The sequence below is a fragment of the Lissotriton helveticus genome, chromosome 9 (assembly GCF_964261635.1).
Source record: "Lissotriton helveticus chromosome 9, aLisHel1.1, whole genome shotgun sequence".
Taxonomy (NCBI): domain Eukaryota; kingdom Metazoa; phylum Chordata; class Amphibia; order Caudata; family Salamandridae; genus Lissotriton; species Lissotriton helveticus.
Genome location: NC_136070.1, coordinates 922,127,595 through 922,415,952, shown reverse-complemented (window position 1 = coordinate 922,415,952; position 288,358 = coordinate 922,127,595). Strand labels below are relative to the sequence as shown.

General features: G+C 46.2%; 1 protein-coding gene across 1 annotated transcript; it reads right to left on the bottom strand.

The window, feature by feature from the left end:
• Positions 1-63,297: 63,297 nt before the first annotated feature.
• CLIP3 (CAP-Gly domain containing linker protein 3) lies at positions 63,298-268,165 on the bottom strand. Its single transcript, XM_078661107.1, has 14 exons — positions 268,067-268,165; positions 194,835-194,989; positions 151,172-151,311; positions 147,430-147,523; positions 146,784-146,945; positions 143,315-143,433; positions 137,096-137,332; positions 131,546-131,681; positions 118,862-118,999; positions 117,034-117,168; positions 116,120-116,243; positions 108,523-108,587; positions 90,575-90,647; positions 63,298-66,751 (listed from the first exon to the last, which is right to left on the bottom strand). Exons 2-14 carry the CDS (start codon positions 194,968-194,970, stop codon positions 66,697-66,699), a joined length of 1,614 nt encoding a protein of 537 aa, XP_078517233.1. The 5' UTR covers positions 194,971-194,989; positions 268,067-268,165; the 3' UTR covers positions 63,298-66,696.
• Positions 268,166-288,358: the final 20,193 nt, after the last annotated feature.

Here is a 288,358-nt window from a genome sequence, read left to right as displayed (position 1 = left end):
GACAGGGTGCTAGGCACACAACAAAACTCTTACGAAAATACTTAAGTTAGCACGTTATACACAAATGCCCGAGGGGCACGAAAAACCATATACTTAAAAAGTGGAATGCGAAATTACTAGCAGGTAAGTACAGTACTAATAGGCTTTGGAATCGCTAGGACTTGACTATAGAATCGTTAGATTATTTCTAGGAGACCTAGGGGACTCGGGTGCAGAGTGTGCACTCTCACGCGGGATGCGGGACAAAGTCTATGGAGGCTAGTAAAGGCAGTGGATCCTGACCCTAGGATAGTGAGGCTATGCTGGGACACCGAAGTGCCGAAGTTACCTAGCCCAGGGGCTGCAGCTGCATAGGTCTGAAAAGACGTCGGCGATCTCGTTGCCGGACCAGGAGCCTGGAAGAAGGAAGTTGCTGGCAGGCGACCAGTGAAGAAAAGTTCGATGGATCCAAGCCTGGATCAAGGAAGAAGAAAACCTGAAAGCAGAGGGGACCAAGTTCTTGAATCACTAGCCAGTGATTAAGTGGGCACCAGGATGGCACCGGGCGAAGTCACCTCGACTAGGTGAGTGGGCGACGCTGGCTCTGCAGATCTCACGGACCAGGAGGCGTTGTCGGCGACCAGGATGGAGAGGCGAGCTGTCCCACGATGGATGAAGCTGTCGGCGTCGAAGTTACCCAGGATTGGGCAACAAGCCTTGGCTAATTCAAGCCCACGCGGTGGACTCAAAATGGCGTCTTGAGTGGACCAGGAGGGTCCGGGGTGCTCCTCTTTTGGAAGGGAGCAAGGGCCAGCCTGGAGCAACCAGACCAGCAGTAGAAATGTCGTCGGGCGTCGTTCAGAAGGCCACAAGCCAGCGGGCTAGTAGCCAAACAACGCGGTGAGCAGCAAAAAGCAGAAGGGCCCCACGCTGATCGTGGAGATGCTGGGAGGCTGCACTTCGGTGCTGGAGCTGCTCAGGGTCGGGGCTTCTCGGACCCCAAAGCACTCACCAGGAAATTACTCGGCGGGCTTGCTGGAAAGAAGTCGTGCAGTCTTGAAGATGGCCGGTCCCTCGAGGTCTCGTCACACCCACGAATCTCAGCGTGACTGATGATGCAGGTAGAGGTCAGAGGTGCCAGGGAAGCCGGTTCTCGTCGAGCTGGGCAGTCTTGATCCGGAGGAGAGACTTGCAGCAGACCGCAGTGTTCTTAAGATGGTGCCTGCGGATGCAGGGTGACTACTCCTTAGTCACAAGGGAGAAATCTTAGGAAGAAGTCTTGAGTTCCTTTCGTGGAAAGTAGTTTCAGGATTCAAAGATGATCTGATTTGGAAGGGGGCCAGTTCCTACCTTTATCCTGTGAAAAGGGGCTGGCACGCGACTAAGTCCTGCCCTATGGGTGGGACTAGGAGGGGGGTGGTTACACCCACTTCCTTGGCGGGCTTTTCCCCAGCACAGGGTCTGGAGTGACCCTGGAACTGGTTCCAGCCAGCCTATGCACAGTGAGCACCGGGGTGCCACGTGCAGTCACCTTCCTCTAAAGCCCTGCCTACCTACAATACACAAAACCCTGTCTGGGACGGTGCTGGCACCGCCCCTGGCAGGAAACCCTTTGTCCTTATCTCCTGCTCTGGGAGGACTCCCAGCAGCAGGAGGGCAGACTTGTGTCTCGGTGGCAGCATCCATTTTGTGGATGCTAAGGCTCTGTCTGACTTTAACCGGGGTTAGGGGTTACATACATGTCGTGTCCCTCTAGAAGGGTGGAATGCTAACCCCGTCGCCAGAATTGGCGAGGGGTTAGTATTCCAATTCGTATGACACCTTACTCGACATGTTTTGATAAAGCGATACCAGAGTTGGCATATAACCGCGAGGATTATAATGCACTTAAGAGTATATGGTATGCGATATCATGGAAACGGCTAAGGGATGGATCCCGAAAGCCGCAGACAGGCTCAGCTCATGCCAGAGCACCATCTCACACGATTCCAAGCACTCTGCCTTCAGGATTGTTAAGGCCTGCCATAGGAGTGACTGATAGGAGATCTGTGTGTCCATTTTTAGGGTTAGATATAGGTATACTATATCTAAAGCAAAGGGTGATTACACCACCTTGCCCCAGATGTCGTGCAGCCAGTTGTGTCAGATTTGGATGGCCAGCCAGGGGTGGCATAATACATGCTGCAGCCCCTGGTAGGCCCTGGGTACACCTATGCCCTGGGTACCTAAGGTACACTGTACAGGGACTGATAAGGTGACTCAGTATCCAATTTAGATATGTACCTAAGGTACATGGAATCCATTTTACAGAGAGAGCAGTAGGCCTGGGGTCCTGAATAGCAGGGCCCCAGGTCAACTAAGTCAGAAAACCAGCAAAACACCAGGCAAAAAGTTGGGGGCAACCATAGTCAGGGATCTACCTTCCTACAATATGTCATATCGTTATTCTAAATTTATTTAAAACATTTTTTTACTCACTAGATAGTGGCGAGATTAAGGAGTTGTTACTTCTCCTCGGTTCGGCTGCAGCAAACGCTGGTTTGCGAATCAACCGGAACCGGAACTTTCAACTATTATTATTGGACGGCGGAATTACTCTGTAAAGCGGGCGCCATCTTGGAATGTCCATTTACCTAATGGTACTGAATTATATTGCGTGGGAAAATCCTCAAGCTTGACTCAACCTTTTCCACAGGTGACACAGATTTACAAACTCTTGTTTTTGACTGCAGAGCTATTTATTTAGAGACAGAACATGCACACCCAGTCGCCCGAGAGCTGTGCCGCAGTTTAAAACACAATAACAGACTGAAACTTCATACAGGCTCAGCCTAGCTCAAGTTTGCTACATTTTATTAGTGTTAGCTTTTAACAGATCTTCCCTACAAGCCATTCAGCTCTTTTGGGTCTTACTCTTTAAATAGCAGACCTATAGTTCAGGTTTCATAAACTTTCCAGGCAAAAGAGTTATCTGTCAGGTTGCACTGATCTGACATTCAAGTTCTTAGCAAACATATTTCTCAGGAAGCAATGCTTTTACATCATGTATTACCCAACACAGGGGCATATTTACAAGCCCCTATCGCCACCCCAGCATCACTTTCAGTGATGTTGCGGTGGCGACAGAGACCGCACCTTATTTACAAGGCAGCATTAAGCCACTTAACTTGGCTTAATGCTGCTTGTAAATAAGGCCCCCTTTCATGCTATGCTTAGCGTGAAAGGGGTGGGCAGTGGGTGTTGCGGTGGGTGTTGAACCGCCACACCCATTGTTTTTTACGCTACCACCTATTTAAGAGGGCAGCGTAAACAGGTAGCAGCGCCAAAATTAAGACCACGAAGTACCTGGTCGTAAGATGGCAAAACGCGGACAAATTGTTTATTTCTCCTCGGTTTTGCTTTTTCCATGTGTGCTGCCTTGTGCAGCACACACCGAAAAACCAAAACATCCTGGATTGTTTATGTGTAGGAAGGTTACCCCCCCACAAGAAAATTTTGAAAAAAAAGAAGAAAAATCGTGCATTTTCAAGCAAATTTGAGAAAGCAGGAAGGTTAATAAAGCAATTGTGAAAGTGCAGTTATTACATTAATAGATGGCATAACATAGGTAGCTGCTTATTCAGTATTACCACAGAGCTTCATACATTCTGTCCTATTATGCTTAGGTGCTGAATTCAGACTATAAGACTTTCATGGAAATCTCAGCTCTAAGAGTAGAAGAAGTTACACAGCAGTGTAATGGTTGCCAGGTTCGTTCCGCAGGAGCGTCAGGAACTTGAAGAAAAGTCCACAGTCTTCCCCTACGGCCTTCCGACTCTATTAGACTCTAGAGTAACGAATGGCACGCAAGGGGAAAACAGGGAAACAAAACAAGGAAAGGCGGGGGAAGAAAAACAGTCTTACAATATACTGAATATTAGACTCTAGAGTAACGAATGGCAAGCAAGGGGAAAACAGGGAAACAAAACAAGGAAAGGCGGGGGAAGAAAAACAGTCTTACAATATACTGAATATAAAAGAGGCAGCGCAATGCGCTGTTACCGTGATTCTGGTTGAGCTGAGCTTTGTACACACTTCACATAGGTCCACGCAAGTACCCCAAACATAAATGGTATAAAGGTTTTCGCAATTTGCCAAGGGGAAAGGTTTGATAGGCAACACAAGCAACGAATCATTCACCCTGCGGGAGACAGGTCCGGCCAGTGAACAAAGGTGAGCAAATCTGTGTAGTCTCCAAATAGAACAAACACTACAAAACTTTTAAAAACAGAGATAACAATGCATTTCTTACCTCAATCAGAATTTTTTGTATTCAACCAACAAGTAGCAGCATTCACTTTTTGTAAATGAAATCCGCACGTCTGTCTTTCAGTGTAGCAAACTTGTCATTTACTTGCATATTGAAGTCCGGTATCTTTTGGACTAGCTTGCTCTCTACAGACAGCATCGCCAAAGCATTTAGTCTTTCCTCTAGCATGGTGTTTCTGAGGAATGTCTTTATACGCTTTAAGGCTGAAAAACATCGTTCAGCTTCTACTGTTGTCATTGGAGTCGTAATCACAATTTTGAGTAAAGTCACTGTCTCTGTAAGTGAGTTTTCCATATGCAGTTTATGAATTAACCTCAGCAAACTCAAGGCGCTTGTGGCCTTCCGGTACACAGGCATTCCGTAGAGTACAGTTAACTCAGTTCTCAACTGCTCTTTTTTGAGCATAGGCTATGCTTCCGCAGCCTGATTCAGAGCACGCTCAGGGAAGGATTCATCATATCGTGCAAACTCTTTACTTTGCAATAAAGTGGCAGTCACCAAATGTTTTGTGAATGAAAAACGTTCTTTTGCCTGCACAATTACAATGTCACAGATCTCCTTTCCAATTCGAACCAGAGAGGTGATGTTTTGTCTGCGGTTTGCAAAAATAGAATGCTCCGGCAGTTTGCTCTCCAAATCGTCAACCCCATCTCTCACTTCCATTATCTTTTGTACAAATGCAGATGTAACGGCTTTCACAGAGACAGTATCTATGTCTTTTCGTTGTAACTGATCGTATAACCCATCAACATGAGACATTATGTCATGAAATAAAAACAGTAAGAACTGAAACTCTTTGTCTTGTAGTGTTCTAAGAAAGCCATGGGCTTCATTCTGACTTGTGCGATCAAAGCCTTCTCTGGATGATATGGGGACAAAACATTTCTCAAGGCACTCCCTCTCTTCAAAGATTAAGTTGACTGTACGAATGTGAAAGTTCCAACGAGTTGAGGATCCCCTTGGTACGCTTTTGTCCACAATCTCATGAAGGGCTTCTGTTCTTTTGGGGGAACGTGTGAAGAATGCTGCTATGCCTTCGATATCCTGAAAGAAAACTCGTGTCTCTCTGATCTTTGATACCGCCTGTTGCATAATAAGATTGAGTTGGTGGGCGTAACAGTGCACAAAATGAGCATTAGGGTACACATCTCGAATTCGTTTCCGTACTCCACCAAGGTTTCCACTCATTACGGACGCACCATCATAGCTTTGTGCGATAAGTTTTTGTTTTTGAGGCAGGTCCGGGAAAATTAAGTCCAGTTGACACAGTATAGCTTCAGTGATGGTTGCTGCACTAGAGTCTTTTAAATGTGTGAAACCATAAAACCGCTCCACAATGTTTCTGTCACTGTCAAGGTACCGAAACACTAACACGGACTGTGTTTTAGTGGCCACATCAGTGGTGTCATCAGCCTGAATAGCCACAAAGTCTGTGTTTCGCAACTCTTGCACAATATGGCTTTTTATAATTTCGAGCATACAGTCAAGGAGTTCATTTTGTATTGTATTAGAGGCGCCCTTAAAGACTGTAGCACGTGCTAAATGTGTTTCCAAATCCTTGTCTATGGTTGACATTAAATCCACTAGGCCTCGGAAGATCCCAGGTTTTGAGGAAGTTTCTGATTCGTCATGGCCTCACAATGCCAGTTCGAAAGCACCACAGAAACGAATGCAATCAATGATCCTGGATAGATTTTGTCTGTTCCTATCAACAGCTTCATTGTGTTTTTGAATGGATTTGCGATATGCATCATTTATCTGCTGCTCAATTGGTGCGTCTTCCCCCAACATTCCCAGTCTTGTCAGGTTTTCCAGATGATTTCTTGTGAGCGCATGCTTCTTTATTTTTTCAGCGATGTGCTTCAGGTCTACCATTCCTTGCCGTGTCCAAGAAAAGACAACAGCAAGCAGGGGAAGCAGAACAGAGAATTTTTTATAGGGCACCCTGTAAGCCAATCAGCTTTTTTGTACCAGGCATTTGAGAATGTACGTTTTGACATTTTTCCTCTGTCCTGGGTAGTTTGCTGTAGGTTTATTTCAGGCTGATGAGGTCCTAATTGCTTTATCTGTAGTTTTTTCTTTTTTTTTTTTTTTTAAACCTTTATTGGAGCAAGCATAGAGAAGTACAAGAATGGGCCTACAACCGCACGGGCTGGCCGCTAATAACAAGGCACAATGCATGAAATAGAAATGTACACCCGTGGTCAGGTACAGCTCGAGCACAAAGCATTACTCTACATATATCACAAAGCAACTTGTATTTTTATTGTACAAAAGAAAAACAAACACTAAAAGGCGAATGCACGATAAATAAGGTCAGCCCAAAGAGCGGAGGGGACGGTACACGATCAGGAGAACACACCCAGAGCCCGGAGGCTCCAATCAAGTCGGGGAGGGGGGGAGGGGAGCAGCGGGGAGAACCGGAAATATAGAAAAAACCCGTATGGGAAGGTTCCGGGAACGCACGTCTAGGGAGATAGGCCAATCTCAGCAGTGCCTACAAGGGGAGGGGTGCAAATATCCCCACGATAATCATTCCACTGGCCCCAAACCTTCGTCCACGCCCTGGGTCTGCCCCTGGCCACATAAACCGTCTTCTCACGAAACATGGACCAGTCCATGTTGTCTTCCCACTTCGAGACCTCAGGGGGCCTGGAAGCGCCCCAGAGTTGCGCAACATCCCGCTTCGCAATCATGTATCCCAGGGTAGCCCATCTGGTCTGGGCCACAGAGTAGTCAGTGGGCTCCCACACATTCAACAGACATCGTCGTGGCTCCGGCCGCAGGGCAACACCAGTCACAGCAGTCATCACCTCAAGCACAGCAGTCCAGTAAGCCACTACAACCGGGCACTCCCAAAGGATATGTAAAAAGGTCGCACTCAAACCACAACCACGCTTACATAGCCCATCAGAAGAAAAGCCCATCGTCACCAGACGCGGACCCGTGACATAAACTCGATGAAGAATCTTGAGTTGAACCAAACGGAGACGGGCAGGAATGGCCACCTCCTTGGGAGAAGAGAGTGCCGACTGCCAATCCTCGTCGTCCAGTTCCAACCCATCGCCAACCCAAGCCTCCCGAAGTCGGACCAATAAGTCCGCCCGATTATTGATCAATTTCTTGTAAATCAGAGAAATAGTACTATCGGGAAGATGCCCATCAAGGACACGGTCCTCGAGGGGGGAAGATTCAGGCAGGGCCTCATCAGGAACCAAAACTGAGGCAAGGGCGTGCCGGACCTGCAGGTAGCGAAAAAATTCTCTACCACTCAAACCATATTCCGCCTGGAGGGCCTGGAACGACTTCACACAACCGTTCGAGCACACATCACCCACCTTACAAATCCCAATCATATCCCAGCGGTCGAAACCCTTGGTAGACCAAAGTCCGCCCAAACGTTCCGAGGCATAAAGCGGCGTCGCCAACGTCAAGCGATCCTCCCACCCCAAACTCACATTCGCAGCTCGCCATACAGTTACTGCGATCTTGGATGGGCCCACAAGATGGCGCCCGGCCGATCGAGAATAAAGTGCTCTAGTAAAGTCCCCACCCGGGAGCTGGAATCTGTCCATCTCGAATCCAGGATTACGACCCGGGGAAAACATCACGTGATTAATGGCAGACAACTGGGAAGCCCAGTAATATCGCTTGATATCGGGGAGCGCCATGCCCCCGTCATACCAAGGGATGGTGAGCTTTGCGAGCGCAATACGCGGACGCCCATCCCATATCAATTGCTGTTGAAGACTCTCAATCTCTTGAAAATAGGTCTTAGGAATAGCGTCATAGGAGTTTTGGAGCGCGTAAAGGAATCGCGGCAAGGACATCATTTTAAACAGAGCCGCCCTGCCCAAAGGAGACAAAGGAAGCTTACGCCAATGGGCCACATCCAGGCGCAATCTAAGCAACGGTGGGAGGAGATTACGCTCAAAGCGGAGCGTCGGGTCCAACGTAATAAAAATCCCTAAATACTTGAAACCCGAGTGGACCACCTGAATAGGAAGTCTGCTCGGTAAGGGGGGAAAAACCCCGGAAAGAACATATACACAGGACTTGGTCCAGTTAATAACAAGGCCCGAATCGGCTCCAAAGGAAGCAAGAACGTCAAACAGAACAGACAGAGATTTACGCGGGGAGGTGAGATATAAAAGGATATCGTCCGCGTAAAGCGAAACGCGGTCCTCAAAGTCCGGAGACCAGCGGATCCCCTTGAGGGAAGGTTCCCACCGAAGCCAAGCAGCCAATGGTTCCATGGCGAGCGCAAACAGTAACGGAGACAAGGGGCATCCCTGACGGGTACCCCTACCAAGGGTGAAAGGAGCCGAGACCCTACCATTCACCACTACTTGCGCCAGAGGTTCCGCGTACAGTAACCGGACCCAACCAATAAACTCAGGCCCAAAACCAAATTTCTCAAGAGCCGCCCAAAGATAAGGCCACTCCACCGTGTCGAAGGCCATGGAAGCATCCAACGATGCCAAAATGGCCGGCTCCGTCAGAAGCCCCGCCCCCGCGACCGCGCCGTGAAGACGACGCAGGTTCAGAGCCGTGTTGCGATGCGGGATAAATCCAGATTGATCCGGATGGACCAAGTCACTAATGACCGTCAAGAGACGGGATGCCAGGAGTTTCGCCAATACCTTGGGTTCAACATTTAGCAGGGATATGGGCCTATAGGAGGAACAAAGATCACGTGGTTTACCCTCCTTGGGGATGACAACTATTGTGGCCAGTCTCTGATCATAAGGGAGAATACCCCGTTCCCGGGACTCCAGAAACATGGCGCGAAGATACGGAGCCACCCTATCGGGACGCAACTTGTACAATTCGATTGGCAACCCGTTCGGGCCCAATGCTTTGCCCGAACGGAGGGAACGGATGGCAGTAGCTATCTCATCAACTGTAAAGGGGGAATCCAACGCCACACGGTCTAAATCGGAAACAATGGGCAGGGCTATATCACGCAACAAAAGGCGAGAGTCAACCACATCCCTCACAGACACAGGGGTATACACCACACGGAAGTAATCGGCAAACCGGTCAACTATTCCAATCGGGTCCGTTACACTCACACCACTCGCAGACTGAATCACGGGTACCACACGATTAGCTCTCTCCTTCTTATCCAGCCATGCCAGCAATTTACCCGCTTTGTCACCCACATCATACAAACGGCCCTGTTGCTCCCGAAACATCACTTTGGCGGCATCTGTGACCATGGACTTATAAGCAAATTGTTTCAGACCCAGGGCATGGAGCTTCTTAGGTGTGACACCAGATTCCAAACCGCCCTCCAATGCAGAAATCTCCCCCTCAAGATCAACCACCTCTCTATTTCTCGCTCTCTTAGCCTCAACAATAAGGGAGAGGGCCTGCCCACGAATCACGGTCTTAAAGGCCTCCCATAGGGACACAGCAGAGGAAACCGACCCCTCGTTATCCAGAAAATACGAGTCCAAAGACTTAAGCAAAAGGGTGCGGGTCTCGGGGGAGGTGAGGTACCACGGATTAATGGGGGCCACCCGGCCCACTGCCTCCACCCCAACCTCAAAACGAAGCCAGAGCGGAGAGTGGTCAGAGATACCCCTGGGCAGGTGCACAATCTCACGCACCGCTGGGGACTGAGCCGCAGGCATCAGGAAATAATCCAGCCGAGACAGACTCCCATGGGCCCCAGAGTGAAAGGTGTACTGAAGCTGCGTAGGATGCGAAAGCCTCCAGCAATCCACCAGGCCAAAGGTATCCAAAAATCCACCCAACCACTGCTGAGCCGCAGGGGTATCCCTAGGGGGGTGGCGATCGGGGAGACCGGAGACTACCGAATTAAAATCACCAGCCAGAAAGAGAGTACTATCAGGGAGGTCCAACAAGACACGGCCCAAATCTGAAAAGGTAGAAGTCTGCAAGCCGGGGGGCACATAAACAGTTAATAAGGAAAGGGCACGGCCTTCATATCGACCCACAAGAACAGCATACCGCCCCCGGTCATCCCGAATAACATCATCAATAGCCAGGGGGAGGGAAGCCCTGACAAGGATACCCACGCCCCTGGAACCCGAGGTAAACCCCGAATGCGCTACGAGGCGATAGCCCCACCTATTCATTGCATGACAAACATTGCCTATCAAATGAGTCTCCTGCAGGAAAACAATGTCAGGAGATAAACGTCGTATACATTTCAACACCACACTTCGTTTGATACGATCCCCCAGACCATTAACGTTCCACGAAACAAATCTCAACCCGCTACCCCCCATCCCACCCGAAAAAGCCCAAACCCCCCACCAATGAGCATGACCATAAAAAGCAGTCCAGATACAGAATAAAGTCGCCTTGAACACAGAACACACAAACAACGAACTTCCCAACCACCCACCCCCCAGGTAACAAGAAAACACCCCCCACCCTGCACCCCTGCAAAAAGCTAAAAAGCCACCCCAACCTGCAGTGTGCCTGTCGCCCAAGAACCCCTATTCTACACAAAGACCCCGGAGGAGGAAAGGCTCTGTCCCACCCGCCCCCCGATCAAACCAATGTCGAGAAAAAGGATCATACATCAAAACACATGTGAGGTAGAGGAACATAGGCTTACATCCCTGGAGAAGTTATACAAAACAAGGCATCAGTCAAAGATGAAATGTTCAGCTCTCTACGCCACCCTCGGCACCGCCCGGGTGGGCTTCGGACTCAGTCTCAGGAGGTCGATGAGGCAGGGAGTCTAGCCAGTCATTTACAGCATCTGGCCGATCAAAGAAGAAAGTTCGATCATTATACTCCACCCGCAGCCTGGTCGGAAATAGCATTGCGTAACGCATCCCCATGTCCCTAAGACGCTTCTTGGCACCACGAAATCCCATACGCTGCTTCTGGACCTGTTGGGAAAAGTCCGGATAAAAGTTCACCGTGGCATTCTCAAAGGCCACCGGGCCTTTCACCCGCGAGGCCTGCAGGATAGCGTCCCGATCTCTATAGTGGAAAAGCTTTGCAACAATAGGTCTCGGCGGGGCGCCTGGCTTGCCCTGGCCCCCCGGAACACGATGTGCGCGCTCCACTGCGAAAAATTTACTAAGGCCAGACGGAGAAAGGTGGTTCTGGATGAGGTCTTCAACCAGGAGATCAACCGAGTGAGGTTCTGGATTCTCCGGCACACCAACCACGCGAACATTACAGCGACGTGCCCTGTTCTCAAAATCCTCCAAGCGCCGGGTCATGAAATCGTTCACCCTACGGAGATTACCAATCTCCGTCTGAATATCAGAGACGTCCGTCGTGAGGCTGGATGATTTGATATCCAACAACTTTACCTTTTCGTTCGTCTTGGAGAGATCGGCTCGAATCAAAGTCACCTCAATTGCCACAGTGTCAAGTTTGTGGGCCAAGGTTTCGTACTGTTGGCCTATGGATTCCCTCATGCCAGAAATGGCGCCCATGATGTCCTGCAAGGAGGGCTCCGTCGACGCATCCACTACTTGGTCGGACGCAATGGGACCGGGCAGGGCAGCTCCGGGGGACCCTTTAGAGTGGGTATAACGATCCATAACATTAGATTGAACCGGACCCCCGCGCAGAGGTGTCTTCGTCTTGCGCGTCTCTCGGTCCCCTCTGCCCGCCATTTTGAAGATGCGTCACGATTAAAGTCACCAGGGTCGACGGACCGGGCACCAGAAATGGAGGCCCCGGGACCAAAGGACTACAAGAGGGGTATCACCAGGATAGAGGCAGCCCACTCCAGGAACAGTGCAGCCAAGGGCCAGACAACCTACTCGTGTCCCGGCCACAGCTCTGGCCCGACCCTCTCACCAGTGTCCCAGTCTGAGGCAGAAACGAAACCGAAACTTAAGAAGGGGACCCACGAGACCAATCCCCCTGCCGTTGTTGTTCAACTCCAAGACGGCCACCGAACCTCACCCAGTCCCGGGCGCACTTCGAGGGCGGAGCCCAAAAGTTCAATTGAACATAATTCAGTCACCCGATGTCCAAATCAGTTTCTGAAAGGTCCAGGTAGATCAGCCCAACGTCCTCTATACGAATCCTCGCAAAAAATCAGGATTAAAGCAGGATATTAAGCCGGGAGCGGCGGGGGTCCGGGGAGCGCTGTGCTCACACGGCCATCACGGATGCCCGCCAAGCTCCTCCTCGTTATCTGTAGTTTTTGTTCAAGTGGCCGTGACTGGAATGACCTTGCAATCAGCTCTTGTACTGTATTCATGATGGTGTGTTGCTGGCCTTACCAATATATATATTAAAGAAACCTGTCAATAATCAAAATACAACGTATAAGGTGGAGTGCAATAATATGAAATTTCAGTACAAATACAAATACATCTCCAACAGCTCCCCTTCCCACAAAATGACTGCTAAAATACAGCTGTATTGCCTCCTGCCTCTCTGTGCCATAGTGGTTGCTGGAGGCACTGAAAGAGACACTGCTTCAGGGCCTGGAGAGTGACCACATACTACATAGCCCTAACTCCCATGTAAAAAAATATATAGCATCAGTTTGCTTACCTTTAACACTGGTCACTGGTGTTTGCTGGGTTGTAGCCGGGGTCGGGTGAGAGAGCAGCAAAGGAGGTTGTGGTCCTCTTGTTGTTTGCTGATAAACCTGTCAATAATCAAAATACAACGTATAAGGTGGAGTGCAATAATATGAAATTTCAGTACAAATACAAATACATCTCCAACAGCTCCCCTTCCCACAAAATGACTGCTAAAATACAGCCGTACTGCCTCCTGCCTCTCTGTGCCATAGTGGTTGCTGGAGGCACTGAAAGAGACACCGGAGAGTGACCACATACTACATAGCCCTAACTCCCATGTAAAAAAATATATAGCATCAGTTTGCTTACCTTTAACACTGGTCACTGGTGTTTGCTGGGTTGTAGCCGGGGTCGGGTGAGAGAGCAGCAATGGAGGTTGGGGTCCTCTTGTTGTTTTATGATAAACCTGTCAATAATCAAAATACAACGTATAAGGTGGAGTGCAATAATATGAAATTTCAGTACAAATACAAATACATCTCCAACAGCTCCCCTTCCCACAAAATGACTGCTAAAATACAGCCGTACTGCCTCCTGCCTCTCTGTGCCATAGTGGTTGCTGGAGGCACTGAAAGAGACACTGGAGAGTGACCACATACTACATAGCCCTAACTCCCATGTAAAAAAATATATAGCATCAGTTTGCTTACCTTTAACACTGGTCACTGGTGTTTGCTGGGTTGTAGCCGGAGTCGGGTGAGAGAGCAGCAAAGGAGGTTGGGGTCCTCTTGTTGTTTGCTGATAAACCTGTCAATAATCAAAGTACAACGTAAAAGGTGGAGTGCAATAATATGAAATTTCAGTACAAATACAAATACATCTCCAACAGCTCCCCTTCCCACAAAATGACTGCTAAAATACAGCCGGACTGCCTCCTGCCTCTCTGTGCCATAGTGGTTGCTGGAGGCACTGAAAGAGACACTGGAGAGTGACCACATACTACATAGCCCTAACTCCCATGTAAAAAAATATATAGCATCAGTTTGCTTACCTTTAACACTGGTCACTGGTGTTTGCTGGGTTGTAGCCGGGCTCGGGTGAGAGAGCAGCAAAGGAGGTTAGAGTCCTCTTGTTTGCGAAAAATTGGCCCAAAATGCGCTAATGTCTCAGGTTGTCAGGCTTGACCAGGTGCTGGAAATGAAAAGATAACAATTTATTTTTCAAACACTAGGGTAACACTAACTTTAACGAGTACACATGTACTTTTACGGCCGAGGTAACTTAGAAATGGGTGCATGTATTGCCATCCTCTGTGGCTCTGTGCATTAAGACAGTTGTGCCCATCACTACACCACCAGACAAAATCAATCACCCTGTGCGTACCAAAATGAATGTGTTCTTGTGTAATGTACCTGGTGGTCATGAAAAGCGCTGCAATGCTTGCGGGTCGTGTTCGCGCTAAGTAAAACTGCAGAAAAACACACACACACACGGGTGTGAAACTGACATAGTGGGTTGCGAGCGAATCTATCATAAACCGTGGCTGTCAATTTGATAAGCGGGCGCTGTCTCACACTTAGCTTCGTCTATCCCTCCCACACGCACCCGTTTACCTCACATGAATCTATAGCGCTGCTTAATTTGTAAAACTAATTAGCATCTGTGCCTAAGGAAGCATGCCATCAACGCTTTTAGATGTTCCCCAAGACCAAGGACGGCTAAACTTAATTCAATCTTTTGCTGAGTTCATCCCCCGCCATACACACTTGCCCCTTTATCTCACCCCTGCAGGTTCTTTTTCACCCCTCCTTTCTCCCTCTTCTGTCACGCTCCCTCCCCCTTTCCTGCCTTTCTTTCTCTTGACGTGGGTCAATAATTGATGATAAAAAAATAAGTCCCGGGAGTCTAAAAATGAGTGCTGGTGAGCCCCCACCTGCAAGCACCGGCTAACATTAAGCACTGATCTCCAGTAAACAGTGGGCTAAATATCTGTTACCCTGGACTGTGCATGTCACAAACTTACGAATGGATATATCAGTCGCACAGGGAGTGAAGTGTCAAACGCACCGACACTATGGGCTGCTTTTCAGCGAGCGGAACATTTGTCACATGGACACCGTGTAACCCACTGACACACTTGTTAATTCATCACAAAACTGCGCTGTGTACCTGTCACACAACGGGCGGCTTAGCTCTCACAGTACACAATGTATACATCTTTAATATCGTGGGCACCCTGTTTCTCACAAGCTCGGCTGTGTATTAGTCATAAGTCACACATTATACTGCACCTCCCTGCTATATTTTAGTGGCTTAGAGTAAAATGACACCCCACACCAGTCATGGTGTGGACAGAAACACCTGCATCCCCGCCATTTGTGCACAACCGCCAATATACCTTCCACGTAGCACCTCGCGTCCCATAGTGCTATGCATCTGCTACACCTTATGTAATGTTGTTGTGTAACTGTAATGTGCTTGGTATCTTACACACTAGGTCGTGTAACCATCTAATTCTCAGGCACACACACGCACATACAATTTCTCCGACACTTAGAGGCGACTTCCAAGTGTGCCACTGCCAAGGTTTCATCATTGGGTCTGCAAACAGCAAAGCAACCAGGCCTTTAGTGGGCAGGGTCCTGCCGGTTCTCACACCGACAGTTCTAAAATAGTAGATGCTGAGTCGGGCCACTATACGGCTCTCCATTTTTGCTCTCACCCTCCAGGTGAAAAGAAAAACTCTGCAGCACCACCCTTTCCTGCCTTTGATGTAACTTCGAAGCACCTCGCCTTTCATAGTCTCATCATTTCAGAAGTGAAGTATTTTCAATATTATATACAACAAAACCATAGTTGTTGCTTATTTAGCTCATGCAACTAACAATTATTGACAAAGCCAATGGTCCTGGCTTGTTGTAGGTATAGTGTTACATGCTGAATTATATATCTGGATGCAATGACAGAATCAGCAAAATACCAGTCTATTACACTATTCTAAGCACAGGTTTTTAGCTTAGGTGTCTATAAGTCCACCATTAATTTCACAGACCACGCCCCTTTGAAAGACCCCCTGTTTTTTCATTCCACTTAAAGCCATGGAAGCAACAATAACGCGCTAGAAACTGGGGTTCGTGTGCCTCATAAAAACACCATATTAATATAACATTTCAAACAAAGCTCTTCTGCATCTCTAGACCCAATACGATCCTTCCTGATGTTCTCACCTTATTCCCCCTCATGACAGTGAAACAAGGAGTAGATCCATGAGAATATTGCCAAGTTATCCTGGGGAAAGAACACAAGGCACAGAAGATAGGAAACTAATTGGGCAGAAGAACCGATACAGACAGGGTGAAGATTAAATATGCCCTACAGATGGGATAAACACACAGGAGCAGACAATACTTTGAAATGCGTTGGGATAGAGACAACAAACCAAATTGACCCATACTCTCTCAAGCTTACTGACAAATCTTTTGGAGAAGGGATCACATTAGAACCATGCAGATTCAAGGAGTGACTTGTACAGAAGTTTTGAAGAAGAAAATTCCACCTTACACAACCTATTTCATAAACATTTGCTTAGGACTACTCACTTGACCATGCTCACGTCTTGAGTAAAGTGAGGCAGAACATCACAAGAAACAACCTCCTTTACAAAGCACTCTCCATTCCAAATGACAAACCCTCAAAATACAGCCAAATGCCTGCACCTCTGTAACGGGGTCAAGTATGTTGCACAACTTCCGATGCAAAAAATGCTTGACATTACAACATACCAGCATGCATCCACAAATAGGCCTCTCCCTTATTCCATCCTGTGAATAAAAAGCGACTGCCAGTCATAGCCAAACATCAAAAACAGATTTAACCATGACCACTTAGTCTCCTGTGCTGCCAACTAAATTTTTGGGCTTGAAATGTATGAGTGCCTCAGGCATGGAGCTATATCATTCATAATATGTGTACTAATTTCGCAGATGTCCTACATTTGAAACCTCTCAGACTGCAAGTAGTCCTTTATATCACAAAATAATGAATAAACCAGATATAGCCATATTATAAATACCAGCACACATAGCAGAAAATAGGGCTTCAAGAAGTTGTAAGTGTGCAGTAAACATCTTAGCTGAAAAAAAGCACCAACGTGAACGGAAAAAGGGTTTCCATATCTTCTGAGAGGTGTTCCCTCCCAGATAAGATGCTTAATACACTCTATGGATTTAGCTTACAAGTAACGTTGGAGACAGAGGCACCAACCATAGATGCAGCAAGTCTTGATTTCACCGCATGTCCTTTTGCAGAGGATGTGAAAATATGCGCCGGGCCCCAAAGTGCCACAGGTACCCAAGAGGGGTCGGGCAGAGAGCAGGGAGGAAAGGAAGCAGAAACGTCGAATGAGCGAAGGAAAAACAAGCATTGGCTGGTGGGAGAAGGTCCTTGTGGTTTTTATTTTTCTGTATGGGGAGTGAATCAAGGCGCCTCACTTGAGGAATACATAACAGGACCACAAATACCAGAAGGCTTAGTGGATAACCATGCCCACTGGGGCGGATATAAGAACTTGAACTGTGGTACACAAGCGTCCTGCCTTACTCCGTGAAATGCCCATGATGAAGGAGGAGAACCCCGAAACGCATTGGCTGTGAAAAAGATGTCAGGTTCCCACCAGCTACACTGCAGCTTCCATTAAAACGATGCAAAAAGGGGCGTGGCTAGCAGCCGAGCATGGCGGCTGTGTGAAGCGGGAGCTCCCTGAGGCAACTCGGCCTTTGATAAATCCGACATACCTATCCGTTTAATTCCCCACCCGAAGGAGCGGAACCAGGATCTAGAGAAAAAGCGGTATCGTCCGGTCCTGCCCCGGCGCTCATCCGAGGCCGAGAACAGCGTCATTTTGCCCCGACATCGCTGGGCCTACAGCCGGAGTGCAGCACCGGCCTCGAGTGCTTCTCTGACCCCGGCGGAAGTGGGGGCTGGCCGGGCTGCTCCGTAGACGCCCCCCCGCTCACCCCGAGTGAGATATCATTGGGAACGACCCAGCGTCATACGCGACTGGGGGGGGGCTCCTGAGCTGCCGCCGGTGCATAAGCCGGCGGATTAACCCACCAAAGACTGAAGTAAAAGCCGGAAAGTCGCGGCGACCGTGAAGCCGTGCCTGCAGCCAGGCGGAGAGCGACACCCTGTAAGACTGTGGGCCCTCCTCGGGGAAGGCAAGATCCCCTCGGGACACTTCAAGAAAAGGTAGTACTGCAGTGCTGAACACAGAAAGGGCCCTCTCACCCCCGGCGGGGACTTACGCGGCCACACACGTGCAGCTAGACATCGGGGCTGCCTGCGAGTCCCCCCGGGGTTCCATCAAGGGCAGAGGCGGCGAGGAGGCTTCTTAGAACCCAACTGAGACAGTGCCGGTCGCAGGGGTGGTGCCGATCCGGGCCGGGCGGCGGCGTGGTGGGAGGCACCCCGGCCAGCCGATACCCCACAGAGCCAGCGCCTACCACGGAACCTTGAGGGACCGCTGTGCCTGACACCGCCGGTGGAGGGCGGATCGAGCCCGAACTGGTGCATGTGGAACGCACTGGAGTGGTGAGAGGCGGGCAGGTGGACACTGCCAGGACGCGCTTGAAGCCCTGACACAGCGCGACGCCACAACTATCTACAAGCAGTAGCACTATAGACAGCGCGCACCCAAGAAAGCCATACAGGCTATTGGCGGACACAACTCACGAGGCCCCATGCCATAGACGCTCTGCACGGCCGGTGGAGGGACGGCGGCGTGTGGGGAGAGAAACAATAGGTCACTATCCACGGCGAGCACCGGATTAAGAGGGCAAGGAGCCCCCTGTGGACAGGGCGCAGAGGGATCCGGAGCAGAGGCCCCTCTCGACAGCTGGGTGCACGAGACCTACTCCCCCCCCGAAACACGGCGAGCGGGAAGAACCACCAGTGGAATAGTGGACAAGGCGATTGCTGGAACCGGGTCAGTTATCCGACAGCCACGAATCATGGCGGGCAGGGGAGCAAGGAGCGGGTCGACACAAGCCAAATTGGATACATTTGCTTATGGTCAACAGGGTCAGTCGCAAGTGAATGGCCGGAACTCCACGGGCACAAATCAGGAAGCGGACGCTACCAAGAAAGTCACGCTAGAAGACATCATGAAAACCCTCTCCGAAGTGCGAACAACAGTGGGCTCTATTTCCTCTGAAGTTACTCTGCTGCGAGCCGATTTTCAAAAAATGACGGAAAGAGTGTCACAGGTGGAGGTGGTTACGAAATCTCTTGTTGAGGACACCTCGGAACTGCAAATGGCTATGGAGCGTATGGACAAGATCACTCGACAACTGCAGGACAAGCTGGACGACCAAGAAGGGCGTTCCCGAAGAAATAACGTACGCATCCTTGGCCTTCCAGAGACAGAAGGGAAAAGAGCGATGGACCTCTACGTAGAAGATCTTATCAAAAATAAACTCCGGCCTAAAGGACTATCGCACTTCTTCTCAGTGGAAAGGGCGCACAGGGTTCCCGGAGGCGAACCCAAACCGGGAGCGGCGCCAAGGCCTGTGCTGGCTAGACTGTTCAATTTTAGGGACAGGGATGCGATCTTGCAGGCGGCAAGAGTCTCGCCGCCCGTTAAACTCCAAAACTCGACCCTGGCATTCTTTCCAGACTACACGGCGGAAGTGGCCAGACGCCGGAAATCGTTTACTGAGGTGAAGAAGGCGCTACGAGACAGAGAACTGCCATATTCAATGTTGTTCCCTGCCAAATTGCGGATTGTAGCCAACGGAAAGACATGGTTCTTTGACAAGCAGGAGGTGGCACAAGACTGGTTTGACGGCTGGAGACAGACAGGCCAACCTCGCCGGTCGCACAGGGATCGGCCGCACCATCGCAATGGAGACCAAGCAGGCAAGCAGACCGACCAATTGACACAGCGTGAGAACTCAATGGGGGCAGACTCCGACGTGGAACAGAATCTACTTGACTCTGGTCAACCGGGCCCCAGCTGAAGGTGAACCATGGGAGGGAGGGGCCAGATGTGAGCGATGGACCTGAACCTGGTGAAGCGAAGTAAGGTGGGCAGAGCCGGTGCCTGTAGGGGACTCACCAACCCCCACAAGCAAGTAAAATAGTTTGGGTTGGGATAAAGCACTCTGCACAGTTGGGGAAGCGGGCGGGGGTTTGTCCGTGGCGCAGGGGAGCAGGGAGGGGGGATGGACGGGGAGTTACACAATTGTTGTTATTGTTGGCAGTCATCACTCACACCACAGGGTACACGAATACACAGGCTGCTAAGCAGTTCCCTCACGCCAGGCTGAAGCGATGGAACTACAGTGAGTCCTCAAGAGGGCCGTTAGTGTTGGCGGTCATCCTCCACACCGTACGATGCATGATTGGTCCGGGCAACATGCTACTTATACACTTCAACATTGCACAATCCATGTATATTAAGACCGTTACTATGACACACAGAACACTACACAGACGATCCAATGCCCCAAAGACTACACGCTAGACCCACTGAGGATGCACGTGCGGCCCGTGAGGTGCCCCCCCTGCGACTACTTACTTGGAACGTCAGAGGGTTAGGAGACAAAATAAAGTGAGGGTTGGTGCTACAAGCAATCAAACGCCAAGGCCCTGACCTTATCCTACTTCAGGAGACGCACCTCACGGGACCAGCATGTAAGGCACTTGACCGACGTGGTTATGTCATGGCGACGCATGCAGAGTTCACGTCTGGTTCCCGAGGGGTGGGGATACTAATGAAAAAAACGTCACCCTTCATGGTAACACACCGCAAAACGGACGACCAGGGTCGTTTCGCGGCACTACACGGACAGTGGGAGGGGAAGCCCCTCAACGTGGTCTCGGTTTACATCCCCCCGGCACTACACTCTGTGGCATTACCTGCACTAGGCAGCTTCCTATTAGACCTCCCAGATGGCGACACGATCATAGGGGGAGACTTCAATGCAATCATGGACCCCACACTAGACACTTTTCCCACTAGAGACCGCCATAGAGGGACTCCAGCTCTCCCAGGATTCCTAGAGGCAATGGGCATTACGGACGTATGGCGTCACTTGCACCCCACGGAGGCACAATACACATACTACTCCGCCGTACACAATAGCTTAACCCGCATAGATTATTTTCTGTTCCTGGGGGCGGGAGTGGGGAAGTTGGACAAAATCGACATCCTGCCTAGAGGGATCTCTGATCACTCGCCGGTGTCTTTGTCACTCACCACAAAAGAAAAGAAACGCACGAGGATTTATCCAATATACCCGAACTACCTCAACATCCCGAAAATCAGGAAGGAACTTCAGTTAGTGACCACACGCTATTTTGAAGAAAACACGGGGTTGGTGTCCTCCCCTTCGGTACTCTGGGAAGCATACAAAACGGTCCTGAGGGGGGGAGCAATGGCAGCAATAACGGGGCATAAAAGAGAATGCAGGAGGGACCTCACAGAGCTGGAACTGGCACTTCATGCCGCAAACGTCGCCCATATGGCAGACCCCACACCGGAAACGACACACGCACTGCAATTGCGGCAACAACAACATCGAGCCCACCTCACGGTGACAGTCCAGGGCCATATCACAGATACAGCCAATAGGGTATACGATGTTGGAGATAAAGCTGGAAAAATGTTGGCTTGGCTAGACAAGAGGGGCGGAGGTAATAAAGGTATACAGCAACTATACTCACACGATGGCCAATTGCACACGCACCCGGAGGACATCGTAGACACCTTGGCGCACCACTTTCAAGACATATACACCCCTGAGCGAGAGGTTACTGCTCAAGAGGCAACACTCGCACTTGAAAACATTGACATCCCCAAACTCGATCCAGAAACGTCGCAGGAATTAGAACTGGACCCGACAGAAGACGAAATTCAACTTGCGATTCAGGCACTACACTCGGTAAAGCACTAGGCCCCAATGGCATACCATTAGAGTGGTACAAATCACGGGCAGAAACACTGAGTAAACCACTGCGGAAAATGTATATGGAGTGCCGGGACAAGGCAATACTGCCTTTGGACCAGCGCACGGCCACGATTGTGGCTATTCCAAAGCCGGGCAAACCCCCGTCCCAATGCTCCTCTTACCGCCCCATTTCCCTGATTAATGTGGAGGCTAAGGTACTAGCGAAACTGCTGGCCACTCGTTTAATTCAGCACCTACAGTCATTGATTCATCCTGACCAGTCAGGCTTTATGCCTCACAGGAGTACGGCTCTGAATCTCAGGCGAATCCATGGGGTGCTGGCACGAGCGCACCTTATCCCAGAAAAGGCAGCTATTCTCTCCCTTGATGCCAAAATGGCTTTTGATCTGGTGGAATGGGAATATCTGTTTGCGGTGTTAAGACGTATGGACTTTAGCCCGAAATTTATAGCCTGGGTGAGATTACTCTACACTCAGCCGGTGGCACAAGTAGTAGCGAATGGTCACATCTCGCGGACGTTCCCACTGGGTAGAGGGACTAGGCAGGGATGCCCGCTCTCACCCTTGCTCTTCGCTCTGGTGATAGAACCACTGGCAATCCTAATCAGAACTACACCATTGATAAAAGGGATCACATGGGAAGATGGCTGGGAAGATAGACTATCCCTTTATGCAGATGACATGCTGATATATATGGTAGAGCCTGAAAGCGGAATCCCAGCGCTACTGGATCTATGTAACACACAAGGTAAAGCATCAGGATACACCCTGAACTGGTCCAAATCTGTGGTTTACAAACTACACGGTCCGGACCCGGTGCTGGAAGAAAAGTGCCCCCTGAAGTTGACTCGAGACTCCTTTAAATACCTAGGCATTGTTATTGCGAACAACGCAGCAGACTTCTTCGAAAAGAACTTGAAGCCACCCATGGACCGCCTGCGGGCGGATGTCAAGCATTGGGCTGCCTTGCCGCTGACTCTCCTAGGGCGCGCAGCACTCTATAAAATGATGGCACTCCCCAGGTTCCTCTATGTGTTGGAGAACACCCCATATCTGGTGGAACCGAAATACTTCAAACAAATCGCAGCACTAGTCTCAACCCTGCTCTGGAGCAATGGCCCGGCGCGTATAGCTTACGACAAATTGACAAGAAGCTGGTATGAAGGAGGCATAGCTTTGCCTAACATACAGCTATATTACTGGGCAGCACATCTTAAAACAATAAACCAATGGATACATGCTCCGAGGACTGACCCAGCGTACAAAGCTGACTGGTCACAACTGGGGTCGGAATGCATGCTCGCAGTACTATATAACAAGCCGCAGGTACGGAGGCTACTAGGCCCGACGCATCACACTGCGACCCTGTGGCACGTTGCACTAAAACGACTAGGCTGGCAAGGAAAACTCACCAAACAGACACCGCTATGGGATGTAAAAGCACTGGGGTCCCTACGATCATGCAAGGGATTCACGCAATGGGACTGTATAGGGATCTCCACAATCGGGGACTTATGGGACAAGGGCACGGTGATCGAGTTTACGCACTTACAACAACAATATAGCCTAAGCCCGACGAGACATTTAGATATGTGCAGATAAGACACGCACTGCTTCAAGCGATACCGGCGGGAACAGATGTACCAGACTCCTCGCCACTAGAGGACAGACTCTTAACTGACTTCATGCCACAGAACGCTACTTCCCTCACATATAAAAAATGGATCAATAACCTGGGGGACCCAACAGAAAAGCTGAAAGAGGGGTGGATGGGGGAAATAGGTGAAATTACTGAATCGGAGTGGAATGAAGCGCTGGCCTCACCGAAAGAGGTCGGCATCTCAGCAAAATTCAGATTGGTGCAATTGAAAATCTTACACCGTGTTTATTACACTAGGACCCTACTCCACAGAATACATCGGGCACCACATCCCTTCTGTCTCCGGGGATGCGGGGAGGAAGGGACACTATACCACACAATTTGGGACTGCACACATATACAGGAATTCTGGAGGCAGGTTATGCGCACCATCTCACAAACGCTTGGGGTTTAAATTTTACCAGGACCTCGGAAATGCTTGTTAAATATTTGGGACCCTAACGACCTGAATAGACATGGATTGATATGGGCTACCCTGGCCATGACGGTGGCTAAACGAGACATTGCGCAAAAATGGGGAGCACCAGATTTGCCTACAGCTTGTAGGTGGGGTAACAACATGGACAAGCTGATGATTACCGAAAGAGCAGTCTATGTAATGAGGGCTTGCCCCCGCAAATGGAATAAGATATGGACAGCGTGGAACACCTACAGAGGGGACATCTGTGAACCACTACCAGAGGATGAGGACCTAGACTCTGAGGGGGGGGACGAATAGAAGGCGGGGAGGTGACGAATACAATTGACCTGGCAAACGCAATGTAGTTCCATTATAGATCATACTTTGCAGCGGCATGGAGGGTGGGGGAAGGCTATGGACAACTGTCGCTATTACAAGTGTACTCACTTAGGATGACTTTTTCTACTGTTTTAAAGTTTTCTTTTTATATTGCTGATGGTTACGACACACGCACTGAAAACTGAAGATTCTTCACACTATACGCAAAGACAGACGCTAAAATGTATAGTTAAAAGATTTGTCACACTCATGCATTCGTTACATACTCTTCGTACGACTAAATGGTGTTGGGCATGGTTTAAAGCGGCACGTATGTAAGAAGAAGAAATATCACCCTGGAAAAGAATCTTATGATTGTAATATGTACTTACATCTTCAATTAAAAAAAAGTTATATAAAAAAAAAACCGATGCAAAAAGATCTACTTCTGTAGACTCTTCCGTTGGGGCAACCTTGTTGATTGATTTATAACAGCTCGTCCGGCCGTGGAAGAGATCCGCTGCTTGTTTGCGAACCTAATGTGATGCCACCTGGCTGGCAAACGTTGGGCAGTAGTGCGATAATGGAGGACTAATCCTGCAACGCAGTGTGAGCAGGACTGCATCAACCCACTGTGGTTTTCCGATGCGCCGCCAAGCCTACCCAGCCTCCATATTTGCATTGACTGCTGTTTTCAAGAAGTTCTCAAAATAAATCCTGCCTCATAAATATTAACAAGGATTCCTGTGTCGCCAGCCCCTTTGCACTGTGCTCTATTGGTACCTCAAACACAGCTTTTTCGCACTGACTGCTGACCGCAGCTGACCACCGCTGACTGCCAACTGCCGAAGAAGGAGGAAGGACGCCGAGATTGACGAAATTGCTGTCTCGTGCCCCAGTAGCTCTCGGCCTCTGCCCCCCAGCTCCCAGCGCTGCTTGAGACTCTGTGCCATGCTGTCCCCGGGGTTCATGGCAAACTGAAAGGAGCGGAGCATGTGGAGCAGAGCGGTCTGTGAGGCGCGCGGCAGGGGGGCCGAGTTGGTGCTGCACCGGCGTGAGTTGGCGCCTCGCCCATAGCACCCCTTGTGTCCTGAGACTTTAGCCTCACTACAGACTATTACAGTCTACCACGGCAGATGGCACGGCGGTAGCACGGCGGGAGCACCCAGGGGCCCCACGGGAACAGTGGTGAGGTAGGTTAGCCTCACGGCGGGAGACAAAGCAGTGAGAGCAAGCTGAGAAGCTGAGTAAGCTGAGTCAGCTGAGACTAAGCGGCAGTTCAACGCTCACTGCTAACCCACTGCTAACTGGCCAAAAGTGAAAGTGAAGGGAAGCCAAAGGTGAGACTGAGCAGGTCACCTGTATCAGACCAGATCATGGGGGGGGGGGTCACTGCACGTTTTGCTCACCTCATCAGCCTCAATCAACCTCAAACCAAATCAAAATACGGGAACCTGAAGCTTCGAGACTATCACACTCGGAGCCAAGTGGCAGTTAAGCAGCACTGAGCAGGTACAGCATTGTGCACTCAGTGCATTGTGTGGCGCTGAGACTCGGGCACCTGTGGCACTTTGAGGCCCGGCGCATATTTTCACATCCTCTGCAATAAAGTCAACTTCCTGAAAAAATTACAACCACATGGTATAGTGCAAGGGAATTCAATTAGGTGTCACTCACCATAGATCCTTGGTACGACGTACGATGGTACGAACAGAGGGAATCGACGATCTCTTCTTCCTTCAGAATCAGACGGCGAGTGCGACTCTCGTCTCGTGTCTCACAGTCACAGAGCAGAGGCCAGGGATGATTCCAGAACAACTTACACTAACGGCGGCGCGCATGGCCAATCACTGAATGGCTTCATATGCTGAAGTCACAGTGATTGGTCAGCAGGATACAGTGCTGAGCGGCCTGCCTGAGTCACCCACGAGGCATCCAATGATGGATTGCCTGTCCTTGGCGCGGTTGACCAGCCAATCCTGGAGCTGCATAAGCGCCAGGATTGGCTAGGGGGGCGCACACAGCACTCGCCCTCTCGCCTTCCAAACGACGGGGCCGGCTAAACGCGCCCCCCCCCCCACCCCCCGCCCGGCCCCTTCCGTCTGACGGTCTACATGACGCTGACGTGCATGCTCGGGTAAGTTTCTGCCCATAATGCGCAACTCCGACTCGGAAACTCGTTACTTTCTTTAAGTTTAAATGCCAGCCAGCCAACCCGGCCCCACCCCCTGCCCACTCCCTATTTCAGCGGGTGTGTCCCGGCCGGAACCCCCGCTGAAAGCGTTTTATTATTGATATTTTATTTGGGAGTCCAAATAAATGGAGCTCGTTGTGCCGCCCGCAGCAGGTGCGTCCACCAGGCTTAGTAGGGCTACGCCCCTACGCCCCAATGGACGCACTGCTGCTGAAGAGGACGCCATGATTTCTGTTCTTTCAGACCAGGGGCTCCAAAGTGTTGTATACTCATTCTGCTAATGTTTGCTGGACCAGCATTGTACAATTCATCGACAGACAGCGACTGGAGAAGGAGGAAAACAATGCCTCCCTGAAGTATGTTAACTTTTACCCTCCTAGCTTTATAAACGCTGCTCCCAGCTTTGAGAAGTAACATCATAAAGGGTTTTGCTGAGCACCGCAGATCTTCATTCTGCTTAGATTGATAAACCAGGATCTAACATTAACAGTAAATTCAGAGCTCAATGAGGATTTCCTCTCCCTCTATCCCTTTGATAATGTTAAAAGGTAAATAGCTTTCTCCTCTGCTTTGCTGCTTATTTTCTCACCAGTCTTAAGCTAAATACTTTATATTCATTGCTTACTCTTTGTAATTTTTATGAGTAAGATAAAGCTTATTAAACTAAAAAAAAAGAGCTCAGTGAAATATCTTTGCATTCTGGAGAATGCCTTATGCACCTCAGCAGGTCTGTTTGGGATGCTGAAGACTAAGGTATAGCTAATGGTTGTGCATGATTGTATGCTGCTCTGGGTCACACTGAACGTGAGACGTGCCAGCATCCACCCTGGACTGCTCCAGGCAGTATACACAGCTTCTCTGACCACTTTCCCTAGTGCTTTCTTACCCCGATACTGTCACTTTTGGCTCTCCCTTAAAGTGCATTTTATTCTTCCTCACTTTTCTCGACCATTCACTCTTCTTCACCTTCTGATGGGCACAAGTGATGTGTTTTTTCATCCTGCCTTCATCTTTATGTGATATGTGGCACCTGTGGCTGTCTGTGGAGATCCCAGAGACACAATGAAACTTGCCAGGCAGCAACTGAACTAAGGGGCATATTTACACTCCCTGTGCGCCGTCAGAAAGTCGCTTTGTGTGATGTTCCGGTGGCGTACAGGGCTTAGCCATATCTGCAAGGCCACATAAAAGCCAACCCTGCATGGCTTTTCATGGCTTTGTATATATGGAGACCCCACTGCTGCTACCCAACAGAGGCAACAGAAAAAAAGTTAAATGATAATAGAAATAATTTTATTATCATTTTCTTTTTTTTACTGTTGCCTCTGCTGGGTAGCTGAGTCACAGGGTGAGGCAGGGATGGGCCATCCTGAGCTTCAGGAGGAGGAGTTGTGAGCACTACTAAGGGCGCTTGATGGTTTGGCTGACCACCTTATGCCAGCCAAACCGACATGCTAACTTAACATTTCTCCACCCGGCTGTGTGGCAGAGTGAGTGTGTGAGTCTAGCAAAGGTTTTGTATTGGAAGGGTGCCCTTCTAGTACAGAATACTAACCTTACGCTAACTTCAAAACTTTCCCACTTCAGATGTATGCTGTGTAGTGCAGCACACAGGTGGAATAGGAAAAGTTACGCGAAATAAGAGCATTTCTCTTTTTTAACACCAGCGTTCAAGTGGTGTTATTTTCTGGTGCAAAATCTTGTCTATTATTGTTAGTGGGTGTTTTCATGGGAACGCCCTTGTACCACCCATGGAACGCCCCCTTGCCACAGAGTAGCACAAAGTAGCGCTAGGCATTGCTTTAAGGGAACTATCTTCTTGTAATTATCTGACGGCCATCTTTCTTTCTCATGATCTCAGACACCTGTGTACTCCATTTGCTTTACAAGGTCATGTGATCTCAATTAGCAGTCAATGTATAAAATTCTAAAAAGGTGCGCATTACCTTTGCTTGAAAAGCTCTCTCCATCATGTTTTGTGGTGTGACCACTTGTCGACCAAATCTGAATTTGGACAAAATTTGGACCAAATCTTAAAGTGGTAGATCTCGTAATTTACAGAATATTATTTTCCTTTTGTTAATATTGCTTTCAGACTTCTACTGGTGTATGTGCAGATTTTCTTCAACAAGACCCTACTACAACTCTGTGGTAGGTAGTGATGTAGCTGGAGCCCATAGTTTCATTCTACCTCTCTGGTAGGAACTCCTTGGTTTGGGGAAGATATGGGTGTTGCTGGTTTCTTGGCTGGCACTTATTCTGGAGATGATGGTGTGATGACTAGCTCAAGACTGTTCCAAGTTCACAATGCAGAAATCCATATGGTCGCACACTGCTCCTCCTACCAGCGGGTTCACCCCCGGGGCATCATGGTCAATGCAGTTAGTTCCAGCGTGTGCGCTTCCAGAAAAAAGTCGAGTGTATCCACCGTTGTGCTGGCCATCCCTGGACACGTGTTTCGAAGTCGTTACCTCTCATCAGCAGGGAATAGGCGTGTGTATGGGGCTGCTGCGTAGGCTGCCAAAAGTGTTCTCAGGTCTTGATACCTCTCGCGGCGCGCAGGTGCGTAACCATGAGCTCGTCAGCTCGAACAGGCTCAAGGGAGCCCTAATAAACAGAAATCCATATGGTCGCACACTGCTCCTCCTACCAGCGGGTTCACCCCCGGGGCATCATGGTCAATGCAGTTAGTTCCAGCGTGTGCGCTTCCAGAAAAAAGTCGAGTGTATCCACCGTTGTGCTGGCCATCCCTGGACACGTGTTTCGAGGTCGTTACCTCTCATCAGCAGGGAATAGGCGTGTGTATTGGGCTGCTGCGTAGGCTGCCAAAAGTGTTCTCAGGTCTTGATACCTCTCGCGGCGCGCAGGTGCGTAACCATGAGCTCGTCAGCTCGAACAGGCTCAAGGGAGCCTTAATAAACAGAAATCCATATGGTCGCACAATGCTCCTCCTACCAGCGGGTTCACCCCCGGGGCGAAGATAGCAGAGAATCGAAAGAAGATGCATCGGGGAACACGAACTACACTTACCACAGTCCTTAGGGGCGATCCCGCTGGTGTGTGAGTAGTGTGCGACCCCACCCCCATTTGTAATGTTAAAGCTCCCTCGAGCAGTTGGCTGACGAGCCTGGGACCCCGCACCTGCGCGCCTGAGTGGTACTAAACCAGGCAATATTTGGCAGCCACCGGCAACCCCAGAACACGGCCTAATCCCTGCTGATGAGGGGTAAATACCCCAAAACACGTGTCCAGGGATGGTGAAGATAGCGAAGATAGCAGAGAATCGAAAGAAGATGCATCGCGGAACACGAACTACACTTACCACAGTCCTTAGGGGCGATCCCGCTGGTGTGTGAGTAGTGTGCGACCCCACCCCCATTTGTAATGTTAAAGCTCCCTCGAGCAGTTGGCTGACGAGCCTGGGACCCCGCACCTGCGCGCCTGAGTGGTACTAAACCTGGCAATATTTGGCAGCCACCGGCAACCCCAGAACACGGCCTAATCCCTGCTGATGAGGGGTAAATACCCCGAAACACGTGTCCAGGGATGGCGAAGATAGCGAAGATAGCAGAGAATCGAAAGAAGATGCATCGCGGAACACGAACTACACTTACCACAGTCCTTAGGGGCGATCCCGCTGGTGTGTGAGTAGTGTGCGACCCGACCCCCATTTGTAATGTTAAAGCTCCCTCGAGCAGTTGGCTAACGAGCCTGGGACCCCGCACCTGCGCGCCTGAGTGGTACTAAACCTGGCAATATTTGGCAGCCACCGGCAACCCCAGAACACGGCCTAATCCCTGCTGATGAGGGGTAAATACCCCAAAACACGTGTCCAGGGATGGCGAAGATAGCGAAGATAGCAGAGAATCGAAAGAAGATGCATCGTGGAACACAAACTACACTTACCACAGTCCTTAGGGGCGATCCCGCTGGTGTGTGAGTAGTGTGCGACCCCACCCCCATTTGTAATGTTAAAGCTTCCTCGAGCAGTTGGCTGATGAGCCTGGGACCCCGCACCTGCGCGCCTGTGTGGTACTAAACCTGGCAATATTTGGCAGCCACCGACAACCCCAGAACACGGCCTAATCCCTGCTGATGAGGGGTAAATACCCCGAAACACGTGTCCAGGGATGGCAAAGATAGCGAAGATAGCAGAGAATCGAAAGAAGATGCATCGTGGAACACGAACTACACTTACCACAGTCCTTAGGGGCGATCCCGCTGGTGTGTGAGTAGTGTGCGACCCCACCCCCATTTGTAATGTTAAAGCTCCCTCGAGCAGTTGGCTGACGAGCCTGGGACCCCGCACCTGCGCGCCTGAGTGGTACTAAACCTGGCAATATTTGGCAGCCACCGGCAACCCCAGAACACGGCCTAATCCCTGCTGATGAGGGGTAAATACCCCGAAACACATGTCCAGGGATGGCGAAGATAGCGAAGATAGCAGAGAATCGAAAGAAGATGCATCGCGGTACACGAACTACACTTACCACAGTCCTTAGGGGCGATCCCATTGGTGTGTGAGTAGTGTGCGACCCGACCCCCATTTGTAATGTTAAAGCTCCCTCGAGCAGTTGGCTGATGAGCCTGGGACCCCGCACCTGCGCGCCTGAGTGGTACTAAACCTGGCAATATTTGGCAGCCACCGGCAACCCCAGAACACGGCCTAATCCCTGCTGATGAGGGGTGAATACCCCGAAACACGTGTCCAGGGATGGCGAAGATAGCAGAGAATCGAAAGAAGATGCATCGCGGAACACGAACTACACTTACCACAGTCCTTAGGGGCGATCCCGCTGGTGTGTGAGTAGTGTGCGACCCCACCCCCATTTGTAATGTTAAAGCTCCCTCGAGCAGTTGGCTGACAAGCCTGGGACCCCGCACCTGCGCGCCTGAGTGGTACTAAACCTGGCAATATTTGGCAGCCACCGGCAACCCCAGAACACGGCCTAATTCCTGCTGATGAGGGGTAAATACCCCGAAACACGTGTCCAGGGATGGCAAAGATAGCGAAGATAGCAGAGAATCGAAAGAAGATGCATCGCGGAACAGGAACTACACTTACCACAGTCCTTAGGGGCGATCCCGCTGGTGAGTGAATAGTGTGCGACCCCACCCCCATTTGTAATGTTAAAGCTTCCTCTAGCAGTTGGCTGACGAGCCTGGGACCCCGCACCTGCTCGCCTGAGTGGTACTAAACCTGGCAATATTTGGCAGCCACCGGCAACCCCAGAACATGGCCTAATCCCTGCTGATGAGGGGTAAATACCCCGAAACACGTGTCCATGGATGGCGAAGATAGCGAAGATAGCAGAGAATCGGAAGAAGATGCATCGCGGAACACGAACTACACTTACCACAGTCCTTAGGGGCTATCCCGCTGGTGTGAGTAGTGTGCGACCCCACCCCCATTTGCCAAGTTCACAATGCTCAGGTGTCAGCTCTGGGTATGACTTAGATGGGGTTATCACTTCAGGTTCAGTCTTCATGCACTTGAACATAATATTTTCCTTGTTACTAATTTGCCTTGTCTCTGTGTTGTAGTGTAGTTCCTATATCCCTATATCCCTAATAGGCTCTGCGCATTGGAATAATATACACTATAGATTTGACATAGAACTGAGGTTAGTATGTCTCTATCGAGTATATTAAACTTAATTGTGTGTGCCAGCTAACTCAGAGGTCACTAGAAACTTTCTCGAATAAACAAGAAGGGATTAGTCTCTGACAACCGCATAAACATGACATCTTTGTTTCCCCTAGAATCGAAACAATATCTTCAGAGTCGTGGAAACAATAGATAACTAGTTCACTCAGTCAATCGTGCATGCTTTGTTTCTACAGAGTTGCATAGAAATAGAGAGAAGGGTTTATTGAACAGTCTTATGTCTCATGCGGGGGAGATATACACTGCTACAATCGTTAGACAGAATGAGAAGTATAATGCGTACAGCGCAAACAGTAATATAAAATAATACTGTAATAGCATTGTCTGTTGCTATGACATATATAAAAATACATACATAAATAACACAGGCTAAAATACTCAACTGGGCTTCTAAAATATGCCTATCCCAGTGTACCTAACCTAGGTCTATTACGAGGGAAGAAGTAGGTGCTGAAACACTGGAGCTGGATTCTTGGCAGGAGGATGACAGCGTCTAGTCAGTGCGTCAGCTGGAGAGTTGGCTTCCTTCGGGACTTGCTGTTGCAAGCTGCGTAGTGCAAGTAGGTAGTCAAACTGCACCGAACCACACGGTGCTTTGCCATAGCAAGTGAAGGTATATTTATACCTTGAAGGTGTTTTAGGAATGCCAGTACTGACGTGAAGTTTGGGCATATGAAAGTCATGAATGAACCCCTAAGGAATAGATGCTCATGCATAATAAATGAGTTCTTGGAGAAATCAATATCCAAGTAAGGGAAAGTCCCTAACGGCTTAAGAGTCTGGTTTTCCAAGAACTCTTTGTGACTTAGATGAACGGATGGAAGTAGCCATGCCTGTATTTGGGTAGCATGGGCTATGCCTAAATAAGGACTGGATTTCTTTTTTTTTTTTTTTTTTTTTTGGGTTAAAAACTTTTATTGAGCAATCGGATAAAAAGTACAGAGATGGGCCTACAACCACACGGGCTGGCCGCTAATTCGCAAAGCACGTACCATGTAGTAAACGTCAATCTCCGTGGCCAGGCCCAAATCACAGATTAAATATTGCACAAAGCATATGACAGGACACAACAGTTTTATGTCTTAAACATTAAAATAACAAACCAAAACAAGGCGAATGTAGCAATCACGTCAGCCCAAACGACAGAGGGGAAGTACACTAATCAGGAAAATAAAGGTAAATCAATGAGACTCGGCAAGGCCGAGGGGGGGGGGGGCAGCAGGGAGGACAGGAAAATCCTAAAAAAGAGAATGAAAAATTTCGGGAACGTCAGCCTAGGGAGACAGGGTAACATCGGATGTGTCAACCAAGGGAGGGGTACAAATGTCTCCACGATATGCATTCCACTGACCCCAAATTTTAGTCCACGCCCTGGGTCTGCCCCTAGCCACATAGACGGTCTTCTCTCGAAACATGGACCAGTCCATGTTATCCTCCCACACCGAAACGTCCGGAGGTCTGGATGCGCCCCAAAGTTGCGCAATGTCCCGCTTCGCGACCATGTACCCCAAGGTTGCCCATCTGGTCTGAGCCACAGAATAATCGGTGGGTTCCCACACGTTCAACAGGCATCGTCGGGCCTCAGGCCGCAGGGCAACACCAGTCACGACAGTCATCACATCAAGTACATCAATCCAGTAGGCCGCCACCAACGGGCATTCCCAAAGTATATGCATAAAGGTAGCACTCATCCCACAGCCACGCTTACATAAGCCATCCGGGGAAAAACCCATAACAACCAGGCGCGGACCAGTTACATACACGCGTTGGAGGATCTTAAGTTGCACCAAACGAAGACGGGCGGGAATGGCTACCTCCTTAGGAGAAGAGAGTGCTGACTGCCAATCCTCGTCATCCAATTCCAATCCGTCACCGACCCACAGCTCCCTTAGGCGGACCAACAGGTCGGCGCGACTATGAATCAATTTTTTATAAATAAGGGAGATAGTACTATCAGGCAGGTGTCCATCTAGTATACGATCTTCAAGGGGGGAAGACTCGGGCAGGGTCACATCAGGAGTTAGAACTGAGGCCAGGGCATGCCGGACCTGCAGATACCGAAAAAACTACCTATCACTCAAGTCGTATTCTGCCTTAAGGGTCTGGAATGACTTCACGCTACCTTTCGCACAGACATCACCCACCTTACATATCCCAATCATATCCCAGCGGTCGAATCCCTTAGTAGACCAGAGACACCCCAAACGTTCAGAGGCATAAAGCGGAGTCGCCAGTGTCAATCGATCCTCCCAGCCCAAACTCACATGCGCGGCGCGCCACACAGTGACTGCGATCCTGGATGGGCCCACAAGATGGCGCCCGGCCGATCTAGAATAAAGCGCTCTATTAAAGTCCCCTCCCGGCAGCTGGCGTTTGTCCATCTCAAAGGCCGGATCCCGACCCGGTGAATACATCGCGTGGTTGATGGCAGATAGCTGGGCAGCCCAGTAATATCTCTTGATGTTGGGGAGCGCCATGCCCCCGTCATACCAAGGGATGGTGAGTTTCGCAAGGGCAATACGTGGACGCCCGTCCCAGATCAGTTGTCTTTGAAGACTCTCGATCTCTCGGAAATAGGTAGCGGGAACGTCGTCATAAGAATTCTGAAGTGCGTAGAGGAACCGCGGCAAGGACATCATTTTAAAAAGGGCTGCCCTGCCCAGAGGAGACAGGGGCAGCTTACGCCAACGGGCCACATCTAGTCGCAGTCTAAGAAGCGGGGGGAGGAGATTGCGCTCGAATCTAAGTGAGGAGTCCAGCGTAATAAATATCCCCAAATACTGGAAGCCAGACTGGACCACCTGGATAGGAAATCTGTCCGGCAATGGGGGCAAAACACCCGAAAGAACATACACACAGGACTTAGCCCAATTAATAACTAGGCCCGAGTTAGCACCAAACGAGGTAAGAACGTCAAATAAAACATTTAGAGATTTACGCGGGGAAGTAAGATATAAAAGAATGTCATCCGCGTAAAGTGAAACGCGGTCCTCAAAGTCCGGTGACCAACGGATCCCTTTGAGTGAAGGCTCCCATCGAAGCCACGCAGCTAACGGTTCCAGGGCGAGCGCAAAAAGCAACGGAGACAAGGGGCAACCCTGACGGGTCCCCCTACCAAGGCAGAAGGGGACAGAAACTCTACCGTTCACCACTACCTGCGCTAAGGGTTCAGCGTATAACAACTTCACCCAACCGATAAACTCAGGACCAAAACCAAATTTTTCAAAAGCAGCCCAAAGATAGGGCCACTCCACAGTGTCAAAAGCCATCGAGGCATCCAATGAGGCCAAGATGGCCGGTTCCGTCAGAAGCCCCGCCCTCGCAACAGCACCGTGGAGACGACGTAGGTTAAGAGCCGTGTTGCGATGTGGGATAAATCCGGATTGATCCGGATGAACCAAGTCACTAATGACCGTCAAGAGGCGGGTCGCCAGTAGCTTAGCCAGGACCTTGGGCTCAACGTTTAACAAGGAAATGGGCCTATAAGACGAACAAAGGTCCCGCGGTTTACCGTCCTTGGGAATGACGACTATCGTAGCCAGACGCTGATCATACGGGAGAACACCCCGTTCCCGGGACTCCAAAAACATGTCGCGAAGATAGGGCGCCACCTTATCAGGACGTAGCTTGTACAGTTCAATTGGCAACCCGTTCGGGCCCAAGGCTTTGCCCGAACGGAGTGAGCGAATGGCAGTAGCTATCTCGTCAATAGTAAAAGGGGACTCCAACGATTTACAGTCTAAATCGGAGACACTGGGCAAAGCTATATCACGCAACAGAAGGCGAGAGTCAGCAACATCCCGTCCAGACACAGGGGTATAAACCACACGAAAATACTCAGCAAAACATGCAACTATTCCAATCGGGTCCGTCACTCTCACACCATTCGATGATTGAATCACGGGCACCACACGATTCGCCCTCTCCTTCTTATCCAGCCAAGCCAATAATTTGCCCGCCTTGTCCCCAACATCATACAGACGACCCTGTTGCTCCCTGAACATCTGTTTGGCCGCATCCGTAACCAAAGACTTATACGCAAATTGTTTCAGACCCAGGGCATGGAGTTTATCAGATGTGACTTCCGACTCTAAGGCAGCCTCCCTTTCAGCAATCTCCCTCTCGAGGTCCACCACCTCCCGATCCCTCGCCCTCTTGGATTCAACAATAAGGGAAAGGGCCTGTCCACGAATCACTGTCTTAAAGGCCTCCCACAGGGATACCGCAGAGGAAACGGATCCCTCGTTGTCTAAAAAATAGGCGTCCAAAGACTTAGTCAAAAGGTTGCGGGTCTCGGGGGAGGTAAGGTACCATGGGTTGATAGGAGCAACCCGGCCCGCCGCCTCCACCCCCATCTCAAAACAAAGCCAGAGCGGGGAATGATCGGAAATGCCCCGGGGGAGGTGTCTAATCTCACGCACCGCCGGCGATTGGGCCGCAGGCATCAGGAAATAGTCCAGTCTAGACAAACTCCCATGGGCCCCAGAGTGGAAAGTGTATTGAAGCTGAGTGGGATGCATAAGCCTCCAGCAATCCACCAAGCCAAACGTGTCCAGAAACCCACCCAGCCATTGTTGGGCCGAAGGAGTATCCCTAGGGGGGTGGCGATCGTGTAGACCGGAGAACACAGAATTAAAGTCACCTGCAATAAAGAGAGTACTATTAGGGAGGTCCAACAAAACACGGCCCAAATCGGAAAAGGTGGAAGTCTGCAGGCCGGGGGGCACATAAACAGCAAATAAGGAGAGGGTACGACCCTCATAACGACCCACGAGGACAGCATATCGCCCCCGATCATCAAGGATCACATCATCAATAGCTAGGGGGAGGGAAGCCCGAACAAGGATACCCACCCCCCGGAACCCGTGGTAAACCCGAATGTGCGGCAAGGCGATAGCCCCACCTATTCATCGCACGACAAGTATTGCCCACCAAATGAGTCTCCTGCAGAAAAACAATATCTGGAGATAAACGTCGTAAACATTTCAACACCACACTCCGCTTAATACGATCCCCCAGACCATTAACATTCCACGAAACAAACCTCAACCCGCTACCCCCCATCCCACACAGCAACGCCGAAACCCCCCCATCATGAGCATGACACAAAAACCATCAGTAGCAAGATAAAGTCGCCTTGAGAACATAACACACAAACATCGAACTTCCCAACCACCCACCCCCCAACGATCAAGAAAACACCCCCCACCCTGCACCCCTGCAAAATGCTAAAAAGCCACCCCAACATGCAGTGTGCCTGTCGCCCAAGAACCCCCATTCTATAAAAAGACCCCGGAGGAGGAAAGGCTCTGGCCCACCCGCCACCCCGATCAAGACAGATAGCGAGGAAAACACACAAACAGTAGAGGCACTTAGGCATAAAATCCCGGAAGAGGTCACTCTATACGAGGGCCCAGGCGTAGACAAATTGTTCAGCTCTCCACACCACCCTCAGCACCACCCGGGTGGGCGTCGGACTCAGTCACAGGAGGTCGGCCAGGCAGAGAGTCCAGCCAGTCGTTCACAGAATCCGGCCGATCAAAGAAAAAGGTTCGGTCATTGTACTCCACTCGCAGCCTGGTCGGAAACAGCATAGCGTAGCGTAACTCCATGTCCCGAAGACGCTTCTTGACACCACGGAAGCCCATACGCTGTTTCTGGACCTGTTGAGAAAAGTCCGGATAAAAGTTCACTGTGGCGTTCTCAAAGGCCACCGGGCCCTTCACACGTGATGCTTGCAGGATAGCGTCCCGATCCCTATAGTGGAAGAGTTTCGCCACAATAGGCCTCGGCGGGGCACCTGGCTTACCCTGGCCCCCCGGAACTCGATGGGCACGCTCTACTGCAAAGAATTTACTCAGTCCAGACGGAGAGAGATAGTTTTGGATCAGGTCTTCAACCAGGAGATCAACAGAGGTCCTGGATTCTCCGGAACTCCAACCACGCGCACATTACAGCGACGTGCCCTGTTCTCAAAGTCCTGCAAGCGCCGGGTCATGAAATCGTTCACCCTACGGAGATTACCAATCTCCGTCTGTATCTCCGAGACGTCCGCCGTGAGGCTGGAGGATTTGAGATCCAATGATTTCACCTTCTCATTGGTTTTCGATAGGTCGGCTCGAATCAAGTTCACATCAATGGCCACGGTGTCGATTTTGTGAGCCAAGGCCTCATATTGTTGGCCTATCGTCTCCCTCATGCCAGAAATGGCGCCCATGATGTCCTGCAAGGACGGTTCCGTTGACGCGTCCCTGATGTGGTCAGCAGCACTTGGACCGGGCAGGGCGGCTCCGGGGGACCCCTTCAAGTGGGTGTAACGGTCCATAACGTTAGACTGGACCGGGCCCCCGCGCAAAGGTGTCTTGGTCTTCCGTGTCTCTCGATCCCCTCTGCCCGCCATGTTGGAAACTGCGTCACAAAGAGATTCACCAGGCTCGATGGAATGGGCGCAGGAAAATAAGGCTTCGGGATCAAAGAGCCGCCAAAAGGGTACCACCAGGATAAAGCCACTCAGATAGGAGAATAAGCCAGCCAAAGGTCCGACAGCCGTCTCGTGCCCCGGACCCAGCCCAGGCCAGACTCCCCTGCCAGATGTCTCAGTCTGAGGCAGAATCGAAACCGAAACTTAAGAGGGGGACCCACAAGTCCAATCCCCCTGCCGCTGTTGTTCAACTCCAAGACGGCCACAGAGCCTCACCCAGTCCCGGGCGTACCTCAAGGGCGGATCCCAAAAGTTCGAATCACCGTAACTCCGGTACCCCTGGTCAGAATCAAATTCCGAAAGTTCCTGGAAGATCAGCCCAGCGTCCTCTACACAAATCCTCGTGAAAAGTCAGGATATGTTCAGGATATCATGCCGGGAGTGGCGGGGGTCCGGAGAGCGCTGTGCTCACGCGGCCATCACGGATGCCCGCCAAGCTCCTCCCCAAGGACTGGATTTCTATGCCTATATAAGGGCAATGTGGATTGTACCTATATAAGGGCATGAATTGGAAATGCATACAGAATCTAAATCGATACACAACACCCACTCCACTTTCTTATGTACGACATTACTAAGTTCTAAACATGTTAAACATATCTACATCATATCTACACTTGAAGTGCTAAAAGCAAGTTTCAAATACATTGTAAATACTGCATTCAAACTATTGCATTAGTGTTGCACACATTAAAAAAGTATTCATTCTAAGCACATGTTGACATTTAAATGCTAACTGAATGAATCACGAAAATAAACATTTATGAAATTGCTCGTAAATACAGAAGAAAAAGGTGCCGAAACCATTTCATGTCAGATTACATAAAACTGATTGTTTGTTGACAAGGTCATATATTGTCTCTGGAAGTATTCAAATAATTTGTGTTCTCTATGAATACTTCTACTATAAGCAGATTACTTGTGCCAAAAAATGAAAAATACAAATTTGGAGAAAAAAAAATGAATCATAGGAAAATGTTCCAAAGTAATAGTACCTTGTTTTGTAAAATGAAAGTCAAATTCAAAGTCTCTCAGACCACTGTGCCAAAATTAAAAGTCAGTGTTAGGGCTTGGAGAAAACATGAAATCTTCTATGTCTGTTGACAAAAAGTCATCTACCAATGTAGGTGAAAGTTGGATTACCTCGTTTAGAAGATTAACCGCACATAGATGATGTACTGGATGGTACTTGCGCACCTGTTGTTTCCTCTCGTACCTCAGCAGTTGCAATTTGCGTCTGTGAGATCTCAATGAATTTCTGTCATTAGAATTGGTAGGCGCTGGGGACAACACAGAGCATTGGCCGTTACCGGGTCCAGCAAAGCATCAACAGCATCAACATCCTGTATGTTGTTACTATTCCAGGATGCTGTCTTTGAACATATCGTGTGTCTGGCCTATTTAATGTGAAACCCTGTGTTTTGTTCAGGAATTTATCTTGTCAGTTGTTTGTGGCTGTGGGCCAGATCAACTATTTATTCCATTCTGGGTCTGTTCTATTGTGATGCAAAATAGTATGTACGTCGACCTCCCCCTCTGAAGTGTTATCACTCTCAGGTGTAGGTGTAGGTATGGACGGATTATTCATGTCTTTGATCTTGGCTAACCCAAGGCAAGATGTCTGTTGGACAGTGTCATTCAAAAACATAATTTGCTCAGGGATGATACAGGCTCTAAACATACCTTCTACACCCTGTACCTGCCAATCATTTGGACCCCAGACAGTTTTTGTTCTTAATGTTGTCTTTACAAAAGTCAAAACCTAGTTTAGACAGTTGGGCATAAAAGGCCGCAGAATAAATCTGTTTGGTATTTGTTAACATAATTTTAATTCCTGTTTTGTTTACATTTTTAAAGTAAAACGATTCAGCATTGGATACATTGAACCCTGAGAAGTATGGAAATTTCATAGCAAATGTTTTGAGCTACCCTTTGGTGGCGTAGGACAATGTTCCCATTGGTTATACATTAATACATTTCTAGGATTTGCAGATTTGTGCAAGAAATGATGACCATAATGGTTATAACAATACATTTGTTCATAGTCTGATGAACCCTCTAAATATTCATGATTTGTGAATACTGCAGACTTTTCTAGGTCTGACATCATATTATTAACAGTCTCGAAGTCCCAATCATCAGAAAAGGTACTAGATGAAACAAAGTCACTTAAGGAAATCTTGAATAAGTGTGAAATCTTCAACAGCTCAGACAGGCCAAAAATGTCACAGTCTGTTTTGTCCCAAGCTATACCATCAGGTATAGGAACGGCTGTGATGTTCACTGATGACAAGTCTTTTTTTTCACAATGGGATGATTTGTGTGGCTCTAGGTGTAAGTTGACTTTCTTACTTGCTGTGTCCATTTTTACATATCTTCCATTTATCAGCATACCCAGAGTTATTACTAGAGCTAACCAAAGTAGAAGAAAAAATATTCCCAACACAATCCAAAATTCAATCCATGGTGAAACCAGATAAGTTTTTTCCAGGCGATGAAAAAGGTTAGTTGCTTGTTCTTTGAATGTTCTTTTTACTGGCGGTGTTTCAGGTTCGCTTGGATCCTCAGAAAACATATCAAAGTTAATGAAATAGCCAGAGGCAGTTCTGTCAATGGTTGGGATTGCATCCAGATTTGTTGAAATCGCTGGAACCACTTGATCACTTGTTACTTCATTGTAGACAGGTGCTTCTTGACGAACTGTTATTTGGGTCTCAAGAGGTACAAGTTACATAGCATTGTTGCTCATTCCTTCTTTTCTCACTGCAGATTCCTCAATGGTGATGAGTCTCTCAGCTTGAACCTCTTGGAGTGTAGCTAGAGGAATGCGTCTGCTACATTGGCGGAGTCCACTTGGCCTACTGCTTAGTATCGGCCACATGGTGTGGTTTGATCAGGTCGATGTACACAAATCTGTTCTCCTTTTTACCAGCAAGGGGCGGCAGTAATACTGTTCTTGATCCAATGATTGCTAGGACAGGTACTGGTTGTCTGTAAGAAGGCCCAAATTCCTTCTTGTCCGCGATCTTTTCTCTGACTAGATCACCAAGCTTTGGCATCCAGACAGGCCTTGCTTGGATGGTTGGTTTTCCCCCAGTAGTGGTTGGCTTCAGGAACACGTTGTTTTGTTCCATTCTTAGTTCATTTAAGTCCTGTAAAACAGCCAAACGATCTTTGATATCAAATGTCTTTTGTTCCACCACTGATGTCTAACAATCAAGATCTGGAACAACATTCTTGTCCCAAAAAGGACCTCATATTGAGCGATACCCCTAGAGAACTTCTTTGCAAGTTGTTAAAACTACGTTGGACACTTATTAGATGTTTTACCCACCCGTCACCCGAACCTAATACCCTAGCTGTTATAGATTTCTTTATGTCCCGGTTTTTTCTCTCCACAACCAAATTTCCCTCAGAATGGAATGGACAAGAATACCGCAATGCTACGCCCGAACTGGCCATGGCTTCTTTGTGTAAGCTCGAGAGCTAAACGCAGGATCCTGGTCAGAATGTAGCGTGCCAATTGGGTATGTGCCGATAAAGACTCGCAAATCTTTTATAACAGTTCGAGCGTCAGCCGAGCGCTGAGGCCACATCCAAATGAACCTTGAACACGAATCCACTGCTACCATGATATATTTATAGTTACCATACCTTTGTAAGGGACCGCAGTGGTCCAGGTAAACGCAAGCTAATGGTTTATCTGAGATTAACAGGGGCGTCTGCACAGGATGTTTCACTGTAGAGACTTTCATCTTCTGGCATATTTCACATTCCAAAACATAGGTTTGGGTTTGTTTCCTAATACCTGGCCACCAGTATCTCTTTTTTAATAATGATACTGTGGCGGAAACACCTGCATGAGCAGAGGCGAGCTCTTCATGTGCTGCTAGGATTAGTCCTAATCTATGTTCCATGTTTGATATTACCCTATCCCCTACTCCAGGGATTCGAGCAAACAGAACATTATTTGTATCAGTTATATATGAGTATTTGAGTGGAAACCCTTTAGGTAACGCTGCACCGCTGCCTTTGTTTGTAGCATTGACACCCAGCATTATTTCACTGTCTATTTTCGTTTTTGAACAAGTGATTGCAGCTGTGGAAGGCGTTTGCACAGCTGCCTTCGCAGCTTCATCAGCCAATTAATTCCCTTCAACGTGAACGCCATCACGTTGATGAGTGTTTTGTAGTCCTTCTCGTAACTGAACTACTTGTTCCCAAAGCGTTTTATGTTTAATTGTGCCACCTTTTGCATCTTTGAAACCGTTTTGAAGCCAATTCTGTACATATTCATTGTAGGATTGGACACAGTAAAAAGAATCGCAAACTTCGATTGTGGGGAATTCGCGATCCGTATTTTCAAGTGCCATTTTGAATGCTTGTAGTTCAGCTCGCTGAGCTGTACAATCTCCTAGAGATTGCGTTTTTGTGACCATAGGTCGGAATTTGATATTGCCCATACGACCTTTAACTATCGCGCATGCAGCACTATAAGCTTGTTTACCCCCCGTAGCGGGTTGTGCTGATCCGTCAGTATAAATTATACATTCATACTGTTCTAGAGGCAGAATTTCAGTAGGCAGAGAACATTCTTGTTCATATTGCAGGAATGCTTGTGTTTTCAAATAAGGATCAAAAGCGTATTCAACATCAGTTGCAGCAAGATAATTAACCCATTGTATCCATCTAGGATGCAAAGCTTTGGCATTCAGAATGCTCGCTTTTGTCACTGCCTCTAAGGCAGGTACAGGAGTTACGACCATAATGCGTTTTCCCTGTGCTAGGGCTCTTTCTTTCGCTACAGCGGTTTGAACAGCTGTCAGAATTTGTTTAGTAGAAGTGAATTTCATTTCTGCTTGTATGTACAAATGTGATTTGTATGGAATTGGTACTTTTTCACCTTTGTTAAAAGTTAAGTAGGGGAATCCGCACTGACCCGGAACGATTCGGATCACTAAGTTGCGTACATTTACGCATTTTCGCAAATGTTTTGTTGCTAACATGTCTGTTTGGAGTGAACACAAAATGTCTGTGTGTTCTGTTTTCCAATTTACTGTTTTAAAATCAGGTTTGATTAATTCATAGAGAGATTTAACCCTTTCTTGTTTGGAGCAGTGCACACTTTTCTAAAAAGTTGGCTGCTAGGCTTTTGCCTTCACTTGATAATTCATATCCTAGGAAAAGGACGTTGAGATAGGCAATTCTTGATTTCTTAAAATGGAATTTGTACCCTTCAGAGGCGAACCCTAATATAATGGTGTTCACCGTGTTCAAGTGCCTGTCCAAGTCATTGTCTGTCAGATAGATGTCATCGACATATGACAATGCCTCGTCATCATACGTTTGTAGTAACTCTGTTACCCTTGCTGAGAATAACCCAGGACTATTCTTAAATCATTGAGGGGGACGACAGAAGTGACGCTGTGTCCCCATTATTGAGAAAGCGGTCAAATACCTATGCTCTGGTGCAATGTTTTGACAAAAGAAACCATTCGAAAGATCTATTGTGGTTTTATATTTTCTATGCACAATGTTATTCATTAATGCCGTACTGTGTGCATTTTGCATGGCAAATGCTTTGCAACCAGAGTTTAGATGTCTGTAATCCAATACTAGACGATAGGTATCGTCTGGTTTGGAGACAGGAAACATTGTTCATTGATGAGGTGCATGTTTCAATCACCTCTTGATATTAAAGTTGATCTAAGATCTCCCTGACCTGTTTTTTAGCTTCTTGCTTAACTGGGTACTGCCTCTGTGCAGTTGGTTGATTTTTCAATTGGATTTTATGTTGAGGTGAGTCCTCATTCCATCCTACATGATTTTTGTATAATGCAGGGGCATGGGCGACTGCCCATTTCCTGGCATAGGTATATTTTAAATATATTGGAATATGATTATAGAAGGCTGGCATGTGGGCACTCCCTGACAAACTCTGGTGGCCAGTCTTGTTCTGCTAGAAGAATGTCATAACCCTTAGAAAGTCGCTCCCAAAAGAGTGCTTTCACTTTTCTTGGTATGCCTCCCTCCATCCGAAGTGTTATTTCATATTACCTATGTGGAGAACTAACCCTGGTATCTGCAGTTTCAACTTGAATGTCTTCATTCAAGTCCACTGTCTCCAGAAGAGCCTTCAGGTTCTGGCGAGCTATTGTGACTTCTGCTGCGCTGTCCAACATTGTCTGAGCCCATTCTCCGTTCTTGAGTTGTGTCCTCAGGATCCTCGACATGTCTGATTTTTAGACCTGCTACCTTCTTTTTGGTGAATTGAGGTTTTTTATTCTTCTGAACATTTTGATCGTCTTTGGACTTCACGCATTCTTCCTTGTTTTCTGACTGTCCTCTTCTTTTGGATTTCTGTGATGAAGTATGAAAGGTACGAGACGAACGTGTATCAGTGTTTTCAAATTATCCCTATTTCTGAGGTTGTACCTCCTTTCAGAGGGCTCATTTTGAGGAGTCCTACCTCTGGAATGAGAACGCTTCTCTTTAGATGTTTGTTTGCTATTTTCCCACTCTTTTAAGAAGGAGTAGGAGTATTTTTAGTAAAAACCTTTTCAGGACTTTCAGACAGTTGGCGTTTCACTGTATAATTCTATTAATCTTTGTATATTACTAAGTAATTCCTCGTCCGACATTGATTCAATGTCAGGGTCAGGTGTGTAGGCGGCTAAGGATATCCATGTTGCTCCTGGTCTACCTAGTGGACCAAGCCTGGTAATGTGATTTAAATGTTTTAGGGCGCCGTTAAACCAGAGCTCATGCTCCTGGTAAGTGAGTGGAATTTCAATATCCTTGAAAGGAATATATTCCTCTGGTGGATCATCTTCTTTGTAGAAGTGAAACATATGTGTTACTGGATTTGCTTCTGGGAAGAGTATCCATGAATAGAATACCTCTGTCTGGTGATATTCATGTGCCTCTATCACAAAAACTGCCCTACCACCTCTTGATGATAGGCCATGTTTTATAAGTTTTATAGTGATGGCTTTCCTTAAATTCTGAGCAATTATTACAGCATTCGCATCGGTTTCTTGGAAACCTGTAAAGTTAAAAGCTGTATCAGCGTTTTTGCCTGTAGCTCCACTGGCCCCGGGATTATCTTTGTCTGCCATTTTGTTGACTGAAAGTTTGCAGAGCAAGTTTCAAGGGAACAAAGATAAGGTTCACAATATTTTGGAACACTGTATCCTTCAACGTTGAACAAACCAAAAAGCTAATACATAGGATTTTTTGTCCTACTCAGCTATGGCGGATATTATCCCTTACCCACTCCACACGTCTATTCGAGTATTACGGGAAAAGGGGTGTCTGAGAAAAGCATGACTGAGTTACTTCAGTATCTAGCGTTAAATTAGTACCTTACCAAACCGTTGGGCGCCATGTAGTATAGTTCCTATATCCCTAATAGGCTCTGCGCATTGGAATAATATACACTATGGATTTGACATGGGACTGAGGTCAGTATGTCTCTATCGAGTATATTAAACTTAATTGTGTGTGCCAGCTAACTCAGAGGTCACTAGAAACTTTCTTGATTAAACAAGAAGGGATTAGTCTCTGACAACAGCATAAACATGACAACTTTGTTTCCCCTAGAATCGAAACAATATCTTCAGAGTCTGGGAAACAATAGATAACTAGTTCACTCAGTCAATCGTTCATGCTTCGTTTCTACAGAGTTGCACAGAAATATAGAGATGGGCCTTTCAATAAAAAGGGTTTATTGAACAGTGTTATTTCTCATGCAAGAGATATGAACTGCTACAATCGTTAGACAGAATGCGAAGTATAATGCGTTCAGCGCAAATAGTAATATAAAATAATACTGTAAGAGCATTGTCTGTTGCTATGACATATATAAAAATACATACATAAATAACACAGGCTAAAATACTCAACTGGTGCTTCTAAAATACGCCTACCCCAGTGTACCTAACCTAGGTCTAGTACGAGGGAAAAAGTAGGTGTTGTTTTAGTTAAGTTTAGTTTTGCCAAGAATCTGCCAAAGGTTTCTCTAGGTTCTAATCAGCTCCATACCTTAGAATGAGAGAGGTTGGTATCTCTTTCCCGGGACTCGATTTCCCAACACCCCGCAAGGGGAGTCAGAAACACTGGAGAATGATTCTCGGCAGGAGGATGACAGCGTCTAGTCAGTGCGTAAGCTGGAGAGTTGGCTTCCTTTGGAACTTGCTGTGGCGAGCTGCGTTGTGCAAGTAGGTAGTCGAACTGCACTGAACCACACCTTGCTTTGCCATAGTAAGTGAAGGTATATTTATACCTTGAAGGTGTTTTAGGAATGCCAGTATTGACGTAAAGTGGGCAAATGAACGTCATGAATGAACCCCTAAGGAATAGATGTTATTGATAATAAATGAGTTCTTGGAGAAGTCAATATCAAAGCAAGGGGAAGTTCCTAACGGCTTAAGAGTCTGGTTTTCCAAGAACTCGTTGTAACGTAGATGAACGGATGGAAGTAGCCATGCCTGTTTTTGGGTAGCATGGGCCATGCCTAAATAAGGACTGGATTTCTATGCCTATATAAGGGCAATATGGATTGTACCTATATAAGGGCATGAATCGGAAAATGCATACAGAATCTAAATCGATACATAACAGTGTAGGAGCACGTGTTTTCATTAGTTATAGTCAGTAGCAGCAGTATCTGGGCAAAGTGGCGGGTTCGGGGAGGGGGAACCGTGGATGGTAAAATAAATAAATAACTTACCTGCATCCAGGCTCTGATCTAGCTCTGTGCACTGCAGGCACAGGCTCCCAGAATCCTCTGCAACCAATCCTGACGCTGCATCAAAACAGCAGCAGGATTGGCCTGAGCGCCGAGATTTGCACTCCCAGGTAGACTGTGAGCCTGAGCCTGTTCTCTCCAACCCAGCAACGCAGCTGAAGTTGGAGAGAGCTTCAGTGCACATGATGATTTGGCCATCGTGAGACGGCGGGCCAAACCGTCATGCGCACTGATAACAGTGCAAAACACTCCTTCACCAGTCTGTCATCTCTGGCCCCACTCCCAAGCCTCTGCTCCAACATCCAAAATAAAACAATAACAAACAAGCATTCATTATCGTTTAATTTTTCGGCTGCTGGCAGTGGGGGGACGATAGTCCTCCGCCATAGCGGAGGAGCCGCCCCTGGTTATTGCCCATAGGGAACATTCAAAATGTGTTTGGAACTTTCTCCAGTATGACTGTCTTGCATAATCATTTTTGATCTTCTAGAAGGGTTGCTGTCAGTAACAATCTTTCAGTGGTTGCGATGGTGTCATTCTCCGCTCGGTCATACATCGTCAAGGCGCGGTCAAACGAGAAGAAAAGTGGTGGTGCTGCTATAGATGCATAAAAAGTGGTGAAGGGACCACTCAAGGTCCCATTTTGTTGTACCCATTTCTTAACATTTTCTTAAGAGTCTGCCTGAATCTTTCTACCTCACTATTGGCTTTTGTTGACTGGAATCATTTTGTGATGTAGGATATTCAGATTTTGGAGATAGTCAGCAAAACCAGTGCCCCCAAAAGATGGGCTATCTTCTGTTTTTGCTTCTAGAGGCAACTCATGCATGACCCCGATTTTTACCAACGAATATGGTATCGAAAGTCGTGTAGGTCAAGATTTCAACTCCAGATTAGACACTATTAGCAGTAGCTTATTACCATCCAAGGTGATGCAGAAATCCATGCTACCTTTACTCCATGGTATATTGCAGTCCTCTTCTGTGATGGCTGGTGCAGGGGCATTTCCTGTGGCTTGGGAGTGAATGCAGCCCCTTACTGTTTTCTCCTGTATTCGTTCTATTTGTGGGTATGGTGCTTTTTCACACAGGCGGGCTTGCATGCACAACACCCATCAGCAACTCTGATGAGCTAGCTTAATGGTACTTAAAATGAGGGATGAAAGAATTACAACGCAACGCCCCTCAGTACAATGCCATTCATGTTGGGGCACAGTTCATAACATTCCCTCCCAAGGGAGTGCCGAGCACTTTGTGTCTGTGAGTCAAAGTGTCACTGAACTTCAGGAAACAATTTCCAAAAGTTATCATGCACTTCCTGTTGTGAACTGGAGGCATTCATCTGCTTATGCTCCTCGTTGACGTTCTGGAGATCAAGGATGTTGGATTAAACCCCTGAAGTGGTGAAGTAAACATGTTCTTCATTCCAATCCAACCAAACAGTAGTAGCTCACACAGGTAAGAGCGCTGAGGCGGGTGGGGTGGAATTCAACAGGCGACGGGCTAAGTAATATTAAATAAATGAAACCGCTTACTTTGCGCCTGCCACATCGCCGACGCGGTGTTGCAGCGAGCGCAAAGTAAGTGGTTTTATTTATTTATTTATTATTACCCCGTCGTCTGTCCAATTCCACCTCCCCCACCCTGCCCGGCCCCACTGCCCTCACCTGTGCGAGCTGCCACTGCCACCTGGATGCACTCTGCAGAGTGACATGCCACAAACAGCATGATGGATGGGCAGCTTGGTTGTTTGCATCAGTTTGGAAAAAAAAACGGGGACTCATACTTGCAGTTGCAGCACCCATTTTTCAATTCTATGCAACTGGAGAAAAGGGGTGCCATGGAACAAGCACACTAGCACTTTGTGGACTGTGGCAACACAACATTTCTGGCTGTATAGATAGAGATGGTAATATTTGACAGCCCCCCTTGACTGCCATAGATTCATAGTCGATCTGCGAGTATCTCTCCTCCGTCTAGTTAGTGTGTGACTGGCAGGTACAACTGGGACCCAGGGACAAGAGCCCTTCCCTTGCAGCAGTACAGCCCGCGCCAAAAATTCACTTGTTTTATTGAGGTCGAAGTATTGCATTGTACCATGGGAAAGACATTTTTTTCCTACACTGAAAGCTGATTCATGAGTAGGGCTCCCGGTTTTATGGTATTTATTTTCTTGACATTTCCATCTGTATCCATATTCATTTTTTACACATTTTATCTGTATTTATCCATTTTTATTTTGGGTTTTGTAAGACAAAGAAAGTAAAATTTGTACATTTCCACATTCATTTAAACAATAAATATAAACTCTTATCTGAATGTATGACCGATTTCAATAATATGAAGTCCAACAGATGATATATCAATAGACATATATGAAAATATGAACATGTTAGTATCAACCTTTTGCATATATACTGGAATTAAAGCCTCATCACAATAGTTTCTTTACTTTTTAACTTCTTACCTGTAACTCTAGTCTACACAGCTCCTGGCTTGATAGTCATGACTGACAGTATTTAGAATCTCTCCCAAAAAAGAGACTAATTTCCGTTTTTATCAACATTTACATATAAATACATACAGGAAAATAAATGGTTTTCGGTCTGCATTTATCTGTAAAAATCCATAAAAACGGAAAACAAGGAGCCTTATTCATGAGGGAGCATCCATTCGATTGTGTCTTGGTTTTGGTCAGATTCATCAAGGGCCCAGAGAGACCAGCCAGGTTGGAAATAAACCTTCAGCAGTAGGAGGCTCTTCCCTGAAATCTGCACACCACTTTGATGTTCTCAGAGGGTTTTGACATCTTTATATCTTGAATCTTCTTTGGCTTTATACAAACCACAGTGCCTCGGAATATGTACCCAAAAATGTCAAATACAACCTTGTCGAATTCACACTTGCCGCAGTGCACGGTGAGCTCATGACTAGAGATGCACAGTAGAGTTGTTTTGAGGCAAGGGTCACTCTTGCAGTACAAAGTACTATGCTTAAACATGGTTTAAAACTTTTCCAAGTTTGTATATGTGCTCTAAAGGACAGTACACATCTAAAGTTGAAAAAGTTTGGCTAAAAGAAACATTTTCTCTAGCGTTTACACCAACCTAATGGAGGCATAAATTATTAGTACGTAGGGTTTGCGTGAAAATGCATTGGTGGATGCATGGGAACATGCCCATGAACCACTATCGTATGACCTTTTGACACAAATTAGTGCAAAGTAGTGTAAAGTAGCGCATAGTGCTATTTTGTGTTATTTTAGGGCTACATTTCAGCACTAAACAAGTTTCCACAGGAACATGAATCTCAATTCTTCACTTTGAGACGGTTTTCATTACTTTTATGAAGCAAACCCAGTACAAAGTGTTAGTAAATCTGCCACACAATGTGCAATTCATAGGTCCTTAAACTGCACTCCTTGTTCTACCTGCAACCAGTGTAATGAGTCGGACATTTGCATAACTTGCACACAATGCTCGATTATACTATTAGGAGATATTGAAATAGCAATACTTTCACAAAGAATACTTTTGAACACGCTAATCTCAACCACACAGTGAAGTCATTCCATTATGTTATGAAGTTAAGAGGCTTTTCTGATTGACAATTGCTACACACACCAATACAACAATAAGCCATGATGAAGTCTCTTTGAAGAGACGAAACGCGTTGGATACAGTAGAAGAAAAGTGTTCTTAACAAAAGAATAAAAAGATAAGAATAAAGAAACTTTTAAAGAAAAATTCAGAAGGAGTATGTGCATTATATAACTGAATCAATTTGTATTCTATGTTACATGGTGTGTGCTGATAATTTCGTTCAAATGGTATTGTGGAGCTGGTCTCCGATATGGAAGATTAGGAGGCTGATCTTCTAGATACGTGCACCACCCTTTCTTCAATGTACTTATTTTTCTAAAAGGGACAGGTGCGAAAGGACTTTGCCTTAGTCTCATTTTTGTAAATCACTCAAAGATTTGAATAAATTGTAGTTTGTTCAGTAGAAAACTTGAGAGCTTCACAAAAAGACTGTTTTAAGGTGGGTACCACTATCAGTTGTTTTTCATGGGGTGCATAAGGTAGAATCTTTCTGAGCAAAAAACACTGGTAGAGACAGCTGAATTAACCTCTGTAGAAAGAAAGGATGCAGCATCAACGTTGAAACCCAGTACTTTAGCTTTGAATGCGGCCAATGGGAGGTCAAAGCATGTTATTCCATCGAATGTGATTGTCTCCCAAAAGCAGAAGTTCAGATTTGCCTGCATGGAGGCTTCACAGGTTGGTGTTCATCCATTTCTGTATTGCGATTAGACCATCTTCCAATCTGATTGCTGAGTTTGGTGCCAACTTGTCTAACAAGGATTTGGGTGTTGTCAGCATACTACAAAGCTTTTAGCCACAAATGATCTGATCAAATGTGATAGAGGGTGGACATAGATGTTAAAAAGTATTAGAGACAATGGGCCAGATATGTGACCATATTTTGCACTCACAAACGGGATATCGGCCCTTTTGCAACTGCAAAATAGGTCTGCCCTAATTACAAACCTTATTTTGCGAGTTGGTAACCTATTACCAACTCGCAAAATAGGGTTTGCGACTCACTCTTAGGAAGGAGCATGCCAAGGGCGTCCCTTCCTAATAGTGACTCTCACTTAAATGTAAGATAGTTTTGCGCAAAAACTTGCAATTTACCAATCATTTCAAACGGGTGGAAAGTACTCGCAAATGGTAAGGGGTCCCCATGAGACCCCTTCCCCTTTGTGACTGGCAGTTAAAATATTTTTTAAGAGCAGACAGTGGTCGGCGACTCGTGACGAAAAGGTGTCAATCCTTGCACCATGGTGCTCCGTATTGTAAATACAGCGCATCCATGGTGGCGCAAGGGTATCGCAGGCTGGCGCAGGGAAACTGACGCATCTCTACAGATGCGTCAGTTTCTTGTAAATCTGCCCCCCACCTGTGTTTTCTCCTTTGTGGTGTCAATAATGTTTAATGTGAATCAGAGAGCTCTTCAGTTAGTATTTTGGTACATCAGATTCATTCCCAAAAATCTTTTTGGGATCAAAAATGTGATTAACGTAATCTTCTAGGGACAGGCTACTGTCATACTGCTGATTGATTGGGATTAACAGACATGCACGATATGTGGGATAGAAAAGGTAAGTTCTGCCATTGCATAGGGATAGTGTGTTGAATGAGTTGACATCTTCAAAAATTATCTGAGTAGAAAAACACAGTAGGGAATAGGGGCATTGAGCTCCCATAGCGTTGTTTCCCTTATGCAGGTATATTGAGTGGTCATTAGTTTCCTGCGACTTGAACTATGACATTCACTACATTTGCATCTCACACCAAAGATAAGTCTATACATTTGTGACAGTTTTTGACATTGTACTTTAGGCCGGACTGGTTTGTGTATATAATTTGATGAGACATTGACAGTTTATCAATGTAGTGTACCATTATGTTTTTTAGTCAATGTATGTGAGCCATTTGTGCATATTTACAAATAAAGTGGTGTAGGCCAGCGTTAGGGCAAGAAGGCTATTTCTCCGTTAACTCACTATGAAAAGCACAGGGATGTGCTGTAGGTCAGACATTACAGCGCTGTACTGCTTTTCTCCATCGACTTGCATAATATATTGCTGCATTGCGCAAATGCAGGCACCCTTGCACTATGATACAAGGGTACCTGCATTGTGGAAATGTTTGATCATGTGCTGGAAGGTGCCCCTTCCTACACATACACTGACAGTCTTGGTGTTTTGGTGTCTGTATGTGTTCAGAAAAAGGTCCGAACACATAGATATATCAACAAAAAAGTTCTTTACACAGCGTTTCTACACGTTCTAAACATTTGTGCATCATCCTTGGGAATATGGTGAACATTCTTTCTTAAAATGTGTTTTGGCTGAACATCCATCACAACACCTATTATCAACCACATGGACACTAAGTATAGTGTCAAAGTATGCCTCGTTACCAAGGCAACGTTAAGCCACTTCAAGTGGCTTTACGCTGACCTGAATGGAGATCCAAGACCCTATCCCCACCTGAACATTGGGAAAAGGGACGTTCGAGTGGCAATGGTGCCTTGGAAGTTTGACCCAATGTATCATTCACACATGTTCTGTCATCTCACTTCCTATCAAGGATACAGACTCAGCAGACCTCATTTTTTAATGTCCTCTGTATTTGTTGTACTAGCTACACTGCTTAGGCATTGTTGACACCTCTCCAGTTTGATGGTCACAGACAACACACATCAGGAAAATGTAAGTGCATTTATTTACATGTGCAAATTTTAAATTGTCAGACTGGACCAGTTCTCTTGACAATAACCCCACAATTGTGTACATATCCAGGGGATGGCCAGACAAGAGTCTTTGTGGTGGAACATGTCATGAGACATGAGGAGTATGATTGCAGTGTCATTGAGGATCAATAGCCACATTGACAGTCCATAAAATGTCCAAGGGGAATGTAGCATAGTCAATCTGAGGACAGTGAATGGTGATGTTCCAAGGCATGATGGTAAGCATAGGGATAAGCAGAAACTAGCCCTTCGACACATGAATGCTACAGCTGGTTTCTGCTTATGAATGATGTTTCATCAACATCTTCCCCCTCTGATGTGTGTGGTGTCTCCCGTGAGGGTTATGTTGGATTTACGGCAGCCCAGGGAGACACAGACACATCAAGGCCAGAAGATGTGGATGCAGTAGGTACAGAAGCAGTCATCTGTCCCAACAGATGAGACATCACTGCAGCAAGGATGAGCTGCAGGGCTTGCAGGACACCAGAAACATCATGGTGGTAGTCAGCCATGACAGCTAAGTGGAAATCCTACTTTCGCTCCATGTTCTCCACGAACTTCCTCATTGCCCCCAACTCTTTGGCCACATCGCTGTTGACACTTTAGTAGGACAGTTGTTGTTGACTCTGCGTCATTACATCAGCGATGGACTGCTGGAGGCCACGGAGTGGACTGTAGGTGACCCTGATGGCAACTGAGTGGTCCCTATTGGGACTGAGGCACCCACGGTTCCCCTCGAGTTTGGCTGCCAGGCTCTCCAACCCCGCCCGCACTTTCTCTGCCATCTCACTCTGGACTCCTACTGCACTACGTTGAAATTGGATCAGTGGGTCCTCAGAGTCCAGGTTTGTGGTTGTGGTGGTAAGTGGTGCCTGCTGGATGTTTGGCAGGGCCTGTGGAGATGCCACAATGCTGCTGGATCTCACCGGGTCCGGAGATGGACTGCCTATGGATTCGAGCAGCGATTGGAGCATGACATATCGTCATAATCGTTAAAAAGTGGGACAGGCTGCTGAGCAGGGGGTGTGGTTTCATCCTCTGCAATGTAAAGGGCAGATTCTGTTGTATGTTACCATGTATTTTTGCATTTGACAATCAGAGTGCATGACACTTTCCATTAGCCTGTGTTATATGGTACACCTGTTACATGCAGCTTTGTAAGTCAATGTCCAAAATCCATGAATATTACATTTAGGTTGTTCATTGATTTGGACAGTTGCCGTGTATGATAACAGTGAGGGGAGTATTTATGAGCCCCTACTGCCACCGTTACGCCATCTAATCAGGCCTTACTGTGGTGCTGGTTGCTTCAGCTTATTTACAATACAGCCTTAATCTACTTCACGTGGCTTTACATTGCATTGTGGATAAGGCACCCTTACATACTCCAGGTTGCATATAAGTGTAATAAGACATGTCACTGCATCCCCCATTGATGTTGGCACTGCCATCTATTTACAAGTGTGGCATGAGGAGGAGGCTACTCATGCACTTGAGACCAGGGATACAGTGATTTCCACATTGAAAATACAAGGAGACGTGCTTTGATTGTCCTAATCTTAGAAGTATCTATGTGTTTTACGCTGTGCAGCACACATTGAAACCAGTCGATCCCATGAATGGATGTTTATGTGCATGGTTATGGTGAAGCATAACGTTAGCAATTTGTACTTAAACACACACTTTGCCTTTCTGTGGTTCAGCTACTACAAAATGGCTGCACCCTAACCTATTTTTTCAAATGGGAATCATTAACATCCTTTATATAGCGTTCTTTTCAGTGTAGGTGTTAAGCAGGATAAGATTAGTTTAGTTTAGTTTAAAGGAGTTTGTAGAGCGCTTGGTAACACCTCCCGGTGTGTCCCCGCGCTATGGAGCGAGAGTGCAGCAACAAAGAACAGAAACCAATCACACAGCAAAGAGGCAGGTTTTCAACTTCTTCCTAAACATCATTTCATTACTCTCCAACCTGGTATCTAGAGGCAGGAGGTTCCATTGCTTGGCAGCTAAGGTGCGGAAAGATCTGCCGCCCATTTTGGCTTTTTTGGGGCATGTAGTTTTAAGCAGACCCATTCCTTTGGATCTAAGAGATCTGTTAGGTTCATATACGGACGCCAAATCAGACATATATGCCGGTGCTCTGTGATGAATTATTTTATGGCACCAAAGCATAGCTTTAAAAACAATCCTCTTACTGATCGGTAGCCAGTGGAGGGCTGCTAGAGAGGGGCGTGAAGGAGCTCGGCGGGGAAGCCTTAGCACCAGGCGAGCTGCCGAGTTTTGTAAAACCTGTAGCTTTTTTATGTTTTTCACTGATGTCCCCATGAGCAGCACGTTTCCGTAATCAATACGGGACGTTATCAGTGCCTGCGTCATGGTACGCCTGGAGTTAATGGGTAGCAGGTCGAGGGTGCGGTTGAGGGTTTTCATTACCCCAAAACATTTACCAACAGTCTTCTTTACGTGACTGTCAAAGGACAGTTTATTGTCCACCCATACACCTAGATTCTTCGCCTCTCGTGCAGGGGAGGGCAGAGGACCCAGACAGCTAGGCCACCACTCTGACGTCCATTTGACCTCAGTGCCTCCAATAATGAGGACCTCTGTTTTTGTCCCATTGAGTTTCAAACAGTGTTCATTCATCCACATAGCCAGTTTGGACATGCAGGCATTGAAGTTATCAGCTTCCTTAGAAGGGGCTTGAGTCAGAGATATGAGGAGTTGCGTGTCGTCGGCGTAGGAGACAAGCTCCACGCCGAACGACTGCACTACCTCTGCCAGAGGGGCCATGTAGAGATTGAACAGGGTGGGACTCAGGGCAGAGCCCTGAGGAACCCCCTGTTCAAGCATCACCCTATCGGAAAGGAAAGTCCCTCTTTGAACCTGGAAGCTCCTATTAATCAAGAAAGATTTCAGCCACCCCAGTGCCTTGTTGGTAACTCCCGCTTTATTTAGACACTGTAGCAAGATGGAGTGTGCTACAGTGTCAAAAGCGGCACTGAGATCAAGCATGATGAGGGCCATTGTCTTTCCCTAAGAGCCACCTTAGGTATGTCTGCTGAACACATGCATGTGCCCATCGATCCCTCTGTGTGTTTAAGACTGAGGTCAGGACAAACAACTGACTGCCACATGGTTATGTGACCATGTTGACGAGTGTTTTATCATGTGGCTACTACTCTTGCTTATTTTGTAGCTTGCCGCAACAGGATGATGTTGCAATCTGTTAGAAGGTGACATGTATCATGCAGCACACCAAGGGATACCTTTCTTGGGTCGATGGTGTGATTTCACAACATATACTCCTTAGACCAGATTTGGAATGCACATGGTGCTGCAACATCTTAAAGTGTTCAAGGCAGCATGTGTCTACAGACACAGGACTGGGCCAGACTTAAGATGTACGTGCCCTCCCCTTGTGTTTTCCACAGCAGTGAAAATGATGACTTAATGCAAGCAGGAGGACATATGACTTTGAGGGGGATCTTCAAGGATTGCTGCATTGTTGCACAGCAGACCTTTTTTGAACAAATGTATGAGTAAACAACTCCCACTTAAATAACGAATGCCTTAACCACAAAGACTAAACAACGACCAAAGCCAAACAACGATGTACTTAACCACAACTTATTGAACCATGAAAATTAATCTATTGACATATACTCCAAATTGTTGTTACGCCCACTCACTGTTAGAAATTCGCTATTACGGTTGTTTCCCCTGTTGAACATTACAGGGATGAGCACATGTGTAGCAATGAAGTCCGTGGCCAGGATGTAGTTTCATGTAGATTTATTAGCTTTAGCAACAGCAGTTGACTTCACCTAAGGCCCAGGTTCCACAAGTGTTAATATGTGTCATTGACCACCAAACCCAGGACCATGAATACAATGACATACTGCCAATAGAACATCACAATGAGCAACTTTCATGTGGAAAAATGCATTTTGAGAAATATTAGCAAGCAATGTGCATTATTGCAACATTGTAAATGAGGCCCCTTCTCACCCTTCACTTACCATGAAAGAAACAGGGAATGTATGGTTCAATGAGTATTGAATAGGATACATAACAACAGCTGCGTTTAGAACGCATGCCATTACAATGCAGTCATTACAACGACCGCATTGTTATGACGCGTACCATTACAGCAAGTCTTTACAACAAATTGCTGTAGGGGGGCGCTGGAGTTTGGAATAGTATATTTTGCTATTCTAGCTCCAGTCTGTGCACCAGTAAGGAAGGTGTTGGATTTTAAATCCAACACCCTTTGCCCCCTACAGCATGTCGCTGTAATGACTTGCATTTTAATGGTATGCGATGTAACAAGGCGGTCGTTGTAATGGCATGTGTTGTATTGCATGCGTTGTAAACAATGTTTACCATGAGCATTACATATACAACATGCATGTTGATATTTTAAGGAACCCATTCCGACAATGCTGGAGCAGTAAACAAATTGAATGCACTTTGCACTTCCAGTTTGAACTTTTTAATCATTATGGAATGTGGCCATCATCAACACAAGGTGCTTGCAAGAGATGTGTGGCGTTTCATGTAAACAACAAGGGTAAGTCAACTTCAAAAAGTTCTATCCAACATTATTAGATGTGGTTATGTGTGCTGCATCCAGCTGCACACATCAAACCAGCAGTTAAGCAATTAGTATTGCTTGTGGCATATTTCAAAGCCACTATCGCCACCAAGCCATCACTATTTTTAACTTTACTGTGGGAAACCGTGCTTCGCAATATTTACAAGGCAATGTTGACCCACTTGCTGTGGCTTGGCAACACCTTGTAAATGAGGCACACTTTCACACTGTACTTGGGGGCATAAGTACAATATTTTTTTAATTTATTTGGACATTTATTAAGCGCCTGGTTACGCCACTGGCGTGTCCCCGCGCTGTGATAAGTGAAGTAGCTGTCCCCCCTCCTCCCACAAGAGGCTATCTGCTAAAAAGATGTGTTTTCAGTTTTTTTCTGAACAGGACTTCAGAGGGTTCAAGTCGCAGCTCCAGCAGAAGAGCATTCCAACGTTTGGGAGCAAGGTATCTAAAAGACCTGCCCCCCATGCGTGCTCTTGATACTCTGGGGACTTTTAACAGCCCAGTCTGAGAAGACCGTAGACTGCGTGTGGGCTCGTAGTGGGTTATTAGGCTCTGGAGCGGTCTAGGCGCTTTGCCGCTCAAGATGCGGTGACAGGTGGCAAGGGCCTTAAACTCCACTCTCCTCTCAATGGGGAGCCAATGGAGGGCCCGCAAAGCTGGTTTAGCGGAGGACCTCCTGGGGAGCCTAAGTGCCAGCCGTGCTGCCGCATTTTGAAGGACCTGCAGGCGGCCCATGACCCTACCCGTGGCCCCCAAAAAAAGCAGGTTCCCGTAATCAAGTCGGGAGGTGACGAGGGCATGCACCAGCGTCTTCCGAGCAGAGATGGGAAGCAGATCTAACACTTTCCTAAGGGCTCTCAGGACACTGAAGCATACCCCCGCCACCCGTCCGACCTGTGGGCCGAAGGTAAGGTCCCTGTCCAGCCACACACCAAGGTTCCTGGCCTCACGGCAGGGGACTGGGACTTCACCCAGGCAGGGCGGCCACCACGCCGACGACCACGCAGACGGCCCACTCCCCACCACGAGCACCTCAGTCTTGCTTCCGTTCAATTTTAAACAGTTTGCGGACATCCAGGCAGCAAGATCTTGCATGCAGTTCCTGAAGATGTCCGCTGCAAGACTGGGCGCGCGCGATAGGGAGATGACCAGCTGCGTGTCATCAGCGTAGGACACCAGACGAAGACCAAAACCCTCCACGATGGCCGCCAGGGGGGAGACGTAGATATTAAATAGGGTTGGGCTCAGAGACGAGCCCTGAGGCACGCCCTGGCCCAACTCAATCTCCCTGGAGTAGCATTCCCCTAGCCTGACTTGAAAACGCCTGTCAGACAGGAAGGACGTGATCCAGCCAAGCGCAGCTCCTGTCACCCCTCCTCCGTTCAGACACTGTAGCAAGGTGGAATGAGCTACAGTGTCGAACGCTGCGCTTAGGTCTAAAAGGATCAATGCCATAGTTTGGCCTTCGTCCACACCCTGTCTTAGTGCTTCCACAGCCATGAGAAGAGCAGACTCCGTCGAATGACGGGGGCGGAAGCCAAATTGCGAGTCGTGGAGTAGCGAAGCCCTTTCCACGTGCTGCATAAGCTGTATATTGGCAATTTTTTCCGCCACCTTAGCCATATAGGGTAGGAGGGAGATGGGACGGAGGTTGTCCAGTTTTTCGAAACTGACGTTGGCCTTCTTCTGCAGAGGAAGTACCACTGCCTGCTTCCAGGCGTTCGGGACCACCTGGGACTCAAAGGAGGTGTCCATTAGATGACGCACATAGGGCTCAAGTACTGGCAAGCTACCCTTTAACCGACTAGGAGTGGTCGGATCTCTAGGGGAACCGGTTTTTATTGATCCACAAACACGGAGGAGTTCCGCAGTGGGGGGAGTAACAAACGTGGATAACCGTTGTTCCCCTTTCATATTAGTGGGTTCCGGGTAAATAGGGCCGTTATCTGTCCTCTGGGGGAAGGAATGATAGATATTGGTAACCTTTGTTGCAAAGAACTCAGCAATCCGGTTACAACCCTCCGTAGTACATAATTTCTTAGGCACCACAGCTGGTTTCCCTATTGCAATAGACTTATAGATAGAGAAAAGCTCCTTGGTGGACTGCTCTGCTTCCTCTATCTTATTGCAATAGTACAGTGATTTGGCCTTCCTAATCAAAGTGTGGTAAATGCGCCTGCAATCAATATATTCTGTTTTGGCCCGAGTTGCATAGGCTGTGACGGAGCACGACATTAGACTTGTTGGCTTAACACCTTTATCAGCCACTTCTGAAAACACAGGGCATAACCGTATTTACAACAATACGATGCAGCATGGCATTTCATTCTGTGTTTGCGCTAAATGTAGCTGCCTAGCCCAAATGCAAACACTCTTGCACCATTGTGCAAGAGTGCCTGCATTGGTGCTAGGCAGCTACATATATATCGCCAGTGCAGGGTGAAACACAGGACTGAGCCGTATTCCTGTAAATACGGTGCAGCCCTGTGTTTCAAAGTGGTGGAGCACAATGTTAAGCCAAGAAGGCTAACACCATGCTCGGGCACTTTTCTTGTAAATATGGCCCGAGTTAGAAGACACATGACTGGTCCGTTGTCATTGTGTGTATCCATGTGTACTTGATTACAAGTTCCGTACACCACCCTTGTGTGACTTTCAATATATTTGTTAATGATACCAACAGCTCAAGGAACATGTGAATGTACCCCCAAGTACTATGTAGCTAGCATTTGATCTGCACACAGTGTGGGTGGGCACTGAGACATAGGTAGATGGATAGAAAAAACATTACTCCCCCTGCCACCCTGTCCCTGGTTGTTACTTACCCTGTTGCTGATGTAGCTGGTCATAGTCAGCACTATCCTGTTCCTCTACTCCAAGCACTGACTCCTCACAGATAACTGCGGACACATGTTCTCCAAGGCATCAAGCTCCATCTGTGACGCTGGACTCCCACCTCTGGCCCGCAGTGCTGCCTGTTGATTGCTGGCCAGTTTCTACTTAGTCTTGTGCTTGGCATCATGCCAGCCCTTTTTACAATCGGTCACTGTCCTCTTGACTTCTGCTACAGAGTTCACCTTGCTGACAATGGACTGCTAAATGGAATTTTTGGACCCCAGTGACACCTTGGAGGTGAAGAAGAGCTGGCGTTGATTCTCATTCACCTCCGCAATCAGGATCACATTTTCCTCCTGGCTGAATCTGATTTTCCTCTTCCTTTTCCCCGGGGACTCTAGCTTGTCATCCTGGCTGTTAGGGGGTTTAGACTGGTTGTTGTCAGCTGCTGAACTGGGTCCAGGATGCCACATTTTGCTTTCAGGTGCTTTTGTTGTTCATGGTGTGTTTGTGTTTTTTTCCCACTAAACGCAAAAAAGTGACGTCCGACGGCCTAACGTGAGTTTTCGTGCTGCTAATCGGCAGGCTGTCACATTTTTCACTCTAGCATCAACATTTTTATTGACGTCAAGCTAGAGTTAGCGCCAATTTTCACCGCCGCTGCCTGATCCTACCGTCATGTAACAACCTATTGTAAATACGTCGCAAACATGGCAATGGATTTCGGCAATAGACAGCGGTACAAAACATTGCCGCTAAGCAGCATCAAAACTGCTTAGCCGCAATTCTTGTAAATATGCCCTTTTGTTCCTTTACTTTGGAAAACGTTTCCTGTGAACGTAAAATTTGCAAAAGTGTAATTGTAAGCAGTGGAGGTATGCACTGACGTATGTTTAAAATGTGTACACCTGCTACATTCCCTTTTGTGACTATCAGCTTGTTTTCGACTGTTATCATAGGTTTGTAACTGTAAATGCCTTTGAGAATTAGAAAGGGTATCAGGGTATCCGATGGGAAGCGAGTGAAGCATCCAAGGGACAATGATGGCAGGAAAGTAAATATTTCTTAACTTGGACAAGCTGAGCACCTTACGACTGTGGGACTTACTCCGAAGCTGGGTAGTACTATTTGAAAACAATCAAACGCAGGGCAGGCTGGGAGGGGTTTCTTTAATTTTATTTTGTAATAGGTGCTGTCCATGTTAAATTTTTTAATAACATCCTAAAGTTATTCTGTTGTGTTGAATTGAGACCTTATATTAAATAATTAAAGCAACAGATGATCGAGGAACATTTATACCAGATGAAAACAAATTTTCCTTAACCTATGTGTGTCAAGATGGGGTCAGGAGAGACAGATTTGCATCAGCTGGTCAAGATAACCACTGACTATATAAAAGATTGACACTTAGATTTAATATATGTATGTTTATCTCATTGTATCACCTTAAAATATGGAGTATATCCTTCCCCAATGACTATAAGAGAGATTACCATCTAGATTAAATATATGTACCTCAGTGGCGGCCAGTAAGTTTTGGAGAGAGGGGGCGGACGGGACACACACACACACATACACATAACACTCCCAGCCATGCATTCACACACCTACACACACACACAAACACATTCATTCACAACACTCTTTACCAAACATTCAGACATACATACATGCACACACCAAACATTAATTTAAAAGAAAACAAAACACACACTTACCTGCAGCCAGCTCTGCGTCGGAGGGTCCAGGAGGCTTATGACTGCTGCCTTCCCTCATTGGCTGACCTTATCAGCCAATCAGGGAACACAGCAGACCCAATGTCATCACAGTGAGACTGCTGACCTCACCCCACTCTGTGATGAAGTGTCACTGATTGACACTTGAAGCTGGGCAATTCCGGGCTTAAAACTGAACCACCCAGGTGCGAGGCAATCAGTGACGCTATGCCTCGTCACTGAGGGGATGGCCTCAGGGACCTTTGCTAAGCTGAGGATGTCACACCCACAGGAGCTGTGTCTTCCTCAGCTCAGCAAAGCTCAGCTTAGGCAGCCAGGAGCCTGCGCATGTCTGGCTCCTGGCTGCCTGAACTGAAAGTGAACAGTGTCTCTCAGGCTGACCTTTGTTCAGCCTGACAACACTGTTCAAGGAGGGCAAAAGGTGGAGGGGCATGGCCCCTCAGCCCCAATGGAATGGCCGTGCCTGATGTACCTTGGACCCTTGGGATAACCTTAAAATATGACAAATATCCTTCCCAGTGTTGGCCAAGCGGACAAGATAGGAGCATTAAGGAAACTCGTAAATGAAAACGGCTCACGTCAGTACACAGTTGTCCAAATTGAATGTACCATTTATTTATGTGCACATTGCATAAAATAACACATCTGAAATACAGATCGGATGAAAAGTTAGTGACTCCATATATATTTACAGTCTATACAGTCTAATACATCCAATTTCTACATGTCAGCAAAACCGAGTTAATCCCATATTTCTACTCAATGAAAGAGACAGTTATGACAAAATTCTGAACGGGTAGTCACGGTATAGAGATCGAGCGATTATAGCATTGCTGATGGAATAGTGTAGACCACACTTTGGTTAAATAGCCAATGGTTTGTGAAATTTGGTCAGAATGCAGGGAGAGACTGCTCATCTGTCCCCCATTATTAATCTTATGGTAATGCAATAATAAGGTGTTGTGAAATGTCGACAGTGCAAGGAACCCAAGGACAATGCACAGAGCTACACAGTTTAATAATTACGGTTTAGCAACAGCATTACTGTACCAAGGTCCTCATGCAACATGGTGCGCGATATAAGATTTAGCAGGCATGCAGCTGATATATACAGCTCAAAAGCAGAGAGGCCTTGTGCAGCTAAAAGAGCTTCTAAAACAAGGAGTGACAAGGAGAACTTGGTTATTTCAATCTGTATCTACCTTTTTGTTTTAAACCTTCTTCAGGAAAAAAAAAACTACAATTCGTCAGTATCAATTTGTGGTCTTCCAGTTATAAAAGCTTGCTCTTTCTCTGGGGCTCTCTAAGCACAACACGGACGCCTTGACAGTAACTGCCGAAGCAGGACATCAGGATTCTGCAGCATGCCCAATAAGTTCCTGGCAAATGCTCCCTTTAGAACTGCATGAAATCTCAAATGTTGTGGGTGATTGTGTTTAGACTAACATTTCACCAAGATCACTAAAATGACTTTGAAAAAAGTAGTGGTTGTAAAAATTTGGTATTTGGATTGTTTAGATTCTTCCATAAAATAATATTCTTTAGGACTTTGTCTGTGGGAAGTTAAAAGGAGTAGTGAACTCTATTTCCAAAAGTTTCTTCAACTGGTGGGTTCAGCGAAAAGAGCATCTGTAGAAATTTGAAAAAATAAAATCTCAGTTGATAATGAAATTCATGCTAGTTAATGACATAGCTCCAGGTTCCAATGTTGCCCGCATTCACAAAGGCAAGCAACCATCCACTTTGTACTGGTTAAAGAATATTATTGCTTAGTTTTAACAATTTCTAAATACATACATCCCTTGCAAAAGATATACATTTGGTCAAAACCCTGTGTCAACTGATGGTGCTAAGCTAGTAACCAGTGTTTGTAAATGTTGTAAATTGAATCAAATTTTGCTGAGTGAGCCTATTAGAGGTTCCTTAAAAACTTTCTTTGAAAGTATTAGAACAAAGAATTCCTAATTCAATCAAAGCAAGATGGCAAATTTCCAAAGCAGTGATCAAGAATGTACTGAAGACACTAGGGAAGCATGTGTGATTAACTCAACAAATTAATTCGAAATTGTGAAGGACTTATCACAACTATGGGGCTGCCAATCCCATTTTGTGTGTAATCGCTACTCATCTAGATCACTCCCTTAGAAAATATTTGATTGTTGCATTTCATAGACAAGGAGGTTTTGAACCTTGTCCACATGTCCATTAAAAGCTAATTTAGCTCAATCAGGCAACCCAATTGAGCTCATATTTTCTTGTTATGATAAGGAACTGATCTGAAAGTGGTGAAGTGTATCTAGAAAACAATCATTACCTTCCTGCATAGCAAGTCAAAAGGCATTGAAGCTGTTTCCATCCTACCTTCTGTCTGGACCAGGTCTTGTTACACAAAAAGATGTAGGTTTTGAAGAGAAATTAAAACATACCAAAGCAGAGAGGTGGAAAGCTCCAGAGAGTCAGATATGCACAATCAATACTTCTGGTTTCATTCCAGAGCAGCATGAAAGAGGCAAAAAGTTTGTATGATGCTGATAGTACTAATTAGCTATGTATCCTGTCTTTCAGACAGCATAACAATCCCCAGAAGAATTTGGATGAATTCCAGAAGCTAATAGGGGCATTTCTTCTCAGGAATAATCACAGGTTCCCTTAAAAGCAGCATCCGCTTCCCAGAAGAGAGTAGAAGATTTTGAAAAAATAGAGTTCAGAGATCTGAAGACAATAGAAAATTGTGGAGGGGTCTCCAAGATATTCAGGAAAAACCCCTTAAAATGAAAATTTCCCGGGATATATCATGCTCATTATGAAAAGAGTTGTGGGGCCCATGTTAAGTGATTATAGTGGTATTGAGATATATTAAGCGACTGAAACAAATTATAATAATTACAAAAAGCCAGTACATTAGATATCTTTACAAATATTGACATAATATATATTGAAATAAAAAAAGTAACACACTCATCAAGGCAAAATACTCCCATGAACATTTTACACGTTTTTTAAGATTCTCTCCACGTATTTGTAATTTCCTACTACAGAATTTCCCAACGGTTCAAACATTTGGCAGGAAATGGAATTTATATAATTGTTATAGATTTAAGATTATATCTAGCAAATGCAATTGAGCTAGCATGATACATTTCCCAATGTGCATTTACTCAGAATGACAAGACAGAGGATAAATTGTAGGCCATTGTAATTCCAATTCTTCCCTCAGATGCATTTGACCTGTGATTATGCTGTCTTTTTTGGGACTTTAGGAAAGCCCATTGTAACATCTATAAAATAAGTTTTCTCTACTAATGTGTAATGATCTAATGCCTGAAAGAAACAATGACTTTAATCTCTCCTAATAAAGTGTGAAAACTGAATTAGTGGTGCTTTTGGATTTCTCAGTTATGCTGCTAATTTTCATCACCTAGCATAATGAAATCTGGGATTAGGTTTATTAAGAATATGCATTATTACCAACGCGTACTTGCCATGAAATCTGAACATGAGTAAGGTACGAATAGACGCAAACCTCCTCTTGTTCTTGTTGTCATAAAGAGAGAAGAGGGATGAAAACAGGGACAAAGTAAATACATCATTCATATACAGTACATTATTTGTGCCTGGCCAACAAGAAGGATTGTCACTTCCTATGGGAGACGCTGGAACCAGGGACGTTTTTCTGAACATAGAATGGCCAGGACTCTCTGGGACATTTAAAAACTGCAGTTCAGCAACAGCCAGCCAGGGCAAGAGAAGCCTTGGTGCAGCCATCTTGGGGCGGAAGTCACCACCATGCCCCAATGAACAATCGAGCACAACCTTCCTCGCAGACGGTGGGAGACACTCAACCAAGAACAAGGCACTGGGGTCACGAGGACGGCAGAGTGGGTAGAGGCATGGGTAGGCCGTCTTCAATTTTTTATTTATTTTTTGCTTCCGGGATGAGCAGAGAGGAAGAGGTCTGGAGGCAGGGTGAACGGCTCGGACTCATTAGGGCTGCATCTCAGCACGAAGCATCCAGGGAAACCAGCAGCAGAAGAGTAACCTGCGACAGAAACAGAACACAGCATCATCACAATACTTGTTACTGGTATATGTGTGCTGCAGTCTACCATTAGTATGGCCACTGAGGGCTTAATGAATTGTGTAGGGTTGCACAGGACTGGGTTGCTTGGTTTGCGTTATCCTCCGTGGCACTGGACAATCTGGATTGTGTGTTGCTACTTTGTACCGAGCTGTCTGGAAAGTGTGTTGCTACATTGCATTTGACTGTCTGAAAAGTGTCACTTTGGGAGGGGTATGAGTGTGTCTGTTTGTTTGTGTGCCTGTGTTTGATTTGCCAAGGCTTGGTGTAGTGTGTGCATTTGCGTTTAACATTTTACTGTAATTGTGTTGTATTTATATAGGGTTTTATGCCTATGATGAATTCCTGATGTGCACTAGCAGACAGGTAGCTTGCTGGAGAAGTGGAATATTTGGTTGGAAGAATGTTGAATTTTAGTGTGGCCTATGGGGGGCGTGTTTTAGTGTTGCAAATGAATTGTGCTCTTATCCTCAAGTTGATTGCTGTAGGGAGTAGTAGACACAAAGGAGTGAGGGCTAGGACACAAGGGTTTTATATTCATTTGCTGTATCTGGTTAGAGGGGTGTGGTTAATGAGTGCGGCTTATGTGGGAACTGTATGAGCAGTTGAATGCATTCTTCATGTCATTGGAACAGAGTGAAGTAGAGTGCAAACTATTTGCATGTGACATTACTTACCACCCTCATGAGGGTGTGGGTAATGGTTATTACTTACATAGGTTTCAATGGCAGTGGAACAGCCCTACTAGTCATACAGCAGCTCAGTAAATGCTCTATAGAGTGCACCTAGAAGCAATAGACGAGTACTTGTTACAGGCCACTAGGGTAGTACTCTATGGAGTCTACGAACCTGAGACAGAGGAGCCACTCACAGGACTGCATAGGTTACAGGCAGCCATGAATGAGTGAATGAATGAATGAAATGCAACTTGTAACTCGCACGGCTTCTCCAAGGAGTGTCCCGGCGCTTTGCTCAAAGGTCAAATTGTAGGGTGTGGTAGTGCTGTCTATTCTTGCATGAGAAGCCCAGTTTTCAGCTTTTTTTTAAACACTGAAATAGCTTCCTGTGAGCGTGTCTCAAGGGGAGCTTGTTTCATGCTGCTGACCCTAGATAGGCGAAGGAACGTCCCCGAGCTCTAGAGCAGCGACATCTGGGGATCCTAGACTGAAGATCCTTGACAGACCTCAGATTTCTTGAAGCTGATTCTTGTCCTGAGGCACCTGTTTGGTTGAGTGCCTTGTGGACCAAAATGAGTGCTTTGAACAAGATTAGTTTCCTCACTGGGAGCCAGTGGAGGGTGCGTAGGTGAGGGAACACATGCATTCTTAATGGTAAGTTCCAAAGAATGCAATCTGCTTTGTTCTGAACTACCTGAAGTTTGTTAATCAGGTATTCAGGAAGTCCTAGATAGAGGGCATTTCCATAGTCCAGTCTTGAGGTTGTCAGTGCCTGGATGGCTGATTTTCTTGCTGAGAATGAAGGAAACTGAAAAAACTTTTTTAGTGAGCGCAGTAATCCAAAACATGTGCCTACCACTGGCTTGATTTGTGATTGGAAGGATAGACAGATATCTAATTTGACAACAAAATTCTTAATGGTTACCCTATATGGGACTGGTGGGGAGTATACTCAGGTGAAAAAGCCTTCCATGTTTCTGGGGGGTAATTACGGAAGAATAGAATTTCAGTTTTGTCTGCGTTACAGTTTAATTGGTGGATGCCCATCCAGTGGAATACAGCTGTAAGGCAGGCTTTAATGGATTTGCCTGTGATCTTTTCTCCCTTGCAGCCAGAGAACAACAGCTGAGTGTCATCAGCATATGGTATCACTTTCGCCCCATGGCTCTACTAGCTGGGCAAGTGGTGTGCGGTACATGTTAAATAGTGTTGGGTTCAGAGCCGAGCCTTGGGGAACTCCCACTGTCAGTTCACGAAGCCCTGAAGAGAAGGACGGATCCAGACCTCCTGTCCTCTACCCTCCAGAAAGGAGGCAAGCCGGTCCAAGGCCTGACCAACTATCCCGATGGATTAAAGATGCACTAAAAGTCTGGAGTGCGGAACAGTTGCAAAGGCTGCTGACAGATCTAACAAGATCCGCACTGCCTTCCCACCAGAATCCAGGGTGCCTCTGATATATCCTGTCACCTCCATTATTGCCGCCTCCATACTGAAGGTGGGTCTAAAACCCGGCCCACGATAAAGCAGGTTGTTGGTTTCCAGGTATAGGGAGAGCTGTTGATTTACATACTTTTCAAACACTTTAGATAAGGCCGGTAGAGATATAGGCCTACAGTTGGGCTGGTCTCCCGGCTCCACCAATGTTTTTTTTTTTATCAGGGGCAAGAAGTTAGCCTGTTTCCAGGAAAGGGTTACAGTTGCTGTCAACAGTGAATTATTAAGCACATTATTACCCAAAGAGTTGATGGGGAGTGCCCCCATTGCTAGTAGATTGGGGGGGCACAGATCTCAAGGAGATTCAGATTTAAGGTTCGTATGGCCGCAAAAGAGCCCTCAAAGGGGATGTGCTGGAAGCTTGAGAGTGAAGCTTTAGTTGTAGTAATTGTCCTAGATTGCATTATGTCCAGCAAACCCTCTATTAGCTGAGAGCTAGAGGACAGACTGGCTTGAATGATTAGGATCTTATTTTGAAAATAGGTAGCCAGATGATCACTCCAATCCATTGAAGGGTATTGGGCTCTGGCTCAGGCCTCCAGGGACTTAAAGTTGTTTTACTACTTGAAATATTTCCCTTGCTTTGTTTCCTGCTCCCAATACCCTTTCCTCCAAATGTATTTGCTTAGCTATTTTCATTTCAGCATAATATTTTTTGAGAGTTGCCTTATATATGCCCTTGTCAGCAGTAGTAAATTCTTTCACCCATGGTCTTTTCAAGGTTTTATACCATATCTTTTCTGCCCTGAGGCTGTGTGTGAACCATGGGCTGAACGGCTTATTTCTGCATGGTCTACATTGGGCAACTAGCGCTAGCTTATCAGTAGTGTTCCAAACCCATTTGTCAAGGAGGCTGGCGTCATTGGCAACTGAGCCTGTGAGAGAGGGAGCACTTTCTTCCAGAGATCACACAAACTCCAATGACTGGACTTTGTGAAATGATCTTGCGGTGCATGGAACTCTGACTGTTGATGGTAGGGATTTATTTAGGGCCAACCAAGAAAACCTAATCAAGTAGTGACCCATCTAAACTTGAGGAATGGGGCCTCCTATTTGCCAAATGACACTGGAAAACACTTAGTCAAGCACATGCCCCACTTGATGTATGGGGCTAAACACATGTTGTGTAAGCTGCAAGGATGCCATGGTATCCAGTAGTACATCCACCTCACTATCATCCACTTAGCTATGTATAGATTGAGATCCCCAATATTACAACATTAGCATATCTAAGTGTCAGACACACAAGGGCATTGCCCACTGATTTAAGGAAAGAACCTGCAGGGCTCGGGTTCTATATATTAGTACCCTGGCCAATGACTGTTGAGGAGACAAGGAGAGGCAGAAGCCCATCTCCTCTGCTCCTTCAAGGCAGAGATTGTCTAGCAGTCAGACTCTTTAATTTATAAAACAAGGCTCTTTTTTATGCATTTTGTATCCTTTAGGGAGGGCAGTGGCGATTTTAGGGTGACCTCACTGAAAACCACGTTTCTGTCATAAACAGCATGTTTGGGATTTCCTCACTCAGAAAGTCAAGAATATTAACAGCATGATTCTGCAGTGAGCAGACATTAATCAAGGATGCAAAAAACTATGTATTACTATTCTTAATCATTGGAGTGAGGGTGGTGCCCATTTCCTGCATTAAAGATGTTACATTCGAAATCACATTGGGGACAGAAATGCCCATCCTTAGGTGAAAGTGATGAGACTTGTAGAGTACTTTTTCCACAAGCGCTCGACTAAACAAGAATGCAATACTGTAGCAGATCGACACTTTATCTTATGGCGAGCCACGGGCAGAGTGGCTGGCGCTGGTCGCTTTCAGGACGCTGACAGGTGCAGACAGGTATTGTCTTTGGAGCGCTGTGCACAGGTTCATACAAGCAGCATCACCGCGTTATTCGCATTTGGCCCTGAGCAACTAGTGTGTGCACTTCCCAAATATGGCACCTCTAGTTGTCCCCGATTGGGAAAAATGACTGATTTTAAAAGAGAAGTGAAATTATAGCTGCTCCCAACCTCCTGTTAAAGCAAACACTACCCTCTAATGTGCAAACTTAATGCAAGTGTAACAATTCCCATTCAAGTATTACAGGCTTTTAGAACTGTTAAAATGAGCTTTTCAGTTAATTAAAACAGAGCGACGATCTTGTGCAACAGAGCAAAATTACATTGGACCTGCTGTGTCCGCGCAGAGTCGCTCTTTTTAAGCATGTGGCATTGAACAACTAGAGTGCGCACTGCCTAGCTATGGCGCCTCTAGTTTTACCAGAGTGAGAAAAAGGCTGATTTTAAAGGAGAAGTGAAACTCTAGCTGCTCCCAACCTCCTGTCAAAGTAACCACAGCCATAATGGTTCTCTATGTAGTCTGTGGGGCCTAGAGTTGGTTGCTCTGTTGGGTGTGTATCTTATCTATTGTTCTAATATGTTCTGTTGACAATTGTGATTATTTTGTTTTGTTGGTATTGTGAGCTCAGTAATACCCAACTATATGCAAAACCTGAGCTGTGTTGTGTGAGGGCTAAATATTCTATCTACTTCCAGGCGCACCAAAACCTGGTGGTATGTGGTGGCAGTAGTTGCCATCAACTAGAACTGGGGTACCCTTTGGGTGTATTGCATAACTTTGGTGTCATTCCACATCCCCTGGTGCTTCTACTTCATCACTTTGTGGTCTTTAGACCTTACTAGTTGAGTAATAACCTAGTAGTTAAGCTCCCTTTGCCCAGAACTCATTGTTGGCAGCCCCACTTCTCCAGGTCCAATCAACACTGAGGACTAATCTCCTAAATCAACAAACTAACCAAAATCTCTGCAAGCAATCAGCAAAAGACTTAGTGCTCAAATTAATGCCAAGCACAGATGCTAGCATCTAATTTTACTGTGGGAGGTATATCCCTGATTTGACCCACTCCAGCACAGAGTGGGATTCTCAACTACCACCTTTGTGAGCTAAAGTCTGATAACTGAGCACCTGTCACCCAGAACACATTCTTGGCAGCTAAGCTCTGGCTGCATCATATCAACAATTCAGACTAACCTCCAGGTCAGCTCAGGACCTGACCCAAACTATTTATAATAAAGATAGGCACTTTCAACAGTCATGACGGGACAAAGGCAAAGGGGCCAACTCAAAAGTAAGCACAAAAACAAGGCCTACTTGACAGATAACCTACAATAGCAAAAAAATAACTTTGAAAAAACACTACAGATCTTCCCGGCTACTTTACCATATTCAAGAAAGATACCCCAACTCTCCTTTGACTTTCAGTTTATCTCACCACCCTCCATTTCATCCTCCCTATCTGAAATATCCCCTCTATTCAACCGATCCCTCCTTCCATCTCCCCTTCTCATCACACTTTGTCATGCCACCATTAAAGGCAACCCGTCTGATACAACACTCCACACTATCCTGCCCCTTAAAAGTGTAAAATTCTTCTTCTGTCTCTTAGTACACACACTAAATTATATCCCTTCTCAACAATCACATGCCTGTCTTATGTTCAATCTCCTTCTAAAAAACCTCCGAAGCACAGAAACAATAATTATACCCTGCTTACTAATGCACATACTTTTTTTTTTTGAAAATCTGTTTATTAGCATAGTAGGCAAAGCAGTCACAGATACTTCCAGTCCCGAGGGGATACAGAGTAATACATACATAAGGTTGCTTAGAACATATAATTGCATAGTTGACTTAATTTTTCATTTTGTTGGTGACAGTAACCGTCACAGTTTATATAAACCTCTGTCAAAAACTATCCCTCCCCCCACCCTCAACAAACCCATCCGACACTCACACAAAAAACATATAATTGATCAATCATTAGACTGGGGCACTCAGAGAATCACAACATGTGGCTCTATGCGATTGTACACATAGGTGGAACTAGACCAATACAGAGAATATAAATTGGGGGACCCCCCTCATCTCTTCGTAGCGCACCACTGTTAGTGACAGTGCATGTCAGTCCGGCCAAGGACACATTTATCGTGCAATCGAAGAGGTACTTGTACCCTCTTCTTCCCCGTCTCCCCCAGTTTCAAACATACCTAATATGGTATACCAGTCCAGTGAAATTGGCTTTTTCCTTAGACCCCTGTATTCCTCCCTCTGTAGTGCAACTCCCTCTGCCTTGCCCCATCGCACCACTTCCGCCCTCCACAACTCCGGGTCAGGAGGTCTGGCCGACTTCCACCTCATCGTGATGGCACGTTTCGCCAGCAACAGGGCCAGGTCCGCGAAACGTGTCGCCACGGTTCTAGTGCGCTGTGAGGGCCCCAACCCCAGTAACGTGCATTCCAGTGTTGGAGATCGGGCTAAAGCACCCGCTTCCTGGATCGATGCATGGACCGTGGTCCAGTAGTATCCTAGTTTGGGGCATTGCCAGAGCATGTGTATTAGTGTTGCGTCCTCAGTGTCACATCGGGGGCAATTACTGTTCGCATCAGGAAACATCATGTGTATGCGGCGCGGGGTCAGGTAGGCTCTGTGTAGAAGCATCGACTGAATGAACTTGGGGTTCCTAGCTACTTTTTTGGGAAACTGAAGGATACGTTCCCACTCCTTATCCCTCAGGGGCCTACCAATGTCCACTTCCCATGCTGCCCGGAGTGGCGACAGATCGAAAGCCCTCCCCTTCTTAATACTAGCAGTGAGCCATCTTGTGAGGTGGGCACCCGTGCCCATCAGGTAGTGCATGGTGATAAGAGGATTCGTAGCTGGCTCCATGCCCCTAAGGGACCACTTATGTTTGATATAGTGGCGAAGGCCAGAGTGTAGCAGGAAGGCGCCTCCAGGTACTCTGTGGGTAGTTCTAAAGTCTGCAAAGGGCAGTAGGCGCCCTTCCGCGAACAGGTCACCTACATGCGACACTCCGGCGTCATGCCATTGCTCCAGCGAGTCCGCCGACAGAGTCCCCGTGGCCAGTGGGATACCCAAGAGCGGGATCGTGGGGGCATAGGACGACCCAGGGGACGTGTACTTCAACGCCTTCCGCCAGTAAGTTATCGCCAGTTTGAGGAGAGGCGGGGCGTCCCTAGGTATAATCGAGTTGGGCAAAAGTAACGTGTGTATTCTCCCCAATGCATGATCCCTATCCGTCATGTTAATCTCCTGAAGATTGCGACCCGCTACCCAGAAGGCCAGCCATTGCAGTTGACACGCATAGTTGTAGGCCCTAAAATCAGGCAAACCCATGCCACCGGCCTCAGAGGGGAGCTGCAGCTTGGACAGACCTACACGCCTACGGCCGTGCCCCCACACAAGTTCGGTGAGTAGAGTGTCTAGGGTCTTAAAGGTAGCTGCCGGGATCAGGTGTGGCAAGTTAGTGAAGTGATAGAGAAGGCGGGGGAGCATCACCATCTTGGATATCGCCACTCTGCCGGGTATAGAGAGTGGTAGTGTGAGCCAAAATTGTATCTGCGACTTCAGTGCTCTAATGGCCCTCCCAAGGTTACCGTCGATCATCTGATCTGCTTCCCTGTAAATCTGCATCCCCAGATATCTGAAGGTGGTTTCAGCTATCTGGAACTCGTGGGGGGCGAAGGGTAGCGGAGCAGCCAGACCAGTTGCTGCGAACGTGAAGCCATATGATTTGGATTTGCTGATTGTCAGGCCTGAGATCGACCTAAAGACCTCAAATACCTGGGCAACAGGGCTCAAGTCGCTCCTCAAGTCCCGGAAATATAAGATAATATCATCAGCATAAGCGGACACTATATGTGCCGTCCCACGCCGCAGAATGCCAAACCGGGGGGCCATGTGACGGAGCCTACAGAGCATCGGCTCAAGGGCTAGGACAAATAGGAGGGGGGAAAGTGGGCAGCCCTGTCTGGTGCCCCGTGCGATAGCTATAGGAGCTGATATATGACCTGAGGTGCGCACTCTAGCAGTGGGAGCTGTATACAGTAATCTGACCCAAGCGAGGAATTCGGGGGGTATCCCAAATTTCGACAGTGTGTCGAACATGTAATCCCACCTGAGGGAGTCAAATGCTTGTTTCAAGTCCAGGGAGATGCAGCCTTCGGAGCTCGTGTCCTCCCGGTCACCGAGCATGAGCTGGGCTAGTCGCCTGAGGTTCATGGCTGTATTGCGGCCCGGGACAAAACCACATTGGTCCGAGTGGATTAGCTGAGGTATATATTGCACGAGCCTTGATGCTAGCACCTTGCTCAATATCTTGGAGTCAGTATTGAGAAGGGACAGGGGTCTATAGTCAGCCATCTGAAGCCCTTCTTTATTAGGCTTCAGAAGGGACGTGATCAACGCCTGCATAGTCGACTGCGGTAGGGTGGCTGTCCGCAGTGCTTCCAAGTAAATAGCGTGTAACCGTGGGGCTAGTAGGTCTATGTATGTTGTATAAAAGTCGGCCGGTAGGCCGTCTGTCCCAGGGGTCTTGCCCTTAGGAAGGGCGCGTATTGCCTGTTTGATTTCAGCTATGGTAATGGTGCGCTTAAGGTCTTTGATCTGCCCGTCTGTAAGTCGAGGCAGGGCTAAGTCCCTCGTAAAGGCCTCGAATGCGACCTCTGGAAGGGGCTGTGGGGGACTGTACAGCGTTGTGTAGTATTCCCTAAACGCAGTGTTGATCCCGACCTGGGTGGCGACTGGATTTCCTGCTTGGTCCAAGATTCTCAGAATGGGGTGGCTCACTGGGGAGTCCCGTAACAGGCGGGCTAGGAGGGGGCCAGCCCTATCCGCTTGTGCATGCTGCCTGTTCGTATATTCCCTATACTCTAGGAGCCTCAGGTCTTCCAGTAGCTCTGCGTGTCGAATGTGAGCCTCCTGTAGTGGTGTGAAGGGTGCACGTGTGCCGGCAGCCTCATTCTCTAGGGAAGCCAGGGAGCCCTCCACCTCCTTCAGTTGATTAATTATCTCCTTTTTTCTGCCCATTCCAGCGGCCATGGCTGCCCCCCTAAGACAGACCTTAAATGCGTCCCACTCCACTTGACGGGTGCCGGCCGTGTTCATGTTTGTGGAGAAATATGTTCCTATAGCGTCGGACAGGGAGGCCCGGAACACTGAGTCTTCAAGGAGATCTGGGGACAGTCTCCAAGTAGGGATGGGGGCCAGCCTCCTGCCCCACTGCCATGTGAGTTCTACAGAGCTATGATCGGACAGAGTTTTCCCCATGTGTTGGGCCTTAACAATTGTATCTGCTACGGAGCGGGAACAGAAAATGTGGTCAATTCTAGTATGCAGCTGGTGTGGTGGGGAGAAAAAGGTATATTCCCTCTCTTGTGAGTGTGTACTGCGCCATGTATCAGTCAGGTCCCAGCCCTCAGCCCATCGACTAAGAGCATCCGCTTGTTTCCTACTCTCAGCCGCCTGTAAAGGGGGATGTGACCTATCCAGAGTAACATCAAGCACAGCATTAAAATCACCCCCAATAAACCATCGATGATCAGCCCATCCCGTCAGCACCCCGTTCACCGTCAACAAAAACTCCGATTGATTAGAGTTCGGCGAGTAAACACACCCAAACACAACAGCATCCCCGTCCAACAGCCCCCGTACAAATACATATCTGCCCTCTTTATCGATTCTATGCTCCAACATCTGAAAGGGGACAGAGCCACGGAACCAGATCGCCGCCCCCCTTGAAAACGCAGAATAGGAGGTAGCAAATAATTGTCCCCTCCATTTTTTGCGCAGCTTCACAGCTTCAGAGGCGTTCAAATGTGTCTCTTGCAGGCATGCAATCTGGGTTCCCCTGCGGTTAAGCTGGGCCAAAATTCTATGGCGTTTCTGGACTGCTCCCATGCCACGCACGTTCCAGGTGCACAGTTGGTAATTATTAAGCGGCCCCATATCCAACCATGTGGTGCGACTCAGTGAAACGCCCTGGGCCCCATGTCAGTTCTGCGTTGAGATAAGGTGAGTGTGTCGTGGAAACAAATAACCCCTTAACAAAAAGGTCCCCAAGCCAACGTGCCCGGGATCCAAACTGTGGTGCCCAACGTGGGCACAAGTCATTGGAGTCCGTGTGCATACCGGGGGGTGACAGGCCTCTGTCGACTTTCATTGAGCGGTCTGCATAGGCTCGTTAGTCCTCAACAAAGTGGGTTCCCCATGCAACCCACCACTTGCGAAAGGAGGGGGAGGGGGGGGAGGGGGAAGTTCAAGTATACATTACCACCTGGAGGGGATCATATTTTCAGCAAATCAGAACTCCTCTGCCATTTGGGCTGTAATTTTCGGGAACAGCGGCAAGCTGTCCATTGAGCCAGACACCTCTGTATGGGTGCCAGTGGTGGCGGAGTGCCTGCCATTAAGTGCTTGGGCGTCGTGTGCTGCTAGTGCTTCCTCCGTGAGCTGCCGCCGGTGAGATGACAATGGGTGGCTCGCCACCCGAGCATCAGGAGGATGCGTTTTCACAGGGGCTCCATGGGAAGAGTGGAGTCCAGGGCCGGGAGTGTTGTGCCGTCTGTCCGGTGTGTCTCCGCGCCCGTTGCGGCCGCCTCCCCGGTGCTCCCCGAATGGGTCCTGTGAGGTCGGCGGTGTCAAAGTGACCTCCATCCATTCCTCCGCCTCCTCGGTGAGTCGAAGAAGTGGGATTTGTTGTCGTGCAGGATTTTGAGCCGAGCAGGGAACAGCAGGGCATACTTCATATTTCTGTCCCTTAACTTGCGTTTGACACCCATGAAGGTGGATCGGGCGCGCTGTACAGTGGGCGTGAAATCAGGATAGACTGAAATGTTCTTATCTTCAAATCGTATCGGTGCCTTCTCCCTGGCCGCACGCAACACAGTGTCCCGGTCTCTGAAATGAAGGAGGCGCGCGATTAGTGGACGAGGGGGCGCCCCTGGTTTGGGGGGCCGAGGAGGCATCCGATGTGCCCTCTCCACGCTATACAGTGCAGTGAGATCTTCTTGGCCCACCAGGTTCCGTAGCCAGTCCTCCACGAATTGGGTGGGGTTCCTCCCCTCACTTCTCTCCGGAATGCCTAAGATACGGACGTTGTTGCGGCGCGCACGTCCTTCTGCCTCATCCACCCTATCCCAGAGATGTTTAAGCTGTTTCTCCACTCCCTCCAGCCTCGTGGAATGCTCCGTCTGCTGTGGCACTAGGTCATTCAGTGCTATCTTCTGCTCCGCCACTCGTTCCGCCAATTTGTTATGGTCCGCCCTTAGTAGTGATAGGCCAGTCGCCATATTGTCAATACGCGATTCCAGGGCTTCCCGAGTCGCTCGTATCTCATTAAGGATAAGGTCCAACTTTGCGTCCTGGGACCTTTTCCCAGTCGGCGGGATGATGTCCATGTTGGAGGAGGCCAGAGGGTCCTCGGAGCCCGTGGACTGCAGGTCCGTCGCAGCGCCCTGTCCATGAGTCTTGCCCCTTGGCTTGCCCATGGCTCTTGTTAGCAGGGTGGCGACGGAAAGGGCACAGCAGATCGTCGCCACCCTCTCCCGTATCTATTCCGGGCGCCGGACTCCGTCCGCAGCAGGGTCAGGGAGTGGCAGTCAAGGGTGGGAGCGGCACAGGCCCAGGGCCGGCCGGGAGCGCGTAGAATCCCTGTCCTTGACGTCAGTGTCAGTATAGGCGGCTTTCCCGGGGAGGCCCCGTGTGCAGAATCGACTTTAGCTTCCCGTAGTACAGATGAAGGAAGTAAGGCGGCCTGCTGCCAGTGTCCAGTGAACCGGTCTTCCGCAAGTGTACTCGAGAAGCCTGGGCCAGTGCGTGGTGGTAGTTCCGCAAAGCGCGTGACTCACTCTCTTGCCACTGTCCTGGGCCGGTCGCCCCGGTAGTCAGGGCCTGCAGTCCACTGCCCTTCGCTCACCGCCGGGTACACCGCCCTCCGCAGGGCGTCGCACCGCGTGGAATCCTAGTCGCGGTTCCGCCAATCGACTGGTGTGTAGGCCAGAGAAGCTCTTCCCGTCCGGGTCCCAGAGACAAGATGGCGCCACAAAAAAAAAAAAAAAAACTGCTGATGAGGCCTGCAGTGCCCGGGGGGGTACGGAGCAAGCGGCGCTTGTGTCAGATGTCCGGCGCTGTCCGCCCCACAGTCCCGGGCGGCACAGCAGGGAACGGGCGGCTTGCCCACCGCGTGGATCAAGCCGGTCAGCCAGATTAAGAAAGCCTCCGTCCGATCCGTAGGTCACCCAACAGGGCGGCCCTGCAGGGCTCCGCAGTGGAGGCGGGGGCCGTAGGGTCGTCGTACGATCAGGACACCCCTCTACAGGTGGGGTCAGCCGCTGGTGTCCGCCTCAGTGTTCCGGTGCGGAGTCCCGATCGGACCGCGCCAGAGGCTATGGGGAGACCGGGGGGAATGCCCACTCGAGCCCGGGGCTTCACCCTGTGCAGTAGGCCGCGGCCGAAGCAGCCGCGCAGAGCGTCAGTAGAGCGGGCGGACTGGAGAAGCACCGCTCCGCTTCCAGAATGACACCCACGGGGACCTCCGGTGCAAGTATCAGGTGGGTCGCAGTGGGGGAAAGCAGGATATTTTTTTTTTTTTTTTTTTTTTTTTTCGCAAGACCTTTATTAACACATAGCAGTTGACACAGCATGAGCCTACAACCCTGGGGCCGGCTCGCTACGTAAATATCTGCAGCCAACATAGGATAGTACGTCGTGTATAATCAGCGTTACAGTGTGAATCAGAGTTCTTACGTACGACCCACATATGGCTACTAGCTGGTAAATGAAATGAGTCTCACTTTTTTTTTCACATTCGTTTTCAACAGTGAACAAAAGAACAACTTTCCCCAACTTAGACCGTAAAGTGCTATCCGTACATATCAAACTTCCGTTAGTATGGTAGTCACAGTTCCCCTTAGGTTCCGGCCGGTACATGACTCGTGTATGTGTTGTTTACCTACACAGTACCCCAATCAATTCAATCCAATGGTCGGTTCTCTTCCTCATCCTGTATGGAAGCGAGGTACTCCTCTAAATAACCCCAAATACTCTTGGGCCTAGATTTCGCCGGTAGTAGCTCCTCGTATGTTTGTAGCTTATCCCGGCAAGTGGACATGTCATGCAACCATGTTTTTACCTTCGGCACCTTGCGACTGTGCCAGCATTGCGCCACCTGTCGCTTCGCCAACAACAAGGCTATGACACAGAACTTGCGTTTCAACGCCCTGAACTGCGGCACTATCCCTAGCAGACAGACTTTGGGTGTGCATCTCACCTCTTCCTCCAAAATGATAGACAACGTTGCGGTGACCTCCACCCAGTAACTCGCTATCGTGGCGCAGTCCCATGCCAGGTGAGCGAAGCCCGCTCCCTCTCTGTTGCACCTTTTGCACCTATCTTCCTCCCGCAACCCATATCTAAGCAGTTTTGTCGGCGTGTAGTAGAGTTGGTGAAGGAATTTAAAATGTATGATTCTTAAATTACCATTGGGTGTCAGAAGTTGAGTCAGTGCACAGGTGCCAGCCCATTCGTCGTCTGTCAATGGGGTGTCTAACAGTGTATCCCATCGCCCCTTGGCTTTCAATGCGTGTCCCGCCAACTCGGCCTGTGCGGCTGAATAGAGTCTAGAAACCAGGTGCGATAAATCTGTAGTTGTGATCAATAGTTGTAGTGGTGTAAGGCATTCGGGTTCCAATGGAAACGTCGGATAGTGTTCCCTCAAAGCCCTTGTGAGCCTGTAATATGTAAAGTGAAACATGGGAGTCTGGTTCTGGATGTAATCTAACTGGTCTAGGCCCACAAACGTGCCCCCCTGAAACACATCCCCCATCTTGTCAATGCCAGCCCTACTTAGCAGGGACATTCCGACACTCTCCCTAGTGACTGACAGCTCCTGATGATGGTGTAATGACATGGCCGGCGCGTACAGTGGGGTTTTATGAGCCAGCTGTCCCAGCCTGTGCCATGCTTTGACCGTGGTGTCCACTGTGTTAATATCCCTAGTATGCAGCGGTGGACGTGTGTGTGAAATAATCGCTGAAAGGGGAATAGGATGCGCATCACTCTCCTCAATAGCCGCATGTGTGATGTACGGGACCGCATGGTACCAATACGCCGCGTATTGCGCCTGTGCACAGAGGTAGTATAGGAGAAAGTCGGGCACGCTGAAACCACCCTGTGCAAAGGGGAGTGTAAGAGTTTGCAGATCCACACGTGCCTGTTTGCCAGCCCATATCAGGGTCCTAACCAAGGAGTTAATGCGGCGGAATATAGCCTGTGGTGGTGTAATCGGGACGTTATTAAAGAGGTATAATAATTTGGGCAGCACGTTCATCTTTACAATAGCTATCCTGTCAGCCAGCGAGAGGGGCAAATGTATCCATCTCTGGACACTATCCTCCAGCCTGGAGAGTACCACACCGTAGTTTGCCCGCAGTACCTCTTCTGGGTCTCTATGGTACATTATTCCCAGGTATCTGACCGGGTCTTGTTGCCATTCTAGCGGGAAGTCCACCGTAAACTGGGATGTAGTGTCAGTGAGGGGTATTATAGAGGATTTGGCCCAATTTATAGCCAGCCCTGAGTGACCTCCGAATCTGATGTATTCCCTGAGTAGTGAGTTCAGATGAGTCTCAGGGTCACGGACATAGAGTAACATATCGTCCGCATACAACGATATGTGAAGCGGCCTGGCTATGAAGTTTAACGCCGATTCTTTATAGTTCTGTCTTATCAGACAAGCCAAAGGCTCCAGCGCCAGAGCGAATAATAGGGGCGAGAGCGGGCAGCCTTGCCTCGTCCCTCGCTCAATAGCAAATTGATCCGAGACATAACCATTGATTCTAATCCTTGCACAAGGCTTCGTGTACAGTAAGGAGACCCATTGCACAAATCTCCTAGGAAACCCCATTCTATTCAGGACGGTGAGCATATATCGCCACTCGATGGAGTCAAACGCTTTTGCAGCGTCAAGCATGACCGCCACCGCCTTGACCGAGGGCTGCAGGTAGTGTGAGAGTGCAAACAGGGATCTAGTGTTGTGCGTGGTCGATCTGGAGGGTATGAAGCCAGACTGGTCCGGCAGGACCAGACTGGTCATCAGAGGAGATAGCCGTTGCGCTATAAGCTTCGCTAGTATTTTAGAGTCCACATTGATCAGTGACAGTGGTCGGTATGAGTCGCACTCCTCCGGATCTTTAGATGGTTTAAGGAGAGCGATGATCATTGCTTCGCGCAGTGTGGGGGGAAGCAGCTCCTTTTCAAAGGAGGTGCCGTACATTTCCACCAGGTGCGGTGCGACAATATCTGCATATTGTTTATAAAATTCCGAGGTATACCCATCCGGGCCTGGCGCTTTACCATTTGGCAGCGAGCCTATTACCTCGGTCACCTCTTCCGCCGTGATAGGCCTGGCTAAGTACTCCCTATGCGCATCCGACAGCCAGCCAATGGCTACATCGTGCAAGTAGTCATACGTGTCTTCTGCTGAGGCCGTAGGTTGGGATTGGTAGAGTGACCCAAATGAGTCCACAAAACATTTCAATATATCCGCAGCATGCGTTTGTGGCTCCCCCTCTCTGGACTTCACCCTGAGTATAGTAGCCGGACCACGGCCCTCACATATCTTCCGAGCCAGCACAGCCCCAGGCCTACCCCCCTCCCCAAAGGCTCTAGCCACATGCGTGCGATTCAGGTACTTCATTTCAGATTCAAGAAATTCTGCGTGCTCAGTGTGGATGACACGCAGTTCAGCCAGATGCGAGACATCGTTAGTGGCCTCATATAGGGACTCCAGGTCTCTCATCCGCTGCTCGCATCTGCGGATTTGGCCCCTGATATCCTTGAGAACCCCTACAGTGGTGCTAATACAGACCCCTCTGATCGTGGCTTTGAAAGCCTCCCAAAGGAGGCATGGGTCATCAGTCGAATGCTCATTAATTGCAAAATAATCCCTTATCGCTGTTCGTACGGTATCCGCATATACCGTGTCAGTGAGGGCTCGTGAATTGAAACGCCATTGGAAGGGGGGGGGTGCATAACGTGGGATATCCAACTGTAGCAGGACGGGATTGTGATCAGAAAGTGTGCGGGGCAACACCTGCAAGTGACGTACCCACAGCGCTAGGTCCTTGGTGCCCAGCCAGTAATCCAGTCTGGACCAGCTATTATGTGAAGCTGTTATGTGCGTGGCCCCAGATGCATTCGCATGTTTCAGCCTCCAGAGATCTGCTAAACCCACGTCTTTCATCATGTGACCCACCATTAGGCGTGACTGTTTGTGTTGTTCCAATGAGTTAGAAGAACGGTCCAACCCATCTCGGAGGGTCAAGTTCCAGTCACCCCCGCATAGTATGTGTTCGCTATTGTGTTTCTGCAAGTGATCCCATACTTCCCTAAAGAACTCCGGGGCGTCCGTGTTTGGACCGTATACATTCAACAACGTCACTCGCTGGCCTCTTAGTGTACCTGATACTAACACATATCTCCCAGCTGGATCTTGTGTCACTGTCTGAGTCTCAAAACCCACCCCACGCTTAATCAATATGACCACCCCCCTGGAGTAGGAAGAGTATGAAGCTCTGTGGACTGCCTCCGCCCACTTCGACCCCAACTGAGCGTGTGAATGTGGTGCTAGGTGTGACTCTTGTAGAAACGCTATGTCCACATTCCATCTAGTCAGGCTTGCAAAGATCTGTCTAATTTTACGAGGCTGTGAGAACCCTCTAATATTCCAAGTAATAACGTTCAAGCTGCTCCTACCCGCCACCCTCGAACCCATCAAGTTTGATCAATACAATACATGACAGCGCCACCTTTGTCAGCTGTATTGGAAGTACCAGCGTCCCCTTCTTAGGAGCACCGAATTGTACAACAGCAGTCTGAACCATCGGGGAACCACAAAACAGGAGATGTATATCGTACCCTGACGGTCCATTCATACATGTAGGCAACCCCCCACCCCTTATCCCACCCACTCCAGCAACCCCAACCTGCCGAAGCCTTACCCTTGCAGTGCACCATTCCCTTAAACTCAGAACCATAACTACAGTGCTCAGCTCTGAACTCTGATTGGGTTATACCCTCACGGAGGTCCGCTGGAGGCACAACTCTCCACCCGATGGACGGGTGTGGGCGACACTAGACAAACTATAATGAATGCAATGCAAGTGTTCAACCGCCGCCACCCCCCCACCGCCCCCCAACGACACATCAACAGCGCTGTAGAACAGACACATTCCCAGGAAAAGCCCTTCACACCGTGATGTCATAAGGCCAACAGTAAACAATACAGTCCTCCGCCCCCCCCCGGCCGCCGACCCCCATTCACCGCATATCGGAAACAGCAAAGACAGCGGCAGTTTGATGCGCCCAAGAGTGGGAGCCTAGTAGGCAGCTTACATACACGAGGTCCTGTGGTCCACAATGTGCGAACCATGCTTCACAGTACAGACCTCCCCAATGCTCCAATTGTCCTCGCCAACGTTAGTTAGTGCAGCACAATGGGGGGGGCTGGCAGCGCAGAGTGTCTACAATCCATAGTCCGTATCACCCCACACAGTTGAGCAGCAGTATCAGTGCCCCAACGGGTCCTTGCCAGCCAGCCATGCAGGTCTTACTGCACCAGTATCTCGGCTCCTCACTCAGGAGATTTGCGCCAGGCTGGGCCTACCAATGCAGACAACAGTCGCCATGCTAGAACGCTCATAAGTTGACAGGAAAGGAACTCACCGCTGGTCGACATGGGGCAACCCGATGTCTTCAGTCCGATTCATGCTGCCGTTCATTTTGCACGTCGTCTCTCATTTCGCGCTGCACCTTCTTAACAAATTCTTGTGCTGCCTTCGGAGTCGCCAGGATAATCGCTTTCTCCTTCCACACCACCCTGAGGCGTGCCGGATACATCATTGAGTACACAATGTTCAGGTCTCGTAGTTTGGCCTTGACGTTGGTGTATTCTTTCCGCGCCTGCTGGACCGCGACCGTGTGATCTGGATAAAACTCTAATGAGTTTCCTTGATGCTGTATCTCTCCTTTTTCTCTTGCCAGTCGAAGGATCGTGTCCCTGTCGCGGTAGTTGAGGATGCGCGCCACAATTGGCCTCGGCCGGGCGCCAGGAGGTGGCCTTGGGGCCAGTGACCTATGTGCCCGCTCCACGATGAAAAGTGGTGATAAGGCCTCAGCTCCGAACAGGTCTTTACAGAGCGTTTCCACGTAGGACTCCATCCGCCCTGTGTTGGTGGACTCCGGCAGGCCCGTGATTCGGACGTTGTTGCGCCTTGAACGCGCTTCCAAATCCTCCTCCTTCGCCTTGATCACTTCCAGGAGTCGTTCCATACCAGCGCACTTGGAGGTGGAGGCACGCGCCTCATCTTCGACCGCAGAGATTCTCGTTTCGGCCTCGTCCAGTCGCTCGCCATGCTTCTCCTGCCGCGCCGCCATGTTGTCCATTCTGCATGTTAGATTATCCAGCTTCCCATTTATGTCCTGCAAATTGGACTGGATAGCCAATAAAATTTTTTCGATGTTGTTGCTGGGCCCCGTATTCTCGCCATCTTCCATCCCATCCTCTGTGGGCTTCTGCGCTTTTCTGGCCTCGAACGGCAGTTTCTGTTGTTGCTTGTCCGGTTTACCCATGGCGGCGGCCGGGCACACTGTCTTCTTACTTGCGGGCCCCGATGCCCTCGTGACTCTTGCCGCCGTCGCCGTGGTGATCCCCACAAGGTGTATGACAACCTTGCGCTAAGCTTCTCCACAGAGCCACGAAGGGGAGAGAATCAGTGGGAACGTGGTTACTCGCAAGAGGCCCAGCCACCCACAAGCGCTTCTTAGCACGTCCAGCAATTGGCCACGCGGTCGTAGTGTATTTGCGACGACCCGCGGCAGTGCACTATGGCCGTTGGCTCCCAGTTCTCTCCGCACACCAGGGTGGCACGAGTGTGCAGTGGGCTACACGTCTGCTTGCTGTGCCCAACCTGCACTGCTCCTCCAACGCGGTATGCAAACCGTGCACGCCAGCACAGTCGCCCTACAGGTCTCAGCGTAGTTTGGCAAGGAAACCGGCAGTCCCGCAGGGTTTGGGCCCAAGTGCGCTGTGTAATGGGCTGCTAATATTCGCGCCGATTCGCGCTGACCGCCGCCATCTTGTCAGGCAAAGTCAATTGCGCCATTTCAAAGGGTCAAGGCGCCCCGCAGCCTGGGGGCGCAAGATAAGGGCCCCGGAATGTCTTGCAGTGCACAGTCTTACCCCAGCCGCGTTGTAGGCGGTGTGGAGGGTCAATCGCATCTCGCCGGCATCCCGTTAGGTGAGCGCTTGTCCCATAGTGTCGGCCATTTTGTCAGGCACTCCAAAGCGTCTCCGCTTTTCACGGCGAGTACGTCGGCAATCCTCGCTCTGTGGGGCGCCCGCCGCCTCACATGTAGCGCAGCAGGACTTCCCCCATCTGGTGATGTGCTCAGGGAGCGGCAGGCCGGGGCGACACCGGCGAAATCACGCTAAGTGGACGATCGCCCGGCGGAGCTGCTGCTCAGGCAGCCATCTCGCTGTGCGCCCCCTAGCGCCTCCGGAAAGCAGGATATTTAGCTCATATGGAGGATTACGGACGGAGCTCTCGGGCTACACGTCCACCATCATCGGCTGCAGGCCACGCCCCCCACTAATGCACATACTTGATCATACATCAGAAAAAATGTAGACCTAGACCTCAAAATAAAATAACGAACTGCTCAACCCTTAAATCTCTCAAAGATGCTAATCCTACTTGTACTTCCACTCTTCCGTTTCACAAATTTGCTGACCAACACCTTCACACTTAACTTGAACCACTGCCCTACCTTTTAGTCTTCCTTATTTACAGTTCCCTTCAAACATTCCGTACACGTATATCTCTTTCATTCAAACCAGCCCAGTAAGGTCACTTCTCATCATACTAAAGCAACTTGATAAATCTACCACTGGTTACTGCCCATCACTGCTGCTGCTACATAGTCTGGAGCTGCTCCCTAGGTAATGTTCAGAACACCCTCCAGAATCTCTCACACATCCTGCTGGTCTAAGGAATAGCTTTACCCACAGAGTCATAAATCATAGGAATTTAGAATAGACCATACAACAACTTCACCCAGAGGTACTGTTCTACAAAGCCCCAATAATTTAAGTTAATACTACAATGCAGTCTAATTTCTTACACCCTCCCTATTCAACCAAATCCAAAAGAAACACCTCCAAGCATAATGGAGCAATCCAACAAACTTTCTGCTACGCATTGTTCGCTACCTGGTCTGCCACTTGGGCCGAAGCTCTAAGACAATACCTAGCCCTGAAGCAGCATCAGATAGAGAAATCTACAGAAGAACATCCTACGGACTCATCCATGTTCACTGTTCCGCAAGTCTCCGATAATACCTTACAACCTACCAGTCACAAGGGGTGAAGTAGCAGAAAGTGCACCTAAAATCACATAACTTGGGACAATCTCTCCAACCGCCACAAGTGACTTCTACCCAGCAGCAAGACCGATAATTAGCGAGACACAACCAACCATATTTCTCATCCCTATTTTGCCAAAACATCAAGCAGTTGTCACATATGGTAATCAATTCTAGTCCACTAAGTAAAAACAGACATCAAATCTATGACCTAATAACTGGCTACAAACCACCCCTCCATTTCATTACAGAAACATGTTTAAGAGAAAATTCTACATCAATGGGGAACAATGGTACTCAAAACTTGATTTGATTTCAGGGACCCATCAACTAGTACTAAACCGAGACCGTCGCTACATTACGACTTTTTCAAAGCACTTGGGGCTCAGACGATACAAGAGACTTAACTTTATGATATTCTCAGCCGTCGAAGTGTTTCAGAACGCAACCAGAAAGACACTATCCACACTCGAATGGGTCCTAAACATTAGTGATGATATTTTGATATACTCCACCACCCAGGCAGATCATCACAAATGCCTCAAGGCCCCCTTCCAGAGGCTGAAAGAGATTGGTCTGACCCTACATTAGGACTAGTGCTCATTCTTCAAGTCCAGAATCAAGTTTTATGGATTCATATTTTCCAAGGATTATTACAGGTTGACCCTAGAAAATCAGGAGCAATCAAAGAAGCATCTGCGCCAAAGAATGCAACATGCGTCCGCCGTCTGTAGCTTTCTGGGTATGGCGACCCACCAGGGCACGCGACAGTGTGCTGGAGGAAAACAATGATGAACTGAAAACCCATGATGTGATAATACCTGAGGGTGCGAATGGAGCGCCAACAGCTGGCAAACTGGAGGCCCTGACACTACAGAATATAGGTGAACCATCAGCCTTCACGGGCTAGGTCAAGTCAGGGACCGGGAGTGGAGGACGCCACAGCCATGGGAGAGGCCACTGATACAAACTGAGACCTAATCAATCCAGAGAATTTGTGATTTTGTGTGTGCCAAAGTAGGGGTAACCGCAGATATCTAACACAGGATGGGATGTATTGAGCCACCCGGGCTCAACGTACTAACAGTGACGCAGGCACGCAACACCTCAGCCAGGTGCGGACAAGGTAATAAATGAAAGGGGACAAGCCACTCAGTCCCCACTATGTGTAGCGGTGTGTCCGTGCGACTTCTGGGGACAGTTGGGGGCCTGGAGAAATCAGGGTGCAGGAGCAGCCCAGTCCCTCCTGCACCACAGCGGGGGAAAAGGGATCTCCCATTTCCTTACTCTGAGATGAAAATGGCCAATCATACAATTAACACTTTGAAGCCGCCAGTAATGGACAATCATTTCAAGGTATTACAAGCATCAGTGATCAAAACACCGATGGGGAAATTGTTGTTACCAGAGGACCATTATTGCCAAAGGAAGAAAATCTATTCAACTGATAAAAACGAGATGGTTTTCAAAGTGCACCTGAAATATTAACAGGAGCTTGGATCCACTATAAAAGGAGATGAGGAAAGCTTCTATGCTTTCAGATCACAAATCGAAATAGTAAAGCTCCTTGCCGATGTCAATAACTATCACTTCCGTGTTTACTGTCTGGCTTAAACCCATTGTTCTGCTTGTTCTTACAGATAGCCTACAGGAAAGAACAAAACATTACAGTGAAACACAAGATTAAAGAAGATCTGAACCCTGGGTAAATTCTACAGATTTAAATATTTGTGCTACTACGACATATTGGTCAATGCTGACAAATTCACCTACTTTGCTGGATGTTCAGGACCCAATGAAGGATTCTTCTGCCTTGGTGCAATCAATGAATGTTCTACTTCTAAGTGAGCTACACCGGTTTGCAAGGGGGAGTGAGTCACAGCTCAGACACCATGGACTATTAGCTTATTCATTATGAAGTAATGAGTGAGGCTGAGGGTTACGAGGAGAACTGGGAGATGCAAGATCACCATTACATTGTGATGTAATAGCTGGAACATCAGCTTAATTATAGTCAGGAGATCTCAGGGAAAAATTTGCTGAAAGTTCAGGAGAAATGTACTAGGATCATCTTACATTATGACCGCGCACAGTCCCAATCAGAACCTTATTACTTAAAGATGGTCTTTCACCAGAGCAGGTGGAAACTTGCACCTTCCCTGAAGATAGCAGAGCCTTAAAAGATGGAGCACCAGTTTCAAACTGTCTTCAGTGCATGAGGACCAGGGAGCTTTGGAAGAAGGAGGTGGGGACCCCTCACACCTAGGTGCTGTGTTAACTGCAACCACTGGTTTGGTATGCCTGGATTAGTTCTTGGGATCTCCATGCCACCTCCCAAATGTCACCCTGTGTGCGGTGGTAGGCAGGGCACATGAACAGAGGTATTCCCAAATCTCCATGGACTCCTGGCCTCATGCAAATGACGTAACGCCATCTTGAGATACTACACAATTGGAATTACCAACGTGGCCACAGAGGCTAGTGCTGTCCCTTCTTAGTGCAGAAAAGCCCTAGGGGTTACAAAAGAAACGACTGCAGATGTCCATTGCATCCCCACTGCATTACTTTAATGGAAACCTTGGTGAAAAATGTTTGACAGTGAAAGAAGGAAATTTCACCAAGGAAATCAGTGGGGCTAGAGATATCCAGGCACTTGGAACTGGCTAACTGAAAAATTGTTTATGCAGAGCTTCCTGTTGAAGGTGTGAAGGTGGAGAGGTGTGGTGCAGCGGCCAGTGCTGCTGACTTCAGAGTACAGGGTTCACGGTTTGATCCCCGGCTCCAGCGGCAGCTCAGCTCGGCAGCATGTGACTCTGGGCAATAGCTCACTTAATTTCCACTACGGCCCCCAGTGCCTTGAGACCCGTAAAAGGTGAGTAGTTCGCACTTTACAAATACAGATTTACATTTTTGAACACACATGATAAAAGTGAAAGCGCTTAGTGTGCGCTCACGTGAAGATTTCCATGTGCTTATAAGGATATGTAATATATGTGCACACACATTTCCTCTGCTCCTAACCAAAATCTACCTTAAGGAAAATCACTGTCCCAAACTACTGTGTGCATCCTGCAACACGCATGTGCTTCAAAAACCTAACTATATTAACTGTTGTATGATAGAAAAAAATCTATATTTTTTTGCTTTAATTGGAAAAAAGGGATCAAAACACCCAAAATTGTGTTTTTTGTTTACGTCCAATTAATTATCTTGGCATTGCACGTATAAATGGCCTTCATAGCTTTCAAAATGCCCTTCAATCCATTTTAGGCAATGACCTGGACTATTCCATTGTTTCCCCACCAGCCACCCCTTTCTTTTTACCTGGAGAGGGAGTTTTCTGAAGTGATGTCTTTCGGAGTCCTGACAGCTGTGAAGTTACGCTTTGGCTGGGATACTGAAACAAGAAGAAACATTTGCCTTTTTTGAAGAGTCACATCTGTAAAACATGCCACCAAAGAAACAATCCCCAATTTCATGGACCATCAAAAAATTATAGTGAATACTGCATAGCCGGTGCAGAAAGGGAAAAATGTATGTTAATATACATGCAGAATGAAAGTACAGCTACCAGTAACGATGTTTATAACAAATAGCTCCTCCTAGTTCTCAAGATTTATATGTGAAATACTTTGTATTATCAAGCACTACTCAGATCATCTGAATCTCGGAATAAGGACCCTGCTTTCATCTCCACAGTATATCTACAAATACCATACTACAATGCAGGGGCGGCTTCTCCATAATGGCCGCGCAGCATCGCCCCACTGGTCAAAGTCAGTCACAGAAAAATAAAATTATTACAAAACAATAATTTCATTTTATTTTCCTGTGACCGACTGGGCCGATGCCAGTGGAGGTTGGGGTGGGCTAGGACTTGGCAGTGGGAGGACCGATGGGCACTCTAAAGAGCGCATGTCATTTAGCTGGCCGTCTTATGCCGGCCAATCAGACATGCGCACTTCTGTTTCTCCAGACCCAGCTGTGTTGCACAGCCAGGTGCGAGAAACAGCACAAACTCCCATGCAGCTGCGGCCAGCGGTGGGGTCGGGTGGGGTGGGGGGCGGATTTCGACACACGATGATGAGGGGAAATTAAATAAATAATTAATTTTCCCTCGTTATCGTCTGTTAAAAATCCCTTTCACCCGGCCCCACCACTCTTATTTGCACGGGCCGTGGCTGCTCCCATGCACTGTCTGAGTGGCATACCAAGCAACTCTGACCAGTCCTGGCGCCGCTCTCAAGCTAGTTAAAGCATGACAGCAGCGTCTTGATTGGGCAGGCAGCCTGTGCTTTCGCAGAGACCGCCAAGAGCAGAGAACCACAGAGACGTCTGTTGACGTCAGCGACAGGTACTTTTAAAAAATATTCTTATTCCTCGTCTTACACCCGGCCCTTCACTCTACTTTTGTGGCAGCCGCCACTGCTGTAATGACACCTTCTTCTATATGTTTGTCAAAATTACTCATCAGAGATATACCATCATCATACTTTATTCGACAATTAAGTCATAAAAGCGTACATAAAACCACAGTTTTTCAATATAAAGTCAGTAAAAACAATTCAATAAATATCTAAAAATAGATTAAACTACTATAGACAATTGCCGAATATCAATTATTTTAAATGGATAAAATCTAAAATCATAAAATAGAATCCATCATTTTTAACAGAACATGTTAAAAATCATGTAAATAAACAAGCATTGGCAACACTATAAGGTCTGGCGAGTTTGCAATTTGTTTTTTACATTTTTGCTTTGCTTACATGTGCAATATGCAAAATATATTTGGCAAATGTATAAAAATCATAAAAAGTAAAGAAATCCCCCAGCAGCCCAGGCAGCCCAGGCACACCCGCCCTGGCACTGAAGTTGGGTTCTTATCAGGCAGCTGGACACATGCAAAATGCCCTTACTCTAAGTGCCAGGCAGCCAATAGATTGAGTCATCTGACCTCTAGACCCATGCTGTAGGCTGCTGAGGGCGGAAGCAAAATTAATTTATGAATTTCTTGGAATACATCAGGCTGCCTGGCTTCCTAACCTCTGTGCTCTAGTTTTTCATAGGGATTTAAACCCAGGGGCAGAGCTTAAAAGGATGCAGATTCTATTTGCTCCCGTTTTAGTACAGACTCAAGCTAGGCGTCAAGTGCACTTTTTACGTACATTCGGAGTCACCCCGGATTTTAAATGATGGAAACAGCCTGTGCAAAGTTGTGTGTAAAGGTTAATAATGCACACTATTACCACTTATGCATATTAATCCCTTTCTGTTTTATACATGCAGTTATTAAGTAATTGGTAATTTATAAGGTGCTCTATGTACACTCGAAGCAGCTTCAGAGTGTCAGGAAAAGGGAACAGGGGACATGAAGTAGGAGCAGTGGCGGCTGGCACGGATGGCACTAGGGTGGTGGGCGGGGGATGTTGTAGAAAAAGAAAAAGAAAAACCTACCCCGTAACAGCATCTCTACTTGCCGTCTCTCCTGCATCTGGAGTCTGGCCGGAACGGAAGCAGGAAACATACAGGCTCCCAAGCCAAGCCAATCACAACACTGATGTCAGCAGCATCGTGATTGGTCTCAGCGCCATGTTTCGGTGCTCAGACAGGGACTATGAGCACACATGACAACAGCAAAAATGTGAGAAATAAAGCATTTCTCCTCGTTTCACCAGGTTAAGACCAGGTTTTCCCTGGTCTTAATTTTGACACTGCATCCTATGTATGCCACCCTTGTCTATAGGTGGCAGCGTCAAAAACAATGAGTGTTGCGGTGGAATGCCCAACGTAACACCGATTGCCCATCCCTTTCATAATAAATATAGCATGAAAGGGTGTCTTATTTACAAGGCGGTGTTAAGCCACGTTAAGTGGCTTAATGCTGCCTTGTAAATAAGGCAAAGTTCCTATCGCCATCACAACGTCACTAGATGTGTGGTGGCGATACGGGCTTGTAAATATACCCCAAAGTGTTAATAAAGTATTTACTTTCCAGAGCAAGACCTTTTATGCGCCCTTGAAGTAGTGCAAATTGCATTCTGGCTGCATTGTGCTGTACTAATTCAACAGGGTGTTCCATGGGTGATACTTGGGCCCTACCATCCATGGTTTTTGACAGCAAGCCAGATCTACAAAGATTGTCAGACATAGCCTTGCATGAAAATATGATGCCTGCAATGAAAAGGCACCCCTTGACACAAGCCTGGATTAACAAACATTTTATGCTGGGCTTCTGTCACGAAAGTGGAGCAAACATGCGCAAATTGTTCCTTTTAATTTACTTTCTATCCTAAAACTTGTTTTGTGCTAGACAGTTGCCTGAATGTAACACAAATCAGTGCAAATCACTGCTTTGCATTACTCTGTGATGGGCGTTCCCATGCAACCACCCATATTTTTGGACACAACTTCTAACAATAGTAGAGATGGTTTTGTGAACACAAAATAACACCACTTTAACGTAGGTGTTAAAAAGGATAAATGTTTTTTATTTTCCCTAACTTTTCTAACTTTGCATGTGTGCTGCACTGTACAGCACACACCCAGAGTAGGAAAAAATTTAAAGGTAGTCAAAGAATAGTATTTTATACTGGAATGATATCCTTCCACTATAAAAACCTATGCTAGACTCACGCAGACACCTTTGCATGGGAAACACCCATTACAACGCAGTCATTAAATCGCACTGCTTTTACAACGCAGCTGGTACAACGCAACTGTTGTTACATTGCATGCCCTTACAACGCATGCTATTCCAACGCATGTCACTACAACGCATGCCATTACAACGCAAGTTTTAGGGTGGGTATGGATTGTGGAGTAGATGGGAATAGTCATTTTTACCTTTACACTATCCAACACTTACCCTACTGTTGCATTTACTGGAGTGGGAATAGTAATTTTTACTCCTACACTATCCAACACTTACCCAAACGTTGCCCCAAAAGTAATATGCATTGTAATGGTATGCGTTGTAATGGAATACGTTGTAATGGAATGCGTTGTAATAGTAGTTTAAAAAATGCGTTTTAATGGCATGTTTTGTAAAATTATGCAATGTAATGGTAGTTGCGATGTAAAAAACGTGTTGTAAAAGCATGCGTTGTAATTGTTTGCGTTGTAACATCATACATTCACTTTGCACTATGGCGCACAGGTATGCGCGGCATTTGGCAGCCTAATTGTGCACCAGTGCTAGGGAGAGAGCAGGATAATTCTAGATCTTTGTATATATGGTGCTATCCTGCGCTCTTCTTCTCATGAAACACTGCATCGTTTGGTGCAGCACCTTGTTGTGTGAAAAATTTGAGCCCGAGCAGAGCAAAGCGCTATTTACGCTACTTCAAGGACAACATTTTTTGCACTGGAAAGTAAATACTGTTCAATGTCATGTATGGCTGTAGATACACATGCTCTGCAAACTCCTGCCATCTAGTGTTGGGCACGGAGCTGTGCAAGTTTTTTTTCTTCAAAGAAATCCTTCGAGTCACAAGACCGAGTGACTCCTCCTCTCAGTGATATTGCTCATGGGCATCAACACCTTTGTTAGACGGTATTATTTTCGATCGCCTTTTTCAACTTTCTGCACTGCACTTGAATTTTGTTTGTTCTGAATTAGACCGCCTGCCCTTTGGGGTGCCGCCCATCTTGGGCCTACCTTCCCCCATGTCACCGCCTCCATCAAAGATGTGCTCCTAATGGAACATACAACATCTTGATTCTGCCTGCGTTGCCACACAAAATATCCGCACACCGATCAACAGCTTGTGTGCAATCTGTGCCTTTCACCCGATCATAAGGAAGCCAACTGCGATATGTGTAAGTCGTTCTGGTCCAAAAAGACCCTTTGGGATCCAAAGGCCCGTAGGTTAAAAATGTTTTGGAAGAGCGGGGATGACACTCCCAACCATTTCTCCCAACTATTTTGGTGAAGAACATGCACAGGAATAGCCAACCGTGGAAGAAGAGGAGGCTTTCTCTATCTTGCTTTGTTATTAATATCAGGTTGCATCTTAGAGGACTCGCATGGCTTAGTTGTTCAGGATTCAAGCCAGAGGTCCAGCAGGCAATCTTGAATATGCCTTTTGATAAAGAGCACCTTTTTGGGCCGCAGGTAGATACTACCCTTTATAAAATGACAAAGGACACCGAAAGAGATGAAGTCACAAACTCCCACTCCTATAAATCAACCTCCACAGACACGTCCACTTCCCACCAAAACCAAACCCAATCCAACTACAGTAAGGGTTATTTCAGAGGTCCCTTATAGAAGGGCACAAAAAGGGAAGGGGGAGGGGTGCCTCCTCGCGTGGAGAAGTACCCACTGCAAAGCAGTGACTACCCAATATTTTCCCTTAACCACACAACCCCTGTCAGGGGCAGACTTCAGTTCTTCTATCCACTCTGAGATTCCATCTCCATAGACAAATGGGTCATAGCCATCATCCAACAAGGCTACTGTCTGGAGCTCATTTCCACACCACCCAATATTCCACCCCATTCTCACCCGTTGCCACAGGAACATCTGACACTTCTCAAACAACAGGTCCAAGCCCTTCTTCTTCAGGGGGCCATAGAACCTGTCACACTTCAACAACAAGGCTCAGAGGTATACTATTTATACTTTCTGATCCCCAAAATGGACGTGTCATTAAGACCAATCCTAGATCTCGGACCTCTGAACCACTACACCCCATCAGAGCACATCCATATGGTCACTCCACAGGATGTTATTCCACTTCTCCTAAGACCTAAAGGGCGCCTACTTTCACAAACCAATACATCCTGCTCACAGCAAATATCTCAGATTTGTTGTAGCAGGCAAGCACTATCAATTCAAAGTACTTTCATTCAGGGTCACTACTGCACCTTGGGTATTCACCAAATGCTTGGCAGTGGTTGCAGAACATCTGCGAAGACAAAATAGTCACATATATCCAAAGCTGGATGATTGGCTCATCAAAGCTAGCTCTTACAAACAATACTAACAGGATACTCAGGTGACAGTGGATCTGCTTCACAAGCTAGGGTTTACTACCAATAGCCCCAAGCCTCATATTCAACCTCTACAAGTTCAGCCTTACTTGGAAGCAATCTTAAACACAGTTAGGATAGGTCTACCCAAATCCCGCTCATATTCAGAACTTCCATGTAACTATATCACAGTTCCAGCCAAATAAAACACTCACAGTAAGGACTGTCATGCATCTGCTAGGAATGATGGCTACTTGTATTGCCATAATTCCCCACGCAAGGTTACAGATGCACCCACTACGGCATTGTCTAGCTCAACAGTGGTCTCAGTCACAGGGTCACCTCCAGGATCTAGTGTTGATAGACTGCCAAACTCACGGAGGAGTGTCAGAATAACTTTATTCGGCTTACTCAAAAGCCATACAAAGCAAGAAAAATAAAATACATTTCATATAAAATTTCCTACTTACACAGAGAAACATTAAATGGATAGCAATTTAACATTTTAACATACAAAAAAAAAAAAGAAACATTTTACTCTAAAACTAATCTTGACAAACAACTTTCGCCCTTGAGGCGGCTACCAGAAAACTAGCAATGCAAAAAGTAACATGGGGGTTGGGTAATAATTGTAGATAGAGCAAAGCCGGTCTAACTTGGGTAAAGCCAGCCTTTTTGAGTATAGGCAACAAATATTTTTTCCGTGGTTCTGAAAACAACCCACAAAACATAACAAAATGCATCGTGTCCTGTACTGAGAACTGGTCACAGCTACAGGGCAGAGCTAATTCTGGTTTCTGCCAATTTTTAAAAGAACCTAGATAAAAATGTAACAAATTAAACCTAAATTTGGTTAAAAGAAACCTATGGAAGGGGATTGTTACAAAACCAAGGTAGGGTGCAAGTGATAATGAGTTGACCAATAAACAGTGGTCCCTCACTGCCGGTTTAACCAATTCGCGTTCTTCACGACATGCTTCCTTCCTTTCCAGAAATGACTTTTTTACAAATTCAATATCTTGGATCTTAATATTCTCGGGGGAGGAAAAAAGATCCGGACGACCAAGATCTGAAAATGCCCTGCTCAAATAAGCCACCCAAGGGATCTTTTTGGATCTGTCCAAGGACAGCACGTCAGACATAATCTTGTGGTTCAATGGGAGTTCTTCATTCATCCACATTTTCAGCCAAAGGATCAAGGGGGCCATGCTCAGCTTGTCAGAAAGAAACTGTAGGCCCACTTCTTTATGGATCGAATACGTTGGGGTCGACTGGGGAACAGACAGTAGGGTTCTAATGAATCTATTTTCCGCTTTTTGAATTGGTTCCACATTTACATAACCCCACAATGCGGACCCATATAGGGCAATGGCTACGGGTTTACTGTTATAGATTTTTAGTATAGCTTCCATGGGCCTGGCCCCTAGCCTGCCGGCGAAGCCCAGGATAGCTGAAGATGATCTGATAACAGCCAACCTCTTAGCTCTTACCTGCGGACCCCAGGACCCTTTCTGGTCGAACAGTACACCTAAGTAAGGGAATGTAGATACCCTAGAGACTATGTCCCCCCTGCATGTGAATGTTTTGTTTCTCTTCTTGCGACACTCTTGACCCACCACCATTGTGTGTGACTTGGTTACGTTTATCTTAAGATCCAGTTGCTCCATAAACGAACCAAATGCATTCAAAAGGCACTGGAGGCCAACACCCGTGCGGGCAATCAGCACGGCGTCATCCGCGTATAGGAGCGCCGGGATCTTAATTGCTCCTACACGCGGGACGTCGGCTTCCTGTCCACCCAGGTGTGCGCCCAGGCCGTTAATATAGATGGTGAAGAGCAAGGGGGCTAAGATACAGCCCTGCCGCACCCCCCTTAGTGATCTAAAGGGAGTGGTACACCTGCCCTCATTAGTCACGCGTACACTAGAAGAGAGTTCTTGATGCAGGGTAGCTATAAAAGTAACCAAGGCCTCATCAATACCCATCTCTAACAGGATGGCCCACAACTTCGACCTGTTGACTAGGTCAAAAGCCGAGGAGAGGTCCATAAATGCAAGATATACGGACCCCTCCTTGGCCACAGTATATTTGGAGATGAGCAGATGTAAATTGACGCACTGTTCAATGGTACCCTTTCTTTCCCTAAAGCCATATTGGATTTCAGCCAACCCACCACAGTACTCAACATTCTCCCTCAACCTGGTTAGAAGAACTCTACCTAAAATTTTTACTGACGAGTCCAGGAGGGATATAGGCCTATAACAGGCTGGATCATCCCGCAAACCCTTTTTAAAAATTGGAACAATGGTAGAGGTGTCCCAAGAGGAAGGTGCAGTGTTACCATTAACGGCGTTAAACACGTTTGCCAGAACTTCAGCCCACAGTTTTGGTGAGTACAAGAAAAAGTCAGCAGGCACACCGTCAGGGCCAGGTGCCTTATGCTTTTTAGTGGCCAAAATAGCTTTTTCCACCTCATTTCGGTTAAAAAAGATGCGGCCGGTGACTGTGTTTTTCAACGGAACATCATTAGTCGCATCAACAGTGTCCCCATAGACATTTTTGAAGTGTGACAGCCATTTATCATCGGAGACAACACAGTCCATAGATTCATTGCTGTCATCCGAAAAAAAGGGCTGTTTAATGGTCTCCCAGAATTTTTTACTATCTTTCAGGACTGCCACCGAGAGGAGACTGTCCCATGCTTCTTGTTTGATAGTATCCTTTCGTTTTTTGACAGCTAGCTTGTAGATCTTCCTAAGTCTGGTGATCTCACTTTTTACCCTAGGGGTATTTTTTAGGGCTACCAGCAGTGATCTATGTGCTTTAGTGCAAGCTGAGTCAAACCAACGCTTGGTTCCTGGGGTACCTTTTTTTGTCTTTGCTATAAGATCCTGTGATACCTGCCCGCATATTCCTTCAAATGCCTCGACAATTTATTGACCCTGGGCACATGGATTTTTACAAATCTCAACCTGGTCCTTAATTTTAACATAGTTTTCTGCGTAAAATTTCTCCGGTACCACCTTAGCCCATTTCAAGCGTCTACCTTGATCTGAAGTCTTCAGAGGGTGGGCAGGCCTTATTATCAACGGGGATAAACCCATATGACCTCCCCACGCAACTTCTAATTCCACCGGGTTATGATCGCTAAAGTGTGATTGTACTGTGCGATAAGAAATCGCCCGGTTTAAGATTCCCAAGGATATAAATATGTAGTCAATAATTGTGCCTTGGGGAATGCCAGTAAAAGTTGGCAATCTAATGTCCCCGTCTGGTTCGTGCAGATCAAAGTTAGCAAGAAAATCTTCCAATTCCTCTCCCTCTGCAGTGTGTTCAAAATGGGGTCCCTCTAAACCATCATCACGTTCCATGCTACTTTTCGTGCAAATTAAGTTACACGGATGAATATTAAAATCACCTAATAAAATGTATTCAGTATCAAACTTAGTATTCTGACTGACCAAATTTAAAATATTGTCTAAGTCAGTGATATTTTGACCTCTGTGGTCGCAATTCCCTGAGTTGTAAACATTTATAAAGATAGTCCTGCTAGTGTTATTAGTCACTCTTTCGACCATCAAAATGTTTGGCGAATTGGTGCTAATCTGCCTACAGCTACCCTTTAAATCTAATGAGAACAACATCAGCAGGCCTCCCTTTGCCCTCCCCATACGACTGGGAACAGCTGGTTTGGTGAAACTAATAAACCCATCCCACCAAAGGTTGGCAGAGATATCCCAGGTTTCCTGGAGGGCAACAATATGGTGACCTAAAACAAAGTTTGACCATAACTTATCCTGTCGCTTACCGTTTAACCCTGCTATATTCCAACTTATCAACTTGCACGAGTCTCTGGGTAGCTTAGGTTCAGGATACCCCACCAATACCCCTGCATTATTATGTGGTGGTTGAGTTGAATCATTTGAACCTACTTTCGATAGACTCTGTGGCTTGTCACCAGCAATGCGCTGATTCATACAGTACACAGACAAATGTGACATAGGAGGGTGGACATGTCTAGGTATAATTTGTTCTCCCTGCCCCATCTGAGGGATGAGCTCGTCAGGATATAATCCGTTAATGTGTGGGCTATTCCAATCTAGTTGTTGGTTTAAATCATTATTTCCCAGATTAGTGACCTCTATGTGTCAGTCGCAGTCGTTTAGGTTAGACAAGACTCCGCACCTGTTTCCTGTTCCAAAACCCCAATCAAATGGGGTGGCCGCCTGTCCCCAACCATTCACTACTGTGTTCCACACGGGTTGTGGGGTGTTGGGGCGCATCAAAAACTGATTGTTTCCCGGCCTAGCCATGAAGCCGTGTCCATATCCTCTATTGTCAAATCCCGGGGTACTTACTCCCCACCTATTTGTGTTGGGCCAATTTGGACCCGGGGTTCTGACCATTTGCCCAATCGGGAAGTTGTATTGCCCTGTCCCATGGCTAATCATCGGGTGTGGACGGTCGTTGTTAAATCTAAATCTGTTTTCCCCACCCCAATGAGTGGCTCTTGCGTACCTTCTAGGCCTGGGAATATTAGGGGAAATCACATTGTGATTTTTATTATAAAAGAATTTCAGGGTAAGCGGAATTATGGAACCGCTTCTACGTTGAGGTGGGAAGATATTGGCAAGGATGTTTGGGAGAACTTCTGCGCTGGCAAAATTTAAAACTACGCAGTCCCCTTTAAATTTCTTTTGCTTATTCCCAATCCATGGTACCCTCCTTGACGTGACAATTTCCCCTGCTAGCTGGTCAACTCCCTGGGATGCCATATACATATTACTGGAAAGCCAGTGTAGAGCTTTGTCTTTTAGTCCTTGCGAGGTTTCTTTTTGCTCAGGGGGTAGGACAGGAACGTTCGCTAATACTAGGACGAGGGGTGAGGCTGCCATGATGAATTGTGTTGAATCCTCCCCTAAGTTCAATGGTGCTGGCACAACAGGTGCTAAAATTGGCGACTCTCTTATTACAACCTGGCTGGGCTCAGATGATGTTAACTGCCCTGCCAAAGGGGGCTGTGCTTGGCCTTCCATGAGACATGTATCAGGGCCCATACCCACCTCTGCTGTGACTACTGGCTTAATAACATGGGTGGCTAAATTTTCCAAATCGGTGACCACCTTAGTTTGCAACCCACCCATCTTTTTCACTTCTGCTGTTAGTTTATCTATTTTCCCAATGAGTGGCTTAATGATGGTCCTGATTTTAATATCTATCATTTCCGAGATCCTATTAAATAGGTCATCGTCAACGATTTGCCTAAACTCTTCTGGGTCTTCATGCTCCACATTATTTCCTTTATGTCTAGGTGGTGGGGTAGGCTTTTTCTTTCCTGTCTGCTTGGCCCCACGTTTAGCTTGTGACTTTCTGCAGTTTCTCACTGGCCGGGCAACAGGGGACGGAAGTGGAAGAACTTCCGCTGCGGTATTGTGCTGTTGCTCGGAGTCAGACACTACATGTAGAGAGAGGTCAATTAACAAGTCAGAATGTTCTATGACGTTACTAATGTCTTGGGAATTTGTATCGAGAATCAAGGTCGTGGGATCAGATGGACGAGTCCCAGACAATTGTGCATCAGGGGCAGGACTCAGTGGACGCAAAATTGGGGATTGACTCAAGCCTAGAGATTCCCTTCTCTCGTTATTTTTTTTCTTCACCAGTTGAACTAGGAAAGAATCTAAAGTGTTAAGTGGTTCTGACGTCACAGGGGCCGGTTTTCTAGGCATGTTTATACAGTTCAAGAATACTAACAAAGGTCAAGTATGGGACTCAATAGGTTGGGAAATATGGTGAAGCTAGGTCACAGTATTAACAGAGCTATTATATAAAATGAATCTTAACAAAACTATACAACAAGAAACAGGTTAGGTTAGTCAACAGGAACCTGCTTTACTTAAAATAGGCACGGTCTAGACCTTTTCCTGTATCAGAGAAATCGGTAACAGTCAGTGTCAATAAGCAGAAACGATTTCCTTCTTTAACACAGTACCTTGGCTTGTCCACAATGAGGTGTTAGAGAGGTGGCCCGGCCCGGCCTCCCTCGGCCCCTGACGGCCACAGACGGTCCCGCCCTTGTCCCGGGCTTCTCCCGGCACTCCCGCGCGCTCCCGTGCAGCGGTAAAGAGGTACTATGTGATATAGGGGGGTGGCTAAAAACCAAGGGGCGTAACCAACAGGGAGAGCGGCACCAGGTGGTTAAGTGCCGGTCAGCAGCAGGGACTCTTGGGAACTCGAGTCCTGCAGCTGACGCGCTCGCAGCCCTGCTCTCGAAATGCCCACAGTAGTTTGTAACTTCCCCTGCTCCCAATCGTCCTTGGGAAATTAAACACCACGTAGCGGGACCCGCGGAGCGGGTCCGGCAAGAAGTAGCGTTTTGCAGGGAGAAAAGCGCTCAGGATTGCTAAGGCGCTGTAGGCTCCCGCGACGGCAGTACTCCAAACTCAGCAAGAAACTCAAAGGAAATCCCACGAAGGTCTATGTCCAAGTGCTTTTGATGCTGGGAAGGGGGGCGTAACCAACAGGGAGAGCGGCACCAGGTGGTTAAGTGCCGGTCAGCAGCAGGGACTCTTGGGAACTCGAGTCCTGCAGCTGACGCGCTCGCAGCCCTGCTCTCGAAATGCCCACAGTAGTTTGTAACTTCCCCTGCTCCCAATCGTCCTTGGGAAATTAAACACCACGTAGCGGGACCCGCGGAGCGGGTCCGGCAAGAAGTAGCGTTTTGCAGGGAGAAAAGCGCTCAGGATTGCTAAGGCGCTGTAGGCTCCCGCGACGGCAGTACTCCAAACTCAGCAAGAAACTCAAAGGAAATCCCACGAAGGTCTATGTCCAAGTGCTTTTGATGCTGGGAAGGGGGGCGTAACCAACAGGGAGAGCGGCACCAGGTGGTTAAGTGCCGGTCAGCAGCAGGGACTCTTGGGAACTCGAGTCCTGCAGCTGACGCGCTCGCAGCCCTGCTCTCGAAATGCCCACAGTAGTTTGTAACTTCCCCTGCTCCCAATCGTCCTTGGAAAATTAACCACCACGTAGCGGGTCTGGCAAGAAGTAGTGTTTTGCAGGGAGAAAAGCGCTCAGGATTGCTAAGGCGCTGTAGGCTCCCGCGACGGCAGTACTCCAAACTCAGCAAGAAACTCAAAGGAAATCCCCAAACTCACGGTTCTCTGCAATAATGGAACACTAACAATCTGTTAAAATGGCGACCTAGACCCTGTTCCTCACATCACTCTCACTATGGATGCACCAAACACTGGTTGGGGTGCTCACCTACAAGACTTGACAGCACAAGGTCTGTGGGATGTCAAACATCAATCTCTACACATCAACCACCTGGAGCTTCTGGCAGTATTTCTGGCACTGAAAGCTTTCCTTCCTTATTTATCAAACAAGGTTTTCCTCATCCGAATGGACAATATGACAGTCATGTATTACCTAAAAAAACAGAGGGGGACAAAGTCTTCACAAATATCACACCTGTCTCAGACCATATGAAATTGGGCTCTTCAACACAACATTCACCTGTATGCGGAATATCTCCTGGTCTTATTTTGTGGACCTGCTCAGCAGGATGCAGCAACAGACCCACAGGTGGGAGGTTCACCCACAAGCCCTCCTTCCCTACGTTCAAAGGTGGGGTGCCCTCAGATTGGCCTTTACGCCACAACAGAAAATGCAAAATGTCCAAACCCACACTCAATATCCAAGGGCAGCGCACTATGGATGAGTTGGTCAAGGATATTTGCCTACGCTTTTCCACCTCTCCCTCTCATTCCATTTCTGGTTCAGATATTCAGGCAAACCTCTCGAGCCATGATCCTTGTAGCTCCCACATGGGAGTGTCAGCCCTGGTTCATAAAAATGCCGGTACTCTCAATAAATCCACATGGCAATCTCCCCAATAGAACAGACCTCTCACTCAAAATCAAGGACAAATCAGACACTCAAACCCCAAAACACTTCTAGCAATTTGGCTCCTGAGGTCATAGAATTTGGTTACCTCAATTTACTACCAGAATGTATGAACATTCTCATAGAGGCATGTACATCCACAATAAGAGCCTGTTATGCTGCAAAATGGAAATGTTTTGTTTGTTACTGCCAGTCAAATCAAATTGACCCTATTAAAGATACAGTAGAAGACAATATCTACAACCTACTGCAGTTTCAGAAAGCAAATTCAGCCTACACTTCCATAAGGTTACACCATGGAACAATGGCTGCCTCTCTCCAAAAAAGACAGCATCATTCATTATTCAAAATCCCAGTCATCAAAGTGTTCATGGAAGGACTCAAACGAGTTATTCCACATAAGGTTCTTCCAGCACCCTCTTGGAACCTTAACTTTGTTTTCAACAACCCATCCTTTCTTGGTGACTCATGGGTCTCCCTTTTTGAGCCTCTTCACTCATGCCCCCTGCAATTTCTTTCCTGGAAAGTGATATTCTTAGTTGCCATCATCTCACTTAGACTTATTAGTGAGCTCCAGGCTTTAACCTTGTAAGAACCATTCTTCAAAATACCTAGGAGACAAATTGGTTATTCGTACCAATCCAACATTCCTATCTAAGGTAGTTTCACAATTTCACCACAATCAATCCATTGAGCTCCCATTTTTTCCCTCTCCCTGACTGTTGCAGAAAGAGCTCTTCATACTCTAGCTATAAAAAGAGCACTCATGCTCTACATAGATAGAACTAAAACTTTCAGGAAAATAAAGCAACTCTTTGTAACCTTTTCTCCACCTCATAAAGGCAATATTCAAATCAGGCATAGCCATATGGATAGTCAAATGTATTCAAACTCTCAACATTAAGGCCAAAACAAATTTACCTGTTACTCCCAGAGCACATTCCACTAGTGAAAAGGTAGCCCCTATGACTTTTCTGGGAAATATTCCCATAGCTGACATTTGTAAGGCATGTACATGGTGTACAACACACACACATTCACCAAACACTACTGTTTTAATATTTTAGCGCACCAACAAGCCAGTGTAGGCCAGGCAATGCTACGTACTCTGCAACTCCCACAGGCTAGCCACTGTTTCTAGGAAGGATTGCTCTACAGTCTATACAGAATGTGTGTATCTACAGTCACACATTCCATTGAACAGATTATGTTACTTACCCTGTAAGCATCTGTTCGTGGCATGTAGTGCTGTAGATTCACTTGCACCCCTCCTCTCTGGATGCCTGAGGCCGTTGTAGTGACATTTTATGTTTATCTGATATACTTACTTTTAGCATAGACATCGCTTTTCTTACACTTACCTTACACTCCTTTCTCACCGTCTGCGGGAAAACAATCTTACAAATGAGTTGATTGCCATGAGCAATATCACCAAGAGGAGGAGTCACTTAGACTTTTGATTCAAAAGACTTTTCGAAGAAAAACAACTTTCACAACTCCAGACCCAACACTAGATGGCAGGAGGATGCAGAGCATGTGAATCTAAAGCGCTACACACCATGAAAAGATGCTTACAGGGTAAGTAACATAATCCTTATCAAGATTTTGCACCACTATGTATGACTTTGCGGCGGTACAAAGTTATAATAGGGGAGAGGTGTGGCGCCGCGGCCAGGGCGACTGACGCTGGAATCTGGGGACCACGGTTCGATCCCCGGCTCCGGTGACAGGTTAGCCCAGCACCATGTGACTCTGGGCAATAGCTCGCTTAATCTTCCCGACGGCCCCCAGCGCCTAGAGACCCTTACGGGTGATTGTGCGCTTTACAAATGTGGATTATTATTATTATTATAATAAATCTGCTCCGATATGATGCTCTGAGGAATTCCTGCGTATATGGTATTACCACAGATTTAGCACAAAAAGAAGGCATGCCTGTTTTCACATTCTGTCCTACAAAGGGGAATATTGGTCTAAAAACAGGTGTAATCCTATAAAAATGTTCGACCCTTAAGCAATTTAGTGAAGAGCTCGATGACTTGGATTGTTATTGTCTAAGTATTTACCATTTCCTTAAATTGAATATATTTTATTAATCATACACAATTTCACTGCATTTGAGGAACTTACTGTGCTAATCATATGGAATTTCACCATGCTACCACTTTCTCCATGTTCTTATGCATAGTGTACGATGAACAGCAGTCGGATAGTTCAATCACTGTCACTAAACGTCAATACTTTATAACGCTTTACTAATTATTGTATGATTCAATCACTACTTAATTTGAGCTATTGGTTCCAGTGCTGGGCACCGACACTTAATTGTCACCACCGGCACTTGTAACGGTCTGCTACATGGTGAATCCATTTAGCTAATTTAGAAATGATTACAGCAAAAGTTGTTTTTTAATGCAAAATGCATATAAAATTACGAATGCCTGCCACCAAAGGCATTCTTATAGCTATAGGGCTTGGAATAGTTTGAATTGTAACACTTGTAGGAGAGTGATGCTTAGAAGTTGTGTTGGTAGTGTGATTGGCAGTACAGGCAGGGGCAATGGGCGGTGTAAACTAAAGTGCTCAAGAAGAGGACCCTGTCACTTATTTATGTACAAATTAAGCACTGAATTAGTTTTATTTTTATTTATTTATTTAAGTTTTGTATAGCGCTAGCTAGACCCGAAGGTATCAGTGCGCTTCACATCGGTTACAAATAAGCATCAACAAAACAGGTAGGTCGAAGCAAGGTAGGGAGAGTATGGGAAAACATGGTAGCAAGTAAAAGTCTATTCAATATCAGCATGAGGGCGACATGGCGGAGATCAAGGGAGAGTCATCAGGTTCTCGCTAGGACCAAAGAGATAGTGAACTATCAAAGCCATACGGGGGGTTCTGGTTACGATCCAGCCCGCTCAAGAAAGAAGGCTTTGAGTAGTATCTTGAATTTCAGGAAGGGGGCGGTCATCCTGATGTGGGGGGGGATGGAGTTCCATATCTTTGGAGCATTTCCCGCCAAGGACCTGTTAGATCTTTTATGTTTCTGTGATTTCAGAGGTATGAGTAGTGTTAGTTCTGGTCATGTATTTAAGAGTACAAATACAAACACTCCAATCTATAGACAATGAGCCAAATTTGCGAACATTTTGCGCTGGGTTTGTAGCACAAAAGTGACTCAAAACTGTACTAAATTATTATTTTGGATTTTCTTTTTTTGCACAGAAAGTTGCCTAAAAGTAATGCAAAGCAGCGCTAAGCGCAGCTTTGGCTTACTCTGCATCAAGGGGGCCTTCCATGGATGGTACAAGGTAAGGCTGGACCAGGTACCGGGCACCAGGATGGAAGGGTGGGGGACTGTCCTTTGTTCCTGGGGGACCGGTGTTGCAACAATGCTGCAATACCAGTAACAAAAACAGCAGGCCGGCATTATCCACTCAGCACTCACTTTCATTTCCAGTTTCCCTGTGCTCTGAAATATGTTATGGTTCAAAAGCACCTGCTCCCTGCCAACCACGTCCTCAGATAGTGATCAAATGAATACATCGGACACAATACACAATCACACCACTCACAACACTGGATAGCATCTGGTTCCAGGGCAGAGGGGGAGTTTGTGGGAATGTTACTGGTTTCCTAATGTACTGCACAATATAATAAAGTTAAGTTAGCTCTTGATGATGCTTTGTTATATTGCTATGAACCAGTACATTAAACCAAATAAAAAGATTTAAACCATCAAAGCACCCGCTGCAGAGTTGCCAGCAGTTTTCAAGCAACATTAAATGTGTCAAGATGTCTCTGGTGATTAACCTTCCTGCTTGAGAGAGATCGGAGTTTTGTCTAGTGGCAGTTTTGACTCATCTTTTTTTAAGTTCAATTTGGTTGATGTAATGTAATGTAAGTATGTCTTTTTCTTACTTTATGAGATTTATAGAAGTGAAAGACTTCATGGTTAATAGCATTGGACTTTTCCAGGGATCCTTTTGACTACCACTTCGGTCTTATTCAAGAAATGTGTTTGAGTAGTCTAAATCTCAACTTCTATTGTTTGGGGAATAAAGCATGCAGGTCCTCTAAGTAGACCTTATGTATTGTGACCAAAGAAGGAATTCCATCTTGAAATGTGTTGTTCTATTATTAAGCACCTAAATCCCAGATTTCAGTTGCAAATTCTCCATCAAGAATGCTCTGTGTTGCTAACAGAAAGGTTCTTTTTAATTGGAAGCCTGCAACAAGGCACTCTACTCAATGACAGAAGACACATGAAGTTCACCATCCCTGTAATGCGCTAAAGCGTATACGACTGGTAACATAAGTATAAGAAATATGCAACAATTTCTGTAGGACAGAATGAAATGAAAGTGGAAATCCAGCAAACACATTATACCTACTAGTAACTTGGTGAACCTTCTTCGCTAAATTACTGTCACTTTGTGAGTCTTTGCTTGCTCCAATTCTGCAACGATAAAATGGATGTTTTACCACAAGAGCTATTACACTACTGTAAATATTCCAAGCTCAAACTTACTTTGTACATAATTTATGCTACGTAATTTTCCAGTTTGCATTGAATCGTGTGTTTAATGTGTTTTTATTTATTGTATATCAGCTCGTAAGCTTATCTGTGAGGTGCTATAGCCTAGCTCTGTTGTATACTTCTTGGTGCTTGGGTGACTTCATTTCAGAAGCACCTATCCACTTCTTCAGAATATTCACTAAACTTAATGACACTAAAACATTTATTAGGAACTACAGAGTGAGCTGAATGTTCTCAATGCAGAGCTGAACATTCATATCTACTCATGTTTCACAGATTTACGGGGCAGGGTCAGACTTTGTTATCCCTCTGTACTGTCATTATCATCATCATCCTACTCACTAAGGTAGTATGGAGGGTATTTTTCTATAAGTGCATTCGGTTGCATGTCAGTATTAAACATTAAACCAAATCATAGACAATCACACCAACTTAACCATAACATTTTGTTCATGTTCTGTTCCATACAACTAATTGTTTTAAAATGGTTTGCCTCCAAAATTTTGAGTAGAGAATATTGTCGGACCTTAATATAGTAGACAGAATATCAAGGGAAAAAATATTGAAAGGTAAGTATGTATACATTTTCTATACCAAACTCCACATCTACATGTAGATATATATAGATATTTTTTTCAAGGTATGTAGATGTGGAGTTTATATATATATATGCGAGCGCACATATGTGGATGGAACCATCACCATCCTTTTACCGCACCCGCCAGAAGAGTGCAGCAGCGCCATGATGGAAACGAGCGAGCAGAGCCCCTGCATACACGCTGAGCACCGCCAAGCAGCCTCAGGGTAGGAGCCGACCAGGGCAAGCATCCAGCTTGCTAGTTTGACGGGCATATATCCGTCTGCTACTCCGCTATCGTGAGGTCGCCTGGTTGGCGAGGGGAGACCACTCGTCCGCCTTGAGCCACACATGGGGCGCCAAGACTAAACAGGACTACCAGTCCCATCAGGCACTGGGACATTTGGACTGCCCATCAGGGGCGTGCCATGATCATTATCAGGGCTGGTACCTGCATTCCCATCATCAGTTCGCCAAATCCTCTGAAGAGAAGGCGGGAGCCTTCGAAACGCGTCAGGAATTCCACGGCGAAATGGGATTGAATCACTTTCTCTTGAGCTCCTCAGCTATTCAAGCACGCTGTGGCAAGAAAGGCGAGTTCAAGTTTCTCCCCGCGAGTGTGGCCGTGTCTTTACACGCGAGCGCACATATGTGGATGGAACCATCACCATCCTTTTACCGCACCCGCCAGAAGAGTGCAGCAGCGCCATGATGGAAACGAGCGAGCAGAGCCCCTGCATACACGCTGAGCACCGCCAAGCAGCCTCAGGGTAGGAGCCGACCAGGGCAAGCATCCAGCTTGCTAGTTTGACGGGCATATATCCGTCTGCTACTCCGCTATCGTGAGGTCGCCTGGTTGGCGAGGGGAGACCACTCGTCCGCCTTGAGCCACACATGGGGCGCCAAGACTAAACAGGACTACCAGTCCCATCAGGCACTGGGACATTTGGACTGCCCATCAGGGGCGTGCCATGATCATTATCAGGGCTGGTACCTGCATTCCCATCATCAGTTCGCCAAATCCTCTGAAGAGAAGGCGGGAGCCTTCGAAACGCGTCAGGAATTCCACGGCGAAATGGGATTGAATCACTTTCTCTTGAGCTCCTCAGCTATTCAAGCACGCTGTGGCAAGAAAGGCGAGTTCAAGTTTCTCCCCGCGAGTGTGGCCGTGTCTTTACACGCGAGCGCACATATGTGGATGGAACCATCACCATCCTTTTACCGCACCCGCCAGAAGAGTGCAGCAGCGCCATGATGGAAACGAGCGAGCAGAGCCCCTGCATACACGCTGAGCACCGCCAAGCAGCCTCAGGGTAGGAGCCGACCAGGGCAAGCATCCAGCTTGCTAGTTTGACGGGCATATATCCGTCTGCTACTCCGCTATCGTGAGGTCGCCTGGTTGGCGAGGGGAGACCACTCGTCCGCCTTGAGCCACACATGGGGCGCCAAGACTAAACAGGACTACCAGTCCCATCAGGCACTGGGACATTTGGACTGCCCATCAGGGGCGTGCCATGATCATTATCAGGGCTGGTACCTGCATTCCCATCATCAGTTCGCCAAATCCTCTGAAGAGAAGGCGGGAGCCTTCGAAACGCGTCAGGAATTCCACGGCGAAATGGGATTGAATCACTTTCTCTTGAGCTCCTCAGCTATTCAAGCACGCTGTGGCAAGAAAGGCGAGTTCAAGTTTCTCCCCGCGAGTGTGGCCGTGTCTTTACATGCGAGCGCACATATGTGGATGGAACCATCACCATCCTTTTACCGCACCCGCCAGAAGAGTGCAGCAGCGCCATGATGGAAACGAGCGAGCAGAGCCCCTGCATACACACTGAGCACCGCCAAGCAGCCTCAGGGTAGGAGCCGACCAGGGCAAGCATCCAGCTTGCTAGTTTGACGGGCATATATCCGTCTGCTACTCCGCTATCGTGAGGTCACCTGGTTGGCGAGGGGAGACCACTCGTCCGCCTTGAGCCACACATGGGGCGCCAAGACTAAACAGGACTACCAGTCCCATCAGGCACTGGGACATTTGGACTGCCCATCAGGGGCGTGCCATGATCATTATCAGGGCTGGTACCTGCATTCCCATCATCAGTTCGCCAAATCCTCTGAAGAGAAGGCGGGAGCCTTCGAAACGCGTCAGGAATTCCACGGCGAAATGGGATTGAATCACTTTCTCTTGAGCTCCTCAGCTATTCAAGCACGCTGTGGCAAGAAAGGCGAGTTCAAGTTTCTCCCCGCGAGTGTGGCCGTGTCTTTACACGCGAGCGCACATATGTGGATGGAACCATCACCATCCTTTTACCGCACCCGCCAGAAGAGTGCAGCAGCGCCATGATGGAAATGAGCGAGCAGATCCCCTGCATACACGCTGAGCACCGCCAAGCAGCCTCAGGGTAGGAGCCGACCAGGGCAAGCATCCAGCTTGCTAGTTTGACGGGCATATATCCGTCTGCTACTCCGCTATCGTGAGGTCGCCTGGTTGGCGAGGGGAGACCACTCGTCCGCCTTGGCCACACATGGGGCGCCAAGACTAAACAGGACTACCAGTCCCATCAGGCACTGGGACATTTGGACTGCCCATCAGGGGCGTGCCATGATCATTATCAGGGCTGGTACCTGCATTCCCATCATCAGTTCGCCAAATCCTCTGAAGAGAAGGCGGGAGCCTTCGAAACGCGTCAGGAATTCCACGGCGAAATGGGATTGAATCACTTTCTCTTGAGCTCCTCAGCTATTCAAGCACGCTGTGGCAAGAAAGGCGAGTTCAAGTTTCTCCCCGCGAGTGTGGCCGTGTCTTTACACGCGAGCGCACATATGTGGATGGAACCATCACCATCCTTTTACCGCACCCGCCAGAAGAGTGCAGCAGCGCCATGATGGAAACGAGCGAGCAGAGCCCCTGCATACACGCTGAGCACCGCCAAGCAGCCTCAGGGTAGGAGCCGACCAGGGCAAGCATCCAGCTTGCTAGTTTGACGGGCATATATCCGTCTGCTACTCCGCTATCGTGAGGTCGCTTGGTTGGCGAGGGGAGACCACTCGTCCGCCTTGAGCCACACATGGGGCGCCAAGACTAAACAGGACTACCAGTCCCATCAGGCACTGGGACATTTGGACTGCCCATCAGGGGCGTGCCATGATCATTATCAGGGCTGGTACCTGCATTCCCATCATCAGTTCGCCAAATCCTCTGAAGAGAAGGCGGGAGCCTTCGAAACGCGTCAGGAATTCCACGGCGAAATGGGATTGAATCACTTTCTCTTGAGCTCCTCAGCTATTCAAGCACGCTGTGGCAAGAAAGGCGAGTTCAAGTTTCTCCCCGCGAGTGTGGCCGTGTCTTTACACGCGAGCGCACATATATATATATATATATATATATATATATATAGAGAGAGAGAGAGAGAGAGAGAGAGAGAGAAATATTCCAAACCGAATTTTATGTCATCAAGTAAACTCCAGGACACCCCAGGATGCCTGATTAGTTTATTTGCAGAAAATGCTCTCTACCAACGCATTTCACCTTTTGGCTTGATCACAGCATGGCTTGAGTCCCCATACTTCCGCTTACATACACATAACAATTGACAGTGAAAGAGATCAAGAGCACTTTACAAGTTCAGTATGACCAAAATCTGTGAGCGCCATTTTGGAATGTCTTTGAAAATGAATTTGTCAGTTCATGAACCGGCATACAGAAAATGTTATTCGTTCATTATTTACATAAAGATGCATTGAAACTGCCAGGAAGGCCAATAGTCTCCTCAATGGGTTCACAACTGGAAATGACTTCCAAGTATATCGGTCATTACTTAAGATCCTTTGTAACAGCCTTACCCGTCTACTTAAAAAGATACTACACACTTTTTAACGATGATTGATGGATTAACATGGGAAGAAGACAACATGTTGATTACATTAGATGTCACCTGTCTTTATACTTGTATTAGACATGACCTGGGGATCCAGGCCATTAGACACTTTCTATGTGCAAGGTCAGTGTCATTGTTATTGCATGCTGAGATGTTGATTGAAATGGTGTGGTCCTGATTAAGAAATAACTTTTACTTCTTTGATCAAAGAATATACAAGCAGATACAAGGCACAGCAATGGGCACCTGCTTCACCCCAGCTATGCACATTTTTTCATGGGCTGGTGGGAGGAGCAGGTGTCCAGTTGCTGGGAGAGTCAAGGTGAACAAATTGTGATGAGGACGAGATTCACTGATGATAGTTTTTTAATTTGGAAGGGCGTTGAGAAATCAGCAGCAGCCTTTATGTCATCATTGAATGAAAAGAATGTGAATCTACATTTCACATCACATATGAGTAGGAAAAATATTATATTTTTGGATGTGGAAATTGCAGTACAGGGCAACCAACTGGGGACTAAGTTACATAGAAAGGAGACTGCTGGGAACAGCCTCCTTAATGCTACCAGTGCGCACCCATACAGTCTAATCCAGAGTATCCCCTATGGGGAGCTAATCAGGGCCAGAATAAATTATAACACAGAAAAAGAATATGTAGAGGAAAAGCTGGTGATGCAAGCTATAGAAAAGGCTGATATGCTGCAAATATATAATCTCTTGCATCCTAAACCAACAGTGATTGCAGGAACTGACAGCCAGGTGAGCTTTATAAAGACATTCTCAAACAAGGCATACACGATTAGAAAATGTTTCAATCAAAATTGCCATATTTTGAAGACTGATTCCATCTTCGAAAAATACGTACATGAATCCCTCCAAATCACTTTTAGAAAAGGCAGGTCCTTAAAGGACGAGTTGAGCTGCAATCTAGTAACTTCACTGGTTGTTGGGGGGCGGATTGGAAGAATGGGTGGCTTTGCATGTTGTATGCATTGCAAAGCATGTGCCAGCAGTACTAATTGCACCAAAGTCAAGGTCCCAAACAGTGGGAGAGAATTTTTGATCAAAGGGAGCTTTGATTGCAATACTGAGTTCTGCATATATTGCCTAATCTGTCCCTGTGGTAAATATCACATAGGGTGCACCATACATAAAGCCAAAAAGAGGCTGCTAGAACATTAACGAGCAAAACTGCATGGTCAAAATGAGAAGCTACTGACTTATGTGGTTCTAGATACGATTAGACCACAGGAAAGAGGAGGCGATAGAGAATGTCACTTGAGAATTATGGAATCCAAATATATAATTGATTTTGAGACTCTGACACCTGTTGGCCTCAATTCTAGCAAATAGATGGCTATACAATTAGGGTAGGAACATCCATTTTGTGTATTAGGTGTATAGCCAACTATGCCTATTTGATTAACTGTGGTTTAACCTGGATTGCCCCCCCCGTTTGTGGAGTGATTAGGAGAATTTAATTTAGGTCTTCTTCTGGATTTTATCAAATGGAGTTTTGTAAAACATGAGTGTGTATTTCATCTCTTTTTTGCACAGAGTTTTGTAATATGGCTTTTTAATGTATATATATATAGTTTTTTACTTTTCTTTTCCTTTGTTTGTTCCATGTTTGCACACAGTGATAAAGCACGCAATTGAAAGAATAGAGAGCGGAGTATCATAACTATTGCAATAAGAACATTATTGGGACGTCACATGGCGTTTGGCATGCCTTAATCACTGGATGGGCTTCCATGGAGGACTCTAACGACCAGCATGCTGTTGTTTGGCAGGAGGAGCGCGAGATGGCTTTACATCTTTAAGGTGGAGGAGGGGCAAGTGACTACCTTACTAGGAATGGTTACAGCAACACCTTATGCCAGCTAACCCCCAGGGAGAATGAGAAGCCATTGAAACGGGCACTGGAGAAAGCGTTTCAAGGACATTTAACACCACACACAGGAAAAGCAATAAAACTAATTGAATATTACCCCAGAGCTGTGCCACATTCTTTCCTTATCTGGGAGAGAGTTGTGGTCTTCATACGCTGACTGGGGCTCAATCCATGAGCTTGTGTACCAACAGTGTATAAAGAAGCAACGAGGATGAAATGGATGCAAATAATTTCTTCCGACTACCATTCCCACAAAACATTGTGCAGCCTCATCACGAGCAGCCCATCAGAAGGCGCGCTATTTGGTTATAAAAGGAACTGTGGTTGGACAATGCACGTTGCTTTCCTTCACCATCAACCTCTGATGACGAGAGTTATTCGAAACGCATAAGGCGAAGATGGCTGCAGGACTGTGAAGGGGAACAGCCGGCTGGAGCCTTTTTACCTTTTTAGTGGAGCTGAGGCTTGGAGCTTTTCATCTCTGCTCGAGTGCATCTTGCACGACGACACCAAGCTGGGAGCATTAATATATATATATATATATATATATATATATATATATATATATATATATATATATATATATATATATATATATATATATATATCTCCAAACACAGTACTCCTTCCGGACCCCTGGTGACCCTTGAAGAGTGGCGTGCACGCCGGCGGAGTCACCCGGCAATCCAATATCCAAAATAACTGCAGTACAGCAGTACTGGGAGGCTGCGTCTTTTGTTTGTCCTGAGAAAGTGCTGTACTACAGTTATTTTTCATATATATATATATATATATATATATATATATATATATATATATATATATATATATACACACACACACACACACACACACACACATATAAATATACATATCCTCAATGTACGTAGGTACGGAGTCAAGAACACTAAACCTATACTTTCTCTCTATACATTTGCCTTTCAATATTATGTCCCTCAACATCCTTTCCATGATATTCTACCAAAATATTCCTATGCTCCATATTCCGTCCAGGGATAATTCACTCAAAAACCACTTCAGTACTTTCTCATTTTCATATTAATAGAGTAACGTAATTGGCAATAAAATTGGTATTAACACCCACCTTTGTACTCTGGAGGGTGGAGCAAAGACTCCGTATTTTGGAGGGCAGGTAAAGTAGCGGACCCCGAACACAGAGCCGTCATGTTTCCCGGTGGGTTTATCCAGCTCGATCCCAAACCAGTAGCCTGAGGAAGAGAACACATGGACAGATGCTGTCAGCCTTGTCTTCATGGACTACCCTCAGTGCTTATTCTCAGACATGCTCTGCATTAGCCAGCATGGCGCTTCGTCATGTGGGTGGAGAAGATTGTGAACATGACAGTGCAAATAGAGTGTATCACAGAGGTAGGGAAAATTTGGAAGCTGGAAAATGAATAATTCAAATAAAAGCAGTAAACTCGGAAGAAACCAGAGACCCACAAAATTCCATCCCAGAAATCTAGCACTGAGAAGGCGAAAGACTCTTAGTTTTGGTCATTGACATGAATTAAGAGTGGCCACGGGTTGCAGCTTCTATTACTGTGCTTGCCCTTTAGTACTCCTGGAAGTGTCTTTGCTTACAGCTTTAATATAGAGAACTGAAAGTAATCAGGTCTATAAACCCTCTTTTCTTTCAGTTGTTCCTTCATCTTCCCTTTTACATAACTCCTCAGCAGCAAACAGGAAGCTTAGAGGCTAAGGGTGGGATAAGTGGTCAACCCTGTGTCGTTAACGGAGGGTAAAAGGCATATGATGTCACATCGACTCCCACTGACTTATGGTGATTGGACATTGATGAGTTGATGTTTTTGCTGACTCCGTAGCCTTATAAAACTACATGCAGTTGCAGTTTGATGCTGTAATTCTTCAAAATATATCAATAGCATTGGGATACATCTTGCATTTGTAATACAGGCTTTCATTTAAATGCAATTTTTTGTGGTTTCAGAAACAACGTTTTGGAGAGAGAACGAACCCAGCTTCACCGTTACTTGCCTGGAGCAAAGTCTGTCTTTCCGTAGAACTGCACGATTCCCTGCTTCTGTCCGGCCACCAGCACCTGATCACCAACTTCGACCTTGAGTCCCTCTCTGTCCAGACTTGCTACAGATGGTGACTTCTTTCGAATAGCTAAGGGTGATACAGACACATCATGTCAAGGCACGTTCAATTTACAATACTTGTGGTTATATGTGTGGCTTCTGGCTAATCAAGAGCCAGGAGCTCCCCAACATGGATTGTCAAATTTAAAAACCCAGAGTGACAGTTGGTAATCCCCACCATTATATTTGGCCTTTCTTTGTACCTGGATGTATATTTAAGAACAGAGGTCGTCTTATGTTGGTCTTACGTTGGGCTACATATGTGACTTATTTTCTGGCTGTCTACGCGAGATTAATTTGCATACAATTAACCTGAAGTAAGTTCATGACATTTTGAGTTACCCTGAAATTATGGTACCGCTCCACTTCTCAATAATAAAGGTTGGACACACCTGCCTTAGGAGGTTTAATTTATATGATTTTGGGAACAAATGTTTACAGCAGATACTACAAGACACTTGAAAACCAATCTAGGGAGGTGTTGGCATCCAACACACCTGAATAAGAACAGACAAAATTGCCTTTGGACTTATGACATGAAATAGTCCCAGAAGAGGATGGGTGTTTGCAATATAGATGTATTGATGTGTGCAGATATGCTCTGTAGATAACAACTCTAACAAATAGGTTTCATATTCATTGACAAACCTTCAAATGTAAACCTTCAGAAAGTTTTGTAAGATATTTTAAAACATACTGTGCTTTAAAAGTAAATACAATTATTTAATTTTACACTTTATTTCCCAAGAAAATATGCATTCCTTGTAGTTCTAAAATTACATTCTATGTGTAGTGTTTCAAATACAACATTAAAAAACATCTGCTGTAGGGAAATATTATTGTGGTGCTGTTTTGTAATCCATAATTATGGACTCTAGTCTGCTATACTTATCCCACAATACGAAGGCCCACAATGTAACACCAGTGAGCACCAGTAGAAAGCCATAGGAGTAAGTTGGTAACGTAGAATGATAGCACCCACTTTTATTTTGTTGCTGCCGATAGATGAGGAACAGTAAACAGAATGGCTATCATTCCCATAATGAGACAGTGCAAATGGTTTCTTCTTAATTATTAGCCATCACATACAACATGCAAAGGATGGAATAGCCCTCTATTCACTATCAAACTGCACTCTGATTCTTAAACACTGCTACAGTTGGAATTGTTCATTCCAACTTTTAGCTCTTGTCACCTGGAAGAAGAATACGATGGATCTCAGAAAGCATGCCATCTGTCTAGTTTTCATGAAAACACTCAAAAATAACTTGCTTTATTTCCTATCAGTATGCAACGTTGGGCTATGAAAAGTAGTGTTATGTCAAATGCTCAGGATAACTCCAGTGTAGATAATTCTTTTCTAGATTAATTGTATGAAAATGTATGTCATGTGGCTGAACCTAAAATCTGAAAAGAATCTAACCACCTAGCAATGCTTATGTATTTCACTGAGGTTTTAATGTTAATTCGTTCAACATAATATTACTAGAAGTGAAATAAAATGACCTTAAATACTTTCCCTGGACAACAAAAGGTTCTTATAAGCAGCACAAACCCTGGATCTGAATGATGGAAACATTTAGTAGAAAATTGCCTTCTTATGATGCTGATCAACTGATGTTGGGGGATGCACTCTTTGTAACTGTAATACACCAGGCTCCTACATGAGCCAACTCAAAAGAAGTTACGTTTGAATGTTGTACCCTTACAACCATGCCTACCTTTTTCTTTCTTCTCCTTTCTGCCTTTGCCTGTCATGCGGGAAAAGTCCATCCGTGGGGTTTTTGGTGTAGAAGTGACCGAAGATGGTGTTTGTTCCAGAGGGGCTTTAGTGATTTTTGATACAGAAGCAAATACCCCTGAAGAGGAACAAAGAGTCTGATTGCACAAGCACATATGTCATGACTCCATTTAAGTCTACTTTACACTGTAACATCGCCATTTTATGCAGGTCCACCTTTATAGTTGTGAAGAGTAATGCTTGAATCCCAAACCAAAACTTTGTGTGGGCATACCTAGCTTAAATCACTGGCAAATGGTCTGACAATGTTCTACTCAAAGTTTCCTGCCATTAACAACACATAACAGCTTTATATTCTGGTGATAAAGTGGCTAATTCTTAAGTGTAGTTTATGCATGCATGAATAGAAAAAAATATTTCTTTGTAGTCCATGCTTTCACCTTCAAAATCCTAACATGTGCCAGTCCTCCATCTCTTTCACCAGGTATCAGCCAATGGCCTTGTAAATAATGTTTACCTATATTGTACTTTATCTAGCACACAATATCCCCACTCCATATTACCAGTCTGTGCCTGTATTGTCCCCTTTTAGCCATAACTGTTGAGCAGAATGTTGTCTTGTCAATGTTGTATGCATGTGAGTCTACCATGAACAGCTGTTTGACATTTAACTAACCCACCACTGTTGTTTATCGGACAAAGGTACCCAAGAGAGTTTTATCAGTTTCAAACAACGGACCGCCACCTTCCACATTGCTACTCCATAAGCATATCTACAATCAGAGGATTCCGATATCTGCCGTTCCACTCCTGGTGAACTTGAAAAGCTCTTTCTTTATCAGATTTGTTTAATGGAGAAAGGTATATATATTTGTCTATCTTTGAAGTTGAATTGTGCCCTGTATATTTTTAAGTGTCATTTCATTTATTTAATGAGCAATATGATGTTAAATTAAACAATAAGGTTCTAGTTTTAACACTTCCTAACCTATGAAAGTCTTCTTTTGAGCCCTTTGCCTCTTCTTTCTCTGCACTATCTCCAGTCCTAGTATATTTATGGATTAACAATGTCTTTGGTCTACTTCCTTGCCCTTTCACCAACCTTCTCATAAAGTGAAAGCAAACTAACACCATCCTTGTCGATCCTCCAAGGACAACTTTGGGATTTGATATCCTAAGGTATTCCCTCCCTTTCAAAATTGGAATGACCAGCTTGTACTCAGTTTGCGTACCCAGCCCAAGGAGCTCGTTTTTCTTTTTTTTTTTTGCGTGATGTAATGTTGCTCGAACATCAATTTCTAGGTTCATGGCACAGTTATCTCTGGTGTGGTACATCAATTTCACCCACAGAGTAAGCCTCAGATAACAACCAATATCTATCTCACACCTTCTTCATTATATTTGCCTAAACTATGTGACCTCATCCATGTTAAAAATGAATATACCATCACACTTCTGAGTACTTTTTTAGGCAGTAATAGTAGTGGGAAGTGATAATACTTATATTATATGTAATCAAACCTAGTTAATTTCATGTCTCTTTAGTTTAGCAGGTATCTGTTATGAGTGATTTCTCACTCCCTTCTTCTTTTGTTGCAGTTTTAGCTATTTCTTGTTGATCCTTCTGGTATCATATGGTTTTGTCCCTATGTTGTCTATATATTGCAGAAATTGAATGTCCCCTCTGTGTACTTCCTTCCAACTTCCCTTTAAAACTTCCTCTATCATTTCATTCATTGAGTTTGTTTCCTGCTTCACCACGACTTCCCCAGCCTGGCCCAGGCTTCCATGGGGAGCTCCAATGCACCCCTTAAGGCCTTGCAGCTCATTTTCCAGCTTTTAAATGAATATTACTTTCTTTGTTGGGTACATATAGTGCCCAGTTGATGTCAGATGAGGAACGCCACTTCCAGAGGTAGCTGGGGAATATCCAGGTCTTCGAGCCACCGCTCACATTTAACTTAGACCTCTATGTTAACATGCTTTGGACAGATATATTTTGTAGCCTTCAGTTAACTTTCTCAAATAATAACTTTTTTATTTCTGCTGGTGCATAATTTGGTAGATCATCTGCAAATCTCAACGATGAGAACTAATTGTTTTTTATGGTGACTTAGACCTGCTTTTCTGGATTCCTGCAATATGACATCCTTGTTGTTCATGAACTTTGCGATAGTTAGTCATGGTGCACCCTTGGATGATTGATTTTCCCTGGAAGTCTATGTGCATGTGTATTATCAAGTAAAATAGTTTACCCATTCCCACCATCTCCTTCTGGCAAATGTGTTTATGCATATGAGATCTTCCAATAGCTCTTTCATTGTTTTTAACTCATTCCCTATCTCTGTCTTTTATTATTTCTGACTCTTTATCTAAGTCTTTTGGTAGAGTAACCTCTATTGCCAGTGTTTCAAACATTTGTTCTAGAACCTTTTTTAAGTCACATTTTTTTTTATTGTGTAGTAAATTAAAATCATAACAATATAAAACACTTAAGAGACCTTGCCATGCCCTCAACGTGACCAACATATAGTAGGGGCAGAACCCACGGTCTGCTATCGACTTTGTTTAGTTTTTTTAGCAATTTAACAGTTTAAAACCAGTATAAAAGATATATAAAAAGCAGTGAATCATAATAGGGCTATCTAACACGAACATGCTTGTAATATCCAAAGAATACAATCCTCTACATTTGTGTTGAATACGTAGTGGCTATTAAAAATCAATTGCAAGAGAGTCAGAGTGTGAGATGCCTAAAGTCTGTGGTACAGAAGGTAAAAAGTTGTCAAACAGCAGACATTTACTGACTTTGTTGTGTGTTTTTTTTTAGGAGGTCCTGAACTGCTTTAAAAAAAAAATACCAATTCTTGCAAGTTCAGCGGGAACGATGGTGCTAAAAATCAAATTCGCTGCATTGTTAAATGTTCTTATGCCACGGGTTAAAAAGAGTGGCTTTAATAGTATTCTCAGGAGGTGTAGTTGCGAATGACAACAGCAGACTAGATGGGTAAATGTTTCAAATTTATAGCTGCATAGTCTGCACTTAATATTATTAGATGGCAGTGGCCAGTCTGGATTAAAATCTTCAATTTGTAAAGCCAGAATTTGGGTTAAACAGGTTTTCCCCATTGTACAATTGAGGTAAGATTAGGCATGGGGGCCAACATTGCAGTCATTATTATATGAGGCTGCCAGAGCCCTTAGCAGCGGTGTAGACTTGATATTTTCCGTGTCCGCGGTGTTCGAAAGGAGTTTTATCTGTGTTTTCAGAATGCTTTTTACTGCAGTGTGCATCGTGATAGTTCTAGAACTTCTCTGATGTCCAGGATCACTTTCAAGACATCATATATTGATGCTTCACTTGTCAGGTCAGTTGTTGATGATCGTGAAGTACCTGCCATCAAATCATCATCTCCTCCTCCTTTTGTTTGCTCTTACTTGTGTTGTCAATCCTCGATTGCACTGATTCTTATACCTAAAGAATGTCTTTTAATGTGTGATACTTGTTTTCATTTCTGTAATGGTCTATGGTGGGTAATGACACTTAGACAACTTACTGTGTCAAGTTGTCCTATTGACTCGTATACTACTTTTGCACAAAAAGCTCTCCCTGTTGGTATCTAATATTAGTTTCCTGTACCCTCATTGTCACTTTGGAATAAAGAGTATCAGTGTTAAGATGTAAACTTCTTGTGCCGCCTCTGTTTTGGTTCGCCATCTGTCTGCTTCCTTTGAATAAGCAGCCAGGGCACACAATGTAGATGGTTAATTTCCACCACTCATCTAATTATCAGCAGTCCATTATGTGGTCACAGGTCTAAACAGTTGGCAGAAAGGACCAACCATGTATCTATGTAACTTGAATATTTCACCTACCTGGTGTAACCTCAATGTCTTCACACTGGTTTGGCTCATATGCCTGCTGCTTTGTGCTGTATTCTTAATTATTTCCCTAATCACCTGGTAGATCAAATTTCCTTGGTGTGGCCCACCCACCTCCAGGTCCTTTGAGCAATTCTCATCCTTGTTCTCAGTGAGGGATTTTTCCTAGCATGAGTTTTCACAGCTTACACGTGTACTCTTTTGTAGTGGTTATTGGCTGCTTCCCAAAAGGTATAACTAACTGTCTTCCTGTCCCACATAAGTGCCGCCTGCTGCACTTACGTCCTGCTTGATTCGGCTACCATCTGTACGATAAAGGGATAGCAGGGACTTGTGCCCCTCAGAGCTCGTTCCTCATCCCTCAAGTGGCCGCCTCCTCCTTTGCAGGGTCCAAATGTGTCTCAGGTGATGTAAGATCATTACTACACATCTTGGTACCCAGAGCTGTCTTACCCAACCAAATGAGTTATTTGCTAATGGCCTTCTGGCTTACACTCTCCACTTCCTTCACTCTGCTGTGACACAATCTTGTCCTCGCCTCACTTACACATTTGTCCTATTTCTGCTGGGCTATTCATTCGTTTTTTTCCAGAGACATTGCTCCAGAGTCTAACCCCACACATGCAGAAAGGAATGCTTGCTCTTTTTTCCTAAAGAAAGGGTCTTGGTATTTTGAGGGATACAATTTGGAGATGGAGTAATGACAAGGGAGAGCTCAGTATGCCGGCGTTCTCTCAACGCAACACAAGCCACACTATGCCAGCCTAATGGTACGTTCAAAGAATGCTGCAGTTCCATAGGTTGTTTCCAATCACTGTCGGAAGCAAGCTGTAGCATGCAGGAAATAACCTTTAAAAGTATGTGTTGAATTCAATGGATGATATGTGGGTCTTCTCTAAATATATCAATGGACATCATATTAAAGATTCCAGAAAAAGCCATTATGGGGCATCTATTTTAAAGGCAATAAATCATAATCAACATTTTTACCAGTTTTTCGAAGCATTTTGATAGTAAAATAATTACTTTTTCTTTATTTATTCAAAGAGTTTTATATAGCGTGAACAAGACCACAGGGGGTATCAGAGGGCTTTACAGATTGGTAGTTAGGAAGGTACAAGAATTAACAACAAGGGGACAGACTGGACCCGAAAAGGGACAAAATCGATCATAACATTTCAATAAAGGCAAGAGTAAGAAAGCGAGTCCTGGAGGAGAAGCTTCACGCGCAACCAAGATGGTCGCGTGAGCACAGGGCTCCCGGACCCTCGCCACCTCCACCGACTATCCTGACTTCTATCCTGATTTGGACGACGGGTTGTTACTGGCACAGCCCCGCTGATCAATTATCCGTTTACAGACTTTGCTTTGGACATTGGGAGCCGAAGATACGGATCTCTGACTTTTTCAGGCCTGCTCCATGGCACTGCCCCGGGCTCTGTTTTTCTGCCATCCGGACGGCAATTGAACAACAACGGACCGCCCGCGTCATCTCGGCTCGGTCGTCTACTTTCGGTTTCGTTTCTCACCCAGGGGCCTCCTTGACTCTGCCTGAGTGGCTTGTTCCGACTGCCTCCCACCCTATTACTTCTCGGAACAGTGGCTCTGGTTCATTTGGTTCACTGCCTGGTGGAAGGCCCGTATTTCATCCTTCTCACTGATGCGGGTGACTAGATTGTAGCCATTTTAACCCGATATCAGGCTTCCCTCCGGGGCTCCAGATCTAAAATGGCCACCAAGCCTGAAGGTGAAAAACGCAAGACCAAGCCGGGTGTCCGGGGGAATTCCGTGCAATCGAATGTCATGGATAGATATACCCTCACTAAGGGCTCTCCTGGAGGACTGACTAAATCCCCGACTATTGCTGCAGAAGAATCCTCGATTGGTGAGGACCTGTCGCTACGGGACGTCATGGGCGCCATCACTGCGATGAAGGCCACATTGGGACAACAATATGAGGCCCTGTCCCACAAACTGGACACTGTCGCTATTGATGTTAACTTGATCAGGGCTGACCTTGCAAAGACCAATGAAAGGGTTAAGTCCCTCGATCTTAAGACATCCAGCCTCACGACCGACGTCTCCGACCTACAGGCTGAGGTCGGTAACCTACGGACCGCCCAGGCCTACTTCTCTCGACGCCTGGAAGATTTCGAGAGCCGGGCCCGGCGGAATAACGTCCGCCTGATTGGTGTCCCGGAAACATTGGGGGCCTCTCCGGTGGACTTACTGGTGGAAGATGTTGTATTGAACCATCTAGCACCCAAGGGCCTTAGTAAGTTCTTTGCTGTGGAACGTGCGCATAGGATCCCTGGAGGCACGCCTAAGCCGGGTGCTGCTCCGTGTCCCATCATCGCTCGGATTTTTAATTTTCGGGACAGAGATGCGATCCTGCAAGCGTCACGCCAGTGGGGTCCGACTGCCTTCGAGAATACTACAGTCAGTTTCTACCCGGACTTTACCCAGCAGGTCCAGAAGCAGCGACTTGGTTTCCAAGGAGTGAAGAAGAGGCTGAGAGACAGAGATATGAAATATGCTATGCTTTTCCCGGCCCGTCTACGTGTGGTGTATAAAGAGCGGACATTTTTCTTCGACCATCCTGAGGCCGCAAGTGACTGGCTGGACTCGCTGCCCACGGGGCAGGAACATTCTGAGAATTTTGGACATTCCGGAGGTGCGGAAGGCGGCCCGGTGGAACAAGAATAGAGATCGGGATCGGCCCCCTTTCCATTGAATTGACTTTCAGCTGTGGTTTGATGCCAGGATATTATTGCTTGCAAACGTTTCTTCATTTTGGGGGTGGGTGACCCTTCCTCCTCTAGGGTTCTTTTCGTAGATTAGTTGGGTACTGGGGCGACAGGCACACTGCAAGTTGGGGTGGCTTTTTAGTCTCACGCAGGGGTGCGGGGAGGGGGGTGAGATGTATGGGTTTTTTTGGGGGAAAGGGGGGTTGAAGTTTAGGTTTCATGTTTATTCACAAGGCACAGTAATGTTGAGCTTCTATTGTACAGCGTTGCGCTGGGAGTGGGATGTGGGCGGGGCTGCATACTAGGATGGGGGTAGGGGACTTCGACTGTTGTGTTGGAACGTCAACGGGTTGGGGGATAGGATTAAACGGGGAGTGGTGTTGCAACTGTTGAGACGTTTATCCCCTGATGTTGTTCTGTTCCAGGAGACGCACTTGCTCGGTAATACGTGCCATGCGTTGAATAGGCGTGGCTATCGTCTCCTGGCACACTCAGGTTTCACTACTGGATCCAGGGGGGCGGGCATTTTGGTCCGGAACTCCCTCCCTCTTGTTATTGATGAGACCATCCTTGACGATAGGGGACGATATGCCGCCATTGTTGGGCGTTGGGAGGGGAAGGTGATAACCCTGCTCTCGGTCTACATACCACCTGGCCTCCAGACTACTACCTATGCTGACCTAGGAAGGGTTATCCTGGGGTTCCCGGAGGGTCTGTTGGTGGTGGGCGGGGATTTTAACTCCGTAGTTTCGGGGCTGTGTGATCGCTATCCTCCCCGGGAACTTACAAAGGCTCAATCATGGTTAAGCGACTTCCTTGAGACTTTGGGGCTCACCGATTGTTGGCGTTTGCTTCACCCCGGGACTTCGCAGTACACCTTTAGTTCTGGGGCACACGGCAGTCTCTCGAGACTCGACTATGTTCTGATGCCCTCTTCCCAGGCCTCCGCAATACGGGAGGTAAAGCATCTTGCTAGAGGTATATCAGATCACTCCCCGATATGGTTGGTGGTGGATGCGCAGCTGGGGACGGTGGGTCGTGTGGCCCCGATTAACCCCTGGTACCTCTGTGATCCCAAGGTTAGAGTAGAATTGATCAAGACGCTCGACCATTATTTTGCGGAAAATGTTGGCTCTGTATCCTCCTCGGTTTCATTGAGGGAGGCGTATAAAGCTGTTATCCGAGGCCAGGCCCTCTCCCTGATTAGTAACGTTAAGAGGAGTAGTCGAGAGGACATCGTCCGTATTGAGGGTGAAATTACGGCTCTGGAGGGAGAACTGGAGTCCGAGGTCACCCCAGATGGGTTACACCTATTGGGTCTTAAGCAATTTGAATATAGAGCGTTGGTCACAGATGCTGCGAAAGTGATGAGCAGGGAACAGCAGGGACGCCTGTATGATGTTGGTGATAAAGCAGGGAAGCTGCTTGCCTGGCTGGATAAAAGGGAGAGTGCGAGTCGAGTGGTTCCTGTTTTTGTGGATGTGAATGGTGTGAGTCACACTGATCCGGTTGCAATAGTTGAATGTTTTGCTGATTATTTCCAGGAAGTGTATTCCCCTGTGTCCGATAGACCTGAACAGGACTCCCACTTGCTTTTGCGCGATATTGCGCTCCCCTGTCTGTCTGATCCCGAGAGGGAATTTCTTGATGCGCTGCCTACGGTGGAGGAGGTTGCGATCGCTATCTGCTCTGTTCGTTCCTGGAAGGCCGCGGGCCCCAACGGGCTTCCTATTGAGCTCTACAAACTGCGCCCAGATACGATAGCCCCACATTTACGTTCGATGTTTCTAGAATCACTAGAGACAGGTTCCCTCCCTCCTGACCAGAGACTGGCGTCTATAGTGGTGATTCCTAAGGAGGGTAAGCCTCGTGATCGCTGCGCCTCCTTCCGGCCTATATCTCTGATCAACGCTGAACCGAAGATCCTGGCTAAATTGCTTGCTAATAGATTGGTCACTGTTATAGGCGACCTGGTTCATCCGGACCAATCTGGCTTTATACCGCGTCGCAATACTGCGCTTAGCCTCAGGCGATTGCATGGCGTTCTCGCGCGAGCGGGAACGTTGCGTGAACCGGCCGTTTTGGCGTCTTTGGATGCCACTATGGCGTTTGATACGCTAGAATGGCCATACTTATGGGCGGTCCTTGCTAAATTTGGTTTCGGTTCGGCCTTCATTAACTGGGTGAAATTGCTTTACACCGACCCCTTGGCTCAAGTGGTTGTGAACGGTCGAGTTTCTGCTTCCTTTGCGCTTGGTAGGGGTACGCGCCAGGGCTGTCCTTTGTCTCCTCTTTTGTTTGCCCTTGCCCTGGAGCCACTGGCGGCCTGGTTAAGGTGGGAGCCGTCCTTGAAGGGCATTAGATGGACTCCGGAATTTGAAGACCGCATATCCTTATATGCGGATAATATTCTGCTATATCTTACTTCACCGCGAAAATCATTGATAGTCCTCTTTGACGTATTGACCTCGTTCCGCAAGAACTCTGGCCTCGTCATTAACTGGTCGAAGTCCTGTGTCTATGTTCTTTCGGGAGACGCTCCTATTTTGCCCCGCGGTTGTCCCATTACAGTAGTGCGGGAGGGATTTCAATATCTGGGAATCTTTATTACCCTGAACCCAGGACTTCGATATGAACGCAATTTGCTACCTCCTCTCCAGCGCCTCCGTGCCGATGTCCTTGCTTGGAGTAGACTCCCTCTCTCTCCCCTCGGAAGGGCGGCGTTGTTCAAGATGACGTCGCTACCCCGATTCCTCTACGCGTTGCAAAACACACTAGACGCCGTGCCTGCTAGTTATTTCCGAGAGATTGAAAGTTTACAGAGACAATTGGTGTGGGGGGGGCGCTCTCGTATTGCTATTGCGAAACTGACGCTTCCGTGGTATGATGGCGGTGTCGCACTCCCTGATATTCGCCGATATTACTGGGCGTCTCAGTTAGGGGCTATTAATCACTGTACCTACGCTCCTTCGCCGAACCCGGCCTTTGAGATGGATAAATGGCTGCTGCCTGGCGGAGATTACAATAGGGCTCTCTATTCTAGATCTGCCGGTAGGACTCTCACGGGCCCGACTAGGACGGCAGTCCAGGTCTGGCATCGCGCCACGGTGGCTCTAGGTTGGGCTGATAGGTTGACCCGTGCGACTCCGTTGTACGCATCGGATACGCTTGGGTCCCTTTGGCGGTCGAAGGGTTTTGACAGGTGGGATGTGATCGGTATTAGCAAGGTGAATGACGTGTGGACCAAGGGGAGAGTTAAGACGTTTGATGAGCTGAGAACTGAATATGATTTGAATGATAAGGAATTTTTTCGGTACGTGCAAATTCGACATGCGGTCATGTCAGTCTTTCCCTTGGGTACGGATGTACCGGAGGCGTTCCCGCTCGAAGATAGGATATTGGATGGGTACGTTCCTGATAGCACGATCTCGCTTATATATAAAAAATTGATCAACTCCAGGGCTGATCTCTTGTGTCACCTTTCGGGAGGTGTGGACTAGCGATGGGCTGGAACTTGATGATGAAGACTGGCAGGCTGCGATCTCCTCCCCTAAGGAAGTGGCGATCCCGGCGCGCCTTCGGTTTGTCCAGCTTAAGATTCTACACAGGGTGTATGTGACCGGTCCTCGTCTTGTGCGCATGGGCTTTTCTGTTGATGGACTGTGCAGGCGTGGCTGTGGTCTCGTGGGAACGTTTCTCCACATCATTTGGGAGTGTCCTGTAGTGATGCGATACTGGTCTCGTGTGCATGAAGTTATGAGTGAGGTTACGGGTGTGCGGTCGATGCCTGAGGCGAGGCGCTGTTCGCTGAATGTTTGGGAACCGAATGATTACAGTGTGCCACAAATTTGTTGGGTGACCTTAGGAAATATGATTGCCAAGAGAGACATTGCCCAACTATGGGGTGCCCAGAGATCGCCGACAGTTCAGCTATGGGAACAGAACTTGGACTGGTGTATGTTCAGGGAAAAGACGGTGTATATCTCCCGGGGCACGCCCCGGAAATGGGGGAAGATATGGACTCAATGGAATGTGTATCGTGGTGAGATATGTACTCCCCCCCTTCCAGCACTTGATATTGAACCACTGTCTCCCCAACCCAATGTTTCCTCCACGCAGACTTAGACATGTTTGATTGCCTCTGGTCCCTCTGCCCCCCACTCATAAGAGATGTCTTTACCTCCTCTTTGAAATGTACTTCCCTCCCCCCCACACGCTGTAACGCTGTGATGTGAGTACTGCCTTGTGTCTGTTTTTTGTATCTGTTTCTGTTCTTTGTAACCTTATATTTAATAAAAAGTTAAAAAAAAAAAAAAAAAGAAAGAGAGTCCTATGGTGAAACTAGAGATCTAGTCAGAAATGTCTTCATCAGAACCTCTTTAACTTTCTTATGAAGGAAGCCGTAGTTAATAGCACAATCAAACAGGACTAGGACACAACAGATAGTAACAATCATAGCAGTTGACTAATGACAAGAGTAAGATTGTGAGTCCTAGTGTGGGCTGGGGAGCTGGTACTTTAATACTTTGTATTGCCATGCAACTGTACACTTCAAAAAATATTATTTGAGTGATGTACATGAATAGTTGAGATTTCATATATTTCTTTGACTGATAAATTACTAACCTATTTTGAATGCTTTATGGTGCATATTCAGATTTAGAATTATTCACAGAAAACGATACATGCAGATACATTATCTGGATGTTTTAGTTTGTACTACAAAATTATTTAAGTCTGAATGCTATTGCTAATGCTAAGGAGTACAACGTATGACTTGTTTTTAGGTTTTCCATTGCAATGCAGCCAGTCAGGCCCTAGAAAGGCATTTATGTATTGAGACATTTGTGCTATAAAGTAGAGCAAGGCTAGGATTTTTGTGCACTCACATCTCTCTAACTTTACTTGATACCGGACAGAACCATAAATTAGAAAAATTCTATATTCTCACAATAGGCTCAACTTTTTAACATCAAGAAGAAAACAATGAAACTGGACAAGCCTAGGGCCACAGGACATAGCAGGAACTTTGAACAATGCCACCTCTTTCTATTCTTGCTACCTTCCTGGTTACTTCTTATAGACCCTCATTTATTTCCTTGCCCCTACTACTCAGTTATCTAAAAGTGGCAGGTGGTGCCTAACAAATCATCAATTTAAATAAATAATTAAATAAGCTCTGTATATTTTTCAAAGTGACTCCCAAGTCAAAATGGGGGATTATATTATGTAAAAAGACGGATCTTCAGTGTGTATCCTGAGATTATAACATGTACTCTAGCAAGGTAGTTCCCTACCTGCCACAGTACATGAATAAAGGTTATAGGGCGTATTTAAGGGGTGCTCTAACTTGTGTTTTGTCTGCACTTATTCCATTTAAATGCTCATGGACCTTTTTTGTAGCTCCCTTTTTGGCTGACTTTGCTTTCCTGTCTGCTACTTCTTTCCTCAGACTAGTTGAGTATTCCTTTGCCAAGCACAGTTATAGACCTAACCTATGTGCTCCATGGTGCAGGAAAATGACCGCGGCTGCTGCCTAAACTAGAAACCACATTTATTCGATAAGTTCACAAACGGGTTTAATACAAATTATCATGTCATTTGGCCATTCTGACATAATAAACCCTGTCATGTCTGATATAATAAACCCTGTAATGATTATTCATACAACTGTACGCGAGTCATAAAGTTAGTCCAATGTCAAATTGATGACTGATACAAATAGTCAACAAAGTCATGTAGTTTTGTTCAGTAATGTTTCCTTGTTATCTTCTATTATATTATAATGGCATATCGTTATTCAAGTGTTTAAATGGAGACAATTGTAACAAGCTAGCGCCTTCCTGCTTTGCAGCAATACTTTACATAGCACAGGTTGTCTGATAATACAGACCATGTCATATTGACCCATTTATCTTCAATTTTAGGATATTTTTCCTCAGAAAGCATGATAGAGTCTGTTTCCCTGTTTTATTATTTTTTTTAAAGTGAAGGAAATTAAGAAAGTGGGTAAGCTACACAGTGCCAGTGCTTACCATGTTTTGGAGGGCATATAAAATATCGAATCCCTCCAACGCTGCCATCATTTTTACCCTCTGGTTCATCAAGCTCCACACCAACCCACTGTCCACTGGCAAATTCGGTAGTGCCACAGAACCGCAGCGTCCCGGCCTGAAAAGAGATGGACAGGGTATTAAACTGATGCAGGTTGCTTCTTTCCTTAGTACATCTTGTGTTGGTCTCTTCCCTCGGCTCATCATCTGTGTCCTTTAAAAACCTGCACTTCTAGTCATACAGGGCCAGATGTAGGTAGGAATCATTTACCGATTTTTAATTACCGAATCATACCGATTCGGTAATTAAGAATGGGTAAATGAGAAGGGGGGGTATGTAGGAACATCCAGATGTTCCATTTACCGAATCGGTAAATATCTGTATTTACCGATTCGGTAAATACCGACCGGTAATGCTCCATTCATTCCTATGGGCTTTGCAGCCCATAGGAATGAATGGGGCATTACCGGTCGGTATTTACCGAATCGGTAAATACAGATTTTGCCAAGGGTGCAGGGGGTGTCACTTTGACACCCTCTAGCACCCCCAAAAAAGGTTCGGGGGCCATGTGGCAGGCATACCTGCCCTAAGGGCAGGTCTGCCTGTCATATGGCACAGGTGTGCATGCGAATCGGTATTTTACCATCAAATATATTTGATGGTAAAATACCAAATCGGTAAGGGTTGTGGGACTCAGAAGAGTCCCACCAACATATCAAAAATACCGAATAGGTATGAATACCGATTCGGTATTTTACAGAATCGGTAAATTTACTGATCGGTAAATTTACCGATTCTGTAAAATACTGTGCCCTACATACCAAATCAGATTTACCGGTCGGTAACGGCCGAAAATACCGATTTTCGGCCGTTACCGACCGACCTACATCTAGCCCACAGTCTTTTATTTGGACACAGGTATATGCATCAAGGACAATTAAACACTGTTATACCTGGTGCTCAGTCAGTGTGTTTGGGTGCATGGAATGTTGGTGTGTGGAATGTTCGATGAGTGTGGTGTCAGTTGGAGGATGGGCTGAGCAGCAGGAAGGCTGCTCCTGGTGGGGCTCTTTATAACATCTTACTTACATCCATGTAGAAACAAACACATACACTGGTGGAGAAGTGTGGCTCACTGGTTAGAGGAGGCAGACCTGGAAGCAGAGGTCAGCCCGGGACCAGGGTTCAATTCCCGGCTCGGCGGGGTCTTGAGTCCTAAAATGTCCATGGACTCGACAATTCTCGCTCCGGTGCCTACTCGATTCACGGGTTCACACTCTGCGACTCTGGGCAATAGCTTGCTTAATCTCCACAACGGCCCCTCGCGGCGGGATGCCTGGCTTTCACCTTGCGGATACCCTGCCGGGGTTATCTCACAGGGGAATACCAGGACGGGTTCCCTAAGCAAGCGCTTAGAAACCGCTTGGTGATTTGCGCTATATAAATTCCTGTACATTTACATTTACATTTACATACCACTGATCCTAGACACGCAAACACCTCTACTAGATCTGACTCAAGCGCAAACATTCCAGACAGACACCAGAGACTATTCTTCGTAAGAGAATGAGACTGCTGAACGATTCTGTGGCTAGTCTTGAGTCATAAAATCCCCCAAATCAGGCTTTCTACATCACACAAAATAGGAAACATTACTTATTAATAGCATTCGATCTCATCAGATTAACTCTTGCAGGTGACTTATAAGGTTTCTCAGGAGAGGCTCGAGCATCAGCCTAAAGTCGTTCAAAATTGTGAAAATATTGTGATCGAAAATCGCAATGAGCAAATAACAAAATACAAGAATTTAATACACTAACCAGTATTAAAGTAACATAACCGTATAGAAGGTGGCAAACCTAATTAAAGTAAAAAATGTTACATAAGGTGGTGAGGTAATCTTTTTAAACCGCTAGAATGAATCTGGCATAAACAGTAGCTTAGGTGGTAGACGTCATTGACTTCAGCCCACTGAACATACTGGAGGGACTATTGGTGGTGGTGTAGAACCCAGTGCTTCGAGCTTTGCATGAACTGCAAGTAGATGAGTTACGAAGAGAAAGGTTGCCAAGCTGAACTCAGTGACAAAGGAATTTATTAAGTTATTAATGTTTGAGAACCAAGCTAAATATATCGATATCGATAAAATGGAAACAGCCTGGATGGTGAAACTAGGGGATCCAGATGTTGATCTAGTAAAGGCTCTCGAATTGGCTGGGAAATGGTTCCGCTCTACGAATTTGAGAGCCCAGCATTATAGGACGGTATTCAACTTATATTTTACCCTGGCTAAGCTATTTGGGTGGGGTAAGCGGGAAGACGATAAATGTCCTAGATGCTCTGAGGGGCCAGCTGATCTTGCCCATATGTTTTATTTCTGTCAGAAGCTATCAGAGATCCGTATTAATATGCAGAAATTTTGGGAGGGGATGCTAGGTATTGAGATCATCCTATCACCTACCCTAATGATTCTTGGGCATGACAGTGAACTAAATCTGAATAAGGATGAAGGAGCGTTTGTTTTTATCTCTGTGGCGATCCTCCAGATTATTATGGCAGCAGGCTGGAAGGATATTGCGGCCCGCTCCTTCCAGATGTGGCTCTCTCACCTGTTAGGGATTCATAATATTGAGACATCCCTTTATAGGGGAAGAGGTAGGAGAACAAGAGAACTAGGTCTAAACCTATGGGCCCCGTTAAAAACCTGGAGAGAATCTTGCCTATAACATGAAATGAGATTTCAGGATGTCTTAATTGATTTTATGGTTTTTTACCTCTGACTGGAATGAATTGTCCTATTGCTAATTTATCTGTAATTCTTGAGATATGAAATTATGTGTATTTGTCTCATCTTTATCCATTTCTTTAACTATTTGATACATGTATAGTGGTTTTATGGTTATTGTATATTGTATTTAATGGTTTGTACCAGGTACTTAATAAAATATATTTAATCAAAAAAAAGAGAACCAAGCTAAAATAATTTCTGGCTGGGCAGCATGTCCATCTGCAGGATGGAGATTCATCTCACTTGACAATGCTTAGTGGAAGACCTTTGTCTCAGGATTTCAATGGGGAGTTTATGGTTGGGCTTCTAATCTGCAGCAACTATGTCTTTTCACATATGCTAAATTATTTTTTCTCCACCAATGCTGGAGCACCGGAAGATCGTTGACAGCCTATCTGGTGCAATTGAACTTTAGGTGGATTACCAGGATGGCTCTTCCGTGGTAGCCATTGCAACAAAACCAGCTTGTAAAGCAGATAAGTCCTGCATGACCATGGTAGCTTCAAGTAACAGATGATGACCAGGACTTTAAATATGTTTCAAAAGCTTTCCTCTGGCGTGCATTTGGTTAATTGACACAAAGCCTTAGGGGCTGCTTAATGGGCCTTGAAATATGTCCCAAGATTCACACAAAGTGAACAGGTGACTACCTGTTTTCCACTTCAGACAGCAAGTTTGCTCCCAAACCGGCCAGTGTAGACAGGCAAGTAACCAGCGTGTCTTTCTTCTGCAGGTTACTTCAATGTGACTATGTTTTCCATGCAGGGAAATCTGGAGGAAAGATATGATGTTTCATGTGCATCTCACTGGCTGAGGTCCTTTACATATAATTTTCAGGTCCTCTACCAAGATGGAGAACTCCAAGCAAAATTCAGGTAGCCTTCAACGACCAGCATCTTATCGGGAAACAGGATAGTGAGATAAGTGCACCCTGCACGTCCTCAAAGGAGTCATCTAGATATCTACCTCAACCTGGAAATTGAGCAGGTCAAGGAGGAAGGGGACGTTTGTAAGGTTTACTCACAAATGGACTCTCAGAAGTGAAACGTCCTGTCCTCAAATGAACTTAAACCGTAAACGAGGAATGGTCACCCTGAAAATAGTTTTTTCTGTTTTCTATTAAGCCTCTAGATATAGAAGTTGGAACACCCGAGTGCATATAGGACAAAGGAAGTTTCAGATTTCATACAATTGTGTCCTTCTTACATACACTTTTGATCACACAAACAAAGAGCAGAGTTTTAGACCCAAAGAAGTAAACTTTAGAAAACACCAGGTAGCTAACAAAAGTGATGACAATGTACCTAGTCTACCATGTACGTGCCCTGGAGTTGCTATTACCCATAGCTGAAAATGACTGCAGCTTTGTCTCACTTGGGCGAAAATTCACAAACCAAGGCGCCTATTAGGATGGCGGACGGACCTGCGTCCGTCCGCCACCCCCGAGGTGGAGGGACCGTCCGCAGGGGCGGCGGTCCCTCCGGTGGAATTAGGATGTGACCGCCACCCTGGCGGTCACATCCTGTATCTTTAACATTGCGGCGGGTGCTGCTTCAAGCAGCACCCGCCGCAATGTTAAAAATGCATGCATTGCATTTGCATGCACAAAGCGGCAGGCACAAAGTGGTGCCTGCCGCTTTGTGCATGCAAATGCAGGGGGGTACCATAGGTACCCCCCATGTGCACCCCCCACCCCCCCTTCACCCTGGGGGCCCACAACGGGCCCCCAAAGAAAAGACCGTATGCCTTTCCGTGGGGGCATTGCCGCCACGGAAAGGCATGTCCTGAAGCTCGTCCTAATATGGCTGGCGGTGTCTGATAGACACCGCCACCATATCAGAGCTTTTCCGCCACGTCGGGAGGCGACTGCGGTGGAAAAGCGGCAGACGGTCTTCCCGTCCGCCGATGACCCCCCAGCCATCCTAATGTGGCGGGGGGTCTTTTAATTTGCCGCAGCGGTGAATCCGCATCCTCCGGGCCGGCAGTGGCTTCCGCCGGCCCGGAGGAAGTGGATTCACCGCAATCCTAATCGACCCCCAAGTGTGGAAATATTCAAAGTGGTACAGGGCTTGATTGATTTTTTACAAGATAAGTGCTTTTGAGCGTGGGAGACAGAAATGCACTGCGTACACACGGATAGACAGACATATATCCTAGGAGACAGACACATACATACACATACACCCACTCCTACTGCCTTTAAATTTGTTGTAGAGGAATATTTGGCACACGTAAAAAATATACATTGCCTTTAGCTGTGACACCAGTAACCACAGTGCAGAGAAAAATTGTCACACATCCTGCCAGGGAATGTGACACAGGCATTTACATCATTATACACACATAGGTCCTTATTAAAAGTGGCCTGGTTTGATGGGCAATAATTATTGCACACGACAAAAAAACGGCATAAATCTGTGCCCAGATTCATTGTGTGCAATCATTTTCACCTGTTACACGATTTGCCCCAGAAATGGAGCATAGCATGCGTATTATGGTGTTTATGCACCGAAATCTGTATGTTTCGGTATTTATCGGGTATTTTTGCCGCTCAAAGTGTGATATTTAATAGGCACCGGTGCACAAATTCATTCTGCATTTCACACTATTATAGCCTCATATAAAAAGAGTCATATTATTACATGTAAACACATTACACAAAACAAACATGCAAGAACACTGCCTCTGTGTGTAACAAAGGTGTTAATATTGCCTCGCACACTCATACACACACTCCATTTACCTTCTCACAATCCACGAGGACACGGTCCCCAAGCTTGAGTCCAATGGAGATCAGCATGAGGTTTCCAGGGATGTTGTCGTAGTTGGGTAGGGTGATTTTAGGTAGGTTGCAGCTCAGCGGCACGGCATCAAGGAGTAGTTGCTTCAGCTCCTTGGCCACCATGGCGGACTCAGCCTTGTCCAGGGTCATGTCCATTGGGTCAGGCACCACATCAGCCGGGTTCTGCCCTTTACTATTCTGAAAGGCAGAGTGTGAGGTTTTGTAAATAAGAATATTACATTTTTAGCATCGCCCCTATGATTTGACCACACACCTAGGAACTATGCCATTTCCTTTTAGAGAAATTAGATGTATTTGTGTTACATGATTTATATGAGGAGGTGTCGTTTCTCTGTAAGAAAGATCAATAAAGAAATTAAAGAGTTCTGCTCTTGGTGAGTGTATAGAGGACAGTAGACAAAGCACGATGATGGTTCTGGTCTTGGTGGGCATCCCCTAGGTTTAAGAATTAGAAAAATTGAGAATCATCTCCCTTTCATCATCCACAGACTTCAGACTACAATAGCCCTGCTGTCAGAAAGTGCCTCTTTGGTGTCATAGTCATAGTCACAGTCATAGTCATATTTCGCTTTATACGGTGTCATGACAAAAAACATCCATAAAAGCAGTCACAGTCACACAAATTAAACATCTCTCAAATACATTTCATTTCAGACATTAAGAACACGATCCAATACATTTAAAACCGTCACTTCAAGTTATAAAAATTATCTGCCAGCAAAATGTTCCTATTTGTTGAATATGCAATACGGTCCATACATTTATGTATAAAAGTATACAATATTTGTCCTCGTAGGTTCAAAAGTATAGTTATTCTCAAGGTGTTTGGTAGCCATGCCCCTAAATTATGTATTACAGTTGACTTTTTCTAGATATTAGTTAAAATCATACGTTTTCTAACATAGAAAGCGGCCCATAGAAATGAGGACATTCTACAGAAAATTTCAAGAGAGGGCAAAAATTGTAAATACAAATAAGCAGGACGGCAATTTTGTGAAGCCTAATTGTTTTATGATGGGTCAAATGTACAGCTTCCTTAGTAGTGAATACAAATTACATAAAAGAACCAAGTGCATGGTATTTTGGGGCATCCTACTGACAATTTTATGGTCCAATCGTTCATAATGGGAAAAGTGCATAGTCAATGGAATATATCTAATCTTAGGCGTGTGAGGACAAATCTATGCGGTGAATTTAAAACAGCTTTAACATATGTCTGCATGTTACAAGTAGTTAAAACCAATTGGTTGTTTAAAACGGAAGGTTTTGGGAGTTCGCATATCAAGTCAAGGTTCTCCAAATGTGTCATTGCTTCCCTTTTCAATAGTATCCTGCTCATTGTCACCAGTGACTCTGGGTTCTCGAAATATTCTAACTGATCCATGTCCTTGAGAAACCGTTGTACATACGCCATCCATGGGATCGACAAATGTCAGAAAAATTTAAGACAATCAGCTATCAGCGGTCTGTTAAGAGCTGTATACTCAGATGTCCAAATTTTGCGCCAGAGTAAAATAGGTTCAACTTTGATTATGTTTGTAAGTAGTGGTACACCAAGTTCGGAGTATAATACATGTACTGGTGTACTTTTTGGAGTTGCCAGAAGGTACATAAGGAATTCATTTTCTACTGCTTGCAACTCTGCACATGTCTTGTGTCCCCATATGCCAGCCCCATAAAGTGCCGTACTAGTGCATTTTGCTTCATAGATCTTCATCATCATGTCAGGAGAGTTTGTTCCCAAACGTCTTGCAAAACATCTCAGGGCCCACCAGGCCTTAGTAAATAGGCTCATTCTATTTTCAATGGCCTTCCTCCACAGCCCCTCCTCAAACAGGACTCCAAGATAAGAGAAGGTCTCCATGAACCATATTTGAGTTCTGTTTATTACTATAGATCTGCATTTGTTACTGTTTTTTCCACACATCATAATAAATGTCTTGGCCTCTTTGGTGTCATTCTCAAAACTATATGGGCAATGTGGGTCAATTGGGTCTGAGACCCCAAAAAGTCTTCTCCAGAGTATCTCCAGTAAACCGGTCTCCAGTTTAACGTGAACTCTGAGGTGCAAACTGTAACCTTCAGGATCCTAACCTACTACCAAGATGGCTTTAATAATGGAGCAGCCATGTGTGCATGTGTCACTGATTTATTTTTACATAGCATGTTGCAATTATTTAATCTTAAGAATATTTTAAGGGGCAACTGTTTTTAACCAAATGATAATTTCATTTTATATGAATTGTATTAACTGTGAAACTGATGATCTGAAATGCTTTGTATTTGATGATGATGATGATGGTGTCACTGATTTATTCAGCCAGGTTGTTGGTTAGTCTGGAGATAGAGAGATCTTAAGTCAGAGGTTAAGTTGGGAACAGCTTAAGCTCTGAAGTCTAGTGCTATGCATGTAAACCTAAAGAAGAAAACTGAAGCTCTGAATTCAAGTGTTAAACATGTACCCCAATGAAGCTCTATACTAATTCTTATGCACATGGGAGCAAGAAAGAGTTTTGATTGGTTTATTGATTGAATCAGATTCCTAGATCAAGCTGTCTTGGTGAAAAATGTACCCTGCACTGCGTGCCGTGCACCTCACCTAACCCTCACCTAACACAATGTACTGCATTCTAGGGTCTCTAACCTGCCACACTGCACTGCATCCTAAACACTAATGAAGCACAAAGAACTGCAGTACTGGAAAACCAACCCTCCACAACACACAGGGACACTTAACCGAGGACATTACATTACTTACCAAGATTACTCATCCATAATAGTGTATTATAGCAACAGCAAGTCATACTAGACAACTCATCCTAGTGACAGTGCACACGACTTGCACGTGGAACACACTCCAATCACACTCACTGCACCCTATGTGCCCGAACCCACCATCGTCCTCTTGTCTATACTGCCAGATAGTCTTTGGGCATAAGTGCTCTAAACACAATTAACAGCATAGCATAACTTAGAGCTACATCATGGGGATAATAACCCACTACATTGCACAGGAGCCTACATACACTGAGCACTGCACTTTAGGAGGACTAACTCCATACACATGCACATACATACATGTACATTTATACAAACAAACAGCATTGTTAGCTAAGGAGACTAACCCAGAGGACTGACCTGCATTCTAGGGACACTAACTATGCACAATAGATTGTATAAAGGACACCAACCGACTATAATGCAAGCTCTGGAGACCAATTCTGCTTCCTAGTGACACTGTTCTGCATCCTATGGGTACCAGCCTATCACACCCAGGGATGCTAGCATGTAACTATTATTTACAAAGTCATCCTTAGGTTGGGCTCAGAAAATCGAAACAGACAGAGGATTTATGACGATTTACTACTGCAAAGATGACCTGTAAAAGTAGACTGAAAGATTCTGATACTAATACACAACTGCACTACAGCAAGAAAAAAAGACATGCAAAAGGAATGTTCGCAAACTGCATTGCCACGGCTAACTGAACACATTATCTGTCAAACTTAAATGTGGCAGGAGTCTATCCTCCCTCTTGTCCAAGCCTCTGCCCTCTGACACCTGTCTCATCTCTGCTAGCTGTGTACCCGCTGATGACACACTCACTGATCATGTCATTTCTGAGCCCTCTTCTCAGTTTTCCCTGCATACACCAACCCCCAGATGCATCCAGAACCCATTTTGCTAATCCTTAATAGCGAAAAATAACGATTCGCTATTAAGGAACAGCAAAATGCAATGCATGAAGAAATCACTAAACAAATAGCGATTAAAATTCCTTAATTGTGACTTGCAAATTGCGAGTCGCAATTAAGGAATACCACCCCATTCATTCCTATGGGCTTAGAGGCCCATAGGAATGAATGGGAAGACATTCTCAATTTGCGAATCGCAATTAGCGATTCGCAAATTGAGAATGCGAATTCAAGGGTGCAGGGTTGTCCAAAGGACACCCTCTTGCACCCCTGAAATTGATCTGTGCACATATGTTGCACACACACATGCCCTTAGGGCCTGTGTGTACGCAACATGTGCACGGAGAAGTGTGGCTCAATGGTTAGAGCGGCAGACCCTGATGCAGAGGTCTAGCCCGGGACCAGGGTTCAATTCCCCGCCTCGGCGAGTCTTGGGCTCAAAATTCCACGGACCTGATAATTCTTGCCTCGGTGCCTATTCCAATCATGGTGTCCCACTCTGCAACTCTGGGCAATAGCTTACTTAATCTCCACAACGGCCCCCACAACGCTAAGGATGCCTGGCCTCCACCTTGGGGGTGCCCAGGAGTGGACACCTCACAGGGAAAGCCAGGACGGGTTCCACAGCGGTATTCGTACAAGCGCCTTGCGGGTGAGTAGTGCGCTATACAAGTATCAATTTACATTTACATTTTTACATGAAACTTTGAAAAATGCACTTTAGTGCATTTTTCAAAGTTTTTGCAAATTACCATGAAGTTCAACTTCATGGTAATTTGCGAGCCCTATTAGCGAAATCGCTTTTTAAAAAACTTTAATGCATTGCATTTAAGGAATCTCAATTTGAGATTCCTTAAATGCAAGTAATCGCAATTTTGCGATTTCTTAATTTGCGATTTTCGCATTTGGGATGATGCATCCCAAATGCAAAAATACCGGTCGCAAAGGGGCAGATTCTGAGAATCTGCCCCTTTGCGAGCAGATTTTACCTTGATGCATCTGGGCCCAAGATCGTTATTTTCATAATTTTGGGGTGTCCTCACCTCACCCATATAGAAACTATTTTGGACAATTAAACACCCTGCCCACGCTGTGTATTGTTTGTGAGTCTACACTTATCGCAACTATTCTATTTTTGGGGGCAGAGAGGGTCCATGTTCCAAAGATGTTGAGGATCGAGTTCTCAGAGGCACCCCGCAGAATGTGATGAGGGGCCCCTAAGTCTTCCATATCTCACAAATATTCATTGGTCTTGGGCTGAATGGGGTCCCATTGAATCACTAGATTCATCATTTCCTTACACCAAGTCTCTTTAGAATACTTCAACACACTCACACTTAATTGCGTAAAAACAGATGTACAAAGACTTGTAAAGTGGTTTTGTGAATGCATAAGTGAATATATAAGTGGTACATGGTACATGTGCTCAATTTCATCAAACAAGATTGTTTTTGTTAATATTCCATTGACAGATTGAAAGCAGACACTTGTATAATCAATTACCATGAATAACAGGTTAATACAAACAATAAGCTTATATGATTGTTTGTATACAAGATCGCACTATTTCTTTTGTTTCATAGCATTTATAACCTCCTAATGAAGGACCAGTGGTCCGAAATGCATTGAGGATTTTCATGAAAGATCTAATTTTTGTTACACGTGATTAATAATTGAATATGTGTGGCAAACTAAAAACAATCAAAGGATTGAAACTGATTCAATAAAATCAAGATAAATAAACAGTATTACTTTGCCAATAAGATTCATTTACCATAAACACCTCACTGAAGCATTGAGAGTAACAGGAGGAACCCGTCCATGGGCCACAAGGTAAGCAGGGGGAGACACTACACCAGGTTTGGTATAGTGAATGGGTGATTATTTCGAGGACACTCAGGATCAGTGGGTGATAACCCACCCTCACCCGAAACATTTTACAAGTTTGATTATGATGATTAAAAGGGAGTGCACTGATAAATTTGCATTATCCTATTTTAGATGCTAGCATATTGCTTTGTCTTTTAGAAATAAAAATACATATTGAAAAGCTCCAATCTTCCCATTAAAATGTTGCATTTTTGTGAAATACGCAAAATATTTAATAATTTGTGAATGTGTTTGACCTGTACTTGTTTCTGTATGTTTGTATATTATTTTGAGGTTCAAATTCTGGAAATTGGTTAGGTGGGGGCCCCAGTTTTCCAGTATTGATTCAGTCGGGATCCACAGAAGTCAAAAGGTTAAGAACTGTGATTTAGATGATTTCCAGGTGGGTCTTTGGGAAATTGCCTCTCTCTCTTTAAATCTTGTTGCTTGATCTCATTATGGTGGTGAAAGAAACAGTGTGTCTGCATTACACTTGCTGTGTTTCTTTGTGGTTAATAACTCCATTGATCATGACATCTTAATCAATATCCTCTTGCATGATATTCCAGTGCAAGTACACGTATATTGTCCTTACCCTTACGTTGGGGTTGGCACCATGCTCCAACAGACACTTCACTGCTCCGAGGCACAGGTTGGATGCAGCAATATGCAGCGCAGTTCCATGGTTGAAGTCACTGCACGTTGTATTCACCACTACAACAAACACGGATCAAACACAAGGTCTATTATAAAAGATAATGATTACCAACCTGTCCTTATGTGAGAGACACCATAGAAGCCCCCTAAAATCCATTGATAATGGAGTCATGTGACTGACAATAGCATAGCTTTTACTTTTCCTCATCTTTATCCCCTCCTCATTGCTGTCACTGCTCAAGTGGTACCTTGCAGTATGATCAGACTCAGCTAACTTGCATTGCACATTACTGACTGACTAGCCACAGGGTTGGCCTGTAAAGCCACCACTTTTATGGTGTAAAAGAGCTTTAGAAGCAGCAATTTAGGCGAGTTCTGTGTCATTCTCTGTAATCAACTAGATCAAACAGTTACTTTCATGTAATTTAACTGGGTGAAAGTTATATATGCACTGGTTAGCAGCATAACATCACTTAATTCCCACAAATAAGTGAAAGGAGTTGTTTCTTGACTTGACACCAGAAAATATGTCTAGTGAGCCATGGTGTTTTCCACATTTAGGGCTAAGAATTGGTTTGATATATTTTTTACCTAACACCAGAACTTGATAGGAGGCAAGCTCACTGGCCACAGGATTTGGGAGAAAGACATTAGAACCTGACCCAGACGTGTCATATCATAAAATATCATCCACTACATCACTACCACTACATCAAGCTATCGCATTATAAAAGCCACTATATCGCACTTAATACATACATGGTCAAAGTACTACAGGTACTTTGACCATGTATGTCTTAAATTAAATTAACTACTACATTGTTTTCACTACATCACGAGTAAACCTACACCACATTTAGCCTTAAACTTAACTCCAACACTCCACCGTATCCCAATCTTGGCCCTAACACTAATGCTAGACCCTCCCCTAACCTCAACACTAATTATACTCTTAATACTTACCCTCACCCTATAAATTCAGCATAAGCCGGAATCTTACCCCATGAGCAATCTTAAACATACACCAAAGGGCGAATCTCCAATTGCTCTTATCCTTACACTAACCCTCACCCTCCCTCTTCCTTTAAAGCTTACCCTTGTATGGAAGGTTAATGCTGATTTATTGTGATTGCTTTATATGCTGTTTGAAGGATCTGAGGGCCTCATTTATAAGTTGGCGGACAGCCATCATTCTGCCAGGGTGATGGAGTAAATTGCTTCATCCCCCTGGCTGAGGGACCACCCGCCACAATTACAAATGACTTCCAAGCAGGCGGTTGTTTATAATGCATCAGCAGTGGTGTAGCTAGACCTATTGCCACCCGGGCGGCCCCTAAGTTTGCTGTCAAGTGCAGGTAAGAGCAGGGGGGTGCCGGCCAAAGGATGACTTGTTCAGGGAGGGGGGTAGGGTTGGCGGCTGACAAACGACTTGCTCTCGAAGGGGGGCTGGAGATGGTGATAGTCGACAGACACGACTTGCTCACCTCCGCGGACCCCAAAAAGAGTGCTGCCTAGGGCGGACCGCCCACCCCCACCCCCCTTCGAGCTACACCGCTGATTGTCAGGGACATCCGTCACGGCGGTTCCTGCCAACGCATTTCACAGTTTGGTGCAGGGCCGCATCAACATGAGGCAGCCATGCACCAAATAGTTTTCTTTTTTTATTTTCAAGATGAAAATCCCAAAATGTAATTTTCTTCTTGAAAGTAAAAAATGCAATGCTCAACTCGCCATAGGAGTCATCTCCCATGGTGAGGGAGGCATTATTAGCATTGTACTGTCACCCACAACCAGGATTTGCCTGGCAGTTACAGACAGTAAATGAAATGGTTTTATGTCTGCCCATCCTGATTGGGTTTGGGTACTAGTCACAGCCGTAGCCAAACCTATGATCCACCTGCATCTACATCGGGGAGGCAGGCCATAATGTTGGCAGTATGTGTCCTCCGTTGCAGTTGCACTAGAGTATCCTTACTGCCAACAGATAAATCAGCCCCTAAGATGTCAATTAAAGTGATTTATACCTGATGCTTTCCATTTTACTAAACTGTGGTAGTATTAATCTCCTTAGTTCAAGTTTTGATTTTGGGCCTTCACTGTAACTGTACATTGATGTAGTAAATTTGATGTCATGGAAGTACACTTGTGACTTCTCTGAACACCTCTTCCAAATATCTAAAATCAATTAATCTTAGAATGTATGCCATTCATACATGTCTGACTGCATCCTATGCTTTATCACACCATCTTTGAGGGAGAGCGGAGTCTCTCACTTGGTCACAGCAGTCTTTCTTCATTGAAAATAAATCAGGAGCAAGGAACTTGCCCCCTCTGAAACCCTCCCCTAGAAGTGAAAAGTCTATGCTGTTCTCTAAGACCCTCTAATGAGTTGTGCTATTTAACTTGAAGCGATAACTCCAGGTGAAATTCTGCATCATGGGATTCTGAGTCTTCCTGGGGCTGGAGTTATTGGGTTGCTAAACTCTGGGATCAATAATACCAGACCTGTAGACACTAGGCGTGTCTGTGTTGCTGCAAGGGCAGAAGCTGTAGGCAGCATGACACCCTAGCACCCAACCAAACCCTGCAGCAATATAGGGGGAGCAAACAATGATTCCTTCCAGGCAGACATACGTTTGCCGTGCACACCTGTCCCCCACTAAACACCCTGATCCTTCACCAGCTCTCCAGCTAACACTTTCTTCCTGCTCAAAGGGGGTGGAAAATGTCAGCATTATATTTTGCCAGAATCTGGAAAAATTGCCTGGATAATTATGCAGTATTACTCCTGTACCTCTAAGGCAGGATATCTGTGGTTTTCCCTTCGGCTATCCAGAGTGTATTGAATTAAATTCAGCATATGCCACTTGCCTACATACATCTGAGAAGTGAGACTGTTTAGGTTCTAGATTAATTGTGTGAAGCAGAAATCTCATTTTGTTTGTAGAGGTGCATCATAATCATGTGTAGTGCGCACCCGCGTATAATCTTGCAATAATATGTAAACGTGAAGTGTTAGATTTGGAATGTATTAACAATTCTGTGACACATGTTAGGCTATTGACAAGTAGCATGGACTATTAGCGTGGAAAATGAATGTAATTAGAAGAAACATTAACATGGAGAACTCGTGTTGTAAAACTGACAAATTACTATCCGAGAAGTAATTTTTGATTCCTGGGAAACTCTGATAATCATTGGAACCTGGTGTGGTGAAACCGGTCAGAATATTAGATTCTCTCCCCCAGTATCTTGATGCCAAATTTCACAATACTCATAATGAGGACCTAGGAGGTGGTGCCACAACTTCCTAGAGTGATATATACGCAGCCTTTCCGCTCTTAGCCTACAACCTGACCAGCATCTGGGTTCATGAAGTGCGCCAAAACTCCCCCTTTGTAATGTACCTTTGGGCTTAGAAGACTTGAGCAGGATACGGATCAGCTCAGGGACATCAAAATAGGCTGCATAGTGCAGCGCGTTCATGTTCGTCCATCGGCTGCGCAATGTCACATCTGCCCCGAGGAGGAGGAGCTGGTTGGACAGTCGTACGGCAGCAGCTGGATCACCTGAAACAGGTAGGTTTGGAGGTTATCTCTGTTTTACAACAATTTACAAATTAAAGAGTTGTTAGGAGTGCAGCTAGAGGGGAGTATTGACAACAGCACAGTTGGGCAAAGCTTTAGAGTAATACTATAGTCATAAAATCCACACATAGCCAAGGAAGCCACCATTGGGTTTTGCTAAAGTTTCACTCATTGTATAAAACCCACTGACAGTAAAGGACTAGTTTGAAGCATCAAGTCACAAGAAATGCAGCTGAGGAACTAGCAAACTGTTGCCTGATGCAGGTGAGTGTGATACCGCATCACACTTGACTACATCTGACATTACACAAAAGAGGTACTCTCTGAAGCCATACCCCTGTGGAATTGCACATTTGCATCTATATATCAGAACAAAGCACTCAAACACTGAGCCTCTCTCTGGCCCATCAAACAGTTGCATCAAATGTCTGCTTAGGGGGACAGCAGGTGGTGTTTGCTTCCTTACCCACACCATGAGCACCGGCCTTGCACGCGTAGTGAAGGAGAGTCATATCGGTCAGCCCATCACGATCATTCACATGGCCACCACGCTTCAGTATCTGCAATCAAGGTAAGGAAAAGCAATTCAGATGGATGCAAACAAGAACGTTTAGCGGCAGAAAGAGAGGCACTGAAAGATGAGTTAGCAAGGGAGGTATTCCTCGTGTAAAAGGTTTACGCTTTATCGGTCCTGAGAATAGTTTGTGTTTTTAAATTTGCAGGACTAAGTTGCTTAAACTGATGAAGGTACTGTGAGACACCGCAGGAGTTGCAAGGTTTTGTAGAGCACTATGCAAGCCACAAGCTGGAAAATTCAAATACTGCACCACCTTAAAAAACGGAAAGATGATGCAAGCCTTTATTTTGGACATATATTGTTGGGATTCTGTTTGGTTCCCCTTGCAGGGGCAGCAATGTATGTGAAGGCTCTAATTTTCCAGAAAACTTAACTGTAGTTAGAACTGGTTGATAGCTGTATGTAAACTTATGGGAGTGAAGCATTATTGGGAAGCTGCAAGGCTTTTGAAAAGTGACCCAAGAGAACAAATAGTTTTTGCTGTATCTCACTATTTGTATTGTGCTTGGAAGAAGACCCTAGGTAATTGCACATTTTTAAATTTTGAATATCAAACACTTAGAAAAGCCTTAGCAAGATTATTTGGTTGCTTTTTACTCTTACAGGGTTCTTACTGTCTAAACCATTTGGTTATGACTTACTTTTTAAATGTATAAATGTTTTTATAGATTGCTATTTGCACCTGAGGTTTAATCTATCTCAATATAATATAAAGTTGTATATAGTATTGACATGAACAGTTATAGGAATTATTTTTAAATGTATAAATGTTTTTATAGATTGCTATTTCCACCTGAGGTTTAATATATTTCAATATGACATAAAGCTGTATATAGTACCAACATGAACAGTCACTGGAATAACTATCCTCCAATTTTATGTATAGTTTTTAATTCGTGTAAATAGGTGTAAGATTATTTAAAATATTGATGATATCAGTTTTTATGTGTTTGCAAATTTTTTATGGCTTGTTAGTCGAAATAAAAGTTATTGATTGATTGATTGATTGATTGATTGATTGATTGAACTGATCTTAACACGGGTTCTTGTGCGCGAACACTGCTCATGGGACAACGCTTCCATGTTTTTACCCTGTCAACCCCCGGTCGCAGGAAGACAGTTATCGCTTCTTCAGGAGGAACCTGGAGGATGGGAAATACTCTTTAGGTACCTTGGGGAACGCAAGCCTTGGAAATAAACCTAGTCAAGTGACTGAAATGCATGTTCCCAAAGGCTGTTCATATCATCAGGCTGGTCTTGCGAGATACAACTGAGGTGCAGAGGAGGAAGAGGAGTCACTGCAGCCAAACCTGTGGCTCCTCATATTGCCAATAGATGTGGGATGTTTAAAGAGTCACCTCTATTCCCAGCAATCAAGATATGCATATTTAGAGGGAACAGCTGGATTGTTGCCTAACACACTTGGGGCAGACCTTTGGTCCTAAGTCACGGCTACGTCTCACGCTCTACAGACAGAAACTCCGGTAGTAGTCAAACACTTAAGTGGACTCTTGGCAGAGGAATACACCTCATGCGTATTTTTTTCTCTTCTTTTTTTGTAGAGGTTTTTATTGCGCGAACCAGACCCGAGACATCGGGTATCAGAGTGCTTTACATGAGCACCAGGTTCATTACATGAGGACACATTCATTTTGGTTAGGCACGGGGAGATGAAGTGATTTGCCCAGAATCACATAATGTTGAGCGTAGTTGTCGAGACTAGAACCCGGTTCCCCAGATTGAAGGTAAACCGCTCTAGCCTTAAGGCTACATCCTCTCCCCAAGGATTGGGGAGAAGATGCAATGTCTGAACAATTACTACACAATCCCCCCAGAGCAGGTGTAGGTAACTTTTGGTAGATGCTGCCAGGGAGGGAGGAATAGCCCCTGGCTTCGATGGATACAAAAATTAACATTATTTCACGATTGTGTGTGGACCACAAAGGTCTGGTGGAGGGTGGGGTCATATGGCTATGGTTCTGCATTCTTAGGTTCTGCCATGTTGCTAAAGGAGTGTTGTGCAAATAAAGCTCTGGGGTATGGGATTTAGACAGCTGAATATGCACTTTTTCTTCTGAGCGATGCTCACATGTAGAGTTCCTGTGACTTGCCCACATAGATGGATTTACCACGGATAGATTGCAGGAGAGTGGTGTACACCCCTATAGTAGATAGGCACACTTAAGCATGCTCTTTCACAGGTAGTGCTCAGCTAACCCACAGACAGAGAGAGGTATGTAACACAAGGGTGATAGAGAGTACCTTAATTGGCAGCAATTTACTGCCATAACTTTCATTTGAATAACATTAAAAAGAAGAAGAACCTGTGCAACTCTAGGCAAACTTGGGGTGTCAGACTGCCTTCTGCAAACATCCAGTAATACACACTGCAGACTAAATAACTGTGTGTGTGAACCACACAAATTGCATGTTCCATTAAACTCTGGTGGGTACTACCTATAGCAAAATAAACTAGGAAGTATGGCTTTATTTAGAGCTGGGTGGGCAGGGTATCTAAACTATCACATTTGTGATATGTTATTTTCCATCTTCTCAGAGTTCAGGAACACAAGAGAGAAAAAACGTTTAGGCATGAGATGGTGTAGTCTGGAAATATCGAATCCCAAATATCGACTGGACAGAATATCGTTACCACAATAACGAGGGATAAAATATTGGCAGGTTTCTTTCTATACATTTTCTACAACTAACTCCACCTTGGTGATATATCTATCTTCAATGTATGAAGATGTGGAGTTAACAATAATAAATCTCCATCTCCCTCTGTGCATATACCTTTGATATTTGGGGGGATATTCACAACAAAATGTCAGAAGCCCAGTGTTACGTCAAAATTGGTAAGGCCGCACCTCAACATTTTTAAAACGCAAGGATGCATCGCATTAAAAAAAATATGGCGCATCCCTGTGTTCACCCTAGCGCTGGTGCTAATAAATCTGCAAGCGCCAGCGCAGGCAACCTTGCCCCATGTTGCAAGGGTGCCTGCACTGCAGGAGCTATTCTTTATGTGCAGGAAATGACACATTCCTGCACATAAACAATCTTGAAAGGCAATTTGTTCTTTCCATGTGTGCTGCTGGGTGCAGCACATATGGAAAGAGCAAAAAAACGAGGAGAAATTCATAATTTCTCCTTGCATCGCCAGTCTAAGACCAGTTATTCCCTGGTCTTAGTTTTTAGCGCTGCCCCAGCCTGGTAAACATAGGGCAGCATCAGAAAGCAATGGATGTGACAGTGGAAAGCCCACTACAACACCCATTGCATTCCCCTTTCAGGTTGAGTGAAGCATGAAAAGGTGCTTTATTTACAAGGCGGCGTCAAGCCACGTTAAGTGGCTTAACGCCCCTTGTAAATAAGGAGAAGTGGATATTGCCACAAGAACGTCACTAAGAGTGGCGTTCTGGTGGCGATCTCCCCTTGTAAATATGCCCCTTTTCAATATTTGGGATCTTATATTCCCTCCTACAGTCCATCATACGTCATGCACTGATTCGCATTCACCACAGTGTAGAGCACTTTGCCTTAGTTGTTGACTGACCTAGGAACATTTCATAAAACAAAATAAAACATCATGACAGATTTTCAAGAAAGAAGCAGCCTTTGCACTCACCTCATTTCCAATGATATCGATTTTATGCTGCACTTGGGGGACCCACTGGCGGATGATGGCGAAGAGCTCCGGGACCGTGGTCTTGGGGTCATACAGAATTTCTTGGCAGACAGGGTCGTTTGGGTCGAAAAATGTGAACGCTGAAAATATGGAACAGAACGACATCAGTGGGGATACATATAGAATTATTAAGAACATACTTGAGAAAGGAAAGGCAATTTAAGGACTTGACCACCAAGGGAAAGGTGTAGACCTACTTCTGACTGAAGTATGTATGGGTGGATTCTGATCCAAACAAGGTCCAATGCAGTTACATTTGCAGCTGCTCCAGATTCCCTTATGTTTACATGCCAATTCAATTCAATTCAATTCAATTCAAAGATCTTTATTCGGAATAAATCATCCATAAAAGTGCATAGCAAATACAATGACAATGGATACAAAGATAAACAAAGGAAAGCTTAGTCTATCAAGCTCTACAACAGTGCAGATACTTATTAAAAAGACAGTATAAAAAATACGATCATTTAAAAATAGTGACAACTATAGAGTATAATACAAAGACAAAGACTGAAATCAAAACAAACATATGTGCAAATAACAAACGTGCAAATTGTTTAGCAATATAGAGTGCAAGAGTACAATGTGCAAATTTTATCAGTCAATCAATGTGCAAAGTAGCTCGTGAGCGAACAGCGGCTTTGAGGAAACAGCTCACTCTAAATATTATTTCATCTGATCCCAACAATAATAAATTCCTCAACGCTATCTTAAAATCCGACCAGTCATGTTTCCGACAATATGGCATTAAGTAATGGACAGTAAACATTTTATAAAATCCACAGAAAAACATAAAATGCATTAGACTTTGTTTCTTAATCGGGTTACATGGACAACTTAAGGTTTCCAGATGTCTGTTATAACCCAAAGGAAAGTTTAACAAATTTACGATGCTCCCGTCCCGAAAACGGAACAGTAAACTTCTGTTCCATCTACCAAGATTTAAACAAAGGTATTTCTGGGGCGGGGCAGGGTAACAAGCAGGGGGCTCCAAATGGCCCATATACTTTGCAACTGTACACTTTTTAAAGTCATTCCTTTCTCGCTCCTCTCTATAAATGTTATACAGAGCCCTTTGAATCATAATCTTATGTGAGCGGTCTATAAGATTGGGAGATGTAAACAAGTGTCCATGCCCTACACTTATTAAACATTCATTCACTGCTTTCAACCATGGTATACAGTGTGCCCTGTCACACTTTAAACAATCTAAAATTATGTCACGTGTCAATGAGGCTGCAGGATTCTGCCATATCTTTAGCCAAAAAAGGACCGGTCTTGATCTGACAAAGTCCTCTATAAAAGGGATATTTAATTCACTGTGGCATATATAGTTTGAAGCACAGATGACTCCACCCAGCACCTTCCGACAGAAACTATTTTCTTCTGTCTGGATCGGGAGACAATTTATATGTCCCCATACCTCTGCGCCATAGGTACCTGTTGGGATGCATTGGGTTTGATAGATCTTAAGTAAAGACGAGATCACATCAGCGTGATTCGGTTGGCGCAGAGAAATTATTGAGTTAATCGCTTTACCTAGTTTATTCCTCGCGTAGGAGACATGTGGTTGCCAAGAACCAGTATTAGAGAACAACAACCCCAAGTATGGGAAAGTGCAAGTGCTTTTTAAAACATTTTCCCCTGACATGATCTCAATGATTTTATACTTTTTTGGACCACAGGACATAATAAGTGATTTTTTAAAATTTGTGGTTAAACCTAAATCAGCCATGAAAGTAACAAAACCTAAAATTAAAATACGCAGTGCCTTTGGGGTGCGGCCCATTAGGACCGCATCATCCGCGTAAAGAAGAGTAGGTATGGGAATGCCATTTACATACGGTACATCTTTTGTTAGGGTACTCAAGGAGCTGCTCAGCTCATTAATGTATAAAATAAAAAGCAGAGGGGCCAGAACACATCCCTGTCTGACCCCCCTGCCAATTAAAATATCACTGGAAACTTCGCCCGTGTGATTGATACGCACACAGGCTCTTAGGTCGCTATGAAGGTAAGATAAAAAATAAACTAAATAATCATCTAAACCATAATTAAGTAAAACAGACCATAAACGGGAGCGATTTACAAAATCAAAAGCAGAACTCAAATCCATGAAACCAAAATATAAGGGAGACTTTTTAGCAATGGTATATTTAGACATTATTAAATTCAAGTTCAGACATTGTTCTACAGTGCCCACATTGCTTCGGAAGCCTAGCTGGCTTGGGTGTAAAATAGAGCTTTCCTCCGCCCAGGTTCTAAATCTTTTAAAAATAACCCTACCTAGAACTTTCAATGTATTGTCGATTAATGATATTGGGCGGTAGCACCCAGGGTCCTGCCTATCGCCTTTTTTAAAAATGGGTACGATGGTACTGCAGGACCATGTATCAGGGATAGATCCATGGGTTAAGTTATTAAAAACATTACACAGCAACGGGGCCCAAAAGTCAATTTCACTTTTTAATTGGTCAATAGAAAGGCCGTCAGGGCCGGGGGCTTTATTACCGGCACTTTCTATGATGGCATCCTCTACCTCAAGCAATGTAATATTCAAAGGTGTAGGGGGGGAAAAATTTCAGTGGGGTTGCCAGATACAACGTAGATCTTCGAAAAATGAGCAACCCACACAGGCCCTGTGATGTTACAGTTAATCGGTGTTATACTTGAACCCAGAGATCTTAGTTTTTTAACCTCCCTCCAAAATCCTGGGGTATCCTTTAGGGCAGCTGTTCGGGCAAGGGATTCCCAGTGGTCTTTAACTAATTCATTGGATCTAGTACGTAGGTTAAATTTATACCTTGCTCTCAAAAACCTTACCCGGGAAGTATCCCGCGGTTTGGCCGTGAGGGCAGCCCTTAAGTCCCGATTTGCTTTTGAACAAGAGGTATCAAACCATCTTGGAGCTTCCTCAATATTCCTAGGTGCTGGTTTAGAGATCTCGCTTTTTATTGCGGAGCAAAGTTCACAGAATGATTTAATCATATTGCCCCCGCAGCTGTCAATAGCAAGGCAGTTCGAGATCAGTACTGGATGTTTCTTAATCACACTGGCCAATACACCCTTGTTATCTACCCCCCTCCAGACAACCCTTAATCTATCCGTCGAGGCTTCCAAATTTGTTGCCCCGATTTCACTATGTTGTATTTTACCCCCTAATGATTTCAGGTAGATCACAATTGGGTAGTGATCACTGTATACGTTACACACTACCTCTGCCTTTAATAAAACATCCGCAAGGGAGGGAGAAACAAATATATAGTCAATTGTTGTTTCGCTCCCGTGGCCGATGTAAGTGGGGACCGGGGGAGTACGTGTACAGGTACCAGCAAACTCCATAGTGTTCACTAGTTCTCTGGTTGCAAGGAGGTAAGTTAATTCTACACCTCTCTTACAGGGGGGATTTCTAGAATGAATGTGTGCATTGAAATCCCCTCCTATGCAAATACCATCAAACTTCCCATATTTCTGTCCCTCCACTATGTCATCAATAAAATTGAACAGACTTAAAAAATTACTGTTAGGGTGGGATATAAAATCATTGTTGTAGAAATTGATTAGACACAGTTTTACCCTTCTAGTGTATATCAGTGCCATAAAACTTGGGTCATCGGTTTGTATTGCTTCTGTTTGTACATCTGCGGTTATCTTTACCCAGATCGATAACCCCCCGCTAGGGCGGCCTAAAGAAGGGGCCAGTACAATCCTATTGTGACAATTATACCCTTCAAGTAGTATATTGGTTGTACACCAAGTTTCCTGAAACATCAGGACATCATAATTGTTTACCCAATCTTTCCAGGCTTTGGTTACCATTTTAGCCTTTAGCCCAGCAATGTTCCAGCTTATAATAGACAAGTCCTCGTCGGGTAATGGGCAAACATCCTGGACAGAGACCTGGGCAATGGCTGTTAGTTTGGCTAATGGATCACATTGTACATTGGGTAACAGGGGAACGTCAGATGGTATCAAACATCCCACAGGTTCTGCTCTCTGCGGAAGTTCAGAGTCGGACACCGCTGCAGCTGAATCTTCCTTGGGGTCCAACAGTCAATCCAAGGTGCCCTGGTCAGATAGTGCCGAAAATCTATTATATAACGGAAACAAGGGTGGTGGTTGCAACATTCTGTGTGGGGGTCTGTAAAAATAACTCAAAGGTAAGGGGGTCACCACAGTAGCTGGGCCGTGCTGGTTATAGTTCTTATTTAGTAAAAATTTTACTATGCCCGGGTTCCTGAAGTTGATTGTAATACAGTCTCCGTTGATGTTTTTAAACAGAGGTCCGACCCAGGTCACCCGGCGTGCAGAAAGAATTTCATTAGATATATCATAGCCGACCCCCTTACGTTTAGTTAACCAGTCAATGCATTTGTTATGTAACTGAACCCAGGATTCTCCTTGACCCTCCCTGAGCGGTGGTATGCCAGCCAAAACCAAGACGTAAGGGCAAGCCTCAGGAGGAAGATGTAAAGCAGGACCTTGATGTTTTATTGGTCTGTTGTCCTCCGGTTGTCCCCTGTCCCGGCCAGGGTTAGAAAACACCTTCTGCTTGGCTGTGCCTCTGGGAGGATTACTCTTCTGAGTATTATTGATAGGATTTGAAGTGCGGGATAGACCGGAAGATGGCAAAGGGATAGATTGCGGGTTTGAGGCAGAGTTGTTTTGCTTTTTATTTACTTCCTTCGGCAGTGGAGTAGGTATAGAAGGGGTACTGATGTTAGGTGCCCCTTTAGCTATAGCTGTATTACAGTTTATGATGGGACCTCCACTAGATAGGGCACTGGTGATACTCTCTAAATCTTTTAACAAACGTTCGCCTCTAATTTGGTCTAGGCAAGTCATGCCTTTCCTCTTTGCTTCTTCGTTTTTCACGAGGGTTTCCAGTCTATCAAGTCTCTTAAAGATAAAATTGAATTGTTTAATCATTCGATCTTCCAATTGCTTAAAGATTGTATCAGCAATGGTCTCTATAAGATTTCCATTTGATTTAGATCGGAGAGTACTTTCGTTAGGGAAGTCAGTCTGTGTACAGATTGAGTTTTTATCCTCATTTAGTATGACAATACCAGAATTTTCCCCTGAATCAAAGCATGCTGTTTGGACCCCTGATGGTTGTTTCTTCCCCCTAGTCCACATACTCTGTGGAGTTGGCTGGTTGTTATTCCTTGGGGGCTGCTTCCTTTTATTTATTGCTGTTTTTGCTGGCCCCTTTTGCGTTTTGCACCAGCGGTCTTGGTGCTCATGGTTGCGGGGGGTGACACGGGGTCTGGTTGAGTATCAGTAGGTATGTCAGGGGTGCTTCCCTCTTGTGGTGGATCAGATGAACTGATCGTGGTATTAGGTTTCACCACAATAACTTCTGGAAGCAGAGGCATACTGTGTTTAGGGCTGGCTATAGTAGTAGGTTGGTTTATATTAAAGGAGCCCAATGACAACCTCCTCTCTGTCTCTGCGATCTCATTAAAAGCATTATCCAGTAGGCTCTCAAAGGAGAGTTGGGAAGATGCAGGATCCACGATGGCCTGTGTATGTGTGCTGGTAGAGGTAATGTTATTACGTTTCCCCATAATTGCTACAATAAGCTCACCTTTAGACGGACGTTAGATGGGTGGCCCGCCCGACCACTGTTGACCTCTGAGGGCCTCAGAGGGCCCGCCCTTTGCCCGGGCTTCGCCCCGGGCGCTCCTGCGCGCGTCCCGCGGGACAAGGAGGCGTGTTCTCCTTTATGCGCCTCCCGGCGCTTCCCTTTAGCGTAGGCGGCGTCCTGTTGCGCTGAGGCTGCTGGGGGTTGGAGTCTGAGCGTCCCCCGGCGGAGCCAAGCCCGGCCGAGAACACCACAGTGAAGGGAAATGATGACGGAGCCAAGCCCGGCAGGAACACCACGGCGGAGCCAAGCCCGGCCGAGTGCAACAGCTGATGTGAAGATTTCGCCTCCCAAAGCGCTCTACGGCGTGCTCTCCTTTATGCGCCTCCCGGCGCTTCCCTTTAGCGTAGGCGGCGTCCTGTTGCGCTGAGGCTGCTGGGGGTTGGAGTCTGAGCGTCCCCCGGCAGAGCCAAGCCCGGCCGAGAACACCACAGTGAAGGGAAATGATGACGGAGCCAAGCCCGGCCAGGAACACCAAGGCGGAGCCAAGCCCGGCCGAGTGCAACAGCTGATGTGAAGATTTCGCCTCCCAAAGCGCTCCACGGCGTGCTCTCCTTTATGCGCCTCCCGGCGCTTCCCTTTAGCGTAGGCGGCGTCCTGTTGCGCTGAGGCTGCTGGGGGTTGGAGTCTGAGCGTCCCCCGGCGGAGCCAAGCCCGGCCGAGAACACCACAGTGAAGGGAAATGATGACGGAGCCAAGCCCGGCCAGGAACACCACGGCGGAGCCAAGCCGAGTGCAACAGCTGATGTGAAGATTTCGCCTCCCAAAGCGCTCTACGGCGTGCTCTCCTTTATGCGCCTCCCGGCGCTTCCCTTTAGCGTAGGCTGCGTCCTGTTGCGCTGAGGCTGCTGGGGGTTGGAGTCTGAGCGTCCCCCGGCGGAGCCAAGCCCGGCCGAGAACACCACAGTGAAGGGAAATGATGACGGAGCCAAGCCCGGCCAGGAACACCACGGCAGAGCCAAGCCCGGCCGAGTGCAACAGCTGATGTGAAGATTTCGCCTCCCAAAGCGCTCTACGGCGTGCTCTCCTTTATGCGCCTCCCGGCGCTTCCCTTTAGCGTAGGCGGCGTCCTGTAGCGCTGAGGCTGCTGGGGGTTGGAGTCTGAGCGTCCCCCGGCGGAGCGAAGCCCGGCCGAGAACACCACAGTGAAGGGAAATGATGACGGAGCCAAGCCCGGCCAGGAACACCACGGCGGAGCCAAGCCCGGCCGAGTGCAACAGCTGATGTGAAGATTTCGCCTCCCAATGTAATTGGAGTCTGGGATTAGTTGCAATTTGTACATATAATTCGAATTATGAACTATCACAGACCTGCTTTCGTGATAGTACATATTGTACCATATCATTTTTATCCTGGTGTTCATATTGTGCGTTTATGGTTTTATGTAATATGAAACTGAATAAAGAAATGTAAAGACATTTGAAATCATGCCATACCTACAATCTTGTGAAAATGGTATTAAATCTCTATATTTTGGCTGGGACTGAAGGGTGTAGGGAATCATCAGGAGAGAGCAAAGCGCATGGGTTTATGTTCCTCTATCAAGAGTTTATATGAATTTATAAATGTCGCAATTTGAAAAATGTATCTGTTTTATGTAACACTGAAAGGGCTTCAACTGCCGTGTATTTTAGCCCGGGCTTTAGTAGCTTACAAGACACACACTATTCTTCAGTTAATAGACAGTGGGCAAAGTAGTTCCTAGATTATCCAGCCGTTGAGGTGCATAAAAAAATATGTTGTGAACTCTGTTCCTAAATGCAATGTTGGCGATGTGGCTAAAAAAAAGAAAAAAAACATTCTGCAACTTTTTTGCTGCCTTTCACTTTCAGATAAATATATATACAATAAACTCACACGTCTTAAATGAAATAAAGGTTAAAATAATTGGTGGAAAATGCCTTCTTTTATGTTGTTTGTGAAAGCTCAGTTGGTTAATGTGATTCGTGTGTGTGTGGGTGTGAGGGAGAGAGAGAGAGAGAGAGAGAGAGAGAGAGAGAAATGAATCCTGGATGGGGTAGTGGTAGACTATTGCCATGTCCCCCCCCCCATCAGCACAGGAAGTGACATCACAGGATCTCCCATTATCCACCTACACAGGAAGTAACATCACTGAATTTCCCACAATCCACCTGGATAGGAAGTGGCCTTACTGGTTTCCCCTCACAACCGTCTTTAAGAGGAGAAGCGAAGCAAGAGATCTTCATTTCCCATCACCCATTAGCACAGAAAATGACATCACAATATCCTGCACTCCTCTCCCTTCGCAGGACCTACTTAATGACAGCTTCAACATGGACATGCGGCAGACAGGTACAGCAGGCACGTCACTGGTGCACCTTAGGCGCGCCAAAGACGAGCCCCAATACGCCCATCCACGTCTGGCCCACGAGCAGCACCAAAGCCCTGGTCCGTTCACCACCCAACGTTACTCCGCAGCACTCCCTAGGACTCTAGAGCAGGTACGCCATTCCCCCAAATGCTTTTCTGCCACGCCTCGCACCACGGTAGGAACTATCATCTTCATCCACTGCTAGTTCTCCAGCAACCACACCCCCACACAAACACTAACAACGTCCTCAACACACCCTCTCAACACACAAGCACCATCAATCCCAACACCATCAGCCTACAACACAGGCTACAGCAAACCCACACGTCAAGACCCAATTGCGTGCATACGATCACCCAGCAAACACACAACTGAAATATGGGGCCTGCAGAGTAGCAACACACCCAGCATCCTCTTCATCACAGAGACAAGACTCAATCCCTCATTGGCTCTTGACACTGCACAGCAATCCCAGAAGTCTACAAGATTGCTCAACAGGACATCCTCCACAAGCCAGTAAGAGAACTGGCGGTCATCTACAAGGAATCCACCATCAAATGCACAACATCCACAGAGAACACCACCCCATTGATGAAACACCTTTACATCGAGCTGAAAATCTCTGAAAACTTCACCCTGAAATGATCTCTTCCCTACTGACCACCCAGACCACAAGCTACCTTTATCAAACTCATACCAACATTTGTTGCTCCGCTCACCATTGACCCCAGAGCCTACATTCTCCTCGGTGACCTGAACTTTCACCTGAAGACCAAAATGAACCCTGCTTTATAGCACTCCTTGAAAGTTTGAGCAACATCAGACTCACCCAACTCGTCCCAGAACCAAAACACACCACAGGACATATACTGGACCCCATCTTCACTACAAACGACAGCATAAAATACAACTCCACCATATCACTCACATGGATCAAGCACTCCATCATCCACATTCAAATCAACACACCTCAAGTCAACACCCTGCCCAGGTTTGGCATTCCAATTCGCAGCTGCGGCAAAATCACAGTTGAAGACTGGCTCAGTGCTGTCAGCATGGATTAACCTAGTTCCACAGACACCCTCAACAAGAATTTCAACCACTGGATCAAGAACTGTACAGACACCCTTGCACCCATTAAACGTAACACGCATATCACATCATGCAAGCAGACCAGCTGGTATACAGAAGACCACAGAGGAACCAAACGACACTGTAAACAGCGAGAAAAGAAATGGAGAGCAAACCACAACACCACAGACAGAGCTACCTACAAGGCGGCACTCACACGCTATCACCAGCAAATATGAGACACCAAGAACAAATCATTAGAGGACAGCATTGAAGGAAGCGCCGACAGATGCAAGGAGATTTTCTCAATCGTTAAGGATTTCACCACGCCCTAAGCCACTGTCAATAACAGCGCTACCTTCCAACAACTCTGTGATAACCTATCCAACTTCTTCCACAGCAAAATCGCAAATATCTACAGCAAAATCGCAGACATCTACAGCAACTCTGCAAACCAGCAAAACCCCAGAGGACACATTGCTAACCTACCCACCACCAACCAAGACAGCTACCTGACTGAACAGACAACCCTCACCAGAAACTGCACCGCAGCAATCATGTGTCTCCATCCCCTCAAGAGGCCCAGAGGACCCATGCCCCCACTACATTTACAACCTGGAAACATCATCATCAGCACCTCCCTGACCCGCATCAATACCTCCATTACGTCCGACACTTTTCCAGATGAATGGAAACTTGAAGTAATCAACGCCCTTCTCAAGAAACCCACAGCCGATCCGAATCAACTGAGCAACTTCAGACTCATCTCCCTAATCTCTTATCCAGTCAACATGATTGAGAAGGCCATCAACAAGCATCTCACAACCCACCTTGAACTTCACCATCTTCTAGACAACACTCAATCAGGATTCAGAAAGAACCACAGCACCAAAACATCGCTCACTCTGGCCACCGAGGATATTCGAATCTTCCGGGGCTGAGGTGAAACAGCAACCCTCATCATGCTCTACCTCTGTGGCATTCAACACTGTCTCCCATACCCCTCTTCAGAAGACTCCATGAAATTGGCATGCAAGGATCTGGTCTCAGATGGATCTCTTCCTAACTCACGGGAAGAACCCAAAGGGTCAGGATGCCACTCTTCACCTCAGAGACCAGGAGACTGAATGGATGAACTGTCTCATATAGTGCAACAGCTGCTTCAGCAGGAGTGTCCCTGTGCTAGGTCATAGATAGAGAGCAAGAGAGACAAATAACAGTTACTTAGACCATTAAGCCAGAGCAATGCTCTTAAAGATTGATATGCGGAGTCACACAGGGATCGTCCCTCAGGCCTACCATTTCAACATGTACTGACACCGTTCCCCAACATCATTCGATCACAGGAAATCACCATCATCTCCTACAATACACAGATAACAACCAACTCATCCTCTCCCTGACGGACAAGACAACCATCATCAGGACCAACTTCTCCAACTCCATGACCATCGTAGCAGACTAGATGCGAACCAACTGCCTGCAGTTCAACTCTGACAAGATGGAAGTATTGGTCTATGGCAACAAGACCTTCCCGTGGGACTCCACCTGGTGGCCATCAGAGCTAGGACCAAATGCCCCACCCACAGACTATGCAAGAAATGTAGGGATCATCCTAGGCAACATGCTCAACATGACGGCTCAAGTCAGTGCAGTGTGCACCTCCTGCTTCCACATCCTATGTATGCTATAAAAGATCTCAAAATGGTTGCCTCAGAACACCAGATGGACCGTGCGTCATGCAAGCGCTCATCACCAGCAGCTTGGACTACTGCAACACTCTCTATGCTAGAATCTTCAAACCAGGGCCAGACTAGCAGTAGGGAGCACTGGACATTTTCCCAATGGGCTAGAAGGTCGGGCCGGTTTTAGAACGCTGGGGGCTGGTTTTGCAACTACTACACAGACTCCAGACCATTCAGAACCCCACTGCAAGAATCAATCTCGACCTCCCACGCCATACCCACAGCATACCTTAACAAGCTTTACTGGCTCCCGATTAACAAGCGCAGCTAATTGAAACTTCTCACACATGCATGAAAGCCTAACACAACACAGATCCAGAATACCTGAACAGCCACAGGCACTTTCACCAACCCACCAGATATCTACGCTCTGCCTCACACTCACTCGTACACATTCCCAGCATCCACAAAATTTGAGATCACTCATTCTCCTACATCGCACCCAAGACATGGAACGAACCCCCTCAACCAATCAGAACCTCCGTCTCACTTCTTGAGTTCGGCAAGAAGCTGAAAACCTGAAGACCTGTTTCTCCCCATAAGCACCATGGGGACCACACACCTACACACATACACACCTGCCCAAGCACCTGGATACCTTCTCTGGTGATTAGTGCAGTATACAAATCAATATAATATAGCATGTATCTATAGCGCTTTGAGGTCCAAGTCTGTGACTTGAAAACACTGTAAATATGCAAGTAATTAAAAAAAAATCAATTGCACACAGAATAAAAAAAGGGTGCTGCAAAATATGCACATTAACATTTCACACAACGCAGTGCAGCAGCCAAAGTTGCTGTGTTGAATGGAAGAAAGAGAACAGAACAACACCATATCAACTCAAAAATGGTGCTGTTTTCTCTCCCTGCGCTGGCTCCCATTAGGCTGTAATGCACCAACGCAAACACTTGCATCAAAGAGCAAGGGCATGCGTGTGCTGTCAAGCATAGGTTTTGTGCTGAAAGGGTATACTTGCAGCACAAAAGACTATTCTTAGTCATAGTTTAACACTTTTCCCACTTTGTACGAATGCTGTACAGTGCGCCACACATGCAAAGTTGGAAATGTTTGGGCAAAATTAAACATTTCTCCAAGTTATAGCCAGCCAAATCTGCAGTTGGTGCAGGTTTGCATCACTTTTGGTACCAGGCTGAGCTTCTACGTAAATCAGTCCCTGCATTTGTTAAAGATATATTTTTAGTAATACACAAGTAGACCGTACAGTCTGCAAACCCTTTTTTATACGTTACCAAAAATTGGCCGTTCTCCAGAACACAGCTCATAACAATATTACATTACCTCTCAAATAGAATAAACATTTGTCATCATGAAGCCTCAAGTGACTTAATCAATTAAAGCCAAATGCTGACTCCTATGCAGCCTTTAGATTTACTGATTAACTAATTGCACACATTTATATTTCTTTCAGGTAGCAGTCACCATGGCGAGAAGGCTTGATTCCTTTACACTGTCTGCCTTTGTCTTGGCTTCACAGACAGGTGACCTCTTCTCTTCTTTTCAGCCAGAAGAACCTGAAGGTCCCTATTATTTGTTCTGGAGTGGTATTTGTTTTCTTTTGCGTTTGGTTTGGGAAATTGAGTTGTACAAATTAGAACGATTTGTCACTGTCAGTGAGGTAAAATCGCTAGCGGAAAAGGCTGCATTGTAGCCCGAACCAACCATGACCCCTACCTAAATATCAGAGAAGGCACAGGAAAGCATTATGTACACCCCCTTCCATCTACCATTATCCACTCTATCCTTCACTCTGCCTCGACCCTCACCTTACAACTGCCCCTGTGCACTTTTACCACAGACCTCTTTTTCACTTTTATCACCTGTTTAAAGCAGGTTGTAAATGTGTATGTTAAACCCCACAGAAAAGGGAATACCATGTGGAATACCACCAAGTAAGTCTGGGACGGCCCAGTCATTTCCCATTCCGTTGGGTTTAATGCGTAATTGCGCGGTACTGGTGGATTGTTACCTCACTGTACTGGTAATTATTGATAGGGAGTTTGCATCTTATCAGTTTCAGGCAGTTTGTAAAGGGGTCCACTTAAAGTGCCTGGGGATAGACCAACAGGGATGAAAGACATAGTTACCATATCGCACCAATTTACAAATTCACAGGAAGGTACTTCACAACACTTGAACTTCATTAAAAGACTTAAAAAACAGAGGGGCATATTAGCAAGAACCTCGTTAAAATTATCGCCGTTTTCGCGGCAGGAAACTGCCGCTAATACGGCGATAATGGGCTTGCTAATATGCATTATAGAATTCCAATAGAAGCCCAGGTTAGATGTCCTGCAGTGGAGAAGTGTGGCTCACTGGTTAGAGGAGGCAGACCTGGAAGCAGAGGTCAGCCCGGGACCAGGGTTCAATTCCCGGCTCGGCGGGGTCTTGAGTCCTAAAATGTCCATGGACTCGACAATTCTCGCTCCGGTGCCTACTCGATTCACGGGTTCACACTCTGCGACTCTGGGCAATAGCTTGCTTAATCTCCACAACGGCCCCTCGCGGCGGGATGCCTGGCTTTCACCTTGCGGATACCCTGCCGGGGTTATCTCACAGGGGAATACCAGGACGGGTTCCCTAAGCAAGCGCTTAGAAACCGCTTGGTGATTTGCGCTATGTACATTTACATTAAGCCCAGGTTAGATATCCTGCACATATAACCTGGGCATCTATTGGAATTCTATAACGCATATTAGCAAGCCCATTAAGCCCAGGTTAAATGTCCTGCACATATAGCCTGGGCTTCTATTGGACTTCTATAATGCATATTAGCAAGCCCATTGTCGCCGTTTTAGCGGCAGTTTCCTGCCGCTAAAACAGCGAGAATTATAACGAGGTTCTTGCTCATATGCCCCAAAATGTCAGCAGAATGGACCTTGAAGTAAAACCTTCCTTTGATTCTGGGCTACTGAAAGCTTGTGTTGTTAATGCTACTATCATGATCAGTTCTAGAGTGAACTACTGATGCTGGCTACATTGGTCTTCCTGAGTCAGCTATTTACACGTTTCAAGGCTTTTAGAATATTGCAGCATTACTTGCCATGAACATTAAGGAAATTTGACAGGTTGCCGAGGCTTGCCATAACCTGCATTGGTTGCCAGTTTATAGAAGGATCCATTATAAGGTGCTCGGCTTTGCCCAAAGAACCTCTTTGAAACAGGCATCTTGCTCCTTATGTGTTCGTTTCCAAGTTTAAGTCATCCCTTCATTTTGGCTCTTCCCTCCTGCTATCAGCCCCCTGACGTGATAGGTTGGTAGATGGGGATGTTCCTTCTCTTTTGTTGCTTGCTTAATTTGGAATGCACTCAGTGTCAGTCTGCACAAAATAGATGACCCTTCTATGTTTAGGAAGGTTCTTACAAGTAATCTATCCTATTGATTATCTTTGTATCTTTTCTGATGTTGTCAATTCAGCATCAAGATGCCCCATGGCATTTTATGCATTTTATAAGTAACAACTCAGCTCAGCTCATATCTTGCATGCATAGGTTTTCAATATTTTCAGACGGTGTCCTCGGGCATTAAACAAGGACTGGGGGATATTTTTAGAAGGAATAGAGCAGAAATAGTGGGTTGTGGCTCTTGTTCTTTGGAGATGTAGCATGTACGCTGAGGGATAGCTTAGCTGTCTGATGCCGGATATATGGGTAGTCTGGGAGACAGCTCAGCTATGTGAAGCCTGACATATAATTTATGTCTAACTACAGGCATATCACTCCCACCTAAAGCTCACGCCTATATGATCAGTTTCCCAGAGTGCATTATGAGACAGATGTAGAATTTGCTTTAACGTATGTCATGTGGTTTTCTTCGGGATGTTGTCTATGCTGAGGTAGAATACCACATTTCCCTTGTGTAGGCATTTCATCGCTCTGTCCTGTCTCTTCAAACTAGCATGGTTTGGCAGAAAAATGCTTATAAAATCTTACTCTGCTGCCAAGCTAAGACTGTGTCTGCCAAAAACAGCATAACTCTGATAATGGTTATAATGGGTTACCAATGCAAAACACTGCACAATGATGGCACTACTTTGTACCATACATATTCCAGTGTTACAATGAAAAACTAGTTACCATGTTGTCTGTGTTGTGTCTCTCTCGAGGTCCATACAAGGTTGTCCTTCAACTACCTGGGCCATGTTAATTGCTATAATTAGTATAGACATTTAGGAACAATCATCTTAGAAAATATGGTCATTCTGTTCAAAGGAAGTTTGGAGAAATTAGTAAGAAATGCTGCTTTTTTTAATGCACTTTACCCCTGTAGAATTTAAAATCAACATTGATATTTTACTGGATTTCACACGTTATGTGCTGGGACTTCAGAACAAAATTGGAAGAATGGTTGTTGCTGCGGAGGTGTGGACGTGGGGGGCGCATTCATCCCGCCGACAGCTGAAAAACACAGCGGGAGGCCTCTGGGACCAATGAGGAGCAGTGTGAAGACCAGACGCGAGGAGTGTAGCGAGTTGTGCCCAATGCCTAACCCTAAGAGGGCCACCTCAGGGGACATCTGACACTCCAATTTTCAAATAATGGCCACCATGAGTGGGACCCTTTCCAAAGCACTACTTCTCCCCTTGTTGGGGAGGGATCCACCATTTATGCCCTGGATTCTCAGAGACCCCTCTGAGAGAGGCCACAGCGACAAGGGACGCTCACACTGTGGGGACCTGGGTTTTTATCCCATTACGCTGGGAGCACAGCACCGTACACCGTGACCGGCGTGCTCGATGGAACTTTTGGACTATGCCCTCTAGGTGAGAACTGTAACCTTTCTGTATGTACTGCGGTGCCTGAGCAACCTTTGGCCGATGACCGGTGGAGCTGTCCCACGCAGCTATAGAGTTTGGCTCTGGTTCCCCCCTTGGCCGTCACCTACCCAGCCGGACGTCAGACACTGTTTTTCCTCGTCTCCCGTTGTGCCTTCTACACCCTCCCCCTCCTCTTTCCTCCATTATTCTCCTTCTACCTCCTCTATTACATCCCACTCTCTCCTAATCTTCTCTCCCCTTGCCTATTTTTTCTCCTCAGGTTTATGCTATGCTTTTGTACTCATGTAATTTCTGTAACTATGCTCCAGTAACTGATGTAACTTTGTAACCATGTTCTGAAACAATGTTTCTTCCTCATGTAAAGCGCTCTGATACCTCCGAGTCTAGCCAGCGCTATATAAAACTCAATAAATAAATAAAAAATAAAATAAGTGGCACTATGTCTGTTTCTGGCTTGACTGAATACTTCTGCCTTTTGCATGGTAGACTGCTATTTGTTGCAAAAGTATTTCAAGGCAAACTACATTTTTTGTCACGCCTTTAGGCCTGGTGGTTTCCTTCATGGATGTAGCTCAGTCATCTCATATGAAAACTGCTCAATGTGGGTTGCTAACAACATCAATTGTATTTTGATTTAGAATATTGCACATTCCTGGTAGAGTAATTAACAGGTGGTAATGTAATGACACTCAATTATTCAATATCAGGAGGAATAGAAGATGCATTAGGAATAAAACCTGAGACTTGCCAGCTACAAATCCCCAAAAAGTGTGTTAACCCACTAGGCGCTATATTCTGAGGCCTGTGCAAGTGTGCGGCTTCAATAAAAACATATGCTGCAATGTTCTAATAAGAAGACTGAAAATGCACCTATGGTTAGCAGTCAAGCATCATCGTCTTTCTGAAGATGGAATTAAATAGATTAAAATGAGCTTGTCATTTAACAGAAGGATTTTGTTCAAGAATTAGCAACACAAGTGTAGTCATCTTGAAATAACTTTCCAAAGTGCCTTGCCTAAAAATCTGTGGAAGCTGCTATTTGATTGTCAAATCACTCATTCCTCTTTTTAAAGATTTCTATTAGTAGCCAATAAACATTCTCATATCTACTAAAACATGTTAGACTCATATGGGGTGATATTTTTAAATATATATATTATTTTTTAATATATGTGTGTGTATTTATAGATATACATATATATATATATATTACTCCACAAATGACGCGGCACTCCAGATCAGGTTGCTTGTGGTATTATTTATTCATACCAAACCAAACACCAACTCAACCAACGCGTTTCAGCCTCACAGGCTTTTTTCACGGTCAGTGAGTCCCTTTTTGCTTTCACTATTTGTACCCATGTCTGCCACAATGAGGCATTATGGGACTTGTAGTGATTATAGTGAATTTAAAACCAAAACTTTATGCAATTTGAACAATTCAAACAATTTTTAAATAATATCAAAAGGACTATGTGTGAGCGGTTTCATTTTGGTCATTACATTGTATAATTTAGTGATTGTTACTTTTCATCTACATTATTTGTAACTTGTTCATTTTTCTGGATTTCTTGCGCTGTAGTTAATTGGTTTAGTACACTTTTATATCACTAGCACAGTATTATTTCTGACGGTTCCAGTCATTTAACGTTTTGGGTCTAGTACCCTATCAGCTATGTTGAAGTCTGTTTGGCTCCTTTGTTTAATCATATTTTGCTAGTTATTCAAGATGAACATAAAGTTCCCCATCAAAATGGATCCCACGGGGATGTTTCGTTCTGAGTCTTATGATGTACTTGGACTCAATTTGACGCAGTTTCTTGGTTCTGTTGCCCCCTCGTTCTCTCGGGGGGATCATGTGGATTGCTTAGTATTGCATTGCTTTCCAGTTCCCTTTTTGGCATGTGGCAAGATGTTTTGCAGTTGCATACGCAAAATTCCCATTCTTGACAGCTCGAATATGTTCCAGTATGCGCTTTTTTACCATACATGTGGTGCTGCCAATATATTTCATCCCACAGTTACACTCTATCACATACACTACAAATTGTGACGTGCAGGTGATGTCTTGTTCAATGTTTATAGTGTTGCCGTATGGATCTTGGATGCTTTTGATGTTCTTTCCAATTTTGCACGCCTTGCACGTGTTGCCCTTTCTGAAGCCCTTCCGTTGTTCCAATAGCCAGTTTGTTGTTTTATTCTCTTGAAAATGGCTATGTACAAGCACATCTTTCAACGATTTCGCTTTCCTATATGTCACATTTGGATAGGAGCCCAAAGTTTTACCAATGTCCGGGTCTCCTGAAATTAAGTGCCAGTACTTCTTGATCTTTTTGGTATTCATGGTGCTCTCCTTACTGTAGGTGGTTATAAATCTAGGTGCTTGTTGCTCCTCTTGTTTATTTTCCTTTTTCTTTGGTATTAGAGTTTCATCTCTTGTTTTTCTGGCTGCTCTTTTTTTACATTTTTTCAACGTTGATTCATGGTATCCTCTTGCTTTCAGTCTTTTAGTGGTTTCTTCAATTTGGTCAGTGGCATCAGTGGCTTTTGAGCAATTACGCTTCATTCGTATCATCTCCCCATATGGGATACTTTCCAGAAGTGATTTGGGGTGGAAACTGGTCCCATGCAATATGCTATTTGTAGCAGTTTCTTTTCGAAACAGTGTTGAGTGGATTTCATTGTTGTCTATATAGATCCTTGTGTCCAAGAACTCAATATCTGTTTTGCTCCTGGTGCTGGTAAATGAGAGACCTATTCCATTTTCATTCAATTTTATAAAATATTCATCGAATTGTTCTTCTGTGCCTCTCCATATTAGAAAAAGATCATCGATGAATCTCACCCAAAGTACTATTCGATCTTGATCCTCTTGATTGTCAGTGCTCCAGGCCCATTCTTTTTCCCACCAACCCATGGTAATATTTGCAAAGTTTGGGGAGAATGAAATGCCCATTGCCGTTCCACAACATTGTTTAAACAATTCTTTGTTGAATGTAAACACATTATTTGCTAGACAGATTTCAATCATTTTCATCAACATCTCTGAATGTTTCCTTTCTCCAATGATTCTTTGTTTTAGAAAAAAGTTACAAGCCTCCAGGCCTACTTCGTGCCTTATTGATGTGTACAGGGAGACTGCGTCTATTGTCACAAGTAGCAAGTCTTCCTCCCATGTAATGCCAGAAAGGATTCTAAGAAAGTCCCCAGTGTCTTTTATATAGAAACTCATGCTCTGGGCTATTGGAGATAAAAATTGGTCAATGTAGATCGAGAGATTCTCATATATGGAATTACATCAAGAGATAATTGGTCTCCCCGGCGGATTGTCCAATGTTTTGTGTATATTGGGTAAGAAATATATGGTCGGAGTTGTTGGAAATTCTTTCGTTAAAAATTTGACTTCTTCATCACTTAGTAGTCCTTGTTTTTGCAATGCTCTTAAATTTTCAGTCAATTCCAACACCATTCTGTTGATTGGATTATGTTTCAACCTCTGATAGTTCTTTGTATCATTCAGTTGTCTCATTGCTTCATTTTTGTAGTCAACTGTGTCCATTAAAACTATATTTCCCCCCTTGTCCGCTGGTTTTATTGTCACTTTGTCATTTTCCATTAATTTTACCATAGCTTTTCTCTCATTTTTGGTTAGATTTTCTCTTCCAGATAGATCACGTTTTTTTGGCATTTTCTCCAATTCTTCAATCACTGCGTCTGAAAAAAGATCAAATCTGTTTCCCGGAGATAGTGTTGGACAGAATTTGGATTTGCGTTTCAACCCACTTCCAACTCTGTTATTCGATTGGATTTCCATTGTGTCCAGCATTTGAGTGTCTGTGAAATTCTCATCTTCCAGATTATACATTAGTTCAAATGTATTCCTGAGATCCGGGACCTGATCGATGGTGATCGCTGGCACATTAGTTGTTTCTTGTGCAGTTCCTTCTAGATTTTTTTGTTTTTTGTTTGCATGTATTTTAGCCGGTTTTAGTTTCCGAATATATTTATAGAAATCAATTCTCACCTCCGTGTTATTATAGTTGCTTTCCGGGCAAAAGGATAGTCCTTTATTTAGTAGTGAGGTTTCTTCTGTTGATAAAACATATTTGGATAGGTTCACGATTAAATTTGTGTTTACTTCTTCAAGCTGCGTAGTGCATATTGCTTTCTTACGTTTTGCTCTTCTGGTCTTTCTGGTGCTTGTGAGTTGGTTGCCGTTCCTCTTCCTCTTCCTCGGCCTCTGTTCGTGCCCCTTCCTCGACCACTTCCCCTTGATAACGTTTTGTCCAGATTCATCAACTGGACTTCCTCTAAAAAAGACATTTGTTTTACTCCTCTTGCCCCTGTTAGTTCACCCTCACTCAGGTCTGATTCGCTCGTGCTTTCAGCTGTTCCCCTCAGTTGTTGCAGTGGAAAATTTCTCTTCAGTGTCTCAAATCTTTTTGCAAATGTCAGTATTCTTCCTTCCTGATAATCTTTTTCATCCCTTCGGAATTTCCTTTCTTTTCTTTCTTCTATCTCCTTCTCATATTTTTCTAATCTTACTTCCATGTCTTTCCGCATTTTTACGATTTCATCTTGGTTTGAGGGAGCTTTCAATTTGTCCTCAATTTCTGTTAATTTTGCTCTTATTTCTATCACATCAATCTGTGCATGCTTGATTAAAATTCGCATCATGTTTATGGAACATTGCAAATTGTTCTCTACCCATTCATTTAGTAGTTCCACTCTAGTTTCTGGATGTGTAGGCAGAAATAATACTGTGCTAGTGATATAAAAGTGTACTAAACCAATTAACTGCAGCGCAAGAAATCCAGAGAAATGAACAAGTTACAAATAATGTAGATGAAAAGTAACAATCACTAAATTATACAATGTAATGACCAAAATGAAACCGCTCACACATAGTCCTTTTGATATTATTTAAAAAATGTTTGAATTGTTCAAATTGCATAAAGTTTTGGTTTTAAATTCACTATAATCACTACAAGTCCCATAATGCCTCATTGTGGCAGACATGGGTACAAATAGTGAAAGCAAAAAGGGACTCACTGACCGTAAAAAAAGCCTGTGAGGCTGAAACGCGTTGGTTGAGTTGGTGTTTGGTTTGGTATGAATAAATAATACCACAAGCAACCTGATCTGGAGTGCCGCGTCATTTGTGGAGTAATTAAGAATTGGTAGCCAGGATCCGGCTACAACGCAGAGCACCCGCTGTGGAGCGCTAGATGGCTGACAAGGGATCCCTTTGGGAGTAATTATTGACGAGCCAGAGCGCCCGGCATCGATGCGAGGAAGAAACACGAACAAAGACTCACCCAGTTGGAGGCTGAACGAGGGAGCCGGAGGGCGCCGTCGGAACTGAAGCCTTCACGAGAGGTGAGTGGTGTGTGTCCAAAAACAATAAGCAGCGCGAACCGAAGCGGCAAGAGATTGTTTTCAGAAAGGGAGCGGAGTATAAACATACGGCCGCACGGGACACAAACCAGCGAGATCAGGTTGAGAAAAGTCTTAAAGGGGCAGGCTTTCCCCGGAGCCAAACAACACCAAAGAGTGAAAGTGTGAGAGGATTTAAGGTCAATTACATTGACAAACGATGGAAGCACACGCAGCTAAGCGTCAGGATAAAGCAGCGAATATGTTGAAGTCGAGTGGGGCGCCACAATCAGAGCAAGGAGACGCAGCCTCAAACGTAGGCAATACAACATTAAGAAGTGACTTTAACAAACTTGGAGAGATTGTATAGAAAGGAAATAAACAAAAGCTGGGAAATCATAACACTGGAAAATTACATCACTGTCAAACGCATACCCAGAGGATTACGAATATTCACAATGCCTACACATCCAGAAACTAGAGTGGAACTACTAAATGAATGGGTAGAGAATAATTTGCAATGTTCCGTAAACATGATGCGAATTTTAATCAAGCATGCACAGATTGATGTGATAGAAATAAGAGCAAAATTAACAGAAATTGAGGACAAATTGAAAGCTCACTCAAACCAAGATGAAATCGTAAAAATGCGGAAAGACATGGAAGTAAGATTAGAAAAATATGAGAAGGAGATAGAAGAAAGAAAAGAAAGGAAATTCCGAAGGGATGAAAAAGATTATCAGGAAGGAAGAATACTGACATTTGCAAAAAGATTTGAGACACTGAAGAGAAATTTTCCACTGCAACAACTGAGGGGAACAGCTGAAAGCACGAGCGAATCAGACCTGAGTGAGGGTGAACTAACAGGGGCAAGCGGAGTAAAACAAATGTCTTTTTTAGAGGAAGTCCAGTTGATGAATCTGGACAAAACGTTATCAAGGGGAAGTGGTCGAGGAAGGGGCACGAACAGAGGCCGAGGAAGAGGAAGAGGAACGGCAACCAACTCACAAGCACCAGAAAGACCAGAAGAGCAAAACGTAAGAAAGCAATATGCACTACGCAGCTTGAAGAAGTAAACACAAATTTAATCGTGAACCTATCCAAATATGTTTTATCAACAGAAGAAACCTCACTACTAAATAAAGGACTATCCTTTTGCCCGGAAAGCCACTATAATCACACGGAGGTGAGAATTGATTTCTATAAATATATTCGGAAACTAAAACTGGCTAAAATACATGCAAACAAAAAACAAAAAAATCTAGAAGGAACTGCACAAGAAACAACTAATGTTCCAGCGATCACCATCGATCAGGTCCCGGATCTCAGGACTACATTTGAACTAATGTATAATCTGGAAGATGAGAATTTCACAGACACTCAAATGCTGGACACAATGGAAATCCAATCGGATAACAGAGTTGGAAGTGGGTTGAAACGCAAATCCAAATTCTGCCCAACACTATCTCCGGGAAACAGATTTGATCTTTTTTCAGACGCAGTGATTGAAGAAATGGAGAAAATGCCAAAAAAACGTGATCTATCTGGAAGAGAAAATCTAACCAAAAATGAGAGAAAAGCTATGGTAAAATTAATGAAAAATGACAAAGTGACAATAAAACCAGCAGACAAGGGGGGAAATATAGTTTTAATGGACACAGTTGACTACAAATATGAAGCAATGAGACAACTGAATGATACAAAGAACTATCAGAGGTTGAAACATAATCCAATCAACAGAATGGTGTTGGAATTAACAGAAAATTTAAGAGCATGGCAAAAACAAGGACTACTAAGTGATGAAGAACTCAAATTTTTAACGAAAGAATTTCCAACAACTCCGACCATATATTTCTTACCCAAGATACACAAAACATTGGACAATCTGCCGGGGAGACCAATTGTCTCTTCATGTAATTCCATATATGAGAATCTCTCGATCTACATTGACCAATTTTTATCTCCAATAGCCCAGAGCATGAGTTCCTATATAAAAGACACTGGGAACTTTCTTAGAATCCTTTCTGGCATTACATGGGAGGAAGACTTGCTACTTGTGACAATAGACGCAGTCTCCCTGTACACATCAATAAGGCACGAAGTAGGCCTGGAGGCTTGTAACTTTTTTCTAAAACAAAGAATCATTGGAGAAAGGAAACATTCAGAGATGTTGATAAAAATGATTGAAATCTGTCTAGCAAATAATGTGTTTACATTCAACAAAGAATTGTTTAAACAATGTTGTGGAACGGCAATGGGCATTTCATTCTCCCCAAACTTTGCAAATATTACCATGGGTTGGTGGGAAAAAGAATGGGCCTGGAGCACTGACAATCAAGAGGATCTAGATCGAATAGTACTTTGGGTGAGATTCATCGATGATCTTTTTCTAATATGGAGAGGCACAGAAGAACAATTTGATGAATATTTTATAAAATTGAATGAAAATGGAATAGGTCTCTCATTTACCAGCACCAAGGAGCAAAACAGATATTGAGTTCTTGGACACAAGTATCTATATAGACAACAATGAAATCCACTCAACACTGTTTCGAAAAGAAACTGCTACAAATAGCATATTGCATGGGACCAGTTTCCACCCCAAATCACTTCTGGAAAGTATCCCATATGGGGAGATGATACGAATGAAGCGAAATTGCTCAAAAGCCACTGATGCCACTGACCAAATTGAAGAAACCACTAAAAGACTGAAAGCAAGAGGATACCATGAATCAACGTTGAAAAAATGTAAAAAAAAGAGCAGCCAGAAAAACAAGAGATGAAACTCTAATACCAAATAAAAAGGAAAATAAACAAGAGGAGCAACAAGCACCTAGATTTATAACCACCTACAGTAAGGAGAGCACCATGATAACCCAAAGGATCAAGAAGTACTGGCACTTAATTTCAGGAGACCCGGACATTGGTAAAACTTTGGGCTCCTATCCAAATGTGACATATAGGAAAGCAAAATCGTTGAAAGATGTGCTTGTACATAGCCATTTTCAAGAGAATAAAACAACAAACTGGCTATTGGAACAACGGAAGGGCTTCAGAAAGTGCAACACGTGCAAGGCGTGCAAAATTGGAAAGAACATCAAAAGCATCCAAGATCCAAACGGCAACACTATAAACATTGAACAAGACATCACCTGCACGTCACAAGTTGTAGTGTATGTGATAGAGTGTAACTGTGGGATGAAATATATTGGCAGCACCACATGTATGGTAAAAAAGCGCATACTGGAACATATTCGAGCTGTCAAGAATGGGAATTTTGCGTATGCAACTGCAAAACATCTTGCCACATGCCAAAAAGGGAACTGGAAAGCAATGCAATACTATGCAATCCACATGATCCCCCCGGGAGAACGAGGGGGCAACAGAACCAAGAAACTGCGTCAAATTGAGTCCAAGTACATCATAAGACTCAGAACGAAACATCCCCGTGGGATCAATTTTGATGAGGAACTTTATGTTCATCTTGAATAACTAGCAAAATATGATTAAACAAAGGAGCCAAACAGACTTCAACATAGCCGATAGGGTACTAGACCCAAAACGTTAAATGACTGGAACCGTCAGAAATAATACTGTGCTAGTGATATAAAAGTGTACTAAACCAATTAACTACAGCGCAAGAAATCCAGAAAAATGAACAAGTTACAAATAATGTAGATGAAAAGTAACAATCACTAAATTATACAATGTAATGACCAAAATGAAACTGCTCACACATAGTCCTTTTGATATTATTTAAAAAATGTTTGAATTGTTCAAATTGCATAAAGTTTTGGTTTTAAATTCACTATAATCACTACAAGTCCCATAATGCCTCATTGTGGCAGACATGGGTACAAATAGTGAAAGCAAAAAGGGACTCACTGACCGTGAAAAAAGCCTGTGAGGCTGAGACGCGTTGGTTGAGTTGGTGTTTGGTTTGGTATGAATAAATAATACCACAAGCAACCTGATCTGGAGTGCCGCGTCATTTGTGGAGTAATTAAGAATTGGTAGCCAGGATCCGGCTACAACGCAGAGCACCCGCTGTGGAGCGCTAGATGGCTGACAAGGGATCCCTTTGGGAGTAAATATATATATATATATATATATATATATATATATATATATTAATTTGCAACTGCAAACGGTAGACGCAAAAGTAGAAGTGAGCAGTGGCGCCTGCGGTTAGGGAGTATTCTGATGTGCAGATACCCTTCAGTGTGAGTATGACACACCCACCATTCATCAACTCCAAAGAACACTTGTAGCCTTTTCTGTGGACGTTACTTATTTCAATAAAACTTCACCCGCCATTTTCAAAACATCTCAATTCATTGTCATCAACCCTTATATATATGATATGGTTGTAGTTAGGACATAGGAAATTCCTTTTTTGTTCTGCTAATAAATTTGGTGCTGTTTGACCAACCTTCTTGAAACTTTACCAAAAATTGCTCTTTTTTGCCTAGTTTGAGTATGGTGAGCTTCAGGGTGAACCATCAAGTTGAGCCGAGAAAAAGGGTGGTCCCAAAACGCAAAATACTCATACATTTTCCATAGCATTATTTGGAAAGCAATATCGTGAAAACTGCTGAACGGTATTATATCAAATTTGTCAGGAAGCTAGATCTTGGTCCAGAAAGTGTGCTTTTTGGGATTTGGGGTAAATCGATTCAGTAGCTTTTGAGATATTAGGGCTAAAAAATATTTGTATATCTGGACGGTTGGGTTCGAGGGACTCTTGTAAGAGTCCCACAAACCTAATTTTTAAAATAGAGTGTTTCTATTGGCCCAGGGGGCTTTTTTCACTTCCCTTGGACCAATTCGCTTTCTCGGGCCTTGGGATAAAAAATAAAAGTAAAAAAGCAAATACCTAGGGGGCGTGGCTACCGGCCGACCAAGATGGCCGCCTAGTCCGTGAGCTCCGAGGACCCAGCTGCCCTTTTTATAAATCCGTACATTTCTCCTGAATTTTTCGCTGCCCCGACGACAGCCACTGAGGTCGGAACGCAAGCGGTATCGCCCGCTGCAACTCCGGAGAAAATCGGGCATTGTTCTCTACCCGTGTGGCCATCCGACGAATAGCGGCCTAACCACGTCGTCAAGTCCGGGGACTAAAGTGACGAGTGCCGGCCGAGACTGATCCTGACTCCGTCTGGAAACCTGGTGTGTGACGGCGGTGCCTTTGTCCTTCCCCCCCTCCCCCCTTTCACGGCGGAGGGAACAGACAGTGTGAGCTCTTCGCTAAGGCTGGCCCATGCTCACGGCTCTGCCCGGCACCTGTGATTACCCCCCTGCAGTGCGGCTGTCTGACTCCGCCACCCGCGAGACGCGGTTCCGGCCACTGGCCGTGAAGGAAATAAGACGCTCAAGCCGCGGTGAGTCTGAAGCCCCTCTCTTGGCTCCCGCGGCGGACCTAACAGCTGCCGCTCTGAGGGTGCTCCCTCCCTGCACGGGCCGATACAGGACCATAGGCCCCCCATGGGGGACTGCCTGAACCGGATGTGACATTCTTTGCTCTGGGTGCTTGAGGCGTGGTGCAGGGCTTGCAACGGGGGGGAAGTGAGTCCCTGGAGCCTGTACCCCTAAGTGAGCATCGGCAGGCGTTACCACACCCCTTGCCTCCTCCCGACCTGACAACGAGTGCTCCCGCTGCCGCGCTGATACCAGTGAGTGTCCCTGGTTTTCGCCTGCTCCTCTGGCTCACCGCACTGCACCGGGTTTTTCCTGGACACAACTTAGGCCCATACCACCTGAAGACTCCTGCCGGTCCGGTTCCCAGGCACGAGCACAGCACCATGGCGGGCAGAGGGCCAAAGAACAATACCACGCAGGCGAAGCTTGATAAATTTGGCTATGAAAAGGGCTCATCTCCCGGGCACTCGCAGAGTAAGCCTACGGACAATGAAGGGACTAAAAATATCACCCTTGAAGATGTGATGAAGGCTCTGGCTAACGTGCAGGCGATGGTGGGCACTATTTCTACGGACGTTTCTCTGCTACGAGCTGACCTCCACAAGATGGCGGATAGGGTAAAAGAAGTGGAGATAGTAGCCAAATCTCTAGTTACGGACACTTCTGAATTGCAGACCTCTGTCGCCCAGCTTGAAAAAGAGAACAAAGCGCTTGCGGACAAACTCGATGAGCAAAAAGGGCGTGCGAGACACAACAATGTTCGGATTATTGGTATTCCGGAATCGGAGGGTGTAAGAGCTATGGACCTGTACGTTGAGGAGCTAATTACTACCAAGCTACAGCCTAAGGGGCTCTCGAACTTTTTCTCGGTGGAACGTGCCCACAGGGTGCCCGGCGGCAAACCTAAGCCGGAAGCGCCCCCAAGACCAGTGCTCGCCAGGCTGTTTAACTACAGGGATCGAGATGCCATTTTACAAGCAGCAAGAATCTCCCCTTCCATCCGTGTCTTAAATTCTACTATGACGTTCTTTCCGGACTACACGGCGGCCGTATCCAGAAGATGGCGGAGCTTCTTTGAGGTCATGAAGTTACTCAGGACACAGGAGTTGCCATATTCGATGCTCTTCCCCGCGAGTCTTCGAGTAGTGGCAGATGACAGAACGTGGTTCTTCGATACGCCCGAAGCGGCACATGACTGGCTGGAAGGATGGCGCACCGTAGACCGATCGGAGCGTAGATCGAAACCGCACCGCCACCGGGACCATGAAGGTTCTGCTGGAACTCCTGGCTCTGGAAGCCCAGATGCGAGCCAAACCCCACACCAAGAAAGGGAATGACCGCTGTCCTCATTTTACTGTTCCCCGATGCACACGATGAACCCGTATCTTTCCTGGGCCTCTGCCGCTTGGCGGTTCTGATCTGGGGCAGGACGTGGGACTCTAAGGGACTGGTGCCTCATTGAACTCTTCCCCCGACAAGCAAGTATTGGGTAATGGGAGGGATAGAGCACTCTGCTGAGTTGGGGTGGCGGGCAGTTGAAAGTTCCCCTAGCAGGGAGGCAGGGAGGGTGGGTGGGACTCAAGGTGGGAGGGTAACTGGGCTGTTTTTTGTGTTATTTTTGTTGTTTGTATAGTAGCGAAGGCGACATATTGCTCTAATGAAGGTACATCGCAGGTTGGGTCCCCTATGGACTTCCCCATCACCACTCTCGTCTGTAGATGGCTGCACACGTGACAGGTACACCTGAGACTCGCCCTACACAACCCCCCCACCAGTCGGCCTTAACCGTCCTAACGTGGAATGTCCGGGGGTTGGGAGACAAGGTGAAGCGAGGTCTAGTATTGGAATACCTGAAACGTTGTAATCCAGTAATAGTCCTACTACAGGAAACACATCTAGTGGGCTCAGCTTCAAAGACAATGGATAGGTGGGGATATAAGTTCATTGCACATGCCGACTTCTCCTCTGGTTCTAGGGGCACAGGGATCCTCATAAGGAAAAATTTCCCGCTGGTATGCCAACAGACGCGAACAGATGATCAGGACCGTTTTGCGGCTGTGACATGTCAGTGGGAGGGTCGTCTTTTCAACTTAGTGTCCGTATATATCCCTCCCGCCCTACAGGCCGCAGCTCACACTGCCCTCACGGCGTTCCTTTTGGCTTTGCCGGTGGCTACGTTGGTGATAGGGGCAACTTTAATGACATTGTAGATGATGAGGTTGATAGATATCCGCACACAAAGACGTTGCGGGGGGGAGCTCGACTCCTCGGGCTGCTTGACGCCCTGGGGCTTACAGACTGCTGGAGACACAAACACCCTCATGATAAACAGTACACTTACTATTCCGCGGCCCACGACTGTCTCTCACGGATAGATTATGTCTTGATGTCTGCAGACGGACTACAAGGCATTGAGGAGGATATCCGTCCAAGAGGAATTTCTGATCACTCCCCACTACTACTCACATACACAAACCGTCGTATCCATAGATGTCGTATGTTCCCTGTCCATGCGGGATATTTACAGGCTGCCCCTCTTGTGAAAGCTCTGACTAACACCACCAAACAATTTTTCCAAGAAAATACTGGCTCGGTGGACTCCCACAGCACCCTATGGGAGGCCTATAAAGCAGTCCTGCGCGGGCAGGCGATAGCCTCCATTGCTGGTCACAGGCGAACACAACAACAGGAACTCAACGCCCTCGGGGAGGCTCTTAACACTGCAATTCAAGAACAAGAGACTCACCCGTCTCTGAGGTCCGCCCAGGAGGTTCGCCTGAAGCGCACTGAATGGGTGACATACCAGAAAGTAATGGTTAACGCTACACTCCGGGCGACCTGTCACAGGGTTTATGAGCTAGGGGATAAAGCGGGGAAGATGTTGGCCTGGTTGGACATAAAAGAAAAAGCAGGTAGAGTTATTGCGCAACTGTCGTCCCCCTCGGGGCATACGACCTCGGACCCTGTGGCCATAGTTGACCTTTTGGCCGACCATTTCGAAAACACTTATGCTCCCCAAGCGCCCTACACGATAGAGGAGGCATACGATTATATTAAAGATCTGACGATCCCTCACCTCTCCCCAGAAGCAGTGCTCCTACTTGAGGCGGACATCACCGCGGAGGAAATACAGGAGGCGACTTATGCGCTAGCGTCTGGTAAGGCACTGGGCCCCAACGGGCTTCCGGTGGAACTATATAAGAAAACTGTACAAACGACGGCCCCCTATCTTCTTAATATGTTCACCAAGAGTCTGGAAGCTGGGGAACTGCCCAGGGACCAACGTCTCGCCACGATTGTCCCGATCCATAAACCCGGAAAACCGGCGATGTCCTGTACCTCCTATCGCCCTACCTCTTTAATAAATGCGGAACCAAAGATCCTTGCCAAACTCCTGGCATTGCGATTGGCCCCCCACCTTCATACTCTGGTGCATCCAGACTAGTCTGGCTTTATGCCACACCGTAGCACAGCACTCAACCTGCGCCGCCTGAAGGCGGTACTGGCCCGCAGGAAATATATACAGGAACCTGCTGTCCTCCTTTCCCTTGACGCCACAATGGCGTTCGACACCGTGGAGTGGCCTTATCTCTTCGCAGTGCTTCAGCACATGGGCTTTGGTCCTAAGTTCTGCGCCTGGATACGTCTACTCTATACCAAACCCCTGGACCAGGTGGCGGCAAATGGTCACGTCTCTAGGGACTTCCCACTTGGCCGCGGAACAAGGCAGGGATGCCCGTTATCCCCCTTGTTATTTGCTCTGATCCTTGAGCCATTAGCGATCTGGATCCGGTGGGAGCCCTCTATTAAGGGCATCCGGTGGTCGGCTGTATGGGAAGATCGCATATCCCTCTATGCGGACGATATCCTTCTATATCTCACCTCCCCCAAAAAATCGATTCTTGAGCTCCTTAATGTCTGCGACAAATTTGGGAGAGTGTCGGGCTATAGGATCAACTGGGCGAAATCAGTCCTATTCGTTCTTGCCGGCCTCCCACCTCAGCTCCCAGCGAGTTGCCCTTTACGTCCTACTGAAACGGCTTTCAAATACCTGGGTGTTTATGTGACATTGGACCCAGACGAGTTCTTCGCCCTGAATTTGAAACCACCGCTGGACCGGTTCAAGCGAGATGCGAAGGTGTGGCGCTCCCTCCCTCTCACCCTTCTGGGCAAAGCTGCCCTATTCAAAATGATGTCCCTCCCTCGCTTCTTGTATCTCCTTGAAAATACCCCGTTCCCGGTCCCAGCCTCCTATTTTACAGCGATCGCAGCAGCGGTCTCTACTTTGCTATGGGATGGGAAGCCAGCACGTATTGCGCAATGCAAACTGGTGAAAGACTGGTACGACGAGGGAATTGCACTCCCAAATATCGAACTGTACTACTGGGCGGCCCACCTCAAACAAATCAATTATTGGTTGCATGCTCCGCAGACTGAGCCTGCATACTTAGCAGACAGACAGTGTTTGGAGTCCAGAGGTCTGTTGGGGAACCTCTACAGTCGTGGCGTGTCATCAGACCTGTTAGGTCCTACACTTCACACGGCGCAACTATGGTATAAAGCGCACAGGCGCCTTCAGTGCTCTGACTTTATCACGCAAATGACACCCTTATGGGACTCACATAGGTTGGGTTTCCTGCGTAACAGTAAGGGTTTCCAGGCCTGGGACAACATAGGCATTTCAGTGGTGGGAGACCTTTGGAAAAAACGCAAGGTGGTAGACTTTTCATTCCTGCAAACCAATTACGACATGGCGCAGTCGGAACGATTTAGATATATCCAAATTCGGCATGCGCTGCAGAAGGCCATCCCGGCGGGGATGGATCTGCAGGAATCCACCCCCCTTGAAGATAGATTCTTGACAGAACACATGTCGTGCAAGGCAACATCCTTTACATACCGAAAACTGGTTAACAACCTCCCTGACATGTTATCTAAGTTGAGACTGAGCTGGTCTAGTGACATCGGTGAATTCGATGACTCGGAGTGGCAAGAGGCCCTTTCCTCGCCACGGGATACGGCTATCCCCTCCAGACTTAAATTGGTCCCAACTGAAAATATTGCACCGCACATACTACACCAGAACAGTCCTCTACAAGATGGGAAAGGCTTCCCATGTGTATTGTCTCCGTGGATGCGGGGAGGAGGGAACATTTTACCACACTATATGGGACTGTGGTCGGGTGGCAATGTACTGGATGGCTGTGATGCGCACCATCTCCCAAACCACAACTGTTTCCCTGTTGCCCGATTCCCGGCGCTGCCTGTTAAATGTATGGGAGGCAACGGACCTAACCCATCGTCAGCAAGACTGGGCCATGTTGGGTATGGCGATGGCGAAACGCAACATAGCTAGGCTATGGGGCTCTGAGGTACTACCCACATTGAGAGACTGGTGCAGAGACATGGATGACGCGATGGTGGCCGAAAAAGCGGTGTTTGTCCACCGGGGATGCCCGGGGAAATGGGAGCAAGTCTGTGGTACATGGAACAAGTTCATGGGGGACATTTGTGAGCCCCCACGGATTGACGGGGAAGAGACCCTTTCAGATTGAGAGTTCAACTTGCACGTTTGTATTTTATTCATTGTCTTTTTCGGACCTAACGGAATTCCTACTGCTTTGCAGATGCTATGTTGCTGCAGACCTGACTGTGAATGTACTGTATATGTATAAGATGCTACAAAAGTATGTTTAACCGCCTTCCATGTTTAATACAATAAAAACATGTTTAAAAAAAAAAAAAGCAAATACCTATTGGCGTTATAATTGGGGGGCGAGGGCCTGGGGCTCTTTTTATTTTTGGCGAGGGGCAATAGTGGGGTCTCCCTCCCTGAGCCACTTTGGGCCCCAGGGATCCTGGGACCCATACTTACATTTTAAGGGGAGGGGGACATGGCCCCCCTCCCCCAAGCCTCCTTTAGGGCCCAGGCACCTCATCCCCCAGGGCAAAAAAGTAAACAGAAGGGGAGGGAGGGCCACGCATTTCCCTCCCTGTGCTAATATCAGCCGTGGGAACCCCTTCCCCCAAGGCATGATAATCTACAGTGTCCCAGGTAGCCCTCCCCCCCCAGGACGCTGCGGTTCCCTGCCCACACTCCCCAGAGCAGGCATCTCCCCTTTTCTTCCACCCAGCAGGAGCAGTTAAAAACAGCTTCTACTGCTAGGATGGAGTAAAGATAGGGTGCCAGCTCCTGCCAGCTGCCTGTGTGGTGCTGACTGAGGAGCCAGCTGAGATCTTGTAGGCCTTGTGGCTCCCCACAGTGACCCCTGACAAAATGTTTGGTGGGTGCTACAGGTGGGCATAAGGGAACTTGGGCACCCACCTAAAAGCAGAACAGGCCAAAAAAAAGAACCAATTCAACAGCTATAGTTATCTCTAATAACTGTAACTCTTTATCTTTCCAAGCTCCCTGGGACACTAGAAGAGAGCTGGCCCCAGGGGATGAAGTCCCCGGGGTCTTAGGAGGCTCCAGGAGGGGCCAAGCACCCACCTCCCTTTTTTTTGCAAATATTGGCCGCAGGAGATGGAGTCACCAGGGCCTGCAAAAGGTCAGGGAGAGGGACACACCCCTGCTCCCCTTTACAATTAACATTGCCCCGGGTATAGGGTCCCCGGGGTCTGCAAAACACAAAGGGAAGAAGACGCATCCTCTCCCTCAGTTTTATATTCCTGCCACAGGGGATTGGTTCCCCAGGGCCTCAAAGAGGTTTGGGAAGTGGGGGCTGTGTGCCCTCCTCCCCTTTCTTTTCACAGCGAGCGGAAGGAAATGGAGTCCTCGGGCTGAAATTGGCTCGGAGAGGGGGGCCCACAAATGCACCCTCCCCAAACGATATATTAAATTGACCCACGCCACCTGGCCCAATAAATGGTGGCTCCTATTTTTTTTCCTGCTGCAATCCCACTAGTGTTTAGCAGATTTAAAAAAACGTTTGATACCCCCACAAGTGCTAGGGGGCAAGGTATCCCTACCCTGCCCACTTTCATATTTGTTTCAGCATTTTAAGGACTGGGGACTGGGTCCCCGGTGTCCTATAATGCAACATTTTCTTTCATGTTGTGGCCAGCAAATCAGAGTGCTCGTTCCCAAGGTTGTGATGTGGCCCTAGGAAAAAAGCCCCCTAGGCCCATTGAGGCCCATTGAGACACTCTATATTTTTAAAGTTAGGCATGTGGAACACTGTCAAGAGTCCCTTCAACCCAATCATCTAGATATACAAATATTTCTATACCTTCATTTCTCAAAAACTACTGAACGGATTTACACCAAACCACAAAAAGATGGACCAAGATCTAGCATTCTGACAAATGTAATGTAATTCTGTTTAGCAGGTTTTGCTGTAGCCCTTTTTAAAAATCTCTATGGAAATTGCATGGGTATTTTGCATTTTAGGATCCCCTTTTTGGCAGGCCCTGTTTGACAAATTACCCTGAAACTTTGCATGACGAAACGAAGCACAAAAGAGCACTTTATGGGAAATTTTCATGAAGATTCGCTAAACGGCGCAAAGTTATTAGCAAACCAAAAAAATACATTTCCTATGGCAATACAGAAATAACTATAACTACCCAGTGGCAACTGCCACTGGGTAAATAGTTCATGCTACAAAAGTAATCAAATAAAAGGTGGGCCAAGAAAACGGAGGAATTTCTGAAGCCTTTTCCCCAATCACACTGGGTGCATATTTTTTACATCATTCAGGGTGTTCTTGAACACAAGCAGAGAGATGACTTAAAAATGCTGCCAAACAACAACAATTTTTTAACAAAAGTAACTGTTAAGCAATTAAAAAAAAAATGCCACCTTTGTGTAATTTGGGTGGTGGGCGAGGGCATGTTATTTCATCTCCAGGGTCCACACTTTGAGATCAAGTTTTCAAGTCATAAAGCTTTATTCGAGTTGCATACTCATAAAAGCATAACAAACATATTAAAACAACACAATTAGTGATTTAGTTACATTTAGGCAAAATACATATTTATAAAACAGTTATGCAAGCTTTTTAAAGACTGTAGAAATATCACACAATAAAACAATTATCAAATCGAATTGATGGAAAGTGCTTTCCGCCTAATATACCAGGCCCACCCCAGATATTTGGCTATACCCATGACAATAGGATCCTCTGTGCTGGTACAGATGATTCTCAGTGCCTCAGCAGCACTATTCGTCCCAAGATTTTTGCAAAGTGGAACTAACCAATCCCTTCTTGGTATGACGTAGGCATTACAAGCAAATAGGAAGTGACCCACACTTTCATTGGCTGCACCACATGCTGGGCAGCACAGGGTGTTCAAACTCTTCCACCTGCCTGTTAAATATCTCAGGGGGAGGGAGCCAGATCTTAACTGGAAAAACAGTTTCCTGTCCACTGGGACAGTAATACTATCCCAGTACTGTTCTAACGCAGGACACATTTTGATTTCCAGAAAGCGACCTCCCATTGAGTCGGATTTAACCCCCCTCCATAGCCTGCCATCTATCCAGTCCCAATATAAGGTTTTAAGTATATTTTTGCTTGGGAAAACTTCCCCCGCAGGGTTGTTCCATAAGTTGGAAAGACCTAGTTCAGCCAGCATGACCCTTAAAATTTTCAGCCATGGTATTTTATGGAAGGTATCAAGTTTAATAACTGCTAGAAAACCATCCGCATAGTGCCTAATCTCGGGAGTGGACCAAAGTCGTCTCCAATATAGGATGGGACGCAATTGGGCTCGATCACTAACAGTTCTTCTCCCAAGATCAAGACTAAGGGGGATTAGTGGGGTACTCTGGGGAAGTCCCGTAATTCCCCTGAGAAACCTGTTCTCTGCTATCTGTAGGGAAGTAAGCTTCTCATAGCCCCACAGCTCTGCCCCATATAGAGCCGAGCCTAGTGCTTTAGCATCATATACAGCAAGGACAGGTTTTATGGGCTTTGTTTTTGATTTCTTATGCTCCACCCGTAGAGCCCCCGAAATTTGCAGGTGTTTCAGAACTGCTTTTTCTATGTGACGGGACCAACCCTGGTTGGTAGCTATTTGTACTCCTAAATAGGTGAACTCACTAACTACCTCTAGCACGATGTTATTCATCTTTATCCTGGGACGGGGTTTACGTCCTCGGGAAAAGACCATTAACTTGGTCTTGCCTACATTAACTTCAAGACCGTGTTCCAGGCAGAACTCGTCAAAGATATCCAAGGCACGCTGTAGCCCAGCGGGAGTCTTAGACATGATTAACGTATCGTCAGCGAACATCAGGATCGGAACCCTGAAGCCCGCTAACGAAGGAGCATCCACACTGGCATCTTTGATCCTGCCAACTATCCCATTAATATATAATGTAAAAAGCAAGGGTGCCATTGCACAACCCTGACGAACCCCTCGTTCTACCGGAAAATCGATAGAAGATTGGCCATCCAACCCCCACTGGACTTTGGCAAAATTGCTCTCGTGCAACCTCATGATTAATGTGAGCAATTCTGCTGGGATGCCTATCTTATTTAAAACCGACCAAAGCTTGCATCTTGGGACTAAGTCGAATGCAGCCCGCAAGTCGACAAAGGCGACATACAGACTGCCCCTGCCAAGAAGTACCGTGCCCCACCGCAACATAGTAAATTGGAACACTTGATCAACAGTGCTGGTGGCCCTCCGAAAGCCTGCCTGGAAGGGGGAAAGAGAGTTGGTTTCATCCACCCATTCCATAAGTCTGTTTGTCACCATCTTGCCAATCACTTTTTGGATAGTGGCAATCAAGCTTATTGGCCTATAATTAGCCGGGAGGGATCGATCTCCTTTTTTAAATATCGGTATAATTATGGCTCCCTTCCATTGGTCTGGGACTTGCGCACCTTTTGCAATAGCGTTCCCCAGCAGGAACACATACCTGACCCACCTTTTTTTATCATGTTTAAAAACATCCGAAGGTATCCCGTCTATACCCGGGGCCCTACCCCCTTGCGCGGAACCTATTGCAAGTTCAACTTCTTTGGCGGAAAAGAGATTGTCTTTAGAGAATACAACTGGAATTACTTCCCCCACCACCTTCTCATTTGACTCTGCTTATTGGGGCCTAAAATAGTTCACCCAAGCAGACTCTGGGGCGTTATTATCTGGTTTGTTTGGGATGCCCCCTCTGCCCCACTTCACTATCTTCCAAAAAAGCCTTGAATCCTTGGCTCCAGAGGCCTCCTTTAAATCAGCCCAAAACTTTTCGTCCCATATTTTTTTTGCCATGGAAATACTTAGATTATATTGCTTCCTTGCTGCCCTAATTGCTGCCCTGTCCTTATTTCTAATAGCGTTACCCAAGGTTAATCTGGCTGCCCTGCACTGTTGGTTAAACCACCTAGCTGGTTTAAGTGGAGCTGAGACATTTCCCTTGTGTACTCTCATAAAATGTGGTTTTAAAAGAGCAAAGAGATTATTGTGTATATCAGTGATTGCCCTAGATCCAGGGACTATGGAACTCACTAGTTCCATGGCGGCAAGAGCATTGTCCACCTCAGAACCAATGTAGTCCATAGATGCTTCATTTACCAAAACACGTGGCCACTTTAATCTACGCAGATCGTTTGAGATATCAGGGGGAAAACCTTCAGTTGCCCTCAAATCAGAATGGCCAGACTTCCACCATGTGTGAGACACACAGAGGGGGTTGTGATCACTTTCTATTCTGCCCTTAATTTCCATATCACAAACCCACTGCCAGAGGTTGAGACTACATATAACATAGTCTATCCTGCTTCTATTGTGTCCATTATCAAATGTACACACTCCCTCCCTATCTCCCTTTGTTCTCCCATTAAGAGCCCTCATGCCATGTTCCAGACACAAAGCATTTAGGAGAAGTATATCCTTTGTCCAGCGTTTAACAGGGGCTAAATTCAAAGGAGGCACTCCCCAGAGATTATCTTCCTCCTGCCCCAGGGGATTTTCATCACTATCTAGGGGTTCGAAGGTCCTGTTTAAATCCCCTGCTATTATTACTCGATTTCCAAGGGACTTGGTTTGCAAAAAGGAGGACAAGGCCTCTAAAGTGGAGGAGCTCCCGGTGCTGGAACCTCTAGCATTGACGTTATACAAATCTATCACCCCCCACTTTACAGAGGTGAATCGCAACATTAAGATGTCTCTACAACCCAAATCACACATTTTCATCGTAATATCCAAGCTCTGCCTAATCCAAACTGTGAGGCCTCCCATTGGTCTACCCCTGGGACCTCTACTTGCTGGAATTGAGAAGTTTAAGTAACCTGGAAAATAGATAGGGTCACAAGCCCATGTCTCCTGAAAGAAACACAGTTCATACCCATTGATAAAATCAATCCAAGGTTGTAAAGTCGACTTGCTCCCCAATCCTGCAACGTTCCAGGATAAAAAACTCCCCACAATAAGTCCATCCTTGGATAGCGTTCTTATAGAGGTGGATATAGGAGTGATCACAGGGCCAACATCACACTCTCCCCCGTTATAATCATTATCCCGAATATTTTGCTCAACATCTAAAGAGTCGTTATTACTTAATGTAGGTGGTTCCCTTGTCCCCAGTTCTTGCCCTAGCTCCCCAATGGTTGCCACATTGGATACAATCTCTTGACCAACATTTACTTCATTTAGGACAACGCTAACATTTTGTACAGGTACATCCAAGTTCCGACATAAGTTCCAACAAAATGTACCCCCCCAACTACCCCAAGAGTCAAATTTTGGTCAGCAACCCCAGCCCAAACATTGCATGCCTTCCAAAAGATTACAATTTTGACCATTGCCATAGGTTTGCCATTGCAGTGGAGTAATAGATGGAGCAACCCCAACCAAAGAAAAACTATTGGAGCAGCTTGGGTTCCTAGGCATACCTACTTGGGCACAAGTTTGCCTTGGATAAAAAAACGTAAGGTCCACAATGACTATTCCACCACTGCTTGTTCCCCATCCCTGCCTCGTTATCCAACCAGCCACCCTGGGGTCTTGAAAGTTAATAACAATACAACCCCCCCCCCCCAAATTTTTGGGAGTATAACCCCTATTTTTAGCCCATCCACTTCCCCTGGTAGTGGTCTGTTTACCCTTAACCAGTGCATTACCTTGTTTTTAAGCATCTGGAAGGTTTCTCTCTGTCCAACTAAGAGGGGTGGTACATTCGTAAGTACCGCTACGTAGGGATAGGAATCCGGGGTAAGATTCATAGGAGGTATCTTATGAGACGGCTTCACTGGAAGGGGGAGAGGTTGTGTAGTAGCTGTGACGTTTAGACGAGATATAGGGATATTTGATGTTAACTGGGTGTTATTGCGTGGAACTTTACTTAGCCTAGGATCATTGTTAGCCACAACTCCAACATTTTGGTGGGGTTTAGGAATGCTTAACGGGGGCTGGAGATTAGTAGGAACAGACGTGCTGCCTTGCGGACATTCCAAGATTTTACCCTTGGGCTCCAGGTCTGAAACATTAGTAGTTTTTTCCCCTGAACTAATTACCGGGCATGCTAACCCTGTGCGATTAGACAATTGGCTTGGTCCCTTTTTCTTGGACCCATTTACAGTGTTAGCTATAGGAGATTTTATTTCTACGATAGACGAGTTTTTCTCCTTTCCATCCATTTCCTGACACCTACTACTCTCATTTAACCTAAATTGAGATTTAATTAAAGACTTTGTAGAGAAAAAATTATCAAGGGTGGCCTGTTCTAAATGATCCAAGCAGCTAATTACCTTGTTAACTTTATCCTCTATGGGTGCCAAAAGTGACCTTAATAATTTTTCCAGGTCAGGTGTCAGTGGGTGTACCGGGGGAGCAACCAATCCCTTCCCCTGGGGGTCATTGGTGGTAACACTTGAACTCACTACAGGGGCAATTCCCTCCTTATTTAGTAGGTCGCTACTTTTGCTGATCTCACTATTTTCCTTTCGTGTGGACAGGGTATTTTTTGCGACTTTCCTAATTTTAGTTGGGGGTTTAGAGGGATAACATTTCCTCGGAGCGGTATTCCTTTTTCTTTTCGCGCCTAATTTTAGAGTAAGCGCACTGGTGGACACACTGGTTTCAGCCGTACAGTTAGGGGAGTCAATCAGATTTACAGGAGGGGTTATGGACAAAGTGGAAATCTCAGTTCCCAAGGTTATAGGAGATATGTTAGGCACTTCAGTCACAACAGGCAAAATTGTGGACGACAAGGGGGTAACCAGTGCCGGGAAAACTTGTGGTAAACGTTTGTCCACAGAATTCTTAAGAATCTCAATTGACAACCTGCGCTCGGCACGTTTCTCTGCTAGAGTAATTTCCTTATCAATATCCTGAGTAACACGATTAAAAAACTTATCTAAAGGGCCAAGGATGGTTACTCCACCCTCAGCCTGGGGAGGGACTAGGCTTGTACTATTTTGTGTTAGGGACATTGTTAGCGACCCTCTGCAACAATACAATTAATACTTTGTCACAATAAATAGATAAAACACAAATTTAAATAAGTCAGTGCAGTCACAAAAGTTTACGAGGGTGGTTTACTTAGCCCTAAACGTCAATGGGGTAGCCCAGCCCAGCCTCCTTCGGCCCCTGACGGCCACAGACGGTCCCGCCCTTGTCCCGGGCTTCTCCCGGGCCGCTCCCGCGCGCTCCCGCGCAGCGGGACACGGCTGCTACTGATATACTATTCAATTAAAAAATTAGGAGGAGCCTGCAGGGAGAGCGTCCCAGGTGGTAGCAGTTGGGGGTTGCTGGCGCTCCTGGGACTTGTAGTCCTGCGCCGCAACACACTCGCAGCCCTGCAGAGTCAACCTCCCACAAGGAGCCCCACACGAAGTGGGACCCGCGCAGCGGGTTCCGCGAACAGTTAGGGTGAAGGCAAAAGTAAAAACAGCAGTCCAGGATCCCAGCTCAAGGCAGAAGCAATTTCCAGAGTAATCCTCTCTGGACCAATCTATGGCCAAGCTGGACAAATTATTTGTGAACCTTGAAATAATGGCCAAGCCAGAAAATCTCACTTGGATCCATAGCCAGCCAATTCATGAGTTTTCACCAAAAGTTTGCAACCCGTAAGCAATGCTAAGCAAAATGATAATTTTTAATATCAATAAAATGTTTGAGGAGTAGTGAAGACGAAAGTAAAAATACATATATATGTATGTTTGCTGCATCATTATTTATTGTTCACCTAATAACTCAGTACCTTTGGAACAAATGTACAACAAATGTCAAAACCTCAAAAAAGGATCTATTCTGACCCAAGTTCATTCTTCATGTAGTACAAAACCAAAAATAAGATGGGTTTTTTGGGGAGGGGGGGAAGCAGGGATAGCTATTGGCGTGTTAGTCACACTTAAATGTGTTCAATATGGAAATATGATGGTATTATATGCTATGTTAATATGCAATAAAAACTATATAGAAAATAAACATGCACATTTTGTATGTACACACTCCAAACATGAAATATCCATGGTATTGTTCGACCCTTTTGACCAATCTGCAATAGGTTTGGCACAAATAACCAAAGGTAAATGTAACAAGTGACTTCCAAATTTGGAATCAATTCATGAAACAATTTAAACTTTATTAGCAGAGTAGAAAGTAATTTTCCTATACTCCATGTATTTGAATCATAACTACTGGGGTGTTATTGTGTATGTGTGGGTGGGAAGGATGGAGGAGTGGGTATGTGTGTGTCAGATTGAACCAGTGGTGAATGGTGCCCTTTGAAAGTGGTGGGGTGAAATCCCTGCCAGTAGTTTACCCAATGTTCTTCAAAATGTGCCTCACTCATATTCACTCGATCTCACATTTTCTCTCTACACCTTCATCTCAGTCTAACTCATATTCTCTCACTTACTCATTTTCACTCTCACTCACTGTTACTCACACACAAACACACTCATATTCACTGCTTCCAATTCTCACTTACAAACATACAGTCACCCATTCACACTCATTGACTCTGGACCCTGGTGCAACTGTACCTGCTGCACCATTGATAGCTATACCCCTGGCTCACTTCCACTTCCACTCCCTCTCACAATCTCCAATTAATCACCCCTTCTAAAAAACTTAGACTCTTTCCCTCACTCCTTTGTACTAACCTTTACATATTTAAACACACTCAAACTCAGATTCTCACTCACTTTCACTCTCACTGACAGTCGCAAACATCTACACTTCCACTCAATTCTATCCACTTTCAATTACTAACAAACGCGGTCACAAACACATACATATATGATCAGAACCTTGTTTCCTTTGCAACAGAGCAGGAATCTGGTGCTGAGCTTTGGAACCAGCAAGCCATGATTCCCAACGAGGAGCCAGAAAGAACAGAGGCATGTTTGAAACAGAAAGACCTACCTCAATCCCTCTCCCACGTTCTGAAAGGACTGAAAGCACAGCCCTATAAGAAGCTTGGGGAAAGCTGGGGATCCTGCCTCTGCTGCTCTGTGCAGCTTCTTCCTGGCCTCAGCGGTGGACTGAAACTTGATGGGCACCCCTGCAAACTACATGGAGGAGGCTGCCCATGCTCCAGCCCCATATTGTGGAGTTGTGGGGGCTATTGTTACGCCCCTGATTGGCCTCAGGGATGCACTGATCGCCCTGAAAACCACATTTTAGCAGGTATGCTGTGCCGCCTGAGGCGTGTGCAGCGTGTCTGGTAAATAAAATAGATTTGGCCTGTGTGAGGGACCTGTAGTTGAACTATGCTCCTCAGACATGCACAAACCAGACATTCACCTACAGAGTGTTGTATTTTGAAAACAACACCCAGTAGCTGGATCTTGCCTCAGGCAGGGGTGGCCTTAGGCATGTGCAAGCTGTGCACCTGCACAGGGCCGCCAAACCCCAGGGGCCGCCACGCCAATATATATCCTTAATATAATAATCCTCTGAGGATAGATACATATTTGCGTGGCGGCCCCTGGCAGGGATTTGGCCGCCTCCGGCTCTGTTCCACTTCCAAACACCCCGACCCCCCCCTCTTCACTGGCCTCCACGCCTGCGTTCCTCCTGGTTCCTCATTGGCCCCGCCCGGACCCCTTCTTTTGGGGCCCCTACCTACGCTCCCTGTTCAGGGCCGCCATGAGCCTAGAGCCGCCCCTGCCTCAGTCCACTCACCTCTCTCCTCCTCCTGTCATAAGGAGCCTGGAGAGGAGGCAGAGAGGGCAGACCTGCACACTGGCAGCATTCATGAACACACAAAAGTTTGTTGAACATTGCTAAACTAAATGATGCACAGTGTCAGGACTGGAGAATCAAAGTGCAGTATTTGAGGCCTCATAGGGGGGACTCCGCCCTGTAACCTCTGACAAGTAGCCGCCACTGTATTTAACCCAATCTGTGAGGACTTGATTGGATCATAGTGCTGGCAAACCCTGACAAAACCAGACAAACACCTTCCCTGTGAGGACCAGCATGTTTGAGTGGGTGTGTGTTTTGGTGTCTGTGTGTTTTCACAAGTAAAATAGACAGAATACCACCAAACGTGTCATGGAGACATAGCCAACTGCCTTCAGTGGCCTAGTTGTGATTTAGTATAAATCTCTTCAGTGCTTTCTGAGAAATCTGGCAAAATGTGAGGCAAAGAAATTCATAGATGTTTGGTTGACATTTTATTTGAACCTTACAGAATTTGAATAAAAGTTGAAACTCGGATTGGAAATAAATAGCATTTTGATCTACCCTCCATTTTCTGAGATCCACAAACTGCAGTAAAATGTTATCTCAAACTTAGGGTGAGATGACCCTAATTACTGTCCCATTTTAAGCCTAAACTCTGCACTGGTACTAGAATGTACTGTGCACATGGCATGGTATCCATGCCTTGTTCCTAGTTCAAACATACCAGTACTGCATATAGCTACAGAAAAAATATTTTGTGATTGCTTATAAACCTGGCCAAGTGTGATACATCTGCACTAAAATGTCCAAAACCAAAATATGTCCAGTTTAGTATAATCTTGGAACATTGTGTGGTGAGTGGTCAGGAGACTGAGGATTTTTATATGTGGGGGCTGAAATATTTGTTTTTTTTAAATTCCCACCGGCAGCCCAAAGAAAGTAAGAATGCAAATCTTGCTCCTGTAAATCTCTAAGGCACCACCTGACACACAGTGACAATGATTGTGTAAAGTGTACTGAGTGTATTGTAGTACCACCATATTATTTCGTTGTTGCACAGTTATTTCAAGACGGCTCAAAAGGAGGGGTTCCTTCATTTTGTATAATGCAAATATGAGAATAGGGTTACCATAATCCTTAGGCAGTGGAGCTGGTGCGGCCGGATGAACCATTGGCTTCTTCCTCCTCTCAAGGAGAGAGCTCTGGAAATCTAGAGGCCTGTGTTCATCCTCCGACTGAGGATCAAGCACATCTTCTTTCGTCATGGTTCCAGGAGTCTCCTTCCTGCCAGAAAATGAAGAACGGATTGTCAGGCTAAGGATATTCGTATTAGAAATCAGACAATGTACGTCCTCAAGAAAGATGGCGGTCCATATATTGTGCATGATTGGTCAGAAAAGAATTCATCACATATATAATGTCATGGATCACAAACATTGAACTAAACAATTTATAATAAATGTACTAATTATAACATAGCATTATATATATCATAAATTTGAAGGCTATGAGGAAAAGGAAGGTATAGCAGCAGAAGGAACTCCTAACACCAAACTCATTCAACGTTGAGAGCTAAAATGTGGAAGAAGATCATGCAAAGTAGTTGTGCATCTGTGTTAGTGTGTCCCAGATTTTCTGGTACAGTTCCCTTTGGTACCTCATTATGTGTGTTTTCCATACTGATGAACACTGTCAATTAAAAAAGTCCAATATTTTAAAGATTATCTTTGTCATTTTATTGATCTGTAAATCCTATTTCTATACCCCAGAGGACATCTTTCAGAGTGTTCATTGCAAACTTCAACTCACATGTACCACAACAACATGGAACAAGTGTTACAAATATGTTGATTCAATATTATTCACACCAATATTTAATATAATAGGTGCATAATTACTTATTGCATGAAAAAATCATGCCTGATTGATTACAGAGCTCTAAAAAAAGGCTGTGGGTGAAATGTCTGCTCTGGTCATAGTGGCCAATCTGAATTCATTATTCATTCGGTGTAATATTACAAACATAATTCATCCATAGCAATTTTCATCTCACTATGGAAGTAATGTTAATGTTTCGGACTCTCTTCAAGTTATGAGTATCCTTCATCAGGACCATGCATTATTAAAGTACTCTTATTCAATATGTTGCTGCGCCAATAACTATAAACATTGTCAACAGAACATCTACTACAGTTCCCAATTATAAATAGCCTTCATACATCTCATTTCTGTAATTCTGCTAATATATGAATTAGTTAATCAAACGGGCATTTACTGAGGTGCCCACGACCAGATCCAATTATCCACCTTCCTCTTTAGACAGTTTGATCACTTCTCCAACTACTGTACCCTATCACCTCATTTCACATGTCAACACACCTAAAGTCTCCTGCTTGACTCACTATCCAATGGAGGAACAGAAACACATGGAATCTCCTGTTCAACACGTCATTTACTGGAAGCCATGAAAAGAGAATAGGATCATCTCTGACTAACAGAGAGAGAGGATTGCTGGAATGTGAATGTACCAATGTGTGAGGAAAAGAAATTAGAAGTGAGCAAGACAGAGAAGCAAAGAAGTATGAGACTGGAGGAGAAATGAAAATGAAATGGAACGATGGAGGAATAGAGCAATACAAAATGGAACAACAATTGACAATAGTGGTAGAGGATGGAAGAAAGCTAAAAAAAGAGGTCACATGAATTGGCATCAGTGCAACAGAGAAAGAAGCCAAGTCGAGAAGAAGCGGGAACAATATCCAGGAGCAAGAGCAATGCAAGGACCATCTAGAGCCAAGATAGACAGACAGTTCCATACGAAATAAATGACAGAAACCAAAAACAGTGGAAGATGAAATAACTGTAACAAAGGGGAGGAACCCCCAATCCTCCCAAGGTTTCTTAGCCACTCTACTGTACACCCGAATGCAGCTCTAACTTAAGTCCTCACAGTGATCAGTTTTTATCTGTACTGAGGTTTATTTAATACTGCTGCACCCATGTGGCCACCTCTGGCTGACAAACTGATAAGCTCATTCCTCACAGTAGCATGCCTGGAAGTTACTTAATGAGCTGCTTATCAGTGCCACGGTCATAACACTACAGGGACAGCTCTGAGTGATTTCCTAAGCCTTTTAGCACAAGTGATAAATACCAAAGAGCCCTGTGAGACACAAGGGCCCTCGTTCAGATTAGCACTTCAGTTCTACCATTTTTTAAGGCCCTAAAAAGGCATCTTGCACTTCTGCACTAATTGTATTCCTACTTGCCATGGATAGCAATAGTGTCCGGCGTATTTGGCCCATAATCCTAACTCATGTGTTACAATGGGCTTATGTTCTTGGCCAAAACATAGTATATTTTGTATAAAGAAAAGTGGTTTCCATCCACTACTTATGTATATTTCACCCTTATGTGTATTTCACCCAATTTAGAATCAACGTTTTGGAAACAATCTAGAACCTCCAAACTAGTCACAAATATCGAGCCATGGTTTATGCAGCAAATATTTAATGTGAGAGAAATAAATCAATTTGGTGCAACTCCATAAATTGAAACAACTTTTAGTCAATGAAGCATTTAGACTAATAATAGACAAATACGCACCTCAAGACACGTGTGAACATGAAGTAGATATCAAGGGGCATATTTACAATGAAATGGCGCAGTGCTGTGCCCCAAGCGATTTTGCTGCGCTGCATAGTTTAAAAATTGCAGGGATGCACCATATTTACAAGAATATGGCGCACCCTTGTCCTCTCCTCTGCGCCGGCGCACAAACTGCAGCTGTGCACCAATGCAGGCACCCTTGTACCACGGTGCAAGAGTCCCTGCGTTGCAGGGATGATTGTGTTTGTGTAGGAAGGGGCATCTTCCTGCACAAAAACAATCATTAATGATGTTATGCTCCTTTTATGTGTGCTTCAAATGCAGCACACATAGATCGAGCAAAAAACGAGGAGAAATAAAAGCATTTCACCTCGTTGTGACACATTACCACCTCCCCTGGAACGGCGTTAGTTTTTCGCAGTGCCTCAGATTTACGAATCCTTGTAAATCTGGGGCAGTGTCAAAAGCCAAGGGTGTTACATGGGAACACCCACAGCAACACCCATGACACGCCCCTTTGACGCAGACTGCTGCGTGAAAGAGGGCCATATTTACAAGGCTGTATAAAGCTATGTAAAGTGGCTTTGCGTGATCTTGAAAATATGGGCCAGGACAGCACACAGCGCCACAGGAGCATCAAAAAAAGTGCGCTCCGGTTGCGCTAGTGGCTTGTAAATATTCCCCCAAGTTTCTGAGCTCTTGTTGGGTGAACTTTTACCATTGAAGCATGTTATAGCGATACAAAAACACACAGCAGAGTGTGGTACCAACTTTAAGTAAACACAGTTTTCAGAAAAATGATAATAGTTCTTGAGGGACCTACTGTTATTGTGCCACTGTTAATGTACCACTGTGAAATTACAGTGGTCTGCTAAACATAATATCTATAGGGAAGCACTTGGCACATGCAAAATAAATAGAACACTCAGCCCTTGTAGCTATTGTTCAGTGAAATTTCAAGGGGTTTCACCTGGTACACTCCATGCCGAAGGCCGTGAGTTAGCAGGAGAGTATTATGGACAGGAGAGGTGACTTAGCTGCATATTTATGAGCCCCTTGCGCCGCCGTGGCATTACTTTGTGTGATGCTCCGGCGGGGCAAACCACAAAATCATAGTAATGAGGCCACGCCAAGCCACTTTGCATGGCTTTGAATGGCCTCATAGATATGGAGTAAGGCAAGGCAGACCAAATCGCTGTGTTGCCTTACTCTGCGCTAGGGAGGCCTTCCATGCGCATTGCGGCGGGTGTTCCCATGCAACACCCATGGATTTTGATGCTTCCCCAGATTTACAAGCTCATGTAAACCTGGATATGCGCCAAAACCTTAAGCCTCCTCAGGGGAGGTGCAACGAGAAGAATAACTTTATTTATTTATTTTTTTGGGGTTTTTTTGTTTTTAAGTTTCAAAAAAACCTTTATTGGTAGGGTACAAAGAAAAACAGCCTCACGCCTACAACCAATCTCTGGCCGGCAGCATCATAGTATTGCAAGTAAATATAAATATCATAATGTGCATCGTGGGGAAAAAAAAAACAATTTAACACAGCAAGTCGCCTACAACCTTTACAGACCGGCCGTGTTGTATTAGTGGGTCCCGTGGCATTCGTTGTTTTTGATCTTCAAATCACAACATTACACAACAATGACAGATAATCAAGAGCCCAGGGGGGGGACATAATCATCTCATTCTGCATTCAAGATCATCATCCTCTACCCTCATACCTGTTGGGAGTTAATCTCCTCGTAATGCATATACATTGTACTCATAGACCCAAGAAATGGTGTGCAAGGGAAATAATAACTTTATTTCTCCTCGTTGTTTCCTCTTTCTATGTATACTGCATTTTGCATCGCACATATATAGAGGAAAAAGTCTCCTGGGGTTGTTTTTGTGCAGGAAAGTGCCCCTTCTTAAACGAAAAAAATTCTGCCGCCAACACAGGCATCCTTGCACCATTGTACAAGGGTGTCTGTATTGGCGCTAGGCTGCTGAAACGGCACCAGCGCAAAGTGAAAGGGCATTTAGCTCCAACGCAGGCACCCTTGCACGGTACGTCTAGGATTTACAGGTAATAAAATGTGGGCGGCTGGTTCCTGAGTCAGTCTTCTCCTATATGAATGAGTCTGTGAACTGTCCATTACTGCATATATGGATGGATGAAGATGTTTGAGTGATAAACAAGTAATCCGCTGGTATCGGATAATGGATGTTGAAAAATAATTGGATTTGTTACGCTGCGTTAAGAAGAGAGTTAATTAAATTTGTAGAAACACGAAGGAGGCTTTGCAGCAGGCTTGGATTCTCGCTACAGTGGTTCGTTGGTTGCACAGATGACTGTTATTTGGATGGCTATTGATGATCCATGGTTTTACTTTCTTTCCATTGCAGTAATTATTTATTTTTATATGAGGAACTCGAGAAAGGTGGGCTGGCGCTCCCTAATCTCAGGGATTACTATTTCGCTTACTTTGCTCAGTACATGTCTAGGTTTCAAGCAAAGCCCCACACATGAATATTTTGGAATCACTTTATGGAGTTGATTTGTTTGGAATATCAGATAGGCAATGTGTCAAAAATTGTGAAATCTCCCAATAAATTACTCTATATGTGCATGTTGTGTCTTTCAAAAATGCAGGGATTTATTTGAGCAGATATGCTATTCCTTATATTCATGATGCAACACCCCTCTCACACGTTGTTATAGAAATTGTCATAAGAAATAGTTCAAAGGACAGCAAAAGCAGGGTTCCCAAAAATATCAGACTTTATTTCGGAATCCACAAGCTATTCCCAAACGATTTTCTCCTTTTGGGCTTGCATAGAATATTATACACGGTCTTAAGTAAGTTGGAATTGGACCTTATAAACCATAGTAAAAAGATTGTTTTTGTATTATTCGAGGACAACAAAGATAAAAATCCTAGGGAGTGGAAAAAACTGCTGGCCCCTATTAAAAGCCCTGATCTTACCCAGAAGGTAATAAAAAAATAGGGGAAATATGAAGGTCTAGAATTAATAGCTAACATGTGGGATGAAGTTAATAAACTTAACTTCAGTGTGTTAAGAGAGGCTAATTGGCCCTGGATATTATTTTTCAGTAAATGGCTCTTATACAGAACCCCACAATTTCTCTCACAAGTTAACCCTAACTTGCCGAGCATCTGTTTCCGCTGCATAACCGGCTGGCAGCCCACTGGACTCATATATTATCGGTAAGTGCCCTCTTGTGCAGGGATTTTGGAATTAAATATTCCTATTCTTGGAGTCTGAATGGCAAGTTAAGCAGGTTCCGAGTATTTGGTTGAAGGCTTTGGGATATGACCCGTCTTTCAGCCTAAGCAATAAATCGGTAACATTTGTTTATATCGCAATGGCGGTGGCTAGATCCCTCCTGCTCCAAAAATGGCGGTCACACCAGATTCCAACAGTATGGAGTGGATTCAGAAATTGCAGCTAGATGGAAATAGTGAACAGCTATATGCAATGCGTTCTAGGGGGATCAAGAAGTTTGAGAAACTGTGGGAAGGGTTTCTTGAGGTATTATAATTCAAGATATAAGGGATAGAGTGGATGATTTGATTGTCATATCGCTATTTTGCACATCTCAACTCTGTTAGCACCTTGGACACTTTTCTATTACAGGAGAACACTAGAACTATTTTATGGTTTTACTTCATGCGGGCTCTCTTATTAGCTAGTCCATTCTCTTTTATAATGTGTATTATGTCTTGGATTAGTATGCTGCATATATTGATGGCTTAAGCATGTACAATATTCATTAAATGGTGCAAATTGATATATTGAAATTATATTTTGCATACCAAAAACAATTGCAGTAACTATTTGTGACTTTGGGTATTTGCTATGAAGTTTATTGGCCAATAACTTTGATTCGATAAACTGTTATCTGATCAAAAATTGTCTACTTCAAGTAGTATGTGTAAAGTAAAAAATGTTGTTTAATATGTTTAGATCATTCTCTTATTATATTCTGATTGATTGTGTCCAATTGCTTGCTTGCATATGAGGTAGTCTACTCTTTTGTTGCTCATGGCTTACATAGGAAACCATTATACACAAACCAGTATTCAATTCCAAGAGACCCAGATTAGATATTGGAATGGCAGATGACTTATCAAAATCTTCCGCACATTCCATCCCTTGTCCAGAGATTATGGGGATCCATTAAAATGACGGGCAGTACTGTGCATATCCACCTTCTCTCCTTTTTCTCTGGATTCCGTATAGACATGCAAAAGACAGCATATCCCTGCAGTGCTTGGCTCTGGCTCATGTCACTGCAAGACCAACACCTACTCCCTGTTTGCTCACAGAAAGCAGATATCCTGGCCATTGGGGAGAGTTGGCAAGAAAGGCCAAACGAAGAATAAATGTGGGAGGGCTTCAATGAATTTTTTTATGGTCTAGCTTGACAGCACAGCTGTCGCCAATCATGTCGGAATCACCAAGAGAAGGACATTGGCTCCACCTACATGTTGGGGGCCAGCAGTACACGTTTTCATTGGGCCAGGGGCAGCTCGTCCGATATGGTGGAGGAGCAGCTCCCCACTGCTGGAACCAGCAGACGCATATAAAATGAAATGATGATAAAGCAGTTAATAAAACTGCTTTGTTATTATTTTATTTTACTCCAGAGCCGCCGCAGTCTTGAGGGCGGGTCCATTAAGAGCAGGAGGAGTGATGGGCTCAGGGCACTGGCAGCTCACAAGTCAGTTTGTCCGGCTGTCTTAGGACGACAAAACTGACATGACCACTTGGATATCTCCAGGCTATTGCTTGGAGATATCGGCAGGCTCAATAGCGCAGGCTCCCAATCCCTGCTGGAGTGTGGAACCAGCCCGTTCTGCCCAATCCCTTCGATTCTCTCATGCTGGGTAATATCAACATGAGAGTAGCGTCTGGATTGGCGCAGGGAAATCTGAGAGCCTGTGTGGACAGTGGCGGCTCCTTCGCTAAGGCAGAGGAGCGTTGCCCCACTGCGTAAAAAGGAAAAATGAAATGACAATAACATATCGTTATTGTCATTTAATTTTTTGTATTGCATGAAGCCTGCGTGCAGTGTGGGGCGGTACTGGCCAAAGCAGGGGAGGAGTGGTTTGCACTTTCAAAGTGCTTATGAACTCTTTGGCTGGCCCTCTTGGGCCGACCAAACAGTTCATGCGCACTTTGCATGTTCCTACCGGGCTGTATTACACAGCCTGGTGAAGAACATGCACAGACTTCCTGTTCGAGTCTGAGCGCTGATCCATGGCACTCAGACCAATCACAACGCTGCATTGTAATGTTGTGATTGGCTCAGGGGAGCCTGTGTGTTGAGTGTTTCCTGCAGGAAGGAAGAGGACACAGGGGAGGCAGCGGCTGGCCGTCCTTTCTAAGGTAAGTTTTTTTTGTTAATTACCCTCCCACCCGCCTCACTACTCCCATCTGGGAGCAGCTGCTACTGTGTGGACATCATCTGAAGATGTAGCTAGGTGGCAGACGGCAGGCTACAGGTAAGCTTCTATTTTCTTTATTCTCTCACCGCTGGATTGGGCAGAAGTTGTGTGCTTCCCCAAAAACAGTGCTTACCTTCCACACAGCTGTGATAATTTTGTTTATTTATACAGATGCCTGAGCTTGAATTTTCAGAGGTGCACACATGCCACTGAAATCCTATTAAAATATCTTAGATTACTAGATAATTTATGGTGTGATTCTCTGGCAGCAGCACAGACAGTAGGAGGGTAGTCATTCACCTATATGGATTTTCAGGTCTGACTTGACAATGCAACTGTCACCTGACCTTTTAACCTACACCAAAATTATTCGACAGTTCTTTGCTTCCACACACATGCATATCCATTCCCATACTATCTACTTCTAATACTTCACATTACCATACATCATTCCTTTAAAACCAGACTTACTGGCATTGCCAATGCTTGTTTAAATAAGGGAGAAGGAATCTGAGGGAAATGAAGAAATATATATTGTGAGCAATTCCTCATGACTCTTACCCCCCTGCAGAGGTCAGCACTGGGAAAGGATAAAGAAGGGAGGTTTCTCAGGTGGGAAACATGTACAGCATCAAATGTTAGGTGGGGTAGATGTCATTAAGATAGTGGAATTACAAACAATTCATGCTTTGCTCTCACTGACATTAATTCGTGAAAAAATAAGTGCAGGGCCCCAAAATTCTTCTTGAGAGCACAATGCGAGCACTGCTAAATGGCGGGTTTGCCAAACATCAGCTCTGTTTTCTTTTGATTCCATCTCATGCCTTTCACTTGCACCACCCTACACTTCTGTACCTTTGTCCCACTCTTGTAGATTCTTTTGCATCTATGCTTTCGCCCTTTGTCACTGTTTTCCTGTCTTTCTCTTCTTCCTTCTTTCTCCCTTTTCTACATTCCTGCCTTGATCTCGATCAAAGCCTGATGATGAAAAATTAGTCTTGACCCCAAAACTGACTACTGGTGCCCATCACCTTCAATTACCTGTACAAATTAAACACTGGTGTCCATGAAAAACAGTGACATCTTAGGGAAATGTCAAGTGTAAACAAGCAAGCCTCAAAACGTCTTTAACTGTGGGACTTTAAATTACCATAACATATACACATTTTAATATTGGTTCACCCCTCTGATGCAGACTAACCAACCCATCCAAGTCACTTGATGAAGATACATAACCCTTGAAGGTTTGAGGACATCCTTTAAACTGACTATGTCTGCAACTGACTGAAGAATTTTTGTCTCCCACTTCACGCGGTATAACGCGGTTGATCACGTATTGCATTTTGTAAATTGAATTTACTCCTCACGGTGTCTCCATGGGGAGTGATCATGGCAGCATGCCTAAGAGTGCGCTGTGTCCTTAACTTAACCCACAGCAGTATATTATTGATTGACTTGACAATTTTCAGATCAATAAAGGCCAGCTATAGTGCACTCTACCTGATTTGCACATATTTCTCTGTCTGGTTCTTCAGACACTAAGATAGACTATTGCTCAATTCCCTTTCAAAAACCTGCTGTGAACAGTTTGTTTTTTAACCCAATCTGCCAGAATAGACTTAAGAAATTGTGCAAATAGCATCTTTTGGGTGTTGTACCACATAGTTATGGACCATATATCAATCAATCAATCAAAGCCATTTATGAGTGCGCAGCTACCTCCATTGAGGGGTCCCGGCTCTAAAAGCGAGACTGAAGAAAAGACCGACCAGCTAATCTACGCCTGACTGAAGAGCACGCATTGAAAGAGGAAAATGCCTGTAGTGATTGGTTTCGTGCAGGAAGGTGCCCCTTCCTGTAGTAAAACAATCTCCCTATGACGCAGGCATCCTTGCACCATGGTGCAAGAGTGCCTGCCCCGGCGCATGACTGCTGTTTGTGCGCCAGCGCAGGGGAGAGCACAGGAATACGACATATCATTGTAAATATGTTGCATTCCTGTACTCTGAAAGTGACTCAGGGTGGCCCAGCCAAATAGCTTGCAGAAAACACTGAGTCACTTTCTCGGAAATCTGCCCCCAAGTTTCTTCATTCCCTGGCTTCACCATACCTTTGATCCTATGTTTCTCTAGATACTCCCTCTCTGCTTTCTGCTTCACTGCTTCTCTTGTTGTGCCCCAACCTCCTGGCACACTCTTTATTATCTTCCAATTTGTGGAATTTATTTCCACTTTCTATCAAGTTAGCCCTTTCATTTGCCAGCTTCAAAAATGTAAAGGAACACTATGTGTCACCAGGCAATCAGGCAGTGGTGGCTCGCACAGGTAAGGGTGTGGGGCGGTGAGGCGGGGCAGGGGTCGGGCTGGGTGGGGGGTAGGGGAGTGTGAGATACAACAGGAAAGTCAAGAGTAAGAAAAAATAAATAAAAGCACTTACTTTGCGCTTGCAGCATCGCCGACTCGGTGATGCTGCGAGCGCGAAGTAAGTGCTTTTATTTATTTATTTCCTTACTCTCGCCTTTCCTGTCGTATGTCTCACTCCACTATCCACCCAACCAGACCCGCCCACCCGCCCCACAGCGTTACCTGTGAATGCCGCCACTGCAATCAAAGTTGGGTGCCATGGGGCAGATTTATCAACAAGTTGCGATGCCCTTGCGCTACACAAGGAAGCGCAAGGGTGAAACAACTACTAAGTCAGACGTTTCAAGCCATGTAAGGCCACTATGTATGGCCCTGTGTGGCTTGACAAATTTAGGTTATTACAACGAAGCACACATCACTGTGTTGCGTTACTCTGTCCCAGAGAGGCGTTTCGTGAGTGGAGCATGGGTGTTCCCAAACATCCATCCAAAAATGTTGCCGCATTCCCGGATTTACCCTTACTGGTAGAATTAAGAATGCGTCAAAATGCTACCCCTCCCCAGGTGAGGCGTAATGTGAAGAAATATTTTCCTATGTGTGCTGCCTTCTGCAGCACACATAGAAAGAGCCAAATGCCTCAGAGGATTGTTTTTGTGCAGGAATGTGCCCCTTCCTGAACAAAAACAATTCTGTCTGCAATACAGGCATCCTTGCACCATGGCACAAGGGTGCATGCGTTGGCGCTAGGCAGCACATTGTCGACAGTGCACGGAAAGGACAGAAATGCACCATATGATGTCGAATACAGTGTTTTCCTGCCCTTCCACGCAGCGCAGTAAGGTTGCTGGCTGCGCTACACTGCGTTATGTGAAATATTGATGTCTGTTTCCTAGTGTGTTGTGTACTGTCATGCATGTTTTGTAAAGCACTTTGACTAACAAAGCGCAATAAGTAATCAATGCATGACTTAATAAATAAAGTACGTTGATGTATGTTTGTTATATGTCAGACTCAGGTACCGTGCTTTCTAAACTACCTGAATGCCTACCTGAAGTGACCAATTGGATGTATAAGAGCCAAATCAATTTAAACTTCGACATGATTGATGACAAGATTGTTGGATCATAACTGAGATTATAAGTGACAGAGAAAGATAGGAGTCCCTTTGTTTAACCCCTCCCATGCTGTTGACGGAACTGCTCCGTCACCAGCCTCGGTCACGCTGTGCTGGTGACGGAGCGGTTCCGTCACGGCCCGCTCGGCGCGCCTGCGCGGCGTGTTCTTTTAAGCGGGCGGGGCCGTGACGGAACCGCTCATCTTTGCATAAAGTTCTGAACTAACTAATACTATTGGGATTGACTTTACCCCAATGTTCTTGACACGTTTATGCAGACTTGGATAACTGGCATTTTTGCAGAATTTTTATGACAGAGTAACAAGTCATCAAACATATGCATATGTATGTAATCAACAGATTTTAAAAATGCCTGCCAGTCTATAGACAGCGCTTGGCTACATCTCAATTTTAATGAAGCAGAGCTGATCATATTACTATATGCGGATGGCCTATGGATTCCCAGATTTTGGACACATTGGTTCCTGATATTTCTGGGATTACCATATTTCCATCTATTATGTGTGTTTCCTCACTCTTCATGGCCAAGTTTCTCTGATCCTGGAATGGAATGCCTTAAATCCCACCTTGACATCAAAACCAAATCCTCTTCGCTCCAGAAAACACTTTAAAATTGATTTAATTTTGAGCATGTCGCTTTTAAAGAATGCATGGATAGCGCATAACCAAATATTAGACAGGGGCATCTATTTTGCACTCAATAATGGACTCTAAAGGCAATTCCCATACTTTTTCTTTATGGCAAGTGTCACTAAGCAAAACTTCAAAATAAACAAATACGCATTTCATTATTTCTTCCCTTAGAATCATTCATCTGAACTACTATTATATTCCCACTTCAGGATAAAGGCAAATGTCTGTACTTGTAAATGTGAGGAATGCTAAATTTACCAAATTATTCACATTGGAAAGGCAGCTGGCTGCGTGGTGTCAGCTGAAAGTAGTCCTCGTAGAACTTACTGCGTGGCTTTCCTCTTGCCAGAGGATTAAGAAGAAGGGGGCATATTTAAAAATAAATCCTGCGGCACAGCAAGCCACCTTGCTGTGCTGTGCTGTGCTGCACTGCGTGATAGGGAAAGGACAGTAATGCCTCATATTTAGCATTATACAGTGCATTGCTGTCTTTTCCCTGTGCTGGCACAAAATGCGCTACCTAGTGAAAAATAGGCACCCTTAAACCAGGGTGCAAGGGTGGCTGCGTTGTAAGCAGGATTGTATTTGTGCATGAAGAAGATACCTTACAGCCCAAAAACAACCCTCAGAGGCATATTCCTCTTTGTATGTTTTCTGCATAATGCAGCACACATAGAAAGAGGGAAAGACAAGAACAAATACATATATTTCTCCTCCTTACGCCTCACCTGGGGAGGCATAGCATTTTGATGCATTCCCAGGTATAGCCAAAATCCATGGGCGGATGTGTGGGAACACGAACACTACACCCATGGAACGCCACGGAACGTAATGCAGCCATTTGCGCTGTGTTGCGTTACTCTAGATTTATTAAGCCACTCAGGGCCACATAAGGTGGCCTTGCGTGACTTGATGAATCTTACTTAGTAGTTAGTTATGTTGTGTCACCTGCAGTCTACTTCTTCAGCAGCCTCCTTTAGACATAGACAGCTAGCGCCGGGACGCCCCTTGGCTGGGGCAGCCGTGCGCTATATAAACATATATAACATAACATAACATAACATAACAGTTATGTCACCCATGAGCCCATTGTGTGGCGCATGGGCAACGCAACTGCTTGATAAATATGCCCCTAAGCCTTGTGTCTCTCACATTTCATCCTGTGCAATAGTGAGCCAGCTTTTCAGTCTCTATACTCAAGAAATACACTCTTTCTCCTCACCATAAATCTTCAGTCCATGACGTGCTGATGAGTCACTGGCACTGCTATAAGAAGGTGAGGAAGGGAATTAATCCACCTCTGCAACTTACTTCCTCCTCACTTAAAATTAGGCCTGGCCAACATTTGTGTTAAGATGGCATAATTAGCATAATATCAATACTTTAATGCTACTTGTAACTCAAAATTCCAGAAATTACACTGTTAAGGCATATGCTGTAATTATATACCGTTCACTGTAAAAGTTTACAGCAAATGCACCGTTTGCACAAAATAACATTCTCACCAACGCACAGGAGCAATGCGAACAATAGATGCAAAGTGCCTTAAATCAGACCCTCTGCCTGAAAGGCAGCCAGTGAAGCTTCGCAAGGGATTTGGAGACAGATTGCTATTCAGGGATATTTAGAAGCAACTTTGCTGCCGCGTTTTGAAGAGTCTGAAGTTTATTAAGAACGTGTTGCTGGGCATTCGGATAGAGGCTGTTGCAGTAGTCGATCTTCAAAATATCAGCGAAGTTACAACTGATTTCTGTAAGGTGGCAAGAATGAATGGTAGGATTTTTTAAATAAGCCAGAGAGGGTGTAGAAAGCAGCAGATGTAACCGCATTTACCAGATCCTGATGGGATAGTTTGTCATTTGTTATGACTCCAAGCTTTTTAACAGCCCTCACCGGTGTGGGATTGGTGCCTAGATCAGATGGCCATCAGGCAGAAGACCAGAAAGATAGCGGTGGGCCAAAAATCAAAACCTCTGTCTTATTTGAATTCAGTTTCAGGCAATTTGAGGACATCCAAGAGCTGACTGCCGGCATGCATTCCTGTAAATTAGATGCAGTCCCTGACTCATCCGAGTCAAATGCGACGACAAGTTGGTGGTAAAAAAACACAAAGAGAAATGTTTTATTAATAGGATAATTAAGAGAAAGATAGACACAGAGGAGATATGGGGGGCAACAACTGAAATAGAGAAAAGAGAGAGAAGTTGAATGAGAGAAAGGGAGCAAGGTGAGAGAAAGACAGAAATATAGAAACAGAAAAAGATGAAAGGAACCCCATTCTAGATAAAAATACATTCACAGTGAAGAGGTCCAAAGACAGAAAACCGATGAACAAGCATTGGGGCAGTGGCAAAAGCCTACAGAGTGAACGAGAAGTCAGAGCCAGATCAGATAGGTGAGCAATGGGATTTTGACCTGGTAGAAAACAAACTACATTTGTTCATGCACTGTCAGGAAGTGTGTCAGGGACCTGGCTTACCGCTTGTGGCTCAGGGGTGTAATACCACAAACTCATTCATACTGAGTTCATTACACAGAAGGAAAGGCTGGTAGTCCTCACAGAGTTCCTGGCCGGACACACCAGGTGATTCAGAGGATCCGGAGACAATGCCAAACGCTACTAACAGACGCTACTCGCGCGGGTGCCACACCCCGCCCGAACGAGCACCAGCTGCGGCGCTAACTTAAATCACGCCGGCTCACGGATCCCGCGTCCACTGAGTTCTTGGCCCGACACACCAGGTGAGTCAGAGGATCCGGTAATAACACCAAAGTGCATAGGAGTCTCGGATACCCGCCAGAGACTCATGAAGTTTGTCCGTTGAAGTTAGGAAGTACAAACTGAGAGGAAACGCTCCTCTTACAATTATAGCACCTTAGTGTGTGCTTCACATAGGGTGCTTACAACACGTGAGTCCCCTGTTTCACCCCCTCATACATAGGTCCTGACGAAAGCCAGTTTTAACTAAAGACCTGGCTGAAACTAGTTGACCACACTGGACGTGGGAGACCATAAGTCTCTCCAACCACGTCCCAAAGCTTTGTTTTGAACCCTGCCTAGGGCCCACCAATAAATTAACCACTTGGGACCTCTAGGACAGTATTTTAAAACCCCACTCTAAACACCTTCACTGCACACTCACTTAACACAACCTGCTCCGCTGTAATCAGGCGTCGAAGCACACCTGAGGCACACTCGGTGCCTCAGGTGGGGTCCGATGATGAAGCATGCCACCAACTAGGTTGGTGGGTGAGGGCTTTCATAAAAACCAATCAGTTTTCCCAAAACAGACACATACAACACGTACATTATCAAAGTAGCTAGCTCCTTTTGATTATTATACATCCCTTGGGAAGTGAACTAGCTTCTCTAGTTCCTCACTCTCTATTGTGATTTCAAACAGTCCTCACAGAGGGTAAACATCACTTACAACGAAACTTTTACAACGCACTACCATTACAACGCGGTCATTACAACGCAAACTATTACAACGCATTGCGCTGGGGGGGCTCTAGGATAGGGAATAGGTTAATTTACTATCCAATAACCTTCCCTAGTGTCCACGGGGACTGGAGTTGGAATAGTAAATTAAACTATTCACTATCCAACACCCAAAAGCGCTATGCGTTGTAATGGTATGCGATGTAAAAACCGCGTTGTAAAGGCATGCGATGTAATAGCATGCGTTTTAACGTCATACATCCCTCACAGAGTGCCACTCTATGAGGTGTGAGGCTTTGCATGTGTGGAAAATGCACTACAAGGCAGCGCCCTGATGACAGAATACATTTCCAAGCACACCCTGAACTCGCACATGGTTTGGAGATGTTGGTGGCCATCTTGGATTATCGGGTATAATGTCTCTTGAGTGTCACAGAGTCCTTGTTAGGGTATCTTGATACAATGTTGGTGCATCTGGGATCTTGCTACTCGAATTCAGGACTGCCTCTTGCAAAGAACAACTGCTTCTTTGACAGTTTGTTGGAGGATACTTGTGAATAATGAGGAGTATTCTGAAATTCAAGTCACTTTGAGAAAACAAACTTAGTTCTATTTTGAACTTTGCTGAAAGACTCAGAATTGTTTCATTTAAACTTGAGGGTGATCCTGTTACTGAACAGGAGAAAATATCATACCCAAAATACTGCTACACATAATATGTATATATGATTGTGCGTAAGGTATTGAGAGTTTTGTGCAAGTCGTATTGCTAATGTGAGAAACCACAGATTATTAATGCCTATTAATTGCTTATTTTGTGGCACAAAGGGTAAAGTAGAAACTAAGCTCATATCCAGCAGAGAGCACATACAGCTCGATTCATCAAGCCGAAAACGGCTCGCAAAGGGCCAGATTCTGAGAATCTGGCTCTTTGCGAGTGCAATTTTTGCATTTGGGATTCATCATCCCAAATGCAAAAATCGCTAATAAAGAATTCGCAAATTTGCGAGGATTAGCATTTAAGGAATCTCTATTAGAGATTCCTTAAATGCCATTCATGAAACATTTAAAAATTGTGAATTCGCAATATTTGGCCGCTATTTACCACGAAGTCAGACTTCGTGGTAAATAGCGAAACAAATAGAAAAAAGCACTTTAGTGCATTATTCTCTGTTGCATGTTACACACACACATGTCCTTTGGACATGTGTGTGCGCAACACCTGTGTAATGTTGCATTTCAGGGGTGTTACAGGGTGTCCTTTGGACACCCCTGGCATCCTTGAATTCGCATCCTTATTTGCGATTAGCAAATTGCTAATCGCAAATAAGGAATAACTCCCCATTCATTCCTATGGGCCTGTAGGCCCATAGGAATGCATGAGAGTTATTCCTTATTTGCGATTAGCAATTTGCTAATTGCAAATAAGGAACATGTAGGAATCGCAATATTTTTTGCAATTCCTACATGAATCCCGTTTTGCAAGTCCTTAATAGCGATTCCTTATGAATCGCTATTAAAGACTCGCAAAACGGGTCTTTGATGAATCTACCTGAAAGTTAAGAAGCTTAAGATCCAACTATTAGGAAGAAGGTATTTATTTATTTATTTATTTATTTATTTTTATTTGCATGTTTGTATGGCGCTGTGAATCGACTCCCGAAGGAGTATCTCCGCGCCTTTGGCAGCAACTAAAGAACAGAAACTAGTCATAATTTAGTAAGTAGGCGAGAAGCCCACTAGAAATTAAAGAGGAACGTTTTGAGTTTTTTTCTAAAAGGGAAATGTTCCCTACATACTCTAATTTCCTTCGGGAGTTGGTTCCACAACTTTGGGCCAGCTACCGATAGGGCCTTTCCCCCCTTTCTTGCCTTCATGGCCCTGGGAACACATAGCAATTCCTGATCTCCTGATCTCAGGTATCTAGACGGCACATAAGGGATGAATTTTTCAGTGAGGTAACCAGGACCTTTTCCAATCAGGCATTTGTGGATGACACAGCAGATCTTAAACATCACCCTCTGCTTTACTGGAAGCCAGTGCAGTTTGGCCAGCAACGGTTTTGAGGGAGTACGAGGCGGGACATTTAGAACTAGTCGTGCAGCCGTGTTTTGCACAACCTGCAATCTAGCAAAGATGCCCTCATTGGCAGCCAGCATTAAACCATTGCAGTAGTCCAGCCTGCTTAACACTAGTGACTGGACCAACGTTCTCCTGGTGGTATCCGGTAGTAGAGGGAATACTCTCCTGAGAAGCCCAATAACATGAAAACATGAGCCCACCACTTGATTAGTTTGTTGTGTTAGGGTAAGCTCATGGTCCAGTTTCACTCCCAGATCTTTTACCACTGTTTTGGGCTCAGGGACGGGGCCAAGATCTTGGGGCCACCAGTCCGGAGTCCATAAGCGTTTGGCCTCTCCGAAGAGCATAACCTCGGTCTTGGAGACGTTGCACTGCAGGAAGTTAGCTGCCATCCAACGTGCCACCTCCTTCATCCCCCGGGCAAAGGAGTCACACACCTCGGGAGTCATTGTTTTGAAAGGGAAGAGGAGTTGGGTGTCATCCGCGTATGATACTGGAATGAACCCGTGGGATCTCATGATGTTAGCTAGGGGTGCCACGTAGATATTAAATAACGTAGGGCTCAAACAGGAGCCCTGTGGCACCCCCTTTGAGATCGCCACCACCTCTGATTGGTATGGTCCCAAGATGACTCTCTGGGTGCGTTTGCTGAAGAAGCTCCTTAGCCAGGCCAAGGCCTTGCCTTCCAGACCGATGTCAACTAGTCTGGAGGTCATGATGTCGTGTGACACTGTGTCAAACGCCGCTGACAAATCTAGAAGCACCAGGACAACGGAATAACCCTTGTCCTGTAGCATCTGAAGATTGTCAGCGACGGACAGCAAGGCGGTCTCAGTACTGTGCCTGGGCCTAAAACCCGACTGGGAGGGATCGAGTCCACCCGCGTGTTCAATAAATTTTGACAAATACTGATTCACATGTCTCTCAGCAAGCTTCCCTATAAAAGGGAGAAGAGAGATCGGTCTCAGATTTGTCAAATCCGACCAGGGGATCGAGTTGTTTTTACGCAGAGGTCTCACAAGAGCCTGTTTCCAGTCTAAAGGGACTTCCCCAGTACACAAGGACAAATTGACTACATACCGTATTCCAGCCCCCAGATCATCCAGCAGAAGTGGCATAATACGTGCTGGGATGATGTCAGTCGGGCACCCACTCTTTGTTTGCGTGACAAGAGCAGTCAACTCTTCAATAGAGATGGGTGGGAGAGCGGTAAGCTTCTTAGCCTCATTATCTGTAGTCATAGTATGTAACTGGATTCGACAGTCAGTTGTTACTGGATTATTAGAGAGGGAGTTTGACGCTAGTATCTTATTATAGATGGCGTCGATTTTCCTGACGAAAAACTGTGAAATGTTATCACAGAGTTCTTGGGATTCGATCCCATCGGTATCACAGGCAGTGGGCTTGGTGAACGTCTGTAGAATGTTATACAGGGTTTTTACATTAGAACCAGCAGCTGATAATTGAACTGCTATATGTTGTTTCCTGGCAGCTCGGATAGCTTTATGGTAATTTTTAAACGACCTCCTAAAGTCCTCCTTATCATCTGCCTTGTGTGTGACTCTCCATTTTTTCTCTAACTTTCTCATGGTCTTTTTTTGCTGTCTGAGATCCCCAGTGAACCAGACTTCTTGTTTTGGGGCCGGTGGGGTTTATAAGTTCTCGGCGGGACCACATGATTAATAGTTGTTAATGCAGCGTCACTAAATGCATTTAGGGCTAAAGTGACGTTTTCACCGTATACTTCCCATTTGGGTTCGGAGTAATTTGCCCTGAAATCTGCAGGGATTAATTTGTTCCAGGGCCTTCTAACATTGGCCATCGTCCTATGGATAGCTTTAACTTTATAGTTGGAGCGAGTGTAAAACATAATAACTGAGTGGTCTGTCCAATCAACTTGATTGGGGGTAAGACAGTTGATAGCTGTTGAGTTACAGAGCACTAGGTCAAGAGTATGGCCCGCAGAATGGGTCGGCCCCTGATTCTTTTTATTAAGTCCAAGTGTGGCCAGGTCTGTTAACACAGTCTGTGCATCGGTGCACGTGGTGATCTCACTGTGGATATTGAAATCCCCCACCAGAATGAACTCAGAGTTAGCTTGCATGTGGGGTGCCAAAATTTCCATTAGTTTAATGGAAAAGGTCCCACACGAGCCAGGAGGTCGCTACACAAGTGCACCCTTCCTGGTTTCCCTAGAAGTAGGGTTGATCGTAAAAATCATGAGCTCCATTTCTGGGGTACACACAGTTTCAATGACTGCAACCTCCATCTCTTGTTTGAACACAATAGCTAGCCCTCCTCCCGTTTTGATCGGGCGATCCAACCTTACTATTTTGTACCCTGTCGGTACCCCCAACGTTATGGCTGGGACTGTATGAGGCTTAAGCCAGGTCTCCGTTAGGAAACACAGATGAGGTCTCTCAGTTGTAATGAGGTCCCAAACCTGTGTAGCATGAGAGACAAGGGAGCGGACACTGCACAAAAGGTTTTTACATGTTAGGGGCGGATCATTAGGGGCATTGGTGTTCAGTGTTACAGGATTGGTGCTCAGAGCTGATGTGGCACACTTTAGATGACCGGGAGTGATAACCGCGGTGCTGGAAAATTGCGTGTGACACCCCAAACAGGTGAAAGGTCCTCCCACACTGGAGCAAGTCCGGTGGGGGCACAGTGTGGTAACGTACCTGCCTATTTCCATAAGAGTCTGGCGTGAATAAAACTGAGTAGTGCCATGACCCATCTCTGCTGGGAGGGTACAGACCGCCATAGCCCCCTGCCCCTAGCCCCGTCCTGTCGCGGACGGGCGCAGACGGGCTGGTCTTTGGCTCGTCTTAGGCGCAGGCTTAGGCGCCACACTGCGCGTCAACACTGCGCGTTGGACCGACGAGTTGCTTTATGGCCCTTGAGTTTGGGAGAGCTAGAGCGCTAACCGCTCGCCTCCCACGATGTTCCTGGCTCTGCCCCGCCTTCCGCACCCGTGATTGGCTGAAGGGTCGGACAGGGCGGGCAGGCACAGATCGACTATTAACAAGAGCTGGTCCCTCAGTGCGTGTGGGTGAGTGGTATTTTTAAACAATGTGCAAACTAGTATTCAGTTATGACACACATAGGCAATACTTTCCCAAGTGCAGTGCAATCACAAAATAAAATTAATCACAGGCTCACGGAGCTGCTTTCTACAGTTCAGCAGTTTAAAATAATGACGAGCGGTAATGCTCTAAAATTGGCGCCAAGCGGGTTCAAGGAAAGCTGCCACCGTCCCCCTTACCGCGCTGGCGAGTGCCTCCTCGCTACCTTTATGGCCCTTGAGTTTGGGAGAGCTAGAGCGCTAACTGCTCGCCTCCGACGATGTTCCTGGCTCTGCCCCGCCTTCCGCACCCGTGATTGGCTGAAGGGTCGGACAGGGCGGGCAGGCACAGATCGACTATTAACAAGAGCTGGTCCCTCAGTGCGTGTGGGTGAGTGGTATTTTTAAACAATGTGCAAACTAGTATTCAGTTATGACACACATAGGCAATACTTTCCCAAGTGCAGTGCAATCACAAAATAAAATTAATCACAGGCTCACGGAGCTGCTTTCTACAGTTCAGCAGTTTAAAATAATGACGAGCGGTAATGCTCTAAAATTGGCGCCAAGCGGGTTCAAGGAAAGCTGCCACCATCCCCCTTACCGCGCTGGCGAGTGCCTCCTCGCTACCTTTATGGCCCTTGAGTTTGGGAGAGCTAGAGCGCTAAACGCTCGCCTCCCACGATGTTCCTGGCTCTGCCCCGCCTTCCGCACCCGTGATTGGCTGAAGGGTCGGACAGGGCGGGCAGGCACAGATCGACTATTAACAAGAGCTGGTCCCTCAGTGCGTGTGGGTGAGTGGTATTTTTAAACAATGTGCAAACTAGTATTCAGTTATGACACACATAGGCAATACTTTCCCAAGTGCAGTGCAATCACAAAATAAAATTAATCACAGGCTCACGGAGCTGCTTTCTACAGTTCCGCAGTTTAAAATAATGACGAGCGGTAATGCTCTAAAATTGGCGCCAAGCGGGTTCAAGGAAAGCTGCCACCGTCCCCCTTACCGCGCTGGCGAGTGCCTCCTCGCTACCTTTATGGCCCTTGAGTTTGGGAGAGCTAGAGAGCTAACCGCTCGCCTCCCACGATGTTCCTGGCTCTGCCCCGCCTGCCGCACCCGTGATTGGCTGAAGGGTCGGACAGGGCGGGCAGGCACAGATCGACTATTAACAAGAGCTGGTCCCTCAGTGCGTGTGGGTGAGTGGTATTTTTAAACAATGTGCAAACTAGTATTCAGTTATGATACACATAGGCAATACTTTCCCAAGTGCAGTGCAATCACAAAATAAAATTAATCACAGGCTCACGGAGCTGCTTTCTACAGTTCAACAGTTTAAAATAATGACGAGCGGTAATGCTCTAAAATTGGCGCCAAGCGGGTTCAAGGAAAGCTGCCACCGTCCCCCTTACCGCGCTGGCGAGTGCCTCCTCGCTACCTTTATGGCCCTTGAGTTTGGGAGAGCTAGAGCGCTAACCGCTCGCCTCCCACGATGTTCCTGGCTCTGCCCCGCCTTCCGCACCCGTGATTGCCTCAAGGGTCGGACAGGGCGGGCAGGCACAGATCGACTATTAACAAGAGCTGGTCCCTCAGTGCGTGTGGGTGAGTGGTATTTTTAAACAATGTGCAAACTAGTATTCAGTTATGACACACATAGGCAATACTTTCCCAAGTGCAGTGCAATCACAAAATAAAATTAATCACAGGCTCACGGAGCTGCTTTCTACAGTTCAGCAGTTTAAAATAATGACGAGCGGTAATGCTCTAAAATTGGCGCCAAGCGGGTTCAAGGAAAGCTGCCACCGTCCCCCTTACCGCCCCCTTAATAACATATATACAACACTCATACTTTGTTAAGCTTTAGAATTAAGGTATAGCAAGCATCATATCAGAACCGACTGGACTACGGCAACGCCCTCTACGCCGGAACCACCGCCAAGCTCCAGAAGAGACTCCAGAGGATCCAGAACGCCTCGGCCAGACTCATCCTCGACATCCCCCGACGCAGCCACATCTCCGGACACCTAAGAGATCTGCATTGGCTCCCGGTCAACAAGAGAATCACCTTCCGTCTCCTCACCTACGCGCACAAAGCCCTACACGACCAAGGCCCGAGCTACCTCAACAACCGGATCAACTTCTACACTCCCAAGCGCCTCCTCAGATCAACCAGCCACGCCCTCGCCGCCGTCCCCCGCATCCGAAGAGCGACAACAGGAGGAAGGTCCTTCTCCTACCTGGCCGCCAAGACCTGGAACTCACTCCCAACCGACCTGCGCCTGACCCAAGACCACCTCTCCTTCAGGAAGAAGCTCAAGACCTGGCTGTTCGAGCAGTAGCGGCACCCCCCCCCCCCCCCCCCCCCCCAGCGCCTTGAGACCCTACGGGTGAGTAGTGCGCTCTATAAATGACCTGATTGATTGATTGATTGAACTGTAGGAAAGTGGAATATTATGTGATATGGGTGAGTACCAATACCATGCAATATTATCACAATGCCTCAAAGATGATCCTTGGTTTCACAACAACAATCTTTAGCTTGGTCCTGGTATTGTTGCAAAGAGCAGTTAGGTATCATTACTGGAGGAACATGTGTTAAGTATTTTATAGTACCCTAAGGGTTCATAAGTAATTGACAAGGCTTGTGAAAAATCCAACACCAATTTATAAACATAGAATATATTTTTATAGAAATTTAGACATAAAAAAGAACGTTTTAGCATACGTATAACTGGATTTATGGATTTTCAAAGTGTTAGAAAATAAGGGCCATATGTATCAAGCTAATTAGCATTCGCAAAGGCCGAAATTCGCAGAATTTCGGCCTTTGCGAATGCTAATTAGACAAATGGTATGTATCAAACATGTTTGATGCAAAATAAGGAACAGCAAAATTTGCTATTCCTTATTTTGCGATTGCACTTAAGGAATCGCAAATTTTGCGATTCCTTAAATGCAATGTATCAAACAAAAAATATGCAAAAAATGCCATTAAGGATTAGCAAATTACCACCAACTTTTAGTTGGTGGTAATTTGCGAATTCTTTTCAAAAAGCTTTTTTCAAAAAAACAAAAGGTGCCATATGACGCCCATACATGCCCTTAGGGCATGTATGTGCACCATATGCCCCCAAATGTCTTTTTCAGGGGTGCAGCAGGGTGTTCTTGAGACACCCCTGCACCCTTGGAAAAATTCCTAAATTGCGATTAGCAAATTGCTAATCGCAAATTGCACTTTCATTCCTATGGGCCTCCTGGCCCATGGAAATGAATGGGTAATTTGCGATTAGCAATTTGCTAATCGCAAATTAGGAATGCTAAGGAATCGCTATTGAAAAGCGATTTTGTACATACATACCGTTTTGCATTTCCTAAATAGCGATTCCTTAAAATTCGCTATTTAGGAAATGCAAAATACTTTGATGATACATATGGCCCTAAATGCATTAAAAAGTGCAGACTTTTAACCTTGGGGTCAACGGGAAAATCCGCTAGTGGCAATCGATCACTTAAGGGTCGAGTCATGTTGTACCCTCACAGGGTAGAGGTCCTTGGGGTCCCAGGACCAGGAGCAAAGAGTCAGTTCATTTTTACATGGCCCATGGAGTGTGGGCACATTGGTTGTCCTGGCTGTCAGTGGTCCTTAACCGGGATTCGCGCTTAAGCTGCTTTTACCGTAGGGAAGATGCCACCAAAAAGGGGATGCAAATAGACAAGATGGGGGTTGTTGCTGACACCGGCAGCAGGTGTTGTGAACTGCCCTCTTGATGTAGCGTCTAGCTAAGGGGTCAATTATCTGACTGGCAACCAACAAGCATTGGTAGCAGCAGAAGTAACGAAAAGGAGCTTCGATGTCTTGGGGTCTAGGGGAGGGCGGTAGCGGCTTGTAACTTCGGTGAAAGCCAGACTACAACTCCCAGAATGCACTTCACAATTTACTTTTGGGTGATCCCTTGAAGGGCTCGATGGCCAGCAATTTTTTAGATGCAGAGTGTTGTTTTACCTACACTTTGCAGGGGACTGGTCCCACAAACCCAGGGGAATCTGAGGGTGCTTATAACCTCCACAGGGGTCTCTCACTACGGGAGTGTCGAGTTTTCGACAAGGAAGAGGGTCGTTCACTCAGTTCCAAGTCTATTGCCTCAGGGACACAATTTCCTTTTTTTGCTTTGTAATAGTGGGCAAAGTCCTGTTGTCAGTGGCACGGGTCTCCTCTTGGTCCTTCTCTACATTCTCTTAAGTAGATGGTTCAGAGTTGAGGTTATGGTGTTGGGAGGTCCCTTCAATCCTAGATTTAGGGCAGTGGGTGCTAGTAGCCAATGGGTAACTAGTCCCTGTAGCTAATTTGCCCGAGGTGACCACATTGGGTGGTGTAGGTCACCTTTTCTAACCAGAGCCCACTATTTCTGCCTTCTTAAAGATGGCAGAAATTAACCTGAGGTGTGCAAATCAGGCTGCTCCCCCTGGAGGTGTGGCCAGCCTTCCTGAACATGCACACCTCCTGCATACCTAATTTCCCGCCTTGCCAGTGTCCAAGCACACCTGGGCAAGGGGGAGGGCTGTGTCCTCCTCAGGGGGACAGCCCAGAGGCATATCAGAGGCAGTGCAGCCTTTGAAGCTCAGCGGTCTGATGTGTCACTTCACTTAGCCCACTTGGAAGGGAGGAGGTGTGCCCACCTTTGACCCAAGCCTTTGTTCTGATTGCTGGGTGTGCTCACACTGCTTGACAGGAGGTCAGAAACCTGTCTTGGTGGCAGCTAATGCGAGAAAAGCTGTGCTTACTAGCCAAAGCACACCAATTAGGGTAACCAGGTGGGCAACACTAGGTAGCTTCCTGGGTGCATGGCAGCCTTCCCTTGGTACGTGTCAGGGGAGAGAAGGCATGTTGTTTGACACCAAACTCAACATATTTAGGTGGTCCTATAATTGAGGTTGCAGCCTCGTGCATGTCCTATGTTGTCCTGGGGACCTCCTATCACTTATAGTGTAATTCAATGGTATAGCCACTACAGAGACATATAAGCTTGCCCTCGCATGTCTACACTCTTAATATACTGCACCCTGCCTCCTGGCACAAGAGACCTTCTTTAAAGGTGACTGACATGTAATTAGGAGCAGTCCTGTGACCGTGTCATGAATGGGGAGGACAAAGTCTAAATTGAGAAGTGAACACTGTTCCTGCACTCTGCAATGGCAGGTCTACTGTCATCTGTTAACCTGGGTCACTCAGGATGGCACAATCAGTGCAGCAAGCCCTGAGTACCCCTTTACCACCCATGCCCTGGGTATCACAGAACGACTTACTAGGGACTTGCAAGGGTGGGTATGGTCTCTGTCATTAGGGGACAGCAATTACACATGTCACTTTTAGGGAAAGAGAGAGCACTGGCATTGCAGCCTGGTTGCAAGCTTCAGTGCACTGTCAGAGTCGAAAACCAACATCTCGTAGTCCAAATGGGAGCAGAAAATGGGGGGACATCTGCAAAAAGTCCTGTTTTTTTACAAGAACAAAGAAAGTTGGTTATACAAAGATGCTGATAAGATATATCCTTTCACTGCTACGGTAAGATACAGAGAATTTAAGACAGATTACTAAAGATCTCTCCTGTTGTTTTTAGATAATCACTCGACAATCGCTCAAGTGCAAGCGCCCAGAAGTGACACATCAGAGCAGTTTCCAGTAACTGTCTTTTACCATTCCCCTTTCCCGGTCTCATATTCTCTTTGTATGTGATCAAGGGAATGTGGAGACAGACTTCGAGTGCATTGCTCCTGTTGGATCCAGAGTTAGTGTGTTCTGACACACTGCCCCAAATAAGAAGAAACAAGGAACTTCTCCTCCGGGGATTTTGCTTTCAAGATCACAGACTTCATAGATTTTGAGCAAGACTTAGAAATCTATGTGAAGCTGACAAGTAGGAAGAAGGGTAGCAGAGAGCCCAGCACTGGCAGAAAAGGGAGCATAGAATTGTTCTGCATGTGACAATACCAGAGTCTCAAAATCACTTTTAAGGCAATTGCAGCACCTATGACCCCCCCCCCATATAGTTTTAGAAACACTGGTGACCCCACATGTCATGTCAATAAAGTATTACTAATTTAAAAAGAAATAAAAGAATGAAAGTGAGTCAAAAGAAGAGAGCGGGAAAAGGATATAGGGGCAGAACGTAGCTGAGAGTCCGGCGTTCATCCAAGGGTCAGGAAACAGCTTGTGAACACTTAGGTGCTTGTTCCATAAGGACTAGCCTTCTAAACAATCGTATATCAATATAATTCTTGTTTCAAATCAAATCCCTTGCAGGCATTTACAATGCTGCGCACCGTGGCGCCTCTTTTATGCCGCCATTGCGTCACTTTTGTGATGCAGCGGTGGCGCAAAGCCAGTGCAATGCTGCGGGGTATTTACAACGTGATGCATCTGGGAGATGCGTCACGTTGTAAAGCCCTGCGCCACATGTAGGTGTTCTGGCGCAGGGGGGTGCTTTCCGGCGCAGGAATTCCTCCTAAAAGTGGCTGAGTGAAATCTACAAGATTTCACCTAGTCACTTTTTAGGCCATGCTGCGTCAAAACCCTGCGCCTGCTTGAAGCAGGCATAAGGATTAACGCAGCATGTTAGGCATAGGGCACCCCCGAGCCTTGCTGGAGCTGCGCAGCGCTTGCGAAGCAACTCCAGCAATGCGGTGCCTTTCCGACGGGGGATGCGACACGCATCTTCCCATCCGTGCGCCGCATTGTAAATGCTTCAGAAAAGGGGGTGGTGATGGACAGAGCATCTGAATTAAACAGAACACTCATACCCAGTCAAAAGATCAGGGCTTGATCCATCACCGTTTTTTAGCTCACTGCACCATCCCAGTTCAGAACCTGGCTACATGCAAATTAGTCTGTCCCTGGCCCAGTGCATCATGGGAACAGGGCAGACCAAACTACCAAGCCAATTCTTTACTGGAAAGGAAACAAGCTTCCGGGGACTGGTTTCTGGCATTGCAGCCGTCTTCGGCCCGGCTTGCTTGAATCCTGATGGTGCAGTGAGCAAGGGACTCATGTCTGAGCATACCCTGCCACTCCTATAGTGGCCAAAACGATGCAGAAAAGGTGGTGGTGATGGACAGAGCATCTGAATTAAACAGAACACTGATATCCAGTCAAAAGATCAGGGCTTGATCCATCACCGTTTTTTAGCTCACTGCACCATCTCAGTTCAGAACCTGGCTACATGCAAATTAGTCTGTCCCTGGCCCAGTGCATCATGGGAACAGGGCAGACCAAACTACCAAGCCAATTCTTTACTGGAAAGGAAACAAGCTTCCGGGGACCGGTTTCTGGCATTGCAGCCGTCTTCGGCCCGGCTTGCTTGAATCCTGATGGTGCAGTGAGCAAGGGACTCATGTCTGAGCATACCCTGCCACTCCTATAGTGGCCAAAACGATGCAGAAAAGGGGGTGGTGATGGACAGAGCATCTGAATTAAACAGAACACTCATACCCTGTCAAAAGATCAGGGCTTGATCCATCACCGTTTTTTAGCTCACTGCACCATCCCAGTTCAGAACCTGGCTACATGCAAATTGGTCTGTCCCGGCCCAGTGCATCATGGGAACAGGGCAGACCAAACTACCAAGCCAATTCTTTACTGGAAAGGAAACAAGCTTCCGGGGACCGGTTTCTGGCATTGCAGCCGTCTTCGGCCCGGCTTGCTTAAATCCTGATGGTGCAGTGAGCAAGGGACTCATGTCTGAGCATACCCTGCCACTCCTATAGTGGCCAAAACGATCCAGAAAAGGGGGTGGTGATGGACAGAGCATCTGAATTAAACAGAACACTCATACCCAGTCAAAAGATCAGGGCTTGATCCATCACCGTTTTTTAGCTCACTGCACCATCCCAGTTCAGAACCTGGCTACATGCAAATTAGTCTGTCCCTGGCCCAGTGCATCATGGGAACAGGGCAGACCAAACTACCAAGCCAATTCTTTACTGGAAAGGAAACAAGCTTCCGGGGACCGGTTTCTGGCATTGCAGCCGTCTTCGGCCCGGCTTGCTTGAATCCTCATGGTGCAGTGAGCAAGGGACTCATGTCTGAGCATACCCTGCCACTCCTATAGTGGCCAAAACGATCCAGAAAAGGGGGTGGTGATGGACAGAGCATCTGAATTAAACAGAACACTCATACCCAGTCAAAAGATCAGGGCTTGATCCATCACCGTTTTTTAGCTCACTGCACCATCCCAGTTCAGAACCTGGCTACATGCAAATTAGTCTGTCCCTGGCCCAGTGCATCATGGGAACAGGGCAGACCAAACTACCAAGCCAATTCTTTACTGGAAAGGAAACAAGCTTCCGGGGACCGGTTTCTGGCATTGCAGCCGTCTTCGGCCCGGCTTGCTTGAATCCTGATGGTGCAGTGAGCAAGGGACTCATGTCTGAGCATACCCTGCCACTCCTATAGTGGCCAAAACGATTCAGAAAAGGGGGTGGTGATGGACAGAGCATCTGAATTAAACAGAACACTCATACCCAGTCAAAAGATCAGGGCTTGATCCATCACCGTTTTTTAGCTCACTGCACCATCCCAGTTCAGAACCTGGCTACATGCAAATTAGTCTGTCCCTGGCCCAGTGCATCATGGGAACAGGGCAGACCAAACTACCAAGCCAATTCTTTACTGGAAAGGAAACAAGCTTCCGGGGACTGGTTTCTGGCATTGCAGCCGTCTTCGGCCCGGCTTGCTTGAATCCTGATGGTGCAGTGAGCAAGGGACTCATGTCTGAGCATACCCTGCCACTCCTATAGTGGCCAAAACGATGCAGAAAAGGTGGTGGTGATGGACAGAGCATCTGAATTAAACAGAACACTCATATCCAGTCAAAAGATCAGGGCTTGATCCATCACCGTTTTTTAGCTCACTGCACCATCTCAGTTCAGAACCTGGCTACATGCAAATTAGTCTGTCCCTGGCCCAGTGCATCATGGGAACAGGGCAGACCAAACTACCAAGCCAATTCTTTACTGGAAAGGAAACAAGCTTCCGGGGACCGGTTTCTGGCATTGCAGCCGTCTTCGGCCCGGCTTGCTTGAATCCTGATGGTGCAGTGAGCAAGGGACTCATGTCTGAGCATACCCTGCCACTCCTATAGTGGCCAAAACGATGCAGAAAAGGGGGTGGTGATGGACAGAGCATCTGAATTAAACAGAACACTCATACCCTGTCAAAAGATCAGGGCTTGATCCATCACCGTTTTTTAGCTCACTGCACCATCCCAGTTCAGAACCTGGCTACATGCAAATTGGTCTGTCCCGGCCCAGTGCATCATGGGAACAGGGCAGACCAAACTACCAAGCCAATTCTTTACTGGAAAGGAAACAAGCTTCCGGGGACCGGTTTCTGGCATTGCAGCCGTCTTCGGCCCGGCTTGCTTAAATCCTGATGGTGCAGTGAGCAAGGGACTCATGTCTGAGCATACCCTGCCACTCCTATAGTGGCCAAAACGATCCAGAAAAGGGGGTGGTGATGGACAGAGCATCTGAATTAAACAGAACACTCATACCCAGTCAAAAGATCAGGGCTTGATCCATCACCGTTTTTTAGCTCACTGCACCATCCCAGTTCAGAACCTGGCTACATGCAAATTAGTCTGTCCCTGGCCCAGTGCATCATGGGAACAGGGCAGACCAAACTACCAAGCCAATTCTTTACTGGAAAGGAAACAAGCTTCCGGGGACCGGTTTCTGGCATTGCAGCCGTCTTCGGCCCGGCTTGCTTGAATCCTCATGGTGCAGTGAGCAAGGGACTCATGTCTGAGCATACCCTGCCACTCCTATAGTGGCCAAAACGATCCAGAAAAGGGGGTGGTGATGGACAGAGCATCTGAATTAAACAGAACACTCATACCCAGTCAAAAGATCAGGGCTTGATCCATCACCGTTTTTTAGCTCACTGCACCATCCCAGTTCAGAACCTGGCTACATGCAAATTAGTCTGTCCCTGGCCCAGTGCATCATGGGAACAGGGCAGACCAAACTACCAAGCCAATTCTTTACTGGAAAGGAAACAAGCTTCCGGGGACCGGTTTCTGGCATTGCAGCCGTCTTCGGCCCGGCTTGCTTGAATCCTGATGGTGCAGTGAGCAAGGGACTCATGTCTGAGCATACCCTGCCACTCCTATAGTGGCCAAAACGATTCAGAAAAGGGGGTGGTGATGGACAGAGCATCTGAATTAAACAGAACACTCATACCCAGTCAAAAGATCAGGGCTTGATCCATCACCGTTTTTTAGCTCACTGCACCATCCCAGTTCAGAACCTGGCTACATGCAAATTAGTCTGTCCCTGGCCCAGTGCATCATGGGAACAGGGCAGACCAAACTACCAAGCCAATTCTTTACTGGAAAGGAAACAAGCTTCCGGGGACCGGTTTCTGGCATTGCAGCCGTCTTCGGCCCGGCTTGCTTGAATCCTGATGGTGCAGTGAGCAAGGGACTCATGTCTGAGCATACCCTGCCACTCCTATAGTGGCCAAAACGATGCAGAAAAGGTGGTGGTGATGGACAGAGCATCTGAATTAAACAGAACACTCATATCCAGTCAAAAGATCAGGGCTTGATCCATCACCGTTTTTTAGCTCACTGCACCATCTCAGTTCAGAACCTGGCTACATGCAAATTAGTCTGTCCCTGGCCCAGTGCATCATGGGAACAGGGCAGACCAAACTACCAAGCCAATTCTTTACTGGAAAGGAAACAAGCTTCCGGGGACCGGTTTCTGGCATTGCAGCCGTCTTCGGCCCGGCTTGCTTGAATCCTGATGGTGCAGTGAGCAAGGGACTCATGTCTGAGCATACCCTGCCACTCCTATAGTGGCCAAAACGATGCAGAAAAGGGGGTGGTGATGGACAGAGCATCTGAATTAAACAGAACACTCATACCCTGTCAAAAGATCAGGGCTTGATCCATCACCGTTTTTTAGCTCACTGCACCATCCCAGTTCAGAACCTGGCTACATGCAAATTGGTCTGTCCCGGCCCAGTGCATCATGGGAACAGGGCAGACCAAACTACCAAGCCAATTCTTTACTGGAAAGGAAACAAGCTTCCGGGGACCGGTTTCTGGCATTGCAGCCGTCTTCGGCCCGGCTTGCTTGAATCCTGATGGTGCAGTGAGCAAGGGACTCATGTCTGAGCATACCCTGCCACTCCTATAGTGGCCAAAACGATCCAGAAAAGGGGGTGGTGATGGACAGAGCATCTGAATTAAACAGAACACTCATACCCAGTCAAAAGATCAGGGCTTGATCCATCACCGTTTTTTAGCTCACTGCACCATCCCAGTTCAGAACCTGGCTACATGCAAATTAGTCTGTCCCTGGCCCAGTGCATCATGGGAACAGGGCAGACCAAACTACCAAGCCAATTCTTTACTGGAAAGGAAACAAGCTTCCGGGGACCGGTTTCTGGCATTGCAGCCGTCTTCGGCCAGGCTTGCTTGAATCCTGATGGTGCAGTGAGCAAGGGACTCATGTCTGAGCATACCCTGCCACTCCTATAGTGGCCAAAACGATCCAGAAAAGGGGGTGGTGATGGACAGAGCATCTGAATTAAACAGAACACTCATACCCAGTCAAAAGATCAGGGCTTGATCCATCACCGTTTTTTAGCTCACTGCACCATCCCAGTTCAGAACCTGGCTACATGCAAATTAGTCTGTCCCTGGCCCAGTGCATCATGGGAACAGGGCAGACCAAACTACCAAGCCAATTCTTTACTGGAAAGGAAACAAGCTTCCGGGGACCGGTTTCTGGCATTGCAGCCGTCTTCGGCCTGGCTTGCTTGAATCCTGATGGTCCAGTGAGCAAGGGACTCATGTCTGAGCATACCCTGCCACTCCTATAGTGGCCAAAACGATTCAGAAAAGGGGGTGGTGATGGACAGAGCATCTGAATTAAACAGAACACTCATACCCAGTCAAAAGATCAGGGCTTGATCCATCACCGTTTTTTAGCTCACTGCACCATCCCAGTTCAGAACCTGGCTACATGCAAATTAGTCTGTCCCTGGCCCAGTGCATCATGGGAACAGGGCAGACCAAACTACCAAGCCAATTCTTTACTGGAAAGGAAACAAGCTTCCGGGGACCGGTTTCTGGCATTGCAGCCGTCTTCGGCCCGGCTTGCTTGAATCCTGATGGTGCAGTGAGCAAGGGACTCATGTCTGAGCATACCCTGCCACTCCTATAGTGGCCAAAACGATTCAGAAAAGGGGGTGGTGATGGACAGAGCATCTGAATTAAACAGAACACTCATACCCAGTCAAAAGATCAGGGCTTGATCCATCACCGTTTTTTAGCTCACTGCACCATCCCAGTTCAGAACCTGGCTACATGCAAATTAGTCTGTCCCTGGCCCAGTGCATCATGGGAACAGGGCAGACCAAACTACCAAGCCAATTCTTTACTGGAAAGAAAACAAGCTTCCCGGGACCGGTTTCTGGCATTGCAGCCGTCTTCGGCCCGGCTTGCTTGAATCCTGATGGTGCAGTGAGCATATTCTGGGGCCACCAGATTGGTGACTAGTGCGAATTCTCTTCCCCGAATAATAGGACCTCTGTTTTTCCTGCATTTAGTTTTAGGCAGTTTTTTTTCATCCAATGATCTATTTGCACCATGCAGGAGTTGAACCTATGTCCAACTTCCTCGTGATCATTGGAGACTGACACCACGATTTGGGTGTCATCGGCGTAGGATACCACTAAAAAACCTAAGGTCTTTATGAGTTTGACCACAGGTGCAACATACAGGTTAAAAAGGGTGGGGCTCAATAAAGAGCCCTGCAGCACTCCGCAAGGCAAGCAGAATTGCTTTGATGTGAATTCGCCCATGGCTACATGGCTTGTTCTGTTTGTAAGAAAGGTTTTAAGTAGTCTCAAGGTTGCACCTCTTATTCCAAGCTCCTTTAGATGGTCAATCAGAAAGATATGGTTGACCGTATCAAAGGCCGCGGAGAGATCGAGCAGTATCAATACGGCTTGACCTCCATTATCCATCTCAGTTCTTCTGAGGCAGTGAGTAGGACTTTTTCTGTACTGTGTGCTTCCTAAAACCGTTTTGGGTCTAGCACATTGTTGCTGTCAATGCATGACATGAGTTCGTTATTCAGGGCTTTTTCCAGCAGGAAAGCCTGGAGATAGGCCTATAGCTACTAGGTTCGTAAGGGTCGAGATTGCTTTTTTTCAGTAGAGGAAGGATTGAAGCTACGTTCCATTCCGTGGGAATGTGTCCCATACTGATTACTTTATTTTTGATTTTTGTCAATTGATCACCAAAAATTCTAGGCGCTGAGTGTATGATTTTTTGGGGGCAGGGATCTAATGGGGATCCTGATTTTCTTGACTTTATCAATTTGCTGTTCGTTCAGAGGCGTGAACCTATCCAGTAGTGTATCTGATGGTGATGAATTATTCCTTAGCAGTTTGGGTTAATCTTGGTGATTCAGGGTAAAGGAGTCAAAGACCTCGGTTACTTTGTTTTGAAATTTTCTTACAAGAGTATCACAGAAGGTACTGTTTTCAGTGATACCAGTTTTAATGACCATCTTTGATAGTTTTTTTTTACAGTACTAAAGAGTTCTATGGCTGAGTGTTCTGCTTGCTGAATTTTATCAGTGAAATCTAGCCAGCCAGGTCCTGCGGAGCCCAGAATATGTTAACAAATGGGTGAAGTTAAGTGTCTCCCGCCCCCAGGACCAGATTTACGTTGTATTTTCGTAACCAATGTACGTTACCTTAGGTGGACGGGAAATATGGTCAGTTCACACAGCATAAGTTAGCACACCTTAGCGTGTGTGCTGCTAAAAATGCATACATGTGGTGTAATTACTTTTTGCCACTCACTTTCACTTTTTCACCTACACCACATTTTTAATTCACTGTGAGTAAGGTCCTGAAAAAAGCCCAACACTGTTTTACATGGGCTGAAACATGTTGGCCTAACTGATAACTGGGACTCAATTAAACAGTCTCTTGTAGTTATCCACCTGTTTTATTATATCCTGGGCCACTGGGAATAAAGTAAATCATCCATTAGAGTCCCAGAGATATTTTTAATACACCTCTTCATCACACTTTCACGAAAAAACCAGCTCCACTGTAATCAAGTGTCGCAGCTCAGCTAAGTAGCATTCGGCTACTCATCTGGGAACATGATGATGAAGCATGACACCAACTAGGTTGGTGTGTGAGGGTTCTTCTAACAAACCCTGCGGTGCTGGACACTGCAGTGTCGGACAATCTGCTAGACAGGTCCGTCCTAGTTGTTTTTCTAACATTTACCAAGGGACAAGGTCGGCCCACAACCAGTCCTAGCTCTTCCATTTGTTTATTGTAGTACATATATGCTATTACACCATTCTCTCCAAGAGCTGCAGGGGTCCAGGCAACACCTGAGTTTTAACACTAAGATGCTGCATGAGCTATGTGCTTTTGCTTAATGCACTTGCACAGCAACGTCAGTGGCAAGCAGTACCTTGAGTAGCACTATGCAGCAGGAGAAAAAGTTGTGAAGGTAGCAGCTTGATAGGTTGATGCAGCAGCATTATACCACAAGCAATAAACTTAGGGGCATATTTACAAGGAGCTTGCGCCGCCGCTACATAATTTTTTGACGCAGTGGCAGCGCTTTTTTTGCTCCATATTTTCAAGGTGACGCAACTCGTCACCACGCGGTGGTTTTTACCTTTGTCGGAATCGGGTGTGTCGCCTTAGTTTTAATATATGCAAGTTTGGTGTTCCCACCTAAAATCCCCCATAAAACTCATGCAGTGGTATTATGACATTTTGCAAATGTGACACATGTTCAGGAAGTGGGCTGCTGAGCTTCAGATGCATCAAAAGTGCTACGCCTCTAAAACCCAGGTGTAGGAATAATGCATTGGCTGTGGTATAGGCATCTGACCAGATGAAGTGAAATCTGCAATCGTCACATCGCCTCAACAGGTAAGTGCACCCATAAAGGAGGTAACACAGTAAATATCACATCACACACCAACACAGACTTGTATGCACTCACATTGTACTTTCACATAATAAGTCACACATACGTAGGCATAGTGGCACACATAAATACACTGTGCCCCCTTGTATGCGTGACATCCAGAACCAATGTAATGGAGTGCAAGGTGAGTGTTTCACCTTTTAACACTACTACATTGGTCCCCACACATGAGGCTACTTGCGTCAGTCAAAATTGATGCATCGTCTCTGATTTCTGACTCATTGCTGTAGTTGCATCAGTCTTATGACCAAGTACAGCAATGTGCCACTTTTGGGCCGGATGGATTGCGGCATCCTACACATGGATGAGTCAGAATTTATGATGCATCCTTGGGACCTTGCGCCATGGAGCCCCATATTGTAAATACAGTGCATCCATGGCATCGTAAGTTTTTTTACGCAAGCTCAAGAAATGTTGGCACTTTGCTCCCTGGGTGCAGAGATGCATCCTTTCTTGCAAATAAGGCCCTTCAAGTGGAAGAAAGAAAACTTTTACTGGTGAGTAGGCCCTCTTTCTGAGTGAGCTAACTGGTCAGCACAACCTGACAAATTACACAGTACACAGTTCCCTTTCCTGTTATTTCAAAGCTCAGTACTGGGCTGGATTCCTGAAACAGGAGTGCTATGACAATGTAGGTTATATCCCATTCTCTGACTCCCTGGTTGCCCATGTGAATGGTTTCAAAGTTAAAATAAAGAGTGGTGGGTAAAATTATAGCAATGATCATGTATATCTGAAGAATTGTTTTGGTTCAGAAAAGGCACATTCAGAGCCCCATTAACTGAAAGAGATGTGTATAATGTTGCTATCATGTTAACAAAGGAATGAATTAAAACCTGTCAAAGACCGAGAAATTGATGTTACCACTCAATTTGATTAAATGCCTTTTCAGCACCTAGAAAATTGCTATCCACAACTGAATAATGATACTGTCCAAACAGCAACATCCACACTTATCCTGACATGTGCTAGACTTCCCTCTTTTTAAGAAATCCTGTGCAATCGGGATGTAGTACTTTTAGAATAACTGCCTTTGCTGTTGTGACCAAAGTTACTGCAAAGCCTTTTGAATCACACTTGCTACAGTAAGTTATTATTTATTTATTTATGTTATTAAATATTCTCAAGGCTCTTGGGCCTAGATTACTATTTTATGCGTTGTGCAGCGACCACATTTGCTGCACTGTGTTGTGCATAAGCGATTGCGGGGAGGTGTAACATAGAGCAGGCCCTGCTGTTGTTGTCATCCCCTGCACTGGTGTTGTCAGAAGGCTGCCTTACGCAGCTCACAGCCTCACATTATGGCACAGAGGTAAGTGTGCGAAATTTCACATAGTTTCTGATCTGGAAGTATTCACTTCCAGTACAAAATCCTTAAGAAAGTGAGTATACTGTGCACTGCAGCACACACACAATTTGCATTTCTTTTTATAGAAATGAACACATTTCCCCTTGTTTACACCTGTTTCAAGTAGCTATTAGTTTTTGGCGCAAAGCCCAGTCCTGCTATCTTAGTAGATTGTGCTTTGTGACATAACCTACAGGTGTTTGAGATCATGTGCACCAGTAACGCCCAAGGGAGCATACAGTAACACACCAGCACTAAGCTATTTTTTTGTTAAGAAATGGATACCTTTCTTGTACAAAACACCTTTTACCCTAGGTGGCATGGGTTTGTGTTGTACATGGACTTTGTCTCTTTTCCCCAGGTTTGCATTTCCTTGATACTCTCTTGATGTCACTGTATGTTTACCAGGTGACATCATAGAATGTTGTAATGAATGCCTAAGCCTACTGACAGTTGGAGGCAGGCTGAGTGACAAGGAGGTCACTCCTGGTGGGGTCTCTTATTAATTATCTTAAGAACTGGACCTGTAACTATCTATGAATAAAACTACATGAAATATATTATGACTCAAGAACATCTTTTATATACAACATTTTGGCGACTTTTGGACATCTTCAAAGAACCTACTGCGTGCAAAAGAAGATTAAAGAACCTACAGCGTGCAAAAGAAAATTAAAATATATCTGCAGCATACTCAAGGATAAATAAGAAATAAAATAAAGAACCTAAAAGATATTACAGTTTGCTCCACCATATGGCCTTAGTAAATCTGGACATCTGTAATGTAACAATATCACCCTGTTCTTTTTTTCATATAAATGTTCTTATTAGGGTTTTTCAAAACACAAAAACACAGTCATGCAAAAGAATTCCCGAAGTAGGGAAGTACAGAAATCAGTGCTTAATTCGTAAAAGAAGAAGTGGCAGGGCCCTCCTTCGGAGGCCACTGCAGCTTGCGCCACCTACTGGCCCTGCCAGCCCTGCAATTGACATTGCCAACACAACTGCTAACCGTCACACTCCTACGAGAGCGACAATTCAGACTATTCCATGCCCCCAAAGCTATGAAGAGGGCTTGGGCAGCAGATATTGGTCCTCTTAAATATTTATTTAATTAATAAACACATGTTATGTACTCATCTTTAATTTAAACAGATAGCGCCCCTACGTGGCAGACGTCATAACTACCGGTGTTGACAATTAAGTGTTGGTGCCAAGCACCGGAAACCACCAGCTCAAATTAAGTACTAACAGAAGCAGGCATAAAGAATGCAACAACTAGATTCAGTTTATGCACAGCGCATAATATCACTCTGTTCTTAATCCATGTTAAGGACATGGGGGTTGCAGAATCTGTGTTGTGGCTAGAGAGCTGGGGCAGTACTGTTTTGAAGGTTGGTTAGAATTCCCTATTTAGCAACGTAGAAGGACACAGGGAGGTATTTTTCATTTTACAGGGTAGGGTGTAGAGGGTAGAACAAAATAAGGATTTATTTTCTGAAAAATATTATTTTGCTGTATTTATTTATCAGATGCAAGGCACAAACATAATTGCTTCTAGGTGTCAATATCATATAGAATAAGGGAGCTTTTATGGGGAAACATCCTTGTAATGGTATGCGTTGTAAAAACTGCGATGTAAAAGCATGCGATGTAAAAGCATGCGTTGTAATGTCATACATCCGCTTTTATGACATACTACAAAGATAGAAAAATAAGAGCCAAATCAGTTCCTGCACATGAATGGTTAACTTCTAAAGGGGAACAGAGTATTTTTTCCTTAAGATTTAGAGGTGGTGAGTTGCAGATCCCTGGGCCTATGAAGGCAACTCTGCTGTCTCTTTCCGTCATGGGGTCTTGGGGATATGCAGAAGGTCCAAGCTCATTGTCCAAAAATTGCAAGTGGGCTTATATCTAGCAATTTCCTCCTGCAAATAAGCTAGAGCAAGTCGTATCGTACACTTGAACACCAAACAGGCAAGCAGGAAGGTGATCTCTTGTTTACTGATGGCCAAAATAGATGTGACATGATTACAGTTTTCTAAATTAAGGATCAGTCTTGCTCCCGTGTTTTGCACATGATGTAAGAACACTATAAAGTCGAGAGCCCTCTCAATACAGAATTGGCATAATACAGTTTTGAAGTAATTGATGAGCAAGTAATGGCGTTATGGTATTTTTCAATAAATCAGTGGTGTCTATTATAGCAGTCAAAGCATGAAAATGCTGATGCAACTTTCAAGCCAATATAAGCCTCAAAACTGAGCTCTGCGTCCAATGCGATTTCCAAACTCTTTTCTTTTTAAGCAATGGAGGTGAGATCCCAGATCACTCCGGTGGATTGAGGGGTTTTGCTGTATTCCTTAAGTTTTGGCCTGAACCCATGAGCAGCACGTCGATTTTTGTTCCTTCAAGCTGGACACACATCAATTCATCTCAGTGGACACTTCTTATAAGCCTTAAGTCATCTAATTAGACCTTTTAAATGCAGATAAGTCTGTGTAGCATCTCCCTGTGAATGGTATCTCAGGGTTCAGGCCCTACTCATTTTTTACATTAGTTTGATGCACATACTTAAAGAAAATTGATGACAAGAGTGACCTTCATGGAACATGTAAGCTTCACCTCAGAAAACTGAAGGGTGTGGGGAGAGAATGTGGCCTAACGGCTAGGGCAGTCGCCCTCAGAGCTGGGGAACCAGGTTCGAGACTAGGCATGAACATTCTGTGATTCTGGGGAAATCCCTTAGGGGCAGATGTATCAAACGATTTTTTGTCGCAAACGCTGCGATTCGCTAAAAAGCAGCGTTTGCGACAAAAAAATAGGAAAATGCTATGTATCATTTAAAACGCATCGCAATATTAAGGAATCGCAAATTTTGCGATTCCTTAATATTGCGTAAGCATTTAAGGAATCGCAAATTGCGATTCCTTAACCCCTTAATTGCTGCCGTCGGCCAACGGTCGTCACGGCCACTACCTCCCCAGTGCTGCGCACGACCGTTGGACGTCCATTCAGCACTAGTTCCAATGGACAGCGCAGCACTGGGGAGGTCTATTTACAACGCTTTAAAGGGGTTAAATGCTATGTAAGAAGCAATCAAGTCTTGCGAATTCACACTAAGAAATCGCAAATTAGCACCAACTCGTAGTTGGTGGTAATTTGGGATTTCTTTTACAAATGCACTTTTTGTGATTTGTAAAGTGCCATGTGGCGCTCATACATGCCCTTAGCATGTATGTGCACCATATGCGCACACATGTAAATTTCAGGGGTGCAGCAGGGTGTCCTTAAGACACCCTTGCACCCTTGAAATTATTCTAATTTTGCGATTAGCAAATTGAGAATCGCAAATTGAGAATAACTTCACAATAATTCCTATGGGCCTCCTGGCCCATAGAAATGAATGGGAAATTATTCCTTAATTGCGATTCGCAATTTGCTAATCGCAATTAAGGAATTTTAAGAAATCGCAAAAAAAATGCGAATTTCTACATACATACCAATTTGCAAATCCCAAATAGCGATTTCTAAAAAATCGCTATTTGAGATTCGCAAATCTGATTGTTGATACATCTGCCCCTTAATCTCCGTGTGCGTAACAAAATTGAATGTGTCCGTCTGTAACGTAACTAGTGCTCATGTAAGGTGCTCTGATACCTTCGGGTCTAGTTCACACTATATAAAACTCCACACAAAAAATAATAAACTGACATATTCTATCCTCCCCATAAGAAAAGAGTTCAACTATCTAAAGGTTGCAACCTAAATGGTGGCATGCCTTCTAAGACAAACAAGTGATAGATCATGCATAGATGACTAACACTGTGAGTCCCTGTGATGATCAATTAGCTTAGTGACTGAAAGGGCAACTTTCAGGTATTCTTAACTTGAGTGAATGAGGGGGCTGTGGTCAGATTCTGCAAGCCAAGGGAGTAAGAGCACTTCACTCTGGGGTTGTATTATGTCAAAATATCGAGCTCAGAAATATAATACAACAAAAATATTGTAGGCAGTATATTGATTAGAAAAATACTGCGAAGGAAAGAGTGGATAGGTTAGAATAGAGTTACTATTGTTAACTTCTCATTTGCGTAAGTTGAAGATATGTCTATCGACAAAGTTCATATATGTGAACTTAACTGTGGTAAAGTCATACTTAACCCGATATACAGACGCGGCCCATGCAGATAAGGGCGGTAGTGTGTTGGGCCAGGTGGGGGGGATTTTGACAGACAACGACAAGGGAGAAATAATTATTCATTTAATTTTCCCTCGTGGTGGTCTGTCGAATTCCCCCTCAACCCGGCCCCATTGCTCTTACCTGCCCAGGCTGTGGCTGCCAACATGCTTACCTTCACTATTGTGTGAAAGGATTGGCAGAATAGCAATCTATAATGTAGACAGAATTTGTGTGACGTGCAAAAGGTATAACAGGAACTCTAACGTGGGACAACTATGTGTGTGAAGAGCGGCGGGGGTTGCAGACACCCAAACTCGGCAGACTGCATATAAAAGGCAGATAGAACAGAAGACAATTGCACACTGAGCATTTTTTTCATGAGGACATTGGGCACATCTGCTTCTCTTCATCCACTGGGATTTAATATGAGGGTAATGCAACTCGCCACTGCAGGGGGGTAGGAACAGCAAGTAATGTGCGGAAGGGACTGCAGGGCACCATAGGTTTCCTGCATTGGGAACATTCTTTGTCAGGACTGCACGTGGACAGCCTCATTTTTCCACACCTTACAAAGGGCAAATTGTGAGGTGACGCAAGAGTGGTACCCGGTGCCAGCATGGCCCACAATTAGTAAATTGTTGGGCTAGATTACAGGGGGCAGCTGCTGGCTCCTCCACAGATTTTTTTGAGGACAACGTGGCCTCCATGTGAAACTAAGCTGGACAAATTGTGCACCGGGTAGTATCAAAGTCAATGTGTTGCAGTGAGGCAGGAGAAAGGTTTTCATGCCCATCATGGGAATAGACCTTGTCAAAGAAGTGGGCCCAAGTAGCTGCTTTCTGTTAGATCCTCCACATCTGCAGCTACGAACAAGGGTTGGATCAGCAGCCTGACAAGCTTATGATTGGCACATGAAAAAACAGGAAGTGGAATGTGCTTGATTTCTGATCTTCCTGTTTTGGTTTCCGCTTATCTATACACACCATCCAAACAGTCTCTTGTCACACTAATATCTAACTCAAACTTACACAGAAATAGCAATCTTGGTTAAGTGTGATAAAATGTTACTAAAAACACACGTTTTATAATAAAATAACATAGTAATATGATAAAATAATAAATACTACAATTATTATGCAATTTAAATATTACTTCTACAGTATGGAGAACGTTTTTGGGCTGAAAGCAAGAATATTCAATTTCTTAATTCTGGGTAATGTTTTTGTGAAGAGAGTACATTGGTTGCTCAATTTTCCTATCTGACTAACAATATTGACATCCAATATTACAATTCACATGAAATTATTAGAATTTGTTCAGGGCGCGTTTGACCATTGGTATGGCCTCAAAGGACTCCATTGTCAGCATTCTATTGTTGACTTTCCAAAAGGTTCTGATGTTTTCCTCTTAAACTAGATTCTAAATTGAATAGTGCTGATAAGTTACGGATGTTGTGTTCTGATATGATTCATTGAGCTTTTGGCATACGATTTTGGTAGGAAAAGGTTGGATCTGAGGATTTTATCAATTACGTATGCATTATCTGGTTTTATAGGAGTGACTATTACACACCAGCAGAGCTGGAATGAAGGGGATCCAGACAGACCCAGGATCCAGAGGCTATTAGTAAGCTGGATCAGGGATCCCTCCGGCCACAGTGTTTTGTTTGAATATGACCCTGGCTAGAAGGTATTTGGAGCCTAATACCCAGATACCAACGCAATGGAGGAAAACCAAGGTGTCCAGCTTGATATCATTTTCCAGGTGCTTAAGAGAAGCTACAATTTGGAGGCAAGCTTTTGACTTTGTTTAGTCCTTATAGATAAGAGATGTGCATGCACTGTAAGAACGTCAAAAGTATTGGTCTGTACAAGTATTTTCATGAATAACAAAATTAAATAGCATTGCTTTTTTTATTTAATTTGTGATAGCGCTATTCATCCCAATATAGTAGGTCAAAGAGCTTTACCGCACATTATACATTGACAGTATATCATACAGGTATGTAAATCAATGTACAAGATGTTATATAAGAAAATGAGTTTCAAGGTGTAGGAGTGATACGTTGCCTTTACTGTAAGCGATTATGTGTCAAGAGTGCGTGGCCAGGAGAAACACAATGTCAGGATTTAAAACTTGAGGTGCTTGCTTTTATCTGTACTAAAAAAACGTTTTTACTACCCAAAGAAAGCTCTTTTAGCAGCCTTATAATAACAACAGATTAAGAAAAAACCCAATGTGATCTGAGGGCATGGTCCGACACAGGAATTACTACCGTAGGGGCGTTCTTCTCAGAAGGGGTTCTAATGTTGCATGAGGCCTTTGTACGTGAACATGGAACCTCGGATTGACTGTTCCTTCTACATGCCAGTATTTCGAGATTTATTAGAGACACATGGACCCAAGGGGATACTGAACCCGCTACAAACGCACTCACTACTATGCAATATTTAATGGGACATGGGGCACACTTGACAAAATGGTTGTCACGGGGGATCCGAACTGGTGCGGCGATCTCACTGCAGCCACTCAGGGACAAATGGGCAAGAGACGCGGGTCATGCTTTTACGGATAAAGAATGGGACACTATAATAGGCTACCCCAAGAAGGTGTCGCGCAACCCTAAATTCAAATTCATCCAATTGATGCTACTACACAGAGCGTATCTGACCCCACGTTGACTAAACATCATGTTTCCAGGTGTAGAAGACTCTTGTCCCCGTTGTCATGCATCCCACACGGGTCTGTTACACATGGTGTGGGACTGTCCGAGATTAAGACACTACTGGACGTCGGTGTGTTGAATACTGACGACCGTCGCCCCAGTGCGCAGCAATGACACAATGGAATACTGTCTACTGGGCCTGGGACCCCATGGGAAGAAGGGTAACCCATCTCATAGATTTGCTAACCTTGCACTACTATTAGCAAAAAGAAACATCACAATACGGTGGAAGGCCACTAGGGCTCCATCACTGCAGGAGTGGCATGCAGAAATGGTCAGGTGGGGGAAAGCAGAGGGGGCTGAATTACAAAGGGAAGAATACAGGAGCTAACGTAGGACATCAATATCTATGGCTTGGAATATGATGATGGAGGAATATACCGCACTAGATATACTATCCTATTGAGAACGTATAGATGCTCGTTAACTAAATCCCCAGGGCCAGACACCAGGAGTGTCCGCAAAAGTCTATGTCAGCTCGGGAGGGGTGGGAAACAAGGAGAGTGTACTACAGAGGTAATGGGCACACATGGGAAAGATTAAACATGTGAATATGTTACTAGCCGGGAAGTGGGCCGAGCTGCAGGGGGGTGGGAAAGGTGGGGAGTTTGTTATTGTAGAATAGTTGTGAAACATGAAGATATGGCTGCAACTCTGTATAACATACAATGGCTGTGCTTAGCACAGAGTCACTTGTGAGATACAGACGCACAATGCTCCGAAAACATGCTAATAAGTTATTTGTATCTAAACAATGACGTAATGTTACTTATGACATATATAAGAATTCATAAGATCGCTGTAACGTCCTGCTGTGTAATTTCTGCAAAATCAAGTGTCATAAAATGTACGTATAGATTGACGATACGTAACCCTGCATTATATATATGTCTGTTGCACAAAAACAATAAACATATGTTTAAAAAAAACAATACAGTTCTAAACCCATGTGTTGCAGTTTGCATGCACTTCCTTGATGCTGGTCATAGCCCACTATGCTATATTAGAAGGATTGCAATTTATGAACTGCAATTAGTAAAAGGAATTCTGTGTCAAACACAGCAACCTACTAAAATCTTTTATCTTCATGTTACTCCATGGTCTTTGCACGAGACACAATACACCTTTATGCCACTTTATGGGGCAAAACTGTGACAAGACTTAACACAAGACTTAACACTGTTCTCTGCAGCAAGTGCATAAACCACTAGAGTTTTCTTATAGTTATTATGATTCCGTGAAATTTACTGGGCACACAAAGCTCTCTGCAGCAGTTGTCTTCACCCCATAAGATATTTAAAAATGCAGCCTTTGCAACCTAAGGCAGATCATATTTACTGTCACGTTTCTCCTTGATGACAATTTCTTTGTGGTATTTTTTTTTTTTTTTTAAAGAAAAGTAAATGTGGACTGTCATACTGATTTCATGACTTGTCCACCTCATCACTTTACCGACTTTTTTTGCCACCACTTGACCCAAAGTTAATGGATTCCTGGAGTAAAGATTTTACAATGCCCTGGATGCTTTCCTTTCGGGTATGAGACATGCATGAGCTACATTAGATAGGTGTGTGTGCGCACGCATGCGTGCATATGAGCGCGCGCTCCCGCCATGGTGAGCGTTGTGCTTTGCAGTCAGGGCACGTGGCTGGCCTTTGTGGTCCACCACAGACTCCCTGACAAACACTACGTTCTAGCACACTGGGCTACACGCTGAAGAATGCAGTTGGTTTGAGGGAAAAACCCAAACTGAATTACAGTGTCCCCTAGAACGACCTCTTTCATTTGTTACAATTTGTGTGAAAAGCACCCTTTCTACTTTCCTGCTCTTTCTTTTCTCCCCAACCCTCCTTCTGCTTCTGTCTCTGACGCTCTCCTATTTGAGCTTTATCTCTCACTCTCTGCACTGCCCCAATTATTACTACCTTTCTGCTTCCTCCCTCCAGGAACTAGGGACCATGGGGCATATTTACAAGGCTCTTGTGCCGCTGATGCGCCACTTTTTGTGACACACAGACAGCGCATTTTGCTGCCCTATATACACGAGGACGCATAAAGCCACCCTGCGTGGCTTTTCGTGTCCTTGAAAATATGGCCCCTTTTCACGCAGCACTTTGCGTGAAAGGGGCGTGCCTTGAGTGTTCCCAAGTAACACCCATGGCTTCTGCGGCATTCCCAGATTTACAACTTTTCGTAAACCTGGGAATTTGTCAGAATGCTAGGCGCGAGAAGAAAGGTTTTCATTTCTCTTAGTGTTTATCTCGTTCTATGTGTGTTGCATTCTGCAGCACACATAAAAAGAGAAAAACACCTCTCGTGATTGTTTTTGTGCAGGAAGGTGTCCCTCCCTGCACAAAAACATACATCCCCACAATGTAGGCACCCTGAAAGGGTACCTGCGTTGGCGCATTGCAGCCAATTGTGCACCAGCGCAGGAGAGAGCTCAGGGATACGTCATATTGTTGTAAATATGACGCATACCTTTGCTTCCAAAGTAACGCAGCGCTGTGCAGCCAGATGGCTTGCGGCACCATGCTGTGTTACTTGCTTGTAAATGAGAAATGAAAACAATTCTTGTTCCACCTCCCTACGCCTCCCTGGGGAAGCATAGCATTCTGATGCGTTCCCAGGCTTACGAAAGGTTGTAAATCTGGGAATGCGTCAGAAGCCATGGCACGCCCCTTTCACGCAAAGTGCTGCATGAAAAGATTCCGTATTTATAAGGACACGAAAAGCCTCGCAGGGTGGCTTTACGTGTCCTTGTAAATATCGGGCAGCAAAATGCACCGTCGGTGCGCCACCAAAAATGGCGCAGGCACAAGGGCTTCTGAATATGCCCCTAGATGTATTCTATTTCCGTCCATTGGTGTAACTCAAAATGATGGGGCCCCCTGTAGAATGTGATGAGGGTACCCTGAGTCTCCCATATCTGACCGATATTCATTGGCCTTTGGCTGAATTGGAGCCCGCTGAAGAATTGGGGGCACCCGTGCACAGTAGGGGCTATAGGGGCCTGTGCTACGCCCCTGCTACCAGCTCTCCAACTCTTCCAGTGGAAGTCCAAACCTATTATTCTTTCCCCTCACTCCTTCCTCCTGTGCTGCTAATGTCCTTGCACCTAGTGTCTCCTATGGCTCTCTAACCAAATCTCCCTCGTCACTATCAGATGTTATCCTTTCTCTCTGAGTCTGCCTTTTTCCTCCCACTCTATCTCACCCTTTGGCCTTTCTTCTAATCTTCCCAAGTTACTTCCTCTGTCTATCTAAGGCTCTACCCCTCCTTCTTTCTGTCTGCTCTGTCCGTTTCTTTCTCTTTCTCTCTTCTTCGGTACCTAATTTGCGTCACAAATAAGTGTCAGAGCCCAAACATTTTCTTGGGACCCACTGCTTTGGGGTTGCTGAATACGAAGATTGCCTAGTTTTGATTCCACCTCATGCCTCTTTCTTCCTCCAGCTCATACTTCATGTGCAGTTGTCACACTCGTGCGTTTTATCTTCCCTGTTTCTTCCTGTCACAGTTTTCCTGTCTTTCTCTTCCTTCTTCTCGCAGCTTTGTTTGCCTTTCTCTCTCTTGTTCTGAATCAAAGTCTTGTTTGAAAATAAGCCCCGTTCCACAAAAATGATCACTGGAGCTCACCACCTGCAACCACCGGCACAAATCAGGCCCTGTAACCTTCAATCCTCCAACTACTTTACTCTTTTGATCTCTCTTACCCCTCCGCAGCATAGTTCTTTCTTCCCTGGTCCTCCCTCCCTCCTCCAGCTCCCCTCAGCCTGGGCAGCCCAGAAACCTGCTTGGACAGAGGCCATGTACCGTCAATAACTGAATTCATGGGGAGAATGAAATGAGCTGTGTCCTCGCAACAGTGGCATTAGTGCAGCAGCCATCCGCATTGACTCCACTCCACACCACCACCTCCTCCCCACAGCTTTCCTCTCCTCCCGCCAGTACCAGAGCTTTCTCTAGACAAGGACCAGACTTTGCTTGATGTGACCAGAAATGAAGAACCAAAAATCTAGTTGGGCACAGACATAGAAATAGGACTAAAGGTTGACACTGCCCATGATCACTGGCACTGAATTAAGGGCTCTGCATCCCTGATTCACCCCTCATTAGATTCTGCTGTATTTAGACAGACTTCCTCTCGTCTCTCCTGTCGTCTCTTCCCGCATCCTCCCTCTATTTATGTCTCTCCTCCTCTGCTCTCTCAATGTATTGAGACTGAACTATTTTGTCTGATGCCCAATGGAGCTACCTGGTTTAGCTATAGGGGAGATGGGCCGTGGATTCCCTCCTTGGTCGTCACCTACCCAGTCGGTCTTTAGACAGACTTCCTTTCGTCTCTCCTTGTTGTCTCTTCCCCTATCCTCCCTTTCTCACCTCCCCTGCCCCCTCCATTACTTTTCTCTCTCCTTTTTCTCCTCTCCTAATTGTATTGCCTATTTTATTGATGTATTTGTAATTGTTGATCTTTTTCTGTTACATTGTTGATTCTCATGTAAAGCGCTCTGATACCTTCGGGTCTAGCCAGCGCTATATAAAACTCTTTAAATAAATAAACAAATAAATAAAAGAGGAGAGGCAGCACAGCATGGAACTGTGAGTTAAGCCACGTACCTGGTGTCATGAGAGGACCGGTTGAAACGCCAGCCTGCACAACACTGTGATTAATGTGCACGTTCACCCAACCCTCTCAAAAACCAGGGCGTGTATTTCTTTCAGCAGAAAGTGCTGGGACGGAGAGACAGTCTATTAAACAAGCATTTACAATGCAATGGTTTTGCCTTTGTTAAAGTTAGAGCTATTGGCATTGCTCTTGACACTCTGAAGCTCCACTCTGAAGCTCCACTCTGCACTCTGAAGCTCCACTCTGCACTCTGAAGCTCCACTCTGCACTCTGAAGCTCCACTCTGCACTCTGAAGCTCCACTCTGCACTCTGAAGCTCCACTCTGAAGCTGCACTCTGAAGCTCCACTCTGCACTCTGAAGCTGCACTCTGAAGCTCCACTCTGAAGCTCCACTCTGAAGCTCCACTCTGAAGCTCCACTCTGAAGCTCCACTCTGAAGCTCCACTCTGAAGCTCCACTCTGAAGCTCCACTCTGCACTCTGAAGCTCCACTCTGCACTCTGAAGCTCCACTCTGCACTCTGAAGCTCCACTCTGCACTCTGAAGCTCCACTCTGCACTCTGAAGCTGCACTCTGAAGCTCCACTCTGCACTCTGAAGCTGCACTCTGAAGCTCCACTCTGAAGCTCCACTCTGAAGCTCCACTCTGAAGCTCCACTCTGAAGCTCCACTCTGAAGCTCCACTCTGAAGCTCCACTCTGAAGCTCCACTCTGAAGCTCCACTCTGAAGCTCCACTCTGATGCTCCACTCTGATGCTCCACTCTGAAGCTCCACTCTGAAGCTCCACTCTGAAGCTCCACTCTGAAGCTCCACTCTGCACTCTGAAGCTCCACTCTGCACTCTGAAGCTCCACTCTGCACTCTGAAGCTCCACTCTGAAGCTCCACTCTGCACTCTGAAGCTCCACTCTGAAGCTCCACTCTGCACTCTGAAGCTCCACTCTGAATCTGCACTCTGAAGCTCCACTCTGCACTCTGAAGCTCCACTCTGAATCTGCACTCTGAAGCTCCACTCTGCACTCTGAAGCTCCACTCTGAATCTGCACTCTGATGCTCCACTCTGAATCTGCACTCTGAAGCTCCACTCTGCACTCTGAATCTGCACTCTGCAGCTCCACTCTGAATCTGCAGCTCCACTCTGCACTCTGAAGCTCCACTCTGAATCTCCACTCTGAAGCTCCACTCTGAATCTCCACTCTGAAGCTCCACTCTGAAGCTCCACTCTGAAGCTCCACTCTGAAGCTCCACTCTGAAGCTCCACTCTGAAGCTCCACTCTGAAGCTCCACTCTGCACTCTGAAGCTCCACTCTGCACTCTGAAGCTCCACTCTGCACTCTGAATCTGCACTCTGAAGCTCCACTCTGCACTCTGAATCTGCACTCTGAAGCTCCACTCTGAAGCTCCACTCTGAAGCTCCACTCTGAAGCTCCACTCTGAAGCTCCACTCTGAAGTTCCACTCTGAAGCTCCACTCTGAAGCTCCACTCTGAAGCTCCACTCTGAAGCTCCACTCTGCACTCTGAAGCTCCACTCTGAAGCTCCACTCTGCACTCTGAAGCTCCACTCTGAAGCTCCACTCTGAAGCTCCACTCTGCACTCTGAAGCTCCACTCTGAAGCTCCACTCTGCACTCTGAAGCTCCACTCTGAATCTGCACTCTGAAGCTCCACTCTGCACTCTGAAGCTCCACTCTGAATCTGCACTCTGAAGCTCCACTCTGCACTCTGAAGCTCCACTCTGAATCTGCACTCTGAATCTGCACTCTGAAGCTCCACTCTGAATCTGCACTCTGAAGCTCCACTCTGAAGCTCCACTCTGAAGCTCCACTCTGAAGCTCCACTCTGAAGCTCCACTCTGAAGCTCCACTCTGAAGCTCCACTCTGAAGCTCCACTCTGCACTCTGAAGCTCCACTCTGAAGCTCCACTCTGAAGCTCCACTCTGAAGCTCCACTCTGAAGCTCCACTCTGCACTCTGAAGCTCCACTCTGAAGCTCCACTCTGAAGCTCCACTCTGAAGCTCCACTCTGAAGCTCCACTCTGAAGCTCCACTCTGAAGCTCCACTCTGCACTCTGAAGCTCCACTCTGAAGCTCCACTCTGCACTCTGAAGCTCCACTCTGAAGCTCCACTCTGCACTCTGAAGCTCCACTCTGAAGCTCCACTCTGAAGCTCCACTCTGAAGCTCCACTCTGAAGCTCCACTCTGCACTCTGAAGCTCCACTCTGAATCTGCACTCTGAAGCTCCACTCTGCACTCTGAAGCTCCACTCTGCACTCTGAAGCTCCACTCTGAAGCTCCACTCTGCACTCTGAAGCTCCACTCTGCACTCTGAAGCTCCACTCTGAAGCTCCACTCTGCACTCTGAAGCTCCACTCTGCACTCTGAAGCTCCACTCTGCACTCTGAAGCTCCACTCTGAAGCTCCACTCTGAAGCTCCACTCTGAAGCTCCACTCTGAAGCTCCACTCTGAAGCTCCACTCTGCACTCTGAAGCTCCACTCTGCACTCTGAAGCTCCACTCTGCACTCTGAAGCTCCACTCTGAAGCTCCACTCTGAAGCTCCACTCTGAAGCTCCACTCTGAAGCTCCACTCTGAAGCTCCACTCTGAAGCTCCACTCTGAAGCTCCACTCTGAAGCTCCACTCTGCACTCTGAAGCTCCACTCTGAAGCTCCACTCTGCACTCTGAAGCTCCACTCTGAAGCTCCACTCTGCACTCTGAAGCTCCACTCTGAAGCTCCACTCTGCACTCTGAAGCTCCACTCTGAATCTGCACTCTGAAGCTCCACTCTGCACTCTGAAGCTCCACTCTGAATCTGCACTCTGAAGCTCCACTCTGCACTCTGAAGCTCCACTCTGCACTCTGAAGCTCCACTCTGAATCTGCACTCTGAAGCTCCACTCTGCACTCTGAAGCTCCACTCTGAAGCTCCACTCTGAAGCTCCACTCTGAAGCTCCACTCTGAAGCTCCACTCTGAAGCTCCACTCTGAAGCTCCACTCTGAAGCTCCACTCTCCACTCTGAAGCTCCACTCTGAAGCTCCACTCTGAAGCTCCACTCTGAAGCTCCACTCTGAAGCTCCACTCTGAAGCTCCACTCTGAAGCTCCACTCTGAAGCTCCACTCTGAAGCTCCACTCTGAAGCTCCACTCTGCACTCTGAAGCTCCACTCTGCACTCTGAAGCTCCACTCTGAAGCTCCACTCTGCACTCTGAAGCTCCACTCTGCACTCTGAAGCTCCACTCTGAAGCTCCACTCTGAAGCTCCACTCTGAAGCTCCACTCTGAAGCTCCACTCTGAAGCTCCACTCTGAAGCTCCACTCTGAAGCTCCACTCTGAAGCTCCACTCTGAATCTGCACTCTGAAGCTCCACTCTGAATCTGCACTCTGAAGCTCCACTCTGAATCTGCACTCTGAAGCTCCACTCTGCACTCTGAAGCTCCACTCTGAATCTGCACTCTGAAGCTCCACTCTGAAGCTCCACTCTGAAGCTCCACTCTGAAGCTCCACTCTGAAGCTCCACTCTGAAGCTCCACTCTGAAGCTCCACTCTGCACTCTGAATCTGCACTCTGAAGCTCCACTCTGCACTCTGAAGCTCCACTCTGCACTCTGAAGCTCCACTCTGAATCTGCACTCTGAAGCTCCACTCTGCACTCTGAAGCTCCACTCTGCACTCTGAAGCTCCACTCTGAATCTGCACTCTGAAGCTCCACTCTGCACTCTGAAGCTCCACTCTGCACTCTGATGCTCCACTCTGAAGCTCCACTCTGAAGCTCCACTCTGAAGCTCCACTCTGAAGCTCCACTCTGATGCTCCACTCTGATGCTCCACTCTGATGCTCCACTCTGAAGCTCCACTCTGAAGCTCCACTCTGAAGCTCCACTCTGAAGCTCCACTCTGAAGCTCCACTCTGAAGCTCCACTCTGAAGCTCCACTCTGAAGCTCCACTCTGAAGCTCCACTCTGCACTCTGAAGCTCCACTCTGAAGCTCCACTCTGCACTCTGAAGCTCCACTCTGAATCTGCACTCTGAAGCTCCACTCTGCACTCTGAAGCTCCACTCTGAAGCTCCACTCTGAAGCTCCACTCTGCACTCTGAAGCTCCACTCTGAAGCTCCACTCTGCACTCTGAAGCTCCACTCTGAAGCTCCACTCTGCACTCTGAAGCTCCACTCTGCACTCTGAAGCTCCACTCTGCACTCTGAAGCTCCACTCTGCACTCTGAAGCTCCACTCTGCACTCTGAAGCTCCACTCTGAAGCTCCACTCTGAAGCTCCACTCTGAAGCTCCACTCTGAAGCTCCACTCTGAAGCTCCACTCTGAAGCTCCACTCTGAAGCTCCACTCTGCACTCTGAAGCTCCACTCTGAATCTGCACTCTGAAGCTCCACTCTGCACTCTGAAGCTCCACTCTGAAGCTCCACTCTGAAGCTCCACTCTGCACTCTGAAGCTCCACTCTGAAGCTCCACTCTGCACTCTGAAGCTCCACTCTGAAGCTCCACTCTGCACTCTGAAGCTCAACTCTGAAGCTCCACTCTGAAGCTCCACTCTGAAGCTCCACTCTGAAGCTCCACTCTGAAGCTCCACTCTGAAGCTCCACTCTGAAGCTCCACTCTGAAGCTCCACTCTGAAGCTCCACTCTGCACTCTGAAGCTCCACTCTGAAGCTCCACTCTGCACTCTGAAGCTCCACTCTGCACTCTGAAGCTCCACTCTGAAGCTCCACTCTGCACTCTGAAGCTCCACTCTGCACTCTGAAGCTCCACTCTGAATCTGCACTCTGAAGCTCCACTCTGAAGCTCCACTCTGAAGCTCCACTCTGAAGCTCCACTCTGAAGCTCCACTCTGAAGCTCCACTCTGAAGCTCCACTCTGCACTCTGAAGCTCCACTCTGAAGCTCCACTCTGAAGCTCCACTCTGAAGCTCCACTCTGAAGCTCCACTCTGAAGCTCCACTCTGAAGCTCCACTCTGAAGCTCCACTCTGCACTCTGAAGCTCCACTCTGAATCTGCACTCTGAAGCTCCACTCTGCACTCTGAAGCTCCACTCTGCACTCTGAAGCTCCACTCTGAATCTCCACTCTGCACTCTGAAGCTCCACTCTGCACTCTGAAGCTCCACTCTGCACTCTGAAGCTCCACTCTGCACTCTGAAGCTCCACTCTGAAGCTCCACTCTGAAGCTCCACTCTGCACTCTGAAGCTCCACTCTGCACTCTGAAGCTCCACTCTGCACTCTGAAGCTCCACTCTGAAGCTCCACTCTGAAGCTCCACTCTGAAGCTCCACTCTGAAGCTCCACTCTGAAGCTCCACTCTGAAGCTCCACTCTGAAGCTCCACTCTGCACTCTGAAGCTCCACTCTGAAGCTCCACTCTGCACTCTGAAGCTCCACTCTGAATCTGCACTCTGAAGCTCCACTCTGCACTCTGAAGCTCCACTCTGAATCTGCACTCTGAAGCTCCACTCTGCACTCTGAAGCTCCACTCTGAATCTGCACTCTGAAGCTCCACTCTGCACTCTGAAGCTCCACTCTGCACTCTGAAGCTCCACTCTGAAGCTCCACTCTGAAGCTCCACTCTGAAGCTCCACTCTGAAGCTCCACTCTGCACTCTGAAGCTCCACTCTGCACTCTGAAGCTCCACTCTGAAGCTCCACTCTGAAGCTCCACTCTGAAGCTCCAAGCTCCACTCTGAAGCTCCACTCTGAAGCTCCACTCTGAAGCTCCACTCTGAAGCTCCACTCTGAAGCTCCACTCTGAAGCTCCACTCTGAAGCTCCACTCTGCACTCTGAAGCTCCACTCTGCACTCTGAAGCTCCACTCTGCACTCTGAAGCTCCACTCTGAAGCTCCACTCTGCACTCTGAAGCTCCACTCTGCACTCTGAAGCTCCACTCTGAAGCTCCACTCTGAAGCTCCACTCTGAAGCTCCACTCTGAAGCTCCACTCTGAAGCTCCACTCTGAATCTGCACTCTGAAGCTCCACTCTGAATCTGCACTCTGAAGCTCCACTCTGAATCTGCACTCTGAAGCTCCACTCTGAATCTGCACTCTGAAGCTCCACTCTGAATCTGCACTCTGAAGCTCCACTCTGCACTCTGAAGCTCCACTCTGAATCTGCACTCTGAATCTGCACTCTGAAGCTCCACTCTGAAGCTCCACTCTGAAGCTCCACTCTGAAGCTCCACTCTGAAGCTCCACTCTGAAGCTCCACTCTGAAGCTCCACTCTGAAGCTCCACTCTGCACTCTGAATCTGCACTCTGAAGCTCCACTCTGCACTCTGAAGCTCCACTCTGCACTCTGAAGCTCCACTCTGAATCTGCACTCTGAAGCTCCACTCTGCACTCTGAAGCTCCACTCTGCACTCTGAAGCTCCACTCTGAATCTGCACTCTGAAGCTCCACTCTGAATCTGCACTCTGAAGCTCCACTCTGCACTCTGAAGCTCCACTCTGCACTCTGAAGCTCCACTCTGAATCTGCACTCTGAAGCTCCACTCTGCACTCTGAAGCTCCACTCTGCACTCTGATGCTCCACTCTGAAGCTCCACTCTGAAGCTCCACTCTGAAGCTCCACTCTGAAGCTCCACTCTGAAGCTCCACTCTGAAGCTCCACTCTGAATCTGCACTCTGAAGCTCCACTCTGAATCTGCACTCTGAAGCTCCACTCTGAATCTGCACTCTGAAGCTCCACTCTGAATCTGCACTCTGAAGCTCCACTCTGAATCTGCACTCTGAAGCTCCACTCTGAAGCTCCACTCTGAAGCTCCACTCTGAAGCTCCACTCTGAATCTGCACTCTGAAGCTCCACTCTGCACTCTGAAGCTCCACTCTGAATCTGCACTCTGAAGCTCCACTCTGCACTCTGAAGCTCCACTCTGAAGCTCCACTCTGCACTCTGAAGCTCCACTCTGAAGCTCCACTCTGCACTCTGAAGCTCCACTCTGAAGCTCCACTCTCCACTCTGAAGCTCCACTCTGAAGCTCCACTCTGAAGCTCCACTCTGCACTCTGAAGCTCCACTGAAGCTACACACCGCGCAGGGCAGCTCTGGATGCTGATGCGAGAGGCCAGCTGGGAGGCGCGCTGCTCGTCTTCCTGCTCGTGCTGACTCGGAGAGAAAACTTGTTTTCATTGGGAGAGTGGCCTTCAAAGACCCAGTCACTGCGCCTCTCCGAGTGTTTAGCTTGGGATAAAATGGGCGCAGTGTTGTGGTGATGACAGTAGAGCAAGGGAGGTGCCGGCAATGCCGGAACAGACTCGGGGGCGTTCCCGGCGTCGCGTGACGTCGGCAAAAGGCAAAGAATGTCAGGAACGCCCCCGTGTCTGGTCCGGCATTGACGGACAGGCCCCTCGTCCAATGGCAAGGCTCCGTTTACGGAGCCAGCCAATCAATGACGAGGGCCGACCCAAAGCACCCTACAGTTCTCAACAGGATTTCGCCTGCGCGAAAAGCTGCGCAGAGCGCAGCTTTCGCTAGGCAAAACCTAAAAACTGTACTGTGGGGGCTAATCCGGCACTTCTGGTCATTTCAACTTTGCTGTGAAAAGCTCTTCTCTCCTGTCATGGAAGCAATGCTTATTAAAGACAGGCTGCGCCCCCTGCTGGTGGCTCCCATGGCTATAGTGTCTAAGTGGACACGTGGCCATACAGCCCACTTTTCTAGAGCGCAATCTTTACACTTTACTTACGCCCATCCTTCACACACATCACTATTGTAGTAACCCGCCAATAAAAGGGAGTTGAGTGCATGATCCTCCATTATTTGCAGTACTTAATTTGCACAAAAAATAAGTGCCAAGGCGCTCATCACCAGGAGGTCCCGTCCACCTGCACTGCCCATTGCCACTGTCAGCGCTTACAACTACAGTAACAACACAACTACTACGTTGTGACAATTCTGATTATTTCAGGCCCCCAAAGCTATAAGAATGGCTTTGGCGTCAATTATTGAACATTTGTTATGTATATTGAATTAATAAACAACTGTTGTTGGGCTTGTCAGTAAATAAGACAAACAGTGCCACCATGTGGCAGCCTCTCATAAGTGCCTTTGTGGACAATTAAGTAAAGGGGCCGCGCACCGAAACTCCAGGCACAAATTAAGCACTGCTTATTTGGTGTCTGTGTCATGCTTCTGTGCAGCATGGTGCCAAGTAAGACACTTCAGTGGTGCATCAAGTGTGCCATGGATGACGCAAGTAAAATGTGCCCACTCCCCGACTAGGTAGGAAAAAAAAGTTGTAACTGGCATGCAGTGGCCACACACAACCAGGGCCCGGTGCCAGTGCACCTTTTCAATCAGCCCCTCCATGGATTCCCGTCATCTCCCACACACAGCAGGACTTTCAGACACGCGCACAGTACACCTCCCCCTCCTGCCCCATAACTTTCCCTCTTTGGATCAGTCTGGAGTGCTGTCGATGCAGACCCAATCACCTAATTGGCCTGCCTGTTCCAGCCTCCTTTATCATATTAATGCTCCTAGGCTGTCACGCTTGATATGGAGCCGCGAGGCCGCCGTCCCCCAGCGCGTCTGCTTTTAGCCGTTCCAGAATGTTCTGGTTTTTAAACCCAGAGGGGATTCGCTCTTAGCATTTACATAACGGCAGCGCCTCCATCCATTTAAGAAAAAAAAGCAGGGGTGGGTGGGGCACTGTAAAGGCTGGAACGCATAGGTTAGAGTGAAAGAGAAGAAAGACTGAACAGAGAAACAAGAAGACTGTGAGACGGCACCCTGAGGAACAGAGACATGCAAAGGAAGGGGGCGAGGGGATGGCATAGGAAACAGAGGTGGGGACAGGCAAAAGGAAAGGGATTGTCGAGGACTGTCAGTACAAAACAAGCATTGACATATGGTTCTGGTTTTAGTGTTGCAAGGTATGCAACAATAATGTTTCCCTTGAAATAGGACATTAAAAACCGACCTATTGGCTTTGACAATGCTTGGTAGTGGTGGTAGCATGATGTTGGTGGTTTTGATACATGTGGAGGTGGTATTAGTAATGGTGGTGTGGTATTGTTGGTTGTGGTGTTAGTATTAGTGGTATTGTTGTTGGTATATATGGTGGTAGTAATGGTGCTGCAGGTATTGGTGGTATTGGTGTGGCAGTGGTGATTGTAGTTGTAGTGGTGATCACGGTACTGGTGGCGGAGGTACTGATGATGGTGTTAGTGGTGCTAGTCGTAGTATTAGTGGTGTTGATATGCTGGGTATGTTATTGATGATGGGGTATTGGCAGTGGAGGTATTACGAGTTGTGTTTATTGTTGGGGTGTAGCATTGTTGGTGGTATTGTGATGGTGGTCTAGAGGCATGTAGAGTGAAGAGAGAGATAGAGTCACAAAAATTGACAAGGGAAACACAGTAGGGACATGTACAGAACAGTGGGAACCTAACCAAGTTAGACAGTATAGGAACATTCATTGAAAAAATACAAAGAGATGGGCAGGAAACAATGAAGGGGGATATCATTTGAAAAATTAACCAAGAATCAATACATTCGAAGCCCAGGCTTACATTTAACAATCAAATATGGGAAAATAAGTTAAAAGAACAAATGCAATCATGGCTGAAACATTTAAATATGTTATACTATTTATAAAGCACCACCTTTTTACAGAATGGTCTTTTTTGCAGCTAGACCTTGGATGTATGGTTTTAAACGTGTAATTTTCACACTGTATAAATTAGTTTTCTGAATGTTATATTTGACTACTCCTTGCCTATAAATTGACATTCCCATGCTGCTCATGCATAAGAATCGCATGTCATAATGTGCCTGCATAACCTCAGGAGTTGGTAATTGCATTGAGGGCTTACGCTTACTATCCTAACCTCATGTTTGCATATTATAAGCAAATACATAATCAGACATAATAAAGAATATGTTGCTTGTACTATGTTATGCAAATAGTAATTCTTATTACACACTTACCTACCTCCCCTCCTAGCACACATGCTGTAAATAGTGTCTGGATTGGTCCACTTTTTTGTGTAACGTACACTGGGGCCATTTCGGCGTGTGTTTGGGCACAGGTAAGTGTATCGATACTATGTGAGTACCTTTGTGAGTTACAACTTTGCATGTGCTTGTTTGATTTGCATTACATGTCAATGTTCTCTCCTCTGACACTCCACTGGGAATACACACGGTTTCTAAAATGCTCATGTGCAATGTATACATACATAAGTAAATATACTGAACTTCTGTATGCAAACATTACACCACTTTCCTATGTAATTCAAACTGATACCTAGAGAGTTTGCCAGTCCAACTGTAGAGCCTCTGAAAGCGAGTTTTACCACCCAGGTTTACAATCGTTTAGTGAACGTGCTTGGCATTGTTATGTGAAGGAAAGTGGTGCAAACAACAGCATCAATCAAAGGAACGTGGATACGTACATGGTGATTTGGAGGTGGCATTGGAGGTTTTACAAATGGTTAGGCATTGTATATGTATACCAGCACTGTAGGGAACTGGGCTTCTCTTGCAGCCCCCCCACACACTTTTTGCCCCTTTTTAGGTCGCACCTGAGTCAGCGCACATGCGCTGCTCTGGAGAGCTGCTGTAGGTGAGTATGGAAGAGAAGCCCCGCCCACTCTATGCCCATATTTGTCATTGGCTTGTGCCATTGTCCTTCATAAATGCAGGCTTCTGATTGGTTGATAGGATTGTTAGTACCGCCTTGTCTTCATTTGTATCCTCCCATGACTACTGCCACCTTTACTTCGGCTGTTACACAATACCTGTTATTTAGTCTTGTAAGCACTATTTTTTTGATTGAGTTTCTCTTCCTGCCGGCACGACATGTTCTGGTTAGATTCAGCGCGCCATGCGCGCTTTCACTTTCTGAACAGTCGGGACAGTAGCGGCCGCTTATTTCCAATGTTATAGGTCTCTCATTTAATTATTTTTTATTTGCCGCTATTACAACCCTCCCGCTTACTAAACCCTCCCTATTTTCGAGACTAAAGCCTGGCACCAATAATGAACGCCATGCTTTTTCTTTTAAAAACATTCTCTCCCTGCTTTACAGCCCGCCACTGCGCAGCGCGTAAATTAGTTTCTTTATCTTAAAGCAACCTCACTGCCCTCTGTCCCACGAGAAGCCAGCACTCTCATGTGGTGGGTTGGTCAGGGATTCATTTAAAAACAGACTGAATGCAACAAGGATCACACATCTCACGATGCAGTGCTTCCATCGCTCTGGAAAGTTAGCACGACAGACCAAAAATATTGTCATGGAACGTACTTCTGTTTCCTTGTACCTTGCAGCCCCTCCAGAGCCCTCTGTGGCAGGCAGGTCTGTACATAGACGAGTGGTCAGCTTGGCTCTTACTGGGAGGCTGGCTGGCACACCTCTGCAAAGTTACTGCCAGGAGTCTCCCGAGACCCAGTAAGTCAAGGCACAGGTCATCTTTGCATCAGCTCATGCGCACAGCTCATATGGGCCATTCCTAACTCTTAAGGCTCACAGGAAGGAGGTATGAGCGGCTCTGCGCAGTTACTGCCAGGAGTCTCCCGAGACCCAGTAAGTCAAGGCACAGGTCATCTTTGCATCAGCTCATGCGCACAGCTCATATGGGCCATTCCTAACTCTTAAGCCTCACAGGAAGGAGGTATGAGCGGCTCTGCGCAGTTCTGACTTCAGCAGCCCTTCCCCCACATACTACTGCTTTAGGAAATGTCTCTGAACTCGGAGGTCACGGCTTGAGTCGAGGTAAAGAGCTCAGAAACGTGATGACAACGAAGCGCTGCAAACACTGCTTTTACTGTGTGTAGCATCCAGCTACAAGAACTACAGACACGTGGGGTTAACTTAACTGGAGCTTTATTACACACGTCTTGCTCCTACCCTGTCCCTACTCTAACCGCCCTCATCCTGTACTGACCCCTCCTCTTCCCCTCAGCCCACCTAGCTCCGCCCACCCCAGCTACTAGACTGTCAACTATATTACATCTCCCCCTTTCTTAACAAAATGAGCTTAATGTCTTCAGTGTTCGCAATTCTTCAATCCACCACGCTGGTCGGCGGACAGTCTGTTCTTCAAACCTCAGTAGTGTCGAATCAGTGGTGGGCTTGGCTTTGGTCAGTCTTTCTGTTGTCTGGATCAGGGTATTCCTGACCACGTTGCGTTTGACCTGTTTACTCTCACACTCCGCAGTCATCATGTTTCCTTCCTGCGGTGTAACGGTTGGTTCAGATGCTCGATCCCTTTCATGAGTGGATAATGTTTGGGTCCTCTTCTGAGTACCAGCATCTACTTTTACTTCCTTTCGTCTTGTCCAGTCGAGGGCAACACTGCTCTCCAATTCAGGGTCATGCATACCAGACAGTACGGTGTGGCTTGATAACTCGTTCACGGTCTCGGGTTGTCTGGCGAGCTCGTGGGCTATCTGTGCATAGGCAGGTGTCTCTCTCATCTGATGATCTCTCTCTGCCGACATGTCCGGGTTTCCTTGCGGAGTGGATGGCTGGTCCCTTCCCATCTGGTGATTAAGGTCCAGTGTCTCTGTTTTCTTTTTGTAGGTCCTTTGGGTCAACCTCGCGGACCCCTTCAGGGGTGACGGTGTCTGATCTATGTCCAGATATGCTTGTGGCTGACCTGACAGGTTGTCTTGTGACATGACTGGATATTCAGAGTCCTTAGTGTGTGGCGTGTTGCTCTTGACGTGAAGGATGTCCTTTAGTTCCATGGTGCGTTTGGGTGGTTGACGCCATGACTGTTGTCGGGACCATGACTCGGTCAACTCACGGGATTGAACAGACGAGCCCTCTGGGTCAGAGAAGTCTTTGGTCGACTTCCAGGATCGGACAGACGTGCTCTCTGAATCAGAGGAGTTCCTGGCCATAAACGTGCCTTCTAGGTCAGAGAAGTCTTTTGTCGACTTCCAGGATCGAACGGACGCGCTCTCTGAATCAGAGGAGTTTCTGGCCATGCTCCTTTTGAAACGTTCCTTTGATGGTGTATCAGGTACTGGATGTCTGACATAAGTGGGCCGTGACACGTTGTTCGTTGACTCAGGGTTGTCTTTAAAACGATTCTCCGGGCGCCTTCGTCGACTTGTCTTTGGCATTGTTTCATCTGAGAAGTTGCTCAACAACCACGTGCTTGTTCTTTGTGTTTGCTCTTGAGATTTCCCATCTTTGCCTTTCTCACATGTCAACGATGTCTTCTCAGTTTCTTCGTTGTCCCTGGTGTCATTGATGCATTGGTCTTTTCCTGTTCGTTGTTGGGGAGGGTCAGTTCGTCTTATGCGGTCTATTTCTTCTTCCCACTTGTTTGGTGCTCGGATACCCATGATGTGGGTGTGATGTGTTCTTCTGCTGGATGATGTTCCTTCAGACTCATCTTCACAACTTGACGAAGAGTGTTCCTGCGCCGACTTCCAGTTGTGACCATTTTGAGCTCTCCTTCTATAGTTTGTCTTTCTTACTCTCTTGTTGTGTAAGTTGCCATCTTGTCCAGGGGTGCGACCTGTCCCACTTGACGCTCCCTCCTTGTCAGACTTTGAATGACATCTTGAGGGTGACGAACTCCTTGAGGTTGTCCTTTGACTGATTGACTCAGAGTATTCCTTGTCACTATGTCTCTCCCGTTGGTCAGACTTTGGATGACATCTTGAAGGTGAAGAACTCCTTGAAGTTGTCCTTTGACTGATTGACTCAGAGTACTCCTTGTCACTGTGTCTCTCCCGTTGTCTTTTCATTGGTCTGCCTTCCCTCTCTCTCTTTTTTGTTTTGTCTGTTTTCCGAGTGTCATCTGTCCAGGTAGCTTGATAATTTGCCTTCAGATTCGGGTCCTTTGATCTGTCTCTTGCCTTGACGTGCATTCCAATTTCAGCCTTCCTGATGATTTCTTCTAGCGACCACTTTCCTTGCAAGATCTTGAGCTTTGTGTCGGGGTTTGCGCAGCCTTCAATTATCCGGAGTCGAACGGCGTCCTCGTTCGTAAAGGTGTTGAAGTGGCAGCCTTGCACCAGGTTTTGCAATCGAGAGATGAAGGTTGGCAATGGTTCACTTGGTTCCTGCCGAGCTGTGTTGAAAGCGATGCGCTCTTGATCCACTTCCGCTTGTGCGGAGAGACGGGCACATAGCTTTTCTTGGAGTCTTTTATAGATTTCTGTGTCCTCTTTGGAAAATGTTTCGATTGGGCATCGGCCCTCTGGACCCACCAAATGGAGGAGCAACATTAGACATTTCCTCTCTCTTTGTTCACCATTGGCATCCAGGAAGTCACCCAATGTCGCCAGCCATCGGTTCTGTTCAAGACACAGACTCCAGGTATCATACTGCATTCCTGGGGGTGGTGCTCTGAAGCAAGGGTTGCGTCGGTGTGCTACATCTTCCTTCGCCATGAGAAGAGGGTTCTGATTGGTTGTATTCAGGCGGGTTGCTCACTCGGCTTCTCGTGGTTGTTTTTGAGTTAATCCTCTTTGGTCAAGGCCTCGGGTCTGGTCATCTGCTGGGGCGTTACTAATCCTTGCAACCACTACCGTATGCGCCAGTGACTGGAACTTGGATTTCCTGCGTTCCGAGATGTCCACTACCCAGCCGCGCTGTGCTGGTCGCAGGGCTCCTTCTCCGCGGTGAGGCTAGTGCAAGTCCTTTGGTCACCTCCGTGTATGCTGTGCTTGTTTCCGGGACCTTCCTTCGCAGTCTTGCCTTCCTCTGAACCTCGTGCGGTTCTGTCCAGCAGCTCCTCCCCTTTATGCTCTTCGGTATGTGTGCACCATCACCTTTGGAGGTGCTCGTGCCGGTTCGCTGTTTCTCGCTAATGTGTGTTTATTCGCTTCTCCAGTGCTTGTTGGTTTCTACTCGCCACTGCTTGTTTGTTGGTTGTTATCAAGGCTTGCTTGTTCTTCGCCAATGCTCGTTTGGTCTTCCGGTGTCAATGCTTGTTTGTTTGCCAGTGCTTGTTTTATTTCTATCGCCAATGCTTGTTTGTTACCAATGCTTGTTTCCTTCGGCTGCACTTCTATCGCCAATGCTTGTTTTATTTCTATCGCCAATGCTTGTTTTATTTCTATCGCCAATGCTTGTTTTATTTCTATCGCCAATGCTTGTTTGTTACCAATGCTTGTTTCCTTCTGCTGCCAGTGCTGGTTCACTTTGCTTAATGCCTGACTTCAAAATGGCCGCTTATAGTTTGCACAGTGAGGATGTCCCAGAAGTCGCCTGACCCAAAGATGGCCGCCGTGGATGTCTACAGGCACTACTTTCTCTCTCAGCATTCAGCTCCTTTCTTCACTCGGGACTCACCGGCCATCGTCTCTAGGAGCAGTATCTTCCTAATTCGGCTCCCCCAGGTCGCCACTGCAGTCAGGTGAGGTTGGGGTGGGCTCCCGCCGTCCCTTGCAGAGTCCTCGGCGGCGACAGGCCAATGCTCATGCATCCAGCATGAGATTCTCCGACACCGGAGTCCAGGCTCCAATTATTGCGCGCTCAGCAGCGTGCGACAGCAGGCCTTCGTGGGGCGATCTACCCCAGGGTTTACTCGTCTCTTGGCCACTACAGTCACCAGATCGGGTTGGGGTGAGCTCCCGACTCGATTCCTGAATTCCCGCTCTCTTATTCCGACAGCATGCCAAACCTCACGCATCGGGCGTGAGGTTTTCCGACGTCCGGGGCTCCGTTTTCAGCGCCTTCAGCTGCGCTCGTTACTGGGCTCTCGGGGACGGCGTCCACGACGTCGGGGGATCCTGGGCTCACTCCGAGGTGCCAGACAGGGTCAGAGTGGGCTCCCGACTCCTGTATGTCTGGGGCTCTAAGTTGCACGCATCTAGCGTGACGCGCGTTTCCAGCGCGAAACAGTTCTCACTTCCCGAGCGTTTCAGCGCTCGATCGACTGGTTCCCTCTGGGCTTCCACAGACGCTGGGGGAAAACAGGGTCACCTGCTGCTGACCTTTTCTTCCGGCAGCTGCACCACCAGGCAGCAGATTCTTTGCTCAATGCTGCAGGGGACAGGGCACTCCGAGTGGGTTTCAGCAAGCTCTGATTATGCCGGTCCCACCTTCGTCGCCAGCTGTAGCATCCAGCTACAAGAACTACAGACACGTGGGGTTAACTTAACTGGAGCTTTATTACACACGTCTTGCTCCTACCCTGTCCCTACTCTAACCGCCCTCATCCTGTACTGACCCCTCCTCTTCCCCTCAGCCCACCTAGCTCCGCCCACCCCAGCTACTAGACTGTCAACTATATTACACTGTGATTGTTGCTTAATTGTTTACCAATCAGCGCAGTGCTCTCTTTCTGAACACTGCTATGGAGATGGGCGAGTGTTCTTCTCTAGTTTTGTTGGTTGTACTCAGGACAGGCCAGACATAAAAGTAAGGCTAAAGGCTTTAGTCCTACTTTTATGTCTGTTCTGTCCTGGTTTTTCCTTTTCAAAATCTAGTCACCCTACAAACATTGAACTGCCCCGCGTTGCTCTCTTTCTCTTCTGCCCCTTGTTCCATCTCGCTGTCTCATGTCCTTGCACCTCAACCCAGCCTCTCTTTGTATTGCTCTCCCTCGTGCTATTTCTCCCCTGCCAAACACCCCCTTCTCCTACTTACTATGTCAGTCATCCTGCCTTTGGGTTGGAATGGAAATTAAAACCCTGGGCAAGCATATTAACAATGAAGATAGCTACATGGGTTGAGCACCGGCCACACACTGCATGCTAGTGAAACCGGCCTCCTCACCCTGCACCATTGTGTGCTTGGAGCACGCTATCTTGCAGTATATGCGACATCGCTAACCACTTATATGGTCCCAAAGGCAAGACCGATAGTATTGCAAAATGCTTGTGAGCTACTAGGTGCTGGTTTTCGACTCTGACATTGCACTGAGGCCTGCCAACTAGACCTCAGTGCCAGTGCTCCCTCCCTAAAAAAGGTAAAGTATAGTTGTGCTACAATTGGCTAAGGACTTTAGCATCCCTGTAAGTCCCTAGTAAATGGTACTCCAGGTAACTAGGGCAGGGGTACTAAAGAGTGTCCCTAACGGCTGCAGCACATCTTATGCCACTCTAAGCGACCCATATACAAATTACACACAGACTGCCATTGCAGGCTGTGTGACATAGTGCAAATCATGAGTGAAAACATGACACACTCCTGTGTGTCATGCCAAAGTCACTGCATCGAATATGGGTAAGTCACCCCTACAGCAGACCTTTCAGCCCTAAAGCAGGGTGTATTATATTTTATGTGAGGACATATCTGTATGAACAGATGTGTCCCTGTGATGTCTAGTTCTACTGCTAAATATTGCAAATGAGCAGGGAAGTCATCTCAAGGTATGCATTGGGCATTTGGTCAAAACGAGTTACCCAGCTACATATTGGCTTCACTGAAACATATGGTGTTTGTTATCAGACACCTCGTATTAAACTCATAAGGATTCCAGTGATCGATTTATTAACACATGCATCCGGAGAGTACCTTAGAGGTAACCCTAAAACCTAGCAGCCCTCTTGTGTGCTAACTGACTGGTTCAGTACAGCCTGCCACCTCAGATGCGTTTCTTACCCCTTAGGAAGTAAGAGGCACACTCTCAGAGGACAGAAACAATGCCTGCTCTCGGGGGAGGGTATATCGCCACCTCCCCCAGGAAAGGGTGTGAAATTCACATTCCAAGGCAGGGAGCTTCAAAATAGCCTGCCACCTTTGATATGCGAATCTGGCATCCCTCAGAGGTGAGGGGCTGGCAACCCCCCACGCCCCCATGTCCAGAGCCCATTTGGCACCAGGCCAGGCGGGAAATAAGCTATGCAGGAGGCGTGTTGCACTGCCAGAATGGGCACACCTCTAGGGTGACCATATCTGACTTGAACACGACTTTAGGAATCCCACCATATTGTGTGTGGTGGAATTAGGAATTCTGGAACAGGGTGATGCCCACTCCCCGCAGTAGTCATCTAGGGGGTGTAGTGACCCCAGGGGTAAGTAGCCCATTGGCTACTACCCATCATTCCCATTAATGCCCCTAAATTTAATATTTAGGGAACTCTCAGATACCGAGACTTCAGATTTCATTGTACACAAAAGGAGTGGAAGAAGAAGGCTGCTGCCCGAAAACCAGGGAGCACGACTGACATGGTACCAACCCGACCGCCGTGCCTCCCACACCAGACCCTCATGGAGCATCTAACTCATCCTGCTGCTGTGCAGAGCTCAAGAAACCCAGAAACCCAGAGGGCTGCCAGTGCTTCACAAATAGCCAAAGAATCTCCCTTGGAGTAGAAGAGATACTCCTCCGCAGCTGCAGGCACTGAAGACATGAGATGCAGTCCACAGAGTTGCCGCTCACTGACTAGCCCAATGCAGCAGCTCCCCAGGAAGAGGACCCTGTGCTCCCTAGGGTCAGATCTGTCCTCCCACAAAGTGAGAGGACACCAGTACCAACCGGAGCCACACAGGACTGAAAGCCGGGGTATTGGACCCCTTGCAGCAGTCAATGCTTGTTGTGCCCAGTCAGGATATCAATGCAGAGGAAGACTGACTTGCACACTGAGGGACCTCAGGGACAGTGAGACCCACTTTGTGAGTGGCCCAGCTGTCTTCTTTGCCCATGTTCTGCAAAACAAAGACCAAGACGTGAGTCTGTGACTGCCGCTACCAGACTCCTCACGGGACCTATGCACCCGCACTTCAGAGCCCGAGTTCAAGGGAGGTGATGGTGCCAATGAGGTCCCTATACCCACAAGAGCTAAGCCTATGCTTGAGTTTGCCCAGATTTTGCTTCATGTCGCCGCCTGCAGCCTCTTGCTGCAGGCCCCCTCCTTCCGCAAGAGACTTCTGCACCGGAATCCAACATAAAAAGACACCACTGCACCCGAGTCCCACAGCCCGAGGAGAAGTGGACCAAAGGCATCCCCATGTGCCTGAGGATCTCAAGGATTGAGCACACTGTGGGTTCCCACAGACTAGTCCCCGGTTCCTGCTTGCATCTTCTTGGTAACTGGACCGTTCTCCTATTGAAGTGAATAGGACACCCAACACTGTGACACACCTCGGCACCCTGCTGGTAACTTGGTGTGGCCTTGGACCTTGTCCCATACTCACCATAATTCCTAAAGAACAGTCCTATAGGTCGTTGTCAAGTGCCAAATGCAATACATGTTTTTCCTCCATAGGATAACATTACCGATCTAGAAAATGCAGTGCCCATTTCTGAAAACTGTAAAGATTCATAACTCAAAAAGTACTTACCCTATTCACATGATTTTGGTATCTAAATTTATATAAAAGTATGTGTTATTTTTATAAATTGGTGTTGGATTTCTTTATTGAGTGTGTTTTCACTTACTGCTTTTGTGTGTGTAATAAATGCTTAGCACTACCCTCTGATATGCCTAACTCCTCACCCAAATTACCAGAAAAGAGAGCATTTGGGTTGTCATTTGTGCCTTTGTAATTCCTCTGGGGTTCGCCTAGACTCTCTACATTGTGTACCTCTTTTTGGTCCACCATATAAAGAGCAAGCTTCCTACAAGCACTATCGTCATTCCCATTCTCAAAAAGCTAGCTGTCAAATCCTCTTCAACCAACGCCGCAATCCTCCTTTCATTCTTCTCCAATGTGTCGACTCAGACAAGATCTATTCACCTAATACTTCTCTTCCAACAATCTCCAATCACATTTCCATGGATCACACAACAAATTATCTCCAAGTTTATCACCACAACCATCTATCGTCCAGTCTCATCCTTCCCAACGGCGCTGCCTCCTCTGATACGGTCAGCTGTAGCGCACTTATCAGTTTCATTGTCTACTGTCAGCATCTTAAAATTATGGCAGATCATGCACTGTTTTATGGTGTTCATTCTTCTATGGTAAACTCGACTACCAATGAAGTCTCTTCACATCCCCTTCTTCTGCTCACTAAAAACAACCACTTTGACAGGTTTGGCAACAGTTAATCAGCATCTGACATGGGATAGGTAGAAAAAAAAACTGCTTCATTTTTCTGCCAAAAAAACATTATACGTATTCTTGTCACGCTCAATCCAAAACCCATTCAATCCCTATACAAAATCAGGAGAAGGATGAGTGTATTCATCACAGACCAAAGTTTCAGCAATCACTATGGCCTTCTTTATTTTATACTTTCTGTGGTAACTTGTTACATGATAAACAGGCAATGGAATACAAATTTAGAAAACATATTTTTATATAATTTATTGTGATAATCTCTGTGTTCTGATCTGACTTTTATTTCTATGTAACACAGCATCCATGGGCCTCATCCCTTTGAAACGGTGGCATACTTTATGTATCAGAGAAGAAGACACTTCTGTTTTAATTGTCATTATTATTATTGTTAACATTACTAATATTAATATTTGTCATTTATATAGGACATAGACATCTATTGATATGCTGTGTTGAACAACTTGTACAGGCCATTCCAAATTCAAATATACTTCATGGCCATTTACAGACACAAAAACATAATGGTTGTTCCTAACCTACCAAAGATCCCTTCACACATCCATGATTCTGGTCTTTAGAGCTATTATCAGATTTTTCCCAATTCGTCCTACTGTGTTTATATGCGCACCCTTTACACCACCATCAGCCAGCTACGATTTCAAAACCTATTGCAGCTCTTTTCATTATCAAGCACTGGTCCAGTGCTTCAGACCACAGAGCCCTGCAGTGCTTAAGATAAAGTTCATCAGGTGGAATGATCTTAACCTAATTTCTAAGCCATTAAAGACCCGTTCCAGCATTAAAGGCAAAAGTCGAAGGCGAAGGCCCCCCTTTAACGGCCGCAAGAGCCCACTACGGAGGGGTTTAATGCTATTAGAACATTCCGCCCGAGAGCAGAATGTTCTAATTTGTAAAACAAAGGCCTTATGGAGCCCCAGAGGGTTGAAATCCTTTCGGGCTCTGTGAGGCAATTGGTCACAGCTGTTGCTGTGAACAGACATTGGAATGTTGATGCTCCGGGCTTCTATCGACCAATAGAAGCCTGGAGCACTACATTGTTGTCAATGGCGTGCTCAACATTCCAATGTTCTAATATGCAGTAAGCATAAGAGGACAAGGTGTTTGCTAGCTGCTTGTGCCTTGCTAAACCTTAGGACCTCTCAGAGATTTATGCCAATCAATTGCAGAGTCCAAGAGGGATTGTGAATTCAAAGTCTGTTCTTAAGACAGTCTAGAGCAACCCCAAACAGAGACCAGTGAGTCAAACAGAGCCTGCCAAATTTCATTCTAGACTTAACAGGAATCTAGTACAATCTTCTAATAGTGGGGCAGGACTGGTCTTCCCTAAGGATATTGGCAACCATGCTAGCTGTCGAGTTTTGAAGAAATTGATGTTTTTGAATCTGTTTCTTGGGAATGTCAATAAGTAAGACACAGCAATCGTTAAGCTTCAAGCCAGTGATTGGGCTAGCAATTGTGCTTCTATTCTGCGCTAAGAGGAAGCAGTGAGCCTCTGTAACTGTTCATTGTATTATAGCTTTAATATGATCCTCCATGGAGAAATGACACAAAGCATTTTTAGCCTGTCCTGAGAGCAGTGTCAACAATTCTCATTAGTTGCTTCTCTTGTTTAACTTTTTCCAGATTTGCTGAGGAAGCTGTCGTTAAAAACTATATTGTAAACTTATTTAAGCTCGGCCAACCGTTCCTGTGCAACAGAGAAGGTAGACTGAATAACAGCTGGGTCCTATTCAGGGTTATCAGAATATTTTCAAATGATCTGAACATTGAATGCATAGTTTCGGAATGACACATCCGATTTGGTAGGAGCTGGTAAAGGGACCCTATATAGATATTGAAGGGTCAGGAGAGTGACAAGAGCCCAGCAAAATAGAACTAACAACCTGGATCTCAAAATTCAGGATGGTCCCACTCTTTTGCACCCTATCACTGTAAATTCCTCCCTTTGACCTCAGGCAATAGGTCGTCCTGTTCATCATGAAACACCATTTCTAAGTTGAACAACACCCTACCAGGTCCTCAACCCACTGAGACCTTTGTAAGGCCAGCCCACACTCTGAACACACTGTGCTTTCATGGAACTATTAACCGGCATACTGAGAGAAGCCATGAGTGGTTCTCTACACCACCACCAGTCCATGCTGACACCTTCTGTCATGATCTCTTGTATACCTGCTACTATCTGTGTACAGACAGATACATTGATTGTTGTGTATGTCTCTATTGTTAATTTCAATGTATAAATGTCATAACTCACTGCTATGAAATGGCAACAGTTGATAACAAAACTGGTTACCCATTGTTGTGATGTTCTAAAGGTCTTCCAGGCCAGGCTGACTGACCCCCCCCCCCCCCCCCCCACATAGCCTGTCTGCTTTGAATGAAAGCAGAAAGCCCACTGTAGGTGGAGGGAGGTAAGCAGAGAAGGTGGTCAGGGTTAGTAAGGGATTGCAGATATGTTTTAAAAAAACAAATTGGGACTGGGATGAGAGGCTGAGTTAGTTCTGGCTCCGCCATTATGTCACTGCGAGCAATTGAAAGCAGGAGAAGGTAATTTTGGGGCCATACATAGCATAACAATATAGATGGGTAAAGAGTGAATTAAGGGGATATGTTTCACCTCGAGGTTCTGAGTGACATCATAAACAACTAGAGCGTTGCTCTTGTTATCTATTTGATGTCACGCAGAACACCTCTGTGAAAATCATCTCCATAATTCACTGTTACCCATCTATAATTCACTTAACTCACTGTTTCTCCTATAGAAATCTATCTGCGTATTTAAGGAAATGGCGGACTCCAAAAAAAGGGGACCAAACTCAATTTACCAAGAAACCGTCATTGTATATTTGATGCAAATATGTATCAAGTTTAAAGCTACTGTAATACTTCGAATAAGGTTGTGAATATATTTACAAATATGTACTATATACGCATAGAGATAGAAGAAATACTGTGGGTTATTTACTAGTTTTCCATGCAAGTTTGCATGGCAGAAAGGGACACAGAACATTGTGCATTGACAGTTCCTCCATGGGAGTGCAGAAGCGTTGCCCACCCCCCCCACACACACACACAGACCCACTGCTGCGCAGAAAGCTGGAAAAATAAAATGGTAATAAAACAATTTTATTTCCATTTTATTTTTCCAGCTTACTGCAGAACGGAGCATGTCGGTTTGGTCGGATACCATACCACGGCCAAACCGACATGCGCAATTCAACCTCTCCAACCTGGGTTGGAGAACAGGCACAGGTCTTCAGTGCTCTACAAAACGCTGAGGAAGCCTGCTCGACCAATCCAGACGTTTCTCTCATGGGGCATGAGAGCAGTGTCTGGATTAGATAAGGACCTGTGGGACCTTGCATTCGGAGAAGTCTAGAGCCAGGGGTTGGAGAATATCGAGGACGTACTGCAGGTTCAGGTAAGTGAAAAAAAAATCCCTTATTTTAATGTTTGTTTATTTGCATGTATATTTTTTTATTCTATTTATGTCAATAACCATTTTTGTGGGTCACCAACCGCCACTTCCATTGTGTTGATGTTTTTACCATTGAAAAGCCATTCGGGCACAACTCTTAGTAAATTAGGGCAGTGAGCTTTACGTCTTCAGTGTTAGAGGATGTCCAAAATAAACATCGCTTTCATACCCTAATATACAGATGTAAAGAACGAACAATAAACACATTGATAGAATCGGGCACATGGAGGGCTGGAAGGAACCATGGCTCCCTCGACGGAGGGGGGTGTCTGACTGATGGATATGCTAATACAATAAATGAGCAATACATGACAGAGAACAGATCCCAGCCTGCGTTGGGCGGATGTTGTTTATCTGCACAGACTCCCTCTCCACGCAGTACCATTAGAGTATCCTCCGCCCCCAGCGTCACCCAGCACCCTCCCTCCCCTCTATCTTGCTCTCCTTACGCCTTCTGTGTCTCTCCCTCTTTCATTCTCCTTCGCATCACTCCCTCTTCTTCCCTCCAAACCCCTTGCATGCCTTCTTCTCTCTGGATCCCGCTTGCAGCTCCATGCAGACCCCTTTTTTCCCCCTTGCCCATTTCTTTCAGTCCCCTCCTATCCCCCACTCTGCCTCTCTCCCCACTTTCTCCTCGCGCCCCTCTTTCCTTTGCTCCTTCATTTCATCTCCTGACCCCCTCTCTTCGACCCATCCTCTCCTCGTCATCACCCTCTTCCTGCCTCTAGCTTCCTTTCCCTCTCGTCTCCATCCTTTGAAATCCTCAAATTAACCCTCTCGGGCGCATCTTCTTCTCCTCGACCTTTCTCCGAAATACCAACAGCTCCTCGGTTTTTCTAACCCCTCTCCTATACCGTTCCCTCCACTCTCCCTCGTTCTCATCTCCGTTTCTGCTTCTGCCCTCCCCTCCCCTCCTCACCCTCTACTCGCTCTCCTCTGCTGTGTTTATTCTGTCATGTACCCTTTCATCCTCATCCCTACTGTCTATCCTCGTCCTCTCTTTCCTCCATCCTCCGTTCACGCTCCATCTTCACATTCTCCTCGGGAGTCATATTCCTCTCTCTCTCCTTCATCACCTGAGATCCACCCTCTACCAGCCAGCCTTCTCTTTATGCGCGCTCTGCCCCCATCCACCCTTTCTCTCGCTTCGGCTGTACCAACAGCGTCCCCTTCCATCCCACCTGTCTCCCTCCCACCGACACCCCCTTCAAAAAACGTCGTCTGGATGGTCTGACCTGGGCAGGCGGGTCAAGGTCCGGCGTGGATGCTCCTGGCTGTGCTGCTGATGCTGCGGGTACCACAGCGCCTTCTCCCGTGATGCTGTGACGCACCAGTCTCCCTCCCCGCAGATGATGCTGTGACGCACCGACTCTCCTCCTCTCCAGTGATGATGTGTGACGCATCACTTCACCCCTCCTCTTTTTCATCAGTGATGCTGCTCCAGACAGGCGCCTCCAACCGGGAACCAATAACCGTCCCTCCCGGTGTTTGTAAACAGGCTGCTTGTGACGGCGGGACAAGGGAAGAGAGGCTGAGAGGTGGAACTGTACGAACGTAACACAAAACAGCCTACCAGAAACATCTCAACGGCAGGGCGGCGGTGTATTATTGGTTAGAAACGATAAGGTGATAACAAATTGGAACAGCGAAATTGGTCTTTTCTATTTCTAAATACACAGAGTATAATATCCAGAGCCGTTGGAATTATGCGGCAGGTGTGAAGCAAGTTATATAGCAGGGTTGACTAAATTATGCAGCAAGAAAAGGCAAATTATGCAGCATAACCCGGCACATTTTGTGACAGTATTTCTTCAACAAATTGTAATTTTTAGGTGTTATCTGAACAGCGCTTGTGCTGTGCTTGTGAAATCTTTTGTATTAAATACATCTTAAATGGGGCTTACATCCCGCCCAAGGGTTTCTTTGCTTTTCATTGGTTCCTGTGCTTGCCACTTACTTTTCCTCTATTTCTATTGGCTGTAGCATATCGTATTTCCCAGTGTTGTTCCTCTTGTGTGCTTCTCTTAATAGTTTCCCTGTGCCGAAGTACTGTTTCCATCTGCTTTTCTGGAACTATTTTTCAAAGGTTTTGACCTGCACAGCAATCATTTAGAGTGTCCATTTACAGCATCTGGCAGCACCCATTTCAAGCTCTCAACGTGGCCCCCCCTCTCATATGTGTGATGTGCTTCATCAGTTTCATGCCGGCTCTCCCTTAGCACTAGCTTCCTCACGCTGGCAGCCCGACTTTAACATGTCCGCCTCTCAGGACGTTGCCTAGTTACTTTGTTCCTAGACCTCTATCGGAGTGCACCTCTTTGCAGTCACTTCTCCTCTCAGCGTCCTTGTTTGCACTTCCCCCTTCTCGCCCTCCATTGTCTTGCGGCTCCCTTCCCTGTTGTTTATTGTCCCATCCTTGCTTATTCTTTGACCTTGTAGTTTTGTCTTTCTGACTTAAATAACAGGATACAAATCAGAACGCAGGGCTTGGTGAGCTGCCTGGGCCTTACATGGGACAGACTGGTTCTCTGATCATTGCATGATGTGCTTGGTTTCTCATGAACTAATGCGCCCAAGCCCAGTGGATTCTTCCGGGCAGTCTCCCCACCTCTCGGCTGTCTGTGCTTTCTTTCCCACCCACCCTCCCTTCCTCAGGTTATTTGTTGCAGCCAGTCTGTGGAAGTCAGTTTAATGACATGGTAAGCATAAAGTGCATTTTCAGCCATTCTTCGATTAAAAAATATTTCTGACTCACCTAATGTAATGTTGTTCCTATGTTTACTGAAACGCATTTTAAAGATGACACCGTAAAGCAGTAGAAATTGCAAGGTATCTTTTGGCACTAAACCAAAGGAAAGTGCTCAAACTGGAGAGCGCTTGTGGTCCAAATCAACACAAGCCTCTTCCTACAGCTCAGGTGGCCACTTTGTGTTGCTCTTGAAGGCATTTCTGAACATACCTATTTTCAGATGCATTTGCATAATTGCACAGTTACATGTTCAGCTACCTATTTATACTGTATTTTAAATGTATTAGTGCGCAGCCACAGAAATCCGGACATGATTGCAGGGTGGGGTTGTTCATTCGGTGGCTGTGTGAGAACCTAGGGTAATATCAAGGCAGACTAGCCTACTAAAGAATCTACCAAAAGACTGGGCCTGTAAGAGGACACACAACAGTGACAAAACGTAAAATGATGCCCCCCTCTCCGAGGTCTCAGACTCCTGTATCGTACCAAGAGCTTCAGTGGACTGCGTTAATCGAACTGGGCAGCGAGGTTTGCTGCCTGCCAGTTGCGGTGCAAATGGGGAACGCGTGCCAACTCAACAGTCTATTACTTTGGATGAGATAGCTCAGTGGTCTCCGGGGACAAAGACTTCATGGTAACCCCACACCAAAGAAATAAGTGTACATTTCTATTCTTTTATGATTCAATCACTCTCACATACTGCAGCTATTTATCACGTGAGTAATTTATTTATTTATTTTTTAAACTTGTAAGGCGCAACAGCTACCCAAAAAGGGTTTCCCGGCGCCGAGACACAGCACAGAAAGTCGCAAGGGTTTGCGGGGTTGTTCAGATTATTATTACTTTACTCCAGAACCAACCATAGATTTCACGGCTGGAAGCAAAAGCATGTCACCTGGATCCCAACTTTCATGGGCAGCTCAAGGTGCGTATCACTCTCAAATTGCAGGGGGCCGGGGGCTCTTTCAGAAACCTTTTGTCAAAGGCTTAAAAATGAATGAATGTGTCCTTGTGTAATGTAACTGGTGCTCATGTAAAGCACTCCAATACCTTCAGGTCACGTATGCGCCATATAAAACTACAAAAAAAGTTATACATTGCATCCCATCAACCGTGCCCTGTCCTTTTTGAGGAACTCACCCTCAATGTAGATCAGGCAGCAGGTTTGCAGATTTCCAATAAGGAGTACATTGCCAACAGTTATATATATCTATACTCCATCTTGGTGGCTTCAATCCGATTCAACATGCCGCTGGACTATGCCCTATGTTGCCTGACTGACCTTTATCCTGAGTTGAATCCCCCCTCTTAGGTCTGATACACCCTCACATCTTGCTCAGTCACCGCGACACCGGAATTTATGTTTGCTGATCTCCTAGCCAGTTTGTTTTGACTTTCACATTGACTTTTGGCTCCCCTTTATACTTTTCCCCCTCTACCTTCTATTCCCCATATGACGTGTGTATATGGTATTCTATGCTTTAGTAACTCTTGTTACTGTGTAACACTGTTTTTTTTTCCCTATGTGAAACTGGGCTTCTGTAACTGATGTAATTTTGTATCTCGCTAATGCTCATGTAAAGCGCTCTGATACCCCAGGGTCTAGCCAGTACTATATAAAACTCCGCAAATAAAAAACTATATATATATTTTATTCCACACTTGTCAAACTAGAATCCCGACATGCTGATGTTTCTGAAGCATTTTCAGTTAGTCTTAAACTACTGTTTATATTGCACTTGCCAAAGCCTTTTCCATGCATGCCTCTTAATCATATACAAGTATTGTAGGTTAAACCTAATGCATTAACCAATGCTTGTTACAAATGTTAACACGGTTTTAGCAAAGTCTTCACCTCATTAGCACCATTTTAACATTCAAATACAGCAATAAGCTACTGAAAAGTGACTAGTTAACCTTTGTCAAGGGCCTTCCACTGAGCGGCATCACATGTTGAGCTAGAAACAAATTTTCGGTTAAAATCTGCAAATTATGCAGCAAATGATGGATTATGTGGTAATTGTGGCAAATCCATAACTAAACAAAAATTGTCACAGCTGCAGAATCGGATAATTCCAGCGGCCTTGATAATATAACACCACTTTAGAAATAATGTTTATTGTGTTTTAAAAAAAGAAAAAGTTAAACTATTTTGCATGGTCAAAGAAGTGTGCCTAAGAATCCTTCCCAAGTGGAGTGGCCTAAGTAATTAAAGGGTGCACGAGGACCCGTGAACCAGAAACAGAAGGAGAGCAGGTGTGTGGTTGCAGTCATGAAGCGGGGTCGGTCCAGGGTTGAGTGGAGTGGAGGGTGAGCAGTTGGGCAGCCGGGCAACTGTCGACAGCGGGTTGGGACTGGTGTTGACTCCACCAGCAACGGCTCTGAGGGCCCTTTCCATGCCACATCCCGCATCCAGAATCTGGGTTGCAGACCAGCGGTGATGTAAAGCCATTGACCCCTGAGCCCTCTGTCCATCTCTGAAAGCGATCCACCTCCTCAGACTAACCCTCAGGCTAGCCGTGCTCCAAGCTTTGCCCTGGTCTTGCTTTCCGCCCCAGCTCTCTCCCCAGCCCTCTCTTCTCCTCCCATTATGTCCAGCTGCTGGATTCTTAGCACGGACTCACAGCACTGCAGCAACATAAGATAAACTCAGGGCAAGGACTAGCACAGGATAAGGTTGTGGCAATGAAGGACTGGAGCGGGTGCAGCATAATCTCACCTAACTTGCTTGTCTGTCTGAACCACTGTCATGATATAAAGGAGAAATCTGAGCTCTTGGGAGACAGGAGACAGGCAGTGGTAAACCCTTGGGCTCCTTCGCACAGCTGCTAACACCATGGACACGGGCACTTGGTGAGTTACAAAGGGGTGTGGCTTCTAAACATTGATAATATATTTTGGAATGTACCGGCCCACGCCAACCTCAAAGCCAAGCGGCAAAATCTTAATGGAGAAAAACTAGTCAAGATACTGAAATTCCTTAGAAGGAGGGTCCTAAATGGACGATTCCCAAATGACATGCCCCAAAACTACACATACCACAAACCCAACTCACAATTGATCATTGACTACACAATAGTTTCTCTGCCTCTGATTCCATTGGTCAAGTATTTCTCAATAAAATATACCACCTCCAGTGATCACTCGTGTCTGTTCTTTTCAATAGGAATAGCCCAATGCACACACGCACAGATCTCAGTAGAAATCAGCGTGAACACTACTATAAATTTGAAGTGATTGCGATGGCCAAATGAAACCATAGCAGACCTCGCGTCACTGGTCAAAGAACTAATGATTTACAGCATAACCACACCAGAACATTGAATTGACGCTTGTTTATGCTTTGGAACAACTTTATTAGCACAAATTCCCCCACCAACACAAAGAAAGTCCTCAGGTCCACAAGACAAGAAGAAAACGTCCCCTCTCGAAGCACTGCATTGAGCTGAAAAGGGAGCAACAGAAAGTTGCCAGGCAAATGAAAGCGCTTCCCTTAAACTCCCTATTATGGGCACGACTGAAATGCTTCAAGATAGAGTGCAAAAAGTAGCAATGGGAAGAATAAGAAATCTGCGAAGAACGCCTTCTGGGCTAAAATAATATTCAAGCCCGTCTGTGCCCGTCCGTGCCTGGACCGCGCCCAGCGCCAGGACCCCTGGACACCACGAACGCCACGACGCCCAACACCGCTACGATGCCAGAACCCTCCACGCACTCAACACCGGACGATCACACACCTGCTTCCTGGCCACCCCGAAGCGCACCCACGGAGCTTTCACCTGCCGAAACTGCAGCTTCACAAGCATCCGCCCCACCATGCTGCCGACCAGGAAAGAACCCAATCACCTCAGATGCATCCTTCTCAACACCCGCTCCGCCCGAAAACATGCCGGTGAACTCTGGGACCTACTCGACTCAACCTCCCCAGACATTGCCTTCCTGACGGAGGCTTGGCTGAACCCCGCCTCGGCACCCGACATAGCCATAGCCGTCCCGGAAGGCTACAAGATCACCCGCAAGGACCGCACCAACAGAGCGGGAGGAGGAATCGCCATCGTCCACAGGAACACTCTCAGAGTCTCGACCAACACTGACGACACCCTCAGCACCGCCGATCACCTGCACTTCCAGATCCACACCGACCCCAACACCACCCTCAGAGGAACCCTCATCTACTGACCGCCCGGACCCCGACCACAGTTCAACGATTCCATCGCCGACTTCGTCAGCACACACGCCCTCGCCTCCATGGACTACATCCTCCTCGGGGACCTGAACTTCCACCTCGAGAACAATGACAACACCAACTCCACCACCCTGATCGACAACCTTGCCAACCTCGGACTCAGACAACTCGTCACAACACCCACCCACTCCACCGGTCACACGCTTGACCCCATCTTCTCCACAAGCCCCCACGTCTCCTTCAACCATACCACCGAACTCCACTGGACCGACCACCGCTGCATCCACTTCACCTTCAAGAAACCCACCACGCACCACCGCACCCAACAGATGCCTCACCGCTGCTGGAGCAAAGTCACTGAAGACCAGCTAACCACCACCCTCGCCCAGAGCCCACCCGCCGACCATACCGACCCCGACACCGCCGCACACAACCTCAGACAGTGGATCAACGACTGCGCCAACATCCTCGCTCCGATCAAGAAACCCTCCAACAATCATACCAACAAGAAAGCCAGCTGGTTCACTGAAGACCCCCGGGCCTCCAGGCAAACCTGCCGAAAGCTGGAGAAGATCTGGCTCCGTGAACAAACACCGGACAGCCACCCTGCCCACAAGAATGCCACCCGCAGACACCATCACCTTATCAGATCCGCCAAAAGGGCCTCCTTCAAAGACCGCCTAGACAACAACGCGCACAACAGCAAAGAGCTCTTCAAGATCGTGAAGGAACTCTCCAACCCCAGCTCCAACACCAACGACGTCCCACCCTCGCAAGACCTGTGCAACTCGCTGGCCACCTTATTCCACCGCAAGATCACAGACATCCACGGCAGTTTCAACGCCACAACCGCCCCGACAACCACTGAGACCTCCGCACCAACCGCCTGCTCTACTGGACCAACATCAACGACAATGACACCATCAAGATCATGATCACCATCCACTCCGGATCTCCGTCAGATCCATGCCCACACCACATCTTCAACAAAGGCAGCACATCCATCGCACCCCATCTCCGGAATATCATCAACACCTCCTTCGAGACAGTAACCTTCCCAGAGTGCTGGCAGCACGCCGAGATCAACACCTTACTCAAGAAACCCAAGGCGGACCCCAAGGACCTCAAGAACTTCCGACCCATCTCCCTGCTCTCGTTCCCGGCAAAGGTCATCGAGAAGACCGTCAATGAACAACTGACCCGCTACCTCGAGCAGAACAACATCCTGGACCCTTCCCAGTCCGGGTTCCACTGCAACCACAGCACTGAGACTGCCCTCATCGCCGGCACCGATGACATCAAGTCCCTTCTGGACAACGGAGAAATGGTGGCCCTCAACCTCCTGGACCTGTCAGCCGCCTTTGACACGGTCTGTCACCACACACTACGAACATGCCTCCACAACGTTGGGATCCAAGAGAAGGCCCTGGACTGGACCACCTCCTTCCTCTCCGGCAGAACACAGAGCGTCTGCCTTCACCCCTTCCGCTCCGAAGCCACCGAGACCATCTGCGGCGTACCCCAGGGCTCTTCCCTCAGCCCAACCCTGTTTAACATCTACATGGCACCGCTAGCCCACGTCGCCCGTCGGCACGACCTCAACATCCTCTCCTATGCCGATGACACCCAGCTGATACTCTCCCTCACCAAGGACCCCCACACTGCCAAAACCAACCTTCACGAAGGAATGAAGGCCGTTGCTGAATGGATGAGGAACAGCGACTGAAGCTGAACTCAGACAAGACGGAGGTCCTCATCCTCGGATCCAACCCTTTGGCCTGGGATGACTCCTGGTGGCCGACCGCACTGGGAACCGCTCCAACAACCACCAACCATGCACGCAACCTAGGGATCATCCTCGAGTCCACCCTCTCCATGACTAAACAGGTCAACGCCGTCTCCTCCTCCTGTTTCAACACCCTCCGCATGCTCTGTAGTATCTACAAGTGGATCCCCACTGAAACGAGAAGAACAGTCACCCAGGCCCTTGTCAGCAGCAGGTTGGACTATGGAAACGCCCTCTACGCAGGAGCCTCGGCCAAACTCCTGACACGGCTCCAATGCATCCAGAACGCCTCTGCACCCCTGATCCTAGACATCCCTCGACGCAGCCACATCACACCCCACCTGAGAGACCTGCACTGGCTCCCGGTCAACAAGAGGATAACCTTCAAGCTCCTCATCCACGCACACAAGGCACTCCACAACACCGGACCAACGTACTTCAACAGACGACTCAGCTTCTACACCCCCACCCGCCAGCTCCGCTCCGCCGACCTCGCCCTCGCTACAGTCCCCTGCTCCCAAAGAGCGACCCCAGGCGGCAGATCGTTCTCCCACCTCGCCGCCAAGACCTGGAACACCCTCCCCATCCACCTACGGCAGACCCAAGACCTGCTGACCTTCAGAAAACTCCTCAAGACCTGGCTTTTCGAGCAGTAGCAGCATTCCCCACCCCAGCGCCTTGAGACCCTCACGGGTGAGTAGTGCGCTTTACAAATGATATGATTGATTGATTGATTGAATGCCAGGCAGACCAGTTCAAGACAATGCTGGGAACCCATAAAAAAACGCAACTCAAAAGGAAAATAAATAAATAACTCAAACATCACATAATTAACATGAGTGACCTAACTCCTCACTACTTGTTCAATAAATCAACAACCCCTTAGTGTTGAACAAATTACACACAATCAATAGGAAGGTTGATCAGCAATCACAGCTCCATATCCAATTGGAGACAAAATCACATCCACCTCAGCACTGGTCCATAAAACCTTCTGCAAGGTGCATTGAGAAGGAGCACCAGATTCAAATAGCCTACCACAGGCCGTCTTCAAAGAAGACATAGAATTCTGGTCAGGGTTGGTGGCCTTGCTATTCAAGGATGTTCAGCTAAAAGGCAGCATTCCTGAAAGTTGGCGGGTCTCGATCATAATTCTAATATATAAAATTGGGGACAGTGCAAACCCTGCCAACTACAGGCTTATAACCCTCCTCGATTCAGAGGTCTAACACTATACATCCCTGCTTCTTTTAGATTTAACAGCCAGGCCAAATAAAAATAACATTATTCCACAGAGCCAGCCCAATTTCAGAAAAGGAGTGGGTACCACAATAAACATACTAGCTACCATAATCCTGGTCGATCAAGGTAGGCAGCTCAAGAACAAATTGTATATCGGCTTCATAGATTTTAAAGCCGCCTTTGACAGCGTTAAAAGATAACTGCTGTGGAACAAGCTGCACTCAGACCCCTGGATTCAAACAAAAATTGGAGATGGCGTAAGTATATCCTGAAAGATTCCAAAATATTAGGGCCTAGAACAGGGGTGCATGTTAGTGCCTCACCTATTAAACTTTGTAGGGGAGACCTTTCACCCTCCCTGGATCAGGGAAATTCCCACCATCCTCACCTGGGTCCACTTCGGCTTACCCACTTATCATATGCAGACAACATTGTGCTATTTAGTCAAACCAAAGTAGGCCTACAAAGATCATTCATTGAGCGTGCTTGCCCAAAATGCAAAAATCATCCACCTGGAGTTAAACGAGGCCAAAAGTAAAATATTGTCTGTCTGCAATCGACCTGGGTGACCACCTTAAAGGTTTTAAACAGTGTCCTGTTGGAGTCAATAACAAACTACAAATATCTGGAGCTATACCTAAATTCAAGAGGAACCTTACTGCAGCAAAAAAATATATTGAGAAGGAAGGGTCCGCACTAATTCTTTCCTCCATCCCCCTGGCAAAAAATTGGAAGGGACGTCATTTTACGCTCTTTTAACGGTCATCGCCTCCCAAGTTATAACCAACCATCCCTTATGCTAGTGTGGCAATGAGAGGGTTGGATGTAGCAAGAGTGGACAAAATACAGACCAATCAAGGCTGGCCGGCACGGCTCACGGGTGAGGGGGTGGGCATGGGGTGGGGCTCGCAAGCTGCCTTAAATATATATATATATGTAACTTACCTTGCCGCCTGTGTCCGACTCCAAGTCGGAACAGGAAGCAGGCAGCCAGGCTACCACCCTTAGGCCATTCACAACGCACCAATGGAACATTGTGATTGGTCTGAGCGCTGTGACACAGCACTCAGCCAGGAGCTGTAGGGGTGGGCATGTTCGCGTTAAAGGCTGAAATGCAGCCTGCATGGAGAACAAGGGAGTGCGCATGACTGTCATTGTGCACAGGAGTGTCTACCACTCCACCCCTGAAGATCCACCCCGGCCCTCACGCACTGCCACAGCAGGAGAAAAAAACCTGATAATAAAATTCCGTTATTATCATTTTATTTTTTCCTTTCTTTGCTGCTCCTGGCAGTGGAGCGACGCTCCTTTGCCTTAGCGGAGGAGCTGCCACTGAGACCAATATCTTTAGGCGATTGTTTAACCTACCTCAGAATTCATCTCCAGCACACACTTGTCTTAAGTTTGGCCCCTTTAATCAAGGGCTGGCCAGAAGAACAACAGCAATAAAAAAACTGATACATAATCAGCCGCGCCCGAGACACCTTAAATCATGCCTTATGGTCAGCCTCCAAAGCAACCAGCACTCGGAACACTACAAATACTTGTACATTTCTAGCAATAAATTGAACATAATGGAATTATGGTTGGCAAGTGTAGCACATGATGCCTTCAAAAAGGGAACCAACAGGGCCACAAAACTACAATCGTCCCTTGAAGACAAAATTAAATTCAGCGTCCACTCGCACACATGGATGGAAATCAAGCATAATAGCAATCTGTCCTCTGCACCATGCTTGAGAATTCAATTTTCAGTACATATTAACCCCATCGATGCTCATGACGGAACCCAGCCATCATGAGCCACGGGTGGCCTGTGTGCATGACGGCTGGGGTCCGTCACGACCACGCCCGCGATTGGAATGTCCAGCACCGGGCTGGAATTCCTGCCGCACGCAAGGTGTTAAAGGCAGCCTCATGACCCTGTGCAACATACCATCCTAGCAAATAAACCACTATGGAAACACTCTGGTCCAATAGCATACAGGCACTGCAAAGAGGAAGACGAGGACCTCATTAATTTGATTTGCATTTATCATCAGTTGTTCAAGCTCCGTCTGAAACTATTAAAGAGAAGCTTGAATGACAGAGCCATTCGTACATGCAAAGAAGCCATAATAGCGTGCCTTAATCTCAGTGACTCTCAGTTAAACTGCAAATTTGACAAATTCCTGGCAATGACCCTCCCTGAAAAGCCCTATGTTCCCAAAACTTTATAAAACTGATCCGGGCCATATTCGCAGCGAAAAGAATTCCACATTGGTCCAACTTTTCTTCATATACTCAATGAACAGCCTGGGGTTATTCAAATTTTTAAAATCTGGTCCAAGATGTATCTATGATGAAAAGAAGTCCCTAGCGGCCCGACTAACCCCATGCCTTCCTGGTCTACTAAAATTACCACAATGACTTATTCCCAAGCAATGATTGCCGGCACCTTGATAATTCCATCTAAACCTCAATTTAGTCAGGCTTTGTGAACACATACAATTTATAGTCACTATACATTCCACCAGCTCCTACTTAATAAGGCTTTTAAAAAGTTTCGTAAAAAGAAGTATTCATGCATTTGAATTTGTTTAGTTATGGAAAGTATGCAAAGATCTATCTTGCATGACTGTCGGCATCTCTCCGGAATGTACACTTTTAATCTCTGCCTGCTTTGCACAAACACATGCTAAATTTGTAATCCTCTAACTCCTTCTAAGATGCATTTTAGAAGGAAGCAAACTGAATGACCTATTAACTTTCCTTTTAGCATTACCTTTTATGATATCTATAAATTGTAATGAATTATAGTTTACATTCTTGAAATATTTTTAATAAACTGAAACAATACAAATGACTTGGTTTGGGGTTGTAATTAAAGGTATGACTTCAAACATATGAAATAAAATCCTGGGATCCATGCACAGGCTGGCTTCCTCTAGGTGAGTTTTCTGTTATTGCATCCAGTCATGTCACACAGCATCAGCAAGCCAGACCTATTGGCCTTGTCTGTGCATGTTTTATAATTATTCACTAGACACCGCTGTTGTTACTGATTTGTCAAATATCAGTGACAACAATGATGTTCTTTTTAATAATTTGAATTGAAAATGTTTAAATTCTGAATATATGAGAATGTGAAATAAAAAACATTAATTTCTGTTAGGACATGGTACCATTGGCCTGAGTCTCCCTTCCATTTTTTCTGATTGCCTCCTCTGTTTTTGATATGTTTTGCTGGGTAGATGATTTGGGCACTGTGCCATTGCTTTTCAGTGCCACAGTGCAAGTGCTCCCTAATTAAATTGATGTATTGATTAGTGACTCCATGAGTGGCTTATTTGATTTAATTGTCAGACCCTAGTACAGTGCACCATGTGTGCCCAAGACCTGTAAATCAAATGCTGCTGGTGGGCTTGCAGCACTGATTGTGCCACCCACAGAAGCAGCTTGTAAAGTGTGCCTCAGGCCTGCCATTGCAGAGCCTGTGTGCAGTCTATGACTGCCATGTCGACTTGGCAAGTGCACCCACTTGCTAGTTCCTAAACCTGCCCTTTTCTACATTTTAGTCACCCCTAAGGTAGGCCCTAGGGCAGGGTGTATTGTATGTAAAAGGTAGGTCATGCCCGGATGTGTGTGGCATGACCTGATAGTGAATTACAGCCTATTTCGTTTTTCACTATAGCAAGGCTACCTGTCACCATAGGCCAGAATGGGCAGTTTGATTATAACATCTTATAACCCTAACTGACCAAGGGAACATGATAGAAATTCAAATTTAGTATGCCTGAACTCATAATGATAAAATACATCTTCTAGTGAAGTTTTGTTTTAACATTCTGTGTTTGAAAATACCACTTTTAGAAAGTAGGTATTTTCTTGCCTAACTATCCAGCCTGCCTCTGCTAGCTTGTGTATTGTGTGTCTGGTTTTGTGAGTGACAGGGACTGGGGAATTCCAGGAGACAGGGTGAGTCAGCACAAGGCTGAATAGACCTAGCTGCACGTAGATGGGTGGGAGGAGTAGCACCTGGGCCTGAATAGGACTGTGCCTGCCTTCCACAATACTGGCTCCACCTCCTGTGGTGTGTCTGATGACTCTGGCCCACTCTGCCAAAGGAAAGAAGGAGTCAAGTAAACAAAATGTTCAAGGACTGCACAGAACTGCTTTGGACTAGGTACAGGACCCTCTGCCTTCAGAGAACAAATGATTTTGCAGTATAAATATGGGGATCCAGACGCCAAGACTTTAGATCACCTCTGGAATAACAAGACAAACCTTTGCCAAGGAGAAGAACAAAGGAAGCTGCAGGAGTTTGGACTGCCCCACCTGCCACTGTGCTGTGTTGCTGGGTTGGGCTGCAGTGGTTTCTTTATTGCCATGGAAAGGAGAAGGAACTTTCAAAGAACTTTCATCATCTTGCAGAATATTTCTCCAAGAGCTTGAACTTGTGCTTGCCTCCTGCTGACGTCTCAGGGACAAAAGACTTCACCACCAGCTACCCTCTGAATTTCCTTGCTGGAAATGCTGTCTGCAGAAGCCTGCGTGTAACTGGGAGCTGGAAGTGCACCTCAACGAGAAGAAGTGTGTCGCAGTCGCAGCCGTTGCCGTCGCATCGCCGGAGAAGCGTGTCGCCACCGCAGAGGTCGCCGCTGCATCACCAGAGAATCTTGCCTTCGTCAAAGCTGTTATCCGATGCATCCGTTCCCCCCCGCTGCCGCTGACGTGAGTTCTATCCTGCTGTGCTGACTGTTTTCGTATTCCATTCTGCTGCCACTTTATTTTCCACTGCTGTGTGCCATTTCTCATTTGTATTGTAAGTTTACTTGCCTTTATTCTTTGCGCCCTGCCCGTTTCCCCCCTCCCCCCTTTTTTCTTTCTGCACCCTCGCCCGATTCCTGCCGCTGCCCCACTGCGGCCCGCCCCCTCGCCATCCCGTTCCCACCCCCCCAGCTGCTCCTCCCTCCCTCCCCGCCTTAAATGGTGGCCGCTGCGCGGATGCGAGCAGCGGGTGCGCACAGCGGGCTCGCCGGTGCACCAGAGGCAAGCCCGTCTGCGCCCGTCCGCGCCTTGACCACGCCCAGCACCAGAACCCCTGGACCCCGCGTACACCACAACGCCAGACTCCGATACAACATCAGCACTCTCCTCGCACTCAACGCAGGCCGAGACCACCGCTGCTTCCAGGCCACCCCGAAGCGCAACCACTGACCTTTCTCCTGCCGCACCTGCAACTTTACCTGCGACAGAATCACCAAACCCCCAAGGACCGGACCCAACCACCTTCGCTGCATACTCCTCAACACCCGATCTGCCCGCAAACACGTCGTCGAGCTCTGGGACCTACTCGACACCTCCGCCCCAGATGTTGCCTTCCTGACCGAGACCTGGTGGAATGACTCCTCGGCACCCGACATCGCCATAGCTATCCCGGACGACTACAAGATCACCCACAGGGATCGCGCCAATGGAATTGGAGGTGGCTTAGCCATCGTCCACAAATCCACCCTCCAGGTCCACACCCACGCAGACAACACCCTCAACACCGCCGAACACATGCACTTCCAGATCCACACCGACCCCAACACCACCCTCAGATGAACACTTGTCTACAGACCCCCTGGACCCCGGGCTCAGTTCAGCGACTCCATCGCCGACCTTGCCAGCACCCACGCACTCGCCTCCACGGACTACGTCCTCCTCGGGGACCTGAACTTCCACCTCGAGAACAATAACGATGCCAACTCCGCCACCCTGATCGACAACCTCACCAACCTCTGCCTCAGACAACTCGTCACCACACCCACCCACGCCGCCAGGCACACACTTGACCCCGTCTTCTCCACAAGCACCCACGTCCCCTTCAACCACACCACCGAACTCCACTGGACCGACCACCGCTGCATCCATTTCACCTTCAAGAAACCAACCATGCACCACCGCACCCAACAGCTGCCCCCCCGCTGCTGGAGCAAAGTCACCGAAGACCAGCTGACCTCCTCCCTCGTCCAGAGCCCACCCACCGACCCCACCGACCCGAACGCTGCCGCCCGCAATCTCAGACAGTTGTTCGACAACTGCACCAACACTCTCGCCCCGCTCAAGAAACCCTCCAACAGCCACACCAGCAATAAAGCCACCTGGTTCACCGCAGAGCTCCAGACCTCCAAATCCACATGCCGGAAACTGGAGAAGAAATGGCTCCACGAACGTACACCAGACAGCCACGCAGCCCACAAGGACGCCACCCACAGACATCACCACCTCATCAGAACAACCGAGAGATCTTCCTTCAAAGCCCGCCTGGACATCAACGCACACAACAGCAAAGAGCTCTTCAGCCTAGTGAAGGAACTCTCCAACCCCAGCGCCAACACCAACAACATCCCGCCCTCTGTGCGACTCACTGGCCACCTTCTTCCACAGCAAGATCGCTGACATCCACAACAGCTTCAAGACCACGACCGCCCCGATTACGGCAGACTCCACCCCCCCCCCGCAAACACAACCGGGACCAACCACCTGACCTCCTGGTCCAACGTCAACGACAACAAGACACGTAAGGTTATGAACCACATATTCAACAAAGCAGACGCAACCATCGCACCCCAACTACGGAAGGTCATCAACATCTCCTTTGAGACAGCCACATTCCCAGAAAGCTGGAAGCATGCCGAAATCAACGCCCTCCTCAAGAAGCCCAAGGTGGACCCCAAGGACCTCAAGAACTTCCAGCCCATCTCCCTGCTCCCTTTCCCGGCAAATGTCATCGATAAAATCGTCAACACGCAACTGGCCCGCCACCTCGAGGCCAACAACATCTTGGACCCATCCCAGTCCGGATTCAGCACAGAGACAGCCCTCATCACCGCCACAGACGACATCAGGCGCCAACTAGACAACAGCGAAACATCAGCCCTCATCCTCCTCGACCTGTCAGCCGCCTTCGAAACAGTCTGCCACCGCACACTAAAGACACGCCTCCAAGAAGCCGGAATCCAAGAGAAGTTGATGGAGCGAGATTTGGAAATATATTTATTTCAACTCGCAAAGTTAAACTTTCATAATAAAGTAATTATACTAATGTGATTGGAGTGAAAATTATTAACCAACCTAGAGTAAAATTGCAAATCATTACTCGCGGGAAACTAATATATGTGCTCATATATGTGCTTTATGTTGCAAAAGCATGTTTGTGTAAAATAATAAACTAATCTTGTCTATTGTTTTGTCAGAATTAAATGCGGCTGTTTTAATAATGGCATTTGCTTATTTCTGTGTGCTCTTGTTTTGTCTTTTTGTCTTTATATTGCATAAATCTGTTTGTTGCTTCATTTGCTTCTGCTAGGTAACATAGATTCATGGGTTAATAATTAGCAAAGGTGGGTGGGTAACAGAACGAACTTTATTTCTCACATTAATCGATGTTTTGTGTTTGTTTATGCATTAGTTTTACGAGAGGGCCTAAAGAAAATGATTGGCAGTCCTGCAGCTTGTGAAAACTTGACCAGAGTAAAGTCTTACCCATGCGCAGTCGAAAGAGTCATCTTTTTGCTGAACAAACAACGTTTAATGCAGGGACAAACGTGGTTGAGTTGAATGTGTTCTTTGGAGCCTTTGCCAAGGACAGGATGCTGTGGGGCTTGCCAAGATTAGGAAGTGAAAGATTCTCCTCGGGAAATGTAACTTTTTGAGGAAGCAAAGAGGATGGTGAAACTAAGAACAATAAGGGCTATGATGAGGCCCTGGACTTGGTCGGGAGTGCGTGACTTGACAGTGGACTGACATGGCTCAGCCAATCAAAACTTTGGATTGACAGAAAAAATGTCCGATAATGATACTTTAGTTAGTTAGAAAAGGTATAAAAACTGTCCCCGTGGGAGGGAGGGCGTTCTTGCTGCTCTTCTTCTCCTGATTCCAGTTAGGCGTGACGTGCTGACGGACTTTCTTTGGAGCACGTAAGGATCAATAGGGCTAAATGACTTTACTTTTATTCCTTAATTGAAGTGAGTTTAGACAGAGAAGTTAGGGCTTAGGTGATGGAAACTGTTTATTCTTTATTAACCCCTTCCATGCTCATGACGAGCTGAGCTCGTCATGAGTTGCGCCGCTCGCATGCTCATGACGAGCTCAGCTCGTCATGTAACGTGTTTTTTTTTTAAAACGCCGCACAGCGCGAAAAAAGCCGCCGCACGCATGCGGTTAAAACATGCTAATTGATTTTGCTTAAACTGTTGGTTCTATTTGCTATTCATCAGATAATGCTGCTTGAATAAAAAGATTCTAGTAAAATACACTTTCCTCGAATAAATAGTTAATAAATAAGATTTTTGAAAAGACAAGCTGGTCTTGTTATCATCAGCAGATTCATTAGCCTAAGTGACTTAATTAAATGCAAAGTTTACAAAAATCATGGTGAAATCATTATACTGCAGTTGTTTATAAATGTGTATATAATTTGTGAATAGGTTTTATTAATTAGGTCACAGGATTCAGTTGCTCAAAATATGTCATGTTAGTTTATGGGCCTTGTGAGAGATTTATGATTAATGGTGAGTATTGTGGAGTTAGGTAGTGTTGTTATGACATATTTCCTTAGGGGCGCTGGATCAAAGGCCCTGGACTGGACCATGTCCTTCCTCTCCGGCAGAACACAGAGAATCCACCTCCCACCCTTTCAATCCAAAGCCACCAACACCAGCTGCGGCGTACCCCAGGGATCATCCCTCAGCCCAACCCTGTTCAACGTCTACATGGCCCCCCTCGCACAAGAAGCCCGCAAGCACGACCTCAACATCATCTCCTATGCCGACAACACGCAGCTCATCCTCTCCCTCACCAAGGACCCACACACCGCCAAAACCAACCTCCACGAGGGAACGAAGGCTGTCGCCGAGTGGATGAGGAGCAGCCGTCTGAAACTGAACTCGGACAAGACGGAGGTCCTCATCCTCGGCCCCACCCCCTCTGCCTGGGACGACTCCTTGTGGCCGACCACACCAGGAACAGCACCGACACCTACGGACCACGCACGCAACCTAGGATTCATCCTCGACTCCTCCCTCTCCATGTCGAAGAAGGTCAACGCCGTCTCCTCCTCCTGCTACAGGACCCTCTGCATACTCCGCAGGATCTATAAGTGGATCCCGACCGAAACAAGAAGAGCGATGACCCAAGCCCTCGTCAGCAGCAGGCTAGACTACGGCAACGCACTCTACGCAGGAATCCCTTCCAAACACCTACGACGACTGCAACGCATCCAAAACGCGTCCGCCCGACTGATCCTCAACATCCCCCATTGCAGCCACATCACCCCCCCACCTGAGAGACCTACACTGGCTCCCCGTCAACAAGAGGATCACCTTCAAGCTCCTCACCCACGCACACAAAGCACTCCACAACACCGGACCAGCCTACTGAACAGCAGACTCAGCTTCTACAACCCACCCCCGCTCCGCTCCACCAGCCTCGCCCTCGCCGCCGTCCCCCGCATCCAACGAACAACCTCCGGTGGCAGATCCTTCTCCTTCCTCGCCGCCAAGACCTGGAACACCCTCCCTACCCACCTGCGGCAAACCCAAGACCTGCTCACCTTCAGAAGACTCCTCAAGACCTGGCTCTTCGAGCAATAGCAGCACACCCTCCCCTCAGCGCCTTGAGACCCTCACGGGTAAGTAGCGCGCTTTACAAGTGATTGATTGATTGATTGATCACCGGAGAAGCGTGTCGCCGCCGCAGAGGTTGCCGTCACATCACCGGAGAAGCGCGTTGCAGGGCATGTCGCGGCTCCAAAGTTACAGAGTTCGCCGCACGGCCACTGGGTGTGCACGCATCATCTTCACGTCGTCGCATCAAGGGCGCCATCTTATCGCATTGCATCGGATTGTCACATCACATCGGGCGCCATCTTGTTGCATCATAACCGGAACACAGTACGAGAATTAACGCATGACCACCTCTCCGGTAAGGAACAAGACACATCCCCTAATCTGCGCAAGCATTGATGAGTGACGCATCACCTCCCCCGAAGCAAGGAACCGACGCATCTCCCTCCCTGAGAACCTTTTGTTTGTTTTGCGTTACGCATCCAGGTACTTTTGTGAGAACTGTGTTGCATTTACCATCAACTTGAACTCAGTTACTTCTACCATCTTTAAGTCTATTTTGAGTACAGTGTTGTGGATTTTTGTTGTTTGTGGTCTTGTGTTAAGTCCATTTAAAGAATACTTATTTTTATAAAACCTGTGTAGTGTCCATTCGTAGTGTTTTCACTGTATTACGGTATATGGTTTTAGCACCGTGATGTCCTTTTAGGATGACTGTTAGCGCTTTACAAATAAAATAAATACAAATACAAATACAAAATATGGTCACAAATGCTTAACACACGGCCTCTTAGCTAAGCCTGTCTGCTCGTGCCAAGCTAAATAGGGGGTGAGCAGGGGTTATCCATTAGTGTAATCCCCTTTCCCGGACTTAGAAGCAAGGGTCCCTATTTGGTCAAAGGTATCTACCTCTTCCAACTAGAAACCACCAGTTGTAACAATTTCTTTGGAAGGGATAGTGGTCTTTGGGGTGTCTCTGTAACGCCTAATCTCCCATTCACAACACTTTCCTCTGCAGTCTCTCACTCTGTTAGATATTCTATTTTCTCCACACATCTTTCTAAAATCTTCCATCAGCACCTCTCAGACATAATCTTTTTCCTCTCCATTACAGTATTTTAACTCTCTCCCTCAATCTGAATGTATTTCCTTCCGTTACCACCACCCTTTTGTCATTCTCATTCTCTCTCTCTCTATCTCTCTTTGGCACTGTCAAAATTAGCACATATGTAACCATCGCTCTGCACACTCAGCTGAGAGACAAAGAATTGAACGAGCATATAGTGACCACTGTGACTTTTGTCACCACTGACAGGCACAACGAGGAACTCACACTGCTGTTAAACTCAACTCCAGAGCTCTCAGTATTTCCCAGACATGAACACCCGCCCGCACCCAGACACATAGAGGTGACTCGGTTCACAGTATACACTATACAAGAGTCATATGTGTAAGGTTGTGCATCAAAACAAAAAACTTTTAGGGAATGCAAGATGAAGTAGAACAAGTTACATATAAACGTGGACTGCATCACTTTCATGATTTACCTTAGAGTTCTTTCTCAGTTATTGTGAAATCCATTTTTGCCTCTAAACTTAAGGACATGAATATGCAGCCTATGGGGAGCTCTTATATCTTTCCTAAGTGTCACAAGAAGCAAAGAAGTACTGTAGGCGTCCTACAGTAGAAAGTAATTTTAATGACTCACATAGTACTTTTTGTCTTGTCATATATGTTATATCCGACTTGGAGAAACGTTTGCTAGCCCTCATTTAATAGTGTTTTTTTTAAATTCAGCTATAGACAATTTCCCGTTCCTAGAAATACATTCTCCTTAATTATAAAAACTGAGTTTAGGAGTAAGCCATGCAACAGAACAATAACAACACATATTCCCGCTCTAGTGTAACCCGGTATTGTAGATTTAATAAGGCATACATTATCAATACAGTTACTGGAGCGATAGACAAC

Bases quoted from the DNA above. Each gene is read 5' to 3' on its own strand.
- CLIP3 (XM_078661107.1), bottom strand. From the start codon at position 194,970: ATGACGAAAGAAGATGTGCTTGATCCTCAGTCGGAGGATGAACACAGG. The intron at 151,312-194,834 runs GTAACCCTATTC...CCATATTTTCAG, and splicing joins TCCACTGCCTAAGGATTATG to CGTTCACATTTTTCGACCCA. The intron at 116,244-117,033 runs GCAAGTAACGGT...TCTCTTCCTCAG, and splicing joins AAAGACAGACTTTGCTCCAG to GCTACTGGTTTGGGATCGAG.